Consider the following 204,131-nt stretch of genomic DNA (forward strand, 5'->3'; position numbering starts at 1 on the left):
ACCTTTTTCTTGACCTCTTTGCTTGCAGTATTCCAGGCATGCCAGAGAAGGTAACTGTGGGATTGACTTTATTAATCCAGATATGTGGAGGGTAATGTTTGGTTTATTTACTAGCAAAGTAGGTAGGCCACATAGATGTAACAGTACCCTTTCTAAGACCTTTAGCTATTTGGGTTATAAATTTAAATTTTCCATTGTGATCTAGTTGCAATGACCAAATATGACTCTGTCATCTTTATCTTATGCCAAGCAATTTATAAAATGCCTGGCCTCATCTAGGCATGATGAACGGTTGAGGCGGACTGAATCAATTTCTGATATATTCAGCTAATACCCATTCCACCACTTGGGGGCAATTAAAAACTGCAACGATTCCTCAGTTTATCCCCAAATGTTCAAACAGTCATTACAAATCGACAGAAAAGACAAAGACGTTAAGGTCAATGTAACTTTATCTATCCTGATGCAGCGTCTGACAAATATTTGAATCCCAACTTTATAAAAAGACATAACCACTTCTTTTTTCTTCACTGAATTTTTCCTCCCTTAAATCGATTTGAAATAACTACATTTATGCCTGTCTAAATTCATCTTCATCCTGTCATGGCAACTACAAAACAGGCTTAAATTTGAAGAGAACAGGACTTTGGCTCAATTTATTTTTAAAGACGTTTCAACATATATCCATTTATTACTTTTAAATGTTTCAATACTTTCTTTAAATATATATAATTGACAAACACAACGCTCAGTGTGGCTTTAAAGAAGCTCTCATTATATGTTTGTTAGCTTCTGAGAGTTAAAGCTAAATTCACAGTTAAACAGAGGCACAGATACGGTAGTATTTTAAAGCAACACTTCAAACACAACACGACTTTGTTTAAAATGTGCTTAAACAAAAAACACAATGTTCAAACATCTATTTATCACACCAATCAGTCATGGAGATGAACTGAAAGGCTAATCAGACTTGAAGAAGCCATGACTGCATAAGCAATTTGAAGAGTCACAATCTACAGTTGCACTAATTCCTTAGGACTTAGACAGTTTTTATTTTCATTTTGTACACAGAGTGTATACAAAACACAATTTTGTTTCCTTTTTGTAAAGTTCTTGATATTTCCTGTGGTTTTATGAATCTAAGAATGAGATTTTCAAATTATTTAACTATTTTTTACCTTGTAAGTAAAAAAGTGAAGACTGACAACCCTGAGAACACTCGCCCGGTGATTTTAGCATCACTTTGTTGGGTACTGCAGGATGAATATTTTGATGAAGGAACACTATTTGGAATACAGAAATGCCCATAAAAGTGAACATACAGAAATCTGTCTAATGAGCGATGGCTCTGACATGCCACCAAAATAGACACACCTTATTTTATAGAGATAAACATGTATGTAACTTCCGTTACTTTGCTTAGTAATGCTAAATGTAGTTGCTCTGTTGTTTCCTGTCTTTTTCTACTGTATCAACTGATTAATTAATTAAAGGCACACCTTTAATTAATTAATCCAGGTGTGCCTGACCTCAGTAACTGTGGCCTGACACCTGGATCAATCAGCTCATCCAGTAATGAAAGACAGGAAACAAAAGAGCTGCCTTAAGTTCAGGAAGTAGTGGAATTATGCACAGAGCCCATGATCTTTGCAGATTGTATCTGATGAACGGCTGAGAGCAGAATATATATTTACAGCATTTTCGAGAGTTAGTCTACTTTTTTATTCAAGTGCTTGTGGTTTTAATGGTGTTCAATACTTTTAGATATTGTTTATAACAGTCTGCAATGTAATGATGGATGGATCCATCCATAAATGGATGGATGGATGTTTATACCAGTTTTAACCCACTAACTTTCATGTCTGGCCACTGGATATACACTCAGCATAAATATAAACGCAAAACTTTTGGTTTTGCTCCCATTTTTAATGAAATGAAAGATCTAAAACTTTTTTCACATTAACAATATCACCATTTCGCTAAAATATTGTTCACAAACCGGTCTAACTCTTTGAAAGTGAGCGCTTCTCCTTTGCTGAGATAAGCTATCCCACCTCACAGGTGTGCCATATCAAGATGCTGATTAGATACCATAATTAGTGCACAGGTGTGCCTTAGACTGTCCACAATAAAAGAACACAGGTGCAATTTTGCCTTAGACTGTCCACAATAAAAGAACACAGGTGCAGTTTTATCACACAACACAATGCCATAGATGGCGTAAGATTTGAGGGATCTTGCAATTGGCATGCTGACAGCAGGAATGTCAAACAGAGCTGATGCTCGTGTATTGAACGTTCATGTCTCTACCATAAGCCATCTGAAAAGGCGTTTCAGACAATTTGGCAATACACACCACCATCCTCATAACTGTAGACCAATTGTAACCACACCAGCCAGGGACATCCACATCTGGAATGCTCACCTGCAAGATCGCCTTAGACTAGCCACTTGGACAGCTGGGGAAACAATTGGTTTACATGACCAAATATTTCTACACAATCTGTCAGAAACTGTCTCAGGGAAGATCATCTGCATGCTTGTTACCTTCATTGGGGTCTCCACCTGACTCCAGTTCGTCGTCATAACCGACTTGAGTGGGCAAATGCTCACATTCGCTGGTATCTGCCATGTTAGGGTGGAGTTCTATTCTACTGAACTACACTGTTCAGGGCAGATGGCAGACCAATTGTGTGACATTGTGTGGGTGAGTGCTTTTCTTATGTCAATGTTGAGGATTGAGTGTCCCATGGAGGCAGTGGGGTTATGGTGAAGGCAGGCATCTATTATGGACAAAGAACACAGGTGCATTGTATTGATGGAAATTTTTTAATACAGAGAAATACCATGACGAGATCCTGAGAACACCAGGAGTCTGCCATGTTGCAGCAGGACAATGCATGTTGCAAGGATCTATACACAATACTTGGAAGCTGAAAACATCCCAGTTCTTGGATGGCCAGAGTACACACCGGACATGTCACCCAGTGAGCATGTTTGGGATGCTCTGGATCGACGTATACGACAGCCTGTACCAGTTCCTGCCAATATCCAGCAACTTCACACAGCCATTGAAGAAGAGTGAACCAACATCACAATTGACAACCTGATCAACTGTATGTGAAGGAAATGTGTTGTATTGCGTGAGGCAAATGGTGGTCACAGCAGATGCTGACTGGCTTTCTGAGTCCCCCCCCCCCATAAAACAAAACTGTACCTCTGTGAGTGGCTTTTTATTGCACCAATCTATTTATTTGTGCACCAATCATGGTGTCTTATCTGCATCTTGATATGGCACACCTGTGAGGTGGTTTGGATCATCTCAGCAAAGGAGAAGTGCTCCCTATCACAGGTGTAGACTGGTTTGTCAAAAATATCAGAGGGGAACGGTAGCATTGGGTGTATGGAAAAAGTTTTAGATCTTTGAGTTAATCTCATAAAAAATGGAGCAAAAGAGTTGCTTTTATATTTTTGTTTTGTTTATATATATATATATTCCTTCTCTCCAGTTACTCAGTGTTGGATTATCTCCATCTCTCTATGTATGTTTCTCCTGAGTGTCTCCTTTTTCTTTGTTTCTGAGTTTCTTGCCTGTATTTTCTGGGTTTATGCTTCTGTTACAATCCAGCTCTTCATAAGATCTGCGAGAAACCATCTCTGCCCTCCTTCTCTGCATTTGGGTCCTCTATAAAACTCCACAGATCCTGACAATAGGTTATGAGATTGTACAACATGGATAAAAAAAAAAAAGATTGCTTGGCTGAAGTACTCTTATTGTGAAATATAACAGTGTAACCTGTACCTTGGTGTTCTTTCAGTTCTTCTAATTTCCTGTGTTTTCCCAGGAAACTCACCACGGCATGAGGATGGCTTTTGCTGGAAGACTTTTCATTAGTTATCTGCTGCTGTTACACTCGACTATAGGTATGCTTACAGTTGTCGACCAATAAAACCGTGTCATCCTGAGTCTGTGTCCCTAAATCTAATCTAAAACATGACATTGTTCTGTCAGATCAGCATACCTATAGTCAATACGCATACACAAGACGCCAGATTTGCGTTTATCCCTTTAGTTTTGTACAAAAAATAAACAACCTCGACAGGCATGTATCGCTTTAGTAATGTACCAAAAAAACAATTTAACGTCAGATTGCCATATGCTTCAAAAAGCACCAAAAAGTAACTCATTAAATAGTTTTTTTGTACATGACCAAGGGGACACGTGCCCACTGAGGTAGTTTAAAGTCTATTTTTCATGCAAAACTAAAGGTATAATCTGACAGAACACTGTCAGTTCCTCTATGTGTGTTGAATGAAGATGGATTCATCTAGTTAACAAGCTGTAAAAGTTAGATCCAATTTCTATAGCTGAGAAAACTCTCCCCTAATGACTCATACTGCAATGCTTGTCTCAAACTTTTGTATCATCTGAATGCCACATATTTATTTTGTTTTCTGCAACATGGTACCTTGAAATAGTGAAAGGGAATCTCATATGCAACTGTAAAATAGTTGGATTCTTACTCTGTTCAACAACCTTCAGGCTGTAAAGTGAAACATGAAAGGTAGCTCATGGCTGAGCTGTTAGGATCGTTGCCTCACTGCATCTTCATCTTGGATTTAAACACCAACTTGTTTGAGTTTTCTATGGGTACCTTGGAGTAATGGTCTGGCGATTCTGCAAAGGGTTTACCCTTGACTCACCCAATGGCCATTGCAGTGGCTATAGACAATTAATGGAAAGAGAAAGTAAAGACCTGGAAGCAAATTGACTGGTACTGATGTGTCAAACATAATATGAAGCTGCTGTTACTTTCTGTCATTTGCTCACCCTTCCCTGCAAAATTAGCATGATCAAAGTAAAATAAGCTTTTAATTTAAAATGACAGTTTTTTGAAAGTGTGTCTGATATGTACCAGGGATATATTTTTTATGTTATTCATTCTGTTATCTGTACTTATCCTTCAAAGACACAAAGGACCCTCGCTGAGACTCGCTAGAATTAATTAGCATTGATTAGATGGTGGCATGTTTGAAGGCTGTGCATAAATAAACTCCCTATTCATTTTTCCACTCTTTGCTAATTACTGTGACGCCTTTTACTGTTTCCTTGCAAGAGCCCAGGAAACAGAGCTGCCTTTGATTGCTCCTAGCAGAGAAGGACATGGTCAGTAGCTTTAATGCAGGTTATTCAGACAGAAGCCTTGCAGAGGCGCTATCCCCCCCATTTATAGGTGAAGAAGTCTTTTCAATTGCATTGATGCCCCTTAAGGTTTTTCACTTAGTCAAGAATGATGTAAACAACACAGTTCTCCACTGCAGGGATGGTTTATTGCATCTTGCATTTAGCCCATAAACCTTATAATCTCACCACACTGGATTCTTTAACATTTGCAGTGTTGCAAATGTTGCATGAAGGCCACTTTAGTGGAGTTTATTTAAGGACATCAGAGAGAGGAGTTTGATTTGTTCAGCATTTAGAAAATGATAAATTTTCAAAGCTCTAGGAGTGTCGATACTGATAAAAGATTAAGAAGTATTAAAGTATGAGGGACGAAAAATGACAAAAAATAAATGTGAAAATGAATAAATACACAGAAAATAAATACCCATACAAATGTATTAATAAATAGATAAATACATATAAGAATAAAATAATACATATATAAATATATAAATGTATGTTTATTTATTTGTACATTCATTTCTATTTTTATTACCATACATAGACATAAATGAAGAAATGCAGAAGCACAGAAACAAATGATTGTAAAAATGAAATATAAAGAAACAAATTGAAAATAAATAAAAGTAGAAACACAAAACACAAAATTCACAAAAAATAAATTTAAAATTTGAGGAATACAACAAATTTAAATGTGCCTCTTTCATTACTAAAACAAATAAATATTTGTGCATTTATACACATATTTACTTATTTATTTTAAATGTTATTAATTCATAAAGTTGTATGTGTATTGATCCTTTTTCATATTTATATATATATTTTTTTTGTTCCTGTCATGATTGGAACTCGGAGGTAACCCAATTATGCAGAACACCTCTGACGGACACAGGGATGGAAAGTTTAACAGTTTATTAAAGCACAAACACAGAATGTACTGGAATCTGGTTCGGGCCTGGGTCCTGGTTTCACTGGAGTCTTGAGGGTTCTTGAGTTATTCTCCTTGGGGGAGTTTCTGTTGGTTCTGGAGAAGAGTTTATCAGCAGAGTCCGTAGCTGCTTCAGCGTCTCACGTCTAGCTCGTACAGACCTTGGTTTGGTTTTTCCAGCTCTAGTCCAGAGCTGCTTGGGGGTTCTCAGAAAGTCTTCAGGGTTTGACTCAGAGGGTCGGCTCGGCAGGTTAGCTCTCCTAGAGCTTTCACAGAGGAGACTCGGGTTTCCTAGAACACAGAGAGAGAAGTTAGAATCCAATCTGGATTCAAAGTCATGGAGATTCACAAGGAGCAAGGCTTTAGCGCTGACCAACTGGAACAACACTGCGGCATTGAGGCAAGGTCTGAAGACAGCTTAAATAGTGGATCCTCTGATGATGGTAATGAGCAGCAGCTGTGCAGGAGGCTCTGCTCAGGAGGATCCACGGCGGACTCTGCTGGAGAAAGATGGTAGTACTCCAGCTCCCAACAGTTCTCCAAATATATATACACTATATTGCCAAAAGTATTTGCTCACCTGCCTTGACTCACATATGAGCTTAAGTGACATCCCGTTCCTAATCCATAGGGTTCAATATGACGTCGGTCCACCCTTTGCAGCTAGAACAGCTTCAACTCTTCTGGGAAGGCTGTCCACAAGGTTTAGGAGTGTGTTTATGGGAATTTTTGACCATTCTTCCAGAAGCGCATTTGTGAGGTCGCACACTGATGTTGGACGAGAAGGCCTGGCTCTCAGTCTCCGCTCTAATTCATCCCAAAGGTGTTCTATCGGGTTGAGGTCAGGACTCTGTGCAGGCCAGTCAAGTTCATCCACACCAGACTCTGTCATCCATGTCTTTATGGACCTTGCTTTGTGCACTGGTGCACAGTCATGTTGGAAGAGGAAGGGGCCAGCTCCAAACTGTTCCCACAAAGTTGGGAGCATGGAATTGTCCAAAATGTCTTGGTATGCTGAAGCATTCAGAGTTCCTTTCACTGGAACTAAGGGGCCAAGCCCAGCTCCTGAAAAACAACCTCACACCATAATCCCCCCTCCACCAAACTTTACACTTGGCACAATGCAGTCAGACAAGTACCGTTCTCCTGGCAACCGCCAAACCCAGACCCGTCCATCAGATTGCCAGATGGAGAAGCGCGATTCGTCACTCCAGAGAACGCGTCTCCACTGCTCTAGAGTCCAGTGGCGGCGTGCTTTACACCACCGCATCCGACGCTTTGCATTGCACTTGGTGATGTATGGCTTGGATGCAGCTGCTCGACCATGGAAACCCATTCCATGAAGCTCTCTGCGCACTGTTCTTGAGCTAATCTGAAGGCCACATGAAGTTTGGAGGTCTGTAGTGATTGACTCTGCAGAAAGTTGGCGACCTCTTCGCACTATGCGCGTCAGCATCCGCTGACCCCGCTCCGTCAGTTTACGTGGCCTACCACTTCGTGGCTGAGTTGCTGTCGTTCCCAAACACTTCCATTTTCTTATAATACAGCTGACAGTTGACTGTGGAATATTTAGGAGCGAGGAAATTTCACGACTGGATTTGTTGCACAGGTGGCATCCTATCACAGTTCCACGCTGGAATTCACTGAGCTCCTGAGAGCGACCCATTCTTTCACAAATGTTTGTAAAAACAGTCTGCATGCCTAGGTGCTTGAATTTATACACCTGTGGCCATGGAAGTGATTGGAACACCTGATTCCAATAATTTGGATGGGTGAGCAAATACTTTTGGCAATATAGTGTATATATATATATATATATATATATATATATATATATATATATATATATATATATATATATATATATATATATATGTATGTATGTGCATATATATGTTTATATATATATATATATAGGCAATCATAAACTCTAGGCCATGAACATATATATAGGGATGCACGATATAGGCTTCTGAGTTTCTAAAGTCTAAAAAAAAATAAAAAATATACTACTTCTTCTTTTTTCTCAAAAACTTTTTACAGACTTAAAAACTTCTAAAAACGAGGGAAAAAATATTGATACATTAAAATATCACAATATCTTCATATGCTGATATATCGCCATTTAAAAACACCATATCAATCTCTTTTACTAATGAAATATTGCTATATGTCATCGTTATGCTAAGAAATACCCCGAAAATTCACAAAATTTTGCCATATTTTTATATGTTGATATATTGACGCGGTATCGATCTATTTTACTAACAAAATCTCACAAGAATTTGCAAAATATCACGAGAGTTTGTATCAGAATGATGAAAAATTTAACGAGATTTTGAAAGTAAAATAGATTGATACCGCGTTTTTAAAAATCTATTTGATATCAGCATATGAAAATATATTTGAGTATATTGTTTTTCAAAGTGTCAGAAATGGATAACAAAACTGCTATTTTCAATGACTACTTATTTTTGTCCAGCTTTAACATCGGCATCGATATCGGTTATCGGCTACATGAGTTTGAAAATATCGGCATATCGGATATCGGCCAAAATCCCAATATCGTGCTTCCCTAATATATATATATATATATATATATATATATATATATATATATATATATACAGAGATGGCAAAAGTACTCACTTTCCGTACTTGAGTAAAAGTACAGATACTTGTGTTAAAAAATACTCTGGTAAAAGTGGAAGTACTGATTAAACTTCTTCACTCAAGTAAAAGTAACAAAGTACAGGCTTGTAAATTTACTTAAAGTATAAAAGTAAAAGTAGAAACCACTTTTTTCATGCCGTTGCCTACATTTTAAATGGATGTCTGCCAATAGGACTAGATCTCCGTTGTGTTCATTTTCAATCATCTCGTCGTCCATGCTACTATGCTAACGCCACCGCCACCAAGCTGCAATGATTTGCCGCCAATCAATACCGCCGAATCTGTTGATTCATCTTGTAGTGGTGCGTCAAATGCAACGTAGATTCCCATCCAATTAGATTGAATTTGGTATTGATGACGTGAAAAATAATAATGGTAACTCCATTGAAATGATTCAAAACTAAAGTAACGAGCCATTTTTTTTTAAATGTAAGGAGTAGAAAGTACAGATATTTGTGTAAAAATGTAAGGAGTAGAAGTAAAAAGTTGCCATAAAAATAAGTAGTAAAGTAAAGTAAAAATATCAGAAAAATCTACTTGAGTACAGTAACGAAGTATTTGTACTTCGTTACTTCCCATCTCTGTATATATATATATATATATATATATATATATATATATATATATATATATATATATATATATATATATATATATATATATATATATGTAGTAGTTATCAACCATTATTTTGCACTGTGAAACTGATTTTATCTGGTTTAATCTGGGCAATCATAAACTCTAGGCCATGAACATAATTTATTCATTTGGGTTGAATCTGGCTTGTAGTTAGTTTTATTAGTGTTGTCCTGCAGTAGCTACAGCATCACATGGACACTAGAGGGAGTTATTTGTTTTTTTTGTTTCACATCTTTTCCATGTCTGACAGTCTCTAGCATCATCTCACACCCTCACACTTTCCTTCACAGAGGATCCTAAATCTTTTGTGACATCTTCCTCTTCATTTTGTCTCTCTCTCTTCCTGCAGCCCAGAATACCTCCCAGGATTCCACTGCCTCCTCCGCCATCCTGCTCAGCCCCCAGAGCCTCATCAGCCTCTTGCTCCTGGCCCTGACTGTCACCTTGTCTGGCACGGTCTACCTTTGGATCCTCAGATACGTTTGTATCGGCTGCTGCCAGCCTGTCGCCGTCGGCCCAGAGTCAGAGGCCCTGGCAGTGATGGTTTGAAGACATGGAGTCTCAATTAGAGCCTAACATGCTGTTATTCATGAAGGTTAATATGCTTTGTTCATGAAGTCAACTAGTGCTGACTTTATATGTGAGCAATCAAGCTCACTACACCTTGGAGGGAATAGTATTAGCATTTGTGAGGATAATTTGTAATTTGCAAAAAAAAAAAAAAGATAATTGTCAGGATGGAGGTGTATATGTTGCGTAATCAGAGTTGGTGTTTGCAGCTCAGGAGGAGGCTTGTCAGGGCTAAATTAATGCAAGTGATGCCAAGTTCATCTGAATGGCACGATGTTTGTCTGTAAATAACAGCACTGCTGCATTTGCTCTTCACAAACCAAGTTAATTATTATCTAGAAACAGAAAATACAATGCATACATTTTTATTTGTACTTACATTTACATTCAGTATTTCAGGTTTAGCTCCATACTTCTCAGTTAAAACTCTTGATTTATTTAAATTAATGAACCCAATGTTTCTTTCTTTTTTTTTTCTTTTTCTTCTTTGCTTCCTGTAAAGATCAGTGTGAAGTCTGGTCTAATTTTAGGTTTAAAATTAGTAGAGAAGCTCAGATCCAGTTTTTTCCCCCAATCCTTGGTCTAATCAGTCAATATCGGAGCTAAAATCTGATCCAGGTATCTTATTGGTTCATCTCTAAAGGTTAGTGAGTTTTAGCTCATTCTGGAGCAGCATTCTGGATAGACATAAACCTCCCACTGTGAATTTGAGCTAACATAGGACAACCACATTTAGTTATATATGTATTTGGATTTATGTTATTAATATTTTTGTATCAGATCAATATTTTAATTTTTGCTTTGACCTTTTTAAGCTAAAGGGAGAGCAATCATTTCTCTCTCTTAGCAAATCTCAGGAAGGTTTGCATTCATCAGTGTCAGACTGGTGACTATTAAGGCTGATTTATACTCAGAAACCAGGTCGTCTGCGTGTGTCGCAGTGAACACAGATATGTCCCCGCCCCTTCCATAGACGCTTTTGTGCACGTCTCCAAAATTGTAGGTGAGCGCAGACAGAGCGCAGACAGGAGGCCTCTGATTGGTCAAATCTATATCCACTCTACACTATGCGCATTTCCTGTTTGGTACCTTACCGGCTTGTTTTGCTTGTATAACCGCCATTGCGGAAAACGATTCGTGAAGATGGACCGGCTAGAAGAGCGAGGTGCGCGAGAACGCTGGGACCCTTTTTCCACCTGGATCCCCGCTCTTTTTCGCCATCCAGTCCCTAAGTTGTCGCAAAAACTTTCCCCTTTCCCCTTCCTCACCGCCTCGGCCGTATATATACCCACATGGAATAACATAGTGCAGACCATGCTTTAAAATTGGGCATAAATCAAAAATATCTGCATCAAGCTCACTGCGACACACTGTGGCAGCAGTGAGCAATGGCGGTTATACAAACAAAACAAGCCGGTAAGGTACCAAACAGGAAATACACATAGTGTAGAGCAGATGTAGATTTGACCAATCAGAGGCCTCCTGTCTGCAGTCACCTACAATTTTAGAGAGGTGCAGCAGAGTGTCTGCGGAAGGGGCGGGAGCACATTTGCATTCACTGCGACTCACGCAGACAACCTGATTTCTGAGCACAAATCAGCCTTTACAGCTGTTTGCTTAATTCAGCGTTGGTGCTATTTACTTTTATTAATCCCACTCCTATAGAAAACATTTACTTCCTCGTTAATAGCGTTAGCAGCTAGCAAAATGTTCCTCACTTCACCTAATAGGAAATACTTGCACAAAAATAAAGTTATTTAGCAGTAGAAGAAATGCATGAAACCAGAACAAGATTATAAGAACTGAAAGATGGCAATACAGTATAGTTAGGGGAATTAGGCTGAAAAAATGCTAAAAAGGGCTAGAAAGTGCAAGGATATAGATCATCCTCTGTGGTATCTTTAATTTTACATAAATATCCTTTATGTGAGAAAAAAAAATCTTTGTAATGTAGAAATTAGTAGAAATTTTGATGTATTTCAGATGTGCCTGTACCACATGCAATCAGTGCCATGGATAATGTTGTGAACTCTGTAGCTTAGAGATGCAGGTATACGTATACTGTTTCCTCATACTCTACTGTATATTGGTTTAGGATTGTGTTTTTATCTACCTCACTTCCCAGTGACATTTTGTATATTGCAGCATCCTTTCATCTTGACAGAAACATGAGTTGTGCCCAAACCTGAGTATAAAAAGTTTGCTTGAAAAGTTGTATTAAAATTAAGAAAGCTGCTATAGGGTTATAGCTATCTACTGTCTTTTTTGATATGAGTTGTTGATATTTGAGCTCATAGTACAGTTTTAATATAATTCCTAAAACAACATCTTCTTTAACCTTATAAAATTAGAGCATTTTGTTTTTTATATATTAAATGTTAATGTTTTATTTGCTTTCTGCAGAGCTCTTACCTACCCTGAAATCCGTCCGAGCAGAGGGCGCTGTGTTGGACATATGACACATTAAGATTAGAAGCGGCAGCATATCTCATTGTGTTAGATTATCAATTTGCAAAGATTGTAGAAAGAAAAAAAAATAATATATATATATATACATATATAAATAAATACATAGTTATGCAAAACATTTCTAACTTATTATACGAGTATAGCTGAAATGGAATCCCAGCAAGCTTTGGTTAAAAAAAACTGAAAAACAAAAACATATGTTGCATTTTAAATGAATGTGCCCCACTTGTAGATGGTTGCTTTTGTAGATGAAAATATAGAAATTAAAAACTGAATTATAGTTTATAATTCAGTATTAAATTTCTATACTTTTCTTATTTCTAAAATGAATGTTTTGTTGTTGCATTCTCTAACCAATCTGTCTTTAGCGATTTCATGATAAAAGGTTGGGTTGTTGAATTTATTGGTAAATTACCAATGTGGTGCATATGACGTTTAAGGCTGTGTATATCAAGTCTTTTTAAATCTTAATGACTTTTCTCAACTCATTTCTAAATGAATCTTCTCTGAGACTGGGCAGCCTGTGCCTTTAGGTGAATAGGACAATAATATTTCAGAAACCTGAATAATGGTCTGAGGGTATCTGTTCAAAACTTTCTGTAGAATTTGCATTTTAACAGATCACCCTCATAATTCAGCAGCCCCACATTGCCTGAAATCTGGCAGAATGAATAAGTGATCAGAGAGAATTTTGAGGACCCTTCGGGGTCAACATCGGCCCTGTTTGATATTTCAGCCTGCAATTAGACATGCATCCCCAAATCTATGGCTTCTCCATCTCATATGTGTTTCCTGAGGTACTTATCTTCTAACTGTTCCTCTCATATATCATATTCCCGGTGCTTTGTGTCCACAGCCTCTGTTGATTCATAGCTTCTTGAACATTTATGGCTCAGATTGATGTAAAGTCTCAGATTACTCTAAAATCTCTCTGTTCTGACTGACAGCTCGGATACTGCAGGAGCAGACAGGAACTCTGCAGCAGCATAAATAATGCACAGTTTGTTCTAAAATACTGATAATAATGTGTGTATCTGATATGATATTATGAGTTCACATCATAGCAGACTAGACAACTATGTCGTATTTTATGTCTAGTTTGTTAACAATCAGAAAAACTGTTGGAAAAACCTGATACCATGAATGCATCAAAACAATATAAATAAAGAATATATGAAAAAAAATCTCATGTTATTTATTCTGATGTCAAATTTTAAGTCGATATGAAACTGTATGTTTTGTATGCTTACTTACACCTTACCATATTAGTCTCTCTGTGTAATTAAGTATTTTGGATAAACTTTTGATTTAATGCATTTCTATATTTTCTGGGGCGAGTGGCGGCCTTGTTGTTAAGGCATAGAGCTTGGAATCCTGAGGTTCTGTGTTTGAGCCTCACTCCCACAGACTGCCACTCTGGGTCTCTAAGCAAGACTCCTGATTGCTCCCCGGGCGCCCCATAATGGCAGCCCACTGCTCCCCATAGGGGATAGGTTAAATGCAGAGGTAAATTTCTCCAATGTGAGATCAATAAAGTTCAATCGTATAATTACTAATTGATGACATTTTAATTGTGCTTATTAAGTAAAAGGAAATATTCTTAAATTGACCAAAGGCGGGTACTTCAGTAAGATTAGCCTTAAAGGAATAGTACACCCAAAACATGATTAGCCCTCATTTTCTACTCACCCCCATGCTGAACAAAACTCTGGAGTACTTTTTTGATATCTCAAATGCATCTGGAGATCTGGGAGGCTTCTTGCTGTCTGCTGACATTCAAATAATGGAGGTCTATGGTGCCCGAGGCAGAAAGGTCCACAAAAGTCCACAAAAAACGTGTCAATATTCCTCCATACTGCTCGTCCAATGTATTCCAAGTGTCCTGAGTGGGTAGCATCCAGAATTTACTCGAAACGAAGTCATTTAGAACGTTTTAGAGCCTAAACAGTAGTGTATAGGATTTCCTAATAGCGCCCCCATGCGCGCTCACGATTCTACGGAAGCCGGCAGACCAAACCAGATGAAAGTGCGCATTCAGCGTCTGCTCTGCCAATAATGCAAGCGTAGAAGAAGAAATGTGCTGTTTACCTGTGCGAAGAAAGAAACGACGAAAGAAAAATGTCTGAGGACTTCAGTGTTGAGGAAGAGCATGAGTTCTTTGCCGAGCTGAATGCGCTGGTTTGGTCTGCCGGCTTCCGTAGCGTCGTGAACGCGTGTGTGCGCGCTTTCAGGAAATCCTATACACTACTGTTTATGCTCTAAAAACATTCTAAATGACTTCGTTTCGAGTAAATTCTGGATGCTACCCACTCAGGACACTTGGAATACATTGGACGAGCAGTATCTAGGAATATTGACACGTTTTTGTGGACTTTTGTGGACCTTTCTGTCTCGGGCGCCATAGACCTCCATTATTTGAATGTCAGCAGACAGCAAGAAGCCTCCCAGATCTCCAGATGCATTTGAGATATCAAAAAAGTACTCCAGAGTGTTGTTCAGCATGGGGGTGAGTAGAAAATGAAGGCTAATCATGTTTTGGGTGTACTATTCCTTTAAAGTAGAAAGTTACCATCAAAGAAGTTACTGAGACTTGATAAATAGACTCCTTAAGGACTCCTATAGAGATGGCTCACAACATCTGATTTAATGTTTAAATCCATGTAATTAGAAATGTATATGCAAATTCTCTATAGAATAAAATTGAAAGAAATCAGATCGATACAATCATTACAGAATAATACATTGGTGCAAAAAAATCCGTTTCCACATAATTATTTGAACATAAACTTATAAAGGATGTCCACCTGCAAGTGATTCCATTTTCAGCTGATCTCCAAATGGCTCAAGTAGAGTTACAAGATAACTGACTCGAGTAAGAGTAATAACAATATACAATATTACTTTAGTAAAAATAAAATGTATAGTAAAGTAACACTACTCCCAAAAGAAATGGGTTTTTTTTTCTAAATATTACTTAAGACATTGTAACTGACTAAATGTAACTAGCCACCACCCACCTCTGGTGTTGACACACAGTTTATGTAACCGGATGTTATTTGCATTGAGTAACTTTATCTGTTCATCATTTCAAAATAACACTGAACAAAACAAACATTAAGAGCAGCCCAATCCAAGCCCAAAGCAAAAGTATGAAGACACCAAAAACTTAAGTCAGTCATAGACACATTGTACAACACTAAAACATGGAAAAAAAATCACAAAATGATGTACACTATATTGCCAAAAGTATTTGCTCACCCATCCAAATTATTGGAATCAGGTGTTCCAATCACTTCCATGGCCACAGGTGTATAAATTCAAGCACCTAGGCATGCAGACTGTTTTTACAAACATTTGTGAAAGAATGGGTCGCTCTCAGGAGCTCAGTGAATTCCAGCGTGGAACTGTGATAGGATGCCACCTGTGCAACAAATCCAGTCGTGAAATTTCCTCGCTCCTAAATATTCCACAGTCAACTGTCAGCTGTATTATAAGAAAATGGAAGTGTTTGGGAACGACAGCAACTCAGCCACGAAGTGGTAGGCCACGTAAACTGACGGAGCGGGGTCAGCGGATGCTGACGCGCATAGTGCGAAGAGGTCGCCAACTTTCTGCAGAGTCAATCACTACAGACCTCCAAACTTCATGTGGCCTTCAGATTAGCTCAAGAACAGTGCGCAGAGAGCTTCATGGAATGGGTTTCCATGGTCGAGCAGCTGCATCCAAGCCATACATCACCAAGTGCAATGCAAAGCGTCGGATGCGGTGGTGTAAAGCACGCCGCCACTGGACTCTAGAGCAGTGGAGACGCGTTCTCTGGAGTGACGAATCGCGCTTCTCCATCTGGCAATCTGATGGACGGGTCTGGGTTTGGCGGTTGCCAGGAGAACGGTACTTGTCTGACTGCATTGTGCCAAGTGTAAAGTTTGGTGGAGGGGGGATTATGGTGTGAGGTTGTTTTTCAGGAGCTGGGCTTGGCCCCTTAGTTTCAGTGAAAGGAACTCTGAATGCTTCAGCATACCAAGACATTTTGGACAATTCCATGCTCCCAACTTTGTGGGAACAGTTTGGAGCTGGCCCCTTCCTCTTCCAACATGACTGTGCACCAGTGCACAAAGCAAGGTCCATAAAGACATGGATGACAGAGTCTGGTGTGGATGAACTTGACTGGCCTGCACAGAGTCCTGACCTCAACCCGATAGAACACCTTTGGGATGAATTAGAGCGGAGACTGAGAGCCAGGCCTTCTCGTCCAACATCAGTGTGCGACCTCACAAATGCGCTTCTGGAAGAATGGTCAAAAATTCCCATAAACACACTCCTAAACCTTGTGGACAGCCTTCCCAGAAGAGTTGAAGCTGTTCTAGCTGCAAAGGGTGGACCGACGTCATATTGAACCCTATGGATTAGGAACGGGATGTCACTTAAGCTCATATGTGAGTCAAGGCAGGTGAGCAAATACTTTTGGCAATATAGTGTACGTCACAAAATTACTAATTTAAATTAGACTTAAATTAGACTTAAAACGTTTTGTCAATGGCCTGAGATGACGCGTGTTGTGAATTGGTACTATATAAATAAACCAAATAGAATATTGGTATCCCTTGTACAATGTGTTGGTGTATGTATAATTTTAAAGGTTAAAATTTTTAAAATAACATTTGAAATATCAGGAAACAAATATAAAAGATAAAGGAGCAAAAATGTAGTTTAAAATAAAGTAATATAAAAAAATAATGCAAAAAGAAACAGAAAGAAAAATGGAACCTCATGCTGCAGGTAAAGAAGATTGAATGAATAGGAAATAACTTAGAACATCAAAAACAGGCCTTGATGGATAAAAGCAACTGAGACATGAGCACAGAAAAACAACTTGTATGGACGGGTGCCAACAGGGAAGAATCCGGCACGGGTTAATGGAACAGAATTATTTTTATCTGCTGAAGAAGAGACTGAATGACAAGAAGGTGAGAATTATCAGGAGAATGTGGAGCAGGCAGGTAAAGGATTAAACTCAGGAGCTCAGGGAGAAATGAACAACAAGAAAACAATTATTATATGAAATCTGTAAATAATATTAAATGGTGTAATTGTGCTTCTTTTTCTCTTTGAAGTGATTCCACAACTGATTAAACAAGTTAACAAGTAAAAAAGAATGACTCTAAAACAAGACTTCAACACTTTCATCTAAATAGAGCAGAGAAACGGTTACAGAGATCAATGCTGTGGCTCCTGCCAGGTAACAACCCAGGCAAAGCATGAAGAACAGCGTTCATTAGTGATTACATTAGTTTTATCCCTACAAGGGGTTGTGCAGTCCCTCACATTTCATCAGTAGGAAGAATGTGTCACAATTAGGCTGAATCTCCATAATATCTAAACATGCGCGGGGGCATCTGATCTAGGGGGGAAAACAGTGTCACTGGAATCTGCATTTCTTTGTACAAGTTTTAGGGCCTGGCTAGAGATTTTTTTCTTCTATTTCAAGAAGGAAGTCATTACATTACGAGATTAAAGTTGTAAAATTACTAGAATTAAGTCGTAACATTACGAGAATAAAGTCTTATCATTACGAGAATAAATACGTAACTTTACCAGAATAAAGTTGTAAAATTATTAGATTAAAGTTGTAACATTACGAGAATAAAGTCGTATCATTGCGAGAATAAATTCGTAACATTACGAGAATAAAGTTGTATCATTACGAGAATAAATTCGTAACATTACCAGAATAAAGTTGTAATATTATGAGAATTAAGTCGTAACATTACGAGAATAAAGTCGTATCATTACAAGAATAAGTTTGTAACATTACGAGAATTAAGTCGTATCATTACGAGAATAAATTCGTAACATTACGAGAATAAAGTCGTATCATTACGAGAATAAAAACGTAACTTTACCAGAATAAAGTTGTAAAATTACGAGATTAAAGTTGTAACATTACGAGAATAAAGTAGTATCATTACGAGAATAAATTTGTAACATTACGAGAATAAAGTCGTATCATTACGAGAATAAAGTCATAACATTATGAGAATAAATTTGTAACATTACCAGAATAAAGTTCTAATATTATGAGAATTAAGTCGTAACATTACGAGAATAAAGTTGTATCATTACAAGAATAAATTCATAACATTACGAGAATAAAGTCGTATCATTACGAAAATAAATTCGTAACATTACAAGAATAAAGTCATACCATTACGAGAATAAATTCGTAACATTACGAGAATAAAGTTGTAATATTACGAGAATAAATTCATAATATTAATAGAATAAAGTCGTAACATTACGAAAATATGGTTGTATCATTACGAGAATAAATTCGTAACATTTCGAGAATAAAGTTGTATGTTATGAATTTATTCTCTTAATGTTACAACTATATTCTCGTAATTTTACGACTTTATTCTCGTAATGTTACGACTTTATTCTTGTAATATTACGACTTTATTCTCTTAATATTACGACTTTATTCTCGTAATGTTATGAATTTATTCTCTTAATGTTATGGCTTTATTATCGTAATTTTACGACTTTACTCTCTTAATGTTACGCTCGATACAGTCGAGCAGCTTTTAGCCAATGAAAATAGCTCATTTGGTCATAAAAATAAAACTCTGCCCCCAGCCACTTCTTCCGGATTAAACCAAGCGCTTGGCAGACAGGGGTGCTGCACTAGCTGTGATGAGCTCAGTTACTTCACCCAATCCGATTAGATGAAAAACTGTAATGGCTGTCTATTAGTAGCAACCCATATCTATTAACAAGAAAAACTCCTCCTTCAGCTTCATTCAGCCAGGAACAAAGCTATGCCAAACTGTTGTGTCATGTGACCAAATAAGCAAATTTCATTGGCTAGAAGCTGCTCGACTGCATCGAGTGTAGATTGCTTTAGCTTCAGTTCACCAAAAGGTCAACACAGTTGCAGTCAAATTTTTTCCAGCTGAATTTTTTTGCAGCTGAATTTTTTGAAGGCAAGTTTTTAGCAGATACTATCCAGTGAATTCAATGTGTAAAAAAATGCAGTGTTTAAAGTTCGGTGTACAAAAAAAGGCAGATTCCAAGGAGACTGCTTTTCGTCCATACTAATCCACCAGAGCTCAGACAATTCCAGTCATTAGTCCCAACCTGTCGAGTAATAACAGTATCAGTTATTGTTTCTTTTCATGCTACCCAGTATTTTTTCCACCCCAGCTATTGCCTCTGGCTCTAAATGACTGTAACTAAACAGTTTCAGCAACAAAGATGGGTTTCTGGTTAAATTGGAAGGAGCTTGGAATAAAATAGGAGTATTATTCGGATGCCATTTAGTTACAAAAAAAAAAAAACAGCTTAAGGCTTTTATTAAATCTATTTCTGTATCTTGAATGTGTTCCCCCATTTCCTGGCTTGCTCACGCATAATAGAAAACTGATTGCGGTGACAATTACGGGAAAAATTTGTTTGAGACCACTGCTGTGATTTCCTCTGCTGTCTCTCTGCTTGAAAGGGCTTTTGATGAAACAAGACGGGTTTGTACAGCAGCATAAATGCATCTTCATCTCACAGTGTCCATGTAGCTGTGATCCATCCACCTCTCTGTCAGCAGGGGCAACCAGCCACATTTTTAAACCAGCGAATACGTGGAAGTCTGTTTTCGCCAAAGCATCTAATTCTCAGCTCTTCTTGCCTGTGGAGGACGAAGGCTTCCTCTGACCTACTCAATGGGTGAAGTGCAAACTGAAAAGGGTCTGAATGGCAAATTGATTAGCCATTTCTAGAGAACAAAGGCAAGCAGATAGAAACCAGATGGGGTATACTGTATCTCCGCTAGAATTAGCACAAACAAAAGAGGTGGGGACCTTTTATTTCAGTGACATGATTAGCTTTTTCACAAAGGACAAGATTAGAAAACATTTTGGGATGACAATAAAGCAGAGACAAAGTCCCCTGAGCTGCAGCCTTGTGCTTATGTTATAATTAGAGATGGATTAGCATGGAAGCCTGCAGGGAACAGACCCTGCTTGGAGCCTTGGAGACCCCCTTACAGCAAGTGATGTCCCACCATTAAAAAGGTCAGGGAGGGCAGATATTGTTATTAAGATGTCAGGTGCTTCTGTTTATGTTTTCATATATTGAGCCTCAATAAAAAATAAAACCCTTCCTGCTTTTACACAAGCGCTACTAACTGAAGCATAAAGGTCAAGATGCCCCGGAGCGCTGATTGCACCATTGATCTCAGTTGTTGTAATCACACTGTAAACTATTCTGCCATGCTGCAGTCTATTTACACATCAGCGGTGATGAAACCCTCCATCTTTGCCTGCTGCCAGTGTTTCCAGGTGATCCCATCCCTGTCACCTCCAAAGTAATGGATGCCTTCCCCTTGGCCTCGTGTCATGATTGACAGCTGCTGATGGGACTCAAATCCCTGCTCAGAGCTGGTTGCCAGGGGCTACAAAGGGGTGCTCCCACGTCCAGGCGTGCAGTTTCCATGGAAATCTGGAGTTCTGGCCCTCTGCCTGCAGATGGCGACCCTGCACTCTGAGTCGCTAGGGAGGCGAAAGGTGAAACTGGGGGTGCAAGTGGCAGAATGTGAGGTTGGTGTCGTGGTTTTTTTTTTTTTGCACGTCTAAATGTGTCTCCTCTGAGCCCTGCGGCAGCTTTTAAATACATGTGAGTCAGATGAAGATTCCCTGCAGACGAATGGGGTTGGCTGTCCGCCTGCCAGGCGCTGTGCTGCCATGCATCACTTCCAGATGTGCAAAGCTTATTCATACATTATCCAACAAAGATCTGCTTTTCTTTGCTAAATCTCATAGGTGCTGAGATAAAACTAAATAAAATGGGTCACATCTGCTGCAACGTGATGAATACTCAGAGCAACGCTCGCTTCTGCCGTTGATTTTTTTTCCCCCTCTCTATTTCCAAGTCAGATTTCAGAGGAGGAAAATTGCCAAAGTCAGGTTTGCTGTACCTTTGACAGCTCAGAGGATCAGGGATCATCCTCCTTTGTGCTAAGACACCTACTGCTAGACTAATTCCCACGGATTCTCCTGCTGGTGCTGCTGCTGAGGTCAGTTTGCAGGATTTCTCACCGTGGTGAGGAATCCTGCAAACTGCAGTCGGTTCTGTGAAACTGAAAAAAAACTGTCAGACTCCTATAGAGAGATTTCTCCCTCAGCCATGGCTTATCTCTTCCATCCTCACATCCAATAGTTACACTGCCTTGCAGGGGTGCTCTTTCCACTACTTCAATGTATTTTTTCTTATTTTTGTTTGGCAGGATAAGTCAGAGTGAGGCACATTTGATAAAAGGAAGCTGCATTTGTTTTTAATCCTTCTGAAATCCTGGGTTGTCTACCAGCCTTGCACATCTTAACACAAAGATATCTCTGCACATTCTCCATTAACCAAGCTCATTCCGATGGGGTGAATAGTGTCTGTTAGCAGCATTTATTCAACTCTAGCAACATAGTCATAAAAGGATTAAGGTCTAAACTTTAATTAGACCATTTTAAGACATATGTCTGATTTACACCATGTAGCTCTGGCTGAATGTTCAAATTACTGCTCAGCTGGAAGATGAGTATTGGCCTAAATCTCTGCTAACTTGAAGCCTTTAATATTTTTCTTTTAGCCTGAGTTTAGCAACGTGTCATGAACCGAGGACAGATGGACCCAGTATTCAAGGAGAGACAGCCAGTAGGAAGGTCCAAAAGGTTTATTAAATAAAGAAAACTAAAGTGGAGCTGAGGCTCGGGGACACTAAAGGAGGGGGGCGGGGCACCGCCCAATCTCAGACACTCTCTGGTTTAACAGTCCAGTTCAAGAATGTCCCCAAGTGCTGCAGTCCCAGAGGACATGCTGGAAGCCGATCCTGGTCAGGGATCCAGAACAGACAGGAACAGGATCCAGATCAGGCAGGAACAGAACAGGTGGCAGGATCCAGACTTCCAGGCATCATACAGCTCCCAGGAGGGTTCAGAGTCTGACAGGGTCCGAAAGCGTGACCAGGTGGTCACTCATAGGAGCAGACAGGATCAGGTGCAGATGAGCAGGCTCAGTGGAAGAGGGTAGCCGAGACAGGACGTGGAACCAGAACTTGATGCAGGACTTTTAAACTGGTCTCCTTCCTGGAGCCAGGCTAATTGGATAAAAACTGAACCTCCCCACATATAGAGCCAAAAACCCAAAGGACTCCGCGGGGGAGGAACAGTGGACGATCAGGAGACAAGACTAACACAAAAACCTCTTTCCACTGGCTGCCAGGATCCAGGACATGATCCATGAAATCAAACTGAACCAACAGACTCAATGAAAACAAATAATGAGCTGAACTGAATATAAACAGAAAAAACAGGTGAGAGGAATAAATTATAATTGAGGCAGGGAGGGAAAACCGACAGGTGAAAGGAATGACGATAATTAAGGGAGAGCAAACAGGCCAGATCATGACACAACGATGCTGACCGGCTGCCCTGCCCCTGCTAAAGAATAGTATCCTCAAAACATGCGAATGTTTGCTACCTGTAGCTTTTTGCACGTAAAACATAAAATATATATTTGGCCACTTCTGACCAGAGCACCTTGATCAACATTCAGATTATCTAAACTGAATTAAAAATGTATTTTTTTCTAACTCTAAAGGGAAAAGAGAGGATATAGTAAGTAATGCTCACATTAGGGTAAAGATAGATGGCGAAGGCTGTATGCGGGAAGGAAAGGTCTCCTGCAGCGAACCTGTATTAAAGAGGATCTGAAGGAGCCCATTAAGGAGGACACCCTTGTAGACAATCCTCAAGGATTTTCACTATGTTCATTACATGAAGCATCTTTAGTTGCACAATAAGCTCTAGAGACTCCTTCTTTACAAGTTTAATGATGTTATTGAGGTCACAAGCTCTGATAATGCTACACTAATAAAAGGCATTGTCTTAAATCTTTCACAGTTTGACAAACAGCCGTCCAGCCAATGGGTTCCAGCTGTGTCCTGTTTCTCATGTGATAAGTTGAGGTGAAATCAGTTTAAATGACCCTCAGAGGGCTGCCTGTTTTATCCAGATGACAGTGGGTTTGTTGGGGCAGGTGTTTGATGGCATCTTTAGCTCAAACTCCAAGACAAAATAGGCATCTTTTTAGATCTGCAGTGGATCTGAAACAAATAGACGCATATATTTAAACATCCATCATTTCTAGATAAAAGTAAAATGGATAAAACTCAGTTTTGTGTTCTGGGGCGTAAATCAATCATCATTGCCATTACTTACCTACTCTTATCAATAAACATTCTGCATAAAATTGATATTTACAAGCACTAATATCTACATAAATTGTTTATTTGCTGTTTTTATTAAATTTGTTATTTATCTTTGATTTCACTGAAGACTCTTAGATGACTTGCAGAGACACATTTTTTCTTTACCCCATATAACATAAAATCTAGTTCTGAAAATGAAATGAATTCTGTATTTATATTTAATGTTAGTATATTGATGTGCATAATTAACCAATAAAAATTTAAAATGTTTTGAATATTCCACTTGAGAGTATTACTGCTGCCACCACAGGGGTGGCCAATGATTAGCTAAGGGTGGCCACCTCTGGCCCCCCATCTAGCTCCGCCCCTGTTTCTTCCCACCTTGAAAAATCACTGGCATCACCCTGGGCCCCCTGGTGAATTTTGTCTAGAACCACCACCGGCTGAGACACCTATCTTCCAGAGGCGTAGCCAGAACATTTTAATAAGCAATAACCAATGTACACTGAGGGGGGGCGAAAGTAGATAGGCACCAGAACCTCAGGGTCAATCTACTCTGTTCCAAAAGGAAAATGAATAATCACAACATGCATATTTTCTAAATAAAAACTATACTTTCCTACAGCCTTTGCTAACAGATAGATGCATATCTAAACATCCATGCTGTGTAAATTAAAGGTGTTGTGGACAAAATTCTTTAAATTTTGAGTTCTGGGGCGAACATTTTTTCCATTGTCAATACTAAACTACTTTTATTAATAATCATTCAGTATAACATTAATATTTACACGTACTAATATAAACATTAAATGGATCACTCATTATTAAAGTAGTTATTTATCTCTGATTTCAGTGAAGATTCCTAGATGACTTGCAGCATCATAATTTTTTCTTTAACCCATAAAACACAAAATCTAGTTCTGAAAAGAGCATGAATTCTGTATTTATCAATTAATTGTTTACATATAGAAAATTAAAATGTTAAATAAGTTAAAACGTTCCACTTGAGAGTATTATTATTGCCACCGTCTGTATTAGAGGGAAGAATGGTAGCGGTGGCCCAAGGGGGCCAATGATTGGGTAAGGATAGCCATGGCCACCACTGGCCCCCCGTCTAGCTCCGCCCCTGTTATTAGTCCTATAGAATGGCTTCAGACTGTGCCTCCTCTACCTCCTAGCTGTTTGGCCATGCCTAAACCGGAAATTTTATGTACTATTTACCTTTTTTATCTATTTTATTTACAGCCTAACTTCTATAAAATAAAACAACTGCATTTTGAAGCTTTATTTTGGAGGAATTTTACATTTTTCAGCCCCACAAATTTAATGCGTTGTTGAAAAACTACTCAGTTCACCGGATATGAGATTATTATTTTGGGAGGGGTTGTGTCCATCTGCCTTTTTTTTTTTTTTTTTTTTTTTTTTTTACAATATATGAAGAACTACTATAATTATTTTCAGATTACATATAAATAGATTAAATAATTCTATGAGCAAAAAAGGAATTACCTTAGGGTTAGGATTAGGGTTCATTTAGTTATAACTACCTACTGGGCCTACTGGTAGGTAGGAGGCACAATTTGAAGCCATTCTATGGCACTGATGAACTCTAATAACAACCATTTAATGCACTGATAACATCCAAAGCAGCTAAAGATGCCAGTCCTGACATGATTGGTACTTCCAGCCTTGTTCCCACTTCAGTCTCCTCTAATGCCTTTTAGTATAACTTTTAGAGACAGACAGGCAGGCAGATGGGGGGGTAGATAGGAAGTTGGCAGCAGCAGATATGAAAGGTGGAAGATGGAATAGCAGAGGTTTAATGTTTGGTAAATCCTTCTTACAGCTTTCCTCCAGCCATCGTCCCATACAGGCCTGGAAACTGGACCTAGAACCTGAGCTGCTGATCTCGAGAATATTAGTGAACAGCAGAGGTTCACTAATATTCTCTAGCAATCCTTTGAGGTCTTCACATGATATCTACATTCATTGTTCACAATTGTGTACATTTTAAAAAATGCACAACAAATGAACACCCTAATCTCTGTTTTATTGTAGCCAGAACCTTTAAAAATGTGAGGCTGTTGGAAGTAGAGATAGGCCGATACATCGGTTAGCTGATATTTTGGCCCATATTTGCAGGGTTTTTGTGTATATATCAGCCAGTGGGTACATTCATTAGCCAATTTATTAGCACATTTTGCCCTGCCTTAAGATCACGTTACACCCAAAATGTTGCCTCTCCCTCCATTTACTATCAATGATTAATGTTTCCTTTGATTTGTTAATAAACTTGTGTAACATTTGCTATTATTGTGTTTCTATTGCATGATCAGAGGATGAGAAACCAGTACGAGTCTGAAAAAAATGGCCCTAAAAAAATCGGCAGCACAAATCGGGGATCGGTTAGACTGAAACCACCATTGGAATAAAGAAAACTTTATTTTTTGATCTTTAATTGGCTTTAATTGACAAGTTTTTTTCTTTTTTTTGCTGAATACTTGGTCTATGAAAACTTGTTAAAAATGAATCAATCACAAAATAATACAACTAATAATAGATCAATTTTAATGTGTAAGTACAGTTAACTGTAGGATATAATGAGCTGAGAGGTTGTACTTTAAACTCTGCACACATGTGAAAAACACAAAGTTATGGTCATGTTTCTACAGGGATGGGGTCTTGAGATACTCTGCAGGAGCGTTTTTCAACCCTTGCTGCTCAAAGCAAACTGCCCTGCATGCTTTAGATGTTTCCACAGCTGATTTCCATCGGTGGCTGATTACCAGCCTTTGTTGAACTGCAATCATCTGAAACAGGTGCGTTAAAGCAGAGAAACATCTAAAACCTGCAGGGCAATGTGCATCCAAGCCTGAAAAATACTGCTCTAGAGAAAACACACTCTAAAAAAATGATAATAGTGAAACATATTTGTGTTTGAAATGATAAAAACATTACTTATAAAAAGCACTGACGCCTTGCAGCAAGAAGGTTCCGGTTTGCATGTTCTCCGTTAGCATGTGTGGGTTCTCTCCGGGTACCCCGGCTTCCTCCCACAGTCCAAAAACATGACTGTTAGGTTAATTGGGTTCTCTAAATTCTCCTTAGGTGTGTGAGTGTGTCTGAATGGTTGTTTGTCCTGTATCTCTCTGCTTTGTCCTGTGATGGACTGACGACCTGTCCAGGGTGTATTATTATTTTTTTTTTTTGTGAACCAATCTTTAAATTCTGGAAAGATTTCCAAAGTTGGCTAATATGTAAGAATGTTGTTTTGTCACTACTATCTGGCACAAGTATTTTATTTGGTTTAGAAAGTGGGAATAAGACTCTTAAATACTTAGGAAATTACCTTATACTGATGGGAAAATTCTTCATTCACAGATGTAGGTATTTTAAGACAAAGCCCACTTTTTGCCATTGGAAAAATGACTTTGATTTATATTATAAGTCTCTGAGACCCGCTTTCAAAGTATCATCCTTATTGGAAAACTTGAAGTTGATATAAAATTGCTCTTTGTTATTATTTTATCACTTTACTTTTGTACAGTTTTGTTATAATTTTATTTCAGACACATTTCAGGTGTGTAAATGGTGTAATGTTATGGTGTCTTGTTTCTGTATTATTTCATGGTCTTTATTATTTATATACTTGCTTGATGATGCTCCATTTTACGAATTGACTTGATCTGTTAAGAAGTTGTTTTGAATTGAAATCCATGTACATTCCGCCCTGTCATTGTTTTGTACTTTGTAAAATTTGTATTAATAAAAAAATAAAAAATAAAAAAAACCTGTCCAGGATGTACCCCGCCTCTCACCGTAGACAGCTGGAGATAGGCACCTGCACTCCTTGTGACCCGCTTGAGATAGGCCTGACGGAAAATGGATGGATGGATGTTGATGCTATTCCTATTTCTAGTATACCTGAATTTTAAATGAAATTTTTGAGAAAAAATATATTTCCAACTAATAGTTTGGTTCGTGAGTCCATTCTAGGACTATTTTGTATGAAACTTATTTTGTTTCAAAACTATGTGTGCATTGTAAGTGTCAATTTGAAGTTTTAAAGAGAGTTACATTCTAAGTTTTGTATAGAATAAAAAAAATCACTACTACAATTTTTTTTTCTTTTTACACCTTCAAATTTTAAGTACAAGTACACACATTCAGTTCTATAAATTGCACATCACAAACCTCTTACATTCTCAATTTGGGAACATCTGCTCTATCAGAATTTATTGAGTAATATCTTAATCAGAGGTCTTCAACAGGGGGGTCCACGGGGGTACTGCATAGGGGTCGCGAAAGTTTTAGTTGATTAGACTTTTTTAATATTCCCTCCTACAATTTTTTCCACTAATTGAAATGTCTTTAAATACAAATTAACATGAATTCAACACTCCCGCTGGCGCCGCCAAAGAAGTTCCCGCGAGTTCTCCAATAGGCCCCCCCTTGATCTTTGGCAGGAAACTGCTGTGCGTCCCCAGAAATTCCAGACCGAAGTTGCAGAAGCATACCAGCAAAACTGGTTCACCACCAGACTCAAGCGACATTTGATGTGTGCAGTTGCAGAAGTATAATCTGCCCTTTATTTGCACCATTACATCGGCAAAGAGACATGCTAGTTTACAGTTGCGTAGGGGGCCTATCAGGTGTCAGTGAGGGGGGCCCTAAAGGGCTGGTTCTACTTACCGCAGCAGTGTGTCACAGTGAACTTGATGCAGATATTTTTTTATTTCTGCTCAATTTTGAGCGTGGGCTACGCTATACGCTGTGGGTTTAGATACGCCCGAGGTGGCGAGTAAGTGGGGGCAAGCTTGTCTGACAACGGAGGGACATGAGGGCCAAAAAGAGCGGGGATCCAGGTGGATCCCAGCGTTCTTACGCACCTCACTCTTCTAGCTGGTCCAACTTCATGAGCTGTTTCCCGCAATTTCGGTCATAAAAACAAAACGAGCCGACCTTCTCTCTGCGGCACTGTCTGCGGTCAGCTACAATTTGGGAGAGGTGCAGCAGAGTGTCTGCGGAGGGGGCGGGGACATCTTTGAGTTCACTGCGACACCTACGCAGACGACCTACTTTCGAAGTATAAATCAGCCTTAAAGGAATAGTACACCCAAAACATGATTAGCCTTCATTTTCTACTCACCCCCATGCTGAACAACACTCTGGAGTACTTTTTTGATATCTCAAATGCATCTGGAGATCTGGGAGGCTTCTTGCTGTCTGCTGACATTCAAATAATGGAGGTCTATGGTGACCGAGACAGAAAGGTCCATAAAAGTCCACAAAAAACTTGTCAATATTCCTCCATACTGCTCGTCCAATGTATTCCAAGTGTCCTGAGTGGGTAGCATCCATAATTTACTCGAAACGAAGTCATTTAGAATGTTTTTAGAGCATAAACAGTAGTGTATAGGATTTCCTAAAAGCGCGTTCACGAGTCTACGGAAACCGCGGCAGACGAAAGTGCCCATTCAGCTGTGTGCTGTTTACCTGTGCAAAGAAAGAAACAACGAAAGAAAAAATGTCGGAGGACTTCAGTGTTGAGGAAGAGCATGAGTTCTTTGCTGAGCTGAATGCGCACTTTCGTCTGGTTTGGTCTGCCGCGGTTTCCGTAGACTCGTGAACGCGCTTTTAGGGTGTACTATTCCTTTAAGAGGTCCTGGGCCAGTAAGCAACTGCTGTCTCTGCTTACTGATTTTACGCCATTGTACAGGGGCACTGGCCCCCGTTGGCCCCTGTATAGAACCGCCCATGATCAATGCACACATTCAGCGACACACAGGAGCTCTTTCAATCTGGGCACCGTTTCACTCACAACACCTGTCCCATCAACCAGGAATCAGAATCAGGAATATTTTAATAATTCCAGGGAGAAATTACTTTCATTACATTAGAGTGACTATAGGACCAGTTTGATAGAACACAATATATATAATTAGGGGGTCCCCGCTCCATCTCCCCATCAGTTTGGGGGTCCTTGGCCTGGAAAACATTGAAATCACACATTTCCACCAGAGTTTTCCCATCTTTATTGTTTTAACTCACAGTTTCTATTTGCGTTTGGGACATAACAGTGTGAACAAGTGTTGCCACACTTCACAGATCCAGTGCAACCAAAGAAAGAGACTCTGCTCAGATGAAAGAGGCTGTAATGAGCTGCTTTCTGCTGGCAGCCTGGCATCTAATTCCATCCTTCAGTCAAACATATTTGATTTATTCAGCTGCTCAGAGACCCACCGGGCTGCCCGCCGCGACTTTCCCCTCGTTTCTTCAGCACACAGTGTTCCGTTAGGTCTGGAGTCAAACAGGGACACGGACCGGCTGAGGGATTAATACAGACACGCAGGGATCTGAATCAGTGTGACGCGGGGACGGCGTGACCGTGGGGGAGTCACCGTGGTGTTTTCACTGCTTATATAAACGTCATAACCAGAATGCTTTTTAAACACCGATGCGTTTGTCTCGCAAATTCCGCTACAAAGGCGTCACTCACTCGTTAGTTGTCGGCCAATAGACCCGGGACGCATTGACGGACCGTCGGAAAGTATAGCTTCACCCAACCAAAAAATAACATTTATTCTTCGTCATAAAAGGAGACGGTGAAGCATGTATTATCTAAAGCACGTAACTTTTTCCTTGGAGAAGCTTCTTATCTCTCATTCCGAGTTAAACACACTTTTTACTGTTAAAAAGATGTTTATTTAGAATGGAAAAGTGAATCACACAATAGAATAAAATAGAATACAATAGAAAAGAACAATTTTTACTGTCCCACAATGGGGAAATTCTGGTGTTTACAGCAGAAAAGATGAAAGAAAAACATGATATATGATTGATACTTCAACTTTTACCAGTGTTTTTTTAAAACTGCAGTATCTATACTTGTACTTCAGTAACAAATGTGCGTACTTTTGACACCACTGAACAGATTAAGCTTTCACAAGTGGAGCAGTATTGCTATCGCCATAGTGTTCAGCTTGATTTATGCATATAAATAGCTTTATTATGATTATGCAGGGAGTATTAAAGACTATATAGAAACTGCAATGTAAGAAGAACAGGGAAAAGGAAAAAGGAGAAAAGATGAAAGGAAGAAGAGATGAAAAGGAGACAATGATAAAACGTCTTCTGTCTGCTTCGTCAATTAAATTTGTAATACCCGAAAAAACTTAAAAACAATCCCCTGGACTTGGTTTCTGAGTGTGAAGACGTTTCGCTTCCCATCCAGGAAGGTTTTCAATTCAAAATGTCATGAATAGCGTTGAGTTCGAGGTTTTATACAGTAGCCCAGCAAAGGCTTGTTTTGGTTTAGAAAACATGCAAATTGGAACAGATGAAAGGGTATAACCATTTGGAACGGGGGTCGTTTATCTTCTTTTGTTAGACTGCAATACCCCATAGCCATCTAAGTGTCTGAAAGATGGTATGGGTTAGTGCAGTCTAACAAAGGAAGCCAAACGACCCCCGTTCCAAAGGGTGATGGGCTACTGCATAAAACCTCAAACTCAAAACTATTCATGACATTTTGAATTGAAAAAGAATCCTGGATGGGAAGCGAAACGTTTTCAAACTCCGAAAGCAAGTCCATTGGATAGTTTTTTTTACTTTTTTTTTTTTTTTTTTAATGAATATGACCTGGATGCAGAGATGGCAAAAGTACTCACTTTCCGTACTTGAGTAAAAGTACAGATACTTGTGTTAAAAAATACTCTGGTAAAAGTGGAAGTACTGATTAAACTTCTTTACTCAAGTAAAAATAACAAAGTACAGGCTTGTAAATTTACTTAAAGTATGAAAGTAAAAGTAGAAACCACTTTTTTCATGCCGTTGCCTACATTTTAAATGGATGTCTGCCAATAGGACTAGATCTCCGTTGTGTTCATTTTCAATCATCTCGTCGTCCATGCTACTATGCTAACGCCACCGCCACCAAGCTGCAATGATTTGCCGCGAATGAATACCGCCGAATCTGTCAATTCATCTTGTAGTGGTGCGTCAAATGCAACGTAGATTCCCATCCAATTAGATTGAATTTGGTATTGATGACGTGAAAAATAATAACGGTAACTCCATTGAAATGATTCAAAACTAAAGTAACAAGCCAATTTTTTAAAATGTAAGGAGTAGAAAGTACAGATATTTGTGTAAAAATGTAAGGAGTAGAAGTAAAAAGTCGCCATAAAAATAAGTAGTAAAGTAAAGTAAAAATATCAGAAAAATCTACTTGAGTACAGTAATGAAGTATTTGTACTTCGTTACTTCCCATCTCTGCCTGGATGTACGTAAGAGGATTAGGGGCACTGAAAGAAGAAGAAAAAAAAAAAAAGAGTTAACTGATTTTTATATTTTATTTCAGTTTAATATGGAAAAAAGTCTGAATTGTGACTTTAATCTCAGATTTCTGACTTGTTTCTCAGAATTCTGACTTTAATCTCAGAATACTGGATCTTAATGTAGATTGGCACCATGAAGGAAGAGATATGGGAGCAAAGATATCAGTTGTTTGGGAGGGCTAGTAACACATTTGTGAAAAATGACGAAATTAGGGGACTTTTTACGTGCCCGAGGGGGTCCCCAGTGATGCTATTTCATCAATGGAAGGGCAGAAGGTGAGTATGGAAGAGAATTAGGGCCACTGAAAAAAAAAAAAAAAGTTAAATGATTTTTTACATTTTATTTCAGTTTAATATCTGGGGGAATCAGAATTCTGCATTTAATCTCAGAATTCTGACTTTTTCCCCCTCAGAATTCCAACTTTAATCTCAGAATTCTGACTTTTTTAAATCAGAATTCTGACTTTAATCTCAGAATTTTGACTTTTTTCTTGGAATTCTGACTTTAATCTCAGAATTTTGACTTTAATCTCGGAATTGTGGATCTTAATGTAGATGGGCACCATGAAGGAAGAGATGTGGGAGCACTCAAACAGAAAAAAAAAAGTCAGTATTCTGACTTATTTCCCATATTAAACTGAAACGAAATTGAAATGCTAAATTTTTGGAGGAGAGAGAGAGGAAAAGAAGGCGTTGTTGATTGGAGTCTCAGGCAGGGAAGGCCTGTGATGAATTGGATTTGCATGTGGATGGTCGTTTGGTGCATGGCGCGTGTTTTGAAGCTGCTTATGGAGAAATGTCCTGGGCCGTGAGTAGTGAGGAAACAGGAAGCGATTCTTGTGGGATGGAAGAGGGAAATAGTGACAATGAAGGTTGGAAGATAGCAACACCAAAAAATGAGAAAAAGCGGAAAAAACAGAGATCAGTTCAAGGGGAATCTAGTTCAGAACAATCCAGTGATGATTATTCCATACATTCCACAGCACAACAAAATGAATTCAAAGTCATATTCAAAGTCGTTAATCAGGCAGACTCTTTTACAAATTGGAATCCGGTTCACTTAACAAAAACCATCAATAAACTTGTCGGAGAAGTCAAAGGTGCCAGAATTCTGTACAGTGGAGACCTGCTAATTAACTGCAGAGACAGCGCCCAGCAAGGCAAAGCAATACGGATCAACAAAATTGACGGGATAAGAGTTCAGTGCAGCTTAATGGAGAACAAAAAGATCAGCAGGGGAGTCATTGGAGGAGTTCCTCTAAAAATTTCTGAAAAAGAGATTCTGGAAAACATAAGCGGTGCAAAAGTAAAAGAAGTAAAACGGTTAAAAACAACAAGAAACGGAGAAAGATCTGACAGTTTATCTGTGCTAATTAAATTCGAAGAAGAGCAATTACCAAGCAAAGTATTCATCGGTTACATAAGCTATAATGTCAAAATCTACAATCCTCCACCATTGAGATGTTTCAAATGCCAAAAATTCGGTCACATTGCAGCAGTTTGTAAAGGGAAACAGAGGTGTGGAAGGTGTGCAGGAGAACATGAGTACGGAAAATGTGGAAAAGAAGCTAAAATAAAATGCTGTAATTGTGGTGGAGAACATACTGCTGCTTATCGCGGCTGTGAAGCAAGCAAAAGGTCTGAGGAAATTAAAAAAATGAAATTTGAGCTCGGAATAACCTACGCTGAAGCTGCAAAAAGGATCCCATCTCAGTCAGAAAAACCCAAACCTACAGTTCAACACACGGCAAATTCCAAACCTCTAGAGAAATCTCTAAAAATTGATGAAGACTCACTTATTGTTAAAAAGACAAATTTTGTTCTTTTCATGGTAGAAGTGATTAACTGTACTGCACAGACAACAAAAAAAACGGAAAAAATCAAAATAATAGTGAAGGCTGCAGAAAAATACCTGGACATTAAAGATTTGAACTGGGAGATGGTTGGAAGTATGATGGGAGGACCGATGGGACCATCAGAAACTGGCAGAGTTACGATGACCTAGAGTAAATTAAAATTATATGGGCAAATGTGATTTAGTATTATGTTGGTTTAAGTTACACAGGTTTTTTTTTTTTTTTTTTTTTTTTTTTTTTTTTTTTTTTTTTTTTTTTTTTTTTTTTTTGGGGGGGGTGAATCGTTTCCTGTTTTCTTGCTTTACTCCATATCAGTTGGTGGCGGTAATGCACAATTCACAAGTCTGCCAACCGCCATAAAATCCCATAAGAAGAAGAAGAAGAAGAAATGCTAAATTCCGAGCTTTCTGCTTAGCCCTGAACGCAGCCCAGTTGTGAGATCAGCTGATTTTTCACGCTGCCATTTTGTCCGGGCAGAGCAGCAGTCAGTCCGTGCGGAGAAACCTCCGAGGAGACTTCCCAGACAAGCGTCACCGGACCGTTGAAGGGAAGAAAACACCTGGCGCGGTGCTTTTAGCTTCTGGAGACCACAACCAACCGAAGCAGCGGACGCTTAAAGGGAAAGGACCGACTCCAAAGAGCTGACATTTTTATTCCAACTTACCGGCTCGGCTCGCTGTCTGTCCGGCTAATCTCTTTAGCTCCTCGGCTAGCTTCTCGCACCTTAAGGAGGAGGGGGAGAAACTGCGCTTGTCCGGACTGTCATCTCTGCAGTAACCTCTTCCAAACTTTAAACCATGCTCTCCTCGGTTCCTCCTTCCTTTTCCCCTCGGAGCGGGCTGCTAACAGACTCTTTCCCCGGCGAACAGTGATAGCTTTAACAGCCCAGCTCACAAGTTGACGTGGAGGAACAACTCCTTTTTTCTTTTCCCCCAAAAGCTCGGAATTCTCCATTTATTTTTTCATTCACACGGATTAATATACGTTTTCTGCCAAATCCGGACGCAGATTTATCTCTTTTTGTTGACTTGAGCCCAATAATCCAGGTTACAGAGTGTTAGCTATGTTTATTTGTGGCCAGAAAGTGATTTCAAGTGTTTCCAGATTCCACTGTGGGACTCTTTCCTGGTTCGAGTATTGCAACGGAAACATTAGCTAACACACACTAGCCCCAAAAACAGCTTCTGATTCACTTAATAATTAAAAGGAACAAACTTTTTATTATTATTCTTAATCCAGATTATCTTTTCTGCAAAGATAGACCGCTGATCGTGCAGGCAGATTGTTTTTCTTCCTGATCCGGAGCTCGTCTAGATTTCAAAGCTGCATTGTTTTTTGTTTTATTTTTTATTATTTTCTTGGGGTTGTTTTGTTTGAGCTGAAGGAAAAGCAAACATCAGCGATGTCTGGCCAGTCTATCACGGATCGGATCGCGGCGGCGCAGCACAGCATGACCGGCTCTGCTATCAGCAAGGCGGTGTGCAAAGCCACCACACACGAAGTGAGCGGCCCTAAGAAGAAGCACCTGGACTGTGAGTATAAATATAGATATATATGATCCTCATTGGATGCGTTTCTATCCGCCAGTCTCCATTCTAATTGGTGCCCAGAGGCGTAAACAGAAAATGTTTAGAAGGGTGGCCAATACCCAATGTACACTGAGGGGGGCCTAAAGTAGATAGGCACCAAAACCTCAGGGTCAATCTACTCCGTTCCAACAGGAAAATTAACAAGCAAAACATCCATATTTTTTCTAAATAAAGACAAACTATACTTTCGTACATCCTTTGCTAAAAAATAGACGCATATATTTAAACATCTGTACAATATAGACACCCTAGATAAAAGGTATAGTGGATAGTTTTGAGTTCTGGGGTGTAAATCTTTTCCAATGTCTTTACTTACCTACATCAATCAATAAACATTCTGCATAAAATTTATATTTACAAGCATGAATGTCTACATAAATTGATTATTTGATAAGTTTTTATTAAAATAGTTATCTAATTTTGTCTTTACCCCATATAACACAAAATCTTCTGAAAAGAGCAGGAATTCTGTACTTATCTTTGATGTTAGTATATTGATGTTTATAATTAACCACAAAAAATTAAATGTTTTGAATATTCCCCTTGAGAGAATTACTCCTGACACCATCTGTATTCAAGGGAAAAAACTGGTAGGGGTGGCCAATGGTTGGCTAAGGGTGACCATGATCACCCCTGGCCCCCCATCTAGCGCCGCCCCTGGTGCTGCCATGATTCACGCCCTGCTGGCTGATCACTGAGCTCATTGGAGGGCAGCAGATCATCTACACTGATCCATAGCTTCAATGTGCTGACCCAGAAATCTTGAAATTATCAATTATACACTGATCATAGGCGGATCTAGACAGGGGGCAACGGGGGCCAGCGCCCCTGTAGATCATGTCCTGGCTAGTGTGACCAGACGACCTCTTTTTTTCCGACATGTCCTACTTTTCATACCTAAAGAAATGTCTGGGGGGAATTTCAAAATCGTCTGGGAAGCTCCGTGGGGAAGTTGGTTTATAGTTGGATATTAAAGCTCCGCGGAGTCGGCGGGACCTAGCAAACGACTGAGGGACTCCGATGTCGGCCAGCGTCCCTCAGCTGCTTCCTCCTCCCACACGTGGTGGTGCATTTAGGGACTGTCAACAAATCTTTGACCCAAGCACTCTTTAGAAACAAAAATCTATGAATTTTTTAATTGATGACCAGCTAAGATTAAACTAATATAAAATCGTGCCAACAGATAACATATGTAAGGCACACCTGCTTTAATGCAATTTTAAGCTATTTTCAATTTTTAAGATATTTTTAAAGACAAAGTTGGGATTTTTCTTCAATAGCGTCCAGGTCATGTGACCCACCGACTCAAATTCTTAGTGAAATTGTTCTACTACATTAGCCTAATGAGGCACACTCTTTTTTTATTCAATTTTAAGCCTTTGTATATTTGTGGGCAGGCGGGGGGAAGCATACGTCACCGGGTGGCGTTCGGTTACTCCGTCACCGGGTGGCTCCGGTTCGAATGCCTGGTCTGGTCTAGTCAGCGGCCCAGCCCAACTTTAAACTTAATACTCTGAGCTCTGTGAAAGCTGCTGCTGCCGCAGTGCATGCTGGGACAGCTATCAATCTTAAGAACAGACAATTCTGCTCTGATGCATGCTGGGTAAATAGGGAGGGGTGAGAACAACACCCGGCGACTTTGTCCGTTCTCGGTCTGCTGTTCTTGTGAATTGGAACAGTACTAGTGCTGAGGCTGATGACGTTTCACGAGTACACGACCACGCACAAGTACACATTGAGAAACGGCCCTTATACTCAAAAAAATTGTAATGATGATATGCGCTGAAACCGACATGGTTACTGATAGGTACTTTGGATCTATTTCTTTTTTTTTTGTTTTACTAAGTATTTAAAAACAATAAGGCGATAGCTTCAGTGGGATTGAGATAGGATCCCTTTTTTCAGCTGCTAAAGGTTTTTTTTTTTAAACAAATATAAAAACAACTAATTTTTACAGCTGAATCTATCAGTTTTTCTTGAGTTCTAATTCAGATTTTATAGAAAACTGTCATTTTAACTCAATTAAAGTGAAAAATATGTAAAATTCCTAAATAATGAATATATATTGAGCTTAAAAGATGTAGAATTTTAATTAGTGTTGCGCTGATGCCATTTTTTTGGCCCCGATACCTGGCTGTGCAGTATTGGCCGATACCATTTGTTTGAAATTGATGTGTGTGTATATATTAAGCACTGCAAACTACTGGGATGTCAAATAATTGCCATCATGGCTTTGTCAAGCTGCTGCCTACCTTTGTGAAGCAGGAAAAAGACTAATACAAAGAGAATCCAGTAGAACTTTTTATTGCCTACCTGGAATGGGGGACAATAGTTGAATAAACTTTTGGCTTTCAAAATGGTATCGGTGCGCTAATTGTTGGTAAGTTTGTTTATAATTTGCACTTTAGTTGGATGCCACACAGCATGCATGTGGTGACAGTGGGGAGAAACTCCGCTCTTAACAGGTCTGTCCCTGCTAAAGCAGTCTGCTGCACTTATAATCCTTCAGTGGGGAGGGTCTAATATCCTTCCATGGTAAAAGATTCTCCTCCCGGTCACTTGCAGCGCTTATTGCACATTGAATATGATAACTTTTTGTCTTGGTGACTGTTGCAGAGCTAAACACCAGACGCAGATGATATCTGGGGAATTAATCTATTCAGGAAGTCAGCCTGCAGATGAATGTTTGGTCACTTTTCCTTTCATTATTATGTGCTTTTTATCACTGTTAATATTTGCAAACTGACCCTTTTTTCATCTTTGTTGTGGAGGAAAGTGTGCAAGCCTTCTTTCAGCCAGCTGATTGGCCAGGTGGCGTGTGAATCTTGCTCTCTTTATCCGGACGGAGCCCCGTTCTACTAGTTTAGACGGAAATTATGAAGAATCCAGATGGAATTCAGATCTTCTCAGTTGCCTCCAACCCCGGCCGTCTGGTTCTCTAAGATGTTTGTTTTGACAACCAACATGGGTGTTGCGCCTGCGCAGGTTTCTTCCCTGCTTTGTTGTCCACCGCAGGTAGTTCCTTGTCGACATGGGCGGGGATTCTGTCACAGGTGTTAAATCCACGCTGACACGCGGCTTCCTTTGGTGTTTCTTACGCTTCTGGCTGAGCAGATGCCTTCCCCTAAATGCGCCTCAGAGGGAAGAAGATTAATAGGTCGTTTGGAGGCTGTATACTGAACAGATTGGTGGTGATGGAGGTATAGAAGGTTTATAAAGGACATTCGATGCTAAAAGAAAAACCCTCTGAAGCTTTTGACCCCTCAAAAACCATGCATTTTCATCAGTTATCTATCAGACGTTCAGAGGCACTGTTAACATTTAAACTGATGCACTGTTGAAATGGGTGAAACTCTTTTTGACCAATCAGAACTTGGACTGCTGAAGTGCCTCCAAAACTGATTGGTTGTTTAATTTAAAATTTTTTACAACAAAAATATGGAAGAAAGCAATTGGTTAAACTTTCTGACCAAAACTTTTCTTCACCCATCATGGGCCGTCCTGTATTTGCCACCGAAGTTACCGTGCAATAACCAAAAAATAGACCAATGGATTCATTGAATAGAGGCTGAAACCTAACATTGTCTGTCCTCGATGTGACGCAATTAACGTGTTTGGTTCTGATTCTAAAAACGGAGCGCTTACCCCGAAATCCCACATCCTCCGTCTCCCCTCCGCCCCGCTGCGCTCCAGACCTCCTGCGCAAAGCGAAACCTAAAGCCTCCGCTGTTCCTCCCATCTTGCTCCGCTCTGAGGAGAGCATACGCTTAATTTAATATGACATATTAAAAAAATATGTTCAGTTTCTGCCCAAATATTTTCTTAGTTGTGGATTTTTGTAACGGAGAATGGGATCATACAAAATAGCTTTTTTTATTAACTGTTTGTTCCTACTTCCAAACTCAGCATCTCTTCATCCATTCCTGCAAGAAGAAGTTTATTTTAACTGGATTTGATTAAACCTTTAAGCCCCTCGATATAAAATAAATATTTTGATGCAGATGAGAAGTCTTCTTCCTGGTCTGTTAAAGTACCAACAGTTTGCATCCAATCTTTTAAATAAACGGTGTTATTTTCTTTAAATATATAGGTATTATGCTCTAATTTGTAGTTACCGATCTGTCGTTACTATATTTTAATCTGACAAACCGGATCTTCTCGCTATTCTTTTCCTGTTTGGTGCGATTGCAATAGCGGATCTTGACCTGGCCAGATAAGAAAAAAAACAAAAAACGGTTCGGTTCCATATTTTGACTGTGGAACAGCTCTCATTGATTAACATAACAGAAAAGTACTCCACAAGACGTACGTGAGCGGGGCGGAGCTTTGGTGAAGTATGTGGAATCTGAGGGTTACTCTGCTACTGCTGACCGCTCTTTAATCAGGAGGTTTAATGTAGCAAGAATCTGTATTCTGTCTGGACCAATGAAGGCTCAGTCCCACTAAACTGATGATGAGATCCACCTTCAATAAACGGTTCCCCAGAGCAGCTGGCTTTGCTTTGAGTTGAGCAGAAATGAGTCTGAACCCAGCTGTCACCTAGGAGACAATATCTACACCCATACAAGATCAGTTCACTCTCTACTAAAAATGAGAAATACTTATGTTCATTATTTGTTGATAAAAGAGAGTACAGTCTATGTAAACAGATACTTGGATGTTCTTTCTGTCTTTAGGTTTTAAATTTAAAGCGTTTAAAGATGGATTTCTTTCAACAACGTTTTTTGTTTTACAATATTGATGCGAGTTTATTTTATACGAGTGGCGAAGAAGCATTAAAACCCAACTGTATAGTACTGGCTCTGCTTGATATCAGCTTTAGCGGTTTTAATAGTAACTATCTAAAAAAATAAGTTAGCATGAAATTAAGCTAGTTGCTTTTTTATCTATTTAAGTATTTAACTATTTCCGCCTTTATCCTAACTGCTGTAAAAAGGTTTAGGCCTTTTTTAAGAAACATAATATCCTAATGAAGTTGAAACTGTGACCTGATATATTCACTTTGTTCCCTTCACAAGCTGGAACACATTTAAATACTAGTATTTCAAGCTAAAACAATGTAAATGTCTGGATGTTTTTGACACTAAATACTGTTTCAACATTTTTACTATTTAATCTCTTCAGATGAATAAATCAGATGAGATGGTTCAAGTGGTAATGTAATCAGAATATTCCTGTTTTTATCAAATATGGCTGCCAGGTTGAATTCTGATGTTTAAGTTGTTGAAAAACCTTCATCTTTCCAATAGTCTACATAAAACATGGAATAAATTTAAATGCAAGTTTTAAAAGAAGATCTGGGTCTAAACTTTATCCTCAGAAAGAAAGTGGAAATGTATTGATCAAACTTTGTTAGTTTATTAAATTACTAGTTCAGATTTATTCTGGCTCATGATTGAAAGAAAAACTAAATATCACAAGCTAAAAGCATTTTCAATAAATGTTTAAATGAGCTCAAGCTATTTTTGTTCCTATTTTAATTTCTTTAGATGGTTATGTACTCCTGTACCAATCACCCATCGGTTGATTTGTCTTTGCAGTTAAAGTAGAGCCAGAAGCCATCAATATACGCATTAAAAGCTGCATGTTCCTATTGTAAAGGACTGCTTGGAGTGTGACAATGGTTGAATAATGTATTCCAGGTGTTATGTAGCATGTATTTTATGCTAATGTCATATTTAGCCGGTTGGAGAGTCTCAATGCAGCAGATGGTCACATCAGAGAAAGGACATTACCCAAAGTGTTAAATGTCACAGAGTGATGGAAGCACAGATGAGATAGAGGGGAAAGAATGGGGGAAAGAAAAGTATATTTATACATATACCAGTGTCCTCACTGTGCTAAAATATTCCAACGTTAATCTTTGTTGACGATCTTCATGTCTTTGATGTTAAATAGTCTCCCTCCCATCAACCTAATCTTTAGCTCCCTTCACAGGTAATCCATCAGATTCTGCAGGGTTGCTCTAAATGCTGGTAATAGATATTTCCTAACAGAAATATGGTTATTAGATGAGATTATTTAATACCTCAGTTTAAAGCCTAAGTGAGGCCTATGAAAAATTTTATGATTAATCATATTTGGCCCGATACCCCTTAAAGTCGTAGGGAAACGACCATTCCAACCTTCTCCCAGGTGGTGCACGACTTTACACAAGTGAATATAGTGAATGTGATTGGTCGTTTATCAAGAGGGCGGGATTGTTGTGGCTGAAGGTTCACAAGCAAGTTTGATTGTGGCTGGTGTCTCTGAAGAATCTTGCTAACCAGTTAGCAACTTAGTGCTAGTAGGTTCCCAATGGGAAATTCCATTGGGACCAAGTAGCACTAAATTGGTGACTTAGCGACGACGCTGTCAAGGAACGCTATGGACAGAGGAAACATGCAAGAGGAGGAGAGTTTAATGTCGGAGGTCGTGAATGAGTCTCCTCCGTCATACATTTTTTATTTAGAGGAGGAAAGCGGGGACGAAGATGTTGTGGAACAAATTTGGGAAGAATTTAGTCTGATAAAGAGTACATTTATAAACATGTTTAAGCCAGAATGATTTGAAATTTAAATATGATTTCCCTACGACTCTAAAATCTAGAAAGGAAGTCGGAGATGATTAATTAGAACTTCATAGGAATCTGATCTGCTGTAAAAGACACCAAAACTAAACAAATGCTGCATTTGTTTAAATCTGACTTTAATTTCACAAAAAATCAAAGATTTGTTTCTTGTCTTACGTTCACCGTTGAAGATTAAAGCAGCAGGAGCAACTTCTCACTCAAAGCCTGAAAAGCTGGAAAAATAAGCGGCCCCTCCTTTAAAAATAAGCTCTGTTATGGTTCTGTCTCAGGCCAAAACCCTTTGCTGCAGGTTCCTGTTGTACAGACTTCAAGGCAAGTTGCAGTTGGAGATAACGGAGCGAGTGAAAGAATCAACAAAAAGGCCGGTCTTTCATCAGATGTACAGCTCAGGAAGGACGGCGTGTTCTTGCCTGGTTTCCACAGAGCCTTTGACCCAACAGGGTCCAGGGTTATGTTAGAAACATCTCATTGCCCAATGTGACAGCAATAGTTTCCCTGTTTGTTAGCAAACCATTTTAGCATTGAAAACCCTTTTATCACACCAAATCCTAGTGAATCATTTGATTTGGGATAGCCCTTTAGTTACAGTGATTATTAATGCTAATGGGTTCATAAGAAGGAGGCAGGATAAAGATAAAATAAGAGTCCCAAGCTGGGGATATCTGCACAGCTTTTCTAAGACATTAAAGGGACCAAATGTGCTGAAGTTCTGTTTCTGGGAACTGCCTTGGTCGGCACGGGATGCGAGTTAGATCAATGCATCGGCTCGGCAGCCTCCCATCCGTCAACGCCTCCTCACTCACAAGACTCAGCTGCTGACGTTCGACAAAAAAAGCGAAGCTTTGTCCCGGCCGCTTTGTGAACCTGGCCGGACTCTTCTCAACCAATGCGCCATCTCAAGTTTATTCATTGTAGCCTATCGATTTCTCCAACAGAGCAACAACCTCTGTGCCTTAGGGAGGGGAACGGCCTGTTTGCCCTTTTTTATTTGTCCGTGTCATGATTTTTGCCTCTCGAGCGCCGTTCTGCCAGATTGTCATCTTCTTTGCTCGCTTGATGCTGTGGATGAGATCGGACAGAAGGCAGGCCATAGGTTTGTTTAGCGCTTAGCTTGACATGGAGTCGATAGTAGAGACCTGGAGGCAGGATTTGATAACTAATCCCACTGTGAATGATCTTATTACAGCTCTAACAGATATGAGAGCATTTCATTGGAAGTCTAGGAAGTCAGTTCACAATGTTCAGACCTGGCTGGAACCCCTTTGATAGACTTTTCTTTTTAAATCTTAGAAATAAATAGAAAACTCTCTTTAAAGGCAGGCAATCAGAAGACTGATAGAGGGGAAACACCTGCTACTGTATAGCAGTGGAAAACACGTTATTGCAATACCATTAGTGTTGTGATGGTATTAATTTCTTTCACTTTTCCATCCTTCTAAGGTTCCCACTGTTTTCAACAATCTTGTTCATCATTAACTTTATACTGGAGGTAATTCATAAGGGGGAGAGAAAATCCATCCAGCTGACCAAATATCTTTCAACATTTCACCAGATGGCGCATAAAAATAATATAGTCTACCAAACAAATGGATAAACATTGTCAATGTGTTTTTTTCCTTTGAGCTTGTAAATGTAGAGTGGGAAGTTTTTCAGATGTAAAATATTATTTATATCCAAGCAATACTTTTGTTTCTTTTTCATCTAGCTTAGAGTATTGATGCTGTACAGATGCTTTTTTTCCTTCTCTTATATTATAAAAACAAGACCACATCTTGACCACAGGAATGTATGCTATTTATGTCATAAATGAATGAAAACTGCATCGTATTTATATAATTGACCAATATTTATTACAAACCCACCATTTATTTGTGACTATTGGACTGTAATGATAATTGCATTATATTGTGCAGTCTGATTTTAAGGGTAATGTGGCAAAAAAAAATCACAGTATGACTAAGCTATCCAGTTACTGTTGATCTGACCTTTTAATCGCTGGTTTGTCGGGGGAAGCCGGTTTGGAACTACTGAGATACCCGGACTCTTATTAGAGAGTCGCTGTCTGTATGTGTGGGTGAGGCGGTTAAGAAGCTGCCATGTTCTGACGCAGTCTGCCAACAGTAAGATGTCAGAAAAGATGCATTAAAGATGCCGTTTGAAGCCACGGCTGAACTGCAGTTGCTCGCTTGGATTCAGGCGCAGTCGCGGCATCGGGGTCTTTCAACAAACGGAGGAACTTGGCAGCTCAACCATCCAACCAGCTATCAGGCTCCCAGCTTTACATTTGATTAGCCTTCCATGGGTTGCTAGAGAGAGACACACAGCGGTGACAGATCAGAGGCTGGGAAAACTTGGATTGGATTGTCTTGTTGTGGTGTTTTTTTGCTTTCTCTACATTTTTTTTCTCAGCTGTAGATCTATTCTGCTTGCTTATGTTTAGACAGTGCCTCATACAAGTACTTATATCTATTTTTTTTTAGCTTTAGGTCATATTAAAACAAAAAGTGATATGCATTTTGTTTAAGATTGTCATGATACTGTGTTTAATATCAATACCATGCCAGTTAGGTATTGTATCTGGATACAGCTATGTAGATTTTTTTTGGAGTATCTATATGTCTGATAACTCTAATTCTGTTTAGGTTGTACATGATTGTAAATAAGAAAAAACAATTTTTCCATAGGTTTGTAATCTTTAATCTGGTAATCCTGACGGCCTCTGCTGCTATTTTATAAGTAAACAGAGTGCATCTATTCTGTGTGCGTATTGGATTTCATGTTGAGACAGATTTCTCAAAGCGGACTTTGTTCACACAAAGCTCAACTTTAAAAACTCTGGTGCCTCGGTGGGAAAGTTTTCCACATCAAACTGTTTAGTTTTTCGTTGTTTCCCCAAACTACAATGCAGTTTGGCTTTTCCTTCTCATCAGATGCTTTGACAGATGGGAAATGGAGGAATTTGTTTTGAAAAATGAAGGAAAGCAGTACGCCCAATTGAAATCTCTAAAGTGTGTGGACTGTGTGGGCAGTCAGGTCGGCTCTCTGTATACGTACAGTACGCTCGGCTCTTTGGGAGCTTTTACAGAGCATTCATGAACAAACAGCACCAAGAAGACCAAACAATAAGTCTAGTCAGGGAAACCTTCTAGAAATAGAAAGTTGTGAAAACAATACCCCAAGGTTCAAACAGCTCTAACAGCATATGGTTTTATGTTGACCTCGAGTCCTGTGGGCTGAATCTGGCCCATCATGGGCCAAAGAAGGAATATATTATGAAGTCGACATATAATACTGGAGCAGTGTGCTGTTTGTTAATGAAAGATGAAATGAAAAAGATGATCTTAAACAGCTGCAACCATCCATTTTATAAACACTGTTATGTCGAAGTAGCCTGGGGTAAAAATGAATTAGACATCCCAGGTTTAGATAGTATGTCACATCTCCAGAACAACCAAAACATGGCTGCAAAAAAAACAAAAAAAAAACAAGAAAATTATTATGGTAGTCCAAAACACCAATGGTTTCAGACTGGTCGGATTTGATTGGTGGGTGGAACGAATTGGTTTATATGGAGGAGGGAGTCCCTAATTAATTGTATTTTTTTTTTTATTATCCCCCTGAAATTTAAAATCTTAGCCTACAAGCTAAACACCAACTTCAATTCAGTTCAACAATATCTTATTAATCCCAATCCCAAAGCGAATTTTACGATGGACTATTAGGGCCAGGCTAGAGATTTCTTTTCTTTTTATTTCGAGAATAAAGCCGTAAAATTAAGAGAATAAAGTCATCATACTACAACCTGTTTTAGAAAGAAAGGTTTGAGCTCTGACCAGCACCACCAAACAGCAACTGGAACGGTTTCCCAATTTCAGGCTGGTGCGCTAAAAGATTTCCTTATTTGTCAAACCGATGCGAAAGTATAGCTTCACATGACGCTCGACATTCCTCAGGGAAAACAGTGCTTCTCGTTAGATTCATAAAATACAATTTTATTCTCGTAATGTTACGACTTTATTCTTGTAATTTTATGACTATTCTTGTTGCAACTTTATTCTCGCAATCTTATGACTTTATTCTCGCAATGTTATGACTTTGTTCTCATAATGTTACGACTTTGTTCTCATAATGTTACGACTTTGTTATCGTAATGTTATGACTTTTTTCTCATCACGACTATTCTTGTAATGTGACGACTTTATTCTTGTAATTTTACAACTATTCTCGTTGCACCTTAATTCTCGTAATGTTACGACATTCTTCTCATCGCGACTTTATTCCCGTAATGTTACGACTTTATTCTCGTAATGTTACTACTATTCTCGTTGCAACTCAATTCTCGTAATGTTATGACTATTCTTGTTGCAACTCAATTCTCGTAATGTTACGACTATTCTCGTTGCAACTCAATTCTCGTAATGTTACGACTATTCTTGTTGCAACTCAATTCTCGTAATGTTACGACTATTCTTGTTGCAACTCAATTCTCGTAATGTTACGACTATTCTCATTGCAACTCAATTCTCGTAATGTTACGACTATTCTCGTTGCAACTCAATTCTCGTAATGTTACGACTATTCTTGTTGCAACTCAATTCTCGTAATGTTACGACTATTCTTGTTGCAACTCAATTCTCGTAATGTTACGACTATTCTCGTTGCAACTCAATGTTATGACTTTATTCTCATTGCAACTTTATTCTCGTAATGTTATGACTTTGTTCTCGTAATTTTATGACTATTTTCTTTGCAACTTTATTGTCATAATTTTTATGACTTCATTCTCGTTGCGACTTTATTCTCGTAATGTGACAATGTTATTCTCGAAATAGAAAAAAAAATCTCTAACTTGGCCCTAATACTCCAAATTTAAAGTTGCTGTAACACAGGTAATTTTTTTTTTTTTTTTTTTTTTTAATCAAGCGTGAAACCCCGCCTCCCCCACCTACTTGACCTACAGCTGAGTAGATCAAATCATTAGCATCAATGGGAGCGACCCAGTCAAAGTCCAGACCTTAATCTGCGGCAGGTCAAGGTAATGATCACAGATGCTCCTCAACCAACCTGACTGTGCTAACGGTACATCAGGAGAACAGCTCTGCCTCCTGATGTGGAAACGCATCACAATAGAGCTGCGTTACCTCGGGAAGCTGAAGATAAAGGGAAGCTGCACTCGTTAAAAAAAAACAATAAACGTAGATGAGGTAATTTGCGTCTGTAATGTGACAAAATGTGTGACAAAAGTTCAGGACGACTGCTGCTAAAAAACATTCTGGTCGTTCAGGCTTCATTTTCTGCAGCTCTGCTCTTGGCACTGATTCCCCCCCAGCAGCTGTGGCTGTCGAACGCCAGGCTGTGAGGGATCTCAACGGCATACCTAGACCTAATAACCGGATAACCCCGACAGGAGCCTCTGAACGCTGCCGGCAGAGAGTCCTGGAGGCTGCTAGCTGGAGCGGTCGTGACCTTCACGCTCCGCTGGTGGAATTAAGTGTCGCTTTAAAGTCATTTAGCTTTATGATTTGGACCGTCCACTTCAATTATCTCCAGCATGTGAGTGGAGCAGCAAACTGGCCAGATCTTTCCCATCATAGTGGAGAGGTTTTTCTATTTATGGTGATTGTTGTCATAAAAATCAATACGGAGGGATGCAGAACCAGTGTGTCGGAATATAGTTATTTGCTGCTGTTTCTGTGCAGTCTTTGTAACACTCAGCGATTGGGTGTTTGTTTAGCATGTCTTTGACCCACACGGCTCCTTTTGGAGCGGTTCAGCTAATGGAAGATTTAATGATCCAAGCCAAATGGAAAATGGTATTTATTGACTGGGCTGAACTTTCTCCAGCTCTCAAACTCTTGAACAATTAACACCCTGAAGTCACACCAGAGGTACTTGATAGTCATGTGAGCCCCATTAAAGCTGTATAAATGAAGGTGTGAATGAAGTGATAAATGGTGGGTAAGTGTTCCAGCTCCCTGATAATGCAGCAGCAGCAGAAACCCGTCTGACCCATCGCTTATCTTTTTCTTATTACTGCAAAGGTCTGAAGGAGAGGAAGAGGAGCTGAGCTTGGGTTATTTATAGTAGACCCTCCGAGCATGGAAAAACTTGAAGTAGTCTTAACAAAGCAAGGCTCTTTTAGCACAAACATGTTATGGAGCTACATAATGATGCTGCTTCTTTTAGGGAAAGTGTGAACTGTCAAAAAGGGTCAATCAGTCGCCTCCTGGTAGTTTGTAAGGAAGTGAAGTAGGAACAAGTTGATCTTTAGCATAGTAACTTAACTCCTGCTGCTCATATAATGTAGCCGGGATGCTTGTTGGTAGAAATGAAGACTAATTCCTTCTTTGTGGGTTACCTTTTTACTGGAAGACGTTACTTCCTGTTGTTTCAGCTACAAATGAGCCTCACTGCAGAAACTTCCATGCTTATTTTGTTTATCTGATCTTCTTTGCAACAGTCTTGCTCTGGATAATTTTTATTGAACTACAGGGAGCCAAGGAGCAGTCGGAGGTCCGGGGTGACATGGTGGATAGAGAGAGTTCTTCTTATATTGCGGCCAGCTGAGTTCTGGAACAGTTATAGTTTATGAAGTGATTTTTAAGGAAGGCCAAAGAGGAGAGATTTACAATAGTCCAGCTGGGACGTGACGAGGCTGTGGACAAGTACGGCAGCTGTGTGTGGAGTAAGGGAGGAATTGAGGCGGTTGATGCTTCTCCTCCACATCGAGAGGAGTCAGCTGATGTGGCTCGGACATCTTTTTTTCAGACGTCCCCTGGACACCAGGACAGAAGGCTTTGCAGGACCGTCCCACCAAGAGGAGGCCCAGGGGACGACCCAGGACACGCTGGAGGGACCATGCCTTCCGGCTGCACTGGGAACGCCTCAGGCATCAGAGCTGGAGGAGCTGTCTGGGGTTAGGGAAGTCTGGGAGTCTCTGCTGAGACTGCAGCCACCGCAATCCGGTCCTGAATGAAGCGACGGCGACGAGTTAAACGATGTTTCACAAGAAACAATGAAAATATTACAGCCTAAAAGTTAGCAGCTAGTGGGGTCAGTGGGGAAAATTTAAGAATTTAAATCGATTTTATCATTTAATCGCCCTGGTCTGAAGCTCATGTTGTCAGTAAATACATAACAGGATGTTAATCGGTCCAGTTTTCACCCAATCTTCAGTCTGACGTCTCCTTCTATTAAAAACAGATGCAAAGTTGGTTTTGCTGCGCGTTTAGTGCCAGCTTTGTCTGCTTCGCAGCGTCTGTGGGTTACTGCTGGTGCACAAAGTTGCATCGCTCAAGTTTATGTGGTTTCAGTTTCACCGTGCTTTAAAGTCCTCGCTTCCGGATACGGTCGATGCATCCAGAATGCATGTGAACAACCGTGTGAACATATGACAGTTCATTGTCTGATGCAGGAAGTTTGAGGTCTGAAATGGGAAAAAAAAAAAGAGCCGGTGGCACTCTTAAAGCACTTTTCCTGGCTGTAAGCAATTGTTTTTTTGTTTTTTTTGCTGTCAGTAAATGAGAAGGAGACGGAAAGAGAAAGAAGGAGAAGAAAAATCCTTTGAACCAGCCTGGGAAGCGTAGGAAATGCCTCGGTCAGAAAGCGGTAAAGCATAATTAGGGCCGAGGCTACCCAGCTGGGCTAGGCTGCATGCATTTTTCACTTTTGCTTTCGAGCCTCTGCTTTCTATTGTCCCTTTATATTGATGAGACATTAAAACGCTGAATTGCACATAGGCCGCTTTGATAGTGTATGCATCTTGTTGATGGGCAGAGCTTGGATGGCTTGTTGCAGGAAAGAGGAAGAAACATAATATCTGGCCTCAGGCTTCGGCTCTACTTCCATAAATATGTTCAAATCTTTCAGTTATTTCCGAGCACCTGACAGTCCTATAACCCACGCAGTTATCAGTTCATTTTCTTAACATAATATATGGAAAAGCTTGATTTTAAAGGCTTAATGTTTGAATTCATCCCCCATCCGATACGTCTGCAGCGCTGTCACTTACCCCCAATCTATTCTTTACTCTTCCCATTTCCCATTACACAGTGTACACACATGCTCAGGTTCGTTATCACCCACAGAGTGCCACTATAGAAAGTTTTTAATGAAGTGAAGGAACTCTTGGTCAGTTTAGAACATGACGGGTTAGTCGAGGGGAAAAAAAAACTGGCCAGCTCATTTCCTGCCACTTAATTTAGCTTCGATTTCAGCCCTGAGAGACCCGCTGCTGGGTGGAACCGGTTAGCAGAACAGCAGAGACGCCTGCGTCTTAAGTAATTGTAGGTGAGGCTAATGCCATCTAAACAGAGCAGGGAAAGCCCCTCCCTGACTCTGCAGAGGAGAGATAGGCCTCGGTTTGGACGGCGAGAAAGGAGAAATGGCTCACCCCCTGTCTGGAAGCGTGTGTTTCAAGTCGAGCCCAAGGGAGCGCACGTGATGCGGAGTGTTAAGTGTGAGACCCTGCAGTAGACGGTGTAAGGGGGGCTGAAATTGCAATAGTTTATCTCGTGGGAGTGCTTCAGTCTCTTTCAGCTTATATTGAATAAGTTGCAAACGGCCTGGGAACATGTAATTATACCCCACAACATGCTCAGGTTGTGATTGAGAGAACAAAAACCACCGCAGGTGGCCGCAGTGAGAGGCCGCACCATCACTGGGGTTATTTAATTGGACAAAGACGTAGCCTTGGTGCGTTTCCGTGTCTGGTTCTAGTTCTAGTGAAGAATTAGTCATGTTGGCTAAAACTGCTGTAATTAGCTTTTAATTGGCTGGTTCTACATGCCGCCACTTTGCCGAGGCGGATGCTGGAAATTCCTAAAACTGGTTCTTACATTTATCAGCCGCCCTGTGGTTGATTAAACTTTGAGGAAATCCATTTTCTGTTTATTTTCTTTACTAAAATGAACCCCTCAGGGGAGGGTGGTCCTAAAGCCGCGGGTCCTGTAACCTGGTGTTTACGCAGTGGGATCCTGGGTTCCTGATGCACCATATTAGTCAATATCACTGAGCAACTGGTTGGTTATTATCCTGCATCTGAGCGCATGCAGTCATTTAGCAATGCGGCTGCAGTTTGGTCTCCAAAGATGCACATTAAATCCACTGGAAACACGCCTCCCTGCTGTTACTGGAGTTTTTTTCCCTTCCCTTCTATTGACTGTTGTGACGTTCTTTAGGGGTATTGCTTTTATGTCGTGTCCAACCAGCTGCTATTTTGATTTCTTTCCGTGAAAAGCGGAGCAACGGCCTCCAATCTGCGGAGGATAAAAAGCTTTAATGACCCTACTTTACATTAGCACGCTCACTCCAAGAGGCTAATGGCTGTAGCAGGATATTAGGCAACAAAGACCCTGAATGGTGTAAAATCACTCGCATTTTTCTTCAAATTTAACTCTATGCCGTCATCAGCATCTCATGCCGCTATTTTTAAGCTTTTAGCAGTTTGTTGCTATTCTGGAGTAACCTCTGGAAACTGGTGTTGCAATAAATCAAATTAGCATTTTTGATATTTATAGATGGTTTCTGTAGCGTTAGATTTAAAAAGCTAAGTTTAAGTTCCTGCTTTTTCAATTTAGGTCTTAAACTTGGAAAATTTTGGGGTTATTTATGATTTTTTTCTTTTTCTTTTTGCCATATTCATTTATGTTTATGCTATGATTATACTATGAGGCTTTATACTATGATTTTGAAAACTGGAGGGGCGCCGATTGAATATTTCTGGCCGGTCACTGATTCCAGATCTTTAAAAAGCCTGTAATGCCGATTCTGATTTTAACCGATGCAGGTTTCGTTTTTTAACTGACACCAAGTTAATATAAGATCACAAGACACAAGATATTTCAATCTTATTTTACTGGAAAAACGCTTATTTCCCACGAAAAAACCAAACACTTCAGAAATAACTGCTCAAATCTTAATGAAAGTTTAAGGCATTGATAGTGGGAGCGTTTCAGATCTTTAAAGAGCTAGAACAGATGGATAGGAAAGATCGGTTTCACATTGATCATATCAGCAGATTACCAATCTCTCAAAATGTAAAAGAGTAACTTTTGTTCTCGGGTACCTATGCTTGCATGTTAAAGTTTAAACCATTCAGGAGATTTGTTTAACTAACTGGTATTTTTTTTTTTTTTTTTTTTTTCCGGCCTCAATTTGACTTAATTTGTTTAGAAAATACAGATTTATTGGTTTGAATGTATGCATTGATCTTACAGTTAACTACTGTTAATAACAGTTTATTTTTTAGGTGTCTAATTAAGGAGCCTATTGTATTAAGTGTAATAAGATAAAGATGATAAAGGTACAGCAATTATTGAGCATTGTGGTTGTTTTTTTAAATTATGTTGGTCTTAAAGTGAAATCCTTGCAGTCTTTAAAGAGGCGTTGTATTTACCTCTTTCCTACCTGTGATGAACCTTAGCTTGTTGACCTGTTCAGCCTGTCTGGTTCCCAGGGGACCCCTCTACGTCACCGTTCTTCATGGAGAACTTTAGTTCCTCCTTTGACGATGCTCTGGGTTTGAACTACGATTCTCCTGCATCAGGATGTGCATGTGTTTGGGAACACTCAGTGCTTCTGTTCCCGTCCCGTCTGAAGTCTGGTTATTTTTAGCCGTGTTCTCTCTCTCTCTGAGGAGCCCTTGGGCTGGGTTCAACAGCTTAGTTTTACTTTCTGTCTCTTACCTGCTTGCATGTTCAGCCTGCTGCCAATATCACTCCCATCACTCTACTTTTATAGTTGTGTCAGACTGCAGCGTGTTCCTCCAAGAAGTTAGAGCACAGACATTGCTCTGCCTTCAACCCCAATCCCCTGGCATTTTTTCCCCAAATACTTCTGCATGAAAAAAGTCAGATAAGGGCAGGGGGGGTCTCTCTCTCTGTTACAAGGAAGTAGAATCTAGGTAAAGGCTGCTCCTAATGATTTAAAAAAGAAGGCATTAAAGTTTTAAAACCATTTCCAATCTTAACAACGGAGGAGGATTAGAGCCACTGGAAAAAAGTTAACTTTTAAATTTTATTTCAGTGAAATATGAGAAAAAATACTTTTTCTCACAATTTTAACTTTTTTTCTCAGAATTCTGACTTTTTTTCTCAGAATTATGAATTTTTTCTCAGAATTCTGACTTTTTTTCTCAGAATTATGACTTTAATCTCTGTATTATGACTTTTTTTTCTCAGAATTCTGACCCTTTCCCCAGAATTCTGAATTTTTTTTCTCGGAATTCTGAATTTTTTCTCTGAATTCTGACTTTTTTCCCCTCAGAAATAGGAATTTTTTCTCAGAATTCTGAATTTTTTCCCAGAATTTTAACTTTATTCTCTGAATTCTGGCTTTTTTTCTCAGAATTCTCTGAATTTTGACTTTTTTCTCAGAATACTTACTTTAATCTCTGAATTCTGACATTTTTCTGACTTTGATTCAAACTCAGAATTTTGAGATTAAAGTCAGAATTTTTCTCATACTGAATTAAGATGTAAAAATCAGTTAACTTACTTTTTCAGTGGCCCTAATGCTCTTCCGTACACATGAACTTGTATTAGTTTTGGTTGTTTTACTTCAGTAACACCACAATATTTCTGGCTTTTTTTAGCATGTTTGGAGTCATTTGAGGACAAAAAAAAAAAAAAAAAATTGATCACAGCAGGAAAAAAAATGACGCAAGGAGTAGAAAATCAGAGTCTTGGAGTAATACCTTTTTATATGTATTAGACGAGCCAGTGTTCGTGCTTGATGTGAAAATGACACGCTAATTTTTATGGTTACAGTAGTGCTCTAGCATTTGTTGCTTTTAGTGGTTTTGATGTAAAAATGTAATAAATAAAAATGAAGATGATTAACACCAGATGAATTATCCACTGGTTTTCAACACTGTATGAAGTTATTTATTTTTGTATTTTTGTTTTGTTTCTGCTTGTTTATTCAGTAAATGCTTCTGAGTAGCTAGGCTGCTGTTAGCCGCTGAACAGACATGCTTAGTTTGAAGCACACCTATTGCTTCACACTAAGCAAGACATACAGATTTTAGCTTTATGGAAATTTTTGCAGTCCTACTAACAAAACAACAAAAAACCCAGATAAAAGTCTCTCCTTGACATTCCCTGGCATCTCTCGGGTGGATTTATTGGTAGTTCCACATAGTCATCACTCGGTTTTGGCTGCATACAGCTCTGTATCGCAGATCAGGAGACCAACCAGGATCAACAATGTCACACTGAATCCTAAGGCCTTTAAAGACAGAACCCTCTCACTGGTGAAGATGTGGATATAGTCTTTGATTAAATGCTTGTTTTATAGTAGTAGGCTTAGGCGGAAAAATAAAACATCCTTTGTTGGATTTGAGCGTCAATTAAATTTCACCAATGGCAGAATTATTGCCACCTCCAAATATTCTCATAAAGAAAAAAACATAAAGCACCTCTTTCTTATTCTACATGTTCCACCAATAACCAATTAAGAAACCAGTAAAGGTCTGGATACATTTCTAATTATAATCTGTTACTTTAAACAGCATTTAACACTGAAATAAAATGAGGTGTTTATGCATCCATGTTGAAAAAAAAAAGGAATTTTTCAGTTTTAAAATCTAAATTGTTTTTTTGAAGTAGCGAACATCAATTGTTGATTTTGATATATAGACAATTCCCTGATTCACATATTTTATAAAACACCTGAACTGACCATTTGTTTCCTTTTTCATAGCTTAATTAGAGCAGTGGGCTTCATGCTGCCATGCAAAGCTTTAAACCTGGGTTTGAATGGAGACAAAGCCATTCTAGAGCACATATCAAGGAGCTCATTTTGAGCCTGGATCCATATTTATTTTTGATTCTGTTCATGGTGGAGAATCCTGCTTCACAGCAGCAGGTTGAGCCAAACATCCTCTAAATGTGCAGGGTCATCTTTGAGCACCATTTCACTTTTCTTTCACCAGTTCACCGCAGTTCTTCTTGCAGTCCACATTTTCTCTGCTCTCTTTTTCTCATTATCTTCTCCTTCTTTCCCATCGCCTGGCTTGCCACAGGTTTACCTGCTGTGTCTAAAAGTAGCAGCAGCAGCAACCCAGACTGACAGCAGCTCATTAGCTAATTTGTATCATGTGCAGCCTGGTTCTCGACGCTCCAGAGGGCTTTACCGTATTAACAGGAGAAGTGGCACAAGTAAAATTAGACAGTGCCGTCGGACAACATGCGTTAATTCATAAATGTTTTAAATCAGGTGGGGTCCGGATCCGGACTAATCCGTGACCTCTAGTTTGCACCATAATGTCCAGGAGTATTTGGTCTATAATTCCTTTACTTCTTAAACGCTTCAAAATAGGAAAGATGAGAAAATGCATCATTCAAATGTGGTTTTGATCTCTTCTGTGGAACACAGCGGTATTTTTGCTTTTTCATGAAATACCTCAACCTTTTAACCTGACAACAGCCAGATGCATGTCTCGCTCCGCCTAGCTCCACTCACATACATCTGGGAACCCGCCATAAGAATTGCCTTTACTGAAGGCTAAGCCTTATCAAAACTCCTTGCATATGATTGGATAAGCCACTTGTCTGTCATCTTTATTGACGTGCTCTTTCAACCACTCACACAGAAGCTAACCCGTGACGCTGTGAGAGGAGGAGCCCTTTGGTAGATCAAGCTCTTGCCAAATCCGGTCGGGAGAAGGGCGAAAACATCGTTTCCACCAACAAAAGCCTTCAAAGCCGTTCTCTGATGTTCTTTTAATGAAACAATATCAGATAGATTGGACAACACAGAAGAAATAGCAGCATCAATGCTAACGCTTGCTTCCTCAATGCGAGCCGCCATTGTTGTTGGAATCTCACGGTCGCTTCTCCACTCCAGGACACACCCGCCCTGCGTCCTGATTGGACAGACCATAAATTTGGTTGGGGAAATCATTTTCAATGAGCGGGTTCCCAGATGTATGTGAGTGGAGCTGGGCGGAGCGAGACATGCATCTGGCTGTTGTCAGGTTATCAACCTTTACCTTTTGGTAGCAAACATTGGTGCTGAGCATCATTTGCATTTTGACATTGTGGACTTTAGCAAATCAAACAGATAAAATGGCCACACTGCAGCTTAGGTTTCTGTAAAGGCCCTTATTAGGAAGAGCTATAGTGCTTCAGGTTATACGGTGGTATCACCGTTATGTGAGTCAGTGGAAGATTGTCTTCAGTGGTTTCTACCTAATAGAGCACCAAACCAACTGACTCTCATAACTATTTGTTGTAACCTTGTTTTCTGTGCTGTGCAGCAGTGACAACCGAGGATAGACCAGTTTGCACAGAAGTGATCAGTCGATCCCAGTTCTATTGTCTGACACCACAAACATGAATAGAGATCAATGCTACATCTGCTTCATGATTGGCTGAAAAGTGAGGAGTTGCAGAGAGAATTGAACCTGACAGTCTGTAAAGCCGTAGGAGGAGCTTTGTCTCTCTTGTCAGATAAGATGCACGGCTTCAGAATTGGGACGGCCTTTTAAAAACGTCAGTGTTTCCTTTATGTAAGCAACGACGAGTTAAAAGCCTTACATTTCGCTCGCTCCTTTTTAGCTCTGTATATTCTCATGCTCATATAAGGAGGATTTATGAGGGGAAGAAAGATGGAGGCAGGCAGGGAGGCTTGTACATGGAATCCGCTTTTTGTGGCAAACCCCTTTTAACAGTCTCTAACACAAAGACATATGGTGGAGGGAAGGAGATTACTGGTATGCCAGACAAGGTGCTGATACTGGGGAGTGTTAATCTTTAACAGATTGGGGCTGCAGCCCCCGGGGCCCTTTCAGTGTCTGGCTTTTTATCAGAGCTCTGTCTGTAAGCGTGCTCCTTCTGTACCTGTGCCGACTTTGAATTAAGGTCGGTCAACTCTGAGGCAATGCTCATGTTCGGGTAACTGTGTTATTAAACCTCAATAATCTCAATTCCCCACGGGTTGGCCGTTGCTGCAGGACGGCTCGTCGTCCTTCAACCCAATCACTGACATTAAAGACTTCTTACTTTAAGTGTCTCTTTATGCAGAAGTATTGGATTCCTTTAAGCAACACAGGCGGTGTTCATTTTCTGGCCTCCTTATTAATGAAAATGAATTTTCCCCGCTGTGGTTCCACAGAGCACTAGAAATGGAAAAGATTTATAAAGTATCCTTTCATATGGTGCTAGATCTAAGTAAAAAGTAGAACCTGGCTATGATGTGTCTAAATCTCAGTTTTCTGATTGGTTAAATGACATAAATGCTTTCCTTAAACATTTTAATGCCGCTGCCTTGTAATCTTGATGAAGTGGTACGGACAAAAAGCCAATCAGACACCCAGGAAGAATCGGTTTATTTGGAGCTCATTAATTTCGCAGGCAGACTGGTGATGTGTGTGGGGGGGGGGGAAAGGCATCGATAGTGTTATAGAAAAAGTGAACAACGGTTTCCAAGCCCAGGAGGATTCCTCAGCTTATTAGGGAGCTGCCAGGACTTCAGGGTCTGGTAGAGCTTTATGTTATTAAAGTTCTAGTTATTCTTTTTTTGTTTTTCATCAACATTCGCTTATCAAAATTTCTGATCTCTTATTTTGTAGATGCAGATTTAAGATTGTTACATTTTTTTAATCTCTTAAGGAACTATAAGATGGAGAGATTTCTGTTCATTTTAGTTTATTTATATAGCGCAAATTCACAACACAAGTCATCTCAAGGGACTTTATAATTAACCAGATCATACAGTCAAATAGATTAAACGTTTTCTAAGGAAAACCAGTTGATTGCACCGACTTAATGACTCGAAGAGAATCCCTCTCACTAAGCATGCTTGTAGCGACTGTGGAGAGGAAAAGCTTCCTTTTAACCAGAAGAAACCTCCAGCAGAATCAGGCTCGATGTGAGCTTTGGTCAAAGTTTGGAAAACAAAATGTTAGAGATGGAACTGTCTTTAGTAGGGCTGCAACAACGAATCGATAAAATCGATAAAAATCGACTTTTAAAAGCGTTGGCAACGAATTTAATCATCGATTAGTTGTGTCGCGCGATTAATGCGTCATCCGCCGCCGCCGTCATCCCGGGGAAGAAAAAAAAATATGGCGGAGCGAGTCAGCGCCGCAGTTGCAGTGTTGCCAACTCAGCGACTTTTCAGACCCCTCCAGCGACTATTTTTTTAAAAAGCGACTAGCGACAAATCTGGCGACTTTTTACGATGTCACTGGCGGCTTTTGGAGACTCTTACGTGAAAGCATGTATCGTTCCTACTCTAGTCCTCCAGCGGCAGCTGCTGCCGTGGGGCGCCTCCCCCATCCCAACGCCTTTCTCCCTTTCCCACAAGAATCCCTCTCAGCGCTGCAGTCCGAGCCGCAGGATTTTAGTGAGGAGTTTATCCTCAGCGTCCAGACTGCAAATGAAGCGCGCATGCCCCGGGATTGACGGCGCAAATTGATCACAATAATTAAAATAGCCTGCGCTTTGTAAAGTGAAAAAAGTCGTAACATGCAACTTTTGTAAAAACAAATAAACATGGCACGGAAGCACCACTGTTATGACGCAGCACCTGAAAAGAAAACACGTTCGAGCCTTCAATGGCAGTGAAGAGAGCTGATCAGCAGGATGAGTAACCATGTTTGTTTCATTTTAAAGTGGGGAAACGTTACGTTAGTTTCTCAGGCAGCTCATCTGATGCTTTCCTTACCGTGTTAGTAGGTTACAGACAGTGATAAGGTTGGCTACTTATTTTACTTTTAATTTCATTTGAATTAGCTTAAGCAGCGTTTATATTTTCTTTATAAATAAATTAATTTGCAAATTATGAGGGCAAGGCTTTTAAAGTTTAAATCTTCTGGCAAAGATAAAGTAAAGAAGATCCTGCAATTTATGGAAGTAAAGCAGAATAAAATCCAGCAAGATCAGTAATATGTCAATTAATTATCTGCCACATTCCCATGTAAATATCTGTCTTTGGAGGATGTGCACCCCTAGTTCTCTCATTTTTATTCCAAATACAATTTATAATTTGAATCACAGGGCTATTTTTATCTCTATGGTTCAGTATTTTCTCAAGTAGCAACTTTAACTGCTATACTTTCCTGTCTTAAAAGGCAGAACTCTTCTAGTCTAAAAAAACCTCATTTGTTGAAATGGGGGGCCTATTGTTTGAACCCCTTAGGGGCTTTAAAAAACAAAAATGCCTGTCTCTTTTTGCGCTTTATGAAACAAAGTACCCTATATTTTGTGGATGTACAGCTACATTTCTCATGTAAGTTTGCATAGTTTTAAAACAAACATTTATTTTTCATATAGCACCAGTACAGTTAATGAGAAACCTGTACTTGTGTGCTTGTTTGTTCTGTCTAAAATGTTTATTTTGGAATAAAGAGGTTAATATAAAAAAAATATTTTGTGTCCGATTCATCGATTAATCGAAAAAATAATCGGCCGATTCATCGATTTTCAAAATAATCGTTAGTTGCAGCCCTAGTCTTTAGAATCTGCTACTAAGGGTTAGCTTAGCAACCCTTACAGAAACGGCTTTGATTTTGACATCATAGGAAATCAATTCAATAATAGAAATTTGTAGCTTCTTGCTTGTTTATGATTATCACATATGGAGGAAGCTTATGTAATTTTAAAAAACATTAGTGATGTAAAAAAAGCAACAAAAAAGCTAGTCTTCTCTCAGTGACAGCCTCCACACCAAAGAGGGTGGAAGTTCTCGTAAACAGACACATCATTTGCACGTTAAAATTTCTTCATTCCAGGTTAAAAATAAAATAAAACCCCGTTTTAAATGTTAGGGATTTATGTCCATCCACATGTTGTTGTTTTTTTTTAACAGAATGTTTCACTTAGGCTCAATCCTCTTTTAATTAATCCTAATTAATTGGATTATATTGTGTGATTTTTTTGCCCAAAGGGCTAATTAACTTATTTTTTTAGCTCCTAGTAAAGGTCTGATCTTTTCTCCATTTAATCCTCTGGGTGTATAAACGCACATACTACAGATGCAGTCAATTAAAATTCTGATAAATATATTTTATTTATTCTCTTATCGGTTTCATGTATAAAACTAAAATCTTCCATGTTTGGTTAAGAAATGCATCAACTAAACTCTGAAAGTTGTTTCCATGCCTTGTAGCTTTCACAGTTCTTTGATTTTCATTAATAAGTTCTATAAAAATAATTGTTACTTATCCAATTTTCCTTTATTAAAAGATCTGAATCGTTCAGAACCAGAATCTGCAGGTCAGAGAAGAAAACAAGGAAACTGTGTTCATTCAGGAAGGCCTGCTATTATTCTCCCCAAAACTCCTTCCAGATCAGACTTTTCCTCATATAAACACCCTTTAATAGATGTTTATTCATGGTGATAGTTTAGTAGGTGTTGGGCTCTAACCCTGGTAGTTCTAATGGATGAAGGGTTTAAAAACCTCCTCCTCCTCTTCATGGATTGTCTACACGGCCGTCTTTCAGGAATTTCAGCTATGTGATCCAGCGCCTCTGCCTCTCTCTCCTGAATTTAAAGACCAGGGGAAGGCATAAATAGAAATCCACTGGACTATATAGAGAGATTAAACCGTGTCGGGCATTATAAATAAGGCTTTCATGTCCGCTAGTGTCCGTAAGAATGTGAAGATGGAGCCGAGGGCCTGATTCCAGGTCTGTTTCAGCTTATTTACATCGTAATTGTTGCCAGTTTTCTTCATAATTGGCCAGAACTGCCCTAAAAGGTTCTCTGAAGCACCCTGTGAGGAATTGAGCCCAGTAAAGGGAAAAGGCTGGGCTGGGGAGTTTACCGCTCAGCATGTTTTACCTAATATTGGAGCTCTATTCAACAGTGTTTACTGCAGATAAGACAGAAAGTCATTTTTAATTAGGGTGGTAATTTAACGTCCTACGTTTGGGCCGCACCAGCGTGATAAGATGTTGGTGTAGTTTGATCATTATATCTGACTATACAGTCTGCTGCTTAATGTCCTTAGCTGAGCCTGTAGGAGGAAGAAAAAAAGGCTAAATAGAATCATTTTGGATAACACTTCCCATTTCTATAGTCTAAAGAATCATCAGTCAATGATTTCAGCAGGAAGTAGGAGTCATTTGATGAGGAGTCATTAAGCATCTATCCAGTATAGTTCTACTCCTGAGGATCCGTTCTTACTCAGCTGGACAGATTGGGGGGATTTTATTTATGCTTTTGCTTATTCCTCTTTGTTAAGCGAGTTTTCTTTTCATAAAGACTTTCAATAAAAGTTTCTGCTTCTCTGCTTTGTGGAAAAAAGGAAAAGTTACATAAAAAATTCTGAAAAAAGTAGGATTGAAACAATTAATGGATTATAGAAATAATCATCAACTCATTTATTAATCGATTAATCAGAGTATCGATTAAACTGAAGTATGGGGAGTCAAAAATATGCCTTTAACAGATATTAAGCATTTAAAACATAACCTTTTTATCTTTCAATATGCTCTATCCAGAACTCCACTAGTGGAAAATTTTTTGTTTCACCTGGATAAACTCTAAAACTTCTTTAAGGAGCTTTTTGCTTTTTGTTTATTTAAAAAAAATACTAATTATTTGCAGCCCTACTGTATAGTAATTTTCATAAATTTACTGTCTTTGTTGTTCTCCACAACATTTGATCAACGATCCATTGATACACTTGCTGGTTGAGTGGCTAACAGGTAAGCATGAATCCATTTCAAAATCTGAATTGTTTTAATTTTTTTCTTTTTTTTTTTAGATCTAGTGCCCTTATTTCTGGATTTTAAACTTTTTTATCAAAGATGCCAAACAAAGACTGAAATATATTTTCTAAGGGAAATGGTATTAAAATGGGATATATCGGATCACAAATCAAGGCTATGATTTAATCTAAAATAAGTGTTTTTTTTTATTTTTTAAAATTTGGCCAAATGCAAAATAAGCTTTAATAAAGACAGCCTTATGTGCCACGTTAAAATTAGTTTTATTTGCGATACGATATCAATATTGCAGCTTTGAAAATTGGCCAATGCCAATATTGACCCAATTATTTTTTTTACTTTTTTGATACTGCACAATTTTAGAAAAAGGTGGATAATAAATATTACTATTTAGTAATATTTAAGTAAAATAGACCTTTTTTTTATTCATGTATTGGGGAATATCTCTACTACTCTTAATCATTGTCAACCATGGGAAGAATTTACAATGCAACTAATAGAGCTGTCAAAATGACAGCTGTTTGAGATCAGGGAAGAATTTATCACATCTATTGTATAAGGTTTTTAATTTATTTAAAAACATAAAAATGAAGAATATATATAAACAGAAAAAATGTAAATTTCCTTTACTTTAAAATCTCAGAACCATTGAAATAACTGCTTTGGGAGTTCTAGTAAGCGTGTCGATTTCCTCCAGACTTAATCTAGACGTGATACCAAGTAATGACAGAACCAAGAAACTCTGTTTTACTTTGTTCTGATGAGCTAAAATTAAAAGTTTTTCTATTTACTATCTTCTTTTATATTATTTCCCATTTAAACACTTCATTGATACTAAAAAACGTAACTGAAACTTCCCTACTTTGTAGTAACTACTCCAAAGAAGGGTGTTATCAGCTGGTGGTTGTTTGTGCGTTCATTGAATGACTGATGTTTTTCTTTTTGACTGGCCACTCCTCACAGACGTTTAAACCGGCTGTGCAGCCAGTTTGATCCTGCAGCTGTACGCACAGCACAGCACAGCACAGCACAGACCCAATCATTAGTTAATGTCCTCTAATGCCATGTTTCTCACAGATCATTTCAGTTGCATTGCTCACTTTAAAGCTGTGCTGACATGTTTGGTTTAGCCAAAGCAGCCTCACGGGTCTGTGCTTCGTCACTTCTTGAACATTGTAGATTTGGAAGCTGATGTTCTGAGGATGGTGGGCTGAGTTAAAATGGCCTAAAACGGCTCAAACTTGAGCCGATTTTTCTTTTAACAAGATACTGCTACTTATCGGTTCCCTGACTGCTAAACAAACCTCCCCTTGTTCAGGTATTACTGTTATTTAGTGTAAATCGCCTCAGCAAGATACCAGGATAACTAGACCAAATGTTGGTGATTTTTTTATCATCACCAGACTATGATCCCTCCACGTTCCACTCTGTGGCAGAGAATGTCTGATGGTTCCTCCAAAGAGGTCAGCCGTTGACAAATAACAATAGACCTCTGCTCTGACAGGAACTCTGAGAGTCTCTGTAGAGAGACCCAGAGGGTCTGCCATGAAGCTGGCTGCTCGAAGCTGATTGGCCAAGATACTTAACGATGTTTGACTGACAGCGGCCAGACGGCGAGGAGGATTACCTCATGAGTTGAGAGGGAAAAGTGATCGTTCAGTCGGAACAGTCGTCTTTCTGAACTGTTGGCGCGGATTTCTGGAGTTTATTATTTCAGGGCAGCTCATTTCACCCGTTGTAGAGATGTGATATATATAAGTGTATAAGTGTTTCAACATTTGTTGATGCAGAACGTGACATCTGGATTAATTAACCCCATTGTGCCTCCCCTTTTTAGAGAGCAGTAGCCGCCACTGATGTACACACATTAAACACAGGATAAAGAGGCATGATTTGTTTATTTATTTTTATATATTTTATTGAATCTCTTTTTTGTTGTTGTTTTGTTTTGAACAGTCACAGTAGAGGGGGAAGAATATCAAACATTACAATCGCATCGGCACACGTGGTCATTTCCAACGTCCTTATTATCTGGTTGCAGCGATGGCATCCATGTCATTTCTGTAATCAAGCCATTTCCCCCCCATTTTTTTAAACAAATCTACCTTTTTGTAGTTTTAGTTTAGACATCAGTTTATCCATTAAAGCAATCTCTCCCATAACGCACAGCTGTTGCTGTTTACTCTCTATACCAAGCATCTAGATTTTTACCTTTTTTACCAGCTGGAACAATAATTTTACCAGGTGTTTGTCTTCTTTTTGAGCACCCAAGATATATTTTAGACCTCCTGGGCATTTCAAAGCCGGTTATTTTACTTAGTAAGGCACTTTTATTCTAATATTTGATCTTTTTAAGGTTCATAATGTGTGTATGGTCCACATCTTTTTGACCACAGAGCCTACACACAGGCTGTGAGCTGGATGTCATTTTCTTCTGAATCTTCAGATGAAGTTATACAGTTGAAAATAACCTTACTGATTAACTCCATTAATAGGGGCTCACGCATGGGGCTAAGGATCAATCAAAAATGTTCTATACCTTTATTTCGATATCTGTTTCATGAACGACTTTTCCGATACCAGTTTTATAACCTCAATTCTAATAAAAAGAAAATGACACAACATAATAAAGTGCAGAACTTCTTCACATCACATTCAGAGGCTACTGTGACGACAATATAAAAATAATAGTGAAGATAAGGTTAGCTGTTTAACCAGCTGACCCAATGGATGAGCACATTTTTACAAGCTAATCGTTGTCCCTAAAGGTTAGCTTTTTATTTAGCTAGCTATACAGCAATAAAATAAGGCTACATGCTAACTCAGCACGATGCACGTGTTAAGTTGCAGTAACACTAATAAATGTAAACTGTTGAACAGTTGAAATCCCAGACACAGTGCCGTCTGCCGTGAATCTTTCTGCTCTTAAAATGATCCCGTGCACGATCAGTTGCTTCATCAAATTAGTTGCGTTGCCAGCCTTAGCAACAATGTCATTTTTGCATATATTGCATTGTGCACTATTGGCCTTAGTGATTCAACATTTTCGACCTGGGTGGAATTTTTAAGCGGTATGATGATACTCGCAATCAGTTCACAACAGATACACGTGAACCCCGTCGGTAGGCGTAACCACGTATGTATTTTTCCTGAGTGATGGAATCACATTTAATGTTACATCCATTCACCACAAGACAAGGGCTGTTTTGATACCCCGTAAAACCGAACCGTTTCGGGCCGGTACCACTAAAGAACCGAAGTTTGGTACCCAGCCCCAGTCAGACATAGTTTCATGTAAGGTTTGTTTTTAGCTCTTATCTCCAGCTTCCTTCAGATGCTGCAGGTTCTCTCCTCTCATCCATAAAGGTCAGGCTGGTGCAGGGCTCTCTGTTCGCCGCCCTGTCCATGGATTCCTCCTTCAGTCTGTCTGCTTCTCTAGCGCTTTCCCTCCCCAGCCTGTTGCTTTAGCCGGCTGGCCACGTCTCTGTACTTGTACCGAACTGGTTTTGTTTTTCGAGGATTTATAGAAGGCCTCCACTAAACATGGTTTTATTTAGGGGTATTGGGGGGAAGAGGGCGTTAGATTAGGTACTCTTCTAATGTTTTAATGGGAGCTTCCATAAAGGGGTGGATTGTTTATATTGTATAATTTCTCCATCGATGCAGAGCTTCAGCTCTCTGTTGACTAATTACTGGTTAACCTGCAGGCACCAATTAGCCTGGTCGGGCTGAGGATCGATGCTGCTCTTTATTTATTCTCCTGGATTAGCTGCTGAAAGCCCAGCAGAACTAAGAGGAGACGCCCGCCAGTGTTTCTGCTCTATACTGTTGAAGACGGCGGAGCTGCAGGTGTGGATTCCTGCAAATTGTCCGGATGAAGCGACACTCATGTTTCACAAGGCCCATCATCCCTTCTCATCTGCTCCACTCTCAGTCACACTTCTCCTTTCTATTAGCCCCCCTCACCCTTATTCCTTTCTGCTCGACTCCTCTCTCTCCGTTAGCCTCGGTTGCCTTTACTTCCCTCATTTTTTTTCTCTCCCTCCCCGAGGTCTGGGATCAGTGGCATCTAATGCTTTCCACTCCGTCTGATTAAGTCGGCACATGTACCCTCCTTACATTATCGCCAGCACACATACACACCAGTGGACCGCCGTCCCTGCGGAGCTAATCAGCCCTACTCTTATTCCTCTGTCTCTCTCTGTCTCTCTCTTGTTTTATTTTGTATATTTTGCAACACCAGTCCAGAGCTAATGAAAAAACATGAGCTTTGAGAAAAACCAAGCCCAGACGGACGCAGAGAAGAAACACTTAAAAGGAGGAGTGGGTGAAAATTCAAGCGAAATAGATGGAGGCATCAAGGGCCAGTTTAGGGGTGTGAATAGTTTCCAGATATGGTAAAATCAGGGGCGTATATGTAGCAGAAAGCTTTCAGTCAGTGAAATAGTTTGAAAGCCTAACCACTAACTGCATGTAAATGGACGGATCGCACTGCGACCCACCTTTGAGCTACATTTCTTTACTCATTTGTATCGACTCAGCGGCCCACCTCCTGATGTGTGTATGCTAAAAGAGAAGCCATGTTGAGTGAGTGATTTGGAACAATACTAGATTGGTGCTTCTGCTGAGCGTTTGAACCAGGCAAGGAGGCGAGGGAATGAAAGGACGACTGACGGCCGATCATGAAGACGAAGCCTTCTGCCAGGAGCCATCCCGCCTCGGCAGCCTAATGAGAAGCTGCTTCTCTGGTTGCCAGGTGTGAGCGCCGGCAACTCATAATGTCCCATGGCGAAGAACAAAAGGATGTGGTGGGGGGGGGGCTGCAGAAGAAGAAGAGACGGGGAGCGGAAGGACGCTACAGAAGGACTTCAAGCCAAAAGAAAAGCTGACCTGATGCGAATGATCAATTTGAACGTGTGTCCGTATTGATATTCTGCGTTTGACAGGCCGTCTGCATCACCTGCACGCGGCGAGCAGAGACCCTGAATCATTTTAATAAGCCGGGGGACCTGAACGTGCGTCGGCTCAAATCGATCTCTGCTAAAGTGGAGAGCGGTGAGAGGCAGCCAGGCGGTTGGTCTCCGGTCAGATCCTATTGTGCACCCCGAGATCAAGCACAAATTAAAGAGGTTTATTCATCAGCTGCGCATTGATGCTTGGAGCTCAAATTTATTGGAGCTGAAAAGAAAAATTAGTTTTTACTCCTTAAAGTTGCAAACATAACAATTTCTAGCTTACTGAGGCGAAGCTAAGGCTTTAGACTTTTCATAAATTCTTAAAACGTTTCACAATGTAAAATAAAACCAGGAAGAAATCATTTTCAAGTCAAACTTTTATCCTGCCAAAATGCAACCTAAATGGACTGGAGGGACAAGGAGGCATTTGGTAACACATGAGGAGCTGCAGAAATTCACCGCCCAGGTGGGAGACTGCCAACAGGATGATGATCAGCTCTGATCTCTGTGAAGAAAACCATTTCTGAAATAGGATGATGATGGTTTAGTTGGTGAAAGACGAACTGAACACACCAAACTCATGGTGAAACAGTTACGGCAGCATCATGCTGCGGGACTGGAAGGCTGATCAGACCTGATGGAAAGATGGAGCTTAGTAGGGTTGTCAAAAGTATCGAAACTCAAAAAAGTATTGATACTGAAACGTATCCGGATACAATACTCGGTTTTAAAAGTATCGATACAGTGCCACCACCAGTTGCACCTAAGCAGTCATTCATTAAAAGTGCATAATAGAGGAAAATGCACTTTCTGAACACTGTGATTGAATAATTCTGTGCTCTTTTCAGTTTCAGACTTTTTCTGTAACAGGTGCAGCTGCTGAAAATTATTTTTGTTTCTTAACCGGTTTGGCTAGTATCATTATGTGTGCAAAGCATAGCCAAGGAAGGAACACTTAATTTTAATTTCATAAGATTTTTATCAAGCTTGCTTAATATTGTGCACAGCATACAACCTTTATTGTATTTTATTTATTAATGAAAATATTTCTGTAGAATTTTGGAGTCTTTGTTTTTATCCTTGTGGTATCGAAAATGGTATCGAGTATCGAATGTTTTCCTTAGTATCGGTATCGAGTTGAAAAGTTTAGTATCGTGACAACCCTAGAGCTTAGTCATGAAATCTTTAAAAGGTCAGATCGGTGTGAAAAAAAAAAAAGAATTCAAACATTTCAAGCCTACAGGCAGAGGAGCAAGAACATGCCTACTGTAGGGGGGACCAGGTGTGGGGGGTTATGAAGTGTCGATTTTGGGGCCGCTGATGGTCCCCAGCCCCCCAGATCAGCCCTGGAGCTGACGTCTCTGTTCAAGTGCCTGGTGTTTTTCAACTACGAGATGCACTGTAGTCGACCAAAATTTTGAAATTCCCCCCGGACGTTTTTATCAGGTCTGAAAAGTAGGACGTCTGGGGAAAAAGAGGACATCTGGTCACCCTAGCCTACTGTGAAACATGGCAGTGTCAGCATCATGCTATGGGGACAGGAACATTTAGGTATTTTCTTAACAAAATAATTCCTAAGCTATGTGGCCAAGCTTTATCTATCTGAACAAAAGTACGTCATTGAATGTTTTTTGAACTTTATTGCCTTAAACGCAGATTAACAGGTAAATAGTATTAAGTCATTGCTGACAAATGTAATTTGCTCTCTACGTCAAAGATGACCATCAACCTGAACACCCAGAAATCCGGTAAATGAAAATCGACTTAAACATTTCGTTTTACGCTTCACTAATAAAATTTTGCTTTATCCGTGAATCTCTTTGTATTCCTAATAAATGTACTGAATCCATCGAATTTGGACTCGTTCAATACAAAACCCATTTTTAAAGCAGTAAAATCTGTCCCTAATATTAAACTGTTCATGTTTAGAAACAGTCGGTTGAACAGCAGCGTAAGCTAGCCAAAAGGAAAGGTTTCCAGGATGACTTTTGCCTCCACTGCTGTGAAGTTGGCCATGCTGCAGGCAGCAATAGTTCTCTGTTCCATTACTGACACTCTACAATACCATTACAGTGTTTGTGTTGCACGATGCATGAACCGAACGGGACCTGCAGAGCAAATTAATACGAGCTCGTCATGCTGCATATTCTTCTCTAATGATACAAATGGAAACTTGAAAAGAGCTCATTCCCCATGACTAATCGACATGAAAAGTCTCCCTGAAAGAAGGAAAAACCACACTAGTTTTTAGAACGGGCTCCTGGGCACTGGGGGTATTCTTCTTAAGATGAATTTACATGGAGTTAGCTGTTTGGGAGGGATGCACACTGGGAAAATGCTCCACTTAATGAATGAGGGGCCAGGAATACATCCAGGAACAAATATTGTGTGCAGCAAGAAGAGAGTTTATTCATAGGAGCAACAGCTGAGCGCAGAGATGGATCCAGATCATTTCTGAAGCTTCTGAAGCCTCCTGCTGCCCTCAGCACATCCATGGGGTTTCAGCCGTTCAGTTCAACATGGCTCCTAATGATACTGATCGGTTTAATTGTCTGGTTTCAGTGAGCTAGCCAAAAGGCCTTGGTGGTTGATGTAACGGTGAAACATCTAGTTTATCTATAAAGCTGCAGCTTTTCATTATAAAACTCCTGCTGTTCTTTTTCATTGTCAAAATTTTGAAGCTAATAAACTTTATTTGAACCATGCAGAATAACCGGTTTTGTTAAAATGTTTATGATCCCATTCAACGTGCTGTCTTGGTGTGTTTGTTTGCTCCCATGTGTCGCTGCAGAAAGTAGATTCTCGAGGCGCTTTTACTCATTTTAACGCCTGTTATGATGCCTCCTTTTACACCATAATGGCCATGCTTTCAGATCTCTGCTGGATTCAGTGGGGTGTCCTAAAACAAAAAAATAAAACGGCAAGAAACTGTTCTTTTAAGATGTTGAAGAGCATAAAGCTCTGGTTTGTGTGCAGTTATCTGTTGGCTGCTGCCATGTTAAGCTATGCAAAATGATATCGAGGTTCATAAATCAACCAGTCACACAACCCATCCTGCTCCCTGGGAGGATAGATGATGAATCCTTTACCTCCAGGGATCAATCTATTGCAGAACAACAGAAGATACATTAGGTTTCTGTTTACTTCTGTGGATTAAAATGTATTTTCATCCCAGCAACTAATGATTTTGAAAATGAATGGGAGCTAATCACCAAAACCAATAACAGAGTGATTGGGGCGAAAGGTGAAGGAGATTTCCCTGCAATCGAAGGGTTGTCAGTTTGAACCATGGCTCCGGCTTTCAGTGTCGTTGTGTCCTTGGCAAAACATTTAAAAAAAAAAAGGAAAATTAAAAACAATCCACTGGACTTTGTTTCCAAGTTTAAAGACGCTTCGCTTCCCATCCAAGAAGCCTTTTAAATTCAAAATGGCAGGGATTACGTTGAGTTCAAGGTTTTACACGGTAGCCCAATAAAGCCTTTTTTATTGTTTTGGAAAACATGCAAATTGAAAAAAAAAAAACAAAACAAAAAAACGAAGGGGTCCACCCCTTTGGAACAGGGCTTGTTTGGCTTCTTTTGTTATCCTGCAATGCCCCATACCCGTCTAAGTCTCTATAAGGGGTGCCATTAAAGGGAATTGTTGCCCTGGCTGAATAGGAGAGGTCTTCTGCTCTCCTGTAAAGGGGTCGGGGCTGCGATGATGGCGGGAAGAGATCAACTCAATTGCTGCATTGTAGGTTTTTGAAAGCTGAAATCTGAGTCCACCACCTCTGTTTAAGGTTGTTTTTTCTCTGTTAACATAGATGGCTTCCTTCCCGCCCCTCTCAAACCACCCGTCTTCTTTGTCCAAAATGTGAACGTTCTGGTCCTCAAAAAATGTCCTTTGTCCATAAGGTGTAGATGTGCTACCAAGTCTTGCCTGGATGTGGTCGCTCTTCTGTGTTGAGCCATGCGTCTGTGGAGAGGTTGTTTGGTTTCTCCAATATAAAGATCAGATCCCTCCGCTCATCTTTGCTCTGGCGGTTTTGTCCTCAGGATGCACTAGCCTCTGTCTAAGGGTCTTGTTTGGTTTGAAATGTACTGGGATTATGTGTTTGGAGAAAATCCTTTTGAGTTTTTCAGAGACTCCTGCACATATGGGATGCAGATGTTTTGCATTTAATCTTCTCACCGTTCTGTTCCGCTGCGTGTCTTTTTGATTTTCTTGCTGATTTGACAAATGCCCAATTTGAGTATCTGCCCAGTTTGGGCAAGAAGCTCCACCTGAATTGTCTACTGATGGTGGTCAGAGGACCCGGTGGCGCCGGTTTACAGCAGCCTCGCTTCTGTCAGTGAGCCCCAGGGCAGCTGTGGCTACAGTGTAGTTTGCCACCATCAGTGGGTGTGAATTGGTGAATGACTAAATGTTGTGCAAAGCACTTTGGTCAAGTCTCTTACTTGAAAAAGTGCTATAGAAGTACAGGGCATTTACCATTTATCTTTTCTTTGATGTAACTAAAAGATCAAAACTTATGAACAAACTGAAATTGATGAACAAAGATCACTGACGCTGATCCTCCTTCAAGCTGCTGGGTAAAGAAATGCTGAATAATCAAGCAATCAGCACAAACATTTCAATGGTTCTAAAGGTGTGGGTCTCTCAAAATCACAGAGGAGACATTTTATTTCCTGATATTTAACGACTGATGTCCAACTTTTATCTAAGAAACAAAAGAAGGTGAAAGCTCCATTGATCCGTCAGGACATCCAACATGCCCAACAGGACATTATACAAAAAAATAAATAAATAACTTTGGTAAGAAAAAAAACTTTTTATATGTAATGCTAAAAAGTTAAATTTTGAATATATTTAATTCTGCCACTTCAGTCCTTTACATATCTTTAAAGAGCTGAAGAACAATTCTTATTTGGGGTTTTAGAGAAGCAAGGACTTTCTCCATTCCTGAAAGCATCATTTCTCTGTCACCATCACTTGTGTCTCTAATTCTTGCCACATACTAAATTGATGCTGGTTGATTTTCAATTTGATACACTGCTTAGCTCACAGGGCTTCATGCAACATGCAGCACAAATCAATGTGTTGTGAAGCCAAACTAGTTGTTGTTAGCGGTTGTCCAAAGGGACCCTGAGGGAGGGCAGCTGGGGGTATCTGCAGGTGTCTGCTTCCTATGTGGACTCCGTACCACGAAACTTCAAATGAAACATAACTAATTTAGCATCTGCTGTTTAAACGCTGTTTTCTATGAAATCCTTTTATTTTCAAAAAGGCAGGTTTATAAAATCTGGCTAGCATCTTTGATTTTATAATCTGCAGTGACTTCTAGCTAGATTCTCTTTTTTTTATTTTAATTTTAAGACCATTATATAAGATTATTTAACAGGATTAACATTTATTAATACTACTTTACCCTTCAGTATGATTTGACTTCTAATTGATATTTAGCTTCTGTTCTTTAGCGGTTAGCTTGCTTAGCATTTGAGAAAACATTTGTCCGTAAATGCGTCGATTCACACATTTTAGACTTAGACAACTTTTATTGTCACTTTGTTTACACACAGTGTATACAAAACAAAATTTCATTTGTACGGCTTTCAAAATATTTCCTTAAAGTGCAGCAGTCATTAAATGTAAATGGTGTGGAACAAAAAAAATGGTGCAAAAAAACGTATTAATGTGGAAGTTCAGAGCATTAAGTACGTATCGAGCAAATATGCAGAATTTCGGATTGGTGTTATCTGTGCGATGCAGAATCTGTGACGTGATTAACCTCTTACACCCTAAGGGGGTATAAATAAATTTCTGCCTGACAAAAACACACAAAAGTAAATAACTTATAGCCTCACAGCTATTAGATTTAAGAAGAAACTTTTGGTACCTCTGTAAAGGTAAGATGTCATAGAATGGTTTTCTGGTGTCAGCACCATTTTAGCTTTGACCCTGCCTGAAATATTAGGGACAAAATACAAAATATTTTGCATTTTTTGAACCTCGCCAAAATTTTCTTTGAAATAAACATTGCAAAACACTACCAAAATATTATTTATAGCACAAAAAAGTAGTACAGACTTTCAAATCTAAATGTTGTGTAAAAATATACCAAATTTGGACTCAATCAGATGAATCATATTTATTTTAGAATGGTATTAGTAAGAAATTTCTTAGGCGGAGAGGCCATTTTGGCACATTTATCCATAAATGTCACCAGACTGTGCCAAATATGTTTTTTACATCAATACTGGGGGTTTGGTAAAACTACGAGGTCATGTAGCAGCTGGACCTGCCGGTGGGTCCGTAGGGTTCAAGGGGTTAAGAGTTTTCACAACAGTACAGCTGTCTGATGGGGGTCTGGAAGAAGCTGTTTCGGAATCTGCTGGACCTGCATTGAACATGTTTAAGTGTAGCATAACGGATAAAAATAAAACTGAATTTTCTGTAACACTTCAGCCTTCCTGATATCTACTGGAAGTAGAGCTGGGCGATATGGTGATATATATCGTGAGGACGAGAGAAACATGTCTATCGTGACCTTTCTCCTCTATTTTTTCTATCGTGATAAACTTTTTCACTGTTCACTGTCATGGCCGCAAATTGCATAACTGGTGTTCTTGGTTTGGGGTTGGGATTCTCATATTAGGAAACAAGATGATGGGTAAAAAATAGGCGATGAAAGATTTTTTTCAACCCTGTCCATCTGACGGACTATGAAAACATAAAATGCAACATCAGTTGTGGTATATCGTGATATATATCGTTATCGTGATATAAAATAATCCATATCGTGATATAGTTTTTTTTCCATATCGCCCAGCCCTAACTGGAAGTTAGCTAACTAGTTTTAAGGGCCGATTATACTTCTGCAGCCGCACACATCAATTGTAGTTTTGCTGTTATCCTTCTGGAACGTTGCTGTGGAATTTGTAGGGACGCACAGCAGTTTCCTGCCAAAGTGCTAGGGAGAGCCTATTCGAGAACTCGCGAGAACTTTGGTGGATGGTAACGAGAAGTTCAGCGGCGCCGGCGGGAGTGTTTATCTTCCAAAACAACAATGGCGCGTCTGCAAGATATCAAGGTCACAGAGATGGATCTAGTTTAATAATCCCAGGGTGAAACTACTTTTGTTACATGACTCCATATGTAATAGAGTGACTATAGGACCAGTTTGATATAACACTATTTAATACCATATATATAATTAGGGGGTCCCTTGGCCTGGAAAACGTTGAAGACCCCTGCTATAGAGCTCTGCTGGTTTCTGATCTCCTAGTTTTATAGAAAATGATCTGTAAATGACTTGACACCTGAACTCCTGATGACACTCCTCCAGAGAACAGTGTTAGATTTAGCTGTAGAAAGTGAGAAGTAGACCTTTTCACTCTTTTCTCAGTTAAAAAAAGAGCTGTATGATCTCTCCAAGTATTGTTGCGCTTCTAAAACACTAACTTCGTTTTCTCTTTTCTCCCACCGTCTCCTCGTTAACCAACATGTTTGTTTCCTCTTGTGCTGCAGATCTGATCCACTGCACCAATGAGATGAACGTCAACATTCCCCAGCTGGCAGACACCCTCTTCGAGCGAACAGCCAACTCAAGCTGGGTGGTGGTCTTCAAAGCCCTCATTACCACCCACCACCTCATGATGTACGGCAACGAGGTACGGGACGCACGCACACACGTTCAACAAACTCCCTCCCTCTCCGGGGGGGCCGTCTGCGCAGGCTACATCAATAAGCGGCGTTATTACTCAACTCCGTCTGGCACAGTCATAAATACAAACAGGTTTGAATGTTTTATTCATGTCCACATCACGGGTTTGATCGGAGGGAGGGCCGACGCGCGTGGGATGGAGGAAGCACCGAGGATACACGCGTCGGACGCAGAGCTCGTAGTGATGGAAATAGCTGTGGAGCGCAGAGAAATTAATTGGCTCGCTACGAGCTGGAGGCAAGATGGCGAGAAATGGGTGGAAGCAAATGAATAATCAAGTGAATTAGGTTTTCAAAAACATTACGGGAAGTAGGAAATAACCCTCTGTTATCTAATATGAAATGTTCTTCTTTGTCTTTTTTCACTCTCTGTAATCTAGGACTTTGAACTTCTTTCAATTTTTTTTTTCCATTTTCCGTCCACTTGTGCGGTCTATAACCAGGATGTTAAGTGCAAACTCCCAGAAATCACGGGATGGTAACCCTCACGTAGTTTTCAACATTTTTATTAATAGAAATCTGAAAGAAGAGACATTCATTTATTTTATAAGGAAAAGATCTGCACCTCTTACTCATCTCTAACCAATCAGAATCCAGCTGGACGTTGATCTTTTTTATCAAACTTCCATTTTGCATCCAGTCAATAACTTATATTAAAAGCAAATAACCCATTAAACACAACGTGTCTTTATATCACCTCAACTTTTAGGCATGTTTTATACAATTAGCTTTATTAAAACGCTGCTTTGTTTTTTTTTTAATATCATCGCCTAAATGATCTGAACAATTTGCAGACATGCTGTATAATTGTCGTTGTAAATCAGAGCCATTCTTAGCCAGGGGGTGCCAATGATCCCAGGCGAAGGGGGTTTCATCATGAAGCGCTTGTCAGAATTAGATTTACTCACATGCTAAGTAATAAAGCACTCAGGGGGTTAATACAAGCCTTGGTGAACACGAGGGGCATCAATAACTCCTGTCGAACACGAGCTTTCCTTTGATGTGTCGGTAGAATAAGAGGCAGAACTCATCAGCTAACAGTGTTTAAAAGAGAACCAGCAAAGGGATGCGTTAAAATGTTCTAAAATGACACGGAAACTGAACCATAGAGTAGAAAAACTGTAGTGATGTGTAGAACAGGAAGGATGTGGGCTGTTTGGCTCCTTTTACAACAGATCAGATTCCTATGAAGTTCTAATAAATCATCTCTGACTTCCTTCTAGATTTTAAAGTCGTCGGGAAATCACATTTAAATGTAAAATCATTCTGGCTTAAACATGTATATAAATGTACTCTTTATCAGACGATATTGTCATCCACGACCTCCGACACTAAACTCTCCTCCTCTTGCATGTTTCCGCTGTCCATAGCGTTCCTTGACAGTGTTGTTTCTAAGGCCCCGTCCACACGAAGTCAAACCCTGGCCTAAACGCACACATTTTTCACCAAACCAACCTCTCATCCATACGAAGCCGTCGTTTCGGGGGTCTGTAAACAATCTTTTTTTATTAAGCCTTCAGAGTGGGAAGATTTTGAAACTCCGTTTTCACGTTTCCATCTTTAAGCTCTAACCGCATTTTTTTTCTTACACGCATGCGTCATAGCGTCGCCTCTAAACACGCATGCGCGACACAGTATCACAACAACAATGGCGCCGTACTGTGTTGAATGGTTGCTGCTGATGCTACTCACCCTGCTGTCGGGCTTACAACAGAATCTTCTTCTGGAATATCTCCAGGAAGAACAGAGCAATATCGACGACATGGTTCAGCACCTGAATTTGACTGAACAACGAAAATGGACCCGCAGGGCAACCATGTATAAATATTAGTGCGCATGCCCAACATTTCGTCGCCTATTTTTGCTTTGGCACCACAGCGCCACTTACAGGCCTGGCATACATTTTGCAGCGTTTTCATGCATTCGTGTGGACGATCATATTTATTTTACGTCTCCGTCTTTACGACAAACATTCTGGAAAATATTAGCGTTTCGTTGTCGTTTTGACTTCGTGTGGACAGGGCCTAAGTCACCAATTTAGTGCCAATGGAATTTCCCATTGGGAACCTACTAGGGGTGGGTATTGCCAAAGGAGTCACGATTCGATTCGAATCACGATTCACAGGCCACGATGCGATTCTATCACGATGCATCACGATACTTGAATTATTGCGATGCATTGCAATATTTTCTCCTCCATGTTTTGTTTTTGAATGACACGGCGCAGTAGAAATGCTTGTGACACAAGGCAGTGTGCATCAACACATCAGCAGCGACATCTACTGGACTGAAAGTTGTATTGCACTTGTTTTTGGCTGATGTTCGCCAACCATTCATGCAATTTTATTTACTCATTTTTTAAAATTAATAATCGATACTTGGCGTCAAGAATCGATGCAGTAGATCATGAAAATTAGAATCACGATGCATCATCATGACGATTATTTTGCACACCCCTAGAACCTACTAGCACTAAGTTGCTAACTGGTTAGCAAGATGCTTCAGAGAAAAACGGCCATAATCATACTTGGTCGCGAACCTTCCGCCACAAGAATCCCGCCCTCTTGATAAATGACCAATCACATTCACTCGTGTAAAGTCGTGCACCATTCGGGAGAATTTGGAAATGCAACGTTTGGAACGGCTGTTTCCCTACGACTTTAAAGATCATTGTTGCAGAGCTACAGCATGCAAGCAGCATTTTGGAGCAATAATAGATACTAAACACGGCTTTATTTTGGAGGAGGGTTGGAAGAGAGCTTTTTCTGTCATGCAGACGTAACCATGCAGAGTTTAGTAAACGCCACTGAGACTCTTTCTTTCTAAAAAGCGTTTAAAGCAAAGGAGGACTGGATGGAAAACAGCCGATCGGAGGATCTGTAACACTGCGGGTTTGTAGTCTTCTAAACTTTCTGGGTTCCCTGTTGTTGTTTGCTTTATTTTTGTAATATCTAAAGATTTCAAATGTAGATCAGACAGCTGGTGCTGGTTTAGAAAAAAAAACATTTAAGAGGATAAAAATCTTAAAGGTACGGCCACACAGCAGCAGACCCCCTGACTCAAAATAAACTTGGGTGCCCTCATGCTCCAGGCCTCTAACGGTGGATCCTTCACCTCCTCACAGCTTAAAATACCTTCGCTCTAATGATGACCTCGTCCAACTTCCTCCTTAATTTAGGTTCAAAGACGTCATACCAGCTCAGCACACGTGCAAAATCAGCCCAAACAGTCTGTGCTTCCTGCTTTTATCACAGACCATCTGCTGGATTCAGGAGGTGGAAGATTTGTCTGATAGAGCTGGAGAATAAAGGAGCTAAAGTGGACAGTTCAGCATAAAACATGAAATAATGAAGCCCATGTGTTTTCACACATGCATACGAAGCTGGAAGTAGAGTCACATTTACAAGCACAGAACAGATGAATTAAAATGAAGATGGTTGAGAGCCATCAGAACAGCTCTGACGGTGACTGCAAAACACTCATTTGTTTTCTATTCAGTTTCTCTTTGTCATAAACTGCATTTTACTGAAGTTAAGGTTGATTCTTCATCTTTTTAGATAAAGTTGAACCTTAAAGGACATGGAAGGTGTTTTTTTTCTATATAAGGAAGTGCTAGCTGGCCAGCAGGGTTTTTTTTCTCCTTAGATTTAGGGCTAAAATAAATAGAGGGAAAAAATGGATCTCTTTTGAAGGAAGCCCATTGAGCAGACAGACGTCTGTGTTGACAGTGACTCACTTGATGTGAATCGACTGACCTGAGATTGGAGATTAAATTAATAAATGACACACACACACATATACTCATTTTGCTATATGTAGTGAGGACCATATGTTGACTCCCATTGACTTCCACTGGTTTTCGGTCATTTTCAACACCTAACCATTACTAATGCATATCTCACCCTAACCCTAAGCCAATTGACACCATAGCCCTAAACTTAACCATTAGCAAAATAACATGTGAGGACCTGCAAAATGTGCTCACTTTGCAACAACTGGCCCTCAGTTTAATGGTGAAATTGGTAAAATGGTCCTCACTCTGAGGGCTAGACAGGTACACACACACTTAAAACAAAATGATGTGATGGAAGATCTGCAAAAATTAAGCTTTTTCAACCAAATTGTTTCTGGAACAAAGCAGCAAAAGAGATGCTTAAAACAAAACAACAATACACATACCAAAACAAGCCTTTATTCCTCCTCACTTTGACTTGAAAGGGATTCCTGAAAAGAGTCTCATTTCTTTCTCTAAGGTGAAGCTAAGGAGTTAAAGCAAAAGGGAACATGAATGTGACTGAAACTAAAAGATAAATCTCTGATTTGTGGTTAAATTTCCTCAGAGTTTAAAGTAAAAGTTTTAGCATATGCCAGGTCATTGAAAGCTTTACATGTAATGTTAGGTTGGGAAAGGTAACATTTGTGTGTGAACTGCAAGGGTGTGGAAAAAACATTTTTGCAATATATCTTGATTTTTGTCTGCCTGATATAATATCAGCCTTTTAGTCCCTAGTATCTATTTTTTAAGCAAAACATTTTTACCTAAAACTGAGGGAAAATGGGCTTCCTCTGCACCGCCGCTCTGGCAGACAGAGCTGTGGAGCCCTTTTGCTGTACGGCGCAGATGTGGATTGACTCAAACGCAAAGCAACATGGATACCAAAAGAACTCAAAGATAAATATCATCTGATGAACATTTACAGAGGTTGCTTTTTATTTATACATTCAATTTTGCTGGCAGGAAAAGTATCGCAATATATGGTGATATTGCCATATAGACCCAAGTATCGAGATACGTATCGTATCGCAGCACCCATTCCAATACTCACCCCTAGTGAACTGCCGCTTTATCATTTCCTCTTCAAATGTCGGCCTTGATTGCAGCATGGCCACTCTGCACTCTTGGCCACTCTGCTCTATACTATTTTCAAAGATTTAAAATGACTGAAAAGATTTTTTCTTTCTATATTTTCAGCTTTCCTGTTTGTGCTGCAGCTCCGTTCCCGTTATCGACAAAACTCAGTGCATTGCAGATGTTTGTTGCTGTGTTGACGCTTTGTTTGTCGAGACAACTATAAACCGTGGGCACAGTTTTCTCATGTTAGATTTATTTTAAGAAAAGATTATTTCTCCATTGTAGATTTATATAGAGACTTCTTTCATTTTCAGTTCTCAGAAAATTAAGAAATATCTTAGTTCTGTAATAGATCCCTAAAAAAGAATAAAACTTAGTCTTATTCTTAAAGTTTCTCTGGAACACATCAGTAGCAAGTTGATAACATTTAGAGAAGTACCCCTCCATTAAGTTCTTTAGTATTTATACATACTGTACCAACTTAGTTTATTTAAAACAACCAAAGTGATGTTGCATTTACGTGCACTACAAAGAAATATAATGTTGAGGCATAAAATCAATAAAAGATTGAACATAAGGATACATCAATTTAAGTTTCTCTTTAAAACTTTGAAAGTAGTTTAAAAAAGACGATGCCCCGATGGAGAGGATTTTTAACAGCAGCTTTCAACATGTTTGATTGTATTTTTCTACTATTGATGAGCCTCTGTATAACAAAAATAAATAAGACACTTTTCCTCTGTTAATGATAGTTTTTGATAACTGAAAAGATCAGTTGCATTGAACCTGTAGCTTTTCTTTTAAACCTTAAGCCCAACTCACCCCTAGAGGGCGATAAACATTCTTTGTCTCCTGTAAAAATTAGACCAAACACTGTCTCTTTTTTTCCCCCTACAGTAAATCGCTCACTAAAACTTTAACCACTGAAGATGCCCCAATATGTAAAGGTCAAATCTTGCAGATTTGCACACGCATGTTTTGTTGCTCCGCCCCTCATGGCTAGTATGCTCGGAAACTAGACTCTTACCTTTCCAATATGCCTCTTTCATAAGAGATTTTTAAAGTTGTCACTTTTATAACCTCTGTCGTTTTGAACAGTTAGCTTTACAAACTACGCTGGACACAGTCGATGATCTACAGTGGGGTCGCCAAAACAATTGATAATCTGAAAAGTATCAACTCAAACGCAAATTGTATCCAGATACAATACCAAGTTGTCATGGTATCAATACTAAATCATAGTGTTTGCATGTTTTTACTATTGCTGATTTAGATACTTTTTTGAACATTAAAAGAGCAATACCTTAAACAACCCTAAAATATTGTCAAATTATGTTAGAGTGGGTTATTTATTCTACATTGATTCACACACTGATTTAACTAATAGAATCTACAATACTGCTTAGAAAGTAAGCCCAATGTTGAGATTAAAACAAGTGGGCTTTTCATAATACATATATATTTAATGCTGTTAATTATTCATCATATTTTATCCCCCCACTCTTAAAGAAATAAAAAAAAATGCAACTGATTTTTAAATATTGTTTCAGTTTATTATGGGAAAAAAGTCATAATTCTGACTTTAATCTCAGAATTCTGACTTTAATCTCAGAATTCTGACTTTAATCTCAGGATTCCGACTTTAATCTCAGGATTCCGACTTTAATCTCAGGATACGAACTTTAATCTTAGAATTCCAACTTTAATCTCAGGATTCCATCTTTAATCTCAAAATTCTGTCTTTAATCTCAGAATTCTGTCTTTAATCTCAGAATTCCGTCTTTAATCTCAGAATTCTGACTTTAATCTCAGGATTCCGACTTTAATCTCAGGATACGAACTTTAATCTTAGAATTCTGACTTTAATCTCAGAATTCCAACTTTAATCTCAAAATTCTGTCTTTAATCTCAGAATTCCGTCTTTAATCTCAGAATTCCGTCTTTAATGTCAGAATTCCAACTTTAATGTCAGAATTCCGACTTTAATCTCAGGATTCCGACTTTAATCTCAGGATTCCGACTTTAATCTCGGGATTCAGACGTTTATCTCAGAATTTTTATCTCAGATTTTAATCTCAGAAGTTCTTCCGGGTCCCCAGTGATGCTATTTCATTAATAGAAGAGCAGACGTTGATTAAAAAAACCGATAGTTTTGTCTCTTAAAGTCGGAATTCTGATATTAAAGTCAGAATTCTGACTTTTTTCCCATATTAAACTAAAATAAAATAAAAAATCGATAAGCTTTTTTTTTTAATCCTCTTCCGCATCTTGAATTGGTGACAAGTAGCCTAATTAAATTAACTTGTCAAGTTATAAACTTAACAATATTTAAGTTGGATCAACTTGATTCAATTATTTTTTACCAATTGAATTAATTCATTTAGTTTGTAGCAGCGTTTTCTTTTTAGAGTATATGTAACATTAATTGGTATCGAGTACTGAACAGTTTCCTGGTTATCGATGTTGCATTTGTAATGTCGGTCTTGTGTCAGCCTTAATATCCAGAGTGAACTAAAGGCTCGGTCATATACAGGAGGAGTCCTGCAATGGAAAACTTGATTGCCTTTGAAAAGATGAAAAACCCGTCCGGTGCAGTTCTGGCTTATTTGGCCCCATGTGGCACAACAGAGGAATAAATACCCCGATGGATTCAATGCCTCAACTGAACCAGTCCAGCTTGGCTACAGTTATGACAAAAGTGTTGATAAACACAATGCTTCATTAAATAAATCAAGGACAGTAATAATATTGATTCCAATAAAGAAAATCTTCTATCTATATCTTGAGACTGGTACCAATAAATTGCATTTGGACCTGATAATTGTGGGTCTAATCTTATTTATTTTTTGTCAGAAACCTTCTGGCTTTAACAGAATCTGGTTTCATAATGACAGAATTTTCTACATCCATTGCTTAAACAGACCCAGCTATTCACGGTCCGTGACGTTCTGCAGCCTCATGCTTCCTTTGATGATAACAGCATCCTTTAGAGCATCACAAGTTCAGCTTTATATGTTTCTGTTTGCAGCGGACTTCTCTTCAGTTCCAAACATCATCAAAACATGAAATATATCCCTGGAAAGAAATTAGAACGACGGGCATCGAGAGCTAATTGACTTCTGCTACTTCCCGTTTAGCTTTAGGTTGTTTGTTTTTGGTGAAATCCGATTTTTCGCTGGTTTTCCCCCATAGATTGGGTGTGGACAGCTCTCAGTGGTGCCAATCTGATTTAAAATAATCAGATGCATTCTTGTTTCTGATGTGAGACTATAACACCCCCCCCCACACACACACAAACACAAAATCATTCATCTCATGTGAACATCACCAATGAAAGTAAACACTACAAACTCGACATGATCAAGATGCCAAACCCCAAACCATCTACATAAATCAAGCGCTCCCCAACGCCGACACGCCCTTTAGCACATTCCTTTTTAATTTCCTCCAATTTGAAGAAGCATTCCTTCCCTTTTTTAGACGAAGGTCCGTTCGAGTCCACATTGCGTAACGCTTCCTTTTGAAGGTTCTCTGTTTATTGCGCTTACATCAATTTCCTCTGAAAAGAGGAAGAGGCGAGTGTTAGATTGTTGCAGCCGATCCCGCTGAAAAGCAAACAGCCCTTGCTTTCAAGCCTCTCTCTTCCCGTGCAGGGGATCTGGTCAACTCAGATGTTGTGTTCTGGCGCCGGTTCAGAGACCGAGCGGAGCCTGCGACGGATAAGCCGACACTTCTCATGTGGTTAACCGAGACTCTGTGAGGTGTCTCAATTCCCAGAAAAAGATTGTTCAGGCTCTGGAAAATCCCTGCAACCTTTTTGATAAATGAAATCATGCTAAGTAGGTCAGTGCAGCACAGCAGGAAGTGGCTGAGAGGTATTCCCAAACAGTTGGCTGATTTCATGTTGAATCCTCACTGCAGATTGAACCTTTGGATCCCATCTCACGCTGTGCCTTCACTCTGATTGCAGCACTATGCTAATTACCCTCTTCGGCGTTAGCAGGCAGCAGCTGATAATCGCTGCATCTCACTGTGCTGATTGAGTTGTGACAGATAATAACTAATCTGCTTTATTTAACAAGGAGCCTAGATAGTTTTCTGTGAGGTTGTTTTTAAAGCCGTGCATCAAATATTAACGTTTGCAGCTGAAACTGCGGTTCTGTTCCTATGGGTTATTATTTTACTGGACCTGTAGCAGGTAGGTAAGCAAAGCTTTGAAAATCAGACGGATGCTGTGCAGTTCTATATTCTCATTCTGCAAATGAAAAGCACGGGCCATGTAAGCATTAATAATTCAGCTGCCACGCACATTTAAAATGCCGTGTTCCATTTCCAATACGCCGCCGCTCTCTTATTAAATGCGGGAGCTAACTAAGTGTGCAGCGCTGTAATTGAAAATCTCACGCTCCGAACGCAGACCTCTGCACACCGCAGCCGACGCGCTTCTGTTTCAGGCCCCGGTAAGTGATGATTCAGGGGAGGGCATGGCGGGACGCAGGCGTGTTCTCGTCAGGCCTGTCAGGACGGCGGTGCTGACCGAGGCTCCAGGGGCCGGAGCATCCATTATCGCCGAGGCGGAAAGAGAGCCGGCAGTAAAATAAAAAAAAACGCAGAACCCTCACAATTGGGTTCAGACTTTATATTTCCCTTAAGGCAGGTAGAGCGCTGCCTGATGGAACCTTTTGGAGGAGAAATAATAAACAAAACGTCATGAAAACCACAGACTGCTTATGGTGGAGTTTGATGTTGAATATGTGAGATTTTCCCAGCGATGATTTTAAAGATTTCCAGTTATTTTCTGATGTAGCATCATGGCTTCAGCTGCAGGACGACCCGTTAGAGGCTGCAGAAGGTTCAACATACAAACAGTACATAAACACTCCAACCTCTTACACCATTTATCTGATCTGACTTGCTTTTAGATGCTTTTGCAAAGAAAAATATGTTAAATGTTATCGCCTCTTGTTTTTTGTTATAGGCAGTTCTATAGAGCATATTCAGTTGTTTTTAATCTATTAAGGCTCTAGAAAATAGTGTTTTTTTCCCCCTTTTATGTCACCTTTGAGGTGGTCTATAATGGAATTAATCAGCTTTACCAATGCTGAACTTTTTTGGTAGTAATGTCAAAATGTAAAAAAGTATAGATCAGTTTTCTTGTTTGTTTTTTTCCAGAGCCACTGTTTGCTGTCGGAGCCACTCGGACTCTGCAGCTGCTTTAAATGCGCAGCGTTTTCAGCCCTTGTCCTCTGTAATATATGCAGCTCTGCGCTTTGAAAGAAATGAATGTGAGGATTTGCCATTCAGAGCAAATAGCAGGCGAATTAAGTTTTAATATCCCGTCTTTGCCTCGGCTTCCATATTCGTTAAAAGCTTTTCTGATCCTGATTGGAGTAATGGAGAGTTTTCAGTGCCTGTGTGCGGCAGGTATTGATGCCCGTTCGGCTCTTCACCTGCAGTTTCCCCCCCCTCCTCCTCTATTGGCTCGCTCCCCAGTGACACTGAAAATCTTGTGAGCAGGTCAGTCAATATCTTTGACTGCAATTTGACTTCTGTGGTGCTATAAACCTTCTTTAATGCAGGAACATTGCTGAAAGATCAATTATTGGCTTTAACTCTTGGGAGTTTTGGACAGATGGATTAATTTGAGCTTTTCCACCTGAATTAGTGGCTGAAGTTTAAATTGGCCACTAACTACAGGGGGGATGGGTGCCCTGCTCTGACTCCCTGTTTGGCCTTTGGGCCAGTTGTTATCATCTGTCAGCATGTTCCCTCTGCTTTCAAATCCTTTTATCATAGGCCAGTATGTACCGAAAACAATCTAGCAGGAAACCCCAAACAATGGCTGAGAGAGCCGCTTTCCAGCCCTGCTGCTTTTCTGGCGGCCCTCTGAGGAGCCAACCGGGTCGATCTTCTGGGACTGTTGGATGGTCTGAGGATCCGAGATCTTAAAGGAATAGTACACCCAAAACATGATTAGCCTTCATTTTCTACTCACCTCCATGCTGAACAACACTCTGGAGTACTTTTTTGATATCTCAAATGCATCTGGAGATCTGGGAGACTTCTTGCTGTCTGCTGACATTCAAATAATGGAGGTCTATGGCGCCCGAGACAGAAAGGTCCACAAAAACTTGTCAATATTCCTCCATACTGCTCGTCCAATGTAATCCAAGTGTCCTGAGTGGGTAGCATCCAGAATTTACTCGAAACGAAGTCATTTAGAACGTTTTAGAGCCTAAACAGTAGTGTATAGGATTTCCTAATAGCGCCCCCATGCGCGCTCACGATTCTACGGAAGCCGGCAGACCAAACCAGCGCATTCAGCTCAGCAAAGAACTCATGCTCTTCCTCAGCACTGAAGTCCTCAGACATTTTTCTTTCGTCGTTTCTTTCTTTGCACAGGTAAACAGCACATTTCTTCTTCTACGCTTGCATTATCGGCAGACCAGACGCTGAATGCGCACTTCCTTCCGGTTTGGTCTGCCGGCTTCCGTAGAATCGTGAGCGCGCATGGGGGCGCTATTAGGAAATCCTATACACTACTGTTTATGCTCTAAAAACATTCTAAATGACTTCGTTTCGAGTAAATTCTGGATGCTACCCACTCAGGACACTTGGATTACATTGGACGAGCAGTATGGAGGAATATTGACACGTTTTTGTGGACTTTTATGGACCTTTCTGTCTCGGGCGCCATGGACCTCCATTATTTGAATGTCAGCAGACAGCAAGAAGCCTCCCAGATCTCCAGATGCATTTGAGATATCAAAAAAGTACTCCAGAGTGTTGTTCAGCATGGAGGTGAGTAGAAAATGAAGGCTAATCATGTTTTGGGTGTACTATTCCTTTAACGACGCCGCAGAGGGACTGAGAGAACCTAACAGCAAATGGAGAGGCTGTCAGTTCCTGCCTGTGCAACAACCAGAAAGATGCTGTGAGAAACAACATTGGAGATAAGTGGCGGAAGAAGAGGGAGTGGGGTCATGTTCAGGTCATTTTGCTTTTAAACGAAATATCTGCATTTTGTTTCTTTCCAAGAACATCGCGTCCACATATCTTCATATTTATTCATATATTTACCACTTTTCATTCATCTGTTAAGGCGGATGGACAAATTTCAACATCCTAAAATATGCAACGCACAGTAATAAATCAAAAGAATACATCCAGCATTTATTTTTAGGAATATTCCTCAAAAATACATGCTAAAGTTCAGATATTTGATTCCAAAAAAGTAAAAAGAAAGTTTTAAAAAAACAAACCATTGGACTTTTTTTGTTGTTGTTGTTGTTTTGGACTTTTTTTTTTTTTTTACTTTAACTATTTTGGAATGACTGAAAATCTTCAACAGCATTCAGATATTAGACATTTTTTCTGTCCAGTTCTTCATACAAGTAAAACCTGCCCTAATTAGCTGGATAGTCAGGTTATCAGCTCAGGTAGCCAACTTTCAGTCAGCTGCTTAGCAGGCATTTGGTTTTCAACTTTTGGTTTCAAACTTTCAGTATCAATGTTGATTAAAAAAAAGAGAGTAGACCTTTTATATCGGTTCTTTTTATAATTACGACTACAACATTGACATTTTGATAAGAATGAAATGGAAATGAAGGGAACTTAATCTGGTTATCAAACTGTAAGGCAAGACCTTTTACCATTTAATAACCAGGAAGAAACCTTACTGAAACCCAATGTCTATAATCCCTTCTGAAAGATCAAGTTTTAGAGTCAGAATAGAAACTTTTATATCTACAATAACATCCTTTCCATCAGAAACATCATTCTGTCAAAGATAAACAACCTCATGTTTTCTAATCATGTGTGCTTTCAAAGCATATATCCAAAATTACAGCCTTCCTGTATATAATTAAGATGAATGACTGATAAAATATGACTAATATTAGGAGGAATTTTAATGTTTTGACAAGCTGGTTAGATAAAGACAGCTGCCTATATGAGACGCATACAGATCTTCTCATTTCCCTTTGAAGCAACGTGTCTCAGTACAGCCTGAACCAAATGAAGGTTTGAAATGCTTTTGCATTTTCTGTCTGACAGAGACCCCCCCGGACTTTCCTGATGTGAAAACATATGTTGAGTAATACCAGACAATAGGTAGAATGAAGGCAGGAGATGGAGTTGGGAACCAAACAAGGTTACTGATACTATTGTTGCGTTTTAGTTAAGTGTTGGAGTGGGTGATTAGAGAGACACGGCCCATCCAGTGCATCCTGGGCAGTGCCCTGCACCTCCTGTTGGCAGCATTTGCTTGGAATACCTTTAGAGCGAGGCATCCAGGGCCAAACCCATGTAATACAACTTGGACTGACTCCTGGGTATAGAGGGAAGCGACTGGTCTAAACCCGTCCTGGATGGCGGGGCGCCGCGGGACTACCTGGGAACTTGCTCTTTAGGTTCCGACCCAAAGGTCGTGTCCAGAAGTGAATTTCGGACTGAAACTGACCAGTAAATTAGCAATAATTAAAACCAAACCTAAACCTGCTCTCCAAGCCAACACTGGCGAACTGGAGCTACTGTTAAGGTGGTTCTACTCTAGTTTTGGCACCTTATGTGTGTTTTTTTTTTGTTTTTTTTTGTTTCTTTTAACAACTTGAAGTATTTTCTTCCTGTAAAAGTGATATTGGAAAGGTGTAGTGGCCTCCTTTCAGCTAACTGGCCTTCAGTCCTCCATAGAACCACTGGAAACAGTGAGACCTTGCTCCGGTAATCTCTACAGCGACAGACGAGGACCTTAAGCTAATAATGGACAGTTTTAGGGGTCAACTGATACATTTTTAGTGTTGAACTGCTCTTCTAAGGTCAGTTAGGGTTACAGAAAAGGGAGAACTGTGGCACCTTAATGCAAAAGCAACAATAAAGCCTAACCTTTAGGTGAAGGGGGCTATTCTCAGAGGTCTCCAGTGCGCAGCCTGTAAAAAACTGTTTGGGAAATATGACATTGATCATTACTAATGAACTAGCTATATAATGGCTGATTTTATCAAGAACTTTTCTTACTTCGAGGAACGGTTTCATTTGCTCCTTAAGCTCTCGGATTTCTGTTTTTCCTCGGCTTGCTGAGAGGCGCCCTAGCTCTTCCCTAGACCTCAATAATGTCCCCTCTGACATAATGCCGTGAAACCATCTTTTCTAAAATGAGTTTGTTTTCAAGGGCATGCAGAAAAATACTACCCATCATCCTTTTCTCCCTCTGTGCAGAGCAGTTCTAAGTGCCAGAGGGGAAATTACAGCGTGATTGATTTCAACTGGGAGAGTAAGGAATTGGGATAGAGGGCTGCGATTCTTTACATTCCTACTGGATACGAGGAAAGGACAAAGTGTTTAGAGAGAACAAGAGAAGGAAAACGAGGGGCAAGGGCGGAGAATAGGAGGTTTAAGGGAGTCATTAAGGACATGAGAGGAGACTGGCACAGTCCGGAGAGGACACCAGAAAAACTGCTGATGGAAGCACTCTACCTATGGAGGTGAGTGCCAGACGACGCTGGGCATGTCTCTGAAAGCCAATGGGCCATTTGTTTCGCTGGCGTCATCGCAGCGCTGTCATTACCGCACTCACTCTGCGACTTGGTGGTGGGGGGGGCATAGACAAAGACACAGATTGAAGTGAGAATGTGGTGTGTTTGGAAGCAGCACTGCTACAAACCGCAACAAATAAGAGTGAGTGAGGGAAAAAAAAAAGGAAGCAAAAAGGTGTAGAAAGTGCTGACTCAGGCGCTGATAGAAGGATCCCGGCCAAGGATGTTATTTGTGAGCCTGTGTTGGAGGAGGTCACCGTGACTCTTAACAGCAGTCACTGATGATAATCGGAAAAGCTTAAACGGTGTCACCGCCCATGTGTTTCACATCAGCTACTGGAAGGCAAACAGAAAAGATTAAAACAAAGGATGAAAGACAGAATACAGTATGATGGATGGATGTTTCTACATCAAAACTTCTGCTTTATGAATCTTCTCTTCGAAAATTAAAAACTCCATCAGCCAAACACACACACACGTTTCCTAAAAACCCATTTAATAGGAAGAACAGATTATTAATCAATGAAATAATAACAAAAAACTATTTTTTTTTCTTTTTTCATTTCCCGCTGAGCCCAGCAGGCTTTTCAGTGCAGCAGCCTGCTGGGAACAGCAAGCTGAACACAGATTCCTCCACTCAGAGGGGCCTGCTTTCTAGTGTTGCCTAATTTTGCTTTTACTTCTCTAAAAAAATCTTTGCAGGCTACTGCCAACGTTTCATTTAAATGTTAGAAACTAGGGATGAAAGTGATGTAGAACTATCATTAAAAAACAGGGTATGGCGCTCTGGCATGCTGTCGGACTGTTTGTTAAATTCAATACAATAGATGGAATGGACACCCAACTGTGATACCCTCCATTTTCTATTATCACAGCCTCCTCTTCTGAACACAGCAGAGAAGTTATGCTGCTCCGCTGTGCAGCAGGGCTACATTGGGGATATGCTGATGAAGGTTCTCAGTCATCCAGGTCATAGTCATCCCGTAAAAATTCAAAAAATATCCACTGGACTTGGTTTTCAAGATTTGAAGACGTTTCGCCACCTCTCCAGGAAGCTTTCTCAATTCAAATGTCTGGATCCGCAGTGAGTTTGAGTCTTATATAGACAACACGATTACAAGCGATACAAGGCGTTGTCTATATAAGACTCAAACTCACTGCGGATCCAGACATTTGAATTGAGAAAGCTTCCTGGAGAGGTGGCGAAACGTCTTCAAATCTTGAAAACCAAGTCCAGTGGATATTTTTTGAATTTTTACGGGATACATTGGGGATATTTAGGTATAAATTCAAAAAGTCAAACAGAACCGCATAAAATGCTACATCTTTCTCCCCGGACCACTCTGGATCAATTCACGTTTCTGCTCTGGCATTGCTACTCTCACTAACACCTGTGGGCTTCCCCTTAGGAATGGACAGCAGCGCCCTCCCATGGATGGGGGTAAAATTACAACAATGAAAGAAATAACTTATAACCCAATGTTATTAATCGGATGAAACAAATTTAAATCTAATAAACCGTTCATTGACAAAGTTTTTTTACAAACATTTTTTTTTTATCTTATTTGAATTTTAAAGCACAAAGTTGTGCATAATGTGTAGAGAAAAAATTACTTTGAATTTACACTGAATTTTATTATTTTCTAATTTACAAACAAATATGGAACATGTAGACTTGATTTTATTCAAACCAGACAAATCAATGCTTCACAGAAACATTTATAACTGCAGGACTGCTGCAGCTCCTTTGTGCTTTGTCTACAAGGTTGGTTGAGTTCTAAGACTGAAATCTGCCCCCTTTCAAACAGTCCCAGGTAAGGGAGATCATTTTTATGTAATTTAAACCATAGTTTTCAGGTCTCGCCACAGGTTTTAGACTTTAATTGTGCCGTACTGATAGATTAATAGATTTTTATATAAATCTGGGATGTTAAACCCAGTCCGGGAGTTTGCAAACATCCCAATATGCCTTGTTGCTATCTCCACATGAGAAACAGAATATTTCTGTTGGATATTCTGGCATGTCCAAAATATGGCTAAAATCTGGAGAAATTAATTAGAACATAAACATCATAACGGGTCAGCAAGTTTAGTTTTAGAAAGTTACTTGAAGCCAGCTTTACATGTTGGACATTTTAAGTTTCAAAATGTACTGCTGTCCATAAAGATTGCTGGTAAAACTTTGAATAGACATTAAGAGAAACTGAGGACCAACCCTGTTTTAATCGATTAGCGTTAGATTTGTTCCTGGTCCAACACACCTGAATCAAATGGTTGAAAAAGCTCATCAGTATGCTGAGCGTTCTCCAAAGTCCTGCTAATGACCTAATTATTGACTCCGGTGTGCTGAAGTGGAGACGCATTTAGAAGTTGCAGCAGACCAACCCTTGAGGACTGGAGTTTAATACTTGTGATCTAAACCATTCCAATGTGGTGCCGTTCAGTTTGAGATCCTGCTGGAGGATGAACATCCACCCCAGTCACATGTCCTTTGCTTCCTCTAATCGGTTTCTGTCTGTGGTTATCGTACATTTAGCGCCATAGCTCCTCCCTCTAAGTCTCACCAGCCTTCTTGTTCCATATGGAAAGCATATTTCCAAAACAGACTGTAAGGCGACATTACTGTAGTTCACCTCCACATTAAGAGGCTTGTACAGCTATAGGCCTTTTCTTTTTAGTCAGAGTCTTGAAAAGTTAGATATTAATCATAGACTTTAGGGTGAATCCAAATAGGCTAACTGCTTTAAAAAAGTAATTATTACTCACCTCTACAACCATACTTCCCTGTGTGTTAAATCACATGAAATCCAGATGAATGTTGCGTTTTTTCCAAAGATGTAAACCATTTCCGTGAGGAATGAATCTTTTATGTACTGAATTAATCCCCTTTTATTGTCCAACCGCCAATCCATCACACAGAGCTTGACAGAGGAGCTTGTTTGCTTAGAGTCGTGTTTTTGTGCTTCAAAGTTCTCAGTTTCCAATAAAAACAGTTGATTGTAGTGATTTCAGGTAGATGATTGCACCATATTGCAAATGTCTCTTCAGATTAGCAAACTTTTTTACATCCCTGGAAAACCTGTGATTGATTCCATTACCTTTTGAGCATCATGGGGAAATTGCAGCCCGCTTTTTTGTGTACCTTAGACATGACTTAATAGTCATTTTTGTTTCTGAATCCCTCAGGGTTTTATCAGTTTGTCTTTTTCAAACACCTCTCACTTATCCTGCAATCTTTGAAAGGAAACATTCTCACTGTTTAATATTTTCCATATCTTCCCTTCGCTCACTGCGCTCCCTGCTGTGGCAGGCGGGGGGGCCGGTGCTGCCAGTGAACTAGTAATGATGCTTGGACTCATCCACAGAATGGGAAATACTTCCAGTCATATAGAGAACACTATAAATCCCACCTCAGAACCGCTGGTCTTTTTCGCTTAAGGTCCTCTTCTTTCATGTTTTATTTTTATTTTATTTTTTATATTTTAGACTCTTACTGTGAGATATGTTGCTCTACAAAGCTGTCCTCAAGTGTCGGGTCTAATTGAAGAGACACTAATTAGCTCTGCGGGGGCCACTTGTATCCATAATTGAACCTAAAACTTTTAAAATCTTCTTTGCCACTGTAGAAATTCAGTGGTTAATTATTAAAAGCAGTCATGTTTTTGGTACGGTTGTAGAGAACCACAAAGTAATTATTAAAACAAAGCTCATTTTCCACATTATGATTCACTCGCATATCTTTAAATCTCTGTCTTCTTTGAAAGCAGCTGAATCCATTGATGTTGTATATTTAAACACCATGAATCATTTTCATTATTGCTATGGAGTTCTTAAAGGGCACATTGACTGTAACATGTTTAATGTACTTATTGTGTTCAGCATAAGAAGATGAAATGTACTGAAAAGAGAGTAACTCGTAAGAAATGATATTTTGATAGCATTTTGATCGGACCAAACTATGGCTGAAACAATTAATCCGATTAATCATGATTAATGAAATAATCGGTAACAAATTTGGTAATCAATTGATCGTCAAATGGAGTATAGAGACTAGAACATGCCTTTAGCTCTCAATATGTTCTGTGCAGAACTCCTCGAGTGGAAAAGTTTTGGTTTCAACTGGTGTAATTTCTTTAAGGAACATTTATCTATCTGATTATTTTCCGATTACTGATTAATCGGAAAATAATCAAAAGATTAATCATTTAGCAAAATAATCATTAGCTGCATCCCTAGACCAAACTTTAGATGTGAGCATTAACATTAAACAATTAAGTATTGTTTTGATTTCTTTTGCATACAGAAATTAGTCGCAGAGAAGCATTTTTTCACCTCATCCTGCCAGCTTTATCATGTTAAACATGATTTATATTTGCAGTTGTAATGAAAAGTTTGTGGTACTAAAAAATATTAAAAACAACTGAGCTTCAGCTGTAAATGTATCTTTATGACCACATTGTTTGGGTTCTCAAACCCAGTGCCTTTTCATTATATTAGAAGAACTGGTTACATACTGGTAGCTACAGGTTGAGGGACAACTGAGTGGCCTTTCCATAGAAAAGTTCTCAGCTTTCAGACATACAAAAACTTAATTAAAAATGAAAACCGCCAGCAGCATTGGGCGGCCCTCGCAGCTCAGCGCCATTCGGCCTATTGCATCTGTGGGAGCCAAGCAACTGCTGCCTCCTTGCTCATTCCCAGCCAGCAATACAAGTTTCACTCTTCACCTGTAGACCAGCTGGAGACGACCACAGGTTTGGTCAGGAAGGGTTAAACTAGGGTTAATGTTGTAGGTAAATCATATTTAAATGTCAAATCATTTTGGCTTAAACATGTATATAAATGTACCCTACCCTATATCAGACAATTTTGTCCCGAAAGTGAGAAAATTTCTATTTAAAAAAAAAAAAAAATCCTTTCTTAAAATCTGTGGTGTTGTTTTTTTCGTCACTTTATGCAGGCCAGTTAGTTGTACGTCAGCTTGAACACCTAAATTCAGCCAATCATATATCAAGGGTCATCTGTCAATCAGATTTTTTGGTCATAGCATCTTGATTTCATATGTCGCAGCTTCACGGGGATGGACGTCTGTGTCTTCAGCAGGCGTAGAGCTAAGAGAACTGGCAGCGTTGTGAGGCAAGGGCTCAAACATGTACGGCTGTTTCAATCATGAGCCAGTGAAGTGGTTCCTCATCTGGTGCGAACCAGTATGTATTAATTGCCTTTCTCACCAGTGGTCCTCCATTAAATGCTTGAAAACACTAGAATGCCACTGAAATTATATGAGATGTGGCAATTACACTGGCTTGTATTTTATATGGCTGTTAAAAAACAAATAATTCTTCAAAAGCAATAGAGTTGAACCAGGTATGAACAGATTTAATATCTGCATGGGTTTTATTACTGTACATAACATTAACCTCACAAAGCAATATTGTTTTCTTTAAATGTTGGAAGTTTAGGCTTTACTGAAAGACTCACTCAGTGCTGATATTGCAGATTAAATTAGACAGATTGATTACAGAAAAAAAAGTATGTATTTATAAATGTTCTAATTCAGGAAGCAGCACAAATTGCTAAGGAAGGACCGATTGACTTATAACAACATTCAATGATGATTTTATACCATAACAGGGCCGGAGTGAGTAATGAGAGTAAAAGCTGCCTTCGAGAGTAAACAGATGAATGTTACTACATATAGCCAACTTTTAAACACTAAAGCCAGTGAATAGCTGTAATGCAACATCACATCCTGATGAGGTGCAAGGAAAAGATGTCGCCGTAGCTTTGCCAGCGTGCTTTTAATTCACAAAGGCTGGCAGTTGTTGCTTTATTGCCTTTGGGTTAATTATACAGAACGAAGGCTGAGGGTACAAGGCATGAGGATGTAAAAATCACACTTGTACTAGAATGCAGTGACTGTATTGAGTGAGGAGTGAGATTCACCACTGCTAAATATAGAATTTAATGAAAGACATGCATTTCTGTAAAGTGTAAAAATGTCCAAGTTGTGGCGTTTTAGAGACTATGACGTATAGAACTGCTGGTTTAATGAAACGTTTTGAATGTGTAACTGTATTTGAGGATGGATGGATGGATATATGGATGGTAGATAAGGTAGGTAGGATCAGTTAAAGTAGGTAGGTTTAGGTAAGATAGGTAGGTAAGTAAGGTAGGTAGGTAGGGTTTGGTAAGGCAAGTAGGTGTGTGAGGTAAGGTAGGTAGGGTAGGTAAGGTAGGTAGGCAGGGTTTGGTAAGGCAAGTAGGTGTGTGAGGTAAGGTAGGTATGTAAGTAAGGGTAGGTAGGGTAGGTAAGGTAGGTAGGTAGGGTTTGGTAAGGCAAGTATAGGTGTGAAGTAAGGTAGGTAGGTAAGTAAGGGTGGGTAAGGTAGGTGTACATAGGGTAAGGTAGGCAGGGTTAGGTAGGGTAGATAGGGTTATGTAGGTAGGTAGGGTTAGGTACGGGTTAAGGTAAGGTAGGTGAATTGCTCATATGGTACTGAGTTTTAAATGTCGAAGTGTGCTACACAGATGTTACAACAATAACCCCATAGGATCAGGTAAGGTAGGTAGGTAGGGTTTGGTGAGGCAAGTAGGTGTGTGAGGTAAGGTAGGTAGGTAAGTAAGGGTGGGTAAGGTAGGTGTACATAGGGTAAGGTAGGGAGGGTTAGGTAAGGTTAGGTAGGGTAGATAGGGTTATGTAGGTAGGTTTAGGTAAGGTAGGTAAGGTTAGGTACGGGTTAAGGTAAGGTAGGTGAATTGCTCATATGGTACTGAGTTTTAAATGTCCAAGTGTGCTACACAGATGTTGCAACAATAACCCCATAGGATCAGGTAAGGTAGGTAGGATCAGCTAAAGTAGGTGGGATTACCCTGCTTACTCATGCTTTGCAGATCATCAACTAATTTGATTGGCGGACTAGTGGTTAGGGCATAGAGCTTGGAATCCTGAGGTTTTGAGTTTGAGCCCCACTCCAACAGACTGCTACTCAGGGTCTACAAGCAAGACCCTTAACCCCACGCTGCTCCCCAGGCACCACACGATAGCAGCCCATTGCTCCCCAGAGGGGATGAGTTAAAATGCAGAGAATGAATTTCTCTAGTGTGAGATCATAAAGTAAAATTATTAATTTAGTAATCAGTTAATTGTTAAATGGAGTGTAGAGTCTCTAAAAAATGGCTTTAGCTGCAGAGCAATCCAAATAGAGCAGCAATAAAGCCAAGATAAAAAAAAAGTAGAAATTCTGCATTTCAGATAAAAAATCTGTCATCATGCTCTATCCAGAACTCCTGAAGTGAAAAAAGGTTTAGTTTCACCTGGTTTGATTTAATAAAAAAAATCTTCCTTTAGGAACATGTGGCTATCCGATTACTAATCTATTAATCACAAAAACAATTGAGAGATTAATCGAATTGCAAAACAAATCCTTAGTTGCAGCACTATAGTAAACATTTTACCGCTTGGAGGCATTAATAAAGCATTCTAGTTGGTTGATTTGACTTGACAGAAATATGTAAGATAATTTTGGCAAAATAGTGGGACCGTTTGGGATGGTTTGACACTGATATATTTTACCAGTCTTATGAAAGCTAGTTTTGGTCGACATTTTAAATGTGTTGGCTGAACGCTGTTGTGCTTGTAGTAAATACAGTGCCGGTTGGACGCATGAACTCTGCATCTCTGCAGTTAACAGTGAAGATGTGATCGTTTAAATACTTTGACATAATCAGTCGTCCTCCTCTAATACTTTCAATTCCAGGATAATTCCTGTTTATTCCTTTTAATACCAGTTAATAGTACTTTTCCTACTTATTAATGGTACTGTACGAGTTGAACTCTGGATTCTCATCAGATTCTCTGACCTTAATGAAAATAGTCTTAAAACTATGGGGATGGTTATTTGGAGTGTTGAACCATAACTCTTTAAATCTGTGTTTCGCCTTGATGCCATAAACAGGTTAATGTCTTGTTTAAATAAACCTAAGCTCCAGTACATGAGATTGGCTCTTGATAAAAAAATAAAAAAACTGTTTTACTTCTTGGATCTCTGATAGAAGTAGTTTGTTTTCAGGTAAACATAAGGCTCATGATGTTGCACAATTACAACTGGATTGGGACAGAAGAAACAATGTGTAATGGTTTGAAATGACTTCAATGTTGGTTGCCTGCCTCCCTGATCCTGCAGACGGATTCATTCACCAGCTGGATGCAGCTATTCCCTGGAGAGCAGCAGCCTACTCACTTAAAGCCTCGACACCTTCTGGGCTCAGACCCACACATGAAAAGCTTTTGCTGCAGCCTGTGCGTACTCCTAAATGTTTAAATATAGACCTGAATATTTAATCCTATTGTCCTCAACACCCATCCAGCTTCCCATTGCAACGGCTTCCTTCACACTTTGATTGGATTCAGAAACTAAACGGTTGATTGCGTAAGAGAGGGAGAAACGATAGGGAGGAGGGGGGGTTAGGAGGCGGAACAATCACAGGCTGGATTTAGACCAGTTAAAAAGCAGCCTTGTACGCACACATCGGGTTTTACCTTGTTGCATACCTGCGGCCTTGCCCGTATGAATACGGTTGAGTGTGTTTGCTGAAGGGCTGGTTTTATTCAGCAGAGCTTCATCACGACTCATTCTTTTGATGTTAGTCATCACCCTTCACTTGGAAGTGTTACGCTAGAATCTGACTATTTCTGCAATAATCCCTCTACTGTTTGGTCTGCTGACAAAAATAATTTGCCTGCGGACTCTCTGACCCCTATTTGGACATGAGTCTGTCTTCCTGACGCACCCCCATCCCATGTAAACAGATCCCTTTTTGTTTTGTCTCCTTTAATTTGTTAACAGGGTTTATTTTTAGCCCTCTAACATAACAGACTGCCTTCTTTCCGCTGAAGTATTGTTAACCAACGCAGTGAATCTCATAACTTCTGGGCTTAGAAAGCAGAGAGAGAGACTATCTCATCCAAGATCAATAATTCCTGTGCTGGCGGTTGTTCATTGACTCTGCGTACACAGCGGTCCAAAGAGAGCGGAGCAGGGACTGTTTGCACTTCCCTGTTATTATCTAACGTGACGTTAGCAGGGTACACTCATGTTCACGTACGACTTTGATTTGTTTTCTTTGGTTTTATCTAAAGCAAGCAGAGACGAAAAAGTTCCTGAATTTAGTAAGATTTTAGGGAGATTTTGGACTTAAGATTTAGAATGTGCTTCCTCTTTTAGCATTTGATTCTTTCCTTTTCCTAGGAGGTTATGTGTTTTAGTTGAGTTTGTATGAGTTTTTCTGACAAACATCAGAGGCTACAGGAACACGCTGTGCCTTAAAAATAAATGTATTAAAGTATTTGAAGGAAATGTGAGCAAAGCTGCGCCTCATGCTGACAAACAATTCATTTACATTCGGTAATGATCCAGACCATGTAAGAGATTAGCTATAGTTGTAAGTCACAATATGGGGCAAAATTTGCTCCTTCGCATAGGCCTGCGCTCTGATTGCTTTTCTATATTGAAAAAAAGTACATTTTAACTTAAATAAGGCATTATATTAAAAAAGGAGGATAAACACTGAGATGTGACTGAAAGCAGAGTGTCTACTTATTCAAGAGCTTCCCAGTTTGCCACAAGGCTTACCTTGCTTTTATTTGACCATACGAATTCAAGTTGTATTATAAATTCTCACAAATGTAAATGACTGATTTAAAAAAGTGGTAACTTAACTTAACTGGTTCTTGATGGACGCCTGCTCTGTCTCAGGCACTACAGACAGAACTCCTTAATAGGAACCAGGCCAGAAGAAAGAACGACTCTTACCATGATTTAGAGCGTCGTCTGGAGACCATTTTCAAATTAGACGTGATAAGGATTTTTCTCTCAAACCCATGGAATTAATTTTCTTTTTCATCTGCGTGGTTTACCCCAAAAACTGTAAAATAGCTATTAAATACAACTAAAAAGTCATATTATTAAAACCGACCACACCGTCTGTTCTGTTCTTGCAGCTTATTTTTCTAACCCTTGTTAAAGAGTTTGTAAGTGGGTTTGCTGCACAAAGCTGATCTCAAGGCCGATATTTTCAACTGTACCTAAAACTCCAACTTCTGACTCACTTCATAAGCATAATCCTTTATATACATCAATTGATAAGGTACCTCAATCCTCCTGTAAATATTTACAAACTGCCATTTTTAGCAGTACAAGTGCAGGAGACAGACACTAAAGTATCCACAAGTCAAAATGGCGTGTACAGTATAGCTGGGCATCCTCGAGGCAACACTTGCAGTTCAGTTGCTTCACTTTAGCTGGAAGGCAACATAGTTCAATGCTGTCTCCTTGTAGTTACACAAGTGAATTATTTAGGTGTTGATGCTAACTGCTCGCTAAATACGATCATGTGTTCCCTATAAATGCACTTCCCATCAAGATGGAAACATGCTCTGCATGCGATGTTGGATGATGTTGAAGCTGACACTAGATGAAGGGTTGAAGTTGTCACCGTTTCACCTCTGAGGCGCCTTTTAGACAAAGCCTGTTTCCAATATATTTGATTACTATCAGATCATCTTGGCCTGACAGGTCCCGTTCAGCCAGAGTGGTTGGAAATAAGCTGGGTTAAAGCCACCCCATGTGGTTCTTCTGTCTGGATACCCTACACTTAATTTACTGACTGTGCCTTCCCTTCTTCTTCTTCTACCACCTTTACCTCTGTAGCAGCAGTACCACCCCACCAACTGGTATAACTGTTACAATGTCATTTGAGGCAGATTCACATTTACATCTACCTTCTACCTGTGCACTTACATTATTCATCTCCATGTGGATGTAACTTAAAGTCGTACAGAAGTCCTATTTAAATTTCAAATAATTCAGGCTTAATCATGTATATAGATGTACTCTTTATTAGACCATATTGACCCAAAACGTATGAATTTAGAAAATTTCTATTTAAAAAAAAAATATCCTGTCTAAATAATTTTTTTCTTATCTTAGGCAAGTCAGTTAGTCATACATCAGCTTGTACACCTAAATTCGGCCAATCGTATGTCAACGGTCATCTGTCAATCTACATTTTTCAATCATAGCATCTTGATTCATATGTTGCTGCTGATATACGCAATGGTTGAAATAAGAAATAAGAATCATTTACTTTACCATTGAGTTCCGTCCCCGTGTTCACGGGGATGGACGTCTGTGTCTTCGGCAGGCGTAGAGCTAACAGAACTATCACCGCTGCGAGGCAAGGACTCAAGCTTCTGCTGTCCATAGCATTCCTTGACAGCGTCGTTTCTAAGTCACCAATTTAGTGCTACTTGGTCCCAATGTAATTTCCCATTGATGGCCTACTAGCACTAAGTTGCTAACTGATTAGCAAGATGCTTCCGAGAAACCGGCCACAACCAAACTTGCTTGCGAACGTTCTCACTGTATGCTTATCAGAGCTGAGCCGTCTGAAGAAAATTTCATCCCAGGTTAGGGTTAGAAGAATAGTGATAGTGATGAAATAGTGGTCCCTATGTCCTCCAGAAGTCTAAACCTATAGCAGCATAAGGGATAGCTAGTCTATAGAGATAGCAAGTCCCAGATACAGCACTGGGACTTAGTAGGTGGCAGTAGTGCCATGGATGTCTCCGGTAAAACACATTCAAATGAAATTGCTCTTAGTTAAAAACACTTATCATTTATTGAGCAGTATGTAATAATTTCATATTTCAGGTATTTTCAGAAGCTTGAATTCTGAATATGGATCTTCTGAATATTTCCTTTAATGCGTGCTTAGAATACAAATGAGTTTGAACTGACCTCCAGCTGGAGCAAAACATAGTCAATAATGTTGATTTAAATGTCCTGGTTAATCAGAAATCGATCAATCTTTATCAGCAGATCAAACCATTACAACTACTGGAGATTAAACATGGTCTGTTAATCTTTCATCTCTATCTTTTCAGGTCAGACCATCACTCTAAGCAACCACTGGTGTGACATTGTCAGGCAGAAAACATTCAGCCTAAAGCAGAAACCAGCTGAAACATTTATTTCCAGATTTGAATGCTTCACTTTAGATTCATTTGTTTAGCTCTGTAACCGTCTGTTCTGAAATAATGTTGGCCTCCTCTCATCATAATCTTTGACAATTGGAGTTAGTTTCTATGATGGCTGCCAACTTGTCTGGGTTTAAATCAGTTGGATGGAGTTGAAAACCAACAGAGGTAGAGTGAGAAGTAGACTAGGTCAAAGTTGGATGTTCGTAGCACTGCTGTATGTGTAGCTTTTTTCCACAGTCGAGGCTTCTTCATGCATCCATAATGCATGAGCTTGTTCTCCAATATGCTAACATGAATTATTTTACAAGCCGAGCCGACCTGTTTCTCCTTCTCCCCCAGCCTCCTCACCCCGAGGACTCGGTACATCTTGTTTTTGTCTCCTGCTTTGGCTCCCCTTCTATTCTCAGACCCTTTTCTCACAAATCTGAATCTCCTCTCAGAAGTACGTCTTCTCATCCTTTGCTGAATAATCTGGGGCTCAGCGGGTTTCTCAGTCTCCCTCTGTGTTTCCCTCCACATCTCCCTGCTCCTTTATAGATTTTCTCCTTTTTAACCACATCCATGCGTTGTGTGTGCGTTCCCAGTGCCTCCGCCTTTCGTGCGCTCTGCTCAGGGAGAAGCGCAGATTCTTGTTAGATGGAGATTTTGATGAGGAAGGGAACAGTCGGCACACAAGAAGCAGAAAATGGCAACTTGTGAAGCCTGAGCTTTTCTTCTAAATATTTCCAACCCTTCTTTTTTTATCTGATACCATCTTCCTTAAGCTTCCGTGTCCTTACTGGGGTTCACCCTGACACACTAATCTTGTAATAGTCAAAGCGCATTAGCAGATGCTGCTGTGAGGCAGTTTAAAAGCTGAACCCATTTGTCGATTTTTTTAGAAAACCTGCAATTTGACAGCAATTTAACAAGCAACAATACAGAGCCTACAGCCATGTAAGTGTCTTAGTAAAAGCACGATCTGGGCAGAGTCGTGATTTGAGCTAAATGTTAGCATCACCATGGCAACTTGCTCTGAAAACATGCAGTATTCAAACGGGTAAGATTCCTGTTCTTTGTTAGCACTCTGCTTTGGAGCACCTTGACATTTGTTAATTAGCTTCAAGCGTAAAATCTATTAAAAAAAAAGGTTGTTTTCTTTGCCTGCGGGGTTCTTGTGTTTATCTGAAGGACATTCATACCAACCAGAGTGGATTTAAAGAAATATGAGGAGTTGTCAATGTCTGTCCAAACTTATAAAAAGGTTGATCGACAACAATAAAGATGCGCCTTTCATTAGACGCAGTGAGCAGTAACAGAAACTCAGTGCTCCATCACCAGAGGCATGCCGATGGCAGAGTTCAATAATGGAATGGCTGCATTTCTTTCAGCTGAAGCCTCTCATCCTAAGAGCCATTTCAATACTTGCTCTCCTAGATGAAATGAATCCACTGTGACTTGAACATATTAAATGCTAAAAGTAAAATAATTGATTAACAAAATAAACAGACTCTTCTTTGATCCAGCAGGGAACGAGAAGACAATGCTACATTAGGCTACGCTTCATATAGCTTAAGCAAAATAAAAGTTTTTATCACCACACTGGCTTATCGTAGTTGTCTTAGTTTTAAGGGAGTTGGCTTTGCAGGAAAAGTATGATGGAAATTCTTTTAAAACTTTCACATGATATTACATTAATATGGAAAAAAGAAGTCAACCTTTTGATTAGGGGTGTGGGAAATAATCATTTTGGTGATATATCGTGATATTCCGCTGCCCAATATAATATCGATCTTTCACTTCTTAGTATCGATTTAAAAAAAAAAAAAGGTTACATAAAACGTTGATGGGGAAATGGGCTACCTCTGCACCCCCACTCTGGCAGAAAGCGCTGTGGAGCCCTTTAACTGTGCGTGCAGCACCAAATCTGTATTTGAGGCAATCACAGTGGAAGAAAACCCCAAACAACATGGATAATAATACCTAATCAATATTTTCTGATGAAAATATACAGCACTTGGTGTTTTATCTCATCATTTGATTTTGATAGCTGGGGAAAATATGGCAATATATAGTGATACTGCAATATCGTGATAATATCGTATCATGACCCAAGTATCGCGACATGTATCAAATCGCAACACTCATGCCAATACTCACCTCTACTTTTGATATTAATGATTAAATTCAAACTAAAAATATCACATACCTTCATAGAAACATGGTTGTATGATTTTCTGTTAATTTTTCAAACCGTTGATATCGGAGATAAACTGATACAGATTGATGAAGGACGATTACATAGATACCAGCCTGATTTCCAATATCTGCTGCCTTTTCTTCTTCTTCTCCATTTAAATGATGACAACTACACATTAATGTTTTCCAAGTCTCAAATTACGCAACATTAAATGCACTAACAAATGGACAGATGCATGCACATATATGCCAATAGCAGAAGAAAAAAAGCATCGGTTTATCTTTAGTTAATATTGCTATTTTAACATTTATGTTTATCATTTAATACAAGAAGTAGCTGCTGTAAAGCAGCACAGAGGCCCCGTAGATGCTGGTGAAGTTTCTCTGTCATAGTCATTCCAAAAAAAGAAAATTAAAAACGATCTACTGGACTTTGTTTCCAAGTTTGAAGACGTTTCGCTTCCCGTCCAAGAAGCTTTTTCAGCTTCTTGGAAGTCCAGTGGATCGTTTTTAATTTTCTTTTTTAGGCCCCTATAGATGTATTTGTTGTAGCAAAGCAGCCAATTTCACATAGGTAAGGTTTAATATGGAATTCTTTGTTTTGTTTTTGTAATACATTTTCATTATGGTCTTAAAACACAAGTTTGATGCAATCTAATTAAACTCTATATCACCACTTCTCCGTATATAAAAGTAATTAGCCCAGTTTATAGCTACTTGTCTTGATTTATAGTTGATCAGAAACATGTGCTTGAGTTTTAAAGCTTTTTGTTTTCGATGGAGTTGTTTTAAATTTTACATCCTCTCTGCTGTGAATCCATACAGCTATAGTTTCATCACCCCTGTTGATTATTGATTGGCATAAACCAGAAGCCAAACTAAACATTTTCTATGCAGCCAGCTGTTGAAACCTCCACTCCAGCCATCTCTCTTGTATTTAATGTTGGATTGCTTTCCACGTGTGAAAGCAGCCTTTTTTCCTCTCCTCAGTCAGCCTGGGCGTAGAAGGAGGAGAACAAGATCCCATTCTTTCTGCCTTTAAACAGTCCCACAGGCCTTGGAACAGTCACTCTATAGCCGATTCCAACACACATGCCCGCAAGCATTTCTAGCCTTACGCACACACACTCTCCTTACATCCTCCAACCAGCCCATAAGGGCTAGTTCTTTGCCAGATTTTCAACTGGCAAACACGCAATTCTTAAATCATTTAAAGTCAGCTGGACGCAGTCGGCCTTAAAGCTTAAGATGTTTTTTTTTTTCTTTGGAAGCCTGAGGCCAGAGCTCCCATTGCTCCCATTAAAACCAATGGCTGGTCGGAGGCGTGTAAATGAAGGAAGGAAGATGTAGAGAAGACGGTCTGGTTGAATGGAGAAAAAGATGCATGCTTGGCTTTAATCATTAGAGAAAGTCAGGACGATGTTGTCTAGATAATTTGGTTCCAAAGTTCAAGTAAGGACTTCTGGTTTAAATTGAAAACAACTGGGGATGTTGCATAAAATATTTTTTTCTTTAATTGCAGCTTTCCTTAAAACTAAACCGATTTGGATGAAATTAAACGTATGACACAGGTTTGTGGTAAAGATGTCTGTCGATCTGTAATAAAGTTTGTAACACTTTTGATTCTGGTGGCTTTGAAACGGCTTTATCTTCTGCTGAGCTTAGTGGCTCCTTATCCGCCACCGGGGTTTATGTTTTTAGGTGGAGGTAGAGAGAAGATGGAGATTGAAAAATGTCAAGTGATGCATTCAAGTTGTCTTTCAGTGGGTTTTATCATAAAGGATTGATAGAGCTGTTATAGAGCTTTGTAGCTTGTTGCTTTTTAGTATTTATTTTCCTTTCACGAAAAGCTTTGAGGTGCTCCAGGAATTTGACTGACTGCATTTGAACAATCTTCAGCATGACTACTGCTGGCCTTGGTCCGGCCCTGTGGAAACTCCCACACATCAGGGCCAATTTGTTTTCTCGGTTTTTGTGCTGAAGGGAACATTTTAAGTTTGAAAGTTCTCAGAAAGTTAGACAATTTCAGCATCATAGCAGCGTCTAAAGAGGATCCAAAAAGGAGGAGAGAAGTTGGAAGAAAGTAATATCTGTGCAGCCATTCGTGCTGATCATCCAGGCGCCTGCTTTAGGGTTTAACAGGAACACTATCCCAAAGTATTGCCTTAGCCTTCATGTTTTCTTTGTACGTCTGTCTTTTATTGGTGATAACACTGGGTCTTAATTCTGCAGGAAATGTTTGCATACATAGTTGGTAACTTTTTAAGATAAGTTCACACCTAAGAGCGAATTTCGCTGCTGAAAGAAAAAATGTACTCCTCGTCCCTATTGAAGAGGCTGTAGAGCTACGAGGCAGAGCGATGTGAAGGCCGCAAATTCACTGAAAAGAGAGCGCCAACATCCCTGCCACGTAGTGAAATTCCCAGCAATTGAAGGATCTTAACTGTTGTTCACTTTTGAGACATTAAAACCAACGAGGGACTTGAAGTGGCTGTGATCTATGGGACCAAAGCTTAAGAAGGTGGAGAAAATAATGTTGATATAAGGCTGATTTATACTCAGAAACCAGGTCGTCTTCTCATGTCGCACTAACACAAATGTGCCCCGCCCCTTCCGCAGACACTCTGGTGCACCTCTCCAAAATTGTAGGTGACCGCAGACAGCAGGCATCTGATTGGTCAAATCTACATCCACTCAACACTATGCGTATTTCCTGTTTGGTACCTTAGCAGCTTGTTCTATTTGTATGATCACCAATGAGGAAAATGACTCCTGAAAATAGACCAGCTAGAAGAGTGAGTTACGCGAGAACGCTGGGACCCTTTTTCCACATGGATCCCCGCTCTTTTTCGCCCTCATGTTCCACCGTTGTCGCACAAACTTGCCCCCACTTCCTCACCGCCTCGGCCGTATCTAGACCCACAGCTAGTCCGTGATTGTCCCTCTTGCGTTGTGGCGTGGAATAAAATAGCGCAGACCACTCTTCAGTATTGGGCATTAATCAATAATTTATCTGTGACAAGCTCACTGCGACACACTGCTGATGGAGAATAACCAGCACTAAAGGATGAAGTAGGGAAAGCTTCAGAGCTTCTTGAGTGGCTTTTAAAAAGCTGTATTTTAGCCCTAGAAGGATTATTTGTCGTCTTACTTTGGCTCAAGAACAGACGCTGGCCACCCATCGCCAATACCTCTCTCTGATGCTCTGTCTGTCGTGCTGCTCTGATTTACCACCATCCTCCTCCTATGGTTTTGTTTGGTTTTCCAAAGTAAAAAAACAATGCGACTTGGTCTGTAAACTCCATGTCCGACATGTTGAGGCGAAACCAAAAAGCCAGCAGACTCTGTAATGTAGCGGAGCCCTTTCCCCGCAGTCCGAATTATTTTTGCTGGCCAGCCACATGTCAGACGAGTAAAAGCACAAGAAAGATCATGTTAGGTGTGAATGTACCATAACAGTGCTAATCATGCTATCGCTAATGTAAAACACAGTTTTAATATCTGAATTTAACAAAATCCTAAGCAGTTACAATGTTTTTTAACTAGAGAAAAATTGAAAATTGATTAGTGCATCTCTACTAAAAACATTTAGCATTTGGATAAAATAACTTTTAATTCAACCTAAAACTGGGAAAATAAGATAAAAGAAGATAAAAATGGTTTCCTGGTTTCCTCGTGGCGTAAAGATCATTCCTCAGATTTTCATTAGTTGTATTTTTCGTTTCTATTTAGCGTTTATCATTTTAGGCTCTAATTCGTGATATTTAAATACCTTTTAAAAGTTCAAATATAAATCAATTAAATAACTGAATTGTTGTATAATCGAGTCATTCATGCTGAGGCCAAAGTGAATCAAATGCTGGAGTTTCTATCCTCCAAAGCACTTTTTTTAGCAATCCAGGACCTGCTCCTTTTCCACCCATGGGCCTGTCAGGTTAAACTCTGGCCATTAAAACCCATAAATGAATAACCAAAGCAGCTGAAGAGATTGGTATGCAGCTGATTTATTAAAAAGGGCTCCTTCCCATTTTGTCCTTGTTTGTTTCAGCGCTTCATCCAGTACCTGGCCTCCAGAAACACCCTGTTCAACCTGAACAACTTCTTGGATAAAGGTGCTCTGCAAGGTAAGAGATTTCATTCCCTTCGAAGGTTCTGATAGCTGGTTTTCACTAAACTTGGAGAGGATGAAACCTCAAAGGATTTCAGAGAGAAAACCAGAATAATTCAGACAGTTAAAGGTGAGGGCATCTTCCCTACATCTTTGATTTGCAATGAAGAGTCTGTTTGAAGATGTTTGACACAAACACCATCGATGTTTCTCCTCCTCGTTCCACTGTTCAGGTTACGACATGTCAACCTTCATCAGGCGATACAGTCGCTACCTGAATGAAAAGGCCATGTCCTACAGACTGGTTGCTGTGGATTTCACCAAGATGAAGAGAGGGTAAGACACACACACCCATACACACACACACACACATCCCGTTCTACATGAGGACCATGCGTTGACTCCTTCTATGCCCTAACCCTAAACCTAACCATTACCACTGCATACCTCACCCTAACCCATTCACACCTTAGCCCTAATCTTAACCATTAGCGAAATAGCTTGTGAGGACCAGCAAAATGTCCTCGCTTTGTAACAACTGGCCTCAATTTGATGGGGAAATTGGAAAACTGAGAGGGCTAGACAGGTACACACACACACACACACACACACACACACACACACTCTTTTTGCCATCGTAGTCAGGACCATTTGTTGATTGTCATTGATTTTCAGTCATTTTCAACCCTATTCTGTGCCCTAACCTCAAAGCTAACCCTAAATGTAACCATTAGCAATGCATACCTCACCCTAACCGAATTGAACCTTAGCCCTAAAACTAACTGTCAGCAAAGTAGCATGTGAGGACCACTAAAATGTCCTCACTTTGTAACAACTGGTCTTCAGTCTGATTATGAACATGAAAGCATGGTTCTCACTCTAAGGGCTAGACAGGTATACACACACTAACGTTTTAAAAATGAAGGACCTTCAGACGTCCCTTATGGAGAGAGTCTAATCAAAGATTGTGACGTCTGGAGCAGCCGGGGCCCTACCCTGGATCCAGGTCTGGGGTTGGGGCTCGCATGCAGGCGCCTGGTGGCCGGGTCCGCCATACTGTGGACCCACCACCAGCAGAGGGATCCATAGCGGTCAGCTGCAGAGAGTACTGGGTGATAGTCAAGGCGGGGTGCCTCGATGACCCGGTCCGCACACGAAGCCTCTGGCTGTTGGAAAGTGGTCTGATCGCCTCCCTCACGAGGTGTTCCAGGCAGGTCCTATTGGGAGGAGGCCTCGTAGAAGGCCCAGGACACGCTGGAGGGACTGTCTCTGAGCTGGTGTCTCCTCATGGTCCCCCCAGAGCAGCTGCAGGAGGTGTGTGTGGATCAGGAAGTCTGGGGGTCTCTGCTTAGACTTCTGCCGTTGCGACCCAGCCCCAGATAAAGATGGACGGATTGATGGACCATCATGATTTTTCTACATTTTTATGGTCTAGTACACAAGTACACAAATATATGGTGACCATTGGAGCTTTTTTCATGTTTCTTATCTTTCAACTAAAAATTTTATTATACTTGATTTAGATTCTGTGCAACCCAACATCTTTTTTACCCAATAGAAACCCTTTGATCAGCTGGGTGCCAGGATCAAAGTAGCTTCTACTAAATGTAAAGAGAACAGTCCCGTACTTTGTGTATCTGTTGAATATTTAGCTGTTTTTATTTTTTCTCTTTAAACTAATGAGGCCACCACACTTTCACACCGAGTCATAATGTTAATCATTGCAAACTCTCACTCTCTCAGCCAGGAAGTGAGTCTGTATTTTTCCTTCAAGCTCTAAAAGACACCCACTGTTTGTGAGTTATTAGCAGCAGGAGGAAGCCGGGGGTTTAAAAATAAGTAGCTGTGTTTTTTTTTTTTCCAGCAGGTTGTATCAGAAAGACCTGTGTCAGACTTCTGAGCCAAGTCTCGTTAATTTTCTAAAAATGTGTCTCCAGACGTTTATGAGCTCCTTTCCACCCCCACCTGAAGCTCTGCTATTAGATAGAAAGCTTAGCAATGCAAAGCTCTAGTCTTACACTCATAATTTGCATCGTTTAGCGATTCCTAATTTCTTAGAACATTTGTATAGCTTTCCTCCTCCAGGCCTGCTGTGTAACTGTGTCTGTGTGCTCCTCCTTCAGTGTCGACGGCGTGATGCGAACCATGAACACAGAGAAGCTGATCAAGACGCTGCCCATCATCCAGAACCAGCTGGACGCTCTGCTGGATTTCCAGGTATCGTCTGCTTCAACAACACGGTCGATTTGGTTTCCAATCAGAGCCGAAAGCTTCGAGACCTTTTGCTCGATGGCGCGTAGGACAGCTGGAATGGTGACCGATGTCATGTTAAAGGGAGCAGAGACTGGAGTCGGGTGGAGGGATTTTTTGTCTTTTATACCAGCGAGCTTCAAAGGCTGATAAAAATGACTTAAGGATCTAATTGGGATGCAGAGCAGATGTGTGAGGGAGTCTGCCTCTGGCTGTTTTTGTGTTTATTCTTGACGTTTCAAACAGCCTGTGATTATGTGCTTTCCCTTAAACCCAGGGAGGAAAGGTGACGATCTGATTTCTGTCTCTTCTCTCTGCAGGCCAATCCTAACGAGCTGACCAACGGAGTGATCAACTCGGCCTTCATGCTTCTCTTCAAAGACTCCATCAGGCTCTTTGCTGCTTATAATGAAGGAGTCATCAACCTGTTGGGTAGAGCACACCTCTTTCACACTAGCATGTCACGCTAATGTCAGTTCTGACTGCAGTTTGCCACGTTTCCGGAAGGAAGTGTTCATTAGCTGAGGAATCGATTATTATCCAAGTGTTTCTGGAGTGTTTATAAAGCAAAGAGGAAGGAGTTTATACGGGGAAGTAGTCCAGAAGCTTAGTCGCAATAATTCCTGGTTTAGATCTTTAATAATCGGAAGCGTTTCATCATCCACGGGTTTCTAATCTAGAGAATCTCTGCAGGCCTCCACGTGTTGATCTTTGAGATCTGCCTTCAGGCAGCGCTGCATGGAAAGCAGACAGAATTCATTGGTAAAAATCCCAGCTGTAGCTGAGGGACTCTGCTCAGAAAACAGGTCAGGGAACGTGTTTAAATGCTGCAATCACAAACTTTAACTTCTTTAGCTTACATGCAATCAAATTAGAACATCACAACAGCTGAACTCAGAAAGTTTGGCTTTTTTTTTAAATAGATTTTTTTAAGATCGGAACAAGGTTAAGGGAAAAACATTTTCTCCTGTGGATCAGAGCTGTTCCCAGTCCTTTCTAGAAACTGATGCTCACATTTATATGGAGCTAAATTAGGACCATAAAGTTTGTTTAAAAAAAAAAGTTTGTTTGGAAAAAAATTATGTTTGCGTGTTTATATATACGCAAACACATACATTGTTTTTATATATATATATATATATATATATATATATATATATATATGCATGTAAACTGCTTCTAATGGTGAAGGATGTTATTTTCAAAACCATTCACATGCACATAGAATATTGATGATGTTTTAAAGACATTTCCAGTTCCCACGGTCCCTGAATGCAACAGCTGGGAATAGGTTGTTCAGCAGCTGTGTTGAGCTGTTAGTAATGTTAGTTTGTTTTTGTTTTTTTGAGCAAGTTTTTATTTTTCAGGTATAAAAAAAAAAACAATTTACTTTTTGTTTAGTTTTTTTTATTTTTTAAGTTTTTTTTTTTTATTTAGGTATGAAATGTTTTGAACAAACTTATTTTTTTCAGTTTTTTGTTTTTGTTTGTTTTTTTTTACAACCTTTTTTCAGGTTATTTTCTTCAGTTTTTCAACAAAATTTTGGCTTATATTTTACAGCTCCATACATTCATACCCAATAAACCTGTTCACAGTTTCTTATGCTCAAACTATATCTCTGTCTTTTTGATTCATTGGTTAGCTACTATAACTCATGTGCAGCCCTGAAATAACTCTGATTAGGCTAAAGAGATCTGGAAATTAAAGCTGACTGACAACAGATGATGAGGCTGTTGCTCCGTATGCGGAACTTATCTCTAGACAAAGAAGCTGCACCCACACACAATGCATGACGCACAAACACATGCTGCACTGCAGGTTTCTGGGAATGTTGTTTTTTAGTTTTTTTTTTTTATTCTGGATCAAAGAGTTAAAGTTTAACATTCATGGAGCACTGGAAGCATTTAAAAATACCTAATCCCTCAGGGTTCCGCATCATAAAAACAAAGCCACTTTATTTCCCTTCACAAATGTGTGCAACAATAATTTTTACTCTTTTTAAATGTTGCAGATCCCTTTATCTGTTATTAGATGTAGCCTTAAGTCTGCAGAATCAGTTCTGGCTGCTCAGGATGCTATTTACTTTTACTTAGTTGTATTATTAAATCTGATCACATTTAATCACATTATGTAATAAATTATTTGGAGGATGGAATGTACCCATTTATAGTTCTTTACTGCTTGCACAGAGTCTTTAGCTAAATGTTGCAGTTAGCGTAGCTTTGATGGCTGATCCTTTGCCCTGCTTCCGATGACCTTTGGAGCAACACCAGCGCTGTCGCCTTCTTTCTGAGAACAAGTCAAAGTCTTTCCTGGTCCAACCGGTCCAGCAGGGCTGGTTGATATGGACTTAAAATATTATCATTGTATTTTATGGTACAGTCAGACACTAATAAAACTAATAAAAAGAGAAAATGTTAATTATGGCTTCTTAAAATAGGAATCTTCAGGATAACAGCTACATAAAGAAGTCCTTTTTATTTATCTGATCATTCTGAACAAACATATTTTTCTAGTTTGTCAATCAGAGATTGACCAGTACAGTTTTGTTTTTTAACACTGATGCCGATGTCCATATGTGCTGCTGATATTGCTAATGTCGCTTTTTCTTCCTCTGTTTGCATATGGAAAAATGACACAAAAAGCGTTACAGAGGTCTCTGTTTAAACATTAAAGAAGCATTTATTTACCAAGCAAAATAAATATTAACAATAGATAGCAAATGAGGGGAAGAATGCACGTATCTACAGATAAAAGTAAAACCTTAAAGTCAACCCAAAACACGGCTGATGTATCAGTATATTTCTATTACTGATCCCCCAATGGAATAAAGAAAAAAAATAGAAAAGACAAATTATGACACTTCACCCCTTTTTATGTAGTTTTGAATCATTAAGTCTAATAGTTGCTACCAGCGGTTCTGCAACCTTGGGAATCTGTAAAATCCAAAGAGCCGTTTTGCCCTGAGTCGGTTAGTAAGTTGATTACAGCTGCAAATGTTACACGACTTTTTGATAAAAGATAATTTATTGTTAAATATTTACTTTAGGAAATATGGTGCCATTTCTAAGAACCAACATTTTATTTGTGTTTTTAGGTTTCACAGTAATATAAAACAAATGGGTTTTGCAGAAAGGGGAAATGTGGATTTTCTGGATCTTTATCTGTTTAAAGTTATGCAAAACAAACTTTCAATGGAGCGTTCAATTGAAAGTTAAAAATTCTCTTTTCTGTTGCTGTTGTTCAATAAAAATAAGTTTTAAGATAATTTGAGGCGAGAATATTCTACTTTAAAGCGTCATTATACACTGTGTGCAGAATTATTAGGTAAGTTGTATTTTTGAGGATTATGTTTATTATTGGGCCATAATTGTGTTCTCTATCAACCCAAAAGACTCCTTAATGTCAAAGTTTCATATTATTTCTCGAATGATGGCGACTTCGTCTTGTACCACTGTTTGAAGAACTTGTTTTCCAGAAACTGGCAGTAGGTCTGGGAGTTGATCTTTACTCCATTATCAACCCGAAAAGGTCCCACAAGCTCATCTTTCATGATCCCAGCCCATACCAGTACCCCACCTCCACCTTGCTGGCGTCTGAGTCGATAAGGAACTTACTGTCCTTTACTAATCCAGCCTGGTGCCCATCCATCTGGCCCATCAAGACTCATTTTATCAGACCAAAACACCTTGGAGAAATCAGTCTTCAGATATTTCTAGGCCCAATCTTGACATTTTGTCTTGTGTGACTTGTTCAAAGGTGGCCTTTTTTCAGCTTTCCTTACCTTGGCCAGGTCCCTGAGTATTGAGCACCTTGTGCTTACCAGCACTCCAGACATGTTGCAGCTCTGAAATATAGCACAACTGGTGGCTAGAGAGTCTGTCAAATCTCTTTTCTGACCCATTTTGCCAAAGGAAAGGAAGTTGCATAATGAAGCACACATTATATAGGGTGTTGATATCATTAGGCCACACCCCTTCTCATTACAGAGATGCACACCGCCTGATTTACTTAATTGGTAGTTGGCTTTCAAATCTATACAGCTTGGAGTAGGACAACATGTACTGTATGAAAAGGATGATGTGGTGGAAATACTCATTTGCCTAATAATTCTGCATACAGTGTATGGTGCTTTTACTGATTTAATTCGTAATTAAAAAAACTATTTCCGAAGTTGAGAGGACTGCGTCAACCAGCGTGCCTCCTAGGCTAAGAGACTCTACGCTCATTCATATTTCAGAAGGACGTATTCACCGTTTAACTGACAGGCTGCTTGTTTACACTTCCCCACCAGCTTTCTGTTGCGCTTACTGTGTCACAGTCAGTTGCGCTCATTGGTCCGAGCGTTGGCCAATAGGCACAGAGAGCGGTTTGAAAAACGGGTTGTTCTCATCAACAATCTTCCAAGCTCTAATTCATTGGGGGCAGACTAAATCAAACATTTAATCTCACATTTAGTGTTGTTTATCAGGCTATTTACAACTGCTATTTGGTTTATCATTTTCAGCCACGATTATGAGCGATTATTGAGGGTGCAAAAAGCCACTCATGGTTTAAACCGCAATTTTTCCATTATTTTAAATGTCTTTAAATACACACTAACATGAATTCATCACACTGTAGTAAACAGATAAATGGAGGCAGAAGATGTCTTTCAGTCATCAATGCACACATTCAGCGACACACTGGAGCTCTTTCACACTGGGCACAGTTTCATTCACAACACCTGTCCCATCAATGCGGAATTGGAATCAGAAATACTTTAATAATCCCAGGCTTTCATTACATCACTCCATATGTAATGGAGTGACTATAGTACCAGTTTGATATAACACAATTTCAAACAATATATATAATTAGGTGGTCCCTGCTCCATCTACCCATTAGTTTGGGAGTCTTTAGCCTGGAAAATGTTGAAGACCCCTGATATACGTAACATCAATGGCATGCACAGAACCCGAGCAGATCTGGTACCTACAGCAGAGACACTGGGCTTTAAAGTCACAGGGAAGTCATATTTAAATGTAAAATCATTCTGGCTTAAAAATGTATTTAAATGTACTCTTTAACAGACGATATTGTCCCAAATTTTAGAAAATTTCTATTAAAAAAAATCCTGACTTAAAATCTGTTTTTTTCCCCTGTAATTTTATGCAGGCCAGTTAGTTATACATCAGCTTGTACACATAAATTCGGTCCCATTGGGTTCCGTCCCAGTGTTCACGGGGATGGACGTCTGTGTCTTCGGCAGGCGTAGAGCTAACAGAACTGGCAGCATTGTGAGGCAAGGGCTCAAACATGTACGGCTGGAAGCTTCTGCTGCTTTATTCACTTTATTCGCTCGTGTAAAGTCGTGCACCACTCGGTAGAATTCGGGATAAACGGTTGGAACGGCTGTTTCCCTACGACCTTAAATGATCTCATGTTAATCAGATAGACGAGCTATTAGCTACAGCATTAACTGTTATCAGATTATCGGATTTCTACCCTTTAAGTGCTGCTTAAAGGGGAGAAAAATGTGGAGATGTTTCAGTACGACCATTTAAACAAGGGGATACATAACAGCAGAGGTTATTAAAATCACACCTTTAGTACTGGTGGATATGTAATGTAGGTCTATATGTTATGTCTTCAGTCATGCAGATGCTTTTGTCTACTAGATATGTAAACATAGATCCAACACACACCTGCTTCAGTCCTGATCCTCCACCTCATGTAAACCTCGACTGTCCTTTGTTTTTTTCCCATAGAGAAATACTTTGACATGAAGAAGAACCAGTGTAAAGACGCTCTGGACATCTACAAGAAATTTCTTTACAGGATGACAAAGCTGTCGGAGTTCCTCAAAGTGGCAGAGGTACCCAAACACACAAACGAGATACAGACACGAACAAATCAGGACTGTAATTTTCAAACGGGTCTCATCTCTGAATATTGGATTTTATTTAGGTTGGCAGCTCCAGTTCTGTCCTCTAACGCTCCCAAACATCCATTAGATGCTTTAAAACCAGATGTTCTCAACCAGGCCTTCTAATGTGGTCATTTTTCACACGCCGGCTGCAGTTTTGCTCACACAGCGTTGCTGAACGAAGCCCCCCCCCACCTTCCATGAAAACGCACTCAAATATATATATATAGGCCAAAAATAACCATAAGATGGAGGACGTGGTTAGGCGCTCTGTTAGCTCCCTCCGCCTAATCCTCTCTTCTGCCTCGCTCTTCTTTCTCCCTTTGACAAAGATGGATACCCGAGTGGCTCTCCTTTCCCCGGTGCCCACAGATCATCCCTCCTTCCCTCCCCTCCGCTGCGCCCTGCTCCATCTCCGGTCTGTCTGTTGTTTCAGCAGACAGTCAGAAAGCAGATGTGTTCTACGGGACACGGAGGGAAATGTTCCCATTTAAATGTCTCCCGTCTTTTTACGACTCCGCTTTAAAGACCTCCCCGCACAGTCTCAGACTAAATGCATGGTTTAAAATGTAGAGAATAGCAGCAGATATTGAGGGGATAAATAATGAGTTCCTCCGTTTTTAGATTAAATGTCTGGAGGCTGTCGGGGAACGTTTTCATAGCCCAATCCTTAAGCTTGAATTTGTTTTTTAATTTTTTTGACCCAAACTTCAATAAATCCCAGCTCGTCTGCTTTGGATCTGATGTGGCGACTTAAAAGATATCAGTCTATAGCATCAGCTGCTGGTTCAGTGGACATATCGTGCAGCTTTAAATGAAAATGTGCCCCAGGATGGCTTTGTAGTTCCACAGCATGAAGGCAAACAGCTTAGCTGCAGATAGATCAGCAGACCTCAGCCTGGAACAGGACTTTTAGTGTTCTCCAAATCTGGATAAATACTGAATAAAGAGACAAAGTTAAATTGAAGGCATTAAGAGATTAAAATTTAAATTTCAAGGGAAGTTTTTTTTCCCCACCCTCAACTAAATTTAAATGATTTGTTCAGTTTATTTTAAGATCAGAGGTAATCTTATCGCTTAAAGCTTTGTTGTCTCTCTTATAATCTAACCTTGATGCCATAGGCTGTAATAACAAAAGCTTCTTTTTTTAAGGTTAATTTTAATCTAAACTTTATTAGTCTGTGTTCTGAAAACTCTCTGACAGTTTAGTGCCCCAGCTGGGTGCGGGGTAGGCGTTACATCGGCGATGTCCGCTGTGGAAACCTCTAAAGTAGATCCCGTAAAGGTTGACTTAAAACCGTTTCTACGCAAAGCTTCATCTCTGCTGTTTGCTTCTTCCTGTTAGGCCGTCACCTTGTTAGCTCACATGTTTAATGGAAACCAGAAAAAAAAAAAAACATAAAACTCCATTTCTGTTGTCCTGTCCACTGGGCACGCACAAAGTGCTTTTTCATGTAATCCAATAGTCTGGTGAAAATGCCCTCTCTGAGAGTTCTTCTTTTTCTTTTTTTTTTCAAACCTCTGGACAGGAAGTGCAAACAAAGCAAAAATGTTGCCAAATATCCATGTTTGCAGTGACTCAAACTGGTTCTTCAACTGGACCCAGTTCAGAAGCCAAACGAAGCTTTTCTTTTTTCCTGTTTCTCAATCTTCTAGGAACAAACGAGTCACGTGTCACTTTGATTCTAAAGAATCTGTGTTCAGAGAAGGATTGTTCATAATCAGGGTCTAATAAGGTATATTAAGTTATCACACCAGTATATTTATATGAATGCCAACAGCAAAAAATATTATAAAAACACTTTATAAACACAAAGCATAATTTCATGTACAGGTTTACTTTTTGTACATAAATCTTGCCTTTCTGAAGCTTTGTGAAGATAAATCTGTGTTTTGCATGGTCCAATATGGTGTCAAAAAACTAAAAACATTACCAGTTTAGTATTGGGCAAGCTATTAGCCAGCTTCAAGTTTTTTATGTATATAAAAACTATTTATTTTCTGAGAATGTGTTTATTTAAGAGAGACTATGCAACTTAACAAACATCTAGAAAAAGTACACAATATTCCAGATTGTTTATTCTCCTTGGCCTTTTCTGAAAAGTGCCTTAAATCAATCCTAGCTCTCTTTATCCGTGCTGGGTCAGATCCTGACGTTTGAAAAAGGAGGCAGGAAAAGCAGAATAAAGCTACATGCTGCTAGCCAATAGCCTGGGTGCCATTCCGAACTTAGTCCCGCCCACAAAGTTTGAGGTCGGGAAGTTCGGTCTGGCTCTGCTCCATAGTAGCGCAAGTATTATCACCCACTGTCAGGCGATCCAATCAAATTGTCAGGGCGGGCTTTATACGATGATGGACAGATGACCAACAGTAACGTAATCAACCACGTGACCAATGCGCGCTAGGGTGACAACAATAATGGCTGCTGCTGGAGAGTTGAGGTGAGTAGATTCTGCTATTAGGTCTGTTCTAGAAGATATCGACAGCAAATTAATTTTAAAAGCGGAACAGAGAAACGCGATCAAGTCTCATCTTCTTATTATAGGCGTGCAACTGCACGCTTAGATTTTTGTTGACAACAACTATGCGTCGCTTAACATACGTCACGCACTCTGTTGCTCTTATTGGTTGTAGGTCTATCCAATTGAGTGCAGAGGCATTTTTTTTCCTGGTTCGTTCGAAACACGCCCCATAATCACAGCTCTATGGAGCAGTATCAGACTCATTTTCTGACTGAGTCGGACTACGTCAGGCTAGCTAGCCAAGCCTTTTTACTAAACCGGGTCCTGGAAAAGGACGGTTCTTGCACCATTTCTCTTTCTCAATCTCTCCAATGCGTCTTCAACTCCCGCGACTTGACCTGTCAATCACCCGCAAAACGTCTGCGCTGTGGCGGGAGGTGGTGAGCAAATATACTTCCTGTCACCACAGGGCGCAGCTCTCCTGCGCCCCGAGCTCTCCTATATCTTTGTATTGGATCTACTGCACATATACAACTTTTAACGAGAGTCATTGGGCAAAGATTTTTGCGCCCTAGGGAAGAAAAACGTCACCAATTGGACAAAAAAATTTAATGACGCTTTACTGGTCATTAAAGATTAAATATTTATCTTGCACATCTAAGAAATACATATTGATATATTTCGAAATATTTTAAATGTTAATTTAAAATTAAATTACTAAAAATATATATATATTTTTTATGTCTTAATCAGGGTCGTTGGGCGGCGCCCTAGCGTGCTCTATTGGCCAGCCGCCACTGAAGATGACCCTGTTATAATGATTAAAAACAAAATAATTGACTGTTTTCCTTTATATGTTTAGAATTTACAGAAAATCTGCTACAAAAAGAAAATAAATTAGTGTTTGGAGAAACATGGAGCTTTAAAATGAGAATATGGTGGAAACTGTCAGAGCAGGAAAGATTACAATTAGGGAGAAAGGAGGCAGTTTGGTGCCAATTAAAGGTGCTCCTACATCACTGTAAAGATAATAAATATTAGATTATATTTACCAAAGTTGAGCAAAAATGCTTCACTGCCTGAGTAGTGAAATTTGCTCAACACATGACTTTCTCCTTGGAGCCAAAGGAATGTTTGAAGGACATGGAGGAGGAAGTAAAGGAAAGCAAAGAGTTGAATCAGGTGGAGAGAAGTGTCCGTTTATTTTGAGCTGTATCTCCGTGGGTCACCCAGGTTCATAAAGCAGCGCACTAACAGGATACATGAAGCAGACAGCTGTGTGCTATCAAGCTCCTCCAGACTCAACAGCGATCATAACTCATTTGGCTGAAATGAGCTCAGCTCAAAGTCCCTTTAGAGATGTTTTTGTTACGACCTTAAGTTTGCTCTCGTCCGAGGCAGGAAGCTTTAAACTTTAACCAATTTTACTGGGAGTTTATCTGAGGAGAGCACAACTGTTAACATAAGGTGCATTTGTCTTCACCCCCTTTTACCCTGATTCCCTTCACTAAAATCCAGTACAGAAGGGACCTTATTAAGGTCATAGGGAAGGGAATGTAAAATCATTCTGGCTTAAACATGTATATAAATCTACTCTTTATCAGACAATATTGTCCCAAAATTTAGAAAATCTAATTTAAAAGAAAATTCTGTCTTAAAATCTGTGGGTTTTTTGTTGTTATCTTATGCAGGCCAGTTAGCTAAACGTCAGCCTGAACACCTAAATTCATCCAATCATATATCAACGGTCATCTGTCAATCACATTTTTTTCGGTCATAGCATCTTGATTCATATGATGCAGCTAAAATACGCAACTGTTAAAATAAGAAATAATAATCATTTACTTTACGTCCCAGTGTTCACGGGGATGGGCGTCTGTGTCTTCAGCAGGCAGAGAGCTAACAGAACTGGCAGCGTTGCGAGGCAAGGGCTCAAACATGTACGGCTGTAAGCCTTCTACATCAAACCAAGCTTCTGCCGCCCTGGCGTCCTCTTCCACAACAACTTTGTCCCCACTTTCCTCCTCTAAATAAAAGATGTATGACGGAGGAGACTCATTCACGACCTCTGATACAAAACTCTCCTCCTCTTGCATGTTTCCTCTGTCCATAGCGTTCCTTGACAGCGTTGTTTCTAAGTCACCAATTTAGTGCTACTTGGTCCCAATGGAATTTCCCTTTGGGACCCTACTAGCACTAAGTTGCTAACTGATTAGCAAGATGCTTCAGACAAACCGGCCACAACCAAAATGCTTGCGAACCTTGCGAACCTTCCTCCACAACAATCCCACCCCCTTGATAGACGACCAATCACATTCACTGTGTTCACTTCTGTAAAGTCGTGCACCACTCAGGAGAATTCAGAAATGCTACGGTTGGATCAGCCGTTTCCCTACAACTTTAAACTTTAACCGATTTTACTGGGAATTTATCAGAGAAAAGCTCAACTGATTCCCTTAAATAAATTCCAGTACACAGGGGACCTTATTAAAGGTCTATATTCAGATGTTCTTTGAAGCTTGTTGGAGGAAGACTAAGGAATAAAGTTGGATCATTTAAAACACAGCTTTTATCATATATCTTCAGCTACTGTGTTCTGGTCGGTCAACTAAAATCCAAATGAAACCCATTTAGGTCTAATTAAAGGTAGTTTTTAGAGTGTATCATCAATAGTCCAACTCCTCACACATTTCGTGAGCAGAACCAGTAGCATCCATGTTAGGAGTCCCACTCAGAACCAGGACGTTTAATGATCTTTATCTGTGTCCTGACGCGTCTTCCATCCCGTAGAGGCCATGTTCTGGACTCCGGTGTCGTTTTCTTTAAGTGTTCTCATGGCTTCATCCATGCCTGCTCCACCTTCAAGAGTCAGCCATGTTTACCATGGATCCGTCATCGCCGCCATTGACTCTGGGTTCAGACGTCTCACATGTTTGCTTGTTTGTTTCTGTTGACACATTGCCACTGCATGAGGTAATGATACCCTTGTTTTTTGTTTTTTTTTTGTTTTCTTCTCCATTTTATCCTCACCTGCCCCCCCTTCCCCCTCCTTTTCTATTATTTTTCCGTTTCTTTTTGTTTTTTGACGACAGCAAGTTGGAATAGATCAGGGTGACATCCCAGATCTCTCACAGGTCAGTGTACATGCCACCTTCCACCTCTCTATTCACCTCCAGCTCCTCTTGTTTTTCCGTCTGTCCTCCCCTTTGTTTTCAGATTCCAGCTGTGTATGACGCTTCGTCTTGTCCTTAACGCCTTCACCCATTAACTCACCATATTTATTCTGGGTTTTTAACTGTTTTCCCCTCTTAAACAATCCTTTTGTTGACCTTCTCTCCCATATTTAGCTGTATTTTAACCTGCCATCATGTCTAACCTGATCTGTTTGAAGGTATCTCTCTTGGCTCTTCCCAAGTCTCCTTCCCTGCTTTCTCTTTCCTCCTAATTTCTCGTTATAGATCCAGGTTGGGGTGCCTCAGTTTGGCCCCTAAGCCACAAGCTAAATTGATGAAAAGACTCGTATTTGTTTAAAGAGAGAGAAAAAAAAAGAAAACAATGAGACCGTGCCTTGAAATTAGGAGAACAAACATAATGAAGAGAAGAAAGGGTTTAGAAAAATAGAGCATCTCTGCCTGGATAAGGAATCGGATTTTTTTCTTTTAATCATCAAATGTTTTAATTTGCTTTTCATCCAGCTGTGAGGCTGTTGACTAAAATTCCCTGAAGCAAAGTTGTTTTCTTTAATGCTCTTTGTTGTATTTGTTTACCTCGCTTTGACTTTATTTTCTCGGTCAGATTGTCCCCGATTTTGATCCACGTTTGATAGCAAAAAAAAAAACTAGTTTAGTTCTGTTTTTATTTTTTTATATCCCCTTTAAAAAAAAAAAAATCCAGAAACGTCACTTAAAGAGCTGCATCTAATGATTGACTTGTTTTCATCGTTGCTCATCAGTTGATCTAAATAACTGATGTAAAACTTTGCTCCGAGGGCCTCATTAGTTTAATTTTCTCTTAGCCAACAGTTTAAATATCAGACGTGTGATTCGACATCATTTGAAAACAAAGTCTTTTATCTTTTAAAGGTAATGAAATGACAGAATGATTTGCTTTTATATGCACATCACAGTAATGGCTAAGCAATTTATCATTATTAGTTTGATTTAATATTTAAAGAAGAGCAGTGAAAAGTGATAACTTTATTTTTTAGCCCTGTGTTAAAAAAAAAAGACAATTTAGATTTAAAATAAAAAAACACAATGGCATTGTTTTATTTCAAGTGAATATCATCAACTTATCTTATTTTAAGAGTGAAAATGCTCATTCCATTGGCACAACTATCTAATTTACCTACTGAATCAAGGGTAAATACACTTAATTTAGCACATTTAAGACTTATTTCTAGATAATTTTTCCAGTATGAACATGCTGTGTGTCTTTGCCATGGAGATTAATACTCCCGATCTGAAGGTGGTGGCTAACATTCAACGAATAAAGAAAACATGTTTTCCCAGTGGGTGGACATTTTCTATTAATATATAAATGAAAAACCTAAATAACTTATAAGCTAATATCTGACACTTACTCATAACTAGCATGTCTAAAATTGCTAAAACATTAACTCATGGGTGTAGAACCTCAGAGAATGTACATTCTTGACCGATAGATTATCTGCATTCATAACATGATCGTTGATAGAGAGCAGCTTATTGCTTGAAAGGACAAAAATAAAACTGTTTGGCCTTCCTGTTATCTTCTGAAATTCTCCTTCTCTAGCTTCTCTCCCTCAGTCTGATGAACTACCAACTTATATGGTACCTGAATACTTTTACCTTTTTAAAGATGTATTCTACCCCAAACGATTTAAACCTTTTCTGGATTGAAAAGGCCAACTTCTCCGTTAGCTTTAAACGATTATAGTCGGACTGTTCGGGTGTCTCATGTAGATGTTATCAGAGGGAAAAAAACATTAAACGATTAAAATCTCTAAACTAAAAATGCTTGGTAAAACTGAACATTTTCAGTTTGCAATAAACACACTTTCTTCTGTTTCTGCTCTGTGTGCCTGTTGCTGCTCCTTTACTCATCAATTTTTAATACTAAGAGCCTCTATTCGACACTGGCTGACTGTCGGAGCTCAATTTATTGATATACAAAGGTTATTAACATTGTAATGTTATATTTATACAAACTTACATACAAGCTGGACTAAAAACAACATTATGTGCGTAGCTTTTCTGACTGCCTTGTGTCTTTATTATCATTTTAACTGAAAGCTTTTTAACAAGCAGCCTCTTTGGTGGCTTGTTTTCCTCCTCAACATCCTAAAATCTTTTGTACATTTTGGATCTGTGAGAAACGTGTCCCTGATCACAGGGTTCCCGTAAAATCGATGATGTTTGCAGTAGTCTGTGGACTGAGTTGAATAATGCTGTATTTGCAGTCAATAATGAGTGTTTTTCTTCCCCTCCTACTCTGTTGCAGAAGACTAAAGGATCATACATTGTAGGTGGTGGGTTACTAACTGTACCGCTTCACCACTCAAACCTCCATAAAGGAAAATTCCTCCTTTGACCTAGGCTCTATTTTTCTAGACTTTTCTGTTTGGTTGTTTTTTTTTGAGCAGGGACATTTTGGGGGAAATTTCTCAGTGTTGCATAAGAATCCTGGAGTCGTTTAGTCTGATGTTGCTTTAGCGTCATTCTGCAGGGTAATGGTCAAAGTCTTTGCTTTTTGCCTCTTATTGATGTAAGGTTTTTACATAACTCAAAGTAAACATTAAAAGGCAGCTTTTTAAAGCGTTGCTGTCGTTTTTTTTACAGATTAAAATCTTTAAATGCTCATCAGTTCAGGTTGTGTTGCATCAGCCATGCTGACAAAACCAAATCAAAGGTTTTTATCTTGTTTTTTGTTCTTTTTTGATAAATTTCACTTTTATAAAAGTTAAATGAAAATGATTTAAAGATGATAGAAGCTGAGAGGTCAGTGTTCCCAGATTCTACTTTGTGTTATTTTGGATAACTGTGTTAGAGCTGTGAACATAGTGGGGTTTGTTGTTCAGTTGTGACTGATGAATAAACAGAGCTCTTCTTTGATCAGGACCCTGGTATTAATAATAATACATCTTTATAAACTGTAGGAACCCTGGACAGAGTTCTTAGCTGTTGATCTTAGCTTCATGTGGTTTCAAACATATACTTTGAAGGTTTTCAGGTGGCTGTTGTTCAATAGGACTCACAGAGTTCTTACAATCTAAGAGTTTTGGAGATCTTTCTCCAGGTTCCTTTTGTCTTATTTAGATCCACCGCTTGGGATTAAACCCAAAGCCGTCTGTGGATCTGTCTATAGCTGTAAGCATTTTTGTGACTGGAAGAAAGTGAGTTTCTTGTGTAAAGTGCGTGAAATGCTCTTTATGGCTAGAAAAAAACGACGTAGATTCGGTCCATTTAACACTCTAAAGGGCCTTGATTCTATTAAGAGACAGAAAGAAGTGGAATAATGGTGCCCTGGTTTAAAAATAGGGGAATTTTCCTTTACGACTCTGCATGTAGATCATACCTACTGTTTCAGACTGTGCAACTTTAACACCTTGAGCATTTACAGGCATGACCATCTATTTTTCTTTCCACTGTAAAATGGCCCGATGTCGAGTCGGTTAATTCACGCGTGTCTGCTTCAGGTGGATTGCTCATAGCCGCCACACATACACAGAAATATGAACACAGGCAGGTTTGACACAAACGACAAAAGGCCATGGAAGCTCATGAATAGAAAATGAGGCTTCGCTCCTGCACCCCTCCATCTTCATCTGCATGAGGAAGTCTCTGCAGAGGTTTTTTTTTTTTTTTTGTCACTCATCTGAATTCCATCCTCCTCCTTACATGGTGTTCATATCGTGTTTGTCATGCACGACAGCGTTTCTCCTGTGTGCTTGACAGAATAGTGAATAGCCTGGTTATTACAGTGCAGTTATTGTCATTTTTATGCTGACTTTTATCCACATCTTTTAAAAGTTTAACGTAAAGTATTTGCTCGACACGGACCAGTGTTTCCTATGGTGGTTTTAAAGAGCTCTGGTTTCAAAAACTCTTATTCGCCGTCATGTACTGATAAAAAAAACAACTATAAGATAGTATGTACTGAAAGGTTTTAGATTAATATTTTATAATGCTTAAATTGATAAATCTATAGACTATTAAATTAATATCATGCAATATATTATTGAGGTATGCCTAAAGGAAATATATGCTGCTATTTTGCATGTACAATAAATCTGAAATTATCTTAAAATTTATGTTTAATTATTTTAAGGAGAACAAAGAGCTCATTTTGATGCCTTTATATACACTGCAAAATCTGATCTTTCTCAAAACAACTGCTTAAGTTCAAGTAAATATGTTTTTCTGACGATGGAAATTGTATTTATTTGCCCCAAAATAGAATATTATCAATTTAACATAGGAATGGTTACTTTCTTTCTTGATCTAAACATAAATCATCGTATTCCACTGGCTAAATGTCAGACCTGCTCAAATAAAGGGGAAATACAGTTATTTATGTTCCTACTTTTCTTGCAATGTGAATTTGACTTTTATGGTTTTATGTGGATGGGACATCAGCAACATTAGCAGTTTGCTGTGGTCAGTTGACCAGCTCCCCTTTACACAGTAGAAAAAAAAGTTACACAAGCAATAACTAGGTTAATCACTGTTAAAATCGCCCCTTTTTCGTAGAATAGGGACAGAAATGGACAAAGCAAGCTGGCTAATGGTAGCAATCTTCCTTGAAGAATACAAGGCAAGGAGGAGGACCAGAATCTTGCTGCGTGAAGAACACTTCCTTTTGGACTTATCTAGTTCGCACTTTATACGCCATATATTCTGGCATAACACAGGTTTTACCATGGAAAAGTCTCATTTCTGTTTCATTACCCTTTTATTGAAGAATCGTCAGTCAGAAAATATAGGTTACGCCTTCCACATGTTGCAGTCAAGTCTAAAAACACTAGAACTCATAGCCTCACAGTGTTACTTTGTGTGTAAAATTTAAAATGACAAAAAACATCATGTTAAATAATATCTCTTTATTTTTCTGTAATGGCTGAAATAACTGGTGCTTTAAACCAGAAGATTAGGATGTATTTTGCATGAATTTTGTTTTTTACTTCAGAGAAAACTTTTACGTAGAACACACTGGTCTGTGTCTAGTATTCATACACTAGATCTTTAGAAGATGGTTTAAATACCTAATTTTCTGTCTGGTAGAGCTAATATTGACCAGGTGCACAAAGGGTTTAGAAGTGTTTGTTAATGTACTTTTAAGTAGATTTACAGTCAGAGTTGACCTCTTTTTAAGTTGCATGTCGCTGTCTCTTTAACTGCCAGCCGACGTTTTGGGAGGGTCCCATCATCTAGCCAGCAGTTTCTGCATCTGTGTGCAGGTCTGCTGCTCTGCCAGCAGCATTCTTGTGGAGACGGGCAGACATGACGTTGTCATATTTGCACAGTGGGAGAATTTCCCATGTGTGTTTTTTCAGCTAAATGAGTTCCTAGCTGCTGCTGGGCTTTTTTTCCCCCCTTTTTTGAATGTTTCTTTTCTTTTACACTTTGAATTAATTTCTCCCTTTGCTTTTCTTCCTCTTTTCTGTGGTCTTTTAACCACTAATGAAGCACCTAACAACCACAGGATAGTTTGCCCAGCAGCTGGAGCTCCACCTGCTCCATCTGAAGCTGAACTGTTATCTTTAGCTGCATAGCAACAGTCCTTAGTAACCTGTTCACTAACTAATTTAGATGGAGTTATGTTTAGCCTCCCATTGATGGGAGTCATTTAGATGCACTCTCCATGGCGGGTTTTTTTTTTATTTTCTGGACAGGCAATAAGATGGAGTGTAGGATAATAGTTTCAAAGTGCAACAGGTAAAGGGTGGGAACATATTGAATCTAAAATCTGACGAATCAAATGAATCCTGGCATTCAGAGCAGTGCTAAATAAAAAGGTAGAGGGAAGAAAGGGTTTGCTGGAGGTATCGTCGCCTTCTGCTCATTTGAAGCAAGGAGGGAAAAAAGAGCCCCGTCTCTCCTTTATTCCCCCACCTTTTCCCTCACTCTTTGTTTTTCTACCTCCTCCTTTGTTCTTCTGCTAACAATGTGAGTGTTTGCTGCATGTTGCCATGGCTATTCTTGGAGCCTGATGCACTCCGTTACCTTCCTGAGAGACCGACTAACTCTGGGTGCTGTGTTCATGTGTGTGGGATTTTTATTTCATTTTGTTTTTCTTTCATTTTTTGCATTTGAGAGAGAGGAATGTTCCCCAGAAGCCTTTTCAGATTGGTGAACATCTCTGTTTGTCTTTTGCTGGTGCTCTCACGAACCTCAGGCCCCCAGCAGCCTCCTGGAGGCTTTGGAGCAGCACCTGGCCTCCCTGGAGGGCAAGAAGACGAAGGAGTTTAATGCAGACACTAGGTGCACTTACACTCACTCACTCACAGTTGATCTTAAAGAACCCCCCCGCTCTCCATTCAGCTCTAACACATTGTTGATTTCTCTTCTTCTCTTCTCCAGAGCGTCCACCCTGTCGAGTGCCGTCTCATCTCTGTCCTCCACTGGCATGTCCTTCAGCCGCATGGACGAGAAGGAGAAGCAGCAGGCCCTGGAGGAGGAGCAGGCCAGGCTGCAGGCTCTCAAGGTAAACTGCCTTTATTTAGCCCCCCCACCCACCTTTAAAGGAGGCGGTTAGGCTCTGAGCTGGAGCAGCCAAGAGGCTCTCAGCAGGAGGGCCGGTATGTTCCCATCCGTCCTTCCTCAAGTGACTTAGAGTGGCTCTTTTGGAGGCAGTTCATCAAGCTCTGTGCAGCTGCTTCTTAGGATGCAAAGGGCTTCACGCTGTTTCTATTTGAGATGCTTTCATTAGGAGAACATTTACCCTTTATAAGTGGGTTTAAAATTAGCTTTACTTCTAAAATCTTTTTGCATGTTAAAGAAATATGCTGATAAAACAAATTTTTTATGTTTTATTCAGTTAAATTTCTGCAGCATAGGGCCGGGCGATAATTCAATAACGATATATATCGATCGATAGACGTGTGGCGCAATAGAAAAAAAGAGGGTCGATAAAAGTTCGATAAAAAAGAAACGCAGTTTTCCTTCCTTCTCATTGTAGCCTAGCATGTAGGTTTATGCTAGTCACTGCTTCCTCCCAACCAATCACAATCGCGGACCCAGGCATGCCGTCACAAAGCCCCGCCCTCTCAAACCACAACACAGAGCACATGAAGATGTGCAGCAAGGAGAGGCGGAGGAATTGTTCCAAAGAAGGTTTTTGTAGTTCGGCAGTCTGGCAGTATTTCGGTCATGGCAAGTCGGACCAAAAACAAACCACAGTCATCTGGAAAATGTGTAGGGAACCAGTGAAAACCAGTCTGATAACGAAACCAACTTTTTTTTTTATCATCTCAGCCGCTCACAGCCGCAGGAGTACGAGCTGTGTAGGCCCCGGTGCGGCTCTCCTCCGAGGAATCTTCGGGAATTTCGGGAAAATATATATATATATATTCAGTTCTGGGCAGTTTCCCACGTAGTTCTAACGATTGAGAGAAAAATGCTGAGGGGCCAGAAACTTCAAATTAATAACTCAGGTTAAAGCAGGAATGCGGGTGGTGGCCGGGGGGTGGGTGGGTCCATTTATTTATTTGTTATATCTATTTTGGTCACTTTTCTGGTCACTTTAGGTTATTCTTTGTCAGTATTTAATAACATAACTCAGGTCTCTTAAGTTATTTTTCTTTAAAACAATTCTGTTATGGTTAAAAAAGTTGGTTAAATAAAAATTTAATTAGAAGTCTGTGTTTGTGTTCAAATTTTTTCAATAATTATCGATATCGATCAATATGCATTTTTTTTTATCGATAAGCTTTTTTTCTATATCGCCCAGCCCTACTGCAGCATCTCCCACTTGTAACTAGATGCTTCATGATACTGCAGATTTCTTACACTGACTGGCCACTTTATTAGGTACAGACCCAGAAAAGTGTCTGAAACCTTCCTCAGATGTGTTTAGTCCGTTTTAAGGCGGGGCGAATAATGGCATTTACAATATAATTGCAATTTAATAAAATGTCAGAGGCTTTTAGTTTTAAACAGATTTAACACGAATGAGACACTAATTTCCTGACTCCAGCCCTTTAGATGGCGGCAGCACGCTTTAAGAAGGAAGCGAGTTGCAGCTAACCTGCAGATCCAGGCAGACTAACAGAAATTATAATATTATAAAACAAAGGTTACAGTCCTGCTACAATGGACTATAAACAAATGAAACCATGGAGTAAAACATCTCCTTACCTGTTGGTAACACAAAGTAAAATAGAAATAAAACCACAATATTGGTTGAAAATGATCCCTGTTTGACAAAATCATTCAGCCTTTAGTCTGAGAGGACTTTAAAGCCACAAAATCGATTCAACCGATCCAGGAGTCTTTGTCGATTCTGTCTCACACTAAAGCAAACCTATAGCAGATCTTCTTAATCAGGATGCTAAAAACATTCCCCAATGATTTGTGGAAATTGTCACCCTAGTTAGTGAGAAATTGCACCGAAAAGGAGACTGTTAGATATGCTGTATTGTTTTATTTAGCCACTGACCTTAGCGCTCAGACTAGTGTGCAGCATCTCACTCCTTCTCTCTGTATTCCTGCTCCACTGCTTGCCTGCCTGCTCTCAGCTTCGTTTCTGCTTCTTCATGCAGCTAAAGCAAATACTGTATTCACATGGATGAAAACAACCTTTACTACGATAAAGGCTGTGAATAAACAGTAACAGGGCTTTTGATATTCATTATAAAATAAAAATTAGCAGAAAAAAGAAAAAGCAGAAATTTTGAGACATATTCTTAAGGTAAAGAAGCTGTTTCTCATGTGGGTTTTTCTCAGACATCTGCAGTAAAATCATAAATAATATTTATTCTGGATACAATATGGTCATTTCTACAGCAACACCAGAGAAAGGGTTGCATCAGCTCTCAGGAGCTGAAAGAAACAAAATCCCAGAAATTATTCTGACAAAATAATTTTTTTAATGTCACTTAATATCTTTAAGAAAGCAAAAATATTACTTAAAATGTCCAGTTTTAGTGTGTTTATATCATTCAGTTGTATGTGTTACTTTATTTGTTGTTTTCTTCACTGTAGCAGCACTATTCAGATTTCCTGGCTGTGATTAGTTGGTTTCATCCATCTGAATGCAACACTTCAAGATGAGTGCCGTGATCGGCTGATAGGGGTGATCAACTCTTGAGCGCAGAGATGTTGATGTTGAACGAGCAGAAAGAAAGCTGAGCAAACAAAGCCGATGGAGCGGTTTGCCAGAGTTGAGAGTGAGATTTCATCACTGCATCCTGCTCTCATTGAGTGCCCAGGTTGGTGGCATGGTGTGAGGCAGGGTCCAGATTAACATCCTGCTCTAAGCAGCCGTCAGTAGCGTAAACTGCGTTCCTCCTTAACCCTGTTCCTTCACCACCTGAACTGCTGATCCATGGCAGGATGGATCCACCATCCTGAAGGTTGGAGCAGGTAAAGCTTTATTCTTGTGATCCGGTGTTTAAGCTCGCTTCAGGCACCAGATTAGCCCTTAAACACGTCCTGTCTTTTATACCCCTTCTGTAACCAGAGGTCATGTGACATCTGCCAGATATTTTAATCCACACAGCTGCTGCTGCTACAGATTAGCTCTTTTTCTGAGCGTTCTCTTCTGGAAAAAAAATCTCAACAAATCAACAGTTTACAGGTTTTCTGCAGGTCATTAAATAATTATTTTTTAAATTAAGGCCTGAATTGGCATTAAAATTCATCAAATGTTAATAGTTTGGCATTTAAAATGTGTTATTTAGAAAAAAAATATTTATAAAAACAATTTATTTAGCGAGAAAAAGCTAGAGAATGAGAAAATGCAAATTTCAACAAAAAGTAACTGGAAAACGAGGAATTGCAGCCTGCCGACGCTAAAGACGAAGAAGGAATTTGCCGTCTATATATGAGTCATGGGTACCTGTTGATGGCATTAAAATTGATTTCTAAGAGAATCAAAAAGAATTAAATTAGAGTTCCCAGGGGTTGACGTTAAGGATTTTTACCACTTGCCCAAAGGCTAAGTGACTTTCACATTTCATTTGCCCAGAAACAATTTTTACTTGCCCAGTATAATGTGTGGTAAATATAGTTCCTAATAAGCATTTTTGTATTTATATCAATGAAACATGTTTGTTTTTTAAATGTTTTTTGTAATTCAGTATTTTTTAAGTTTACAGGTTCTGGTGTGTATCTGCATGCGTCAGATAATGAACTCAAGCACATGCTTTTCAATCCTTCCTGCACATTCTTTTCAAACTAAACTTTGCTTTAAAGTGTTGTGTGCTTGGAAAAATATAAATTGTAATGTTAAAAATCTTAAGTTAAAAACTTAAGATAAATCACAAGACAGAAGTCAATGTCACAAATGAATAACTTTTATTTTAGAGTCACAGTATGTTTACACAAGATAATACTATTAATATAATGTGACTTTTCTAGAGAATCATACAGTTATTTTATACAGGGTTTCCACAGTCTAACATAATTTCAGAATTCCCTGACTTTCAACTGACTCAGGATTAGTTTTCCCTGAAAATAAAATAATAATAATAATAAATAAAATAAATGCAGCTGTTTGTCGTTTTGGTAACTACATCAAAATTACCGCTAGGTGGACAAAAATCACTCAATCTGGTGGAAAATCACCCGGCTTTTTCAAATCACGCCAGAATGCTTACAAAAAAACAAAAATGGCGCCGGCAACGCTTCTTGGTCGTTTTCATCGAATGTCGGTGATTTTAAAGTAATTTTGAGTGATAAGTAATTTTTTTTTTTGCGATCATTGCACTTGCAATGAAATTTGTACTCATAACAATAAAAACTACTTGCCCCGGAGATCGTGCGATGGTTAACACCGAGCCCTGGTTGCACATTCCTGTACTAACCCTGGTTTAGAAAATACTGAACCGACCGTAACATTTCGTGAAGTTTCTAGTGAAATGAACATGGTTTCATTCCAGTGTTGTAATGTGTAAAAGCAGCAGCCTGATTCTCCATTTCTACACACTGTACGCCTCTGCACAACACGGCCCGCTGTGTGCTGGAGCTCACAAATGCTGATGGCCCATCCGCTGAGTTCTACTTCTTTGAGGTCTAAACTCCAGTTGAAAATAAAAGGCCAGAGGCTTCATACGCCACAGAATGTGTCGGCATTTTTCACTCCAGCGCTGGGAGTCCTGCCTCGCAGCAAACTGTAATTGAGTAAGAGCTCAGTGGGAACTGCAACCCAGGCACACAGCAGCTCAGAGCCAGTTTGTGTGTGTGTACTAAAGCTTTAGCTGATGTGTAGCATCTAGTAAGGAATATGTGCACTTTGCTCAGCAGTGCGGTCTGCGTCGGCTCCCGCCAGCCTCTTGTGTACATGAATCATGTGAGATTATCCACAGTGTGTTGCCTGGGTGTCTCCATCTGTTTGATTAAATTTAACTTTGCTGTTTACTCTGTGCCCTTGGTTTGTCCCACTGAATCTTTTTTTTTTTTTAGAAAGGAGAGCAGAGATTAAGCTGAATAAGAAATCTGGGGTCATCTGAAAGCTTCCCCATCCAGCTGTTTGCTCTCTGGTGTCCATATGGTTCCACATACCCGTACAAAAACACACTTACACGCTTAGCTACTGTCCAGCTGGGGCTTTAGTCCAAACAATACCAGCAGTTGTTATTTTTTTCCCTCCTCTCTACTCTGTCGGAATAGAAATGAGCAGGAGGCCGGATCAGAGGGAGATTCTGTTTTATTAATCCGCTCTGAATCCTTTAAAGGCAGCAGAGGTTGTAAAGTGACTCAGAACATTTCTTCACCCTAAAGTTGTGCACAGAATAAAAACCTCTGTCTGGCCTTGTGTAAATAAACCACATGAAGGCGCTCGGAGGAGCCGTGTTTTCATTCCATACCAATAACCTGCCTGACTGCTCCGCTGGAAATTGCCTCATTCGTCGAGCACACGGTTTGTTTTCCCAAAGAGGGGATTTTCAGGAAATCTCCCACTGCGGATTCCTGGATTAAAAAAAAAAGAAAACTTTTGGATGGATCCCTGTAGAGCAAATGAAAAGGTCTGATGTTTGATGTGAGATTATAAGCATAAGAGGTTAGGATTATTTTCTTAATTTCTGGATTAACTATTAGTCGACAAATTGACTTTTTTATACTTTGAAGTCAAATAAATGTGATTTTCAACACTTTCGCCTATTAAAACCACATCGTAAATGTGGGAAAGTGTGAAAAGTTCTTGGAAAAGGAAGCAGTGTCTCATGTTTTTCCGGTTTCCTCCCCGTTTCTCACCTGAGATCGATCCAGAAGCTTCGCTCCGTTTCCCAGATGTCAGCAGCGTAACGAAAACAAACCCTGCTCTTCTTGTCACCTCATTTTTTTCACATCTATTGGCGGCATCACCAGCCAGAATGAAGTTATATTAAAATGCATAATGTGTCCGTTTTAGCGGTGGACAGACTGTGCTGATGTTTGCCTCACCAGAGAATGAAGCTGTTCTCAGCAGCACCTGGGTCACAGAACCCCGACAGAACGGGGTCGGCTCCTTCATAGAGCAGGGGTCATATTCTCAGTCTTTCAGCTTAAAAAAAGCCAAACATTAAACCCAAAGGCAGCTGTTTAACTTTCTGTTTTGTCCCTGTTATGTTGATGAGTCAGATAAGCTGTTGTCATGAACTTCTTAGAGATGAATTAATCTTTTGTGTCCATTTCCAAAGCCTGTGAGGATCCAGGACAGCCGAGCCTCTCTGCACGCTGCGCTGTCATCTTCACTCCACTCACGTCTGATGTCTGTGTCTTCCAGGACCAGCGCCTGAAGGAGATCAGCATGCAGACTCCCCCCTCTGCCTCCCCCAGCAGCCAGTCGGTCGGCAGCGCCAACAACAACAACCACATCTCACAGACCCCGGAGTTGTTTGGCTCCGCGCTGAATGCAAACAGGTGCACAAGCTAAGGCAGACGCCATCAGGAGTTTGCTCATGCTATTAAAATTCCTTCATTTTTCTGATAAACCGACACGTTTTTAAAGGAATCTGCAGCCGATCAGTTTATTCTGTTTTATCCTAGTTCAGGTTGTTTTGGTAAAAATTTCAAAAATCTTCGTATCTGCAGCCCTGATCTGATCTGATGAAGCATATAATGCACATAGAATCTATTGCATTTAAAAAATGCTAATTAAAATGAATCCCTTAAACCAGCTGCTATGAATCTACATGTGCATTTCAATGACTTAGAATATGCTCAGAAAGTTTGTCCATTTCATTAAATAGATTAAAACTGAAACTCATTATTATGTTCATTACACTCAGGAGCTCAAAGGCTTTTCATTTCCGGATTATAGCCAGTAAAAAAAAACACTAATTTAAAATATCAAACAAGGTAAAACCAACTAAAACCTATATTTTTTATAGCCTAATTATGTGGACCATGTCACTCTCTGAATAATTACTTGATCAAGCCTTTATAGTAATAATACTGTACAGTATTTTGTGTTGTTAAATGGTCATTGGGCATCCTGCATCCATTGTGTTTGGACTTAGACTCAGCTTTATTTATCCCTTGGGATTACTTCTTCAGAGAAATTCTGGTTCCAGTAGATTATACAGAGATGCAAAGATACAAAGAGTTAAAGCAAGATGCCATTAAAGAAAAACATACAACAGACAATATAAAAAGAGAAAAACATACAACAGACAATATAAAAAGAGTATATAGTACAAGAGAGCATTAAAAAATTGTAATGTCCTGGAATATGTTTCCTTTAGATATTAAAATATCTGCACAGTAGAGACTACATAGTACTTGGATTATTGCACTTGCACTGCAGAAATGTACTGACCTTTTAGATAAGTAAAGTACACAGTAGTTGGCATTTGTTATTACACAGTGAGAGAGAAGGATATTGCACATATTGTATGCAGCTGTTATGTTAGGCGTAGAGGAAAGCTTGGTTACTGTAAACGTTTGGACTGATGAAACACAGTGGAGCATCAGCAGCAGATCTGCCTCCCAAATCATCACTGACTCTAGATACTTGGATTCCTTCTCTCACAAGCGTTCCTCTAGGATCAGGAAACTTCATTTCTATTTGAAATAAAACATTTACTTTATGTCCCTATATAACTCTTGAATTTCAAATTAGATAAAGATATAAATACCTGATATGATAACACAATGAATCCTAAATACCTTTATTATTTAGCAGTGTGGAACATTGGTCACATACTCAAAGAACAATATATAAATATTAGATTCTATCAACCTTAAAACAGAAGCAGAGCGTTTCTATCAGTGTGCTTATATGGAAATTCTAGATCCAGGCTGATATATTAAACTATTTGTTTTGGCTGTTATTGGAACGATTTCCAAACTCCATATGTGATCAGGAAATCCCAAATTTACTCTCATTTGTTTCGTTTACATCCACAAATTTCTCCATCTAATGTAATCCTTTGTTGATCAGAAATTGTAAATGTGTTTAAGCCGGGCTTACACTTTTTTTTGCCCTATTCGGACCGACTTTCCAGTCGTGCTGGAATTTTCCGATCGGGCTGACTTTCAGACCTCCCAATCAGGAATCGTGAGGTCGGGAGAAAATCAAACATGTTTGATTTTCAGTCGACCGTCATTAGCAAATCGCTTAGTGGGCAAATAAGGATTCTTCTTCTTCTTTCTCTTAGATGTAAACACAGAAGCATGGTTCTGATGTGTGTGTATACATGCACCAAATTTTACATCAAATTAAATCATTTAAGCATGCACCAAACTGTCTTAATTTTCCATTAAGTTGTCCCGCTGATGTTGCAGGCATAAGCAGTAGAGACTATTTTACACCAAAGGTCAGAATGGGTGTGTAATCGGACAGGCAGACATCAATAACACCCCCCCTCTCGTTTCGAAGGAAACTTCTTTCCCATCGGACCAAATCTGATTAAAATATTCAGTCTAACATTTTAACATTAAATATTGTTGATCTAATCAGGCCTTCAATCCTAATATTAGTGTCCATGTAAATGTAGCTAATGTTGTAGCTTAGGTTATATGCTCTGAGCTTCACACATTTGATCCCATAAACGCTGCCGTTACCTTTGATTTCTTCCTTTCAATTAACGTTCCATCAGTAGGCCTGATAACGACACCCTGAACAGCCTTTTTCCCTGATGTTGACCTTTTTTCTTTTTTTTTTAAACAATGTCTTTTTTTTATTTCCAATAAGAGTACTTAAAAAAACATGTGTTGCACAATTTGCACAATGAAGAGCAGGCAAACCTCGTTGCATACACACATACAAAACGAAATAAAAGAATTTAATAAAAAAAAAAAAAAATTTTTATTAAAAAGAGCACGTACATAAAACAGTAACAATTAAATTAATAAAACTTTTACACTCAATAGCCTTACAAATAAATACAATCTACTGTTGCTTAAAGTTGTAGGGAAATCAAAAATAAATGTCAAATAATTCTGGCTTAAACATGTATAGAAATGTACTCTTTATCAGACCATATTGTCCCAAAAGTTAGAACATTTCTATTAAAAAAAAAAAAAAAAATCCTGTCTTAAAATCTGTGTTGTTTTTGTTGTTGTTATTGTTTTTTTTTTAGTCATCTTATGCAGACCAGTTAGTTTTACATTCACTTGAACACCTAATTTCAGCTGGTCATCTGTCAGTCAAATTAATTTGGTCATAGCATCTTGAATCATATTTCGCAGCTAATAAACGCAACGGTTGAAATAAAAAATAAGAATAATTTATTTACCTACATTTTTTTATAAAAAATGTATGACAGAGGAGACTCATCCACGACCTGCGACACTAAACTCTCCTCCTCTTGCATGTTTCCTCTTTCCATAGCGTTCTTTGACAGTGTAGTTTCTAAGTCACCAATTTAGTGCTACTTGGTCCCAATGGAATTTCCCATTGAGAACCTGCAAGCACTAAGCTGCTAACTGGTTAGCAAGATGCTTCCGACAAACCGGCCACAACCAAACATGCTTGCGAATATTCCACCACAGCAATCCTACCCCCTTGATAAAAATCAATCACATTCACCTTATTCACTCGTGTAAAGTCGTGCACCACTCGGGAGAATTCGGAAATGCAACATTTGGAACGGCCGCTTCCCTACGACTTTAAGAAAGTCCATTAAGGGTGTCTATATTTCTTCAAATTCTCTGACTATAAAGGTTAACTTTTCTAATTTGACACACATTGACATTTCTCTCATCCAAGGTTTTATAGAAGGTATTTCAGTTTTATAGAAGGTATTTCAGTCTCCCTGATAATGACCTTTAATGGTATCATTGAAATTAGCAAGGGTGATTGAAATATTTCATACTGTGTGCAGTTAGTCTATAAACTAGGAGCTTCTTTGAGTTTAACAATGAGATCGTTCTTAATCGCCTGGTTGTTTATAAAAGCTTAAGAGAGAAGCCTCCCACTGTGGCAGAAATCTGCCAGGGACTTGAACGTCTGCTGCTTCTACGTCAGTTTGCATTCGGAAGCTCAGAAATCTCTCGGATTCCTTCCCAGGAAACAGAAAAAGTATTATTTGGATTTATTAATCGAGAGAAGAATTTACACACTGTGAATTTACTGCCGCTAACTGTTTTATGGCTCAGGGGGGAGATTTTACAGCCCTGCAGAGAGAGGGGATTAATCTTGATCTGTGACAAACCAAGGTTTTTAGTGGCGAATTTAGCTATTTATGCTCAGTTGATTAAATATTAATACTCTCTCTCTGTCTCCTTTCATTTCTCTATACCTTTTCCTCTCCTGATGTCTTGATTTATTCCCCCACTTTCTCCTTACCTCCTCTTTTTCACTCAATATTTTTCTTTTCTTTTTTTTTTAACTCTTCCCTGCTGGGTTTGTGTTGCTCCTCAGCGTCCCCAACCTGAATAGTGACCTGTTTGATCTGCAGCCGGCCTTCATCCCCGCTGTGCAGAGCACTCCTTCCATCTCCAACGCCAACAGTGCCTGGGGAGGTAAGCTTTGAACGCACACATGAAGGCACCAGCAAGGGCATAGGACATGGCTGTCTCTAACAGATTCACAAGAATATAAGTCAATTCAATGCTAAAATATTCAGTTATCCTCCTTTTTTTTCTTTAGATCAGTAAAATAGATCTGGGAATATTATTTTATATGCAGTAGTGTTTACATTTTACAAAATACAATCTTTATTTTGAGTATTTTCGTTGAGTGGCTGACGTGACTATGCAGGAAGGTTGTTTTATTAATATTCTGCTTTCTGCTCTTAATTCTGATTTATATCAAAATGGTTTTTCAGCACATTTATGATGCTTTACTTTTTAATAACAAGGTTCTGATGGCCTTTGGAAGACAAACAGCCCTTAGCATCACTAATCCTCCACTGTGTTTCACCAGTGGGTGTGAGAATTCTTGTTCACATTTGAACCTTTATGTACAGAACTATATATTTAGATCAGTCTAGCCTGTGGGTGAATGCAATTCCACGTTGATGCTGGATCTTGCCAGCTCTGTGATTTAAATGTCTTCCTCTTGGGTCTCACTCTCCAAATGTCCAAATGAACCGAACACAGGAGACGTCGCCCTTCATTTTCATTTTACATGTTTGTCAGGGTGGAAAATGTGGCTGTGGTAGAAAGTGAACCCCAGCGTAGGTGTTCATATATTAGCTTTGCCCTGTGTGTTCCTGGGGGGGGGAGAAAGAGAGAAGGAAGCAGGCTGACATTTCAGCTCGCTATCAGCTGTCTTAAATCAAAGTGTAGCACAATGATGCATCTAGAAGCTCTGGTAGTGTGGGGGTATTAAAGGCTTTATGTTACAGGATTATGCTGAAGCTATTTTGAAGGCGCTTGGCTGGATTTCAAAGTAGGAGCTGCTTGTAAGAGACTGGATGTCATCGTCTGTGGTTCCGACTCCATTGCTCCCCATTATTTTCTGTACATCAAGGCAGCAATCTGCACAAAGTGATTAGATGTTTGTTCAGGAGATCAGTTGAGGTGAATGAAAAGGGGTCACAGTGGGTTTTATTTTGTTGAAGGACTGCTTGATAACAAAGCTCTGCCTGTTAAAGTGGGCAGAATCTTGAAGAAATCAGCCGTTAGCTGTTAGGTTAGCAGGGATTTACTCATTTGTTATTTATTTTTAATATTTAGGGATGTAAAATTAAATTCAAGAATCTAAACTCATTTTATATTTTATTTACCTTCTGGTATTCATAAAGTATTTTTGATTTGAATTGAATTTAGACATATGGACTAAACTGTTTGTACCCATTAATTAATGAAAGAAGCAACCCACAATGGTCAAAGGTAATAAGAAATAAAAACTCTATGTAAATGAAATGAAAACAAATAAAATAAATAAAAACACTGGACTTTGGAAGTTTGAAGACATTTCACTTCCTATCCAGGAACTTTTTTCAATTCAAAATTTTTTTTTAACTTTTTTGAAATGACTCTGACCTGAATGACTGAGAATCTTCACCAGCAAAAAGGTCAGAAATAGTTTTTGCAATCATGCTTCAACAGAATAATTTAAATTAATAAACTAATTAGAAAAGTTTGGACGAAAATGATTATAGCCTTAAAAAATATTAAATAATGTGTCCAAAGGGACGCGTTAAGTCAATGTGCATCCACTAATCAGCACCACATCATCTCTACTATCTTTGCATGAGTAAATGAGCCTGTCCATATATTAGGCTACAGGTAGTCACTGGGCTGTTTGGTAACATGGTGTGTACCGCACTCTACCTGGACAGAGGAAAGGAAATTAGATAGGAAATTATAGACTAGCATATTAAATGATAAATGTTCTATAAGCATCTCGGAACAGCTTGATGTTTCTTTGACTTCAGTTACACATTAAGAAATTTTAGCTTAATGAGACTGCAGCTAACCTCCCTGGATGTGGCTGCAGGAGGACAATTGATGACAAATTAAAGAGAACCAGAGAGAACACAGAGAGCAGAAATTATTCTAAAGGGATTATAGCTGAACTACAGTCTCCAGGAACATCTGTGTCAGATCGCACCATCTGTTGTTGTTTGATCCAAAGTGGATTTAATAGTAGATGAACAGAAGCGACACCAAATAAAAAATGAATAAAAAACAATGGAATTTGCTTAACTTCATGTTGACAGATCGCAGAGCTTCTGGGAGAGTATCCTATGGACAGATTAGGAAAAAATATATAACTTTCTCCAACTTTCTGAAGCAGCCCTCTATGAACCCTGACCTAAATCCTCTTGAGCTACCTAAATGAAAAAAGAAGATGGATCAGACTAAATACTGGGTAATCCTTGAGGAAAGCCTGATAGAGGCAGAAAAAAGACTTGAGACTATTGACCAGAGGTAATTCAGATCTGAGGTAGTTTCTTTGCTTAGAGACAATTCAACCAGATCATACAGTCAGACTGGTTCAAAGTTTCCTGTCAAAGGAAAACCAGTTGATTGTATTTACTCTTCGACTCGAAGGCAATCCCTCAGACTAAGCATGTTTGTAGCAAAAGTGGAGAGGAAAAACTCCCTTTTAACAGGAAGAAACCTCCAGCAGAACCAGGCTCAGTGTGAGCGGCCATCTGCCAAGCCGACTGGGGTTCAAGGAGACAGAAGCAGAGATAGAAAAAGAAGCAGAGATACAAAGGGTTCCCTATGTCCTCCAGCAGTCTAAGTCTATAGCAGTGTAACTCTAAGCTTTATCAAAATGGAAAGTTTAAGCCTAGCCTTAAGAGTAGACAGGGTGTCTGCCTCCCAGACTAAAACTGGTAGTTGGTTCCACAGGAGAGGAGCCTGATAACTAAAAGATCTGCCTCCCATTCTATTTTTAGAATATCTAGGAACCACTAGTAAACCTGTAGATTGAGAATGAAGTGCTCTGTTAGGAACATAAGGAACAACCATATCTCTGATATAAGATGGAGCTTGGCCATTTAAGGCTTTATATGTGAGAAGGAGGATTTTAAATTCTATTTTGGAATTTAAAATCCTCCTTCTCACATATCTTTAGAAGGATCAGAACCATCCTGTCTAGAAAAGGAGCAGCTTTAGAAGCATTTTGCTCATGAGGAGTTGAATAAAATACCTGCTGAGAGGAGCAGCAGTCTAATTGACGGTTACAGGAATCGCTTGATGGCACTGATTGCCTTAAAAGGTTCAGCAAAAAAAAAAAAATGAAGTTGAGAATCCCACAAATTTTGTCCAGGACTGTTTCATTAATTTTTTTAATTATTTTATTGAAGCATCATTGAAAAGCAGTGACATTTTCTCATTTTCTTATCTTTTTATTTATTCTTTCTGTCAGATTCAAATGATTTCCGTGACCATTGTGGTTTTTTTTTTCTCTCATTAAATGGTTGGAACCATCAGTTTTGTCTACATGTGTATAATATAAAATTAACCAAACCCTGAACAGGAAAAGCTCCTGAATGTTGTGGCAGTTTGTTAATCACAGAGTTCCCACAGTCTTGAGTTTGATCCTTTCCTCTAGTCATTAAACTAGTGTTGGTGTTTTATCATCCATCCACAGTGACGGCTGCAGTGACGTTTTAGTGCAAAGGTAGATCCGTGGACTTTTTTCCTGCACGGATTTAACTGTTCACTGAAAGCCTTTTTTATCAGCAGCCTGCGCAGAATCCCAATGTTCAAATGAACAACAATAGAAGACAGTCCAGAGGCCTAAATCTAATGGGATTAGTCTACATCAAAGCTGGAACTTTGTTTTTTCCACACACAGTCAGTCTGTACACACATCCTTCAGTGCCCTCTGTAGAAATGTTGATGGAGAAGCTGCTCCATCTGCTCTTACATGTAGCTCTAGCAGCACAGTCAGCCTTACTCAGTCATTTTTAACTGCATTCCTCAGGAGCGGAGAGCCAGCCACTGCAGCAGCCCACCCCAGCCATGACTGTAGATTTCGATGCTGTATTTGGGAATAAGTCCACACCCAGTAACAACGGTCCGCAGCCTGCAGCCGGTAAAAAAGGCCTCTGTCTGCCTGTCCAGACGGGGGAAATACTAAAAAACCTTTCGGCTTTGATGGCGACATGCAGAGCTTTTAACTAACCCTCTGATCAGTGTCGGCGACCTGCGACTGCTCCTCTTTAAGGGTCGCATTTTCTCTGGCTTTCTAACTCCGCTTCATGGTGTGTCTTTTTGTTTTCTCCTCTATTTATTTTTCTAATAATGAAAACAAGTGCAGCTCTACAGCAGATGCATTTAAAATTTAAGCTCTTGGTTCTGAACTTTATCAGCTGAATTACTAATTTTCCAATTCACTTAATTCCAAATGTATGAGATGGTCTGGAGTAAGATGGTCGACTAAAGCAAAATTAATAATTGAGAGCAGATCTGCGGAGTGGAGGAGATGTTTAGGAGCACATTTCCAGCTTTATCTCATGTGTTGGTAACCTGTCTGCTGTGATGACAGCTTTAAACAGATGCTGCATGTTGGACTCTCTGCCTTCTTATTGGCTTCTTTCATTTGAACATCTTTCAATTCAATTCAATTCTTTTATTAAGGGATAGCCCCTTGAGATGATCCATCTCGTTTTCGAGGGGGTCCCAAGAACAACAGAGACAAACAATACACACAGTCACACATCCATACCAAAGCTCTTCATCACTACAAGCTAAACAGTCCAACATCTCTACACAAATATATTTATGCAGGTAAACAAACAAATAGAAAATATATGTATCTATATATATAGAACACTAAGCAGAAATAAAATAAGAATAAAATACAAGTAAAGTACTCAGGAGAAAACCCACAATTGGAAAATCAGTTAAATAAATAAAAAAGATAAGAAGGAAAAATAAGCATGTATATATGCACAACCGCACACATGAATATAGGTACAGCAGCAGGTACATAACTTTTTGTTTTGTTTTGTTTTAAGGACCACGGCCAGGAAAGCAGGTGCACTGGTCTCTTGAATGCAGAAAACTTAATAAGGATGATTTAAAGTGAGGAAAAGATGAAATTGATCTCAGTGATCTGGGTAAGCTATTCCAGTCAGAAGGGGCTTTAAATCTGAAGGCACGTCTTCCTATTTCTTTAGATATTCTTGGAACAGAAAAGAACAAATGATCAAGATGTCTAAGTCCATAAGTAGACCTATATGGATTCAAATGGTTTTGTAAATAGGATGGATAATTAAAGAAAAAACATTTATAAATAAACTGAAACCAGTGTAACTGCCGTCTAGTCTTAGGTGATAAGAGGTTAAGTTGCTGATACATGTGACAATGGTGGGTAAGGTATGGGCATCTCAACACAAATCGACAGAGACTGTTGAAAACAACATTTAGAGATTTAAGGTGTGATTCTGTTGTATTCATATACACAATGTCAGCGTAATCAAGGATTGGAAATAAAAGCTGTGTTACAATTCGTAGTCTGATCTGTTGAGTGAAACAATTTATAGAGCGATATAAGAGTCTAAGATTGAAATTAATTTTCTTGACAACGGAGTCAATATGTGACTTGAAGGAAAGATTGGAGTCAAGCAGTAGGCCCAAATATTTAAATTCTTCCACATTCTCCATAAGAGTATCATCCAGAAACCTTATTGACAGAGTATGATCTTGCTTAAAACGGGTTGTCCTGTTGTCAAAAAGCATACTGTAAGACTTAGTCTTATTAAGTATGAGCCCATTCGCTGTAAACCACTTCTGAATATCATCAAAGTCTGATTGCAATGAAGACTCAATCAAACTAATGTCAGGTTTAGCAGAGTAAATAACTGTATCGTCAGCATACAGCAGGATATTACAGTTTGAGCATACTTTTGGAAGGTCATTTATGAATATAGAGAACAACAGAGGGCCTAAGCATGAACCTTGCGGAACCCCATTTTCCATAACTGTGTACTGAGAAAGACAGCCATTGAAAGCCACCGACTGACGTCTTAAATGAAGATAAGAATTAAACCAAAAAAGTGACTGCTTACACAGACCGATACCATGCAGTTTGTCAAGAAGTAAATAGTGATTGACCAAATCAAAAGCCTTGGTGAGATCTATAAATATTGCTCCAGTAGGCATGTTATTGTCTAAAGAGGATGTAACATCATTGACAAACTTTGTGAGGGCAGTAGTGGTAGAGTAGTTTGGTCTGAAACCTGATTGCATCTCAGAAAGGACAGAGAAGTCATTGACATATTTAAACAATCGCTTAAAAATAATTTTTTCAAATATTTTTGCCACAGTATTAATAATCGAAATTGGTCTATAGTTATTTGGGTCAAGTGGATCACCACTTTTATGTATAGGTGTTACTCTAGCATACTTCCACATGGCTGGAACTTCAGATGTGGATATGGATAAATTAAATAGATAGCATAGTGGAAATGCCAGGATGTGAGATGCAATCTTAATAAACTTAATTTCCAGACCATCAGGACCAGCACTACCAGATTTAGTATCAGAGATAGCCTGTTGCACTTCAGTAGGAGTTATTGTAGTTAGTGTAAAAGAAGTATTGGCTACTGGTGAATTTACAAGATTGGAATGGAATAGATTAGATGGGCATAATTTGCTTACAGAGGAAAAATGTTGGTTAAATGCATCAGCCACAGTAGCAGGGTCACTACTAATTTTATCATTTACACGAAGCGATAGAGGAGAATTCACAGCAGGTTTATTCAATAAGCTGTTAAGTTTTTTCCAAAATTGTTTTGGACTAGTGAAGTCATTAGACAATGCTGTCTTATAGTAATTTGACTTTGCATTCCTTGTTTTCACAGTACAGATATTACGTAATCTCTTATATTCGATCCCATCAACCATAGCTTTTGTTGATTGGTAACGCTTCCAGGCCTTATCCCTTTCCTTAAAAAGATGCAACAGGTCACCATCAATCCATGGTAGATGCCTACCCTTGACTTTCACCGATACCCATGGTGCATGCTTGTCAATCACATTGTGTACCTCAGTATGAAAAAAAGTCCAAGCATCCCCAACATAAGGAATAAGTTCTAACCTAGACCAATTGATATTTAGCAAATCATTAATAAAGGAATCTTCAGAAAAGTTTTTATGTTGTCTTACTTTAATTATTTTAGATGGCAATCGTGGCAATCTTATTTTCCATACACAGAAGATAACCGAGTGGTCACTGAAGCAATCTGATAAAATACCAGAATCAGCTATTCTGTTGGGATGAGTGACCAAGATCCAGTCTAAGAGAGATCTGGAACTCCCAGCCACTCTTGTGGGTTCCTGTATTATCTGAGTGAGATGCAGGCTTTCCAATAAACTCTTCTCCTTAGCTGAAGACCTGTCGAGCCAGTTTCGGTTGAAATCACCCAGAACAATAAGTTCATCAGAACAATTAAGTGAATTAATAGTGGCAAGAATATTATTAATAGATTCGGAAGGAGAGTTAGGAGGCCTGTAGATATTACCAATAATCAGTTGTTTATGATCAAAACGTAGTCTCACAAAGAGGCACTCAAAGTGCAATGGGCTTTCATTTGGACTAACAACCTCTGAGGTCAAAGTAGAAGATATATAGGTAGCAACACCTCCACCACGACTGCCTCTATCTGCTCGATATAGGGTGTAACCCTCTAGGCTTATTTCAGCATCACATATTTTATTTTGTAACCAAGTTTCAGAAACAGTAATGACAGCAGGTTTGTTATAAGAAAGCCAAGCTCTTAGGAGATCAATTTTGTGAGGTAAGCTCCTGATATTTAAGTGAATGATAAATAAACCTTTACCCATATTCAAATAGAACCAAATAAGAGAGAGCAGGACACAGCGTAGGATAGAAGAGCAACACACACATACACACACATCTCACCACACACACACAAACACACATATATAGCCTTGACCGAAAAAGAAAGTAGACTATCTGCCAGCATACACAAAATATTATGATTATTCTTTTACTTCTTAATTTCCCATTAAGTCCACAAAAGGCAGCATCTATCATAACTAAAACAGAGAAAGGCCCGTTGTAGGGCGCACCAAAACAGCACATAAATGTGCAATCCAATAATAGGCCTATATGTCAACAGAGGGCTGCTTATCATACCAAATGCAAAGTATCTCAGTTTTGAGCAAAGGGACAATTAAGGAGTGTCTTTCACGAGTATTCAGTTTTCCATATCATTCATTGCCTTCAAAGGAAAAAAAAAAAAAAAGAAAAAAGAAAAAGAAAAGAAACAGAAGAAGGGGAAAAAAGGTATGAAACAATTGCAGCATCTTCTGAACTCATATACAATAGGCTAAACTCAAAGTTGAGTCAGTCAGCATTTCCAATTTCCTGCAGAAACTGAAGCGCAGCGTTGGGTGTTTTAAACTGCACAGGTTTCCCGTTGATATCGACTACAAGTATAGCAGGGAAAGTCATGTGATAGTCCAGTTTACGTTGCTTAAGCTGTTTTTTAATGTCATCGAATTCACGCCGTTTGTTGATCACAGCCGCACTGAAGTCGGGAAATATATGAATCCGCTCACCATTGTAGACAAGTTGCTGCTTTTCTCTGGCCAGTCGAAGGACTTTCTCTCTGTCCTGAAGACTGAGAAATCTCACCATGATCACTCTTGGCTTGACGTTGTCCTGTGTTTGCTGTGTTGGATGGCGATTTGCCCCCTTCTTTGCTTGCTGCGCCTCGGAGCGCTGCGCCTTCACCTTGGGTTGCTGTTGCGCAGGGGAGCGATGGGCCTTCTCAATGGCCGGGGGTGTAGGGAAGTTTTCACTCCCGAAGAGGTGAACAATCAGGTTGGAGATAAATCCACGAGTATCCTTTCCCTCCGATTTTTCCGGAACGTGGACAAAGCGAAGATTGTAAGCCCGGCTTCGGTTTTCGATATCATCCAGCTTGGCGCGCAGGTATGCGTTTTCCTTTTCTAATACTTCCATTCGTTTCCCATAATCAGAGATGTTGTCCTCGTTGCTGCTAACTCTCTGCTCAAGCTGCGAGACATGCTCTCCTAAATTTGAAAGCGAGAGCTTTATTGTTTCCAAGTTACTCTGGATAGTGTCCATTCTTGCATCAAAATGACGCACCATTTCGGACTTTAATTGCTGGAGCGCGTCCAGGAGAACTTCATTTGCACCTGACTGCATCTTAGGGCTTGCTAAAGCGTCAGAACGTTTCTTGAAACAAAAAGTCGGCTGCAATTTTCATATAACTTTAAGTTCTACAACATGTTTCAGTAATTAGAGATAATTGAAGGCCATATCTTTCGAAAAAAGTTTGTTTGGCAGAGCAGTCTGCAACACAAAACACTCACGCAGCCGCCATCTTTCGAATCCTGAGAATCATCTGAGAATCTTCACACCAGTAAACCTGTTTGGTCCTAAGATCCTGCTCCAATGCTGAAAGGATCCACGGTGTTCAGCTTTTAAAAAAAAAAAAGACTCCTGCTTTATTTTCTTTTACCAAAGCTTCAGATGAGACCTTTGCTTGTACAGAATCAGCCTCCATGTAATGTTTTCCTTGTGCTTTCGCTGTTCATCAACTTTATCTCTCATCCTGTCTCATCACAGCCGCAGTCTTCAACGCATTTTGTTTGGATGCCGTGTGACGGATCGACACAAAGTAGTGCTGTTTAGTGGAAGGAACAGGACGTAATGTTTTTTTAATATTTATGAAGAGTAACCATCCCAGAAGTGTAACGTGTTTGTTTCTTAAACCCTTACCTTTGATGCCCAGCAGTAAAATACAGGAAGACATGATAGATATTAGCGAATTAGTACCGGTTCATGTTTGTGTGACTAAATCCAGCTTCAAAGGTTTGTTTGAGAACATTGTTGAAAAGGCAAATTCCTGAAAACCAAAGCGTGCAGCAGGAGATCAGGCAAAAAGATACAGTGAAGTTTAAGCCGGGCATACACTGTGCGATTTTTTTCAATCGTTGCATGCAGCTGCAGCTCACACTGTACGACGAAACCGCAGATTCACAGCTCACGATGTCTGTGCAACAAGAAGCTCTGATGCAATCTACCTGCTCAGACTGTACGCCTAAAAACCAGGTCGGACTCAGCTCCGCAGTGAGATGGAGCTACTCTGACTCGTCTATCCGGAAGACAAACGAGAAGAAGAGGAATATGAAACTCACTAGAGTGAAACGCACCGACTTGGCCATTTGTCGATTTTTTGCCAAAAGCCCTAAAACGAAAAGGCGACAACGTATTTGGACAAAGACATCGCTGAGCAAACGTGGCTACTACGGTCTGTCAATTTTACAGAAGGAACTACATTTGACTCATATCCCCGCCATGCTTCTGTGTTTTTGTCTGACAGGAAGAAGGAGAATCCTTGTTTGCGCACTGAGCGATTTGCCCATGACGGTCGTTCTCCCTACCTTAAGATTCCTAATCGGAGGCTGGTCGCCCCTATTTACCCCCTGTATACTACAAGAAGCACAATCAGGCTGAAAGTTGGCCCGATTGAAAAATTCTCGCAAATTCTCTGAAAAGTCGCCCCGAAAAGGGCAAAAACTCACACAGTGTAAACCCGGCTTTAAAGCTGAGTTTAGTTTATATTTTTAAAGAAACCAACATCTAAATGTAAAAACGTGTCACAGCTCAATTGGTAAGTTTATAATGAAACTGCATGCCCAAAAAGAAATGCCTTCCAGCTGGTAGGATGATGAGAAGAAACATAGAATCCTGTGGTAACTGGAGGAGCAGCAGACGCCTACAGCTCAGGTGGTAGAATCTGCATAAAAAAAAATTATTTTACTTTGGAAGGGCAATAAGAACAGAAATCCTGTTTTGAAGTTTAACACATGGAGAATATCTCTATAACATGTTTTTCTGGACAATAAATTGTCCCAGAAATGACCTAATCTGTCAACATAATGGCAGAATAATGCACCTCTAATCTCTCAGAGAGCAATAAATGTTTGAAACATTTATTTCTTTAATGGCTGCTTTTCAACAGTGTAAAACTGCAGCATGTCTGTAGAGATCAGGCCAAGTACACAGTCTGTGAGCGCGCACCATTTCACATCCTGATAATTAAACGCTCCATGGAGTGATCACTGTGGGGGAGACTGGCAGCGAATTGTAGCTGTGTTTTATTTTTTATTTTTTCACTAGCTGGAAAAAATCACATCAAACATTACATTTTAACTTCAGATGCGTGTTTGTTGCATTTAACTGTTTACTGACAAGTGCAGCATGCCGCAGGTTAAGTGGTTCATAAGTCTTTAGCTTTGGATCCAAATTTTTCTCACACTGCAGCTGTTGCCTTCGCCTCTGTGGTTCCAAATCTACTCTCCTGTTAGCTTATACTACTCAGTCATGATATTCCCCTGCTACATGATGAGGCGGTGTTTTTTGGAAGAGTCTGACGCAAGAGTTCACTCCTTGACACAATAAGGAAATCAGAAAAGGGGGAAGGCAGTGGGGGTGAGTGGAGACCGATGAAGCCTTTTCTTCAAGTCAAAAGAGAGAGGGAAACACAAGGAAAATACACAAGCATAAATGATTGAGCTCATTTTAATATCATGCAGTAGGGCTGCATCTTGGTCAGATTACATTTAAACAGGCTGAGACTGTTGCTTTCTCCGTCCAGCCCTTTGGGTGCCAATAATGCGCTTAAAGTGGGTTTGCGGTCACACAGACGGGAAAAGGGAGTTAAAGCTAGAGCAGAGATCCATGCATGTGGTTAGCAGTCCTGCAACAGTGGACTCTGCAGAAGCAAAGCTTTTAATTTCACAAAAACAACGAAAACCCCCAGAGTGAAACTTCTAAACGTCGGTTAGTGCAAAGGAAATGAAAATAAAACTGCACTGTAAGTTGAAAGAGGTAACAATTTAGATTTTTAGCTAAATCTATCAGCCACCTGATGCAGCTGGTTTTCATCCTGCAATCAGTTGATTTATTGATGATGATGATGATGGTGGTGGTGGTGGTGGTGGTGGTGGTGGTGATGATGGTGATGATGATGATTATGACAGGCCTAAACAAGCAGCAGCTGAGGTCAGATGAGAATAGACCTGACCTTTTTAAATTATATGAAACACCCAGTGTGCATCAATCTGAATCAACTCTTTCCATATTGATCCAATGAGGTGGCAGGATTATGCTGTGGGGATTCATTACCTTCTGCGGATCAGAAATTATAGGAATTTAAGTCGGGATTTAGACCAGAAGGGAATTGGGAGTAGAGCCAGAGCTACAGAGGAAAGGTTCAGATCAGACGGGGCCAAACGGTTCGGCACGACGAGCCAGAATCTAATCCAGCAGCATTGCAAGTAGCAACACAACAACCCGCCACATATTTTAATAGCAGCAAAGCAGATTTTCTGATAACTAATTACCTAAAAATAAAAACAGCTGAACGCACAAACTCTCCTTCATGGTTTGGAGCTTTTTTTTTTACCAACAAACAAGAAACCTCCTGGTTAAATAATGTTCTCCATAATGGATTGGTTGAGGTAACTGCAGTAAAGATGGCCGATCTGCAGACATCTGTAGGGCGTGTAAATTTGAACATTTTCAAAGTAAAATATCCCATATACTGCAGTTTAGATCAGCCCCTCTGAGGCGCACAGAACAGAGAGAACAGCAGCCCGGGTCTGGGGAGACGCGCACTCGCCCCTCCTGCTTTAGATCAGAGCGTTTTCAATGACCCAGTTAAGCCTCTAGGTTCAGCTGAGACTAGAAAAATACCTAAACTGCCTGTATTCTACTAACATCACCACTACTGAGCAGTTTGGAAAAGAATTAGTCAATATTTGAGTCTGTATCTGTGAAAAGCTAGTTGAGACATACCCCTATAAGTCTTTAGTCTGCTCTGTGTAGGTCCAGTAGAATACATAGGACTTTGTGGTTCTAGTTGGACGAAAATGTGTAAGGAGTGGGGAAACGTAGGGTAGCTGGTATGATACGGTGGAGTTAAAGTATCATAAAGTATACATTTTAGAAAGGAATTCTGCTTTTGTTCAATTTCAAAGCTTTGATTTCTTCTTTGTCCTGTCGCTCTGACCTTGTGTAATCCCCATCATTGTTTTCTGCTCTGCCCAGACCGAGCAGTCTCCCGTCTCTAAACTGGTTCTGGGTTTAGAGGGACTCCATTTCTATTAATAAAGACACCATCTGGGCAAACTGGCAGCTTCTCTAAAAAAAAAAAATCATCCTGCATCCAGCTACTGTACAGCCATGTTAGTCGCACACAGCAAATAAATCTGTAAAGGTGTGGATTCACCCATCCTTTCCTTCTATCCGCTCCTCCTCTGTTGTTTTGTTGTTGTTCACACCATTCCCACCTTCCTCCTGCTGCTGCCTCCTCTTGTTTCATTTCTCGCCGTCTTTGCTTCACCGTCTCCTCATCACACATCACAAGGCAAGAAATCACCCAGGCAACTCCGATCCATCTGCTCCCCCTCCCCCCCTCCGACTCCTCACGTTTGAAATCAAGAAATCCTTTTCTCTCCCCGTTCTCCTTCACACCTTTTGTTTCTACAGTTTAGGGGAAATCCTCTGAATGTTTAGTCTTTCATATTTCCCCGGTTAGCTGCTGTAAATTATGCAGGGATCATTTTAGTTTGGTCATTAAATCTGCAGGTTTCTGTCTAAACTTGCAGATTTCATTTGTTTTTCTGGATAAAAAATGTTCTGCCTTCTTTGTTTCCCCATCTCATCCAAATAATTGTTCCTTCTGAGTTTATAAATGTATCATCGGCGTCTGCTTCAAGCGAACTCTCATTAATGTGGAACTAAAACCCAGCAAAGCTGAAAGAAGTCATCAGAGAAGTCATCTTGCAGCTTGTTGCAAAGACTGCTTTTACACTCGACTCCCCTTTGGTTGCAGTCAGCAGGGTGATCTAGCTGGAGGAGAGCTAATAATGTTTGTCACACAGGATAAGTCTGAATTAAATTTCCGCACTCAAATGAAAACTATGAGGATAAATGCACCACGGCTGTAATAAACTCCCTGTTGCTACTTGTTTTGCATAAAAATTGAATACAGTTACATTATGTTTGGTGCGCCATAAATCTATATCTCAGGGCAAGTCCTTGAAAATGAGCTGAATTATCCCTTGTGGTAGTTTTCTGATAATAAACAGCACAGGTATAATGATATTAGCAAGAGTCTATAATGACAAACTGGTATAAAGAACAGGGAGGTCCTCTGAAGTCTTCCAGGTAAACTCATTCCCTGTGAACCTTTTCACAATTTACCACTGCTTTATTTCCCTGAGATTTTAATGATTAGATCAACGCAATTCAATGCATAACTGAAGTAGATGGAAAAACTCACATGCCTTTGAGGCAGTTTTTGTTTCTGAAAGTAACCTTGATGGTGTGTTGTGCAATTTTTATTTTTTTTCAGCTCCACTTTGAAGCTCCTAAATATTATCCAGTGTGAACATTTACCTTCAGTGGGTTTTGAGGACCTACGTTTTATCCTTTGTAAGTTACGCTACGGGTGCAGTTAATGCCACTTCAACTGGCAGGTCCGGTAAGGAGAGAGTTGATCAGAAAAGCAGCCAAAAGAAAGATACCTTCACTCTAAAAACCACCTGGAAATAAATAAAAAATTTCATAAATTAAGTGTATTATAGTGTAAATAAGAGGATTTGCCAATTAAATGAGTTGTTTTACTCTTAAAATAAGATAATATCCACTTGAAATAAGACGATGTAATAGTTTTTTCTTATTTTAAATGTACATTGTCTATTTCCATTGGTAAAATGTCTCACTTACCTGCTCAATTCAAGAACAAATGCACCTTTTATATGAAAAAAAAAATACTTATTTAGATTCAAACTTTTTGTAGTGTTTATGATGGAAGAAAAGGGTAAAAAGTTGGTTTGAGCACCTGGTTGAGATTCAATAAAGGAAAATATTAAGAATAATGCTGAATCTGTGCTGATGCAAAACCCAGATGAGCTCCATAAAACATGCAGAGATTGTGTAATAAAAGCAAGGATTTTAAATCTCTTTAAACTACTTTTTTTTGTGTCTACAATCAACAATATTCCAGAGTGCAGATAAGCTCTATTTATTGCTTATTTATTTTGCTATAACTGTTCAATCTTAGGTCCAGATTACCCTATATGTGCAGCCTAATAACTGATCAAACACGTGTAATTACTGATAGACCCGCCTGTACATTAATATACTCGTAAATCTGTTAGTATGGCAAGGTCTTGAATGTTTTAGGTAACTTATTTTGAAAATCTGGCTGCAGTGATCATTTCAATTTCCTGTCGGCCCTCCAGCGTCCAGGAGAAAAGGAATCAAGCCAAACTTTGCCGGCCTGCCGTTTGCTTTTCTTTTCCGTGTCACTTTGCTCTCTGTTTTTTGTAGAGTTCACAGCTGAACAGAGCAGGGCTTATAAATCAGGGGAAAGTCTGATATTCTTCATTATACAAATTGTTAACTGTTTTTTAAATATATATAGTATATAGCAATGAATCATAATTTACAGCGAACTGCAAAACATTCCCTCTACTTTGTTTTGCTGGAAGGACAGTGAAGGGAAAAACTAGAGCTAATATTTAAACGTACAAAAAAGCTTTTTAATTCCCAATTTTCACAGTAGTCATATGGAAGCCCTCACCAATCAATCCCTAACAACAAAAAAAGAGCTTTGGCCTCTGATTTGAGTAAAGATTAAAAAAAATGCTTGTTCGCTACAGACCAAAACAGGAAAACATCCAGTCTGAATCCATCCCTCCCCTCTGGGTCAGGTTTCCCCTGAGAAACACACTTTAATCTGCAGGTACAACCTTCCTTCAGTTCGCTGTCCTGTTCCACTCTTACCTTCAGACTACAGCTGTGCAACTGAACATGTTCTCTGCTGCTCTGTTTTGTAGCCCGCTCTAGAGTGACTATCTAGAGAGCGGCGTGCTCACCGCTGCACCTGCACACAGGGTTTGTAGCAGGAGGTGAACAAGAAAATGTGGTTAAACTGTAGAGCAGGGGTAACCAATTAAAATAGGCGGGCTCCGAATAAAGAAAATCATCAACCAGTAAAGGTCCGGAGACATTTTTAATGATCTGTTACCGTATTTTCACGACCATAAGGTGCACCGTACTAAAAGGCGCAGTCTCAGTTATGTGTGCCATTACTGTATTTAACACACACATAAGGCGCACCGGACTATAGGGCACATTTTTTATATACAGGTACATGTCCTCTACTACGTTTAAATACCTCTACTGCGTATTTAAAAATAGAGCGGGAGCAAAACTGATTATGACTGTGCTTTATTCATGTATTTATTACAAAGTATTAATGAAACCTTGGAGCTGGCCGTGAGACAGACACATCGCTGATTTTAATGATCTGTTACTTTAAACATAAATTGAACACTGAAATAAAATGAGGTTTTCATGCATCCATGTTGTACATTGACTTTATAAAAAAAAAAAAACTTTTTCACTTTGAAGTCTAAAGTGTTTTTTGAAGTAGCGAACAACAATCGTTCAGTTTGGTATTTAGACAATTCCCTGATTCACATCTTTTATAAAATACCAGAACTGACCTTTTTTCTTCCTTCCTTATGTCTTCATGAGAGCAGTGGGCTTTATGCTGCCCTGCAAGGCTTTAAACCTGGGTTTGAATGGAGACAAAGCCATTCTATACACATATCAGGTGCTCATTTTGAGCCTGGAACCATATTTATTTTTGATTCTGTTCATGGTGGAGAATCAACAGCAGCAAGTTTAGTCAAACATCCTTTAAATGTGCAGGGTCATCTTTGAGCACCATTTCACTTTTCTCTCACTGGTTCACTGCAGTTCTTCCGGCAGTCCACACTTTCTCTGCTCTCTTTTTCTCATCGTCTTCTCCTTCTTTCCCATCGCCCGGCTTGCCACAGGTTTGCCTGCTGTGTCTAAAAGTAGCAGCAGCAGCAACCCAGACTGACAGCAGCTCATTGGATAATGTGTATCACATGTAGCCTGGTGCCAGACGCTCCAGAGGGCTTTACCGTATTAACAGAGGAAGAGGCGCAAGTTAATTTCTACAATGTCATCGGACAACGTGCGGTTATTTATAAATGTTTTAAATCAGGTCGGGTCAGGATTAGCCAGCAGGTGGGTGGTCCGCTTATCCGTGACCTCTGCTGTAGAGCCTTAAACGCTGATAAATGTTTTGCCGCAAGATATTTGCTACCTCAAAAAAATGCATATATCTTACCCACTCATATGCAATCACATTTTTAGATGAGCGTCTTTGTTTCTGAGGCAGGAATATCCTCTAAAAACTAAACAAAAAATCCAAAATATGTAGGTGGGAGCAAAAAGAATGGAGATGAGAGCGAAGGATGTGGAGTACAATATTAGACACGTCTAATAAAGGTAAATATTAATATTCAGCTGTCAGCTGGCCTGTTTGAATGTGTACCCTTTAAATAAAACCCATAAAACCCTTGGATCAGACTTATTTTAAAGCTTGTATTAAATAAAATATCCCTTTCAATCAATTTGAGAAACTTTGCCCCCTGAAAAAAAATCAGCAGTGGCCTATGGGACTTAGCTGAGCTGTGAGGTAAAAAAATCGAATGTAAGATCTCTGTGAAAAATAAATAAATCCATCAGGGCTGGAGCCTCTGATAAAAACCTTTTATTATTCCTGTTTGAACCTTCACAACAGGTGTCATATATATATATATATCCACCATATCTTAATAAATGTAATAGACACTCTTAAATACTGCGATGCTAGAGATGGTTGGTTCTCCTGTTAGAGGTTTAGATAATGCTGCTTTATTAAATATCAGTTTACATCTGTTGGCAATAATGGGTTTCCCAATGAACTTTATGAAGAGATTTGCTTCCTTCCTTTCTTCCCTTTGATCTTGAACCTATATTGAAAGTCTGTGTGGTGCTGAAGCACCTAAGACGGCACTGATATCATTTATCCCCCCAGTTCAATACGTTTCCCTCTCATCCTCCTCCACCCATCCAGCTTACCTCCTTCTTTTCGCTGCCCTGTAAGTGTGTGAGGTACTGAGTGTTTTTTTTTCCTCAATTCAATAGCTCTGTTTAATTCTCAAAGCTTCAATAACACCACGGTTTAAAAAATAAGACAAAAGAGAGTAGAAACCTCCATACTGTTAGTATTTTATTACGCTGTCAACTATAGAAGAGAAATTAAATTTAGGAGGGAAAATGGTGATTTCATTTCTCATGCCTGGCTTTTTCCCTCCCTTACTTGTGGCATTCTGTGCTTTTTTTTTGTTGCTTCATCTCTTTGAATTTCTTCTTGCTGTCTTTAATTTTTCTTCAGACTCCACACCCCCCCTCCCTCGTTTTCTCATCTGCTAAGCCAGCAGTGAAAGTCTTTTTTCGAACCTCTTGTGTCAGCAGCACTGTCAAACCTACACACTGCTTCCTAACTAAATATTATTCCTCCCTCTTTCTTTTTTTTCCATCAGTTTTCCTGTCTGTGATTCTCCTCCTCCTCCCCTTTAAGTAGACACTGTCCATTTATTAACAATTGTTTTCTTTTTGCTTTCTTCCAGTCCCCTGGTATTATTTAAAAAAAAAACCCTTTGCACCATTGGTTGAATTCTTATTTTGCTAGTCGCACACTCTTCTTTGCATCCTCATAACCAAAAGCTCTCAGCTCTAGGTTTGTTTTAGCAGCAAATTAGTAACAACCCATTAGCTGAAGGACTGCTGACAACAGAGCTACGACTGCTGACTCCTAAGCCTACACTAACTTTAAACAGAGCTGGTGGATTCGGATTCCAGCTTCCGAAAAATGTACAATTCAGTTATAGAGATGATCCCTTCCAGATATCACCACACCCCCCTTTAACCACCGACCTTCAGAATCATAGACAGGTCTCAGATATTACAGGCTAACAATGGAACCAAACGACCCACTCATTGGTTTCCATTTGCATGTTTCTAAGCAATACAAGGCCTTGTCTATATAAAGACTCAAACTCACTGCAGATCCAGACATTTGAATTGAGAAAGCTTCCTGTAGAGGTGGGGAAATGTCTTCAAATCTGGGAAACCAAGTCCAGTGGATTTTATTTTAACTTTTATGGAATGACTATGACCTGGATGACTGAGAATCTTCATCTTCATCAGCAGACTAATTTGTACCTACAGGCAATGAACTTAAAAAGAAATGAATAAAAAAAATCCATACACGCTCAACCAGCCACACCCAGATTCATTCAAAACTCATCATTCTGTACATGACAGCTAGCTTCAGATAAATGAGTCACCTTGATGAACTGTTTTAAGCTACCAAGTCAGGGATTAAAGCCGCTATGTGAGAGGAAGAGTAAAGGAGCGTTAAATTTTAATGGAAACTTGGAAGTCTGAGTGGTGTGAGCATTCTAGTTTCCTGCCTTTTGCTGTTTGTATTCCCCATTGTTTGCATGTGGCCCCTACGGTTAACGTTACCATCACAATGACGGAAACACTGGCTCATGTGGTACTTTATGCTAGTGTTGCACCAATGTTATTTTTTGGCCACGATACCTGACTGTGCAATATTGACCGGTACTATCTGTCTGAAATTGATGTGTGTGTATATATGAAGAACTGCACACTACTTGGATGTAAAATAATTGCCATCATGGCTCTGTCAAGCTGCTGCCTACCTCTGTGAATCCAGTATAACTTTTTATTGCCTACCTGGAATGGGTGATAATAGTTGAATAAACTTTTGGCTCTCAAAATGGTATCGGTGCCCTATTTGCTTGTACTCGCCGATACCGATACCAGCATTTTATGCCCATAAAAAGCATTGATACCTAACTTCTTATAAATAGCTACCAGTACACATAAGACTGCCTAAGTGTCATGTAAATAAGAAACTACAAAAAAGTTAAAGTAGAAGCGTTTTACTCCTTTAAATGCAGGAGGTAGCCATCATGGATGAGGAAGTCTTCTATGGTACTTGGAATTTCAACTTTCCATTTCATTATTCCTACTCCGAAGTTGTACATTTCTTTTAAAATATAACACACCGTAACATTCAGTTTGTTCCTATTTTTGCTGTAAACTGCAATGTTTACCAAAGCTGAAGACTGTTAACCCTAACCCTATTATTTGTACATCATTTGTAAATATAAAGTAGAGTCGTACGATTGAGGTTTATACAGTACTACGGTACAACTTAATGTAAGTTCTTTGCATTGCTTTAATTAACTTCCTAGCTTGAATATATTTGCTGCTTCAGATTTTGGCAAAAATTTGGCGAGCAAAGACAAAAGAGGAATTAAGCAAGGATCACGGAGCAATGCAGACTTTGGTTTTTAAAACATAAGGTTATATATCTACAGTGTCAGGTAAACACTTCTTTAATTTTTCCTCCATGAAATGGGTATATAGCATATGTATATATACACATGTAGAAACAACTTTGAAAGCAAGTCTGTCAGCTGGCTGTGAATCGGTGAACTTTTTCTTCTGACATATTTATGCAATAAGGTTTAATACAACACTACAATTGTCAAATAAGTTTAAACAACACCCTTTCAGTCCTTACCTTTACTTTATGTTAATTCCCTCAGAAACACTCAGCACTCACCAAGTGCTTTGAGGCTATCAACAGCTTTCATACCAACAAAACTTGAATTTTTTTCTTTTTCCGTGTAAATCATTTGTACTGCTATATATCTGAATGGCTTATTTAGAACAAACAACATCATGAATTGTTCTACCGATGGTAGAAGGAATGTTCCTTTGAATTTAGGGGAAGTAAATTATAGTTATCTGTAATGGACATCTTACACGGTAGTTATTGCTGTAATGGGACGCCATAGGACGATATTTAGCACCATTGTCTTGCACAATGAGGCAGGACGTGTGACCTCTTCTAATACAATAAAGCCCAGGATTATTCTTAGTTTAGAAATGGTACTTGTATCCTAAAATATTTCAGACTATTGAATTTCTCGGCTCCTGCTTGCGTTATCAGGCTTACCATCCCGTGGAGCTTACATTAACGCAGCCTAGCTGCTGGAAATGTTGTCCTGATGCTTTAGACAGTGAAATAAACATCTTATTGCCTGACATTTTTCAGAATCCCAAAAGTTTGACAAGCCTTCAGGGCTTTATTACAGTTTCTATGCTGTAACCGAACAGCAGTTTGCCGTTTTGCACAGAAGCCTTTTTCCTTGCACTGAATGGAATTACAAACATCTTTGCTCTTGCATTGCTCTTTCTATTCATGTCTCTGCTTCCACACATTCATCTCTTAACAAGTTTTTTTTTCCTTAGTTTTTCAGATTTTAAGTGCAGCTATTCCTCCCCAACTCATCCACATGAACAAACTGATTTCTCCTCCAGGTTTTGATGCTCTCGGAGACCTGTTAAAGCCCACAGTCACCGCGCACACCGCACCACCTCCCCCTCCTCAAATGGCCATTCATCCTGGAGGAAAGCTGCTAGCCAATGACCTCGACTCTTCTCTGGCCAACCTTGTGGGCAGTGAGTGCTGACACACACAAGCTAGTTAACAAAGGGAGAAACAGAGTTGGAATATCTGTGCAGCAGCTGGAACAGTTATATAACTTTACAGATTCAACACCAGGTCTTGAATATTTATAAAGCACTGCACAGAGTTCCTGTTAAAAACAAGTCCAGAAGATTTTTCTTTTTCATAACTTATCTGCATTCTTCACCACTTTTTTCCACCTGATTATGTTCTCTGTTTCTACTCCTTCCTCAGATCTGCAATTTGGAGGAAGTGCGACCAAGAAGTAAGTCTCTTCACTTGTTGGACTAAGAAATACTAGAAAACCTTTGTTTTTCCTTCAGGTATTATATGTATTACTTTTGTTTTTGCGGTGTTTTGTTTGTACTTCAACAGGCCAGAGATGCAATGGAACCAGCCTGGGGAGAAGAAGCTGACCGGTGGCCAAAACTGGCAAAATAAGACCATGTCGACCACACAGTGGGGCCCCGCTCCCATGGCTCCACAGCCTATGCCTGTGCAACATGTGGTAAGAACTGCTGAGCATCCTCGGTGGGCGGCGTGATAACCACAGTGTAGACGCATTATCTGAAGGATCTATCAAGGTGTCTTCAAGTTCTCCAAGTTCTAGGGAAATAATATTTTAATAACAAATCATTCTGGCTTAAACATCTATATAAATGTACGCTTTATCAGACTATATTTTCTGGTTGTTTGTCCAAATGTTGAAAATTTCTGTTTTAAAAAAAATCCTGTCTTAAATCTGTAGTTTTTTTTCCATTATTTTATGCAGGCCAGTTAGTTATACATCAGCCTGTGCACCTAAATTCAGCCAATTATATATCAACAGTCATCTGTCAATCAAATTTTTCAGTCATAGCATCTTGATTCGTATGTCGCAGCTAATATACGCAAAAATAAGAAATAAGAATAATTTCTTTTCCCATTGGGTTCCGTCCCAGTGTTCACGGGGATGGACGTCTGTGTCTTCAGCAGGCGTAAAGCTAACAGAACTGGCAGCGTTGCGAGGCAAGGGGTCAAACATGTACGGCTGGAAGCCTTCTACACCAAACCAAGCTTCTACCGCCATGGCGTCCTCTTCCACAACAGCTTCGTCCCCGCTTTCCTCCTCTAAATAAAAAAATGCCTGACGGAGGAGACTCATCCACGACCTCCGACACTAAACTCTCCTCCTCTTGCATGTTTCCTCTGTCCATAGCGTTCTTTGACAGTGTCGTTTCTAAGTCACCAATTTAGTGCTACTTGGTCCCAATGGAATTTCCCATTGGGAATCTACTAGCACTAAGTTGCTAACTGGTTAGCAAGATGCTTCGGAGAAAACGGCCAGAACCAAATGTGCTTGCGAACCTTCCGCCACAACAATCCCGCCCCCTTGATAAACGTCCAATCACATTCACTTCATTCACTCGCGTAAAGTCGTGCACCACTCAGGAGAATTCTGAAATGCAACGGTTGGAAAACCGCTTTTGTGCGACTTTAAAGCCTGCGATATTTATTTTGGCTTTATTTTAAGGCGAAATCTCATCAGAAATCCTTTTCTGCCCACTTTCTGTTTGTAACCGGACATTAACAGTTTAGGATTTTTAAAACTAATGTAACTGTGAGCTGATTCCGTCGCAAAGTGGAGGCGTTGCATCAGCTTAAATAAATAAAGTTAAACTTCTACCCATATGTTGGTTTAAGCAGCGTGTTTTATAACTGTATACAGAGCGTCTTCCTCCTTTAAGCTAATTCAGGTGAATTGGAAGAACTTCTTTTTGCTCAGGGATGTTTATTTGAAAGATTTTTACCAAGTTTGTTTTCAAATGTAGATATTATGGATAATCTTAGTTACGTTACCATCAGTAGTGAGCAGAGGTACAGAGGTTCACTTCTGCTCACAGTTCACCGCATAAAGATGTTAAAATAATTCCCACATCACAACCCAGTTGTTAGTTTTCCATCTGGGCTTTGCCGAGTTTATTTACATCTTTCCTTCCTCACCTGTTCTTTGCTCACATCAGCTGTGTTTTCATGGGGAAAATAAAGCGCATCTCCAGAGCTGTTCTCATTTAGAGGCATCTCTGTTTGTTCAGAGAGCAAAAGGAGAGAGATTTGGTATTAGATTTACCCATTTATACAGCTGAAAACATCTTTACTTACGTCACTTGAGAATTAAGTTAGAAACCGTAGCTGCAGCTAAACTAACAACCCTTAAACCTTAGCTTTGTCTGTACCTTCAGCATTTTAGTACAAAAAGCAGGAAAAGGATGTAGATGGTTTTTTGCACAAGGCGTGAAATGATCTTAAATTTAGAGGGCTGAAGCATTGCAGGTCCCCCCAGAAACACTCACCAGTCACTAAGCGCTTCCCTTTGTGGGTAAAGGAGGTTACACCTCTCTGCATAAAGAGGCTAAAAGCTTTAGTTCAGATTTCCGACGCTGATTGAGCATTGTACACTAATTTCACTGCTTAATTATCTGTAGGAGTTAAAAGTTCGATAGAATGGGCTAACCAGACATCAGATGCTCTATTCCACTGCGTCTCCTGCCCACATTTGCCAAGTAAATGTAAATTTGTTGATATTGCTTCCTCGGTTTTGTCTGAAGGTAATAAAATCTGCCTACAAGCAGCTGTTTAGTTCTTTATTGGTTTTTGGCTCTCGTCTTAACAAATCGAATAACATTTTTTTCCTGTTTTACAAAATGATGTGAGAAATACTGTTTCTGGGCCTGCAGCCAGCTGCTGGTTAGCTTAGCGCACAAAGGTTTGACAGGAAAAAAAACCGGCCTCCGTGACTCCATGTGCAGCTTCCTAAAAACTGCCGACTTTTAGTTTCCTTCAGAGGCAAATGATTGGGTTGAAATGTTTCATTTGAACTTTTTAAAAGGGACCACAGCAGATGGAAACTTGCAGACACCTTAGCAGGATGTGAAGTGGATTAGAAACTGTTGCGTTGAGCAAAAGGATTGCTGATTTCCTTTCTTTTTGTTTGTTTTTGTTCTGCTGATGCATGTCAGAGTGCTGGTGTGTTTTATTATCTCTATACAGTATAGAGCTGCGTGTGCATGATGTTTGCTGATCGTAGCAGCTCCTGATTGTCCTCCTGGTCTCTGCTCTGCAGTTTCTGGCTGACGAGGACAAACCTGTCACTAACCCCTGTCTTCTTCTCTTTCTTCCACTTTCCTCTCCTGTTGATCCTCCGTTTCTTTTTCCTGACTCCCTTCTTCCTCCCTGACCTCGCTGTCATCCCATCTAATCTCTCCTTCCTGATGTTTTTGCACCGTCATCCACTCGTCCTTCCTTCCCGTGTTCCCCCTCGTTCTGCTTTCACGGCTTTCCATCGTCCTGTTTTCGCCACATCTGTCCATCGCCATTGCAACCCGTTCTTTTCTTCGTCTTCTGTGCAAACTCATCTTTATTTTTCCCCCTGGTTTCTGTTTGCCGTCCTCGCCACCTTTTTCGGTTAATGTTTCTCTCTTTGTTTCACTTTTCCACCTCCTTCTCCCGCTCAATCATCTCATCTTTCTATTTTTACTTCTCTTACACTTCTCCTGGTTTTGACCTCTTCCCCTCCTCCTCTCTGTCCCTCTCCGTCCCTTGTCCCTCTTCCCCGTTGCGTCCCGATGCAGAATGGAATGTTCTATACTAGTTATGTAAGTACTTATCTCTGTTTATTATGACAAGTCCCAACGAGCCTCTCAGAAATGTCTGCTTATCTTCCACTTCATCTTTCCCCCTCCTCGCCTCCTGTTGCTCTTCTGTCCCTGGAGACACTTGTTGAAGAGTTTGACTCTGCTTTTTCTACAAATAACTCTCTCATATCTGAGCCGTAGAAGCTGACAGCGTGCGCTATAATTGTGAAAGCTCTAACTATTCTACAGCTCTTGTTTTAGTCTGTGTCTATTTAATCAGACGTTGTTAACATTTTGCTTTGGCTTTCATTTAATTCCAAATTTCTAAGAACAGCTTTAAAGCATTTTAGAAAGTCTAGAGAAATGCAGAAATATCTCATGTCAAAACCACAAACTTCAATGTATTTAAGTGGGATTATTTTTTTTAAATATAAAGTTTAAGGGTATATTGTTAGCCTCGAGTCGCTATAGCTCTGGTTGTATGATGATGGTTGATGATCCTGCTGGAAGGACAACTTCTGCCGCACTCTGAGGTCTGTAGAGAAAGATCCATCTCAGGAAAAACCAGACTTTCCTGGTAGGACAACCAGGACTGCTGTGTTTTATTGAGGCATAGCATAACTAGCTATCAGCCCTTATTGCTTCTAGTCCGTTTGGAAATGTATCCTATGTAATTCTCTCAGCTCATTGCTTTGGCTGTTTGATTTCAGGGTTTCTACGCGGTGGTAAAAGGTGGTAAATTTAATGAACCCAAATTAAGGCAATTTAAACGTAGTAAAAGGTATCAAACAGAATTTTACTTGATATTCATTATTTTTGTCACCCTTTTAATATATTCTGATTTTTTTTTTAAGTGTATTTATTTATCTATAAAACCTGTATGAAAATGTGTCGAAATGAGGATCGTTTTGTCTCTCATTATAGGAAAATGTAAATTTTCACAACTTTGGGTTACTGCAACACTGATAGGTTAAGGTGCAATAATTAGAGGAAAACATTGCCTTACAACCATTTATGTTTATTAACTCTGACTATTAAGTTAAATAGAAAAATCCATTTAAGTACATGTGATACATTTGTTAGAGCAACATTGCTATCATAGTTTTTAATGTCGGCTACAGTTTTATTCTGTAAATTGAACTTAAGATTAATAATATTTCTATAATCAAATGTAGTTTTTTTATTTATATATTAATTAGTCTTAATAATACCTGTTAGTATAACATCAACAATCAGGCTTCTATATAGATATTACAATTTTTAAGTGTAAATATTCCATCTACTGTGTTACTACATTAAAAACTCCTCTTTAATATAACAGCAATCTCACTATCATCTCATCAGCCAATGGGAGCTTATGTTAAAGTTCTACCTCAGAGTTAGTAAGTTGTTCCTTTTTAAATGATGTGTAATTAATGCAGAAATAATTCAGACTAACGCATAGAGCTAAATGTTGTTAAAAATGCATGAAAAGATTACATTACCTCAGCACATCTGAATTTGTAGAGTTTCTACAAAATAATGAGTTTGAAGCCCTGTTTAATTCTTTACTTTGAACATTTCTAGCATTTGATGACCCAGCATTGAAAGACCGACTGAAGAAGATCATGGAGAATGTTTAGCTATAAGTGTTACCATGAGCAGCGTTAACAAATGACGGCGAGAAAATGACCAAAGGTTCTCTAACCGTGAGGTGGCCTTAGTCAGGACCAATGCTTATTTTGTATTGGTAGTAATAGGGTTGGGAATTTATTAGATTTTCACAATTCCGATTCTCTTATCGATTCTGTGAAACAATGAACTTGGTAGGTGCACGGTGACATTCGTCTACCTTAGCCTGGGACATTCTATTTCTGCCTGCCTCTGCAAAAACAGAAGGCAGTGACCAGGAGCTGCCAGCCTCTGAACCAGCCAGGCTACCCGTCTCCTCACAGTCATCTAGATCTAATGGAGAAGGCATCCGTTTAATGAAAAAGCATAGCTGTACAATTTCGAGAAATAAACTAATCTCTCCCTGATTTAAATAGACGATCGTCACCTTTCTCTCGCTCCCTGAACTGCAGAGCAACTTCGTAGCATGTTTCGTTACATCCATTGCAATAGCTAGAATCGTGAGACTTCCAACTACCAGTAGTTTTAATTAAACATGCTAGCAATGAAGGGTTGGATTAACGAGAAAGACACACTCCCTTAATAACCCCAAAGAGAGGCAGGAAACTGGTTTATTTCCAGAAATGGCATATGATTTACTAGGAGCCACATTAAGCACAGCCAGTGAAATAAAACTAGCTACTTACCACCAGAGTTGCCTTCCATGCTGGTCGTAACTTTAGAATCTGTCCAGAATTATCAAAAACACTGCATTCGTTGAAATGTATGCCATGTTGCGTGCGCAGGTGTTTCTGCATGCCGGATGGATTTCTTCCCGTGGATGTAATCGCCACTTTACAATGATTGCAAAGTGCCTTGTTGCCATCTTTCTCTTCCTTAAAATGGAGCCAAACTTTAGATCGCTTTGACCACTTTTCTTTTGCTTATCTAGACTTCCGCCTGGTCACGTCTTACTTGCTTACTGAATGCCATGTGCATAACTTGCGTTAAAAACGTGACGTAAGTCGTGCTGCCCAGAGTGCTAGGCTCTGGTGCTGCCTGGAATCGTTAAGCAAGCTGCCAAACGGTGCCATGGAATTGGAACCCACAGAACTGGTTCTGTACAGGAACCGGTTTTCGATTCCCATCCATAGGTAGTAATAATATTATACGGGTAGTAAAATGTAGTAAACTTAACACTTGCATTAGCATCATAGGTCAGTTTGAAAAAAACTTGAAAAAAGTCAAATAAACTCTGTATTCCCACAGCATGATGCTGCCACCACCATGCTTCACAGTAGGGATGGCATTTTTAGGGTCCTGTTTAGGGTTACTTGTATTATGTTTTATGCAATGATCTCCCTGCACCGTCTGCTGGGATCTTCTGTCTTCATGGTGGTTCCTGTTCACTAATGTTGTGGAACAATCCTTCAAAGTCTTCACAGAAAATTGGGCAACTTTTGAAGGCCGTCGATTGAATGGGATTTTATCAAAAGGGGGATTAAAATAGAGGGGGCTGAAATTGTTTTTTTTTTTTTTTTTTTTTTTTTTTTTTTTTTTTGCAATAATGTCTGGAAGAATGTAAGAGAGTGAGACGAGATTCGCAGTATTTCCATTGTGCCTGCTTTTAACTAAACAGGCCAAATAAAGACGGATTGAAGAGAAAAAAAAAGACCTGAACTGGGAGCAATCTGACATGCAGTGCTACCGCTAACAGATGTGGTTAAAAAACGGCAAATGACTTCCATAAAAACTTGTTATAGGTTGTGAAAGCATTTTAGAAGACATCCCAGGTAGCAGAGGAGCAATTAAACCGGCTGATTAGACACTTACATCAGACATTCAGGACAGAAAGTTGCAGCAGTCTCAGCTGGCAACACATCTCGCATTTTAAGTTGCAGGCGTCTCACTCATTTAACCAGCGCTTAGCTGTGCAGGAGGCTAAGTGGGCAGGAAATCTGACTGCAGAGAAGAAAAGGAAGCTCACCTCCAACTGCCCAAAATACAGCAGAAAGGATGCAGTGGAAAAAAATGAGGCAGGTGAAAGACAAATGATTCGGCAGGCAGGGGGAATGAATGAGCGTTAGAAGGCCGACGCCAACAGATAAAGTTGAAGGGAGGCGCAGCGAAGGCCAACAGCTGTGTGCGAAGACAGATGGACGCCAAGAAGGAGGGAGAACCTGGAGCTCTGCATAAAAGGCTTCTCATTTTTTCTCTCTCTCCGTCATGCTGCCATGTTTAGAAAAGAAAAGCAGCGATTGATGACAAGGAGCTGTGAAACTGAAAGACAGACGGTCTGTGAATTAATGAGATTAAACTGCAGGTGACTGTAAAGTCGACTATAAATACCGTAAACTCTTAACCATTGGTGTTACTGAGGAGGCGATAAATATCTTTGATCAAAGAGCCTGAATTGGGTCTTTTTTATCTTCTTACAGCTGAGACGGATTGATCAGTGTTTTTGATCAACAATTGGCTCTCCAGGGTCAAAGCTACAAGCGTATACAGATCAATTAGATCGATTGCTTCCTGAGATCTGTTCACAGCTTCACCTTTCCTGGCCTAAAAACTCTATTTTTTTCTCTAGATCTCTAAGAAGAGAATCACTCCGTCTGCTTATCCCTCCTTTTAAAAATTCCTTTAAAGCTCTGATAGATTGGTTTAAAACCCTACCATAGTAGCAGTGATGCATTTCATCAGTTCTGGTTACCCACCATTTTTACCTACCCTTACCACCTCTTTTACCTACTATTAAAACAGGTATCCTTCATTTAAAAAAACAATCTTAAAATGAGTAAACTTTTCAAGGAAAGTCTGTATTTGTTCTTAATTTCAGGGGGCGGGGAGGGGTTCGTTATCTTATGCAGGCCAGTTAGTTATACGTCAGCCTGTGCACCTAAATTTGGCCAATCATATATCAACGGACATCTGTCGATCTAATTTTTTGGTTATAGCATCTTGATTCATATGTCGCAAATTAATATACGCAACGGTTGAAAGAAGAAATAAGAATATTTTACTTTATGTCCCAGTTTTAACAGGGATGGACGCCTGTGTCTTCAGCAGGCGTAGAGCTAACAGAACTGGCAGCGTTGCGAGGCGAGGGCTAAAACATGTACGGCTGTAAGCCTTCTACACCAAACCAAGCTTCTGCCGCCCTGGCGTCCTCTTCCACAACATCTCCGTCCCACTTTCCTCCTCTAAATAAAAAATGTAGGATGGAGGAGACTCATCCACGACCTCCGACACTAAACTCTCCTCCTCTTGCATGTTTCCTCTGTCCATAGCCTTCCTTGACAGCGTCGTTTCTAAGTCACCAATTTAGTGCTAATTGGTCCCAATGGAATTTCCCATTGGGAACCTACTAGCACTAAGTTAGCAAGATACTGGTTAGCAAGATGCTTCCGACAAACCGACCACAACCAAACGTGTTTGTGAACCTTCCGCCACAACAATCCCGCCCCCTTGATAATCCACCAATCACATTCACTTTATTCACTCGTGTAAAGTCTTGCACCACTCAGGAGAATTCTGAAGTGCAACGGTTTGAACAGCCGCTTCCCTACGACTTTAAAGAGATATTCAGATAATATGCGCTTGAAATAAAAGACTGGAGTTTTTCTTTCTTATTTTAAATGTAAACTATCTAATTCCATTGGTGATATGTGTCACTTCTCTGCTCAGTTCAAGAAAAAAAAAACACTTATAAAAAAAAAGAAATGTAAATTAGTAAATTTTTCTTAAGATATCTGCATTTTATTTCTTGTATTGAGTAGGTAAGTGAGACACATATCAATGGGATAAGTTAGTTTACATTTAAAATAAGAAAAAAAAACAGTTGCATTATCGAATTAAAGTGCATAATATCTGATTATCGAATTTTAAGCCTAAACTTAGTCATTCTATTGGCAGATCATCTTATTTTCCCACTAAAATTAAGGGTGAATGCAGCTATTTTAAGAATCTCTTAATCATTTTTAAATAGTTTTTGTAGTGTGCACACCGTAATGGAATATTAGCTTAAAGGTATAGTGGAGGATTTTGCAAATTTTTGAGAAGACCCTCAAAAAAAAAAAAATGCACATGCACTGTACCCGCTCCCGAGACGGAACACCTATGAAACGCGTGCCAGAGCATATGCACAAGCCCATTTCTCCTCATGCACACTCTGTTCAAAAGTTGCTGTTTGCATCGCTCATACTAGCTTACTTTCTAAAGGAAGATTTGCAAATTTTCCACCATGTCAGATCACCACAAGTGAAAATTGGGAAGAACACATAGGATAGCTTTAGGATAGGTAAACATACAATTAGGAGAACCACTTATTTAGATGATCCACCCAGAAAAAGAACATCCTCCAGCATACCTTTAACTCTGGACCAACTAGAGAGTCCGTGTTAAAGGTCCATCTCTCTATATCCTCCAGTCATCTTAGAAAGCAAGTCCCAATTACATAAATGTCTGACAGCAGCGCTGATTCTTTGTTTTTTTAAAATGATAATTGGAAAAATAATAAGAGAAATCCGTTCATATGTATCCCATGTTTAGAGTCTGCTTAAAAATCCCTTCTCAGATGACTTCTTGGGGATCCTCTACATTATGACTAAGATTTCCTAACTTTAGTAAATTGCACTTGGTTTAAAACATTGATTAAGGAACTGATGCAAAAACGGCAATTAAAGGATAATGCTTGTGCAGTTTTATTTTTCCCCCCATAAAACCCTAAGCGTACTGTAGCAGTACTGTAATTACTGTAATCCATCATTTTCCGTCGTAAAATAAAGCAAAACAAGACTTTCCACCGTAGCTAATTACATGCTTTAATGGAAATATCGCAGTTTTCATTTCTAGACTCCGGGTATAGCTAGAAAAATCAAAACCAGCTGGAGGTGTCCCGCTGTGTCATCGTGGGATCTTCCCAAGCAAATGACTCTGTCTTTATGGATCTTTGAGGAAAGATTCTTTATTTCTATAATATTAATAAGAGATTTTTCAGCAGTGATTTGGGATCTTTGCTTTAATGCACCTTCACCTGTTCTAACACAGCTGCAGAAAGCAGCTACCTTCAGTCAGAAATCAGCAGCTTGGATGCAGAAAGGTGTTCCTTCCAGTCAATAGGTGTCTATATGTGGAATAGGGAGCCGGTCAGGTGCAGAGGGTTTGATTTGCCCTCTGCATGGAGGAAAGCCCGGCTCTCTGCCTCTTCTTTTGAAGTGCTGGGAATGATTGCTCACAGCGGGGAACCACTAAGCACTTTAGCTTCTTGCTGTGCTGCTAAATGTACACACTCTTGAGCTTTAAATGATTTGTCCTTTTCCCCAAACAGTACACCTGAAATCACTCCAGTGGAAAGTTTTTTTTTTTATTGCATGTGTGTTGCATAAATAATTTTAAATTTAGATGAGGTGAAGCTGGTTGGTTATTTTGTCCTGAGATCATCTGTTTTTCGTTCCAGGCCCCAGCGCCGATGGCTTTCCCCATGACCACACCACAAGTGCCTGTCTATGGAATGGTGAGTATGACCCAATGAAGCGCCTTTCAGATCCCTGAGCTCATATGTAGCTGACCTGCATGATCAGTAGGCTATATTAGGGCAGATTTGGACAAAGCACTGATGCACCGTAATGAGGATGCCTCTTTTAACGTCATGTTTTACTATGAACTGTTTTATTGTGGCTTTTTATTCAGCTCTTCTAAGTCAGTAATTTGTAGACCTGGTTTTTCCTGGACTTTGAGCCATTTTAACTTGCTCTGGTCTAAAGCCGGGCTTACACTGAGAGATTTTTTGCCCTTTTCAGGCCGACTTTCCAGTTGTGCAAGAACTTTCCGATCGGGCTGACTTTCACCCTGATAGTGCGTCGTGTAGTGTACGGGGGGGTAACAAGGGGCGATCAGCCTCTCACGACCGCCACCGACCTCCTCCCGATCAGGAATCGTGAGGTCGGGAGAAAATCAAACGTTTGATTTTTAGTCAGCCATCGTGAGCAAACAAGAATTCTTCTTCTTCCTCTTAGATGTAAACACAAAAGCATGGCAGGGGGGGCGAGTGAAATGAAGTTCTTTCTGTAAAATTGACAGACCGTAGTAGCCACATATGCTCAGCCATGTCTTTGTCCAAATATGTCGTTGCCTTTTCCTTTAAAGGCTTTCAGCACAAAATTGCACAAATTGCCAAGGCAGCTCGTTTCACTCTAGTGAGCTTCATATTCCTCTTCTACTCATTTGGCTTCTGGATAGACGAGTCTGAGTAGCTCCACCTCACTGCGGAGCTGAGTCCCACGTGGTTTTTGGACGTACAATGTGAGCAGGTAGATCGCATCAGAGCGTCGTGCCGCACAGTGTGAGAACATACATGATGAGCTGTGAACACACACTGTACGACGAAACCCTGCGGTTTGTCTTTAAACTTGGAAACCAGAGTCCACCAGTCCAGTGGATTGTTTTTTAAACTTTTTTGTCATAACCGTGACCTGGATGACTGAGAATCTTCACCAGCAAAAACATCAAATGTTTCATTAGGATGAAGCTTGGGTTTTCTTCCATAGGATATTATATGAAATAAAAAGACAAAAGACATAATTTCCAAGCTAATGGCTAGAAAAGTAGATCTAAAAACATATTTATGGTTCTTTTTAGTTTTTTGTTGCACAAATAAATTCAAATATTCTTAAAATAAAACAAAAAACTCCAACGTATTTGTTATTGTACTGCATTAGCTGCTTCCTTATATCATTGTTTTCTATTAAGAGCCATTGTAGAGGAAACGAGCAGCTCAGACCCTGATCTAAGTCCTTCCCCTGCAGCTCTGTGTTTGGTTTCCTCTTGCTGGAAGGGAAACCTCCACGCCAGCCTCTAACCTCTGTCCACAGCTTGATGCTTCCACCACCATGTTTCAGTTTTCCTTGTTTCCGTAACCCTCTACTTTCTCTTGGTTTGTGTTTGCCGTGGCTCTTCAGGTCCCGCCCCAGATGGCTCAGATGGGAGGGGTACCTGTGATGGCTCCACAGCCAATGATGTACAACCAGCCTGTTCTCAGACCCACCAACCCTTTCGCACCCATGCCAGGAGCCCAGGTAGCTGACCTCGCAGTCGCACAGTAGTTCACACCAGAGCATGTGAGCGGAATATGGTGGAGCTCAGAGCGGTTTGCAATTTAGAGGCCGGAGTGAGGATTGGCATAATTACATGAAAGAAAAAATGCCTTTCCTGAAAATTTGAGCGAGCGTGGAGCGATTTCGCCAGAGCAGCAGGTAAATTAAGGTAAGCGCTGAGTGGATTGTGAGCGGAGCTTCCTGGTGTAACTTTGAGCGGCGGAGCGAATGAGCAAAAATCCTCCTGAGTGGGAATTGCGCGGCGCCCCGCTACGTTCACATGCTCTGGTTCACACACACACACATATGCTCCCTATTAGCCTATTTCTCTCAACAATAACTTGATACCTTAAGTGATAAAGGGAAAAACGTCCTCTCTTTTGCACACGCAGTTAAAATGCTCAGAATGTCTTTATAATTTCAGGTTTCTTCCCCCTCTCTTATCTAGATGCAGTTTATGTAATCCATTCAGGAGGAAGCTGAGTGCCAAAAGTGACAAACAGAGGAAAAAAGTCACGGGAGGACGGCCGAGCGGAGGGAGGGAGGGAGGGAGGGATGAAAGGATGGAGACACGATCCAGATAACCGACAGACACCAAAACGGAGGACAAGATGTAGACGGGGGGAGGGTGGGGGGGCTGTGTCTGTGTGAAACAACTGCTTGCATGCGTGAGAGTGGAGCTTCTCTGCGTTTATGGTGTCACGTCTGACGCGAAGAGTGCAGATGGATGAGCAGAGAAGAGGGGATGGAGGTGATCCTACCGCACCCAGCCTGCTCAGTTCAGCTCACTATCGATGCTTTGAGAGCTGCAGATTTAGCTTTATTTCATTCTGGTGCTACTTTGTCCTCTTCAAGTTCCTGTCTGCCTGCAACAGCAACTTGGGAGCACTTATAAGAGAAAGTGTGTGTGCGTGTGTGTGTGTGTGTGTGTGCAGCAGTTGTTTCAGGTCTCCCAGCTCCTCTCAGCCCACCCCCCCTCACTCTCCATTTGTTTTTACTGAGAGATGCAGAGGCACATTTTCTCAAGTTTGTTTCCTGTAATTTTCAATCTGTATTTTTTTTTTCCTCTTGTTTATCTTCGACAGCCTCTCTTTAATGCTACCAGGGCTTGTACAGCAGTTTGTTGAAGCGCTAAACGGTAACCGAGCATTTATCATCATGGCTTTTGTTAGCTCTGCACACGGAGACGGGGTGTGGTGACGCATGGGAACAAAAAAGATAAAAGGAACTCAAGGGCTCGTCCCACTGGGGGTAAAGGCATGGAAATGTATCAGGTTTTGCTGAAATGGTTGACTGTATCCGCATCATGAAAACTGCCGGTCAATGTGCTTTCAAAGGGTTTAAGGGATTGAGGGATCTTTGCATAAAATGTCACACGAGAAAAGTGTCTTGAAATTGATCAAAATTTACCCACAATTGTTAATGAAGCTGTGTACATAAGCAAAACCTGTGTTTTTTCTTTTTTCCTTATATGGGCTGTTAACCCATCTTTGCAAAGTCAGCATTTTAATATTGTGTCTCTTTAAGAGGCTGTCAGCGATCATCAGGATTGGTCACCTGTCCTAAAATGAACCCTTTTCTTAAAGCGATACACACAGTCATCTATTTAAACAGTGAAGGGATGGTTCTGGATGTTTGGATCTGAGGTTCTGTTAAAAACACGTTTTCCTTTAGTAAAAGTCTAGATTAGTGGGTTTTGGAAGCTTATTAAGCGTCCAAAACAAAACGTTATATTTAAAAGAATCTCCAAACCTAGTTTTTTTTTTTTTTCTTTGAATTTTTGCACATCAGAAATAAAGTTTGGAGGAAGTGTATCATTAACAACCTTCCTGTGTGAAACTTTGCAGTGATCAAAGTGCTAGTTTATTGATTTCTCCTAACCTCCCCCATATTTTTTGGTTTACTTTAATATCAGTTCCTGTGATGGGAAAAGCTCTAAAGGTTTATCCTCATTACAAGCTATAAAATCCCTGCCTACATAGTTGGACAATTGATAATAGACTCTAAAAAGTCAAATAAACTGATGATGATGCTGCCACCACCATGCTTCACAGTAGGGATGGTGTGTTCAGGGTCCTGTTTATGTAGTTTAGTTTTTGTTTTTATCTTTTTAACATCCTTTTAAAATTAAACAAGCACCCCTTGGTTTTGGCCCCTCTTGAATTTCCACTAACTTCAGCCTCTAAAATCATCTAATCTGGATCTGTACTAATGGAAAATGCTAAACGTTCTCTACTGCAGGTAAGATATGAAGCTGTTTGTAACTTTTTAACAGAACCACGCTTTAAAAGGCCTGAACCTTCCCTTAGAAACAGCTGCTTTTTCTGTAAGTTCAGTATTCCGCATATTTTGCCCGACTAAATTGTTGCTGATTTAACTGTTGCCATGCAAGGCTTTAGAGGCAGGCCATGAATGGGGGTGAAAGGGTATTCTTCTGTCTAGAAGGACCAAAAAAAAAACCCAACGCCCCGTCAGAGATCCACGCGAGGTGATTGATGATGGCGGTTACAGAGTCGAGTTGATTGAGTCACTGTAAATTGCACTGAATCAAAGCGAATGGCAGGAGATGCGCCGCTCCGCTGTAACGGACCCGTTACCGTCTGACCCCATGATGCTCATGATTTGTTTTCCTGCATTTCTGCTTCCATTGAGGGCTACATCTGAGGGTCACGTTTTAAATCAAGTTTGATACAAAAAAGTTTTTATCTTTTCAAAAATCAAGAATTGCAAAAATGCACATGCAAAAAAAGTTGCACTGAAGTGGCGAAGTCACCGTAGTCGAGCATCGAGGTCTTATTAAAGATAGATATTCGGAGTACCTGGGGTTCAAAGAACTCTCGACTACAGGCCATTTTGATGAGTACTTTTAATTTTTTTTTCTCCTGCCACTCTAAAGTTGAACTTGAAGCTTTGTGTCCCCCCCCCTCAGCATAGAACGCCTCCAAACTCATCGCCCACTCTGCTGTGAATCTTCTAGTGTCGCCTCAGTTCTTCTAGTAGCTGATCCAGCCTATTTTGGCCTCTTTAGTCTGTAGTTAGTCTGTGTAGATATGTAAAGTGCTTACAGTGTCCGTGTAGATCGTCCCTCCTGTGGGTTAGAAGCAGCTTCTCGTCGGTCTTGTGTTAGCTTAGCCTATCTTCTAATGATCCCGCTGTAGGTTCCCTCACCACTTCCTGTCCTCTCCTCTCCGCTGATGTCTAAAAATGGTAGCTCTATTACCCCTGTCAGTGTTTCCGTACTTTAGCTGTAAATAAAACCTTTCTCTCAGGCTCTTGTTAGTTTCTCTTAATCTCTTCTTTTCTTGCTTCTCTCATCGGTCTCATCTTCCATCCATCCATGCCTCCTTTCGTCCCTGATTGGACCAGCAAAGCACACGTACGGATTTCAGGTTTTTGTGACAAATCAATAAGGTGGATGATTGTCTGGAAGTTAGCCTTGGCTAAAGGTCAGCTAAGGCACTTTCCCTCTGTTTTTTGGGTAAAAGTGAAGATGAAGACCTATAGAATCCTGAATATTACAGCCTGGGGGAGATACAGATCTACAATGTTGCCTTAATGGAAATTTAAAGTAATAAAAGGCTTTATAAAAATCTTGAAACCACGGTTATTGCCTCTTGTTGACGTTTTTAAAACTCGATTATAAAAAATAATCATAAAGTAGCATGTTTTGAGCATTGAATAAAATGTGGTTATTGTTGAACATGTAACACTTGACATGCACCCACACAAAATCCCAATCAGGTACTTTAAAGAATTTGACCATGAAAACGCTTAAAGTGCAGTACAGTAGTATTTCATCGAAAGGTCGTCCCGTAGTTAACACTTTTATAAAGAATGTCCTGCTCCTGATGATGTGTTTCCACCAAGGATAGTTTGCTGAAGCCTTTTGTTAACTTAAGCTTCTTTTATCCTTTTTTGATATGACTTGTTGATAATCAAGTAAAATATTTAATCAACGATTTACCTTCATGAACTCCAGTGTATTGAATGTCTACAAAGTTTTGGGCTAAACCATCATAGTGAGCTCATCACTACGTGACCAAGACAAAGTGAACATTTAGAAAGTGTTAAACAAAACCCAATAAGTATTTCCGTCCATTAATAACAACTGTCTTACTGGTTATCGCTCTTAGAGCCGTCGACATGAAATCATACGCAGTAAAGAAAGACCCGGTTTCCGAACTTTATTTTGGTCACGGACATGGAAAAAGGCCTTTATCAAGATCTGCATCCGATATCTGTCTCACATTAGCCCCGTATTCCCTAACCACCAAATAGCGCAAGTTGTGATCAAGAAAAAATTTATCTCAATGGAAATTCGCAAAATGGGGCAAGATCGTAGAGTTGAGAAAAAAATTCAAATCTTCTGATTCAACGTGTTAGCGCTTCGATGAATTGTTTTTTTTCGGCCGTATCAAAACCATAGAGTTCGTAAAACAATTATCGTAACATATGAAAACACTTTTTTCGCATCACAAGTCAGTTGATCTGCGACTGTCCCTACTGCCTTGTGAAGAAACAAAGAAGGAAAGTCATTTGAAGATGTTGTCGCCCCCTGGAGATGTTGCTGAATTATGAAAAAAATGTTTACATCCACGGCTGCCATGTTGCTTTCAAGCGTTACCATGTGAACAAACGTATTCACTTGTTGAAATACTGCATTAGCATTGTTTTAGATCGGCAGCATATCAGCATAGTTCTGCGCACATTCGTAACACAGCTACTGTGACAACGCGAGTTAGCCTTCCTATGGGTCCAGTATTCAGGGCCCTACACCTAAATATAGATGGGAATTCCTCGGTGAGGGGATGTTCTCGGCTGTCTACCAGCTTCTGATCAGGGCTCCTTCAAAGATGTCATTCAGCATTTTAGATTTAGATTGTAGCTGGTAAATCTAGTCACGACTGCAGTGTCGGTTTTTGGGTGAATGGATCTCCTCTCTGGGCAAACAGCAGAAATTCTTGACGAATTCCCAATCATAACGGTATCATCTCTGCATGCTCTGTTCTCTGGTTAAAACAAAATCTGTAGCCGCTTTCTCCAGAACTGGTTTATTTTCTAGTATCCAGCAGTTTCTCAACAAATGAACCATTAGCCTTTTATGTTTAAAGTCCGGTAACTGAGCTTTTTGGCTTGTTGAGTCTTCGTCCAATCATTGTGCCAGTAGTTGTTAGTGTTATTGTATAGGTCGGATTCATTCATGGACGTTCTCGGACACTTTCGTCCTTTCCCTAACGTCTGCCTGGTCCAAATAGGGCCCGTCCCTCTTGAAGTCGCTGCTGTTTGTATGCGTTGCTGTAGCATGAATCCAGTACAGTGGAGGATGAGCTTAGATGTCAAATCCAAACATCTGATTGCTCCGATTGTAGCGGACATTGAAAGAGCGTCCCTCTCTCTGGCGAACACCCGCTCGGTGAGTTCGTGGCGTTGTCTTTCTCTATGTTTGTGTCCTCAGAGCATCACAGTGGTGGTGACCTCCCTTTTGTTGTCCAACGATTGAGCGACTGATCAGACTCCAATAGTTGTCCGTTGCCCAGGAGCCGTTCAGGCAGAACCGTAAAGGTTTGGGACTGTTGATGAATGAGCCAGTACATCTCAAAGCATTGCCAAACTTCTGTATTCTCCCAAAGAGCTCGCATTGTGTTTTATGTGCAGCACACGTCCTCTGTGGACGACCCGTCCTCTCTTGGGCGGCGTTTGTGTTAGAGCCAGACCCCCCCCTCCACCCTTGGAAGTGAAATGAACAAAGAGAGACTTTGATAGATGTCCTCGTCTTGTCAGTGAGTTGGTGTGTTCAATCAAAGATCTCTTTGTGCACGCTTTATTTTTATGTTGTTTCTTTTTTAATCACATCTGTGTTTTTTGCTAAACAAAAAAAAAACCCTCGGATTGCTGCCTCAATATTCTGTATATAAAGAAACATGCAACATGCAGCTTAAAGACATACCCTCATAATCTGCATTATTTTCATTTACCCATTTTTATTTCATCTGTACATGAAGATATTAGTGTAATAAGCAGCATAAAGGTCTGATTCCTACCATGGTGGGGGCGGCCTGAACCCGACGGACGGAGCAGACCGTCTCCGTCAGGATCAGCCGCGACTTCTCAGCGATGCCAAATGTTAATCCGTCTCTTTCTCTTCTGGGCCCCCCCCCCCCCCATCTCTTTGTACATTGTTTTCTATTTATTTAAAGCAGAAATATATGGAGTGTATCAGGCACCGAAAGGCAAACAAATGTTAGTTGATTTAAGAAAAAGAGAAAAATGATGGGCTTTATTTTACAGCAGTGTATTTGTTTATTTTAGGGATTTGATTCCTCTTATTTTTTTTGTTTGTTTTGGAAGAAATAAAAAGTCATTTTCCATTCCTAAATATTTGTGTGGAGCTTTTTTTTTATGCGACAATTGATGTGGAAACTATAGAGTTTAATAAATTAGACCAAAATGGTTCTAAAATCTTTTTCCATTCAGCTTTACGATGGAAGGATCCTTTATATTACACAGGTATTCAGACCCCCAAAATGTTTGAACACATTTCAACCACAACTTTTATTTAGGATGAATTTATATATATATATAAAAAGACAATGACAAAACCATAAGGTAGAAGGAAAGATGGATGATTTTTAATTATTCCAAAAAGTTTATCCAAAGTTGGATTTTTGCAGAGCGCCTTAGAAGCAAGACTTGCCACAGATTTTAAAATATTGAATAAATAGACTTTATTTCAGATGCATATGTAAATAAATCTCTGAAGAATGGACCAATTCACTTAAGATAAATGTTTTTAATATCAGTACCTGGAGAGGAATTGTGCTAAATCATGTCTTGTTAATTTCTATCCCATAAATAAAATAAAATGGATTCAGATCTGGACTTTGATTAGACCAAAAGTCTGCAGCCTGCCGTTCCGGATCGCCAACTCGCTCTTTAGACGCTCAACATTGGCTCTTCACCACACGATTAAGATCCAGTTAATAATTTTCTCCACTTCCTAATTGCACAGAGTTTCCCAGAACAGAATTACACATATTTTCTTTTTTTTTTGTGTGAGTAAAATATGTTCCTATTTGACAATATTTTTCATAAATTTCAGCCACCTTTTGTAGATGCGTGTTTAAAAAAAAAAGAAAAGGCAATGTGAAGTTTTTGGCTCTAATTAAATTTTATTGGATAAGCAGAAGTCAAATGTTATAATTCACTAAATGAATTGACTGTATCATAAATTTAAAGGGAAATAACATCAGTAACCCATTGAAAAATGTTTTTAATCCCCTTTTCACATTTGTTTTCTTTCATTTTAAAATCTAAAATATGGAATGGAATGACTTTTGTTTAAAAGGGACAAACGTTTGGAACATATTTAGGGTTATTCTTTTTGTAAAAATGATCACTCAATGTTTTAAGGCTCTAATAAGTTTAATTGGATGGACTGAAGTCTTAATTGGCTCTTTGGACTAGACCGTCCTAAAATGTGAATATGCTTTGATCTGAATCAGAGCTGAACTATAAAGCAATACACCTATGCTTTATAGTTCTGTTCCTTCTAGCAGAATAGCCAAACTTTTGTCTGTTTTTTGTAGGTGTTTTCTGGCTGGCCTTGTAAGCGTCTGGACATAAGTCTGATCAAGTTGAAGTAGAGTGGCTTTAAATGGGCCATTAAAGCTCAAAAACACTCCAGTGTGTCTAAAGGAAACAAAGGTGGGCCAAAACTTCTCCAAAGGGACCCAAGAACTCATTGCCAGTTATTCAGCACACTCACTGACAGCTATTGCTGCCAAGGGGGCTACGACCAGTTACGTTTAGAGAGGGCAATCACTTTTTCCACATGAGGACAGGTTGGTTCACGTTGCTTTTTTCCCCATAATGTGTGGGAGACACTAAACCAGAGGATTATCTGTCTGAGAGCTGAAATGTGATGTAAAAATCCTAAAAAGAAAATTGGTTTTGAGAAAATACTGATTTATATTTTCCTCAACAGAAAAAAAATAACTTTAAAAAAGAAATGTGTACTGGTAAGCAATTCCCTCTTGAAATAGGTATGTTTTCCCTTGTTTGGAGCTGGTAAGTAGGACAGTTTGGCTATGATATCATTTATATTAATAAGAAAAAACTATCTTACTTCTAGTGGGTTATATCTATCTTTTTATTAAGGACAAGAAATATCCATTCTATTGGCAGATCATCCTTTAAAAGGCAAATACACAAAGTTTTGAGCAGAAAAGTGTTAAAAATCAACTTTAAATCATTTGTATCATTAAGATGCATTAGAAAAATGTTTTTCTGAATAAGTAAATGCACCATTTACAGCTACAACTAATATTCTGCGGAGTTTCTAACTGGTTTAACTGGAACAAACATGAGTCCTGGCAGCTTAACATGCACTGCAGGATGAATCTGCAGCAAAATCCTGAACTTAAATTCATAAAAGCAATGAGGCTAATATTCTCCACAAAAGAAAAACAAATTGATGTTTTGTAAATTTAAATGACAAAACAGCTTGACATTATCTTATCAACATGTTTCATCTTTACGTTTATTAAACTGACCTTTCTCCTGGATCCAAATAAATGAAGAACTCTGATTTATGCCACAGATCGGAGGTTTTCAACAGGTGGTCCGTGGCCCCTAAGGGGTCCACAGAGGTACTGCATGGGGGTCGCAAAAGTTTTGTTTGATTAGACTCTTTTTAAATATTCCCCCTGCAGTGCTTTCCACTAATTGAAATGTCTTTAAATCCACATTAACATGAATTCAACACACTGTAGTAAACAGATAAATGGAGGCAAAAGATGTCTTTCAGTCATCAATGCACACATTCAGCGACACACAGGAGCTCTTTCAAGCTGGGCACCGTTTCATTCACAACACCTGTCCCATCAACCAGGAATCAGAACCAGAAATACTTTAATAATCCCAGGGAGAAATTAGTTTCATTACATTACTCCATATGTAATAGATGGACTATAGGACCAGTTTGATATAACATAATTTCATACAATATATATAATTAGGGGGTTATATATATATATAACCGGTTTGGTGCTCCTTGGCCTGGAAAACATTGAAGAGTCCTTCCATAGATGATCTGAATCATCTAATTGTTGCTCTCAGCTTCTGCTGCTGTGTGCTGATCCCTTTGGCCTTTGTAAAAGTTATTAGGTGCATAATGTTAGAGAAATTGGAACAACAGCTTACTGAAACCAAATACAAAAAAAAAAAATGCTAATAATTACCCAAATGTAGGAGTTTCTCCCTTATAAACCCCAAACATCTAAAGCTGTATATGTTATTATGACACATGGGGTTCACCTGAAGCAATAATGTCTCTGTAAATAATAACATATAATAATATTGGGCCAGTCCGAAGACGTCGCACAGCTCCTATCCTTCACCTTTCGCGAGGTCAACACTCTTTTTTTCTGCCTCTCTGCCAGCTCCCAGATCAGCTTCTCTGATTGGTTGATGAGGCGCGTCGAGCAGCAAAAGTTAAATTTTTCCAACTCCAGCATCTGCTGCTTCTGAAGAAGCTCAAAATGTGCTGCAGAACCTTTGATGACTTTGCATGTAAACTAGCTGCTTGTGCATCGTGCGCTCTGAACGTAGCATTAGCTCTTTCCTAGCTGCCAGCACTGTTCACACAGCTGTTATCATGGCAACCGTTGGCCTTTTGGACAGTTTCCCTTCGCTGACTTCAGTGTAAAGTAAGAATGAACTGAAATAAGAGTAGATGAAATGATCCAGAAATGCTTCCCCTCTAAATAAAAGCCTTTTGAGCTCTGAACCCTGCAGAGAGCGGAAGCGTTCAAGAAGTGTGCTGAAACTGTTTGAAACACAACAACACAGCAGCTTTACTGCTGTAAAACGGTGGCCAGTTTGGAGAAAACACCTTTTTACTCTGAGCAATATAAGGGTGCATTAAGTTTGTGTGGAGAGGACGGCTGTGACCTCCGTCCTCCACGCTGCGCTTCACATGGCTAAGCTTCACGCTAAACCTGTCAGACAGGAGAACAAACGGCTTAAACCTGTACGATGGAATAAAACCATCTGTGCATCCTTTGCTCTGCACTCAGAGAAAGAAACTAAACCACATATAGAAAGAAAAAATCTACCTTTCTGCATATTAATGCAGTGAAGGCTTCATATACAGCCACACAGATGTGGTACCAAATATAATTTGATATTTAGTTTCTTTTTTATATCAAAACGAGTGTGCACATTCTGGTTTACCCTTTTCTGTTATGATTCTGTTTAATTTATACTCTGGTTCTGTTTGAATTCATGGGCTGAGTCCTCAAAAGGCCTGATTCGAAGGACGATTATGTCATAGTGCGGCGCCGAGGTCTGGTCGGATTCCTCGTTATGCGTCCTAAAAATGCGTCCTTCTTTTGCCTGATTTGTAGGACGGGTCCGATGTATCCTCTCTATCCTTGGGTATCCCAGGATTCCTTGCGAGGCCAAGCAAGCCGGCTGCTCCGTGATCAGAGGAAATGGTAATTAGCGCCAAACAGTGGTGAATATTGGAAGTTCAGTTTAATATAATAAAAGTATGAATAGATCCATAAATAGCTCCGTCTGAAATTAATGAAAATAGTTGTTTTAATGGTTATAGAGTCAGATATGTGGCGGTAATGTTTGGTTTATCTAAAGGTTTTTATCTGTTCCTGTGTAAATAGGTTTGGCTGTAATTTAAGGACAGATTCTAATAGATCTACAGTGTGGGGACTATAAATAGGATAGAATTTTATTTTTTAATTGCTATTTTGCACAAATGTCTTAACTAAGTATTTTTTTTAGGTGGAACATAAGAGATTTGCAGATATATTTTTTCATACATACATTGTTTAGATTTACTTTTATCTTTCTACCCTTTTTATAGAATAAAAAAATATTTTTATTGTCCCTCAAAGGGGAAATTTACAGCAGCAGAAAGATTATTGAAAATGGATTGAAAAATGTATAAGAATAACATGATAGTGTAGAGTTAAAATATTGATAACAACATACTGTGTTTACATTATAGTGTCTTAACAATATCAAACTGTGCACCTGGAGAATAAATAACCAATTATCCACCTATGAACATTTTTACTGTAATGGATATTTAAAAATAACATCAGATATGTGCAAGATGACAGCAGCGTGTTAATTTAATTTAACCTTTATTTGTTTATGCTCTCTGTGGTTTTCACATTTATTCCACTCTGTATTCTCCTGAGTGTTGTCTTTATTTAATTTACAATAAACAAAGAAAAAGAAAAACAGTTTTGAAAAGTTCAGTATTTCATTCTTTTCTTGCTTTGTGTGTCAACTATCACAGTTGCCAAGCGATAGAGCATACAGAGGAGAAAGCCCTCAAAGGCTGGACCTGTTTGAATTCACAGCCAAAACTCTTCCGGTCTCCTTATTTTTAAGGACTTCCAAGGATCGGGTCCAGGTAGATCGGGTCCTTGCAGGATGCAGCCCATGAATTTGAACACAGCCTGTCTTCCAGCTGATCTAGTCCCTCGGCTGAGGGGCTGAGCTCATTTGGACTATACCACATCAGTGCTATGGGGGGGAAATGGGGTTTTGCTTCATTTGGTTTAGTTAGGTTTGTGTATGTTTTGCTCCATGTGTTTCTATGGTGAACTGCTCAGCCACTATTTCATTTTCTCTTTGTTTTAACAAGGCAGGTCAGTTTGTTTGAGGTCTGTTACTGGTTATTTTGAGTAGTTTTTCTTCCTTTGACCTATTTTTTCCATCTTGTAGACATTTATTCCTTTTTGGGTTAAATCAAAGAACCCTGTGCCTGACTGTCCTTTGTGCTCGGTCCTTCACTATGCTCTCATCTGTATCTGATACAGGTGAAAAGAAGCTGTTCAATCTCTGGTGCACGCTTTGCTGGTTCTGTTTGTTTTGTGTCTATAATTTGCTGTAGACCTGGGAACGTCTACCTTTACTGTTATTCTACCAACACTCACACGGTGAGGGATGAAAAACGCTCCCTGACTGATGAAAGTGTTTGTGTATATTTGTTTCATGCCGGGCTTTAACAGGCTTAGAGTAGCATTCAGCTGTGATGCATTTGGTCGTATATTTTGCCTTTAATGATGAAGAGTTCGTCACAAAAGGAGAGCATCACTCTAAACGTTCCTGCAGCCGTTCTGTCAGAGTGAAAAATCTGACCTCCTCCAGAGGCTGGCCGTTTATCTGTGTGCGTCCAGGATTAAACACACTAATCACTCATAACATTATGGCCACTGACATGTGAGTAACAGCGCTTTGATAGGTTCTCCTGAGAAAAACCGCATCCTGACTTTCTCATGGATGTTACTACAAACCTCTTTGCTTTTTTTTCCTCATGTTGGAGCCTTAAACTCCAAAGAGTTTGATGTGATAGAGGTTCTTAGCTGTGGAGAGAAAGAGCAGTAATCTCCAACATAAATCATTAGCTAAAAGTGTGACTTGCATTTGTTTTCAGCCCCCCTTTGCTCCAATACAGGGCTGGACAATTGCAGTTCCTGAGAGCCGCTGCCTGCAGCTTTTGGATTTGTCTTTGGTCAAACACAGCTGAATCAAATGGCTGAATTACCAACTCAGAATGCTGTCGGTTTCTTCAGTCCTCTTAATCCTCTATTTACTTGATTCAGGTGTTTTGGACCAAGGACACGTTGAAAAGTTGTTTAGGAACTGAAATTGCCCACCCCTTCTCTAATAGTACCAAATAAAATAAGCGTTGCACTGATACCAGTATCGGGCGGGGCTCCGATCCTGCACTAAAATGCTGGTATCGGTGCCCTAATTGTTGGTACTCGCAGGTACCATTTTGAGAGCCAAAAGTTTATTCAACTATTGTCACCCATTCCAGGTAGGCAATAAAAAATTCTACTGGATTCACTTTGTATTACCATATTTTCACGACCATAAGGCGCACCGTACTAAAAGGCGCAGTCGCAGTTATGTGTCCCATTTCTGTATTTAACACACACATAAGGCGCACCGGACTATAGGGCGCGTTTTTTATATACAGGTACATGTCCTCTACTACCTTTAAATACCTCTACTGCGTATTTAAAAATACAGCGGGGGCAAAACTGAGTATGACTGTGCTTTATTCATGTATTTATTACAAAGTATTAATCAAACCTGGGTGCTGGCCGTGAGACAGACACATCGCAGATGACACAGCGCTGTGATCACTCCTAAATTAACTTAAAATCCTGAAACCTGCCGACGGAATATGTTCGCTTTTATTGCCGGTATCCTGGTGCCTGCAGTTTAAATTATTTAGATGAAAAAACACATGCCAGCCACCGCGGTGAACCCGGAGGCTACCCAGCCCAGAGGCTGCTGATGAAGGGATTTCTGCTGTCGGTGTACCGCTGGTATGTGGGGGTCTGAGCGCCTCCGACAGAAATAGATAATCTGGATGAACTGACTGCAATTATTACGTTTTCAGGTGGTCTTTCTCACTTAAAAACATATTAAAACTACTTTATTCCCACTGATCACAGCAAATATAGCTGCAAGATTTAGATTATTTAGATGAAAAACACCTGCCAGCCACCGCGGTGAAGAGGAGGAGACGCGCCCAGAGGCTGCTGTTTAATTAAGTTTTCAGGTAGAAAAATAGAGCGGGAGCAAAACTGAGTATGTTTGTGCTTTATTCAAGTATTTATTACAAAGTATTAATCAAACCCATCAAATTCATCATCCTCTGTTTCTGAATTAAACAGCTGCGCTAAATCAGACATGCCAATTTCCCCTTCTTCGCTGTCAGAGTCACTTTCCGGGCAGCGCGGCTCCTCAGAAATAATGCCGGCTTTTGCGAAAGCTTGAACAACAGAGCCAGCAGACACGTTAGTTCAAGCATCTACAATCCATCCGCAAACGGTGGCGTAACTTGCCCGGCGCTGCCTTCCACTTATCGTGAAACTGTGGTCTCTGTCGGTCATCCATCGCTCCCACGCCGCTCGCAGCCTTACTTTGAACGGCCGCTTCACACCGATGTCGAGCGGTTGAAGTTCCTTTGTCAGACCCCCGGGATAACGGCGAGCACAGCGTTTATTTTTTTTCACCATGTTTTTCACATCAGCTGTGAGATGGGCACGCATGGAGTCACAGATTAAAAGCGATGGTGATGCGTGGAAAAAAACACCTGGTCTCCTAACATACACCTTCCTCAGCCACGCTTTCATCATCTCCTCATCCATCCAGCCTTTTTCATTTGCTTTAATATCATATGTCATCAGAGCGATGTGTCGTCTCACAGCCAGCTCCCAGATCAGCTTCTCTGATTGGTTGATGCGGCGCGTCCAGCAGCAAAACTTCAATTTTTTCCATCTCGAGCAGCAGCAGCGCGTTGGTGGCGCGCTCCCGACGCGCTGCGCCTGCTGCTCAAAACGCGCTGCGGGACCTTTTGCTGCACCTATACGCTCGTCAACCGTTGACTTTGCATGTAAACTCGCTGCTTCTGCTGCACCTGCTGGGTCCGGTTCACAGCGAGCACAGCATTAATTTGTTTCACCATGTTTTTCACATCAGCTGTGAGATGGGCACGCATGGAGTCAGATTAACAGTGATGGTGATGAGTGGAAAAAACCCACCTGGTCTCCTTACATTCAGCCACTCTTTCATCATCTCCTCAATGAGGTGGTCTCAAAAGTCGCAGTTGCAACACACATAGGGCGCACCGCACCAAAGGGCGCACCGCACATTTTGAGGGGAAAAAAAGACGTTTATGTGCGCCTTATAGTCGTGAAAATACGGTAGTCTTTTTCCTGCTTCACAAAGGTAGGCAGCAGCTTGACAAAGCCATGATGGCAATTATTTGACATTCAAGTAGTTTGCAGTTCTTCATATATGCACACACACATCAATTTCAAACAGATGGTATCGATATGGTACCAGTATCGGCCGATGCTGCACAGCCAGGTATCGCTATCAGGGCCAAAAATTGGCATTGGTGCAACACTAAATAAAATCCAGACAAAAAACCCGTTCATGTTCCATTTACACCAGGGATGAGCAATTCCAGTTCCTGAGGGCTGCTATCCTGCAACGTTTAGATGTGCCTTTGGTTGAACACACCTGAATGAAATAATTCGATGATTAAAAGGACTCTGGAAGAACTGACTGCATACTGAGGAGATAACGCAGTTATTTGATTCAGGTGTGTTGGACCAAGGATGGATCTAAAAGCTGCAGGATACCGGCCCCCCGGACCTGGAATTGCCCACCCCTGATCTACCCTAATCTCACTGAAGGAAAATGAATATCTATCTGTATTTTCGAAATAGATAATTGAAAACAGGAATCTTTTTATGAAGCCTTTGACAAAATGTATCCACATGTATTCATTCATAGATTTTGGTTTCAATTTCATATTATGTAAATAATTAATCTGAATATCTATTGGGAGTTATGGTTAATATTCTAATTACTAAGTGCCAAATTCGCCAAAACTTTCCGCTTGAGAGCCTCACTGCTGCCACCCTCTGGTTTAGAGGGGAACAGCTTCTTGAATTAACTTCCACCACTTCCTGAATCAAAGGCAGCTGCTTTTTTTTTACCGTCTTTCATACCATCCCAAACCAGCCCCTAAACCCTAAGCACTAACCCTCTGATTGCTCGCTCCCGCGGAAGAACCTTTATATTAAGGGTCGTCCCAAAAAACATAGTTGGTTGGACCATTCAGCCCTTAAATCAGTACAGGCAGGGCAGTGGGTGTAACAGCGACATGATGGCAGACTGTCAGAAAATAACAAGTTAGGAAATGAAAAAAGGCATCATTAATCCCTAAAGGCAGGCATCCCCAAAGTCGGTCCTCCAGGGCTGCTGTCCTGCAGGTTTTAGAGGTCTCTCTGCTTTAGCACAGCTGATCATGATGATTGCAGTTCAGCAAAAGCCTGTTAATCAACTATCAATGTAAATCAGCTGTGCTGGACCTGGAAACCTCTAAAACCTGCAGGACAGCGGCCTGCGGGGACCGACTTTGGGGATGCCTGCCTAAAGGGAAGGTCCTCTTTGAAATTCTTTTATTTGATCATATAAATTTATTTGAAGAAAGGGGCAAGTGGCCGATGTCATGTCAACCTGTGCCACAAAGCTGCAGCCATGCACGTGGAATGCCATTGTGTCACCATAGTAACGACTGTTTTACTGGTCCATTAGAGTGAAGAGCGCGCCCCTTTCTTGTTTATACCCCCTCACCTGTGACCTCACTGGGAGTAACCCTCAGTAGTTAGGAGGTAGTTCTTAGGGAGCAGTCTGGGATTGGGGCTCCATTTCCTCCACATTGGAAAAACTAATTACCTGACTGGGGTTTGCTAGCCTGACGTAGTCCTACTCAATTCTAGTCAGAATATGAGTCTGATACTGCTCCATAGAGCTGTGATTATGGGGCGTGTTTCGAACGAACCAGGAAAAAAAATGCCTCTGCACTCAATTGGACAGACGTACAACCAATAAGAGCAACGGAGTGCGTGACGTATGTTAAGCGAGGCATAGTTGTTGTCAACAAAAATCAAAGCTTGCAGTTTCACGCCTAGAATAAGAAGATGAGCCTTGATCGCGTTTCTCTGTTCCTCTTTTAAAATTAATTTGCTGTCGATATCTTCTAGAACAGACCTAATAGCAGAATCTACACACCTCAACTCTCCAGCGGCAGCCATTGTTGTTGTCACCCATGCGCGCTTTGGTCACGTGGTTGATTACGTTACTTTTGATCATCTGTCCATCATCGTATAAAGCCCGCCCTGACAATTTGATTGGATCGCCAGAGGGTGGGCAATCATACTCGAGCTACTATGGAGCAGAGCCAGACCGAACTTCCCGACCTCAAACCTTGTGGGCGGGACTAAGTTCGGAATGGCACCCAGGCTAGGGGTTTGCTGCACAGCTGGCCAAAGGTCCGCTCTTGGTGGCCATGGCCGCCCCCCTAGCTCTGCTTCTGCCAGTAGGAAATTAATTTGAACACAACGTTGTCTCCAGTTAAAAAAAGCAGCCAAACATGTTGTGTTTATAAATGGGTAGAAGAGGAAAGAACCATTAAAAATAAAGTACTGTTTGAAAGTCCAGGGCTTTTATTTTGAAGCTTTTTTTTTTTCCTTTCTTCCTTTGAGATCCGGCAGTAAAGCAACGCAGAGATAAATAAGCTGTTTTATGTATATATAAACTTCCTTAACTCAACCTTCTTAGATTGTAGCCACGTATGATTTAAAAACATCTAAAAAGAAAGTGTCTTGGATGAATACTCCTTTTTGTTTTCACTGGCTGTCAGCAATGTGTATTTGAAGTCAAGTCAGAGATCAATTCATACTCCCAGAACCGGCTTTAGCCCCCTTAAATAAAAACAACCAACATGTCTTTTTGTCTGAATCTAAGGTTGGGACTAGTTTTCAGACTCTAAGTCTCTACATCCTCTATTATAAATGGGAAGGTCGGACCAAACAGCATCCAGGCAGAAATCTGAGCTCCTGGAATGATATTATTTAGACCAATGAGTGTAAAACCGAAACGTTTGGACACCAGGAGGCGACCTGCCAGCTGTGAAGCATGGTGGTGGAGGTGTCATGGTTTGGGAATGATTAGCTGCACCAGGAACTGGACCAGCTTCCTTTCATGGTGTCCACCATGTGAGGGGGGGTGAGGAAAATACAGGAAATGAATCCTCCACTTCCACAGCCCGACGGCTGGGACTTTGAAATGGATAATATTTCCATAAAATCTGCATTAATGTAAATAACATTGATCATTTCCTAGTAAAGAGCTAAATATTTGACAGCCTGTCCCAATTTTTAGTTTCCTTCCTTTAGTTTTTGAAGGCGTCTCCCAGTTCCTTCTCACTGATGTGGAGCTGATCCAGGAGCTGTCCGCCTCGCTGCAGCAGCCGCGGGCCTCGTCACACCAGGCCTGTCTGTCACAGCCCATGCTCCATGGGAGGAATGCTCACCCCCACCTGCAGATAAGTTGCGACAGCTGTAAATTGAAAGGAGGAGGGAGCTGCTATTTTTAGCTCCCATTCAACCAGGCGAGGACCCCCCTCCTTTCTCAGTTTGCTGGTTCTGTAGAAGGCCACTGGTCCTTCTGGATCTCTCCTTTCTGCCTCAGACGAGAATCTTCTAGAGGCCGGAGCGCAGCATTAAGACTGGGAGACACAGGCGGTTTGGGGGAAGATCATAGAGAGGAGGAAGACCTCAGAGAAACCAACCAACCGGTCCAACATGGCTCTGTGTTACAACAAAGGCTGCGGCGAGAAGTTTGACCCCAGCAAGAACAAGGATGGTGAGATCCTGCCTAGTTCTACTCCTTTCCTGTCATATTTAGGATTGCTGTTCATTTAAAAGCATAAACTGTGTCCTCTCAAGGAGTTGTTGGTATCAGCTGAGGTGATCACTTATGGTGAAGACTATGTGTTTCTCTCGCCTTGAATTGCAAATCAAATGGAAACCTGTGGTTAAAAAAATATGGAAATGAGTTATAAGCAAACGGAAATGTGCAAAAAGCAACTGATTTGACCTGGATTTGGCCAGAAAGTTAGAAAAACAAAGTGTTAGTTGGATGTGTGCAGCATGAGAGGCAAACAGAGCGTGATCAGCCACGTTTTTATGGAAGTGCTGCTGGAGGCTCCTTATATGGGACACCCAGGCCTCTATGGCCGCCTGTGCCAACAGCTGTTAGGACCTGCTCACTACATGCAGCCTGACATTTCCTGTCCCTACAGATTCCTGCATCTTCCACCCAGGAATCCCCATCTTCCATGATGCCCTGAAGGTGAGCAGATCCTCAGCTTCTCACGTTGATCATAAACGTTCACAGCAGGGCTCCATGTTTACTGTGTCTCTGTGTCGGTAGGGTTGGTCCTGCTGTAAGAAAAGGACGACGGACTTCTCAGAGTTTCTCTCCATCAAGGTAACAGCTCTGGGTCGAATGAGTGCATTTCATTTAGGATCCTTGGGAATATTTGCAGTGTGAGCAGGAAAACATCAGAAAATATTCAGCTCCTTTGATGAAACTTTAATCAAGTAGAGGAAAAAAGGTGTTTCATGTAAAATGGAGTCAGAGTAAAGCTTTTAACTTCCTACCCATCTGCTAACAGCAGGGTGATGAAATCTAACCGGGGAAACTAGTGGATTATTCTTTAACCATTTATCTAAACAGCCTTCATAACCTTTAAGGTGTCAAAACAACATTCAATTATTAACAATCACTGATATATGAAGGATGATTCAGAGGCTTATGGGAATAGCGTTCAATTCTCAAAGATCTGACTTATTTCTTCAAATTGCTGAGAAGAAATCCAGAACTTTTGCTTTAATCTCAGACTTTTTTTTCTAGAATTGGTGTTTCTGCCAAAATTCTGAAAATAAATTCAGTTTTTTTAAATGATGACTTTTAATGTAGTATTCTAAGAAAATAATTAAAAAAAAATTAAATGTATTAAGTTTTCTCAGAAACCCTAACCTCTTTTTTTTTTTAAGTCAACGAAAATTTTACCAAGTGTTGCAAATAAATCAATAAATAAAATTGTGAGTTTGCAGCCATTCCTAAATATATATGAAATGAAACACAGATATCAAGCAAATCAAAGGGGAGAAAACAGAAGGTGGATGGTCTGTGGAAGCCCACTTTGGATTTTATAACAAACACCAAAACCATACATCCATCAGCACACACCACTGTGAAACACGGTGGTGGCAGCATCATGCTGTGGAGGCTGCTCTTTTGGAGGGTCTAAATAAGCTACTCAGATTCTGCAGGAAATTTTTTTTTTCAATTAACGGCCGAGCGACGCCAAATTTATCAAAGGCTTAAATTGAAGGGAAACCTGAAACGATCCAACTGCTGAGCTGGACGCTGCTGCGTGTGAATTTATCCACTAAGCTGTTCTGCTGGTTTTGGTGTTTTGTTTATGTGGTGAATCTGGGATACCTGATCATTTTAACCTGCAATGTTTTATCCAAATGTGAGATTTCTGAACCGTTCTAAATGATTTTATGCCATCAAATGGAAATCAGAGTATAAACTGCCTGTTAGAGCTTAAGTGGACTTAATTGGTCATTGATGACAAAACAAAAAAGCTTTCTTAACTCATTTTCTGCTTTTGCAACAACAAACACATCCTAAGCTGTGTTTTACTCACCCAATTTTCATTTAGATATTCATAAATAAGGTGTTTCAAATGATGTATCACAAATGTAATTTGGGCTTATAGTTAATCAGTTATTGGGTTTTCCATTTGGGTCTGCAAAATAGGCGAGGATTACTTCAGTAGAGCTGGGTGTTAAGGACGGCGTGGAATAATATGGATACACTCTAACCAGGCTCCTGTTTAAAGGAACGCATCATTTCATTATTAAACTGAATAAACCTATTTTTTAAATATGTAACCTAACAATTATCAGATTTTGTCGCTGGTGTTTCTGTATAATTACTGCAGGACAAACATCATGCAAATCGATGCTCTTTGCGCCAACATTTTATTCGTATTTTACAGCTACGGCCTCAGGAACAGGAGTTGCAGTTTTATTCATTCCTGATTATCTGTCACAACTTCATGAAATCTGAATATCTTAACATCTTTAAGATGTTAATATCGTAATAATAAATAGTAATATATTGGCAGATTGAATCAAGAAATCACTTAAGGCAGAACCTTGTTGACAACATGAAGCAGGCAAAAAGGTCTTAAATTCATAAATAGAAGAGAAGAAAAGTTGCTGACACCAACTTTTCAAACAAACCAACCATACCCTACTTGCAGGCAGGCATGTCGGTGGCGGTATGATGGTCTGTGACTGCTTTGCTACTCTGAGACCTGAGCTTTTCATTGAAGGAGCCATGTAACTCTCTCTAGCAGTGGATCCTATAGGATGTTTACCGCTTTAAGCTCAGTCACTTTCATTTTATAAAAACATTAAAATAATATATAAATAAAGGTCCTAGTCAAAGGCTGGAAATTAAATCCAACTGAAATGAAGTGATATGAGTTTAAACTGGTTGGTTATGCATGAAATAACCTCCAACAAAGCTGGATTAAAACAATTCTGTCCAGAGGAAATGGGTGAAAATGCCTCCTTAGTTTTGTCAGTCATGCTGAGAAGCTTTCCCAACATGGAAGATATTTTTATAACACTTTCTGTATTTTTTAAACTCCAATCTGCAGTGTTTCCAAAGTAGAGGAGGTCCTGTCTTGACAGTACCTCTCCTCTCCCTCCACAGGGCTGCACCCGTGGGCGCCATAGCAACGTGAAGCCTCAGGAGCCTCTGAGGCCCGAGGTGTCCTCAGACAAAGGCCAGATCACACACACCAACGGCCAGGAGATCATCTATCAGGGCCCCAAATCCGCCGAGGCGCTGCAGAAAGAGAGGCCCAGGTGAGGAGTCCCTCCCAGCCCCCACTGCTCATCTGAGGGGATTCAGTTTGCTAAGACATCCCTGTTAGTCAGATCCAAGCTGTGCATGCGTTCATTCAGAGGTCAGGGTGGGGTCATCTGCAGCACACGTTGGATGATAAATAACGCAGCACGATGGGGTCTCTAGGTTCAGCTGATGCTGATTTATTAGGTGGATTTTTACTGTGTTTATATCTGTGCAGCTCAGATCAGCCTTTGACCAAGCTGCCCCACAAAGTGTCAGCGTCGCTCCTGCAGGAGCTGCAAAAACTGGGACTCAGCAACAGCGCTGAGAGCGAGAAGAAAGGTGAGTCCTCCTGAAGGCGTCTCTGCTTCTCTGCAGAACTTTGCTTTGGGTACAGAACGCCTTGAATCCCAAACAGAAGCACAGCTGTTCTCTTCTTATATCCTTTTACTCTGAAACATCCAGGGTCGTATGAAACATGCTGCATTATTCCAACTTATCCAACCATCAGGCAGTAAAATCAGAGATGCAGTTGATTTTTCAGGTGTTTATTTGTATTTTTCTATCAATTTGTCTCACGTCAATGAAATCTACTGCAAAAAATCTAAATCTACATAAGTCATTTTTTCTTAAAATAAGTGCATTTTGTCTTGAATTGAGGAGGAAAGTGAGACATTTTGCCAATAGAACCAGACAATTTACATTTAAATTAAGAAAAAGCTATTACATTGTCTTGTTTCAAGTGCATATTATCTAATTATATTATTCTAAGAGTGAAAATAATCATCCCATTGGCAAACTATCTCATTTCCAAATTAAGAGTAAATACACTTAATTGTTTTTTCCAGTTTGAGTAAATATGGACAATGTTCACTTTTGTTTGTGATACACCCAGACAAAGTTATCAATAACTATGAAGTTTAACTTACATACATGGACTTTATTTCCCCGTTTGGCCTCCCGTTAGGGGGGCATCCCCATAGCATGATGCTGCCACCGCTGTGTTTCAGGAGTTTATTTACCTTTAATTTCAGTAGCTTAATAAGTTGATCGGCCAATAGAATGAATTTATTTACCCCTTGAAATAAGATATTTAAATATTATGTACTTGAAATAGGAGACTGCATTTGCTTATTTTTATTTTTAGGTCTAAATAGTCTTATTCCATTGGTAAAGTGTCCCACTTACCTGTTCAATTCCAGAAAAAATTTACTAATTTTAATAAAAATGAACTTAGATTTCTATTGATTGCAGGGAAAGATTCTGTGTTCAGATTGATTTGTGATCTTTTAGCATAAGTTCTTTATTTGGTCCCCATCTGTCACCTGGCTTATGACAAAACTGCAAACATGACTTCTTTTTTTAAAAGCTCCGATTGTGAACAGCAATATCCTGGTGACTGATTTCCTCCACCTGAGCTGTGGAGCTCCTCCAGAGTTAGAAGGGGCTTCTTGGCTTCATCTGTTAAGACGGCCGGCCTCCTGTAACATGAAGCTTTAAAGCCACAGCTGAATCACTGGACCTTCTAAAATTTCCTTTAATAACTAAGAACCAAGAAATGTTTTTTATATATACTTTTATAACAATTAATTTTTTGTAGAATTTTCACAAATAGTCTTATTAAAAGAACAAGAAATGCTTTCCTAAGCTTTTTTTTTTGTGTGTTATTTATTTTATTAGTTGTTAAAGTTTGAGTTTTAACCTACAAACAGGAATAAAGTTGGGATTTATTACAAATGGCAAAATGTTTCATACAGTAGATATTCGACAACTTTCACCTTTTAAAAGCAGATTTTGCTCTAAAGGAGATTTATGTTGCTGGATTGAAGGCAGAAATGTTTTTTCTAACAGAGCACCTACTTCACACACCAGAGGATGTTTACTAAATAATAACCTCTGAAAGTAATCATTAGCCTTTTTATTTACAGGTATCAAAGTGAAGGGGTGGATATATGGCAACCATCTTTTTTTCCTTGTAAAATCTTCCTAAAATCACAAATCTAACCTAACCCAGTCATGCCTGACTTTGTGTTGATGGGGTGGATGAACATTTCTATGCATTTAATTCAACAGTTTATTCATTCTAGTTCAGTTTCATCCTTTAAACTTTCCATGAATTCAGCCCCATCAATCTCCACCTGCATGCTGAAAGACGTTGTTCATTTTTCAAGATAATTGAATTGGAAATTCTTCTAACCTGTCTTTGTTTTGTCTCCCAGAGAGTGAGAATGTTATGCACGGGACGCGCTGCAAGAACACAGGCTGCAAAACAGTGAGTGTCTCCTCCTGGTGTGTTTCAGTGGGTGTGTGTGTGTTTAGGTAACGTCTCTGGTATTCCTGCCGAGGCCTAAAATAGTCACTGATCTGACATCAGCAGAAGCTGAGAAATTCATTATCTGCACCGGTGGATGATGTCTGCACATGGGAGGAAACGGCAAGAACTGCTGAATGCAGTGATTTCACATTACGGCTGCATATTGCCATCGCTCTGTCTAAAACCTGCTTTTTTTAATCATTTAAACTTTGTTTCTTTGAATTATTCACTTGGATGCTGCAGTGGCTGCCTTATCCTAATGTGTCAAAAGGCATCATTAAGAGTTTTTACATAATGTGAAGTTACAGCAAACAACAGTTAATCTCATTGGGATTTAACTGGAAAAGGTGGTGCATGCATGATGGTAGAGTGGGAGAAAATAAAGGAGGGTTTATAGAACTTTAATGAAAATCTGTATGGTTTGAATATCTGCCTCTATCTGCATATTGCTTTAATATGAATAAAGATTATTGCAAACGCCTTCACTAGAAAAACAGGCAGAAAAGATATTTGGCAGAAACTTGTCTTAGACCATCATCCCAAATAGGCCATGCCCTCTATGAAGCATGGCGGTGGCAGCATCATGCTGTGGAAATACCTTACTTCTATAGGGAAGCTACCTACCTAAAGGAAAAAAGAAGATGGATCAGACTAAATACTTGGCAATCCTTGAGGAAAACCTGATAGAGGCAGAAAAAAGCTTGAGACAATTGACCAGAGGTCATATCCTTAGAGACAATTCAACAAGATCATACAGCTGCACTGGTTCAACGTTTCCTGTCAAAGGAAAACCAGCTGATTGCATCAACTCATTGACTAGAAGGCAATCTCTTACACTAAGCATGCTTGTAGCAACAGTGGAGAGAAAAAATCCCTTTTAACAGGAAGAAACCTCCAGCAGAACCAGGCTAAGCGGCCGAGTCTGATTGGGGTTCAAGGAGACATAAGCAGACCTACAAGAGAAACATAGAAGCACTGGTCTCTAAATACCTTCTGGGTTCGAAGAGTAACTGTAAATTATTTCCACAAGGAAGCCTCCGTCTGGGAGAGAAACAGTTAAACAGACAAACTCTGAGCCGGTTTTTATGCCAATAGTAATGAACTAATGAACAAACCTGAGCATGTATCAATGTCTAGGAGAGAAACAGGACCAAGCACTGGAAATTTGGGCCAACTCTTTATTCTTTTAAGGAAGGTGTTGATGGCAGCAGCCCAGCTAAAGGCCAAACAGGGACATAGCAGGTGAAGCTGCTTTGATGAGAAAAAGCAGACGGATCATAAAGTTAGGGGCTGGACTAACAAATGCTGCAGAATGGGAGAATAGATTAGACCAGAATGGCCTAGTCAAAGTCCATCACTAAATCTATTAGAAAATCTGGCCGGTGTTAGATGGATTCCTTCTATTCTAACTGAGCTGATGTGAAAAAAACAAACATGATGTCTTATTTCCGGTTTTGCCAGGTTTTATCGTGGAAAGAAATGACTGGATGTACATTAGGGGTTTTTAACCTACAACTTTTCCCTCAGACAAACACATCAAACTGATGTTTTGAGGTCTGCTAGACAGTGAGACTCTCTGGAACGTCTTTATTACAGAAGCTCACCCAGAGCCTCAGAAAAACAGCCAGAAGGGGGAAAATACCAACACTGCTGTGTTTTCATTCTCTCCTCTTGGTTTTTGGAATCCTGGAGGTGTAATAGCTCCATCTAGTGGACAATTCTGGTTATAGCATCCATTGCTCATTTGCAAGTTTTCCAGGTCTGTGCTGATAAGACAAGTCAAACAGGGGTTTCAGTGATACCTTCTAATTAAACTGCAGGTTCTGCAGCAAAGGTTTATGGGTCTAAATATGCCCAAGATGCAGATGTTTGCATCCAAACACCTACTGACTGCTGACCTCACGCTGTGATTCAGGATTAATTGATGATTAATTGATTGATCTGTTTATTCAGGTGTATCAAGGCCCAGATACAGACATGGAGGTCTGCAGCCACCACCCTGGAGCGCCCGTCTTTCATGAGGGGTAAGAGAAAAGAAATTCACAGCTGTGTGTTTCCTCTTGTTTGCCCAAGGTCTAATCCATTATTCCAACATCATCACACTTGCATGGCTCTGCTCCCAAACAGCAATTACATGGGCTCTATAAAGCTGGAGTGTAAACAAATCAAGAGTAAAGGCCATGAAAGGGAAAGCAGCTCGGATGTTAAAATCATCAAATAACTGGCTCCAGTAGAAAGCGAATTATAAAATAAAGCTTCACCAATTCTGAACATGCTTGTTTTCTTCCCTCTGCTGCCAACTGTGATCGTCTTTTTATTTAGGTACAAATACTGGAGCTGCTGCTGCATAAAGACGACAGACTTCAATGCTTTCCTGGACCAGAAAGGCTGCACCACAGGGAAACACTGCTGGGTTGCAAAACAGGTACAGGAACCACCTGGAGAAGGAACATCAACAGGCAGAGTGGGACGTCCATGAGCTAGATCATCTAGATCTTACTGTATATCAGGGGTGCAAAATTTGTTTTCTTTTTGTGGCAAAAACAGCGTGATCTATCTAAGATGTCCATTCTCCTTCTCAGGAGCAGTTTTTCTTAAAACAAATGCTTATTTGCAAACGTATCTATTTTCAGGACAAGAAGAAGGTGGCATGTCGACATGACTGGCACCAAACCGGAAACACAGTCGTGGTAACCATTTACGCCAAGAACTCAAACCCTGATTTCTGCACCATAGAAGCTAACCCAACAGTGGTGAGTAGAATGATGAGTATATAAACTAAAACAAACACTTCATACTGATGCAGCTTGGAGAAAATGGTACATATGCAGAGTTAATAACCCCCCAAATTACTTGCTGTTCACCCAAAACACATAGGTATATATATATATATATATATATATATATATATATATATATATATATATATATTAGGGGTGTGCAAAATAATCGTGATGATGATGCATCGTGATTCTAATTTTCGTGATCTACTGCATCGATTCTTGATGCCAAGAATCGATTATTAATTAAAAAAAATGAATAAATAAAATTGCATGAATGGTTGGCGAACGTCAGCCAAAAACAAGTGTAATACAACTTCCAGTCCAGTAGATGTCGCTGCAAATGTGTTGAAGCACGCTGCCTTGTGTCACAAGCATTTCCGGCTGCGGGATACTGTGCCGAGTCATTCAAAAACAAAACATGGAGGATAAAATATTGCAATGAATCGCAATAATTCAAGTATCGTGATACATCGTGATAGAATCGCATCGTGGCCTGTGAATCGTGATTCGAATCGAATCGTGACTTCTTTGGCAATACCCACCCCTAATATATATATATATATATATATATATATATATATATATATATATATACCTGAGCAAGAACTAAGAACAACTCATCAGAATTAAACTCTAACCAGATGAATTTGATTTAAGAACCAAAGTTGTTATTATTTAGCTTTATAATTTAACAACTGTTTGAAAAGTTACAGCAAGTTTCATTTTGTTGAACTTTTATAAAGCAAAACCCAAATTCATCCTGCATGATAGGTCCTGGTGGTTGCAATGTCTGAGTGTGAAGCTTCCTGAGACTTTCTGAGGTCAGCTTGGTCGGTCCATGTTTCCAAGTCTGAGAAAGAGCTGCATGTGGAGCTGGTCTCCATCTGTAGGATCACAGGCAGAAACCCGAACTGTGCTGATGCAAGTCTGACTCGTACCAAAGTTAGGAGTCTTCAATGGTTTTATCTGGATGGTTTGATGGTGGCCATACTGACAGAAAGACCTTCAAACGCCTCCCTTAGATTTCACTATGCATCAACTTATGTTTTTAAATATCAGAGAAAAAGAAACAGCTCTTAAACACTGATAAAGCTCATTAAACAGCCCTTTATTAAAAATGGTGACCAAGTTTCCACTATGTTCCATTTGCAACTTATTTTTAAGTAAAAGTTAGTTTTTACTTTTTGTTTCTGTGACAATTTTCTTCTCCTTTTCCTCAATGACCACACATTTTTTTTTAAATAAAATGTTAACAGCTAGTTTTTAAATCTAAGAATGACCAACTCCAAGGTTTGTTTGTTTTTAGAATAGAATAGAAAATTCCTTTATTGTCCCAAAATGGGAAAATTCAGGTGTTTACAGCAGCAAAAAGGTTGTAGAAAAAAAGGGTACACAAATGTGAACCTTAGAAAAATGTATAAGAATAATGCTATAGTGAAGAGTTAAAAAAGAAACACATAAAATACTGTAAAGGGTTTTGACAATATTAACACTGTGCACCTGAGGAATAGCTTCCATGTTTCTCATGTTAGAAATATAATGTAATTCCTTTCTGTAAACGGAGCTCAGTGACTTTACCACAATGCATTCACCATGTGGATTCATGGTAAACATTTTATGATAAGTTTTGGGATATAAATGTAGCTTCATGCAGCTTCTATCAGATCTCCTCATTATACTTTTTTCTACTTTCACTTCTTTTTTCTCTCTTGCAGCTTTTATGTCAAATCCAGTTTGAGAAGAATAAGATTTTCAAAAGAGAATTCCACCTTTGGGGGGTAAGTAACACAAAGAACCTTTAATTTAATAACTCACTTTGATCTTCAGTAACATGGGTCCAATAATGGGCAGTAAATATCTAGTTTATGGTGAGGCTATTTCTAAACACAAATGTTTGCTTTTTAAATAAAACAATTAGCATTTATATATACTTCTAAATCCAAAGAGCCGTTTTACCACGAGACCAACTGAATAAAGATCCTTTATATCCACAGATATTACACAGCCTTAAGATTCCTACTTTCCTTTTTGTTAAATATCTTTAATAGAAAATGTGAATTAGGGAAGCTGAGGCGGAGGCATTTCTTGCAAGAAATACAGTTAAAATGTATTTAACGTCCTCAGACGGAGGGATAGAGCTCTGACTGAGGGATTTCAGTTCATTTATACCTTACAAAATCACACACACTCCCCCTACACTGTAAAAACAATCTAGAAATAAGTAAAGATTACTTAAATTAAGTGTATTTACCCTTAAATTGAATAGGTAAGTAAGAGGTTTTGCCAATGGAATGAGTATTTTTACTCTTAAAATAAGATAATTAGATAAAATGCACTTGCAATAAGACATTGCAATTGTTTTTTTTCCTTTTTTTAAATATAAATTGTGTAGTTCCATTGGCTAAGTGTCTTATTTACCTCCTCAATCCAAGAAAAAATGCACTGATTTTAAGAAAAAATGACTTATTAAGATTTAAATTCTTTTGCAGTGTAGGGGAACGAACCCACCCCCTGCATAAGGAAACTTTCTCACACTTTAACATTTGGTTATTCCCAAGAAAAAAACACGTTCATCAAGGACATCAATTTCAGCCAGATAAACACGGCATGAAGACAAACAGACTGCTGCAACACTTCTAAACAATCCCTATTTAGGCAAAATATTTTATCTCACAAATAGGCCAAGGAAGATTTATGCTTCCACAAAAATCTGCAAATTTATGTGCTTTTTTAGTTTTTAAAATAACGACAAAATATGAAGGTTTATTAAACAGGCATCATTTTGGATTCTATTCTACAGGATATTATTCTATAAAAATAAACACTTAGTTTCCAAGCTAATGACAGTAAAAAGTAGATCTAAAAGCATGTTTTTATGTCTTTAATTTCATTCTGTAGTGAAAATTAAATTCAAATGTTCTTTAAAAACTTGCCAAAGGTTATAATTATGGTATTTGTTAAACCATTCTATATATCATCAGATGGAGAGGGTCTGCAGGTATGGAATGATTGTTGACCTCCATTGAACTTTCAGGTGGTCAATGTCAAACAGAGCTCAGTCAACATGGTCCCGTCCAAAGTGGAGATCACGCTCCGCAAGGCCGACCAGGTGGCCTGGGGCAAACTGGAGGACCCAAACTACAAGCCCGAGCCGGAGCCTGTAGATGACGACCTGAACGAAGCCCAGGAGTCCTACCAGCCCGACTGGGACATCGACGATGACGACATCAGCGACTCGGATGAGGAGTGGGCCTACGACACGCCTGAGAACAAGAAGAAGGTGGAGGAGATCGAACAGCAAAGGAAGAGCAGGGAGGAAGAAGAGATGCAGAATTTAAAAAGGAAGGAGGTGGAGGAAGAGATGAGAAGATTGATGGCAGAGCAGAAGAAGATGGAGGAGGAGAAGAGGAAGCTAGAGGAGCAAAGGAGGGAGGAGGAGCAGGAAGGATATGAAGACATGCCTGATTTGGAGGAGCATGGTGGTGATGTGGAGTGATGTCACACAAAATAAGCAGTTTTCTTTTTTTCTTTCTTTTTTTTTTGTAGCAATCAAAGTTACATTTTCTGAATGTGAAAAAGGTTAAGATGTCTGCTTTTTTTTTCAGCCATAACTTAATGTTATGTAAATACCTTGACGCTTTGTTTTGCATGATAAAACGACGAGCCCACTGCAGGTCTTTTTATTTTATAGTGCAACCTTAGCAGAAGAAAATAAATGTTTTCTATGTCTTTCTTTCTGTCTAAGCTCATCTTTCTTTAATAGTTATTTGGTGCTAAACAGAATCTCTCCGAAGATTTGATCAGATAAGATAATTAGCAAAAAGAATGTGATGATTTAAGTGAGTTAAGTAAGAGAAAACAACAATATTACTGAATAATTTAATTCCAATTTAATAAAAAATATTTTATTTTTCCAAAAGGGAAATTTAATGTTAAAGTAACTCATAAGTTGTGGGTTTTTTTAAACTAGTTGTAGGCGTTGATAGCTGTGGGCAGGAATGATCTTCTGTAGAGGTCTGTGTTGCAGCAGACACGGAGAACCTTCTGACTGAAGACACTCTGTTGTTGTTTAAAAATCTTCTGAAGATGATGCTCACTGTTGTCGATATTTTTCTTCTTTTTTCAAAGAATTCTTCTTTCTGAAATGATCTCCAGAGGTTCTAGAGGAGTTCCTAGAACAGAGCAGACCTTCTTTATCAGCTTTTTAAGCCGTTAGCTCTAACACTGTTACCCCAGCAGGGGGTGGAAGAAGAGATCAAACTCTCCACAGCAGATTTATAGCAGATATGTAGCATCTTGCGGCAGTCACTAAAGGACTTAAGCTTCCTCAGGAAGTAAAATCTGCTCTGTCCCTTCTTGTAGACGGCTTCACAGTTCCATCTCTAGTCTGTTTTCCAGATGAACACCAAGGTATTTAAGCTCCTCAACTACCTCCACTTCTTCTCCCATGATGCTAATAGGTTTCGACGTGTTCCTGTTTCTTCTCAAATCTACAATCATCTCCCTTGTTTTGTTGGCATTCAGCATCAGATTGTTTTTTCCAAACCATACCACAAAGCTTTTTGATGAATCAAATGATTGCAGAGTCATCTGAGTATTTCTGCAGATGACAGGACCCTGGTACTAGAAGTCAGACGTGTACAGAGTAAAAAAGGAATAGTGAGAGTACCGTCCCCTGTGGTGCTCCTGTGACTACTTTTTATGTGTCTGTGTTTTTGAATTTGTCATTTTCCGAACTTTTTCTGTCTTTTATTGGAAATGATTTTTACAACCTTAAATGTAGCCTTTTTAGACATATGCCCCAAAAAATAGGGCGACAGTGGCGTTGGATGTAGGAGTTTGCCCTGAAATCGAAGGATTGACGGTTCAAGCCCCGACTCCGACTTTCAGTGTCGTTGTGTCCTTGGGCAAGACACTTCACCTGCATTGTCTACTGATGGTGGTCAGAGGGCCCGGTGGCGCCAGTGTACCGCAGCCCCGCTTCTGTCAGTGAGCCCCAGGGCAGCTGTGGCTACAATGTAGCTTGCCACCATCAGTGTGTGAGTGTGTGCGTGAATGGGTGAATGAATGTAGTGTAAAGCGCTTTGGTCAAGTCTCCTAACTTGAATAAAGGCGCTATATAAGTACATGCCATTTACCATTGTACTTGATTAGACAGCTGACCCTTCAGTCTAACAAACCTTGGTCTGTTGGTCAGGTAGTCTTTGATCCAGGTGATTTTTGATGCCTCCACCTGAGTCTTCTGGAGTTTCTCACAAAGTAAGTCAGGCTAAATAATACCCAATGCCCTGGAGAAATCAAAGAACATGATATTCACAGTGCTGTCTGCATTGTCTAAAATCAGGCATTCCCAAACTCGGCCCTCAAGGCCCCCTGTCCTGCAAGTTTTAGAGGTTTCTCTGCTTCAGCACAGCTGGTTATAATGATTGCAGTAGACCAAAAGCCTGTTAATCAGCTTTCAATTAAAATCAGCTGTGCTGGAGCAAGGAAACCTCTAAAATCTGCAGGACAGGGGGCCATGAGGACTGAGTTTGGGGATGCCTGGTCTAAATGACAGCGGGTTTGTTGAAGCAGGTGTACTGTATGATGGGATCTTAAACTCCAACTCCACAGTGATAAGCAAACTGTGGGGCGTCCTGATAGCTTCTTGTTTGCGTGCTGAGGTGAACCAACAGAAGTCTCTCTAGGACCTTCATGATGTGGGTTGTCAGGGCAACAGGTCTATTTTGGCACTGGAACAAGACAGGAGGGCTTCCACGTCACTGAGACTGTCTATTGGGTCAGACTACGGTTGAAGAGGTGCTGTAGAATCCCACAGAGATGCTCTGCACAGACCTTCAGTACTCTATAGGACTGACACCATCAGGACCTGGTGATTAAATATCTAATTGATTAATGAACTTGTGGGACATTAAAATGACCAGGGGATCAAAAAACAAACATCTTATGCCACATTAAGTCAGATTGTCCCACCTGTGTTCGCGCATTATCATTTTATTTGTAGTCACAGAATAAGAAAGAATGAAATGGATGTAAATAGGTTGATAGCGCCATGACTAAATTTATTAGTAAAAGAATCCTTTAAAATCTTCATTGTATGAGTCGTGCTTGAATCATATGTCAGCAATTGGTTTTCAACATGACAGGTTTATCTGGGATTCCATCCAACA

The 204,131-nt window shown here is 39.7% G+C and overlaps 2 protein-coding genes across 2 annotated transcripts; both read left to right on the plus strand.

Annotated features, from left to right (window-relative positions):
* The first annotated feature begins 34,372 nt into the window (after positions 1-34,372).
* si:ch211-200p22.4 (phosphatidylinositol-binding clathrin assembly protein) lies at positions 34,373-177,400 on the plus strand. The gene is made up of 21 exons (XM_038302106.1): positions 34,373-35,439; positions 74,211-74,353; positions 107,060-107,135; positions 107,353-107,455; positions 109,243-109,336; positions 109,690-109,801; positions 115,120-115,226; positions 120,832-120,873; positions 123,221-123,241; positions 127,115-127,200; positions 127,300-127,423; positions 133,646-133,782; positions 137,729-137,829; positions 141,698-141,808; positions 159,077-159,217; positions 159,459-159,489; positions 159,600-159,732; positions 162,836-162,859; positions 169,884-169,940; positions 171,385-171,501; positions 171,968-177,400. Exons 1-21 carry the CDS (start codon positions 35,310-35,312, stop codon positions 171,980-171,982), a joined length of 1,905 nt encoding a protein of 634 aa, XP_038158034.1. The 5' UTR covers positions 34,373-35,309; the 3' UTR covers positions 171,983-177,400.
* A 12,140-nt stretch (positions 177,401-189,540) lies between these two features.
* Positions 189,541-201,694, plus strand: zgc:92429 (uncharacterized protein LOC445063 homolog). Its single transcript, XM_038302146.1, has 11 exons — positions 189,541-189,789; positions 190,229-190,278; positions 190,360-190,416; positions 192,727-192,881; positions 193,103-193,206; positions 195,084-195,136; positions 197,132-197,202; positions 197,501-197,603; positions 197,812-197,931; positions 199,677-199,739; positions 200,996-201,694. Exons 1-11 carry the CDS (start codon positions 189,729-189,731, stop codon positions 201,455-201,457), a joined length of 1,299 nt encoding a protein of 432 aa, XP_038158074.1. The 5' UTR covers positions 189,541-189,728; the 3' UTR covers positions 201,458-201,694.
* The last annotated feature ends 2,437 nt before the right edge of the window (positions 201,695-204,131 follow it).

Source organism: Cyprinodon tularosa, unplaced genomic scaffold (assembly GCF_016077235.1).
Source record: "Cyprinodon tularosa strain WSP-4 unplaced genomic scaffold, ASM1607723v1 ctg482, whole genome shotgun sequence".
Lineage (NCBI taxonomy): Eukaryota > Metazoa > Chordata > Actinopteri > Cyprinodontiformes > Cyprinodontidae > Cyprinodon > Cyprinodon tularosa.

Coding starts and splice junctions, on each gene's coding strand:
- si:ch211-200p22.4 (XM_038302106.1), top strand. CDS start 35,310: ATGTCTGGCCAGTCTATCACGGATCGGATCGCGGCGGCGCAGCACAGC. Junction 107,456..109,242: donor TTCACCAAGATGAAGAGAGG/GTAAGACACACA, acceptor CTCCTCCTTCAG/TGTCGACGGCGTGATGCGAA. Junction 109,802..115,119: donor AGGAGTCATCAACCTGTTGG/GTAGAGCACACC, acceptor TTTTTCCCATAG/AGAAATACTTTGACATGAAG.
- zgc:92429 (XM_038302146.1), top strand. CDS start 189,729: ATGGCTCTGTGTTACAACAAAGGCTGCGGCGAGAAGTTTGACCCCAGC. Junction 195,137..197,131: donor AGAACACAGGCTGCAAAACA/GTGAGTGTCTCC, acceptor CTGTTTATTCAG/GTGTATCAAGGCCCAGATAC. Junction 197,932..199,676: donor TAGAAGCTAACCCAACAGTG/GTGAGTAGAATG, acceptor TCTCTCTTGCAG/CTTTTATGTCAAATCCAGTT.